Here is a 270,391-nt window from a genome sequence, read left to right as displayed (position 1 = left end):
CCTCAGTACTAGAAGTTTTTGTGAAGGATAAAGAAATGGTGGGCAGAGATGATTATCTTGGAAGAGTAGCTTTCGATTTGAATGAGATTCCAACGAGGGTTCCACCCGACAGCCCATTGGCTCCTCAATGGTACAGACTAGAGGACAGGCGTAGAGAAGGAAAGGTAAGGGGAGACGTGATGCTTGCAGTTTGGATGGGAACTCAAGCTGATGAAGCATTGCCAGATGCATGGCACTCAGATGCTGCCTCAGTCTATGGAGAGGGTATTTCTAACATCCGATCAAAGGTTTATGTGTCACCAAAACTGTGGTACCTAAGGGTGAATGTGATTGAAGCGCAGGATGTGCTGCCCAATGACAGAAGCCGCCTCCCAGAAGTTTTTGTAAAAGCACAGATCGGAAACCAAGTGCTGCGAACCAAGATATGCCCAACTCGCACAGCCAACCCACTCTGGAATGAAGATTTAGTTTTTGTAACGGCTGAGCCTTTTGAGGAACAGCTTTTCATCACTGTTGAGGATCGAGTACACCCTTCAAAGGAGGATGTGTTAGGGAAGATAAACCTACCACTCAGCGCATTTGAGAAGCGGCTAGACCACCGCCCAGTGCAATCTCGCTGGTTCAATCTCGAGAAATACGGTTTTGGTGCCCTGGAAGCTGATAGGAGGAAAGAACTCAAGTTTTCCAGTAGGATTCACCTGAGAGTTTGTCTTGAAGGTGGATACCATGTGCTGGATGAGTCAACAATGTACATTAGTGATCAACGACCAACGGCAAGGCAGCTTTGGAAAGAACCAGTTGGGATATTAGAAGTGGGCATTTTGGGTGCACAAGGGCTCCTCCCAATGAAAATGAAGGATGGCCTAGGGAGTACAGATGCCTATTGCGCCGCTAAGTATGGCCAGAAGTGGGTTCGTACCAGAACCATTCTTGACACTTTCAATCCCAAGTGGAACGAGCAGTATACGTGGGAAGTTTATGATCCTTGCACAGTGATAACATTGGGAGTTTTTGACAACAGCCACTTGGGCGGTGGTGAGAAACCAACAGGGAGCAATGCAGCACGAGATTCACGAATTGGAAAGGTACGAATTCGGCTGTCAACTCTAGAAGCCCATCGGATTTATACACATTCTTATCCACTGCTCGTCTTACACCCACATGGAGTGAAGAAAATGGGCGAGCTCCAACTAGCAATTCGATTTACAACTCTGTCACTTGCTAACATGATCTACATTTATGGGCACCCCTTGCTGCCTAAAATGCATTATCTACATCCATTCACAGTCAATCAAGTAGACAATTTGAGATACCAAGCCATGAATATTGTTGCAATGCGGCTTGCCCGAGCTGAACCACCTTTAAGAAAAGAGGTGGTGGAATATATGTTAGATGTAGATTCTCACATGTGGAGCATGAGAAGAAGCAAAGCTAATTTCCTCCGGATCATGTCACTCCTCTCTGGTATGATTTCTGTGGGTCGATGGTTTGGCGATGTTTGCGATTGGAAGAACCCCATCACATCTGTCCTAGTTCATATTCTATTTCTAATTCTGATTTGGTATCCGGAGTTGATTCTCCCGACTCTATTTTTGTACATGTTCCTCATAGGAATATGGAACTACAGGTTCCGCCCAAGGTACCCGCCCCATATGGACACAAAACTTTCATGGGCAGAGGCAGTACATCCAGATGAGCTAGATGAAGAATTTGATACCTTTCCAACTTCCAAATCACATGATATAGTTAGAATGAGATATGATCGGCTTAGAAGTGTTGCAGGGAGGATTCAAACGGTTGTGGGTGACATAGCAACACAAGGGGAGAGATTTCAGTCTCTGCTGGGGTGGAGAGACCCCCGAGCTACCAGTCTTTTCATTGTTTTCTGTCTTTGTGCAGCTGTTGTGCTGTATGCGACCCCATTTAGAGTGGTAGCTCTGCTTGCTGGTCTGTATTACTTGCGGCACCCCAGGTTCCGGAGCAAGCTGCCATCTGTACCCAGCAATTTCTTCAAGAGGTTGCCCGCTCGAACAGATAGCTTACTGTGATATCCACACTAGTTGTCTCAACGTGTGCTACAGCCTACAGGATAACATCGATCCAAGATTAACTGCTTGCCTGTGTGAAGTTAAACAAATGTTGGTCCTAAAATAATGACTAATATTTTTATTTTTCCATAAATTGTTCCCCTACATTGCAGTTGCAGTTATAACTTATTCACTCTTGACTTCTATCTCCATCTTGTTTCACCTGTTCTTCAACATGGGGTACTAGATCTGGTACCGCTGCTGGATGGGATGGGCATGATCAGGGCCGGCCCTTGGGTGAAGCCACCCATGCAAGGCCTCCAATTTGAGGCCCCAATTTTAAGAAAGATTTATAATTTTATAATAATTATAATATAATTAATTATATTAAAAATATATAAAATAAAAAATAATTTAATAAATATTTATTTATTTATATATATATTAATTTATAACTTCATTTAATTTGCGAATAATTTCAACAATTATGTTATAACAATGATGTTATAGACTGATATAATCATGATTATAAAATTTTTAATTTCATAACACTTCATGTCCGCAATGTCATGTTTTTGACGAAACCAGCCTTCATTTGCTTAGAGATTGTCCAACTGCAGCGGGTCTTTGGAAGCGTCTGCTGCCTCAAAATCATACACACCAATTCTTTCAAGCAACATTTCCAGAATGGCTCTACGTTAATCTNTTTTCTTTCTTTTAAATTCTTTAATAATATTTTCTCTTTTTTTCTTTTAACTTTAATTTTCTTCTAAAGAATACACAAGCAAGTATATTTTTTTATTATCTTCATAAAACTGTGAGTCTCATTTGAAAGAATATTGCCTTAATGTTGAATGTTCTTTAAAATATAATAACTATTTTGATATTGATTGTTTAGATTTATTTTCAAAGTTAAAAATTTTAAAAGAAATTATACAGGAATACAACAGTCTAATTGACATACTTAATCATATAAGAAAACTCGATTCTTTTTCAAATGCATATATTACTTTTAGAATAATATTAATAATTTCAATAAGTGTTACTTCAGGAAAAAAAAGTTTTTCAAAATTAAAATTAATAAAATCTTGTTTAAGATCAACAATATCTCAAGAAAGATTAAATGGATTGACTATATTATCAATTGAAAAAGAAATATTAGAACAACTTGATTATAAAAGTTTAATTAAAAATTTTACATCTCAAAAGTTAGAAGAATAAAATTTTAATAAAAAAAATCTTATTTGAATATTTTGCTTTAGACCTTTGAACTTATTGGGCCGCCTTGGGCATGATTGCCTATTTACTCATATTCTAAGCATATTGATTTTTTTTTATTTTATACTCCATACGTCTGTCTCCTACTTAAATCCATACTATTTTAATTAATTTGATTTTTCTTTTATATTTTAATTATGTTATCAAATTAAGTTTTAAGATATACATACATGTATATATATTATTTAAGTTACAAGCGTTACACAATTAAATATACTATAGTATTTTTATTTTCCGCCCCATTATGCGGAAGGTAAGAGTTACAGGCGGGTGAGTCCCAGCCAAAGCCCCTCAGCGGATAATGCGATAAAACCCCTTCCCTCTCCTCAACCGGAGGGTAATAGTGTTCCCCAAAGCAGAGAAAATGGCTTCAATATCATCTCTAATATCACCACCAGGTCTCCCCAATCCCGCGAAACTCTCCCTCACACTCCAATCCAAACTCTTTCTCCAAATCCTCCAACCAACGACAAATCCATTTGCCAATTTGCCTCAAAACCTCCTCTTGAATTCACGTCCAAAGAAAGTTAGGTTGTTTGCGGTCGCAGAAGAGCAAACCTCAGTGGTTTCCTCCCCGTCTTCTGAGGCTGCCAGGAGGCTTTACATTGGCAATATTCCCAGAACTGTTAACAATGACGAGCTCACAAAGATTGTTGAAGAACATGGCGCTGTTGAAAAAGCGGAGGTGCTTCCTTTTCTATTGCTCCTCCTGCCTTGTGCATGTTACTTTGTTTTGCCATTGTGTTAAAACTGTTCTTTTCCCCTCCTTTCTTCCCCAGTTTGCGGCCGGAAAATGGATGTTGCGTGTTTATTCCCAAATTATGTTAGAATTCAATGACCTGCACGGAACTTTTCAATATTTTTCACTTTGACTTTTGAAGTTAGCTCCATCTACTGAGCGCAGACAGGATGTGTCATGATTCTTGTGGATTTTTCTAATTGGAATATGAGAGGCACTAAATTAGTTGTATTTGGCAGAATATAAGGATAAAATAGCACCATAAGTTTATAACCTTTAGCTTTAGCATTGAATATATGTAGCTTAATAGCCAATGTTGGGACTGTGTGCAGCCTGCTGAAACTTGACTAGCCACATGAGTTATAGTATCACTTGATGAGAAAAAGGGTTCGAGTCTTGCTGAAAATGGTTGTGTGCTTATGTTTTTGTTGTAGGTGATGTATGACAAGTACTCTGGAAGGAGTCGCCGATTTGCTTTTGTTACAATGAAAACCGTGGAGGATGCAAATGCAGCAATTGAGAAACTAAATGGCACTGTAAGCCTTAATCATTCTTTATTGTTCCAAAATAATGAGAAGACATATGTTGTTCTCTGTTTTTCTCATGGTGATCATTTATTGCAGGAAATTGGGCGGCGTGAGATCAAGGTAAACATCACTGAGAAACCTCTGCCACAAGTGGATTTGTCTCTCCTTCAGGATGAGGATTCCCAATTTGTTGATAGTCCCCACAAAGTTTATGTGGGAAATCTTGCAAAGACAATAACCACAGATACACTGAAGAAGTTCTTTTCTGAGAAAGGGAAGGTACTTAGCGCTAAGGTTTCACGGGTTCCAGGGACATCAAAATCCGGGGGATTTGGGTTTGTAACATTCTCTTCAGAAGAGGAAGTTGAAGCTGCCATCTCTGCTTTTAACAATTCTGTAAGTTGTTCACCGCTTTTGCCTTGATTTTTGTTGGACATTGGATTTGTAAAATACCCCCTGTTGTGCACCAACGCTGATGTGCAATGGTTCCATAAAAACATACATGTTTGTGCAATCTTGTTTTTGCTTCTTATTGTTATTATAACACTGTTTATGCTCATGCCAATAACTTGAGAATTTATGATTCCCGGACTTATTAAGAAAACTCTTGATTTGTTGGTGATAACCATTGGCCTGGCAGTTGCCATCTCCTTTTCGCTTATTGTGTCTTGATCAAACATGCAATTTTCATTTGATAATCTCAATCTATCAAACATAGTCCTCTGCTGATATCATTTTTGGAAATCTGTTGTGCATGCATGTGTGTTCATCTAGTTCGGCATACTATGGACCTTTAAGTCTAGTCAGTTGATGCCTCTTGTCTCATGCCTGTTAAGTAGTCTTTGGATCATCCTTCATAACATGCGATGAGTTATGGCACAAATGGTGTAATCATTGGATGTTATGTTCTTGTACGCACAATGCATCTCAATAAGTCTGTGATGAGCTTCTTTAGTTCTTTGATTTCACTGGTAAGATTCACATGGACGGGCAACTGCAATATATAGTTGTTTCTTACTGATATAAAATGGTTTCTTTTTGCAGTTGTTGGAAGGGCAACAAGTTCGTGTAAACAAGGCATAGAATGATTGGCACTGGCAGCTCCATGGGGGCTAGAGGGGGTGGTTTATCTAATCCTGTATCCATTTCATTGCAAATTGGAGTGGTTGCTTCTCCTGATTGTAAAATCAACTTTGTTAGTGCTATTGCTATAGAAAATTCTGGCTTATTTCTGTCATGAGGTTCTGTAATTATATGTGGCAGAAGCTAGTGGTGGGAATAGAGGATGAACACATTTCGTTTGGGAAGTTGATGCATGTGTGATTTTTTCCAAAGCGCGAAGTTGGTTTGTTACTATGTCCTCAACGCTTCCCTTCTGTTCTTCTAAATAATACAATGCGAATCCTCTTAGAGCAAAAATTTAGACCCAAGAATTCGTGTTTCATGTTTGAAGTGTTGTGTAAATATAAAGTTTTAATATTTATATGGAGAAATATAAATACAATATGATTAATTAATCTTAAATACTTTTATGCGTAACTTTATTAAACATATAATAATATAATATGATATGTTTAATAATTTTTTTTGAGTCAAAATTTATTAAATTTTAGTCAAATGAGAGGAACATATTTGCAATATATCATTCATCAGAAAATTTTTAATATCAGGTGGTGAAACATCATAGAACACATAATCATCAATTATATCAAAATTCTTGTTAGTCATTTAGTCGGTTAACACATTTCCTTCTTTAAAATTATGTTGTGTTTTAACTTCCTTGTTGGCCTTGAAGGAGTTGTTGAATGGCTTGAATAATATCGAAGTTAGTCCGTGGCTGAAAGTGAGATGAATTGACAGCCTGCAAGACTAATTTACTATCCACTTGTTGCTCAACTTTCCGATAACCAAGTTCCAAGCTAAACATAGTCCCTTATAGGCACCTCACGCAACTCTGCTCGGTAGGTTGTGCATATTCCAAGTTCAAAAGCCACTGAATAAATTTAAAAGCTTAAAACGAAATATTTAAAAAAAGCATTTCATGATTCTTAAGTTTAGCACTAAGGTTTTTTTAATCTCTAGTGCCAACATTAGTTAGTTTACTTGTACTATAAGCCAAATTAAATAATTTACAACAAAACAAAATACTCTATTAAAGTATTCTGAATAAACTAATCATCTTCTTTCATGCATCTTCTCATTTGCCAACTCCTGAATATAGTATGTAGTTGAAAAATATTTTGAAAATCCATCTTTAGGAAAATCTAAGTCGTGTGCCTTTTTTTACTAATAAATCTCTTAAATTTGTATCAATATTTGTCCATTGACTTGGATCATAAATATTTTTAAGAATGCAATCATTTAAATTAATAGACTGATCCTCTTTATCATGATTTCTATGATCGTTTTGAATCTTTTCATTAACTTCTTGTTCTAGAATTTTATTATCATCTAACTCTCTAAGATTATTAACTTGTTCATTTAAGGGACATTAATTAATAATTTATAATTCATTATTTTTATTACTTGTAAAAAATTTATCAAATGCGCTGTTTTGATATTTTATTAAACTTTCAATTCTACTTTTTGCTTTTAAGCTTGGAATAACCAAATTCATATTTTCGATTTGGCATATGCAAATGTTTATTATGAAGTACACAAATATTTAGCTATTATAATTATCTTATATTTTTTAAATGACTAATATAAAATCAACAATCAAGATTTCTAATTCAAATAAATCAACTATTATATAAGATAAAGACAATATATCAATATAATATAAACTTTAAATTAAAGTAAAAAAGTTTGTAAACATTAGAATAATAATACCTAATTGTTAAATGCTTATTGCAAATTGCTAATGAGGCTTATGGCATTATGAAGATAATAACATAATAAATTTTTTATGTATCTTTTGGAGGAAAATTGAAGTTAAAGGAAGAAAGAGCAAATGAGAAAAAAAAATTTAAAAGTAAATATTATATATTAAAAAAATAATTTTATATAGAGGAAAAAAATAGCGGTTGGAAATCATTAAATACATTGATGAGACATAGGAAAAATAAGTGAGGAAAAAATAGTTGTTGAAAATGATTAAATATATATGACCCTTAATTGATTGAAAATAGGATAATATAGTTGAGAATTAATAGTATTCTAAAAATTAGAAAGTGATAGAAAATTGAAATTTATTAGATACATAATTAGAGAAATGAGAAAATAAGAAATTTTAAAATTATTTTTTCTTATATATTTTTTTAATTTTTATATATTTTTAATATAATTAATTATATTATAATTATTATTAAATTATAAAACCTCTCAAATTTGGGACTGTCCCAAATTGGAGGCCTAAAGTCCTTGCTTTGGTGGCTTCACCCAAAGATCGATCCTTTCCAAGTCTGATAGAAAAACCTCCGAGCCAGCTCCCACTTGAATCACGAATCACTTCGCTGTTACTGCCATGTTGACAAATCTTCTAAATGCTTCATTTGAATTCAAAACCACCCAGCTTAGTGTAAGAGGTATCCAGCCAACAAGAACTTTCTCTCTTCTACTAAGTGTATGTTTAGCCTACATTTTTTTCAGCTTATCTATCTCTTGAAAGTAAAGCCAAGCCAAACATGATCTGTTCAGAAGTTCTTAAAAAAAAAAAAACAGTTTTTTTTAAAAACAAAATTTAAAAAAAAAGTTTAAAAAAAACTCCAGAGAAGAGCTTTTTATTCTCTTTTTTTAAAAACACATTAATTTTCAAAAAATACTCTTCTCTCAATTAATCTCCCTCTCCTCTTATTATCTCTGCAAATTATCATTCTTCAACGTAAATCACGATTTCCCTCTTCTTTATCTCTCTCTACAAAAAATAATAAAAAAATAAAAAACCCAACAATAGAATATAAAAATCTATAATTTTATTTATCTTACAAAGATTAAGAGAAAAAAAATCTAAAATTCAAAACTGCATTCATATACTATTTAAAGATTTTTTCTCTTTCTCACCTAAAAAGATTTTAATATTAAATACATCGTTTCCTCTTTTCTCTTATTTTTTGGATATTAAAGCACATAGTCCGATTGCTTGTTAGATCAACAAAAATCAAATGCTATTACTATTATACAAGTTTGAAAGTTATTTATTTTTTTGATTGATTTCTTCGATTTTAATACATGAAATTATATATAAACTTGAAGCATAATATTATAGTTTATTAGGTGATTGAAGATTATATGAATACATTTTATGGTAATTTTAATCGAAATTAGAGCTTACATAATTTATTTTGTTAAACAATTTACCAAATAGTTTTAGCTTAATTTTAAAAACTATTATTTTTTATAAGAACTTAATAATAGTTTTTAAGTTAAACAAAGCTAGGCCGAATAGGAATTTAATATGATATTACATGGTTAATATGTTTAACATGATTAAATTTTTAAACACAATTAGTATAATTAAATTAAATATATTTTTTATTTATAATTATATTTTAACATAATATAAATTTATTATTTAAATTTAAAATTAGTAATTATAAAATGAGTATAACCAAACAATAATATTCATCATGTGAAAAATTCATTGATATTAACATAAGCATGATAAAATCTAACATTAACATCAAAATAAAAAAATTATAATGAAATCCAAATAATATAATGTATCATCGTAATAGAACATCGAAAGTGAAGGATCAAAGACTATCTCATCATTGTCACATATCATTCTCATACCACAAAATTTATTTATTAAATTATATGAAATTTATCTAAACTGTGATAAAATTTTATACGAATTGATACACTAACATAATTGATTAAACAAATAAACAAATTATACGAACCAATACAAAAACATAATTAATTAAATAAATTAAATGCATTAAACAAATTTGATACATTGAATATATAAAATGTGACTATTGTGAATTTAAATTTGTATTATATTCGTTCGGTGTCGTGTGTAAAATTGCCTCAACAAAATCTAAGTTTCTTTGTCTCATCTCGGTCCCCATGTATGTCATGTAGTATAAGGTAAAAACCATAAATAAGTGGGTACAATGGCAACGAACCATTTATTTAACCGCCACGTATGCGGTTAGTGATGTGAAGTGGAGTTCGTTGTCCAATGGCAACAGCCGTAAATCTCTGTTCAAGTGAAGGAGTTTTTCGTAATAATACAAAAGAAATTTCAGTGGTATGTCAAGTTGGCGCCTAAACTTGTTTCCCGCGCCCTCGCCGCTCCTCAACCCAAAAATCAAAAGAAGTGTTGGCGTATAAATATAAATAGGATCTTGAATCATTTCTTCCGTTTTGCTGTACTAGTTAATTTAATTTAGCCCTAACCCTCTGCTCTGCTGCAACGCAACGAGTGAAATAAAGTTTCTTCTCTCTCAGAAATCTGAATGAATAGCAATTTTTGAAAGGGAAAAGGAACATGTTTTATTCGCAGACATTTTTGGCTCGTAAGGGCCCTCTTGGAACAGTGTGGTGCGCCGCTCATCTCCAGCACCGCCTCAAGAAGTCTCATTACACCGCCGCCGATATCCCTTCCACCGTTGGTCTGTCTTCCTCTCTTTTCCTTCTTACTGTAAATTCGCCACTTATTTCCACTGCTTGCTATCACGTTTCGCCCACTCTTTTGCTTGATGCTTTTTTCGTCCCCTCCCCTCCTGTTTCAGATGCTATCCAATTGGTTTCCTTAATTCCTTGAATTTTTTTTAATCTATAATGTGTCGGGTGTACATTTTGCTTAACAATTTTGAATAGTTCAATCATTAATGAAATTCTTATAAACTTTGCTTGGAATTGGATCAAAAAATACAATAAACCATTTGGCATTTGTTTTCTTAGTCTTTATGCGTGTGAATTGAAGCTGCATGTAGTATACTCTAGCTGTTTTTTTCGTTTCCTCATCCTCATTCTATTCGTGTCAATCTGCAGATCTCATAATGTTCCCAGAAGTTCCCATTGCACTAAGAATGTCAGGCCACCTTCTTTTGGGCGTTGTTCGTATATACTCTAAGAAAGTTGATTATCTTTTCCATGACTGCAACATCGTCCTTATTGGGTTAAGAAAGGTCTTTGCTTCCGTTCAAGTTGATTTGCCTGAGGATGCAAGACAGGCACCCTTTCAAGCTATCACTTTGCCGCAGACCTTTAATCTGGATGCCATGGAATTGGATGGTGTTATGTGTACCGAAGGGTAAGTGCTTTTAGAAAAATCCATTCTTTCTGTTTTACAGTTTTTGGGGCCTCTGGCTGATAAGTAATATGATATGTGAACTTTCATTCGCAGATCTTCAGATAATCATCTCAGCAATCAAGAAGATATAACACTTACAGGTACTATATGGAATGGGACTGCTATTTGCCACTTTTCTGAAAAAGTAACTATATTCTCGTGTCCATATTTCTATCCTAATGGCGATGATGTAACTTGTGCTTTATATTTTCAATAGATCAAATTCCTATTGGCGGGGATCCGTATGTTGCTATAACTTTTGATGAGGTAAGACATTTCTCCCTGGCAAATTGAAGTTTGCCATTGATTTATTTTTTGTTTCAAACTACTAGAATTGCATTTTCACCCACAGAAACATATATTGTGCAGGATATCATGAGGGATGCATCACTTCCGGATGTGTTCCAAAAGTCTGGGTCCATACAAATGAATGAGTATGTCCCTAATTTCATCTTTAAAGATTATATTTTCAAACTTTTTGAAGAGCAATACATTTTTCTTTGTTCACATTTATGATTTTTTTCCCTTTTACGATTATAGCAAACTTCATGGTCCTCCAGAGGATGGTCATGTGCGTTCTCAAGACCCTGGTCAACACAATCAGATAGAAGTGCCTAGTGCAAGTGCTGCTTTTCAGGATCCAGGTCCAAGTAATAAGTCACAAGTACTTGAGTCTATGAGCAATGACAGTTCTCAAGATTTTCCAGAAATTGAAACGATCCGTGATGCTCCCCGTGACTTTTACACTGAAAACCTCCCCCCAGTGTTTTCAGATCACAGAAATGATACACCTGAAATGACCGGTACTTTGGAGGAAGTCCTGAACGAGAAGGAAGCCCATACTCCAAGTTTGAACATGTTAGCTTCTGGTGTGCCATCTATGCCTTTTCAGCAGCACTCAGATCCACCAACTTCTGCTGTTTCGAAAGGGCCTCCTGAGGTTTCATTTGGTGGGTGCATATCGTGAAAATTAGATTGGTGCCTAAAGAATTGTCCTTTTCAGTTTTTAAGTGATATCGTTACATGATCCTAGTTTTTAATCTGTCTCAGGGTGTGCATCACCTCAGCTTGTCATTCAACAATCTCCACCAGTGCAGCAGCCAAGACAGAGAAGAATACCAAGGAGGAGGTTCTTTGATGAGAAACTGGTGTTACCGAATAGGTATAGCTGATTTCATGATTGATATGGTGTTTTACTTCTTCTCTCTATCTCTCTCTCTCTCCCTTCCTTTTTAATCTGGTATTGATTGTTGATATATATGTATGAGAAGGTTGATGAAGAGGGCACTTGAAGATTGTAGCGATCTAGTACGAAAGAGAAGGAAACTTCCTTCTTCTGCTTTGGGTGTATGGAAGTTGAATTGCAGTCAAAGAATGGGACAGGTTTTTGACGAGCCTTCATTTACTGGTACATCCTGCTTGCTTATTTTGTCTTGATGCTTGGTTCTAATGTCGAAAGATAAGTTTATGGGAACATGGAACTTGTATACCTGCAGGGTCGTGTGCTGATATATGCATTATGTTCAACGGGCAGTATATCTCTACAAAATCCCATTTGGTGGTACCAAAGAAAGTTGTCCCAGAACCTACATTACTACAGTCTACTGCTCCTACAACTGATGCTATCTCGGAGCTGAGGATTGGGCAATATGATGCCTCTATCCCAGATCCAAGAGTTGGATTTTCTCCCGTTTCAGCTCCTGAAATTGAATGTCTTCGACGTAATGAAAGTAATGCCACTGACAATGTTTTTCCTGAATTTGGGTCTTTCCCAGCTGGATCCATGCCTTCTCCGTTTAGAAGAGATGACTCTCCTTTCTCAACTAACAGTTTACAGTCAGAGTTGGCACCTAAGGCAGGAGCAACTAGCACACCAGATATTGCAACATTTAGTGGAACTCATGGATCTGGGATTGATACGCCGATGACATTATTGGAGGAGCAATCACATCTGGAAAACACTGGGTTTTCAGCTATTCCTGAATTTGGGTCTTCTGAAGCAGTATGTTTTTCTATGTTGCATTTTTGTCAGATTATTGTTGTGGTGATGGTCTATTGCTTGATTGTTTTAACGATGTCTCCTATTCTTCAATAGTTATTTGTTAAGGGTCTGTCCTATTCTAATGGTCCATTCTGGTGTGCCTCGAGGGTGTGTTGCCCTGAAATAAGACTCAGGAAAATTTCTAGAGTTTAACATAAGAGGCAGTGCTTCAAACATCGGGGCGTGTGCATGATGTACTTAATATCTAATGACAATCACCATGAGTTTGGATAAAAAAAAAAAAATTGACTCCGTACGCAGAAAAAGCACTTTATAATAACATTTATAATAGAGGTTACGGAATACTGTGGTGATATAATTAGCAGTAGAAAATTGTTCTTTCCTATATCTACTTCCTTTGCTCATGCTTATGACACAAGGAATTATATTGTAGGATCTTTATTTTTTGGAAGAAGATGGCAATACACCAACAGGTAAGTTGAATAAGCTTTTAGTTTCTAAGTGCACGGTGTCTTTTTTTTATCTTGTTCAATATAAGAATGTTACAAAATTCCATGATTTACAGATTTTCTTGTTACATTCTGCTGCAGAATCCCAAGGAAGCCAAGGGGTGGATTCCTTATCTGTGAGAACAAGGTACTGCCTTTTTTTTAATTAAATGAAGAATATTCACCTTTTGCTTTACCACTGACCAGATTCATTTTTTGGTTATATTGCCGCTGTGCAGGGCAGTGGCTAAATACTTGAAAAAACAGTCCCCTATAACCCCAATTTCAGAAGATCTTCATAGAGATCTCAGTTTGAACAATATTTTAGAAGGAAAAACAAGAAAAATATGTGCTCGAATGTTCTTTGAGACATTGGTAAGTAAAAGCATTTCAAAATAGATGTAAGCTGAATCTCCTTTTGTTCCTGTTCCTGTTCCTGTTCCTGTTTACATACAATGCCTATGTTGCACTCATGGCCAAAACACAGGTTTTGAAGAGTTATGGACTAGTTGATGTACGACAAGATGAGGCTTATGGTGATATAACTCTGAAGTTGACTCCTACACTATCAAAGTGTGGAATATGAGGTTATGTTGGTCATATGCAATGTGCTTGGTAATATTTGTTAGTGTACTTCCATTTCGCTACTTGACCAACTTAGGCTAAGTATAGGTTGTTTCGCTGATAGGAATAGGGGTAATTGACCTGCGGAGGAGAAAGGAAGAGGTAGAGTAGAGAGCTATAAACAGTTTTATAGTTTTTTTGTACAAAAGTGAAAATCCAGGGATGTTGTGCATAGTCAAAATTGTGATAGGTTGCTTTAAAGTTTTTTGTAAAAATCTCATTCCGACTGCTTGGAGTGGTTTTGGAATCTAATCTAATTTACCCTAACAAGGTGGTTCTAAATTATATACGTAAGTAGCAAACCTTTTTTTATCCCTCTGATTAGTACCATTTTAATTTAGTTCTTGTTGACTATTCTGAAAATCACTTCAGCAAAATATGAATTCGAATTGTATGATAGGAAAGATACTAATAGTAAAACAAAATATTTCATCAGGTAGACAGGAAAGTGATAAAATAAGAAGGTGATGGGATGATAAAATAATATTTATTCAGAAGCTAACCCAAACATCAAAGGTAGCTTTCGATTCATTAGGCGGAGAGAAGCGCATCGATTTTGTGTTCAAGGTGGGCTTCATGGTCCTCCAGACGAGCTTTGACGGCATCATTCTGCCAATCCCAGCGAACCAAAGTTGGGACTCCGGTGAGCTTGAATCTCGAGTCTAGTCGCCAAGGGTGTTGCGGATTCCTCCACGTTGGTCTGTCACCCACATAAGCTCTCAGCACTGCCACATCATCTGCTGATGCTTCCAGCTTCTTGTATATCGCAGGCTCAGCTCTCACACAGTCTAAACACACAGAAAATGGGCCAAAGTTTTATTTATTTGCATGTAGATTAAGCAAAAGTAGTAAATGAAGGAAAAAGTACCAGGACACCAACTGAGAGAGGTACTAGGGTCTTTATCGGCCAAGAAGAGGATGAGACTGGCTTTGTTGTTGGGCGCATCTGATCTGAATTTCTCAAAGACGCTGTCAAAGCCTGAAACGGTCGCATCCACCGACTTCATCGGCATCCTTTCTACTACTAGGAAATAGGAACCAAAAGTCTCTGTGATTTGTGAGGATAAGTTGCAGTTGCAGCCCTACTTTCAAAAGGTTCTAGTCTACTAACATTCCATCATCCAGTGGCAGACACCTTCAAAACTTGTGCTTTCTTTTTGGCCCAACTTATTCATGGGCCGCAGAAGCTATACAAGGCCCAAGCACTATAAAAAGGCCCTTGATTTCCAGCAAAATTGGGCTCTCGCCATACGTCATTAGCTGTGCCCTCTGGGTGGTTGTCATTTACCCCATTCCTAAAACCACAACAAACTACAGCGCTAGAAGCTTCCAGCTATCTATCAATCCAATCAATTTTAGGGTTTTGCGAGGGTTTATTATTCACGTCCCCAAAGCCCTAACTTGATTTGATTTCTCTTCAGTTATTACTGCCAGAGAGAGGGAGATATATACATACAAATATAGATAAGAACCCTAAAAGAAAGAAGAGAATTTAAGAGAAAGGTCGCAAATGGTTGGCTCAAATGGCATTAGGCTTATGCAATGCTTGGTCCGGCGCTCCTACTCCCAGTCCGACCCTTTCCAGCCCTATTCTGTACCTCCTCCTTCTCTAATTTTATCTTTCTTTTTCTCATATAATTACGGAATTGGCTCTTGGTTTTGGTCTCATAATATTGTTTTCAATTGTAGATATGTAAGACTCTGATTGCTGGGGGTTTTAGGAGTTTCACTAACGGACTTTGCAATCCAGTTAACATTATTCGAAATCACACTCCCCAATTTGGTAATTTACCATCTCCCCCCTTTCTGCTTTCTCTGCTTTGTTTTGCACTTTCTCATCTTTGTTTGGGCACGGCCATTGTCGGTTGTCGGCTTTGCAATTCCAGTGCTTTTGCAACATTTCTTCCTAACTAATCAGAGAATCCTTTCTTGTTTTGTTTGTTCTTGAGTGTTAATTACATGCTTTTTAATGCAGTTAACCTATGTTTTTTAATGCAGTTAACACTAAAAACTGCTTGCTTTTGGGACTTTTAAATGTCAACTTGCATGCAACACGGTCAATTCATGGCACTGGTATTATACCTGCTTTCTCTTCTCTCTTATTTTGATTCTTAATTTGATTCGCTCTCTCTTGTCTCTCATTTTGATTCTTGACTTGATTTTTATCTTTTGGTTTGGTTCAGCTGCTATGTCTGCTAGGGATTATTACGATATACTTGGTGTAAGCAAGAATGCTACTGCATCTGAAATAAAGAAAGCTTATTTTGGTGTAAGTTTTCTGTAGTTTGTTTGTACTTCCATCAATCTCTAATTCAAATTTTCTTACTATTCTGTATTCAAATTTTTTTACTATTTTGTAGCTCGCAAAAAAACTCCATCCAGACGTAAATAAAGATGATCCTGAAGCTGAGAAAAAATTTCAAGAAGTTTCCAAGGCCTATGAAGTAAGTTTATCTCATTACAAATTATTGCCTATTTGCGTGGTTAATATCCCTAACGGAATAACATTTTTTTTGTTCTTTTGTAGGTTTTAAAAGATGAGAACAAGCGTGCAGAGTATGATCAGGTTTTGTAAAATTTACGACCAATTCTTCTTTTCCTGTGCATATTCTTGCTTCTACACTGTTTTCTGAACATTTATGCTATTTTTTTCTCGTAATAGTTTTTGTTGCTGACCTTAGTATCTACAAAATTTTATAGGTTGGCCATGATGCATTTGAGCAGCAACAAAACAATAGCGGCGGCTTTAACGAAGATTTTAATCCATTCAATTTCAGCAACTTTCAAGATGTAATTTGTTTCTTTTTGTTAATTACTGAACTTAAAGCTTCATATGGTTAGATATGCTCATTTATGGTGCTAAATTCTAGTTTTCAAGAATTTGAATTCTAGAAATTTGAAATATGATGATATCTGATGCCCATCTTGTATTTTGTTTTGTTTAGTTTTAGTTCGAGGTGCTATTTTGGTAGTGTACTATTAGTATTTCATAATGAAAAGATTTCTCATGAACTGTAGTGTCATTGGATGATCAGATACTGTCAAGATCAGTAGACAAGTGGGTATATATGTGATGTTTTCTCATGCTATTATTGATATTTGAGGCATCAATGCCCTGTACTTGGTTGATTCTTGCTGCTTGGTTTACTGGTATTTGTATGAGCTCACCACTTTTGTTGTTAGCGAGCAATTGAGCATTGTGATTTGTTGTTTCTTGCATGTGAATATGGTTGTTGGAGGAATGAATGTGATTATCTGTAGGTTTTTTGATACTTTTTTTGTTTTATTTTTTGGGTTTTCAATGCTCTAATATGATATTTTAATATGCATATTGGTCAGATATTCAACTTTCAAGATATATTCAAAAATAAAATTGGCGGTGAAGATGTCAAGGTTTCCATCATTTTCTAATTTTGTGTCAATGATTATGCTTTTTCCTCTATTTTTATCTTTCTGACTGGTCATGTGTGGATTTATCATTACTTAGATTGCAGTTGAACTATCATTTATGGAAGCTGTTCAGGGATGCACCAAAACAGTGACATTTCAAGCTCCAATGCTTTGTCAAGCTTGTGGTATGCTTTATCTTTCCTCTCAAATAATACTTTTTTGAAAAGATAAAAATAATATGTTGGAATTAGATACTTTTGAAAGATTATAGATAAAATATCTAAATTTTTTAGATAACCAAATGCTTAATTCTACTTTTGTATAGATTAAATATGTAAGAATTAGTGTTACATTTTAATTATTTGTGCACTTTTTATGACATTGTATAAACCAACTTTCCAAGAAGCAAAAAGCACGTAGGAAAAGCATCAACCAAATAGAGCCTTAGTTAATAAGTTTTTTTTTTTTTATTTGGACAAGTTATTTTCTCCATTTTTCAGGTGGAGAAGGTGTCCCTCCTGGTGTGAAACCTGAAAGATGCCGGCATTGTGGAGGCTCAGGCATGGTTAGTTTAATGGATAATTATGGAGGGGACTTAATTTCTTTCCTTGTTAACTTATAGTTTTGCTGCTGTCTCAGATATCTATCAGCAAGGGCTTTATGAGTATTCGTTCTACTTGTCCTCATTGTAGTGGAACTGGCCAGTTTGTATCAGTAAGTTATACATCCACATTATCTCATATTTGATGACTCTCGTCTAGTTTGGTCATGTTTAGTTTGTTGTCGTTGCTTTATGTTGTTTTTATTGGGGTTCTTTTAGCATGATGGTTTTTTTCTTGATTAAACAGTGGTAATTAATTTTCTCAATGTGGATTTTGTGATGACTTCTCTTTCTTTTCTATGGATAAATGCTGTGTGCAACTAATGTTGTTTATTAATTCATGCATTAATCATGACGAATTTATGTTGTATGATTTTAGCTTCTTCCAGTTTGAATTTTCTTTCACAACTGTCATTTAAGATCCTTTATTTTTTGCTGCCAACAGAGGCTTTGCAGGTCATGCAATGGAGCTAGGTTAGTGAGAGGACCAAAAACAGTCAAATTGGACATAATGCCAGGTATGTAGCAAAGTTAAAGGTCTATTTGGTGGTTGCTTTGCTAACGGTTTAACCTGTTATGTCCTGCATTGTATCATGGGTCTGTAGTCTCTTGTTCTACTTACTATGTGTGTGCGTGTGTGTTTAAAAACTGAAACCAAAACTAAGGCATTGAAACTTTTATATATTGAGTAGTGAAACAAACTATAAGCTTATCCATGTTGCCTTTGATAATTTTTTTAAATTGTTTTCTTATCTCCTATGAGTTTTATCATTTTTCATTTTTGACTGTAGAGTTGGGAACTAGAGAAAGTGATGTTACTGATATCTTTCTTCATGATTTATTCATCTTCTCAATGCTTGTTGACTATAACAGTGCATTAACAATCACATTTTCATTTTCAACATCAGAACTACAAACAACAAATTGGTGTTAGGGTGATCCCTTTTCAGTGATCGATTCCAAATTTGTATCCAGTATCAAAGGCATGGTCTTCTAGTATTGTTTTTATCAAATGGTTGACTCAAAGTTGTGTTGCATCTTCAGGAGTGGATAACAATGAGACATTGAAGGTTTATGGAAGTGGTGGAGCCGATCCCGATAGAACTCATCCTGGGGATCTTTATGTTACCATCAAGGTAACTTGTTCAGGGCTTGTTTGATATCTTGACAGTTTGCATACCTTTCAAGGAAATGAAATCATTGTAAATTTATAGCCTTTTACTTGTGAAAATTTATTCATAATCACAATATATACTTGTTTGAAAACTGAATAGAAGATGTTAAGTTTTTGGATGAGTGTTTTTCTCAACTTATGTAAACAATGTTGAATGGTGGGTGAAGTTGGCAAAGATGGTAGGCTGGTGGCCAGGATAATACTTGCAAAAAAATGGTGTTCTGCTAAAGGAAGCAGTGGCAGGGACAAGAATTTTAGAATTATGCTTTGATGTTGACTGAGAAGATCAGTGACAATGAGTGTGGCAAAGCAATAGTAAGCCCTGGTGAAGTAGTGAATATGTGGTGGTGGTGGTGGTAATAGGGGTTAGAACTCAAATATTTAATGGTGGAAAATTCTCTGTGCTTCAGGCAGGTTGTTTAAGTGGAAATAGTTGGTTGTGATAGCAAATTATGATATCAAATTAATCTACAATTGATGGCCCTCATTGCTGTTGTATATCGTTTGTACTTAGGAACATAATCTAATAGATGAATACTGTTATTTTTTATGTACCTTAGTTTGCTGAATTCTTTCAAAATTGCGTATGGTCCCACCCTTGACACTTGTGCGGAATTGACCTTGCTCTTTCTTTTTTGACTATTCTTGGTCTTTACCCTTGCACTTATTAAAGGCCTAGTGTCTATACGCACTTATTAAAGGCCTAGTGTCTATACTTCATCATTGCTTAAAGGTAAATTTTTCATTATCTCAATTAATTATGTTATTGTTTGCAGGTCCGCCAAGACCCGGTTTTTCGTAGAGAAGGTGCCCACATTCACGTAGATGCAGTTTTGAGTGTTTATCAGGTAAATATGAAATTTTATATTTTCAAACAAACTATTTAGACTGGTCCTTTTATCTGGTTTACCGGAGTTACTTTGATTGCTTTTTACAGGCAATCTTGGGAGGAACCATCCAGGTCCCAACTCTTACTGGTGATGTTGTGCTCAAGGTTTGTTGGAAATTTTGTATGATTGATGTAAAACATAAGAAACTGACCTTTGATTATTTCTTGTAGTTGAAGTGAATGCTTATTTTGTCACTAAAATTGTGAATTTATGTGGTTTCCTATTTGCAGGTCCGCCCTGGCACTCAACCTGGCCAGAAGGTAGTTTTGAAGAATAAAGGTGAGAAAGACTAGAGAGATACTTGTTTTGTTGGTCTCTGTGGTGTGTATAGGGTGAAAATTCCTTTTTGTTGTCCCTTTCTGTTTATATGTTAAGTACTTGGTTAGCATTGGTAATGAGATTTTGGCCTCAGAGATGTGGGAATAAGATAGATGTCAACAGAAAAAAAAGAGTCTTAATTTAACTTGAATTCTAGACAACTCTGTCATATTTTTAGAATATGGAATTTATTGGTCATCTTTATAATCATGTTTGTATAATCATGTTATTTGAATTCCTCTTCCTCAGTACATTTTTCTCCTTGTTTGTATTATCTGGCACATTGAGGTGACAGAAAATTTGGATGGTTTTGACAGGGATTAAAACAAGGAACTCTTACTCATTTGGTGATCAATATGTGCATTTCAATGTGAGCATCCCAAAGTAAGTGTTGTAGATGCCTAAATATATTGTTGTGAATGGTTGTAATATATATATATTTATGAGGCAGCCCAATGTGCTCTTGAGCATATTCTCACATATGAAGCAATGTACAGGAATCTGACCCCAAGACAGCGTGAATTAATAGAAGAATTTGCTAGAGAAGAGCAAGGTGAAGATGAGAAGCGTGGTGCTGCTGCTGCTGGGGCATCTGGCTGAAGAATGACTTGACTTGCATTTTTTATAGAATTTATTGAGTAATAAGTCATATGCTGCCTGCCTGCTTTGTACGAGAAAATTTTGGAATGCATTAACATTTTGTAAGGTTATGTAATTTTTTCACACACAGATGAGATTGATCCATCATCTTTTTGAGGCCAATAGTGATATTGTGTATATAATTTTTATTTAGGTATAACATATGTATGTTATGGCTAAATTTTTTAATACGTTTATTCTATATTTTGCTTTGTGTGTATGAATGGTATGGTGAGCCAACAAAAGAAGAAGCCTAGGTTAGGAGTATGGTCTGCTTTTCATGTAAACTAGCTCTAACCTTAATACTAGACCCCATGGCTCTTCCATTACTTCCCTTCAACATTTTGATGAATTACTAAAATATAAAAAAAAAAACTTAAAAGAAAAACTTTTTTTTTAAAAAAATGTAAACTCTTCAAAAAATACTACAAAATTTAAAAACTATTCCATTTATAATTAAAGATAACATAAATACTTTAATGATAATTTTAATCATAATTAAAATTTTTATAATTTATTGACAGTTTTAAGTTAAAAATTATTATTTTGCAAAAAAATTTCATAATAACTTTTATGCTAAAAAAAAAACCTAAATCAAACAGGCTCTTAAATTTTCTTCTACTTCTTACTTTGAAAAGCATGCATAAATATAGTGAGCAAAATTGACTGACCAAGAAAAATAATCCTTTTATAAAAAAAGACTAGTTCCAAGTTTCAAGAGCACCACAATCCCAAAACAAAAACAAAAACAAAATTGCTATTAATAACTAGCCTAAAATTCAAGTATCAAATTATTGCCAGGACAGCTCATTTCAGGAGGGCCATTTATTAACCCTTTACACTACAATACCAAACACTTGTACCAGTCTACCTTCAAATCATGCCCAATACAAAACTAAGAACCGACTCTTTGACAATTCTATAAATACCTATTTTGCATCACTGTGAGCCAGATTATTGGGAAAAAAATTGAATTCTTGCTGGCAATTCTACTCTCCCGACTTGCATGTGAGTACCCATTCACCACTCACACCCACTATGTGGCAATTGTTCCTGAAATTCATCAAGTTACACATCGACAATCAGCCAGTCAAAATCTCAAGACGTGGCTTTTGGTTTTGTTCTCTGTTTCTTCAAATCCAATGACGCCAGGCCTGTGCCTAATCCAACAGGCGCTTGTTCTCCTTCCTTTGATGTTGCTGTATCATTTTTGGCATCAACTGGTCCATTTGGATGATGGCCGTTTGCTTCCCCCTTTTCTCCAGCTTCCTCACCATCACCTGCCTCTGGAGCCGCCCCCAAGTTGATCATGTTAAGGAGCTGAGTTAGTGGTGGCACAGCTTGGACTGGCATCCCATGTGAGCGAGTCGCAAGACCCCTAGCAGCAGCTTTCTTCCTTACTTCTGCCGCTGCACGAGCTGCTCTTTCATCAAATCCCCGTCCTCGCGGTAGAGTCTCACCGATCATTGCCGCATTAAGGGACTTGTTGAGAGAAGCACTGGAACTCGCTGATCCTCCAGCTGCAGCAGCAGCTTGGAATGCATGTATTAAATCTGGATGGGCCTGTCATGCCAAATCATAAATCAGGTAAACAAAAAGGTTTAAAACCCATACTTCATTGAAGAATGTCAGATGGCTAACCATAGCAAGAAATAACACATATCTGCATCTACTTAATTGTTTTCCGTTTTTCTTTTTTTGGTTTTGGGCTGAAAAAGGAACCCAGAGCAACAAAAAAAAAAAATGCTCAAAAGCTAGAGATGACTTTTTAAGGCTCCATTTGGTTGATGTTACATTTTGCTTTTAGCTTTTTATGCAAAAAATGGAAAGGAATGAGAAAGCAAAAAACAAAAAATAAAAAGAAAACCAAAGAATAAAGAGCAAACAACCAAAGCATCAACCAAATGAAAACAAAATAATTTCTGATAGCAGCTGCCTTAGAGAACTGACAATGTGGAAGGGAGGGAAGAAATGAGCAGGGTAATTGAAGTACCTTCAAGATATCAATGGCCTTTTGAGCAGAAGCTGCATTTAAAGCTTGGCCTTTCTGCTTTTGAGCATTCATCTGAAAATTCCAAATCAATAACTTCAGACACCACAAAGGACAAATACAAATATGGACTTAAACTTACTGTTAAAAAAAAAAATTTCCTCTTTATCAGACTCTAGAATAGATTGATATCACACTGTTATTGCAAAACCATTCACTTACCTGAAGTTCACGCATCTTAAATGTCTTCATCCAATTCTGGGAGTCTCTTGTTCTCGAGTCCTCCTCACCAAGCTGTTTTACGAGAATATCATAGGTTTTCTTTTCATGCTGTGTGCACCAAAAGCAATAATCAGTTAAATGAATCATATTGGAGTGTAAGACAACACATTATTCTTCCAGTAACACATGCCTGGTGAGATAGTTTGAAGGCACCCATACAATTGAATGCAATTGCAAGGGCATGGTAGCATACAGCTGTTTGAATATGTTCCTCGCCCAGCAGCCTTTCATTCTTTTTCAAGGCCTCCTGCAGATAACGAAGTGCAGTGTTCATCTTTCCAATATCCTGATACATCATTGCAACATTTATGAAAGTTGCAGCAACATCAGGATGATCTGGGCCAGAAGATAGGCTTAGCAAGAGCAATGCCCTGGACATGTGCCGTAATGCTAGCTCTGTTTGGTTGAGGCCATGGTAGAAAAGAGCCATATTGCCATAACTACAGCAGGAGGATTGCAAATTAAGTTGAATTAAGACCTATGAAAAGGGTAATAAGTTTCTATAAACAAAATTCATAATACTTCTACTGTAATAATAGCAATTGAGATATATTCAGATTGTTAAGACACTATGAAAAACATAGAGCAAAGAAATCATGCCTATGAGCAGTATCAGGGTGGTCCAAACCCAAGCAACGTTCATTTATAATTAGTTCTTTGTGCTGTTGCATTATGGCCCCAGCCATATCTCCTGCATGGTACAAAACCATAGCAAGATACCTGAATATGGAAGTGAAAACTATTAAGACAGATTGGAGGTGAAGAAATATGTCACTAGTTTGATCAAATATATAAAGCAAAATGTACAAAACCTTGAGTACTATATATATTAAAGATACAAAGATGACTTGAAAAAAAATCAGTAAAATGTTTGAGTTGTGATAACTACCTACAGCAATTGGCAACCTCCCGATGCATTGGCCCAGTGACCTGAAATTAATTCACGAGAAGATCATGAAAAGCTGATATTTAAATATTCTTAATACGTGGAAACCAAGAAAATGGCTTAACTTACCTGTTGAAGTATTGAAAATGCCTCTGAAAACATTGTGTATGCTTCAGTAAGCATGCCCTAAGAAAAAGATTGAAACACGAGTTTCTCAAAATTGTCACAAATATTACACATCCTAAAAATTCTACATAATTATCCAATCCAATTCAACCATTAAACTATGAGCAATAGCAGAAAAATTTGACCCTCAATTTTCCTCTTTTCTAGAGAAAATTTTTTCAAAATTTTTATAGTAAATGAGGAATACAGTGCTTACTTCAGCTAATTGGACCTTTCCCGTCTCTACAAGATCTTTAGCTTCTGAACAGACAGGAACTGAATGCTTCACTACAGGTTGGAGATTCAAGATATCTGATGTTTGAAAAGGTGTTGCAGTGTTAAAATCATACTTGCGAGCACCAATAGTTATGCCCACCTGAATAGAGAACCACATTAATGTAAGCAGTGGACAAATCAGAACATTTAGGTTTATTTTATCAGAAGATAATACACAGCTGCAATGTAAATTACTCAGCACATGTAACACAATTAAGGGTGGAAGGTTTATAAAGGTTGTGCAAGGTAGTCCAAGCTAGAACCACCTAAAGTCTAATACCATTAATAAAAGAGACGCATAATCATAGAAACTACCACTAGGAATATTATGCAGTTTGCTCCTGACACAAAATGCATCTCCTAAGAAATGCTTCAAAGCATGCACCAGCAATGTAAGCAAATAAGAAAATTCTTAAGGTGCTTTTTACATAGAACAAAAAAGGCCATAAAAGCAATCAATCATCAACAAATAACAAGGACAGATGGGAGTCAAATAAGAAATGGCAAATTGAAAGAACCCATTATTACCTTTTGACATAGATTGCGCAAGACAGAAACTTTCTTCACTCTTAATCTTGCATCCTCTGGCAACTCAAACTACAGAAAGGAAAATCCAAAATCATACATATAGTACAAACTAATGTACTCAAATGTACAAAATACTCATAGATCCAACAAAACCCAGATTCACACATCTTGTTTCCTTGGGGCACTAATAAAAAAGATGTGCTGATGAGCATTCATTCATAATACATAGCATCCCTTCACCACAGATGAGATGATCTAGCTACTTTATAGGATATCCATACAAAATAATACAAATCAATACCTGATATTTCAGTTTTGCAAATTTCTGAATGTCAGACCAAAGAGTTTCTGAGCTAACATTCATATGGGAGGAAATATTCTTCCTAGCAGATGCTTTGCCCTTCCATCTGGCAGGTCCCCTTGAAGTCTTCCCTGACGATTGATGACTTGCTTGCTCCTGCAAATATTTTGAAAATAAATACAGACCCCAGGCACTCTATTCCAGACTAGATTTACCATCACCATAGGATACAAGTGCAAAACTGATTTACAAGAACAGTAAACAACCGTTTTTAGAAAGCAGTTCCCCTTAGGCAATGGAATCTCTAGCTTAAATAGATTTTGATCATTTACACACTAAACATTCTATACTACAAAGGGCCCTGAGAGTAGCATTTATTGAAATAACACATATGAAACAACTTATATTAAAGTAACTCGGGATGAAAAATTCATCTAGATTAAACATACTTTCTTTTGGTTTTTGGACTGTACACTAGAAGTTAATTTTGCACCAACAGCTTGGCAACTTCCAAAGAAACAGTTCAAAAAATGTGAGATTGCTGGTCCAAGATCATGATCTTCTGTATCTCTCAAAACATCCTGCATAACAAGAAATAGATGGCATGAGGGGTAATAACCATTACCAAATAAAAACTTGACAATAGAAAGAGAAATGCAGAAAAGCATTATCTAAACAGGAAATAGATGTTCAAGTATACAACAACATGATATCACCTTAAGGATGTGCTTTGCTGACCGGACTACAGTCTCATTAGAACAAAGATCCCATAGATGAGGTAGATGTTTGGTCCCAATAGCAACCTGTAAAATTGTGTTAAAATGGCTGATTGACTAATTAATTTATCAAATTTTATTGATCTATAAGAGTAAGCCCGCGGCTATTATATGCTAATACCAAAATAGAAAAATTATCAAGCAACAAACATAATACATAAAGCTTACTTTTCCAATGTACCGGATGTTAATTCCATGTGCATGGAGTGCTTCTGTTAATGTCTGGCCATCCATGGGTGAAACTTCCAGGGTGCAAAGATCTTGTATAAACTTAGGAAGTACAACATCTAGTAGATAAGAACTTACTTTCCGCACATTTTCTTCATCTGCTGCTATCTCCTGGTGTGCACAATGGAAAAATCTAAGAAAATCCATATTTTAACAGCATTCCAAAATAAAGAAAGTTGCAGACGTATGAGACTCACCTCCTGACTCCCAGCCAATTTAAATTCAGTGAAAACATTGGGATTAAAGAATATATCTTCATATGTTTCACAACTTTTAACAGATGCAGAAACACATTCTTTATCTGCACCTTCCTTGGTTATACCCTGTGGTCACAGGAAGAAAAATTACTGAGCACATGAGCACAGTCACATGTTAAACAGACCAAAATAATATTTATTGCTAAAATAATTAGGTGATAGAACTGAGAATAATCAAGCATTACATTCAATGTCCAAAAATTCATATCTAACATGGGCATGTTACCATTCACATTCAATGCCCTAATCCACGTACAACGTAAAAATAAAAAATAAAAATGCATACAACCATTTCAAAGTTTCCCCCTGATTAATACCTTACATAAGAATTCCAATTGCCCTTTGCAGAAAAGTTTTAAGGCTTTGACTTACTCAGTGACTACTACAGACACTTTTTTAAAGTTGAGGGGGGCATATTGGCACATCAGGCAACAAAAAAGAAAGAGCATATAGGAGAGTTCTAAAAATACCCAACCAGGGGATATAGAAAAAGAATGCAATAGCTTAAATATCTTTCTTCATTATGAGATCCTTGCCTGGTTATCATCTGAAGTTGCAGCTTCATGGGCCTCTGTCCCCACTGGCACTTCTACACCAGCAACCTTTGATGAATCAGTTGTCACATTAGCCTCTCCCTCAGATTTAGGCTCAGATTTTGATTTCTCTGCAGCTTGAGCCCTCTTCATTTAAGCAGACAACATCAGATATGGAGCACTTCAAACAAGTTGCAAATTGATGTTAATGTAAGAATGTTATACCTGGCTAAAGGCAGTAATTAGTTCTGGTCTCAATATACAAAATCGGGATCCAGGTCCAGTATAATTTGCATCACGAGGAGTTGCTCTCATCAAATCCAGAAGATAATGCCTAAAACAAAAAATGAAATTAGGGGGGAAAGGAATGCAGAAGGAAAGGAAGATGAGGATGACAATGTGGCTAAGCACAAATTAAAACATGCTTCAACACATGATTTACCAATGACGGTGCCATGACAACAAAAACATTGACAATCATCATTAAGGCATCAAGACAAAGATGATGCAAGTAGAAAACAAAATATATTAGCAAAGTCTACATCTTTGAAAACTAAAATACTAGTACCACTTTCTAATACAGCTCATTCAATTGCAAATCACAAGAGAAAATTCAATCACCTGTCATCGCTACCAACAATGCCCTTGCATTCCACTGGAGCAGCCAATTTGAAAACATTTCCAGACGCATCAAGTACTGTGTGTTCCTTCAAATGAAGGCATTTGGCAGCCTCTAACACCTAAAGAAATATAGAAGTCAGCACCCGTAAAACATTTGTTCTTTGCAAAAAAGTTAATAATGTGATAAAAAAAAATTTGAACTCAAGACTTTCATAACAATAACATGTTTGAAACATATGAAAGTAAAACCACAAGATAAAACAAATTGTACAGTTGAAAGAAATTGATGCCCTACCCCAAAAGAGACAACTAATAAACATGCCATATGAGAAACCTGACATAAGTACTTTACTTTTAAGGAAATGTCAGATTTCATATTTCCTCACCTTTAAATGAAAATCTTCATTCCAGCAAATTTTCTTGCCATTGTCAACAGATCCATAAAGGAGAGACTCTGATTTGTCCCCTTGGAGAATACCAGGTAACACACTCTACAAAAGAGAAGTATCAAATTATGCTACAAAATTTTAGAAAAACAGAGACACCTAAAAGCAAAAAAGAATTAGGCTGATGAAGGAACACAACTCTGGCATCAACAGCTTCTCACTAAAAAAATGAAGAAAGATGGCTTCACCTGAGCTACCACTCTATGACCCCTGTAATCAATTATGGCCATAGCAAGGTTATGAAGTCCAGGGACATCAGCTTCCTGATATGCCCTGGTGCCTTTCAAATCATTATTTGCAGAGGCATACGTAGCCTGCTCACTCTCAGCCAACTGTGTCTCGGCGGACACTTGACCTGATTCTTTTACATTATTACTGTCTCCTATGCTTGATCCACCATATCTTTCCCCATTTGAATCCATGCTATCTCCATGCAACATTTCATTAGCAACCCTTTCAGATGAACAAAATGAAATGGATTCATTTGCACTCTGATTGTTTGAATTGGTATCTGCCGCACGTTTCTTGGAAAGTTGTTCCAGATCCGCATCCACAGCAAAACTGAAGAATATGTTATTATGAACATACCTGAAATAAAAAGAAAACATAGTACCAAGTTTATCTCAATGATAGAGAAGAATAAGAAGTATAATAGTGCAATATGAACAAACTTCAGTATCACAAAATGAAGAGATCCAAAGGTTAAACAGGATCACATCACTCCTCAAATAAACCATCAATAACTAATAAATTGGAAAGCAATGAACAAATACAGAGATCTTTTATGGAACACTAACATGTGAAAGCACTCTGGATCAGTTGGATTTATGGGTGGTATACATCTGTTGATGACTCCAATAGCACCACTAATTGCTGCATCAACAAAGTCAGAGGTCACTTTGTAGAGAGCCCTATCCCGCAGGATCCTGCCACAAAATTATCCCCATAATAAGCAGAAACTCTACAAAGATTGCTAACATCTTAAAGCTTGTGAGTAGCATGGATGTATATGGTTAAAAGAACAATATCATTTATGACATGGTAATTTTACTTTCAAACTATAGAATACTCCCTTTCATTCTTTGTAATCTTAAAAAGAAAACATGCTAGATTAGTTTATTTTGCACTCTTTAATCTTAAGATTACGACACATGGGACAAATGTAAAAAGAAATTTCTAAATTTCCCCTTCAATCACACACATGAATTTTGGGGTTCATTTCCCAAGATTACAACACTTAACATGATCAGATTAAAAGACACTAAATTTATTTTCAATATGGCACATTAAATCTAAATTTTGGGTACAACACTATTGCAGTTATCATATAGCACTTGTTCATATTGTTATAGTGTGCATAAGCATATAAAAAATGTTATTCACACATAACATACTGTTATGAAGGTGAATGATAGGCAATACATTCATCCAGCTAGACATTCTAACAATTTATTTTATGAGGAAACATTACTTACCAATTATTGATAAATAAGTAGCATAAAGCTAAAGAACGAATTAAGTTCTTCAAAAAAAAAATGACAAATCAGGAGTTACGAACATTAGCAACTATTAATTATAAGGGGGTCCATGGAATTATGTACCTTTCTTGAGGGGTTGTATGCGGAAATTCTCGACAAGACTGCAATTCCTCATTCCAATCTCTTTGCATACCAATCAACTCACTCCCATATGAGAGAGTCAATGCATCCTCTGCTCTGGCTGCATCACGTTTGTGATCTGAAAGCAGCACAAACAACAGAATCAACTTAATGTGGAAAAGGATCAAACTATGAAATTTCAACCTCCAAACTCGTGCTATTAAATAATACTAAAGGAAAAGAAGCCATATCATCCCTCTAAGGGTCCTGCTAATATTCCAGTCAACCTCAAAGTACCATAACAACAGACACATTTGTAGCAAATACTACTATACTTCTGTTGCAATGCATCATTGTTAAATTTGTTATTTAATTAAAAAATGATGAAATATATTCTTACCACAAAAAAATTACCCTCAATGTCAGACAGCTAAACATTTTCAAAAGGATGTGCAGGAGCTAAACATCAAACTTTAGGAAGTCAAACTTACCAGGAACTGGATATAATTCCAGCCATGAATTTGGTGGCAACAGAGATTGAACATTTTCAAAAGGATGTGCAGAAGCCTTCCGCTCCATAATCTCCCGGAAAGCTTCAATACAAGAACACAAAAGGAAACAATTATTGGAGAAACGGTAAACGATACTAGAAAATTTCAACCTTCAACAACAGTTAAATATAATTTTTTACAAATTCTGTTACCTTTTTTGAACTTAGAGCTGATTTTCTGCAGGAGCCCAATGAGAGTTGTAGCTTCAGAACCAGCTTTGCTTGGTCTGGGGTCAAGAACATTCCCTGTGCTTGAATTGACATAAAACATCTTTGTGGTTCCCGTAATACAGTATTTGCTACCCTCTAATGTTATTATATCCAAATAGATCAAATCCCCTACAAGCCTGTCCCAACAAAGGTTACAATATGTTGTTGATACTCATTAAAAAAAAAAGCTCAAGAAATAGGTGAAACACAGAAGTAATTATAGAAAAGAAATGTCAGCATTTTACCTTCGATAGCTTGGTGGAGGATTGAAGGATGAAAAAACAATACTCTCAACACATTTGATCTCCTTTGAAGATGAAGATAGCAATTTACCTAATGATCCAGCAACATCCTCCATAAAGCCCAGGCCATCAAGCTCTGGAACATCAGTCCTTGCAGCATCTAAACAACAATAAAATTGAAAGTCAAAATCCTAAAGTCTATAAATTGGTAAAACAAATAAAATAAGTGATATGGACAGTGATTTCAGGTCCAATTCCAAACCACCTGAATTTGGAGGTTTACTTTGTGCATTCTCATACTGCAATGCAAGCGATGTTGAGAGTGAGGCATTAAGTGTAGAAAGGGAAAGCAAATCTCTTGTGCGGTGAACATGAGCTCTGATAGATCTATCATCATATAATGCTGCCACAATAATTTTCAGGTTAGAGCCCACATACAGACCTTAAACCATAAAATGGAAAGCAGTGCTACTATACCAGCAACCATCTCCAAGGAGCAACCAGCAATAGTAATGTCAGCTACTTCTGATATTTCATTGTAATCTTCTAAATGATAAGTTGAACCATCCTTAACGTGCAGCAGTAAATCATAGCATGTGAAGTAACAGGTCTCAGGAGCATCAAGGAGGAATTGTCGTATGTCCATGACAGAATCTCCAGGATTCAGCTGCATATTCAAATAAACTACTCAATTCAGGATTTTAACCACGTTAGCAATAAGGTATCTATGAAAATAGAGAATTCAATTTTTAATCGGAATTCAATGAGAATGAATCCACACACACACAGATGCATATGGACACCTAACCATACAAACACACAAATGTAAACCAGAGAAGGAGTGCGAAGAGATAGTTTCACAATCAAGTTGGCTCACTTGCAGCTCCAGCTTTTCCCCACTTTGAGTTTTAACAGACACTGGATAAAGATGAAGGTCACCTGCATTAGCATGGAGGAAAGAAACGATTGAGCCCAACAACAATCTAAAGAAGCATTCATCAGAACCACAAAACATACTAAAATCAAGATATCACATAAACAACAGTCGAAAACACATTGTTAACCTAAGTTGGATGCGTCTAAAACATAAAAAGGTACTGATAAGGAAGATTCATCTGTTTAAAATTGTTTAAGGCAAAAATTGGCAAATGGACGTGTATGCATGTAGATAAATCATTGAAATGTATGTCATGCCATTCTTTCTCAAAATAGAAAAATATTGAAGCTCTTCCATTAAACCATTATGGTAATAAATCTCTTGAAAAAGTAAATTCTCATAAGATATTTGAGGTGACGTGGATGTGCTCATGAACGGTTAAAACTTTAAAATAATAATAATAATAATAGTTTAACAATGGCATATCCAAATTCACCTTGCTTTGGTTGGTTTGATAAATTCGAACTTTCATGCTCTGTCAATTCTGACTTGGGACCAGATGATTCAGCCATGTCTGGAACTCCATTAGACTCAACTTTGGGAGGCTCAGAAGCAGTTACATTATCCTTCAAGGGAGCATCAGATGACACAGCTGGCTCTGAAGAAGTTGTAGAATTGTTTGACCCTCTCCGATTCCTTCCCTTATTAGATTTGCCAGCCATTTGCACCAACCTGATTCCAATACCTTAATTCATTAGCATATAAAGAGTCCAGAAAAGTTCTACAATGCGTTGGCTGTTTTACACCCAAAATCTGAGGCAGAGAATACAAATATTATGTGCATGTGTGTGTGTGTAATATCCTTTAAATTTTAAAAAGAAAATAACTACATATGCAAACATATGCTGTGAATTCTATTAAACCCCTGAATAAAGTAGAAGGCAGAACAAAACAACAAGGAATTTTCCCAAACCCTGAACAGGCAGAATGCAGCATAAAGCACCATTATCACTTTGAAATCATGCAAATGATACACTACTATGAATGCTCATAAGCCATATATAGAGTTGAACTCTAAATAACAAATTTCAAAAGAATTGAAAGAAAAAGGGAATCTCCATGTCACCTACTAAGAGGCAAATTCCATATTACACAAACTTATGAACAGTAAAAGCAGGACAAGAAAATTGAATGCATTAAACTTTCCAGGTATATATGTATGTATATGTATTACACAAACTCATAAACAGTAAAGGAAGGGCAAGAAAATTGAATGCATTAAACGTTCATGAGTGTGTGTATATGTAAGACTGATTTCAAAGAACAATGAAAGCCCAATCCACTAAATTTCTGAGTTGCAACTCAGTACCATTTTTCAGAAATTTACACATACGCAAAACATAAAAGCAGGAAAAAGGAAAAGATGAAACTTTCCATTTCGTTGAGAGTTTAATGTTACTAATACTATTATGGTAGCATAGCACACAAGAGGTGGGTAAAGGTCTAATGAGAAATGAAACTAGTATCATATTACCTAAAGGAACTCCAATCGCAACTCAACCGCAAACGCTGTGTTCCTGTATAAAGTTGAAAAAAAGAAAAACAGAGAGAAAGAGTAGGAAACGAAGTGAGGTTTTAGGAGGGGAAAAAAAGAGGGCAATGGCTCAGAGGCGGCGAAATTTCGCCCTTTTTTGATTGCTCTCTCTCTCCTCCTGCGCCTTATTAATGATTATTTAAGGAGAATGAGACCGTCCATTATTGTTATTGGATAGGACTTCGTTTGGACCGACAGAGAACCCAATCAATCTGCTTGGGCTTCGTCTTGGGCTGGGGCCTAGGCCTTTTCTTTCTCCTTCCTTCCTGCTCCTGCTGCTTCTCTTTTTTTTTTTTTGTCATGCGCAGCGCACGTGACCAGGTGCTTGCCTAAGCCTAGTATTAAATCGAACACCGTGCATTAACGGTGCAACCTTTTAAACTCTTTTGGGACCTAAGTTGAACCATTTTTTTTAATTAAAATCAGACATAAAATGCATAAACAAGTTTATTCAACCCATCACATTCGTAAATGATTTAAGTAAATAATTACTATATATCTCTAGTAACAAGCGGACGATATCATTAAGTGTCAAGTAATTTTGTACATTAAAATAAGTTGATTTTTGGTACATATGATATTAGAGTTTAGAGGAGAAAAAAAGATGCTAACTTTTAACTTTTAGCACTCTCAAGAATTGTGTAATACTAACCATAAGCACCAGCGCATGCCTAAGTTATTTTAATGGGAAGGCATTCACATATTTCAATGAATACAATCTCAAAACGAAATTGAAGATTAACCAAAAGCACCACAATGTTTGATAAGCTATATATTAGTTACTACAAATTGTGATTTATATTTTACTTTTAATAATCCGTATATAACAATGACATATTTTTTATCTAGATTTTGATTAACTCATCTTGCTTTATTATATTAGTATCTAAAGTTTGAATCATATCTTATAATCAATTAAAAAAATTAATCAACAATGCAATAAGATAGAAAATGAATTTAAAGACTTTTTAACGGAAATTGCAATAGTTAAAAATTAATGTGCTTGAATCAATTATTAATTATTATAAACATAGCTATTAATATAATTCATTTCCAGTTTTATTTCTGAAATAAGTATTTATAATTATACCGTAACCTAATAATTAAAGATTCATTAATTAATATATACGCTAATGCTAGCCTCCCACGATGCACAGAAATAAAAAATTTCCCTTTTATTTTGACAAAAAGAAATATAAACTAGTTACGACATAAATTCTTCCAACTTAAAAAAGGAAATTCCAAATCGTACGCCCCGGCGCACCCTATATGATTCCCCTCTCCCGCCATCACGAAACGGCCCACAGTATTTGTTCTCTCTCGCTCCTCTCTAAACTAAACTTCACGTATTCTCTCTTTAAAAGGAAGAGGAAAAAAATAAAGAATCCAAAATTCGACACCAAATATTCTTAAAAAAAGAAAAGAAAATAAATTGACAAATGGAGCTACCGGTGATAGATCTAGCACCGTATTTGGAGATCGCTGGGAATAGGGATGGTGAGTCAGCTAAGCGAGCGAGTGGACTCAGCGAGTTGTGCCGTGAGGTGAGTCGACTGCTTAAGGAAACGGGGGCATTACTGGTTAAGGATCCGCGTTGTACGGCGGAAGACAACGATCGGTTCATTGATATGATGGAGAAGTACTTCGAGAAGCCTGCCGAGTTCAAGCGCTTGCAGGAGCGTCCGTATTTGCATTACCAGGTCCGCCTTTTCTCTTTCCCTGTAATTATCTTTCATTATCTAATTTTTGTTCTTCTGATTTGTTTGGCCGCTGAAGAACATTCATTGGAATTTGGATGCTTGCTAGAATTTTGAACTAGCCGTATAGATTTTTTGTGTTGTGTTGTTTGGTTGAAATGTGTGGTGGAAAGCGAAACAAGTTCGACTGATTTATGGAAAAGAGTGGAAATTATTTCTGAAAAGTCGAAGATGCTTACTTCATTGCGCAGATAAGATTTTGGGAGAATATTCAAAGTTATATGTATACTTTAAAACTTTTTTCTCAGCGGCTTATTGAGGTCCTGCCCTATAAAGTACTTAAATATTATAAGTTGACTCAATTAGGTTCTTTTGGTTTCTCGAAATGAAACAAAAGAAGCTTACATCTCCACCTATATATTCTCCATAAAAAGATCAAGGGAGATCTTATTGTGTTGGTTTCTTAGTTCTTACTCGGATATTTGTTTGTTTCAGCAAAAACAATATAAATATTTGATTTAACTTTTTATCCAAATGGAGATTACAGGTAGGAGTAACACCGGAGGGTGTGGAAGTTCCAAGAAGCTTGGTCGATAAAGAAATGCAAGAGAAGTTAAGGGCAATGCCCAAAGAGCACCAACCATACACTCCCAAGGGGCCCGATCCCAAGTGGCGATACATGTGGAGAGTGGGGCCTCGCCCTTTGAATACCCGCTTTCAGGTCTCATATCTCTCTCTTCTCTTCTCTTCTCTTCTCTTGCAAACATGTTCAAATGATATGAAGGTTTATGCTGATTTCATTCTCTTCATATTTCCTCCATTGCAGGAACTTAATTCTGAACCTGTCATACCTGAAGGTTTCCCTGAATGGAAAGAGACCATGGACACTTGGGGATACAAAATGATATCAGCAATAGAGGTGAGTCGTTGTTGATTTGCTTGCCTTTATGTGATCCATTTTATCTGAAGACTAAAATTAGTATGTTGCTATTCTTGCTTAGGCTGTTGCTGAAATGGCAGCAATTGGGTTTGGGCTGCCAAAAGATGCATTTACTTCCCTTATGAAGCAGGTATGAAATAATCAGTTTCAGATTGAACTTTTTTAGTATTCCTACATCAATATCTTCCTTCCAACTTACTGCTGTTCATTCTTGTGATATAAAGTATCTGGAATAATGGGAATGAGAAATGAAGATTATGAATGGTCTATTTAAAGCTTTGTTGGCCTGCAGGCCCACCAATTACTTTTCATGGTTTTCTCCCTTTCTTCCCTTTTTTTAGTGGGATCCATATTTCTCTACTTTTTCATTGTGGGATAAGCAATATTAGTGCTACCTTGATGAGGTTCTTTGTTTCACTATTTTTTGTGGTAGTGATCTTGTTTTTTTGTCATGGTGTGTCATGCTATATATTCTTTGTTTGCAATAGAGTCATGGTGCACATTATATACTGTCATGCTATATATTCTTTGTTTGCAATAGAGTCATGGTGCACATTATATACTTTTTCATTTTTTACTCGGAAGCTTATCACTTATCTATATTTTGCACTTGACAAGGAATCATTTTTCCTTCCAAATCCAGGGGCCACATCTTCTAGCTCCAACAGGGAGTGACCTCAGATGTTATGGGCACAAGGGCACTGTGTTTGCAGGCTACCACTATGACCTTAACTTTTTAACTATTCATGGAAGGAGTAGGTTCCCTGGTCTAAACATTTGGTTAAGGAATGGGCAAAAGGTTGAGGTGAAGGTTCCTGTAGGATGTCTTCTAATTCAGACCGGAAAGCAGGTAAGAATGTGAGCACTGATGTCTATTGCTTAATGATAATGATGGTTATTGCTTGTGAACTAGTTGGCCAACCAAGTTGCTGTCTTTCTAGGTAAATGATGTAAAATATCCTCCAACAAAAAAAGTCACATGTCTAGATGCCCTGTTCTAATGGTCAGAAAAGTTGGTTTAATATTCTGTATGGTGATTTTTCTGACTGATATTCTTTCATTGGCATCTCCCTTCATGTCTTAGTTATAGAAAGCATATGTAATTCTTTGTACGTTAAGATTGAGAGACATCATTGCTCACTGTAAATGGTCTAGTACCATAGATGGTAGAGAATATACAAATGTAAATGAAAGTGCGCAGTTAGAACAGCACAGCTTTTTGGGCATGAGCTAGAGCTACCCTTGCATACCTCAGCCATTGGACTGAGAATGAAAAACTAGAAATTCTTGGAGTTTTTAAATTGTCTTAGTTCCATCATTTTTTTGCCCATAATTTTTGAAACTTTGTGGATAGTGATTTAATTAACTTCTTCCTTGGTATATTGAATTAAGCATCATGCATTACTCACAATGATTATTTCATTGTCACTCCTCTGTCCTGTGCAGATAGAATGGTTGACTGCTGGTGAGTGCACAGCTGGTATGCATGAAGTTGTTGTCACAAAGAGGACAATTGATGCTATAAAGTTGGCATCAGAGCAAAATCATAGCTTATGGAGAGTATCCTCGACAGTGAGTGAACTGAATCATATCTTAGCCATCAATTTAGCATTTGACAAACAACGGTTATGAGATATTTTTTGGTCTTGTGCAGTTGTTCGCACACATAGCTTCGGATGCAGTGTTAAAGCCTCTCGGCCACTTTGCAGAATCACCCCTTGCCAGCAAATATCCACCTATATGTGCAGGAGAATTTGTTGAACAAGAGCTTGCAGTAATTAATCTGAAAGGAAATAAAGGGGAATCATGATAAATTTGTTTCTCATTATATAATAAATCGTACACTATTGTTGTTCCAAAGATGCAAATAAAATTTCAAGGGTATTTGGTTTAAATTATTTGCAAGAAAGGTGGTCGACATTATGGTATTTAAAATGTTACATGGTGTAATATTTTTGTTTATTCTTGCAAATTCATTTAAAATATAGAACATTGCTTTTTCAATTTCTATGTTCATTGTCTCAATGATTGTATTAGTGCATAAATTCAATTTTACATTGCCATTGTTCATTTAAATAATAATGATGCTGTCATTTCACTGTTGAATGGCATGGGCATAAATATTAAATTATCACCATTTTAATAACATGGATCCCAATTTGTTTTGCTTCTTTCTTTTTTGGTTGGGGTGTGGGGAAGGAGTGGGAGCAGTTATGCTAAGTGCATATCAACCTCTTATTATAAAGCATCCTGATTAGCTTGTGGCATGCTCAACATACAGCCAATTGATGATGAGAAACAGGTAATTTACTGAGTGTTTGGAAAATCAAGGAAAGCCATTTTGTATCCTGTGGCACAGATTTCTGATGCAGCAAAGTTGACCATGACAGGTATGCCTGAGAACAGCTGACTAACATAGTCCATATCTTTTGCAGGGTTTAGCTCTCAGTAACCAATATCAGTATTACTCAAAATTTTAAAAGATAAAAGAGTCATGAAATTTTGGTTTACTAACTGTTTTAAAAGTTAAAAGAGTCAGTTTCTCTGTGAAAATCAGATCAAAAGCAGAATCAGCATAGAAATGGCACGAAATGTATGATCTGTGGTTAGGATAGAGGTACCTAATCGCATGACATGAGTGGCTTTCATATATATAGATGTCTGCTTGGCAAGACAATTTCCTTGTCAGAGGAAAGCATTCTAAGGGTGATTAAGTAGAGCTTAAATATGAAGCTTTTTGACTCCAAGGCTCTGCCATTTCTGGTTTTTGTGTTTGTCCTAACAGGTTTGCTGGAGCACAGTGAGGGCTCTGCTTGTAGCAGCACCTTCTTCTCAGCGCTCGTGCAGCTAATACCCTGCAGAGCAGCAGTTGCCCCCTTTAGCCCTATTCCACCAAATGAGGCCTGCTGCAATGCCATCAAAGCTCTGGGGCAACCTTGTCTGTGTGTACTTGTAAATGGCCCTCCCATATCTGGTGTTGATCGGAACATGGCCCTGCAGCTCCCTGAGAAATGCACTGCCAACTTTGAACCATGTATTCTTTCCTTCATTCCCTCTCTAATACTTATCCTAAAAGGATATTATAGTTCATGTTTTTCCTTATGCCAGCAAATTAATGATTCCTTAAAACTTTTTTCTGATGCAGGTGATGTAATGAAGTAGATGCATGTGTGATTTTTATGAATAAGTTTGTGGAGAGCTCGTTAGTGCCTTTCCCAATTAGTACTATTGGTAGATTGCCCAAAATAAAGGATAGATGAAAAGTAGTATATGTAAGCTTGTGGGCTTGTGTTGTCAAACTTCTTCTTTTTCTTCTTCTTCTTGTTTCTGTTTGGTTGCAGATTAGAGTTTGTTTCGTTTGGTTAGAGTCCATTGGCTCTATTTTCTTTTATAATATGAATGTGTCTTCTTGCTCTATGGAGCTATGCTACGTTTTTAGAAATTCAGAAAGATACGCTTTCCCAGCCTTTATTCAGGCTAAATGCATACTTCTAGCATTAAATTTGTTATTAGTTATTACCATGTGGAAGCTAAAAATGAGTACAGGTACCGCTAGTATGACTTGAACAAATACAAATCACAAACTGCAATTTAGCGTACTTTGTATAATTGAGAAAATTTACTGGCAACTAAACAATCCCCGAACCATGTGAGAATTTATGAGTCAGATATAGATTACAAGCCAGATCTTCATGTAAAATACATTACATCATCGCAGGTTTGAACCAAAACCTATACACCAATCAACAGTAACAACCGAAATGTGACTACTTGATACACCAAATCTCTGCAAAGGATCCCTGGCCAGACACATAAAGATGGTATGATGCTATTAAAATTGGATGGATAAGACTCGCTGAAAGGAAGAGAGGGCACTTAGAGACGGGTGTTTCCTAACCCTAGAGACAGCACCATTCCCCATATGCATTAGTTGAAAGAAGGCGAAACTCCTAGGATGACACACAACAACTGGAACTCTTTCCTCCTGTTTCTGGCTCCTGTCCAGGGACGATGATCTTGGTTCCCTTGAGAAGTGATGCATTACCTTCAGATTCTTGTTCATCATTGGCTACCAGGTTTTTCTTGCTGATGATTCGGTATATTTCTGTTAGAACTGTAAGGAAAGCTGATTCCACATTGATGGCCTCAAGGGCTGATGTCTCCATGAAGAAGAGGCTTTCCCTTAGTGCAAATTCTTTAGCATCCTCTACGGGCACAGCTCGAAGGGAGCCAAGGTCCGACTTGTTGCCTACAAGCATTATCACAATATTTTTGTCGGCATGTCCACGCAGTTCCTCTAACCACTTTGCAACATGATCAAATGATGGACGCTTAGATATGTCATAGACCAGCATTGCCCCTACTGCTCCTCTGTAATATGCACTTGTAACTGCCCGGTACCTGGGTGAACCACCAACACCACACATCGAACAAGAAAAAACTAATCTGATGTTAGGATGCTTTAATCATGTAAAGCATTAGAACACATTTGCAAAGAAAGAATTAAGGGACTCATCTCTGTTTGATCACCTAACAGAGTGTGTTAGCTTTTCAGCAACAAAATCCTTTCCATATGCACATGCACTTACATCTCATTCATGTGCTACCCATCATATGTAAAGGAAGAATGTTCCTTAGCCCTTAATACATCCATGAATCATATATGGTTTGACAATTGAAGAAGAAAACGATCACAGGAGAATGAACAAGTACAGAGAATAAGCTACCAACTATAAGCTCATGGTATGATCCAGCTCAATCTCAAGATGATCAAAGCAGTGTAGGAAAAGGCAAGTTCTCAATGGTTGACAATGGGCATCATCCCAATTCCCACACACAGTAAATCATATTCATGTTTTCTGCTTTAATAAAGCTTAAGTGGTCCTCTTGTTACAGTGGATGCTGATGCATTTATGAGAACTCTGGAGGTAGAGGTTACATACCTCTCTTGACCAGCTGTATCCCAAATCTGAGCCTTGACGGTTTTGTGATCGATAAGCTGAGTTCTGGTTTGGAATTCGACGCCGATCGTCGCCTTGGAATCGATATTGAATTCATTCCTTGCGAAGCGCGCTAAGAGCTGCGATTTCCCCACTGCTGAGTCTCCTATCAGCACCACTTTGAACACGTAATCTATCTTCTGATTGAAATCCCTTTGCAAACTCGACATCTCTATCTCTATCTATCTTACGAATCAAACAATTCTCACTTGACACAAAATTTCAAGATTCTGCCCCGACTTGAAAAAACTCGATCGCTCGCTCGCTCGCTCGCTGGATTTACTACTGGACCCGACCCGACCTGTGAGCGAGCTAACAATCACAGAGGCAGAGAGTTAACTTTCTAGGAAAGTTGAAGGCAAACATAGAAGAGAAAGAAAATTGAGCCTTTGACAATTGACGATGTGGCAGGCAGGCCGAAGAAGAGAATCAAACAGACTCTTCCAAAAAGGTAAAGGGGAAATTCAAAGCTAATTCTTTACAATAATATAGGAATAGTAAATATTTTATAAATTATTATTTTCACTATTCGCAAAGGTAATTATGTCACTATTCAAAGATAACTAATACTAGTTTAGAAAAAACAAAAATAACAGCATCTTTCACAAATAATAAATAATTAAAAGCTTTTGGGGGTGTAAATATATATACATATCAATAGGAATGTATCAAGCATTGTTTAGTATTGCTGTGGTCGACGGGACTTGTTGTAACAGATTACTAGGCTTGTTACATTATTAAAAAGTTCTTTTCTTACTGGTAGTAACATGCTCATAACCAATTACGTCATGTCTCATCAATTGATTTAGGACATGGCCATGAGTTCATCATATATATCAAATCCACCCTTCAGTTTGTCATTTAAAATCAACAAAAATTGACTAGCATTACTTTGAGAGATGCGTATATACTGATCTTGCCCGGCGGCTGGATGGGTCAACTGTGGTTGAAATGATAAAATTACAGAACAAACTCAACTATATATTATTGAGAGACTTGAATGTGAATACATTAATCAATAAGACATCGGCCTACTGGATCTGGATCTGGATCTGGATCAGGGTCTCACACAAAGGTTATAGCTGCAACCTACTTCACATGCACAAGCTCTCAACATTTCTATTATTTCTCCAATGCGCTACAAATGACTAGTTACCCACTTTCTCCCCCTTCTCAACTATTGCTATCTGTACAGAAACTAATCACGTAGAAAGGTTAGAGTAGTGTTTCTGTTTACTAGAACACGAGCACTTTGCTTTAGTATCCGTGAGTGTCTGCAAGAAAAAGAAACAGCATTTTTGTGAGGAGATGTTCTGGCTTCGAGTTTCATGTGAAAACTTTCTTTTGAGGCTGTGTCTTTTATTATATACCTTGACCTGCTTCTGAAGATCTTTAATGTACTCAACTGCCATATCTAACATATCTGCTGTATTTGTTTGCTGCCAACAAAAAACAGAGAATTGAGTCCCTTTAAATCTTGTTTCTAAGCTCTGATTATAGTCAGCATGTGTAGAATGACAGATGCAGGGTCTAAGCTACCTTCTCCATGTTCGGGAAAAGACCTTGCAGTTTCCTCATTCTTTCACTAATCCTCGTTCTTCTCACCTGGAGTTTGCATACCACAATGAACAGAGAATTAAAGACCCGCTCATGAATTAATATGAAAAACTCTGGAAAATTTTCCAAGGCTGCTTCTTGTTTGGGTGGGAGTGGGACAGTAAGCTCATGAATCTAGAAACACTGAGAATATGAATGAAGAATGTTTAAATGATGAAATATACCCTCTCAGCAATGCTGCGTGGGTGAGTAGCACAGCCTCTTTTGGCTCGAATCTTGCAAGGGACCGAGCCTTGAAACTGCCAAAGCTTCTCTACAACAGCCATCTCCGCACAAGTCCTAGGCAAACTCAAATGGTGTGTCAAAGCAGTAGAACGGTCCCTGTAATCCTGATTATGATTAAAGTTTAATAATATCAGTATTCAAACAAATGTTAGCAGAATTAAGAAAACTCAAGCAATGAATTGAAAGTGCCAGCTACCTGAGTTTGTGATCTGCTTAAATTACGAAATAAGTCCCCATCACTTTCTCTGGCTCTCTTTAGGCCACTGAGTGAAGCATTATTCCAAGAATCGGTCCCCAAGTTTGACATGAAGTGCCCATTGCTACCATTACCATTGCCCAAGCTTCCAGTCTCAGGACCACTCACCCCCATGCTTTCACTCTCAACTTCAGGGATTCGAGGCATATGCCTTGAACATGAAGATGGCCCAGAGGAGTAGCTGATATGATTATTATACAACCTACCGCTACCATTAGATGTAGTTTCATCATTAGTACCATTGCAAGCCCGGAAAGTGCTCGCTTTTCCGATTACATTAAAACCTGCCGGTCATTAAGAATCGAGGTGATGATTAATAACCATAGCATCACCAAAGATGGATCAAGTTAAGAAACAATCAAAGCATAGGGAACCAGAAATTTACAAATTTCTCTCTGCATAGCTAGCATCTATATTAAATTTAGAACAACCCCAACCCAAATTCCTTTCTAATTATAGTTTTTCTCATCCTTTCATCCAAAGAATTTGCAAGATAAACCTTTCCTTTCTCAGACTACAAGAGCAAAAGTCAACTCTAATAACAGAAAGACTTTCATTAAAAATCCATCTTTTGTAGCTTGAAGGAAGCATTGCTCCCAGGCAATCACATCGGAGATCAAAGCAATGCAAAAGTTTGTATGAATTGGCAACTTTCTCAAGAAACAGAGCATCAGAAGAAATTAAGATTAAACAAATAATCATACAAACTTGATTAAGAACGAGAGTGAAAGGAAAGTACCATTATCTACGCCAAGGTTGGAGAAAAATTCTGCAGGGGAGCTGCTTTGCCTAACAAGATTGGAGCCATTTTCATTACCCGGCTTTGCTTGCATCGAATTCTCCAATCCCAAAGAGCTACTAAGACCAAATGAACTCTCCATGCTATTAGCAACACTAACTGTATTATCATTTGCCAAACTATGCACTGGTAAGCTTTGATACATCATTTCTGAACTATTAGAACATCCATTCTGTTGAGAAATAGGCAGCGACTCTTCTTGCTTCACAGATTTCTCTCCATATTCATGCATATCATGACAACTGGAATTACCCGAACCATTACAGGACAACATAAAGAATGTTTCCATTTCAGGACTTGAAGATCGGACATCGCGATAATCTTCGAATCCGATTGCACTTGCGGTGACACCACCATTCACAAGGTTCTCAAGGAATGAGCCTGGCGCTGAGCGATAGCGCATTAGACCAGCATTATGCTGGTGATTTTGTTGAAGATAGTAACTTGAATCCGTGAATTCTTGCTTCTTTCTCAATTCCCCATCTGGAAACTTGAAATTAGAGCTGTATAAAACACTCATGTCTTTCGAGGATTCCTGTGAACAACCAAAAACATACATCAATGATAATTGAGCTCCAACCATTTCTTTTCCTTTTGTGTTTGATTACATGCTAAGCTTGAAGCACCGATTCTTTAACTAATGAATGAAAAAGAAAGTAATACCGTATCCAATGTCCACACCTGATAATTTCTATAAAAGATTCCAATTATGAAGGTTGCTTTATCTTCTTAAGTTCCCAACTTCAAAACTTTGCTTAAACTTCTGGAGGTTGCTTCTTCAAAATTGGAGGAAAAACCCAAGAGGAAACCTGCTTCTTCCAGCTAAATTGGCCGAATAGCTGCCAAAAGAAAAGGTAAAAGAATTGACATTTCAGAGAGACTCCCCATGGAAACTTGTTGCATTCACACCACACCAGCCCTGAGATACTACTGCTCAAAGTTAAAGATTAAGTTCCTAAATTAAACATTAAAACATATAGGGAATGAATGGAAAAGTGTACAAGAAAAGTAAACCAGCTTTTCATTAGATTAGGATCTTTCTTGAATTTTGTTCCTTTTCCATGAAAACAGCTTCAAGACGAAGAGAAAAGAAGACATATGTAAAGTACATGTATGTTCAGGTATTCCACAAGAGGAAGCAGCACTTGACTGCCAAAGAAAAAATTGGATTTTGATCATTCAAAATACCTTCAGATTTGCGGGTCTGAATCTAAACTCCAAACCCTTTTTTCTTTTTTTTTTTCTGCAGAGAACACTGAAATCAATAAAAGACCAAAAAGAGAGGAGAACTAGAAAGGGCAGGGAGCGAGAGCATAGAGCGGCAGAGGCAAACAATCTTGTCTCCCCTTGAGGTACACTTATAAACTAAACTATTTCCTAAACACCCTTGACATGGGGTACTTATAGCAGACAAGCCATTGATGATGTAATGTGGTCCCTGTAACATCACATGTAATGCAATGTAAGCAGATAAGATGCATAGGCTGACTAAACTACCCTGAAATGGAGTTTTAAATTACTGGGTCTGGGTTAAGCCGTTTCAAGGATATGTCAGCCAGCCAGCATCTGTTCGTGGAAACAGACAGTGATGTTTTGTGCATACGGTACTGCTACTGCTATATTATTTTCGTGTGGTGGGTTTGTTTCAAAGTCTCAAGAAAACAACCTTATCTAGGCTTGAAAGCATATGATGCTTTACTTATGGGTCAAGCCAGGCGTCTCAAGTCTAAGATGGAGGGTTAAGCAAATGCGCGTGGGGACTACAACGTGCCGTATCAATTAATAGCGACGGCTTTGGGGGTGTTCTTTGGGTCAAAGGAAGAGGGAACCTCAATCTGTGGCAGCTGTGCTGCTGCACATTAGACTCTTGTATTGTAGGACTCTTGTAATTACTAGGAATATAATATTAAGCAGCCTTATCCATATACAAATTTCTGCTGCAGGCTCATAGTTTCTTGGATGAGCTGTATTCACAGCGGTTTTGAGATCAAACTCATCCACTCTGTGGTTTTGCAAAACCTGGTTTGGGAGTTCCTGCTGACTGCTGATCAGAATATATATTATGCATGTAATATTTTATATAAAATAAAACGATAAAAACTCCTTTTTTGTTCTTGAGTTGTTCACAAAAGCATGGGAACTGGGGAGTGGTATTGACATACCGCTAAAGGGCTTTGTTGGTCGACTGCCAAACGTACAAAATACAACTTAGTACTTGAGTCCGTAATAGTATTACTATTCCTCACTTCCTTGCAGCCCCACATGTTCAAGTTAATAGCCTCTCCCAGCTTTATGTTCACACTCAACAAGGATTGACTGTCTGCTTTTTCTTTTTAATATATACATATAAATGGAATATGATTGTGAAAGAAGAAAAACTTCATTTCCATTTATATCTATCAGGTTCAGGCCACATTAATTCCTTGGTTGTCTATGATTTCTGGGCTCTCAGGAAATGAAATGGTATATGGATCGAGTAGTAATCATTTTCCGGAGAGAAATATGAAGGGCTAATTAGACCAAAATACAACCAAAAAGAAAAAAGCTAGCATTGATCAAAAATCAACTTGATATAATCAAATACATATATGATTAATTAAAATCGATATCTTATGGGTCAAAAGAAAAGAAATTCCGCTCTTGCTCGGAAGATTCACATGTATTAGCAATCCATTAAGAACTTCTTAGGTGCATATTATTATTATTATTATTATATAAATGTATATAAACTGAACATATCTTGAAAATAAACCAAAAAACGAACTTCACATTGATTGTATACGTTGACCATTATTTTTCTTAGGCAAAAAGTCTAGTTATTGTGTGGTGTAGATATAGCATACGTTAATTCCATTTGGATATTTATTTGTTGAGAGTAGACATTATTAATTGTTAATAATAATATATATAGGCACCCCACAAAGATTCAAGATTCAATGCATTGGCAGGATAAAAGGACAAAATAAGAAAGGGTCTTGGTCAAGGTAATTATTAATTGATCCCTACCCTTAACTTATCACACCAAAATTAAGCAAAAGCGGTGCTGTCGTTTAATCTAATGAAAGAATAGTTTACAAGTGGTTTTGCATTACATATATAATCAACATTCAAAGGAGAATTGCTACTATTAATTAAAGCCATTTCCATCACCAAAGTGCTCAAAATAATTAAGCCCCACGCTAATCTCGTGACCTTAGCTAGCTATTTAGTTATTTATGTTCAATGAATTGTCCATATATGGCTGATGGCTCCTGCACCAGTTGACCTTGCATGCAAATGTCAACCCTCTCAAGTCTTGATGAAACAAAGTCATATCGATCCACACATTCATCCAAGTTCCCAGAACAGAAAAGGGGGGGTTGTCGACCGACCTTTGACCATCTTCATCTTCTTCTTCTTCATACAGAGCTGCGCTAGCTGGTTTACATCCAGTAAATTACAGCTTGCCAAGAAGTCAAAATTAGGTTTAAACCATTTAAATTTCAATAAAGTTGTGGCGCCTAGACATGGTTTGAAGTTTGGAAAATGGCATACCCAAGTAATTAGTTTTACCAGTTTCCTTTGACATTATTTGGTTATTTACGGTTTAGGAAAGATCCAAACAACTACTTTATATATGGAGTTTCCCATTATATCATTTTTTCAGCGACCATATATATATATATATAAAACTTGTTAACAAGTTTTGATGAATTTATTCAGCAAATTATTAATACCCAACAACGAATCATTCGAGTTTGACATAAACATTGATTAGGTCAGGAGAGGCTAATCTAATTCAACGTAACCCTGACGACCACCAATGCACAGCAAACATTTTACGACCAAGTCCCGTATATATACATCACATCTTGAGACGATTCTTTTCCCTTTGGTCAGTCTCACTGTTACCCCCCAAGACTTATTATTATTTCTCTCTACAAATTAATAAGGTCATTCCATGACCATGTAAAAGATAAAACAGCCCAAAAAGGAAAAAGAAAAAAAGGCCAATTATTTGATTACCTTTGGCTCCACAATTAATTATATTAGTCATTCGTCCAATTCGACTCCTTCAAATTGAAGCTAGCGTATGATATTAAGTACGTACGTAGTGCATGTCATACTCCTTCCCCGCTCGTCTCACATTCCATTTTCTTGGAAACTTTCCTCTTTTACCATGATTCATGCATTTTTCCAGCAAACTGTGATCACTTCAACACATACAAACAAGCTGACGAGTAGTAAGCTTTAATTTCTCCCTAATTTAATTATGCAGTGCTTGCTGCTACTCTTTTATTTCAATAATATATATATATATAGAGAGAGAGAGAAAATTGTGAGAAATAACATTTCTCATAAATTCAATTCAAAAATATTATTTTTTATAATTTTAATTATTTTTGGTCAATTTTTAGCATGACTTGACAATAATACCCTTTAAACAATTTCGGATAAATTAAAATGATTTCAGTTTTCTCTCTCCCGTCATCCAAATAAAAATTACAAAATTAAATGTCGATTTCTCTTTCTGTTCAAATATGTTTATCTTGTCATCCAATTCGCAGAGATGACATCAAACTCTTTCTTATTTTGTTTTATTTTTTTGGATGGTGATCTTGGGATTCTTAAAGGCGATGAATAGCGGTTTTGCTCTTTGCAGGCAGCAATTTTGCTCAGGGAGAAAGAACAGCTAAAACATGTTTGATTGGTTTTATGGTGGTTCACGGTTTTGTTGTGTTTGGGATTGAGATGATTGTTAAACATGTTTGCTAGGGATTTTAATTTTTTTATGAGATTTGAAGTTGAAATTGTTTAAGGAATATTTTGTAAATAGAGTATATTTTGTTTTTATATAAGGGGAGTGAGCAAGGCCTCCCGATAGGGATATATTTTCTCTTGCTTTGGAGGGTTATGGAGTTTTGTAACTTATCTTTTATGAAATGCACAATTTCATGGCTTAGCAAAAAAAAAAATGTGTTTTATGTTTTTGAGTTTATTGATTTATTCATAGAATTCCAAAATTGAGTTTACTGGTTTTTTGGTATTATGTTACTTAATTACTGTGTAACTAGTTTTTAGGCATTACGTGACTAATTTTTAGACATTGCATGATTGATTTTTAAGCAATGCCTAAGTCACACAATGCCTTACTAACTGGTCAGGCAATGCCTTGTCAAAAACTAGTCACGCAATGCTCAAAGTTAGTCACGTAATGCTTTATCAGAAACTAGTCATGCAATACGTTATCAAAAACTAGTCACGCAATACCTTATCAAAAATTAGTCACGCAATGCTCAAAGTCAGTCACGTAATATCCAAAGTCAGTCACGCAATGCCTAAAAACTAGTCACATAATTTTCAAAAATCACCAAAACTACTGAATTACATTTAACAAAATCAACAACTTCAAACAATACATCATATTCCATTTAACAACATAATTAACGAATATGAATGCTCAAAATATTTAAAAGTTTTTCTTCATATATCAAAAACCACTCTAAAATGCTTAAAAATGCTCAAAACGCTCACAGATTTTCTTCGTGTATCAAAAACTATTCCAAAATGCTCAAAATACTTAAATGTTTTTCTTTCTGGTAAGGAATACTCTAGAGATGAATAATTTGGTGAGGAAAGCTAAAAAAATGAGTCAATTTGAGGTGCAAATCTAAACATATTTAACCCGTTAATAGGTTTCGGGTTGAGACGCGGAGCCAAATAAATGAGTCGATTTCATTAAGGGTAATTTTGTTCAAATTTTAATTCTCTTGACTAAAAACAGTTAAAATTATGAAGAAATCTATTGTCAAAAACACGTTATGCATAAGGCCTATTTAAAAAAAGAATCCATATATATATAGAGAGAGAGAAATGATCCAAGAGAAACATACAAGTAATCAAAAGCTAAAGGCCAGATTATATATGCTCAAGATTTCGGCCTTTTGAGAACACCTACTAATGCTAATTAATTTTCTATATCATTCTAATTCGACCAATGAAACAAAAGAGCCTTTCCTTTTTCAGTTTGTTGGTCACCATCCAACACCAGCAAAGAGTGGCATGGCATTATGCTGAATGGAGCAGCATAGCTAGGCGTGCACTTTCAGTAGCTATTCTGGCATTAGATGATGAGATGAGGTTTGGTTTTGATGATAAAATGGTACTAGCTAGCATTTGTTAATATTGGTATATATATATATATATATATATATATATATATATATATATGTGTGTATATATCTTTTTCCTTCCCTCTCTGTCAATGCACAGAATCAAACAATACTTTTGTTCTTAAATGCCAGATATATTCGAATCTGCCCATTTTGATAGGAGTTAAGAATATTTTAGACAGCAAAATTATAGATGTTCTTTGCATGCTACGCTACGCAATCAGAATTTGGACATACCATTTTTAAATCAAAAGGAACCCAATAACTTTATTCAAAAGTTCATTATCTATAAATCTTGAAGTAAGATATATTGTTTAAGATGAGCTAGCTATCACCAAGAAAAACAAAAAAGGATAAGATAGCTGTACCCTGGAAACATGTTGTGGTGTTGGGTGATTAAAGCGCATATTTGAAGCCACCTTCACCTTGGAAGACTCTCCAAGGAAATTAAGTTCAAATGAAGACACATTGAAAGTACTGTAAAACTGGATATATATATATATATAATAAAATATTACTAACTCTCTACTTAAATTAATTAATCATTACTAGTACTTGTATAAGTATATTTAATTTAGAAATCATTAAATTAATTATGATGTGTACTCAACCTAATCTCTCGGCAAATTAACCCCTTGAGTCTGGGGGCCTTGGCCAGCTGGATTTAGATGTCACTTTTTTCGCAAGATTTGGATCCCAGTTTTAGGAACATGTGATTGGGTAATCCTAATTAAATGAATGATAACTATTTCTATCATTATGCAAACAAGGCGTCCCGCAGCTTCCGCTTGCACTACACTAGTCGTACTGTTGTGATAGATAGAGTAATATATTCCTGTAGCGTGCTTAATTTGTTTATTCATGAGAAAGCTTTCAGGAAAAAAGGAGATGGGATTGTGTAGTATGTGCATCTCGTAACTAAATAAATAAGAGGATCCTACTCTCCTAACAAACCACCATCCATCTTACTTTATTCCGGGCCAGCCAGCCACGACCCTGAGCTTGAGATACGTGGTGAGGTTCTTGTCTATCTTTACAGCAAAGTGAAAAAGGAAAAAATTGAGTGTCTGCACTCACGCACGCACCAAAAGGTTGGAATCAGAAAGACAAAGCAGCCCGATTCAGGAGAGGAATTTATTCTGCCTTTAATTTGGTGATCACTCATGACTTGTTAACTTCTTCTATGAGTGCTAATTGGGAGCATTTACGTCATGGTATTGACACTTGATAGGGTCCAAGTCTGAGTGCCTTCCCGACGCTTCTTTTCTCTTTATATAAAATATATTATGTGTCAGCATGGAAAAGAAAAGCATCTCCCGAATATGGGATCTGAGAACCTAACCTCATCTCATCCCAAGAATGAAGCAGCGGGAATAAAAATCTCCAGGAAAGTGCCCAAATTATAAAAGTAATAGAAAGTTTCAGATCCGGTGCGGTACTCGCCGTTAAAGTTGCAAGCATCAGTTTGTTTGTGGAGGGTAACGGAGCCACATGAAAGTTGTATTTTATTCTTCACTTATCATCCGGTGAATCAAACAGCTCATCTTCTAGTCTCCAATTTTTACTAGTTGAGACAATACTAGCCATTGTCAAAGACGAAAAGAGAGTTTTAAATTACTCTTCTGACTGACCAAAAACCATAAGCTGTATTGTTGCCGGAAGCAAAATCAGATGGCTCTTGGTCATTCTGCCTGCTAAATCCACAATACACAGAGCGGCTAATACGAAATTGCTGCCTTGTGCCTCTAGTGGATAGCCAAAATGGCTTCACAGCCAACCTATTCTATGCTGAATAATAAAGTTGGACCACCATCATTGGCCCCCTCTCCCTTCTCCTTGACACACGGAAAACCAGTTCCGGATAAAGTCATCACCAGAGGAACACAGCTTCCAAATCAAATGCTTTCACTTCCATACAAGGCAATCACCAGTTAACAGTCTATATATTGGGTACAAACACTATTTGTCATTAAACACTAAATAAAAGTAACAAAGGCAGTCTCCCTGGAAAATTCAGTCACAAACCAAAAAAATTAAAATAATAATAAAAATACGATAAGCATTTTTACTACATTTGATTCATTATTGCCTCCAACCAGCCTCCTCGAGTAGATTATCTTCCACAACTTCGTCAATAGTATGCCTTTCGAGGATTGTTCTGCACAAAGGACCAAATATTAGATCAAGACAAATATACCTCTACCACAATAACTTCTGCAGGAATTATTAACTATCTGTGGACAGTTGCCATAATAATTGCACCAAAGGCTAGAATCTTTATATTATAAAAAGGAAAACGCACAAGTCATATCATATACCAGAGGATTTGGTCTGTATCGATAACCAAGCATCATCCGTTTCTTATACTGCTCATATATATCATCCTCTGCAGTCACATCTCCAGGATGATGAGCACCAACCCCCAAATTGTTCATCTTTACATCACCAGCCATGATCGGATCTGAAATACCCTTTCTGGAGCCCCCTAAACCCTCACCTGAAATCCATACAGCAAAGGTATTAAACCTCTCACTTAAGAGAAAAATGAATGCGATGCATAACAAAAGCCAAACTTTTTTTTTTTTCCAAGGACTCAAATCATTGCAGAAACGTAACCAGAATCAGCACAAAAACACATAATCATATATGAAAGAAATCAAGCTTGCTTCACTAAACTGCAGTAAAAAGACCTGAAAGTTAATTCACCATCTGAAGCAATCTCATTAAGAAAAATAAGGCTGAGATGCCTCTTCTAAGCTCACAGCAACAATCTAACTTACTTGTGGTGCTCAAAAATCTCTTCAAGCTTGATATAAAACACATCCTAGATATAGTTGCTAATATACCACAAAGGTGAAATGAACAATAGAAAAAAAAATTCTAGCATTTGTACCAGCACTAGATTGAAAGGTAGAGAAAAGAAAAATTACCATTAAACATTTACATCCTTCATCCTTGATAATTTATCTTATCTCAATTCTCAGGATTCATTATTTAGACCAGAATTTAAATTTTGAGTTAGACACTGTAGGTTAACACAGGACAGAGATTTGAGCAAGCATAGAAGTGAGGCAGAGGGAGGATGAAAATCACCTTCTTTCCAACCCATTTTTGACAAAAGTTTATGCCCAACATTATCAGATTGAATCTTTGCCTTCTCTGCAGTCTCCCGTGCAGCTTTTTGAGCAGCAGCATCGTTGCAGGCAGCCAAAAACTTTTCAAGCTCTTCTGGTGGGATATAATCACCCATGTGATGACCTTTCTTCAAAGGAGCTCCTATGAAAACAGAATAATAAGAATGATATTAGCAGTAGGAAAAAAAACACCACGCTCATGCGAACACACAAGCAGACACACTTCAATCAGGATAAAAATTCACCTTGAAGGGAAGGAGGTGGAGGCATCTCATCTTTGGACTGCTTAGGCAGTCTCATCTTCTCTTCCTGAGCAGCCTTCTTCATGTAAAACTCCATCATTGCTATAGGATCTGCACCTGTTGGAGCACTGGATGAACCTGCAACTTAAAAGAGCATGGAAATATAACTCAGGCAAATAAAATTGTCCATTCATAATGTGTGTTGATATCAAAATCCAACAGCAAGGTAATAATACTCTAAGGTCGTTTATATTAAATTCACTCTAGAAGGACTATATAACGGAAAGTATGATTTATATCATTAAAAAGAATAGCCTGTCACAGGCATAGATCAATACTGAAATACAAGTAAATGAAAATAATAGTCATTATCAAAACCCAACAGCAGGACAATAACACTTCCAGATCAGTTTAATTAGCAGAAAGCATGATTAATATCCTTTAAACAGATAGACATAGAGGTAGAGATATGAAGGAGTTGCTTCACATATGAAACATGAACAACATTTATATCAAAGAACTTGATAATCCAAGATATTGCAAGCCGTACATGAAGGAAAGCCAAACTCACACACATCACATAAAAACAACACAAGTATCTCATGCATCATCACCTGCTCTTCCTGCTGACATCGCAGAAGATCTAGGCTCCTCATTATTCTCATACAAAGCAGAGGCAGGCATTTGATAACTTGATTGCTGCAGACCTGACCTAAGGGAGCTGCTTGTGGACTTAGTAGCTGAAAAGCTCATACCACCTGAATAAAGCAATAATCATGTCATTACAGAACGATCAGGCATATCATCTTCACATATTCAACAATCCTGTATTGTTAAAATTTGTGAAGCCAGTTCCTACCCTAATTGTGTATTAACAGTAATTCCAATCTTTATTATCTGGTGTATAACCAAAGATTAAAGTGACAAGCACAAATAATTGCAAAGGGAACTATTTACATCAAACAAACTTCCACAAAGAATTATAGTCAGAGCTCTAAGCAGATAACTTCAAAAAATTGCTACCTAACACTATGGTCAAGGGGGAAAAAAGAGATTGAGATACTAACCACTTTGAGGAGTTTGAGATTCCTTGTTCTGTACAAGAGCTTTTTCCTCTTCAGCAAGCCGGAATTCATAGTATTTGTAATCAGAACAGCTCTCATCAAAAAGGAATCTGCAAACATGGTAAAATATCAAACACACAAAACATAGGAACCAAAAAGAAAGAAAGGGAAAAAAGGAAACAGAACAAAAAGAATGATGCAAAAACAAACATACTTAAAAGGTGTGTCTCCAGGGTTTTTTTGCCGTGTAATATGCTCAAACTGCCTTCCATTTTTGGCAACAAAACTTGCTAGTTTGTCTGCAACTTTCTTCACATTGGGATCACTTGGGGAAGGTAGTGCTGCATATCACTTATAAAATTGATTAATACCGAGAGCATGAAGAAGAGAATGCAAATTACTCTTGTAGCAGGCGTGCCACATATTCCAAATCTTTCATTGAACATCTCTTTCCACCAATGTTGATTGGTACTTAAGGTATAAGCTGCATTCATGAGACAAGAAATATTCAAGAATGTTTTGCCCTCTTCAACCATCATTTTAAGATCAGAGAAGACTTATGGCCAGATGACTTAATAAATCACAGCAGTTAATAAGGGGGGCTATTTAACTTAGACATCTAGTAAAAATTTTCTTTATGAGAAGAGAAGAATATATAAGATTTCTGATAGAAGGAATTCTTTAGCTGTCTGAAAGATTACAAGTTAATAAAAAACAAAATCGTTCTAGAGTTCTGGTTGAGAAGAGGATACAACCTAGACCTCTATTTATGTCAGTGAGAATATGACAGCAAGCAAAATAAGTTAGTAATTCAAACATTCATGTGCGCATTCTAGTTGAAAATGTATCCCAACATTCAGCCTAAGTATGTAAATCCTTAAGGACCACCAGTCACCAACTGCCACATGACAACATAAGTACAAAATTTATAAAAGCAGTAATTACCAACATCCACTTGTTTTGATGCTAGTTCGGAGGTATCTGCTTGACACAACTTTTGCCGCTTTACGGGTGTGTCATCTGACAACTTTCCTGCATCTTGGTCCTCTTCATCCTCGTCTGCAGCCAACTTAACAGGAGGTGCCACAAGCTTTGACTTCTGTTTCAAGCTGAATGCAAGTTTGCCCCCAGAAGAAGTTTGGGAGGTCTTGCGTGCATCATTGTGCTTAAAATCCATGGAAATTTTGTTAAGAGCAATAGCAGGCTTGGGAGCTGAAGACCCTTTAACGATTTTGGGGGGTTTAGATTCCTCTAAGGCAGCAGCAGCTTTGTCTTTTTCATCCTTCTGTTGTTGAAGCTGTTTAAACCTCTCCATGAAGGAACCATCATTAACAAAAAGGCTAGATGGCACTCCTTTCTCCATTGGCTAAGAGCCAACAACACCTAAACACTGTTTACAGGAAGTCACTGCTGGACAAGTAAAGCTTCCAAGCTATTTAGATATCGCAGTGTATATTAAGGTCTAACTGGTAATAATAAATTGGCTAAACGCAGATATGACACAAAAGTATGCTGACCCGTTAAACACGAAATGTCAAATTCACATTGACAAAAGCAGAATTGAGAATTAAGCCTCTACTTTTCAATAACCAAACATAATTACAACATCAAAAAGGCTTATATTCGTATATTCTCACTTCTCAATGACAATGAGCACCTGATCGACTCCTAAACTTCAATTTCGCTTTTCTTTTTTTCTTTCAAAAATTTAGCAATAATTATTTTCAACCAAAACATAATCTTCTTTTTAAACCTAGTCTTACAGATAAAATTACCCTATAATATATAAAGATATGTTAGTACTAGTTTCTTTCATGACACCCAACAAACAACACAATAAGAGCAGATCTAGGAAACATCCGATCCGCCGGAATACACATCCAACGGCCGTCGCATACGGCAGAAAACGATTTAAAATTTCTTAAATTCCGCACCACAAGTAACTCAAAAAGAGGAACAAAAAAAAGGATGACGCCGACGAATCAACGGTGGCGGCAACGACTGGACCAAAGAGGAATTGAAGAAAAAAAATTGAGATACATAAGGCTTACCTGGTGAGGAGAGAGCTATCGTCGTGTTGATCTGAGCCTTCCAATCATATAAACAAGAGAGAGAAAGGAAATTCTAATAATTTTAATTTTAATTTTTCTAATATATATTTATAATTGATGAAGAGAAGTCGGTTAGGTTTGCAATAGAAGATGCGCACCCAGCAATGGTCGACGGGTCACCACAAAATACACAAGTACTTCTATTCTCGTCTTCTTAAATACGGTTTTATATATTTTTTTAATTTTGATTTTATTTTTTATTTTAAATTATTATCGATTGAAATATGAAAAAAAAATACTTTCTAAAAATCTTAAATGAATAAGTTTTCAATTATATTTTTATAAATATTTAGTTTCAACGAATAGAATACAATTTATTCATTAGCATTATTCTATTAGTATAGATTATTATCATTATATGTTATTTTAAGTTATAAGTATAGTCTAATCTACTCTTTTACATTTTTCTTTTAGTAAAGGTCTAATGTATTTTCACGCTCACGGAGAGCATTTGATGTCGATTACACTTAAAGCTCCAACTGAAGGCTATTAAACCCATTTATAAAAATATTCTCCAGATAATAAACTTCATAGTATTAGCTTACAATAACATGAAATTGATTTTTATCAATTATTTGATTCATTTTAAAAGACCTTTAAATGCATTATTCTTATATTTTTAATCCGTGATTGGTAATATAAATGTTATATACTTATTTACTATATACTAAATTGAACATGAACACTATAGTTAATTTTATTTTATGTTGATTGGTTTAATTCATTTTTTATACATTTAATATGTGACATATATAAAATATCTATTTATAACTATTAATTGTTTCCATGAAACTTGATATTAAGCGTCGGTTGATCGTCACACGTGTCAGTTGACAAGCATATATCACTACGTAATTGCCATCTCTTGTTATTAGACCAAAAGATGACGTGTCTTTACTAACTCTAAATTTCATAATTTCCAAAAAAAAATCCATAAAATGATATTAAATTTTAAATAAAAATTTATTACTTCGTACGAATTACACCAAGATTTTAACTTCTAACTATACCAAGATTTTAGCTTTAAATATTTTAATTTTTTAATCTATAATAGTAGTATTTTTACAAAATATATTGAGTCAAGTACTTCTTTATAAAGTTTATGAATTAAGATCATAGTAGGAAAAAAGAAAGGAGGGTGAAAAAGGAAAATACTTAAAGAAAGGAGATATATTTGTGATATAAGAAATGTGGGAGGACGTTAATGCAAAAAAAGACGACTAAACAATCATCCACTCTGTTTCTCTGCCCATCTTCGACAGTCTGTCTGGTAATCATCCCAGAAAGCAGCAAGGCCAAGAGGTAACTAAAAGTACAAAGTGCAGAGAGAGAGAGAGAGAGAGAGGCAGAGACTGCAATTTAATGGAAAGAGGCACTCTGAAGAGCCTAAATGCTGTAACTGCAACCCCTCTCCGTTCCCATTTTTTAAGCTATAGACCTTCTCTAATCGCCTCTTTCTATGGGAATGGGGCTCAAAAACCCAAGACCAAGTTTCACCCTGCCCTCTCCTTCCAACGCCGCTCTCCGTTATGTTCTATGTGTAAGACCCTTCTCTTTCTCTCCCTCAAGTTGTGGTTTTTTATTCTTAAATAGATAAATTGACTACCTTTCTTGTGGTTGTAGCTGAAACAGGAAATGGGAACTCTCTGCCTGGTGGGATCGGCAAGGCTGTTTCTCAACTTTCTCAAAATAAACTTCTTCAAGTGGTGTTAGTTTCTCCTCAGGTATACTCTCTGTAAATTTATATCTCACTTGCATTCAAATATATGAGAATTTGAATGTAATTAAAATCAACTTGTTTTGCCTGGATGTAGACTATTTCTTCCCATAGCTCTTACTCTTAACTTGTCCATCTGATTTGTGGTCTCGGATTCTCGACCAAAGTGCATTAAATTAGATAGTGTCTGGTACTTAACTCACAATAGCTCCTATTCTTTGTACCTTATCAAGTTTACGGTTTACACTCAATAGTAAAAGCTACTCATCAAAGTCTGTGACTGTGTGCCCATACAAATTAAAAACGGGATTAATGATTCTGAATTAATCCATTCGTCCGATTACTTCATTTTGAATTGTGCAGACAGTTTCCAGAATTTCCAGCTTCTGCTTTGTCTCCTTTTTCTTATTTCCTCCTCATTAAATACAGTCAATAAGTTTCCAAAGGCGCTAAAGTCATAATTTCTCCATTTTCTTTTCTTTTGGGTTGCAGACAACCTCAATTTCTCAAGGCTGGATCTGAGATTTTCTATTGTCCTTGGCAGATTCCTGGAAATGTAGGTTGCATTGCAAGAACATGCGCAGCATCAGCTGTGGGCGTACACCTAGTTGGGGTATAAATTGCAAGTTTAACTTTTTTTCAGCTCAATTTAATTTATTTTATTAATGTTTCCCTCTTTCATACTATTTTTACTAAATCTGACCATTTAAGATGCTTTTGCTGCTTCTTCAGCCATTAGGATTTAAGGTAGATGATACTAAACTGAAGCGTGCTGGACTGGATTACTGGCCGTATCCAAACATGTCTGTTCACTTTATACCAATTTCCCATTGATTATCCTCAATGATCTTCAATCTTTTTCTTTATATCCTCTAAATATCCACTGTTAGCTTTTAAACAACACAAGCATAAGCTGAAATGCACGGACAGTCTTTCTTTTAAGGTTCTTTTCTAGTGGGCAACTTCAGTGTATCAATATGCTGTTTGACATATATTTTTCTATTCTCATCTTTATATATAGTTAAAGTTGTTAACTGCTGAGCAAGACTTTTACATGCTTCATTCAGCAAAATAAATTAATTATTTGCTGACAAATTTTCAGATTTGTAGCCTCAAAGGTTTTCCCTATTGGCTTTATACACAACTCATGTGATCAACTTCATTTATCTTCAAACTTTGTATGGATGTCTCCTGTTTTCACCAATAACTTTGATGTTTAGATATGTTGTTGTTAGAGTACATCACTCATGGACAGAGTTTCAAGACTATTTCAAGCAACAGGTTTTTCTCTGTCCCAACAGTGGATTTAGAAAAGGTCTGCATCTTTTGTCATTAATTGCCTCCATATATTTTTGGTCCTATGTTGCAGGAAGGGAAAAAGAGGTTGCTGGCTTTTACCAAAAGAGGAACTGCAATTCATTCAGTATGTTTCCCTTTTTTTTATTCTCTATACATGGTATATGATTTCTGATTAAGATCATTTGTCATTCTAGAATTTTCTGTTTTTTGCTATTGTTTTTGTATGTTATACCTATTTCTTGTCTTGATATCACATTATGTCATTTCTCCATATTATCTTTTATGTTACTGTTAACTACTTGCAGTTGGGCTGGCAATTTTGAGATGTCATTAAGTTTCCTGGTCAATATTGCAGACTAGAATGCTATATGATGCACAATTTAACCTGCAAGCACTGCATTGCTATAATTTTGGTTAGTCACTTACACTCTAGGGCGCAGGCTCTAAATTTTTTGACCCTAGTCAATCAAAGACATTGAATATCCTGTGAGGAGGTCAAGCAAAGCTCTAAAGTTGCTCTATGCCATTTTCCTATGTTCAAGGACAGCCATCTAAATTGATGCTTATGATAATTCATTGGAACCATGGAGAGGCAATAATTGTAAATGGCATTTAAATAATGGCTAGTCCTTTCAGTTTGTAGTTCTAAAGGGAAGTCTGGTATGTCCTTTGCACTGAGTATCAGTATTTTTTTTGTACCTGCACTTCTGGTGACAAATATTCATGAAGTTATAGTATTTGTTCCTAACAGCTAATCTTAATCAAATATTCATGAAGTTGACTATAGCTTGTCATTGTTTTGCAGGACTTTTCATACAGAAAAGGTGATTATCTGATATTTGGTTCTGAAACTTGTGGCCTACCGCCTGATGTATTGTTAGATTGCAAAAGTGAAACCTTTGGTGGTGGAACCATTCGGATTCCAATGGTTGATACTTATGTTAGATGTCTGAATCTCTCTGTGAGTGTTGGAATTGCTTTGTATGAAGCTTCTAGGCAGCTGAACTATGAGCAGCTTCAAGGGCCCTCTGGAAATTGTAGTGATACTGAACAATCATTCCTGACTGAGGATATTTTTGCTTAAATTTGTTGTATCCATCCAAAATTTTGGACCTCTATGAATTGAGATTTTTCATGGTGATCATGACTTTAACTGTGAGGGTGAGGAAGGGGTATTAAAGGAAAAAAAAAACTGCGCCCAATATTTTAACGACTCCTCCAAGTCTACTGACTTTCCTCTTACTCTTTCCTTCTAGGAACTTTCCAAATTGAATGCACTACGTATCTATATATTTTCCATTATTGCTTAACCTTGCATCGAAAGAAAAGTAGGGTTTGTGTTTGTCTCCTTCAACCTTTGCTCTTGTTCTTTTTCCAGGGTAAGCATTTCGGCCCTTTGTTTCTTGGGCTCTTGTTGTTTTGTAGTAGTCCTTATATAATTATTATTTTTGTAGTATTCTTGGTTGTGTTTTGCAGTCTTTGTTACGTGCTATGTTTGTAAATCTTCTTTGATTGCAAAAAGAAAAAAGGTTTAATCTCTATACAGATTAATTCTCGATCCTTTCACAGCATCAAACAATGAAATTTTCTTGTTTTTTACTCGCTCCGTTTCTTTCTCCTTGTCCTTGCTTCAGTGATAAGTAAGCATGTACGCACCAATAAGCGTAATTAATTTATAAATATGGAAGTGGAACTGTGAGAGTCCTAGTGTAAAACAACAGTTTGGACAAAAGCCTAAACTTCTATTCGTTCAAAGGCGTTTAAGTGGAACAGTTTCTCCTTGATGTGGATGAGGGGTGGGTTTTTGTCGTTCTCGCTGATATTGCAGTTTTGATGTAAGCATTCAGCTTTTCCATGGAATTCTCTTAACGGTTCATTCCCTCCAATTTGTCCAGCTTGAACAATGCCGCCAGAAGAAGAGCCAGACTTTTCTTTGAAGGAGACCAAACCAAACATTGGTGGAGGGAGAGTTTCCGGTGGTGCAAAGCTCACGTCCTCATTCGACCTCGTTGAGGAGACGCATTTTTTATTCGTGAGAGTAGTGAAAGCCAGAGATTTACCATGGAACAATGCCCGTCGCACTTGTGACCCATTTGTCGAAATTAAGATTGGAAACTATAGGGGAACGACAAAGTTCATGGAGAAGAAACCAAACCCAGAATGGAACCGAGTGTTTGCCTTTCGAAAAGAACGCATTCAGACCTTATCTGTGGATATCACCGTGAGACAAAAAGAATCCGTCAATGATGAGTTCATCGGTGCGATTAGCATCAGTGTGTCCGACATTCCTACACGTGTTCCACCTGATAGTCCACTAGCACCGCAATGGTATAAATTGGAGGACAAGAACGGGGTAAACATGGGCAGAGGAGAGTTGATGTTGGTTATTTGGTTCGGGACACAAGCTGACGAGGTGTTTCCTGATGCTTGGCATTCGGATGTAGCAACTGTCAGTGGTGAAAGCATTATAAATACTCGTTCCAAGGTCTATCTTTCACCTAGACTTTGGTATCTTAGAGTCAACATAATTCAAGGACAGGATTTGGTGACTCCAGATAAGAACAGGAACCCGGAGGTTTATGTTAAGGCAAGTTTTGGGAATGTGAACTTGAGGAGTAGAGTTTCGCAAGACAAGTCCGTGAACCCTAGATGGAATGAAGATCTGATGTTTGTTGCGGCAGAGCCATTTGATGATCCTCTGATTTTGACCGTGGTGGATAAACTGGGAAATAACAAGGAGGAGAGCCTGGGAAGGTGTGTGATTCATCTATCCAAGGTGTACAAAAGGTGGCTGCCTGAGCCAGTGGCTGCGAAATGGTTCAATCTCGAAAAAGTTTTAGTGGAGAAGTCGGGAGAGGTGAAGGAGCTCAAGTTTGCAAGTAAGCTTCACATGAGGATATCTCTAGATGGCGGCTATCATGTTTTTGACGAATCCATTCACTGCAGTAGTGATTACAGAGCAACATATAAGGCGTTGTGGACACCAACAATCGGGGTCTTGGAGTTGGGGATTATAGGTGCCAGTGGCTTGGCTCCAATGAAGTCAAGAGATGGACATAAAACTACTGATGCTTATTGTGTGGCAAAATATGGGCCTAAGTGGGTAAGGACAAGAACAGCAGTCGACAGTTTTTCTCCCAAATGGAATGAACAATACACTTGGGATGTTTATGATCCATACACGGTCCTCATGATTGGAATTTTTGATAACTGTCACCTGCATGGAGAGGACATGCTTGGGGGTCCAAAAGACCCGACCATCGGGAAGCTAAGGATCCGCTTGTCTACACTTTCTACCAATCGAATTTACACATATTCATTTCCACTTATAGCTTTGCAACCCAGTGGAGTGAAAAAGATGGGAGAAATTCAGCTGGCCATGAGATTCACATGCCCATCTTATACAAATTTACTTGCAGCTTACACAAGAACTTTGTTTCCCAAGATGCACTATACTCACCCAATGTCCGTATACCAGCTTGATAGTTTAAGGCAGCAAGCCACTCTTGTTCTATGTTCGAGGTTGAGCCGCACCGAGCCGCCATTAAGAAAAGAGGTTGTGGAATGCATGTTGGATGCAGGTGGTCAAATGTGGAGTCTGCGAAGAGGCAAGGCTAACCTTCAGAGACTTATGGCGGCATTTAATGTATTTGTGGAGGCATGGAAATGGTTTGATCAGATACGCAAGTGGAAGAACCCTGCTGCAAACGTTTTAGTTCTCTTGTCGTATTTGATTATGTTGTTCTGCCCAAATTTGATATTGCCCACACTGCTCAGCTACTGCTTTTTGATTGGGATTTGGCAATATGGGAAGCGGCCACGAAATCCTCCGCACATGGATATCAAACTATCTCTTGCAGATTCGACAAATGCTGATGAACTGGATGAAGAGTTCGACACATTTCCATCTTCTAGACAAGGTGATGCACTCAGAATGAGATATGATCGATTGAGAAGCATTGCAGGAAGAGTTATGATTATGGTTGGTGACTTGGCAACTCAAGGGGAGAGGTTTCATTCGCTGTTGAGCTGGCAGGACCCGAGAGCTACTGCTATATTTCTGGCCTTTTGTCTCATAGGTGCCATATTTTTCTACTTGAGCATGATTTCCTTGAAATATTTCCTCCTCTTTGCTGGCTTATATGTGATGAGACCTCCAAGATTCGGCCTTGATGTTCCTTGCGTACCCCAAAACGTCTTCAGGAGGTTACCCACGAGAACAGATTGCATGTTATGAGAAAGAAACTTTCATTCTTATTTATCTTGATGTTGCAGTAGTAGTCTTTGGTAATTTTGGACCCTCTTGTTGAATTTAAATGCCCTAAACCAGATTAAATAAGGATTCTCATGAAGATGATTTAGTATAACTTGAATATATGACTGGAGAATGAACTTCTTGTTTGCCAGAAGCCGTTGACGAGTCCTGAAATTCCCATTCCAGGAGCTGGGATTAGGATGGGATACTAGGTCTGGTCCTGGTTGGCCCAGTATCGAGTCTGTCTAAGGTTTTCGGCCCGATGCATTGGAGGCTACCCTGAACCATCCGATTCCGATGCTTCAAATAACTAGCTCCAAACCCAAATTGTTGGGGCCAAAATCTATGGGGTTACATGGAAATGCCCATGTAACCCATCTAATATTTTCCATTTTTAGGTATGAAAGAGGGCAAAAAAGCCCAACTAAACTCTGCCTAATTTATCATAATGCAACACATTAACTAAACCAGGAGGAGGATTTTCTAAAAGAGTAGAGCCAGGGCCATAACTTTGATCAAGATTTGCCAGAAAATCTAATACTAATATATGACAACGGAATTAATCAAAAAGTAAAGGAGGATGGACATATTTTTCTCTTTGCTTTTTGTCATTTGCATGCACTTGAAAATTTTACGAAATGGCATTTTTCCAAGCCGATCGACCTGTAATGGCAAAAGTAAATGCGTTAACAACCTAGCTAGCTTAGCTACCCAACCCAAGGCCAAGATCTCATGCCTCTGTTCTGCTCTATTCACCTTAAAAGTATAATTCAACGTCTCATCTCATGCCTCATTGGTGGTAGGGTTTGTCTGTCCTTATTTGCATGTGAGCGCTTTGAATCATGTCCTCGGGACGACACCATCCCATGTTCTCTCCTCAGCTCCGAGGGACCATTGTTTAATCTGTGTGTCGGAGGTTGGACCAGTGTAGCCACGTGGCTCCTTACCAACCTATTGATCTTTGACACCCCTTGTCAAATCCTCAAGGTTGATCAGCTTCAAGCAAGCTTACTCTAATATATATATCTCATTTGTGTTGATGCCCGCCAAACACATATAAAATGTATGATGCTTATTAATGTTACATATACAGGAGTAATTGATAACGACGATGATGGTTCCAAGTGCGATGGATACGAGTAATAATGACAAATTATATTGTAATGATTTCAGAATAAGAAGTTGGGGGGTTTTACATTTAGTTAATTGGGCTGCAAATGCCCCTTGCTACTTGCTTCATCATTAACATTTGCCTTCCTTAGGCGCTCACCACACGGTCTATCATTGAGCTAGAGAAAACCAACACTAGGTGGGCAGGAAAATGGAGCACAGAAAGAGAACAAAAGTGGCCTCCCAAGTCCCAATCGCTCTAATTTCTAATTTATAGGAGATCTATCTTCAATTATTACCATATATAATTCATGCTAGTGGTTCTTTCTTTTAACTACGGAAGCTTGCTTGAAATCATCTTGGTTTGCTTTTGGTATCGCCATCATATATATATATGCCACTGTGAAAGACAAATATTGCAGACTGCAACGTGAAATATGGGGTAGGGTAGATCTTACTGTGCATAAAGCAACTCCAAATCTTATCCCAACAGCTGCAGCTGGAGCCTGGACCCCAGGTGACTGACCACTTGCATGTGTACTTTAAATAATGTATGGATACATCGTCGCCGCCGCTGGCCTTAAAATGCCCGAACTCCAAAGGATGCCCACACCTTTGGTTTCTGACGATATGGAAAGTGAGACATTGGCCTAATTACAATCTCATCGATCTCATGTGTAAAACAAGTCATTTCATCCCACTTTGTGAGCTGGAAACGAAGATTAAAGGCAAACCGTAATAAAGGCTTTGCACACTTTCAACCAAAACGAATACAAATACAAACTAATTGGCATGCAATGGCCCTTCAAGCACATGTATATGATAAGTTCCAGTAATAACCAATCAAATCATATATATAATTAAGAAAGAAAAAAAATTGCAAATACAACAGGTTCATGATCTAAACAATATTTCAAGTTACCAGAGTCGAAGGCCCCAATTATTAGCTTGGAATTAGTGTTTCTTTCTTCCTTTTTACATTACATACATGCATACATACATATTTCGACTCTCTTGATGTTCTGGAAATTATATAGCCAAAGGGCAGATTATATACACCGGCCCCGCCCTTGGAAGACTTGTTTTACTTAGTTCATAGAATGCAAAAAAGAGTAACTTTTCAATCATCAAAAGGAAGAATTGAGTGCTGAAATCATGGTGTGGTTGAAAATAGCAACGACAACCGCACCATGCCCTAAATCAATCTTGATTAAAACGTTTTTTCCCCATCTTTTAATTGGTGAAAGAGGATAACAAATTTGAAAGGAAACATAATGATAAGGTAAGAGGGGACCCCTCTAAATTTGGTTTAAAGAATTACCCTCGCATTGCATGAGTTACATTAACTTCGGCTCTTTTCGATATGGGGACGAACGAACTTGAGAGAGGCATGCATGTGATGTTGAGCTCCAAGTTTTTCCACATTTTCTATTGATCATTCATACTATAAAATGTGACACTCATAATCCTCAAATCTTGGCAACACTGATATCAACCCTTGTCTCTGCCACGAGTAATTGCCATAACACATGAATCCTTAATTAATTTTCACCTTGAATTAATTAATTAATTAATTCTATATATTCTACCATCAAGAGAAGGGTCGGAATTAATGTATGTATATATAGTTTGCATATCGATTCTTCACCATTTAATACATGTTATTATTAATTCTTAAAATTAATTAATTGTTGTACAATATATATGAAATTAAGAGTATGTATTAATTAGTGTTTGAGACAATGTGATCCAAAAGTTCATTCATTGCATTTTACAAGTAACAAAAAAGTATTTAAAGTTGTAATTGAAGTAGCTAGGAAATAATCAATGATGAATACTAGTAGTAATAAATAAGGGAAGGGAGAGTAAAACGACCCAACCACCCTCTTCAATGCCCTCCATTATCAACTTACTATTTCAAGAATGTTTCGTTCGTACATCTCCATGTGCTGCGTTACCAATTAACATAACAGCAGTACTAATTACCTAACCTCAGCTCCCAAAACCTGTATATAATATTTCCCTAATCACTCCATTTGGCAAATCCTCTCCTCACTGTCTTTCACCCTTCCCTTCTTGCACTTTCTCTTCATCTTCATTTCTGTTTAGACCCAAAAGGCAAAACCACATTTTTCATACACGAAAAAGGAAAGGGAAAGCATTTCGTAGACGCTGAGAGAAATGGGGGTCTCCACGGCCATAGTTTTGTTGGTAGCCTTCTTTGCCGCTGTTAATGGCTGCCCTCCGTCTGACCGAGAAGCTTTGCTAGCTTTGAGGTCGTGGCTGAAGGAGCCGTACTTGGGCATCTTCGACTCGTGGGAGGGCACCGACTGCTGCTCCAATTGGTATGGCATCAGCTGCGACCCGACCACTCGACGAGTCACAGACGTTTCCCTCCGAGGCGAGTCGGAGGACCCCATTCTCCAAAAAACGGGACGCTCAGGTTCGGGCTTCATGTCGGGTTCCATAAACCCTTCCATTTGCAAGCTCGACCACCTCACCACTTTAATCATTGCTGACTGGAAAGGCATCAGTTGGGAGATCCCTCAGTGCCTGGCTTCGCTACCCAACTTAAGAGTGTTAGATCTTATTGGCAATTCCCTTTCCGGAAAAATCCCACAACAGATAGGGAATCTCCAGAAGCTCACTGTCTTAAACCTCGCAGACAATAAGCTAAGTGGAGAGATCCCAAGCTCCTTAGTTCAACTCTCCAGTTTAAAGCATCTGGACTTGAGTAACAACCTTTTGACAGGGGAGATTCCTGCCAACTTCGGCAACCTCAAGATGCTTAGTCGTGCATTGCTGAGTCGAAACCAGTTAACCGGGAACATCCCCAGTTCCATAGGCAACATGTATAGGTTGGCTGATCTGGATTTGTCATTAAACAAGTTATCGGGTCGGATACCGGAGCAGTTGGGGACAATGCGGGTGCTTTCCACGCTGAACTTGGATAGCAACATGATTAAGGGTGAAATCCCGTCGGTTCTGTTGGCGAATACGGGCCTGGGGATTCTGAACTTGAGCAGAAACGCTCTTGAAGGCAACATACCTGACGTTTTCGGGCCCAAATCGTACTACATGGCGCTGGACTTATCCTTCAATAATTTGAAGGGTCCTGTGCCTAAGTCCATATCGTCGGCAAAATACATCGGGCATTTGGATATGAGCCATAACCATCTTTGTGGGCCCATTCCGTTGGGATCACCGTTCGATCGTCTTGAGGCATCATCTTTCAACAGCAATGATTGTCTGTGCGGTAACCCGCTCAAGACTTGTTAATCCATGTTGCCTTGGGGTTGGTAATTTCTTTTCTTTCCTTTTATTTATTTTTCGGTTTTATCAATGGAAATGTGATGATGAAAAAGTAGGTCTAAGTGTGGTTAATTATACTTTTTTTCTTCCTTTTAAGGTTAATCTCATGTAACCATTTTTAAGGTCTAATATCCTGTACTGTCCGATCCGATCCGATCCTATGTATATCATATGTAAGGGTGTTTTAATTAGTTGAATGGAAGGGACAAAGATTATTGCGACAGCCGCGTTGCGGATGCACGTGAAGAACAGCCAAAAGCTTTAAGCTTGAGATGGTGAAATATCATATCTTGTACTAGTCTACTTTATTTGGATGCAATACCATTGAGCTACTGCTAGTTATCAAGTTGTGTTGGGATCCTGGACAAGATGATTTTAGTTTCAACAACTCCTAGGCAGGGTTTAATTATTAAGTATAGAGGACAGACAATGTGAGTTGCATGCACGTGATTGAACGCATAAGATTCACAAAAATATTCCAAGATAAAAAGAAATGAGCTGAAAAGATGTCCAACTTTATGTTGCACTTTGAACAAGTGGTTGGATTGGAAATTGGGATGCTGCTCCACTTGTGAAAATGGAAGGAATTTCAGCAATTTAAGCCATGTCCGATAGGAACAGGAGGTGATACAGCAATGCCGATTCCCTAGATTTTTAATCGCTTTTGGTTGCCCCCACCTCCTCTCACATCCACATTAACTTTCGGCATACTATAGAGGAAGAACCTGCCATGCAATGAATGTATTTATGCTCCCAAAACTAGACAATTAGCAGTCCAGATTCCTGGAACCCCCACACAGGACCAATGGAAATGATCGGATAATGCATTCGGTCAAGTCTCAACCTTCCTCCATAAATTCAGTCAAGGTGCCTCCCCACCCTCTATCCTCTTAAACCTATCTTTCGGCAGTCACACCCCTATCAAATCCTCGACTTTCATCCACTCCAACATATTACTTCTAATTCTCTACTTGTCTTGGGTGTGGTATTTTTCATTCAAAGCAGTACTTTTTGGCAGGCAAGTTTAAGGCTTAGGCCCCCAAAATTTGCAAAACTTCTAGTAAACCATAGAAATTCTGGAGTTGGAAATATAACTAAAAACTTGCAGTAAATCTGAAAAACTATAAACATAGTACATTTGGCTTCAAAGAGAACACTAATTGATGATTTCAAAATGCCTTCCCACATATCACTTCAAGATATACTAAATCGGGATGTTCATCAGATCAACTGTAAAACTCACACCTAGAAAGGAAGACAACAATAAATATATCAATCCTAATCAGTTCACTAATTCCAAGCATTCATTTCTTTTTCAATGTCTGAAATGAAGGACGCATGCATAAAGATACTTATTTTGGGTGTTTCCTATTGGTTTGAAATAGGTTATAGGCAATAAAAGCCTAGTAGCATCTACAACAAATTTGACTGGCATCCCAAGCATCTCCCTCCATGTTCTATCTACAACCTAAAACTTTACAGCAAGCATTCACGCCTTCTCTACCAGTAACATTCATTCTGCTAATGCTTGAACGGTTACTTCATGCAGCCAAGGTAGCTAAAATTCTAGACTTACAGACTGAAGTCTGAAATATGCCTTGAATGATTATTAAACCTAAATGAAAACTGCTTAGTTAGTCTTGAGCTCAAGAAATCACATTTCAGACTCAAATCCAATATTCCAAAATCCCTCAGGAGTCATAGGAGGAACATACTTATATCGGTGCCTCGATACACCATCATGATGCTCACAGCGGAAATTCTTCTTGTGATCTTCATTGTCCTGATCTCCATTATTAAGAACAGCATCATAGAATTTCTTACATTGATTGCATTCAAATCCTCTCAACTTTTCCCTGTCTGCTTTCTTTCGTACTGGTTCCACATACTTAAAACTTCCTTTGTCAGCCATTTGAAACGGTATCTCTTGTTCTTGTGGCCTCTTGTCAACACTAACATCCTGTGTCTCATCATCTGAGCTATCAACATTCATGTCTTCCGGAACTGGAAGACCACCAGCTTCTTCCTTCATGGCTTTCTTCAAGTTTCCTCTGATATTCTCAAGCGGAGTATCAAGAAAATCATCATGGGGATCAGGCCCAGCTTGGCACTGATGGGACCTAGTATCTCTCCAACCAGAAACAGGTCGCTTTGTACCAGCTATAGGATTAGATTTCACACTTGAGGGACATTTTGGAGTGGGAAACCTGGAAGTAGGCGAGTGGGAGCTAGAGGTTTCAACTGATTTGGCCCTTTTCCCATCCTCTAAGGCAACATTTAAACCAACATCCTTCATTCCTTTAGTGTCATGAGCAATCATTCGAGTATTTAAAATTTTATTTTCAGCATCTGCAATGGGGTACAAAAGAAAGTAGCTAAGAAAACTCTGACCAATCAAAAAGGAAAAAACCAACAGACATAGCTGTGGCAGCAAGTTTTTTGCTACATGTTGCCTCAAATTATTGGGCATTTCTAACAGACAAACTCAAACCATAAGTCGGCAAAACCACAACGTATACTAGTGCCTTTCAAAAAAAAAAAAAAAACAATGTACACTAGCAAAACTAGACCTCAATAACTTGAGAGCCTTGAGCAAAGAAAAAGAAACCTTGTTTTAAAATAATCTAGCAATTATCAGCAAATAACTAGGATGATCAAGCATAGGCCTAAATAGAAGTCAAAATAAATAAATTAAATAGAAGCAGCAGAAACTTGCCAAGAGAAGGTTTGGGATTGTGATGATGCCTTGCTGAGTCACTCTCATCTTCCAGTTTATTTGGGAAAGTCATATTCTCCGTAGTAAGGCCATTCTTTCTGCAGAGGAAGTTATATTGAGATTTTAGCCTTTTGTAAGCATCAAGGAGGTCTCTTTTTTTCTTCTTCTCAGCCATCAAGTCAGCGGATTTTGATTCAATCTGTTTTAGTAACTTTTCATATGAATCCCTTTCTTCAGCAGCATCATCACCACTTTCTCTAAGTTTGGCCTGCAGTTCATTCACTTTCTCTTCCAGAACTTTTACTTTGGCCAGTAGTTCTTTCTTTTTCTCCTGCTCCTCTAACTGTTGTTTATTCTTTAACATTTCTGAGCCTTTTAAATCAATTTGTCTAAGTAACTGCTCCTGCAATTTTCTTCCTTCCTCAACTTCTTTTGTCTTCTTCCTATGTACCACATGGAGTTCATCATAACTCTCCTTCAATTTCTCAAAATTGGCCACAACTAGCTTCTTCTCATTGTTACAATTGATCAGCTGCTCTTCATTATGCATAATATCAAAGGATTGCAATTCAATCTTTTTAAGTAGATTTTCCGACAACTTCTTCCCGTCAGCAACTTCCTGAGTCTTTTCTCTAAGCTCCTGCTGGAGTGCTTCAACCTTTTTCTGCAGGCTGTTCAGATCACTCAGAAGCACATTTGTTTTCTCTTCATGCTCTTTTACTTCTTTATTCTTATTAGCTATGACAGAGGCTTTTGTCTGAACCAACTGCACTAATTTGTTCTGCAATTCAATTCCCTCATCAACTTCCTTGGACTTCAGCATAAGTTCCCCTTTTAGCTCCTCAATTCTGTTTTCTTGACATCTTAGTTTTACAAGAAGTTGACTCATTTTCTCTTCCTGCTCCTTTACTAGCTTTTCCCTCTCAAGCGTGAAAGAATGGTTCTCTTCAAGGGCCTGCTTTTTTTCGAGTTCAAGTTTCTCTATTTGGAGTATGAACTCATTTTCCTTCTCCTTCCATGCATCTTCTGCAGCTTTCTTGATCTCGGTGTATATTTTCTGCAAGCCATTGGATTTTAACTGGAAATTCGGGTAGAGCTGGCTGCAAAAGATATACTCTATCTGAGAAATTCTGTCCTTTGCTTCCTGAATTGTAGCTACTAGTATAGTGCTTAACCCAGAGATATACTTCACACTATCGCTGTCAATGGGAAGCCCTAATTTTGGAGATTGTTCAAGGTGCCCCTCCATTTCTGGATCTAACATTACAAGAACAGCCAAGTCATCATTGTTATAGTTCAACACAAAATATTGTAGAGAATTTTACATTTAACAAGGCATTATTGTGAAAGTGGAAAATCCATTTCCAACAATAACAGACTTATTCAGCAAAAGACTTAAAAAATCCTCTCCTTTGATTTTAATATTCAAAGTTTTCCCATGGAATCTATAAGCTTGAATCCTTAATATCAACTTTTTTTTTAAGAAAAAAAAAACAGAACATCGACAAGTACTAAAAAATCCAAGAGACGACGTAAGACCAAAATGAGATGAAATATAGAGTGGGAAGTTAAACACCTGAACTTCAAAGAAAAGGACATGAATTCAAACTCTTTAACAACTATTTAGCCAAACTAGCTAGAGTTAAAACCAATCTTACACGATAAAATGTCAAATGAAGGGATAAGGGCAGAAATAGCTTACCTTTGTTGCAGACGAACTGCTAGCGCAATTAGCTCCGCAATAAGCCTGAAAAAAATAACTAAAAGAAGAATACAAGCACAACCAAACATGAAACTCAACAAAATGCATTGAAATTACGAAATTGGGAAAATTGGTACCAAAATCACAACTTACTTTAGCTTGAATCCAGCAACCAAACAACAAAAGAAAGCAACGAATCGCCTTCGCCTATATCAACATAGAAACAAAAATGTCAGCGAAATCGCACAAATCCAGAAGAGAGGAAGTTCTGAATGCCCTCATTTTCCTTGGGAACAAAAGGAAATGACTTAAAACAAACAAACCAAAGAGAAAAGGAGATTGAAAATGCCTTGGAAAAATAGATAGGTGCGGGAGTTGGGAGTCAAATTTGAGTTGAGTCGCAGTCCCGCGCCGATTTTGTAAGCTGCTGCTTCCAAAGCTTGGCGGGGAAGCCTTTTGGAATTAGAATGAGGCGCTGGCGCTGGATCACAGGCCCAAATGACTGAAAAGAGCACTCCTGGACCTTTGATGGGCCTTAAAAATCTTTTTGGCCCACCTTGACTCTTTTTCTTCTATTTTTCAACTTATAAATTACAATGCTTAAAATCGTTGAATATGTATTTGTAAATATTAACAATTTAGTAGGGGCAGCAATAATAAAATTCTATCTTTGATAGTTTTATCGAGCGATTATTGCTTGTCAAATGCCCTTAAGTCCAATGAAATTGGATTTTTTGGTACAAATTCAATTCATGTAATGAACAAAATGTTAAACAATACATGAGATGTCATACCAACATTGTGTGAAATTCCTACATTCTCCTATAGGCGCAGGTTTGCATCTCTCACCCATATTTCATTTGCACACAAGACCGTGGAAGCACACATTTAGATTTTCATTTGCACATGGAACACCACAATCACAATATGTTTAAGCAATTGACTTGAATCCCAATGACCCGAAAACAAATCAGAGTAAATTTAAAGGGATACCCACCATTCCTCCTCGATTGGTTTGTGACAGGTTAAAATCTGAGCAGGCAACACATACAGTGGTTAACATCTTGCTGAAAAGTACCAAAGATCCATTGTACCAAGTAACACGTCTCTCAATCAACTTCATTGTAAGACAAGAAGGAAAATATATTTCTTAGATGAAGCTTGCCACATATTTAAGTACCAATTAAAATCACAATAAGTTCCAAGATACTCTCTGATGAATAGGTTCCCACCAGATTCGAATACAAAAAAAAGAGACCAAAATATCTGAACTAAATAGAAATACCCAAAATTTCAAATTACTTAACAAAGTTCCAAGTAGGGTCAGTTACTTCAGTCTTCTTCATCAATGACCTTGGTTCCCAACCCCTTCAAACCCTCTGGAGGGATCTCTGCAACAGTTACCAGAGAGTAAAACTCCTCCTTTGCATCCTCTTCATCGTTTCTCTTCCTTGCAATGCGGACACGAATTCTCCTTGGCACACTTCGGATCCCACGGCTCCATACTTGCTTGTTGAGCTTTACATCAACTCTGACATCAGTTGTCCCCATAGCCTTCTGGGCAAACTTCCTAATCTCCTTTATGGCCTTTGGAGCCTTCTTCTTAAATGTGCTGTGCCAAGTTGTTCAAATTTTCCAGATTACATCGCATAACCATAAACTAGGCGCAATTTTAAAAGTGGTGTAACATCTATCAACCGGTCCTAATTGGAACTCAACAGTGAAGTTTTTTCTGATTCAAGTGCATGCCAGGCAGAATAAACTCTGTTGCGTATAATTCAGAAAGAGAATACTGTTCTTTACAAAGAAATAAAGCAATCCAAACCAACCAAAAAATCAGAAAGTTACACCCTAATCAAAAGGTTTCCATTTGGAACAAAATTTAAACAAATAGCTATGGAAACATAAGCAGGCAAGAGCTGAAGATAGTTGAGAAATTCTGTATCCTAAGGCCATATGGTTATATCCTTCATAAATTGACCGCTTATAATCGAAATTGAGACATAAAACTTCGGAGAAGAGAAATCCCACCAAACATCAGGAGCAAGCAACTAATCAAATGCTCCAGATATATTAAGAGCAATTTCTGAGCAAGAAAAAGCCCATTGAGACATCCATCGCAATAACAAACATAATATCAGCTGTACATAGAGATTTAATACTATATCAGAAGCAGCAGAAGATTTCAGCAACAAAGTTATTTAGGCAAAATGGCACAAAAGGGAAGAAAGCAAGGTGGCAACATGATTTTGAGATCCAAAATGAGGCTAACCATTGCATTATTATGTAGAGAAAGAAAGGAAAGAATGTTAGGGGGTTAGTTACCATCCATGCGAGCGCTTGTGAAGGTTGATGGTGTACTCTCTGGTGACCACCTCCTCCTTTCTTCCTTTGCTTGCCTTGTCTACCATTTTCTTTGAGCTGCCGTCCCGATCTCCAAATCAGAACAACCTCTCTCTCTCTCTCTCTCTCTCTCTCTGTGGCCGCAGAACAAAACCCTAGTCGCACATATAGTAACAAGTATGACAGTCCCCCGCCCTCTAAGCTAAAAGGGCTTTGTTTTCTATACAATTACTTCAATGCCCTCTATCTGGCTAAATGCCATTGGGCTCAACCTAAGTCTTTACTCTTACCCATTAATTAGAATTACAAAAAGGAGTCACCAAGCCCAAAGTAAAATGGGCTTAGAGTCCAAAAGGTATGCCGACGGTTTAAGTTGAGGGCGAAACCATTGACGCTGCCTGCAACCAAAGCGGGAAAGAAAAGAAACATTGCTGATTGCTGATTAGAAATCGAGTGAGTATAAAAGGCTAGGGCACTCTTCTTGCTCTAGTCTCCTAGATCAACTCTCCCCCGTAAGGGCCCTTTTCTTTTTCTTTTCCCTTCTTTTGATTTCGACCCAGCTGCTCTGTCAGATTTTATTATGAGTCACTCACTGCTTCGTTGGTAAATCTGTAAATTTGGCACCTTTACTTTGTTTGAAGTTTTTGGGTTCTTTGGTTTTCAGGTTTAAGTAACCTAGAGTTACATCTCCGACGCTGCACAGACTTTAACTGACAGCTGCCAAAGCTTCGTACGATATGGTAATCTTGACTCTCTCTAAAGCTTAAAACTTTATTTGCCCATTAAGGGATTAGGACTTATTTTTCTTCCCGTATATTTTGTTGAATTTTTAAATATTATTGAAGAAAAATTAACTTAGAATGGATGATTATGTTTTCAGTCAGGCAGGAAAGAAACCGTCTTGGATTTGGCAAAGTTTGTAGACAAAGGTGTTCAGGTCAAACTCACTGGTGGTAGACAAGGTCTGTTGCTGAGCTTTCAATTTCTCCTTTTAATTTGACTTCAGTCTGAGGTATTTTTGTGAAGATAAAAGGATTAATTAGCTGATCGAGACTTAAATACTATATACAGATTTTACAACTGAAACTTTCCTCCCTGCTTGGGTTTAGGTTATGAGTAATGGTAGAGACTTACGTCAGGAATCTGATATTTTATTATCGACTAATAGTAGCTTCTAGGCTCTAATGTCCTGTATAGCTTATTGTCATGTACCCTAGCGCTATGCAAGTCATTTTCTTTCTCCCTGTCATTTGTTTGATCTAGTTTATGTACTATCATCTATTTCAGGAGCTATTTCTTTTTTCTGTTTCAGTCACAGGGACCTTAAAAGGATATGACCAGCTACTAAATCTCGTCCTGGATGAAGCTGTGGAATTTCTACGCGGTAATTGCCTCTATGGCACTTTGTACACATGCTTGTTTGGTTTTATGCATCCAGCAAGCTTTTTAACTATCTTCTTTTATGATCGTTGGATGCCTTGTTGTTCTAAACTTAGCTGCTTATGGTGTTATTTGGTCCTTTCGTGCATCCATTCTCAAGGCCAGTGACCAGTGTTAAGTAGATGTTAATTATATATGCCTTTGTAGTAGTTGTGCAGTTTCATGTGAGTATTTCACTTGTTTGCCTCCCTTGAATTGCTTTGGCACTTTCACTTTGCTCCGCTTCCTCCAAAAGATTCTTCTAAGACTAGTGTCAGTTCTCTCCATGCTGCAAGAAGTGAATGCTTCTTTTGTAATCTAAGAATAAATGAGAAAAGAATAGGATATACACGACTAGATTGAATTTGCTCTCTTAAACGCAAAATTGCAATTCGCAGGATGATTGTTACTTATTACCATTTATTTTGGCATCAAAAGCACTCAGAAAACAGACCATGGAAGTCTGTTCTAATTCTGTAATCTAAGTTGCCTGTTTAACAGTGCTGAACTCTTTTAGGCAATTTGTTATCACAAATTTTCAGGACAACAATTAGGCATTCTTATTCCCATTAGACTGATACTTATTGTTCTATAATTCTATTTGTGGTGTAAGCAATTAAGAGTCCGTGGACAATTGCAAACTGAAATTTGGAACTTCTGAGAGGAGTTGGTATCTGCTTTTTCTGAACTATGTGACCTCTCCTGTCCGAAATTTTGAAAAAAAAATTTTATTTGTTCATGTGTCTGGAGTACTGGTTGAGACTGCAAGATTAATTTGCTGTGCTGTTTTTGCATTATTTTGCAGATCCAGATGATCCATTGAAGACTACTGATCAGACCAGGCGTCTTGGCTTGATAGTATGTTCTTTCTTCCTCCTTCTGCTTCCCTTTCCCTTCTCCACCCTTTTTAGAGTTTATTGTTCAATTTTATGGTGCCGAAAGGTCCAAATTGCATATGGGCTTCAAACTGGCCATAGGTTTCAGATTCAATTTTAGCAGAAAGATTGAGCCTGTGTCTTTTTTATCTGCCACTAGTTATGTGGGCAAAAGATACAAGTGCAGTTCTATGAGGTCAATGCTTTAACTTATGGAATTGTAATTCCCCTAGATATCCAGATCACTTTTGAATGATATCTGAAATACATGTGAGGAAGATGTGCTTGTCAAAATCCTGAGGGTTCAAGGGTTGATAGGATGTGAACACAAACACTGGTCTTTGACTACTCTTAGTACCATTTGAACAATATGTCAAATATTGCATGCAGGTTTGTAGGGGTACTGCTGTTATGCTCGTGTCACCAACTGATGGTACAGATGAGATTGCTAATCCTTTCATCCAGCCAGATGGAGCCTGATTTGTCTTTAATCTGTAGTTCTAACATTGAAGTCTGTATGTGCATTTTATCAGTTCACCTTACTTTTGCTTCATAAGCTACCTTACTTTGGAAAATAGGGATATCTGCATTGAGCTTGAACTATGCATTTAAATATCATGTTCTATGAACTAACTGGCAATTTGTTATGTTTGTTCCCTTGGATGCCCTTTTCTGTTTTTTTGGGCGATTCTGGATGCTATTTGTTTATGTGGAAGTATTTGTGTAAGGGTACACTGCAGAAGTTAGGCTGAAGAATACATACGGAAAGTATATAAGCGTGGAGGAAACGGCGACCTGAAGCAAAGGAAAATGATTTCGGCTTTCCTTTTTCTGTCTTTTTAGCTAAAGACCAATGGGTTGTCTAAAAAGGCCTGCCTTATACTAACATGTTAAGAACAAAACAACAAGGTAAAAAGGACAGAATCATGGATTAGCTGATGAACCTTCTATCTAGCCAATAAAAAGTTCTGGGATAAGTAATCCCATTTGGGAATAGGTGAGTTTTGTGAACAAACAGAAGTGGTACCATTCATGTAAGTAGGATTGACTGCTGCATTTAAATCAACTAAAGAGATGAAGACAGTACATCCTTAATCCCACAAACTAATATTATGATGTCAATGATAGAGCAATATAGGCGAAAGTGATATGATTCGATTCCAACAGAAAGTCCCTTTGGGGCTCGACTATGAATGCAAGTGGATGTTAATGGGCCCATATTTTTATAATAATATTTGCCATTTTCATTGATCGGCCCCCTGTCAGCTGAAACATGGGGAAAAAAAGAGGCACCTCATGGTTATAGTATTTGCTTTGTAAGGTGCACGTAAAACAGTCCATATTTGTGGTATTAAGGGGAAAAGAGTCCTTGTAAAGGAAAAGATTCTCATCATTCGGTGTCCATTCTCCACTTTATTTTCTCGAGACAGATAAAAAAAGAAATTAAAACAAAGAAAAGCAATTATTGGATGGTCCCAATCATAATGTATAATAATAATAATAATAATAATTGATTTTCGTTAATTATTTTATATTGTTTTGTCGGCTAATACATTTGAGTGTTGAAGGAATTAGTGAAAAATGGGAGTGGCTCAAAGTCATCTCATGCTTGGTCTGACCATTTTTGCCACTTAGAGATTCCTTGTTATGAGTCACCCCCAACACTAATCAAGAATGGGGTTGGTGCTTATCTCTTAAAGATTCCCTTCATCCTCAGAATTTTCCTGTAAGTATCATCACCTTTGGTAAACTTAATTACAAATTTGCTCCAAAATTTTAAGGTTTACATAAAAGAAAAAAAATCAAAAGTGTTGATGGACGCATATCCCTCCCATAAGAATGATAACATGATTCATGTATGAGTTGTAAAACACAAGACATTAGCAGATTCCAAGTGGCAACAGAAGAAAGGAACAAAAGGGCGTGGTTGTTGATCCTAATCTCCTTTCCCTAAAGCTTTGTCCTCTACAACTAACACTGCACAAAATCTCTATAATTGCTTTCCATACATTAATCAAAGCTCCTACTACTTGTTTGTGCAACAATAATACCAAACTGCGCATGCTTTTCGCCATTTCCATTGCCTGCAACCACATCATTACTTTATCACATGATTGCATTTACAGATTTGCTTCACCATTTCATATTTTATAGATACTTAAACCCATGATAAATATTTTCAATTCCAATTTAGGGTTTATTTGAATAAAAAATATAAAAAAAACGACCAAATATATTGCTTACGGTGTGTCCTAATTGTTTTAGAGTTATACAGAAAATTTGAGTCGATAGTTCATTTAAATTAGAAACAAATCAAACTGATATTACACGTATTTGACAGTGACACCACATGAGGGCTATTTGCCAAAAAATTTGACGCCTACGGGAAACGCTGCAATTAGATCTGCATGATTAATATAATAAATAGATAATGCTTGAGGTGATTTATTAATTAATATGATACGAAAACTATATATAAATAAATGTAAATTTGGAGTTATCATTTTTCATGTTTTAAATGTGTCGATGTATTTAAAGACACGTTAATTTCATGCTTTAAAAGAATTAAATTGTGTTATTATGTCAATTCATATAATATGACCGGTTTAATGTATTTATTTTAATTTTATCAATCGTATTTAATGAGTTTAGGGTATTATAAGTGTCTTATAATATTAAATTAAATTTATTTAAAAAAAATATGTTAATTATATCATATTGTGTAATTTGCGTAATAAAAGTATTTGAATATATGTTTAGAATATTAACTTGTCTAGAATAATTGAATCATGTCCATATTTACTTATATAATTATAACATCATGATACAAATTATTAGGTGAAGAAGTAATTTTTCTTTTTTAAAGGAAAAATGAAATTGCCTTTCTCACCATTGTATTTATTTCTATTATTTTCGTCCCCGCTTCCCGTGGTTGGCTGGTTGGGCTCTCACAGCTTTTCAGGCCGAGAAAGGACACCCAACTTGGTCCCTCCGGTCGGTCCCACTGTTCTTGTTTTTTGACAACCTGTACAGGCGCCACCATGAACGTCATTGTGCAACCAACTCTCATTCAATCACAGCCGTCAGATCACCTTGAGATCACCACAATTAATACTCTCTATGTCTCTGTGTATGTATTTCGTATTTTATTTTTTCAACAACTACAAAGCAACCAATTAACCTACGCAAAATGCTCCCGTCACTCTCACTCACACCCAACTTTACAGCTTTTCTTCTGTACTTCCTTTATACCATTTATACGTGGCTATTCATGATTGGACTGTGCAAAACGCAAAGATCATGTCAAAGGCAAACACATCACGATATTTTGCCCCCACTATCCCATAAAATCTCGCGATAGAGAACAGCACATGTCATTTTCAAGAGGGGCCCGGGTCTTTTTATTTTATACATGGAAAATTGCTAAATAAAACCTTCCATTTCCAGTTACAAATATGCAATTACCCCCGAAGATCATCAAATTGACCTTCCACGCCCAACGTTTCCATCGAATTTACAAACACATGCCATTCGTATTACGCTAGTAGTAACAATAATTTTTATCACAAAACAATCCAAGCATATGAAGCGAAAGCTGGCTAGAATAAAAGATCTGAGAAGTGGAGGTCAGGCTAACACAAACATAAATAAGCCACAACAATCTTTCATTTCTCAATTAAAAAAAACAAGTAAAATGAAAAATGAAATACTATAGATTGATCGGACATGAACAATCAGAAGAGAGAATATATCTTCTTAATCTCCAGTAATCTTGATGTGAAGATTTTGGTTGACTCTTTTTTCTCTCTGTGAAACGGTATTTTTGAGATGTCGGCATCTTTTCGGACGAGATGATGAGATCGAGCATGGATCTCCACTACTTGCTCAAATTTTCACGTCGGAAAATGATCCAATATTTTAATTTAATTTAATTTCATAACATCAAACTCTGATAATCTTCGCTGCTTTAACCACGGGATTTTCTCTAGCGATAGCCTCGCGACCCGCTGTCTTGTAGTCGTAACTGCAATCGTGTCGATCCGAGTACCGGTGCTCCGCACAAAAAAGCTCCCCGCATCGACACCGGAACCCGGTCAACCCCACGCGTTTTCTGCAACCGGAACATCGGTTCACCACCTTCTTTTCCGCAGCCGCAGCAGGATCGTTTCCTGATCGATTCCATGCAGTGGTCCGACTATTCGTTACCGTTGCAGCCGTCGTAGGCGGAGAAGAATCGGATCGGTTCTGCTGTGAACGAGACGGGGTAGATCTCGAGGATTGGTCGTCAGAGAATTTCGGAATTGAGGCTCCACCAGCTATAGCCCCACCGGTAGCGGAGGGGGATGTGGCGCTCGAGGACGAGGAGGAAGAAGAGGAAGGCGTGGCGGTCGTGGCGTTAAAACACTTTTGGCACATGTTGTTGGTGGCGGGATTCCCTGTAACCCCGCAGTTATTGATGCATAACGTTAAGGTTTCAGGTACCTTGAACTCGGTCTCTTCCTTCTCGGTTCTTTGAGCCATTTCTCTCTGGCTTGTCCTCGACCAGGAGCGAGAAAACGATTTCAAAGGGATAGAAACAAGGAGAAAGAAAGAAAGCAGAGACTCTGGGTTTGGGCTTGCTTTGTGTGGAGAGAAAAAACGGGAAGAGGAGGTTTGGCAATTGGCGTTAGGAAGAGGAGAGAGGGGATTTGAAGGGATTGAGAGGTCGGTAATGGCGATGGAATATGGGCCTCATAGAGACGCGTATCAAACATTTTTTGTCATCCCTATTTACAAAAATAACCTCGTGACTTTTTGCCAACTTGCGTCCCCACTCGCCCTAACCCTGGGGGGGGGGGGGGGGCGGGGGGGCTTCTTTTCTACTTTGCTTCTTCTTCTAGATTAGTTCTTTCTGACGTGTTAATCGTCATTATCGAGATATTACAAAATGCGGTAACGCTTATTTACTCTCGTGGGGCCGCTGCTCCATCCGCTAAGATTTCTCCCAAGGCTAGACTTGTTTATTAGCAACTGACAAATAGACAGTACTACCACTACAAGGTGTCCCAAGTAACAGTTGTGGAAAAATGGTTAAAAAAAAAGGCATAGGTTAAAGAGAAACTAATGTAGGTAGAAGGCTGTTTTTTGAAAGGGATACAGCAAGCACTAACATTTGCTTTCCCCCTTGGAGATATTTTTTTATATTGAATTCATTGCATGTAAAAAGAAAAAAGACGGAAGATTACAGGAAAGAAAGAATGGCACTGCTTACATGAACATACAAGGTCACGAAAAGCGATGGCACAATGGCATTTGACAGATTTGCTTAGCCGCATGAAAAATAAATATATCAATCAATCTAATCTTAGCTAGCTTAAAATTCAAGCCATCTCCTTCTACCGAGACAGATCTCTTTCTCTGCTGGCTGGCTGGCAGGCAATCATCCACAACGCTACTGTTCTCTTCCAATTCTTACCCCATTTTTATTCAACATCGGAGTATTGATGCGCAAACTAATTAGTACTCAACAGTGGAGATTGATAAATTCAAGTTCTTTTTCTTTTGTTGAATTTTCATGAAAGGTACTACTAATACGTTTTCAAATCATACGGTTGATGCGTAAAGCATATGAAACTTCCAACGTGGCTTGGATAATGATTTTTTATTTTTTATTAATTGATTTGTTTCTGGAAAACACCTTATATTGTTAAAATAAATAAATTTTTTTGACAACAAATATAATTAAAATTTTGTAAAATAATTATTAAGACGTATATTTGATTTGTTGTAGATCACCATTTTTGATATATATATAAAAAAAGAATTAATAAATGTTAAAAAAAAACAAATAGTAGTATATTAGTTTAATCCTTGTCACAACAATATCTACATCTTCGTTCATTAACCACAAACTCAATTAATTAGCAACTACAGGGATTTGAAAAATTAAACTAAATTCAATTAAGAAGAATAAATTATCTGATTACACCCCTAATTCTAATTGCGGGCTTGAATACAATGTACACTGATTTCCTAATGTCGCCACCGTGCTGACACGAGACTTTTTCACTATGAGAGGGTATAATGGGAAATTGGGTACAAGATGGTACCCCACGGGGGAGGGCAACGGTGACAAAGGCATTCCCTGCTACAGGCTTTAAGCCGCCCAATCTGACCGTCCTCGCGGCCCACCCTCACATATCCTTTTCGACGACGTCGCTTTCTCTCCCTATCTCTCTAGCTTGGTTGGTCTACACGTGTGCAAGACACGCGTCTCTGTTTCCCGCTGACGCCGTTCCCTTCCTCTCCTTTGATTCGCGCGAGCGAGCTCATCAACTTGAAACATGATGAAAACGAGTCTAATTTAGCCTTTTTATTTGTTTAATCCAACTTTCTTCCAGCTTTCCTTCTTTCTTTTTTCGTTCGGTTGGCCGCACATTGTTTGATCCTAAAAAATGACGAGAATTTTTTAATAATGATTTCATATATTGAAGTTTGTGACATTAATTAAAATCACAAACTATATTCATAAAAAGATTATACTCTTTCTGTTTTCATACAACAAAGTGATTTAGTAGATTTATATATTTCAAATAAGGCTATGTTTGTGCGATATAGAACAATTGTGATGTTGTGTATGCACACAATGATAATAAGAATAATTTTATAGTTAACTGTGAAAAAGAGGAACTTTGATTAGCATATTTATTAATAAAAAATAATAATTAAATGATGAATAGGGTCAAACTCGAATTTAATTATAAAATAAAAAAAAGTTTAATCGACTTTTTCGAAACTTTTATTCGTACTTTTCATGGAGAAAATTTAATTACTATCTAATTAAAACCAAGTCCACATCATCTAAAAAATCAGACAAACAAGAGGGCAAAAAATCATACACTTATAGCTCTTGTTACTGTATTTCCTTTGGAAAATGGGAATTGTGGCCGCTTCCTTTAGGAAAATGTACGCGGCTGGCTATAAAGAAAAAAAAAATAGTCGCTGGACGGCTACTAGTGGGGCCACAGCTTGACTCGGTCAGCAGATGTGGACCGGTCAGCAGATAGTTAACCATCTGTTACGTGGCAAAAACGCAGGGCAGGATGGGGATTGAAAGTGCATGATCGCCCACACCAAAGTAGCGCCCACTTTCCAGTTTTCTTCGACGAGCTTCATACCGAACCCGAAATCGTGATCAAGATTTTAATACCGAGTAAAACAAATCATAATCAAGATAACGAATTTAGATTATATATAATACACATGGAGTCCAACATCGGATTTCATATCAAGATACAGTTTTAATTCCCTTATTTATGAATTAATTAATTTCATTTTAAACATTTATTTAGTTTCATATCTTATTATACATCGTGAGTAGAATTTTACATTTTCAATCAAATATTTTGAATCTTGTTTTAAATTTTGAATTCTAAATTAAAAAAATAATGCCAAAAATGATATTAATATAAAAAATTTACTAAACATATGGCAAAAATTATAAAAAAGAAAAACACCAAAGGAGATAAGATTTTTGTTCTTGCCAATTGATTGCAATTTGCATACATATATTTTTAATTAATTTTAAATGGCCAAAAAAATACTAATTACTTTTTAAATTATAGCTATATAAATAATATAACGAAAAAGTAAAGAAAGCAAAGAAGTAAGGCAAGAAGTAACAAAAATAAAAATATCTGATGCCAAAAAATAAAGACAAGATCCATTAAACCAGCCAATTATGCGCGCTACATAAACATTGCCAGGATCCTTACATTCTCACCCACCATCGGCAGATAAGATCTCATGTTCCTTCCTCCCGCGAGACAGACGCCGGACTCTGCAACTCACGTGTGGAACATGGAACAGACTGCTAGAGAGACTGGAGACCCTTTAGATTTTATCAAGCTTATTGGCCTTGAGAACAGGGTTGGCTTTGGCAATGGCATCCCGAGCAGCACAGTGATAATCGTAAGGGCAGTCGTGTTTGTCAGAATAGCGATGAACCGCACAAAAAAGATCTCCGCATCGGCAAGTAAACCCTGTCAAACCAACACGTTTCCCGCAGATACTGCACTTATTTGGCCCTCTTTTCACTTCCTCTTCACGACCTGTGTTCATAGATATTGAAGCAGAGTTTGCCTGTGCTGTAATGGCTGTCGACTTGACTGAGGTACTCTGTGGGTCTACGGCAACAGAAACAGGCTCATGGTTGTTGCCAGGGCTGCCATCTAATATACTCCCATTCGGTGACGAAGCAAGTTTATCTCCCTGTTGCTTCATTACCAGGTCCTTGTGGCATTTGGAACACAAGTTCATGGTAGCTGCAGTTCCAAAGAATCCACAGTTGTTGGCACAAAGTTTCGGAGCTTGGCATCCACGTTGGTTCTGCTCCATTTCCTCTTATAGGCCTATATTCCTGCACCATAGTTGCTTCCAGGTTCCATAAACAGAAATTCATATAGAACTGATTAATTGATTACAGACCATAAAACAAACTTTAGCTTGCTTCTATCGTACATAATAATCAGCAATTTTGTTTGAATATAGTAGTATAACATATAGAAACAAGTGAAGCATGCAAGTCTTCCCGTTGGAACCAAAATAGAAAAGGAAACTTAAAGAAGGATCATGCTATTTTTACAGAGAACCGAGCAATTCCACCTCAAGGTTCGATGCCTATCCCAAAGCATCAAAGATTAATCACAACGAATCAAAAGCATATTCTATTTTCTAACTTGTACCAAGTCACACGCACTGTACAAACGAAATTGAGTAACTCATCATCTCAAAAAGATTAGGTAAACAATATTATAGGAAACTTGCTAAGATCAAGGAGCCACCGCTGAAAGAAAATTTGGACAGAAGTCGCACCCAGTTTGATGCAGGCTTAACTAACAAAGAGGTAATAAATCATTTAAGGTAAGTATGACACCTTACTTCGTAATACTACTACCTAAGAACCCCCTCCCAAAAAAAAAGAAGGATCTTGGAAAGATTCATATAAATAAAACAGATCCTAAACAACAGAATTTATAAACTGTAAGGCCAGAGTTATCAATACCTGTTGCTGGCGAGGAAATCTCGAAGGCAAGACCTCTGTCGCCAGAGATGGTCTTTCAACTTTGAAATTTCCCCTGCTTTTACATCCAAACCACAATAGAGAAGAGAAAAAAGACATTAATCATTCAGACTAAACTAAGAAAAAAAACTGTGAAGTGTGAATCCAGAGAGAGAGAGAGAGAGAGAGAGAGAGCAGAAACCAACCCCAAAGCAAAAGGGAAACGGTGGGCGGTGGCAGAAGTCGGAAGGAGTAAGGCAGAGGAGTAGAAGGGGATATTTATTTTATGTAGACTGCGGCGTGGCAGGACATGGAAAAACGTGGCTAGCATTGGTTGGTTGAGATGGATGAGTTTTGGGTCGGAGGGTGGGGGTAACCGGTAACATGTTGGATCGCATTATTAATGAAAGGTTAGATTAGACAGCATAGCGGTGAAGTGCAAGTGAGTCAGTAGCTACGTGGCAAGCGCACGTGGCTTGAACATCTGACAGAGACACTTGTCTGTTCTTGGAAGGCGGATTCCTGTCACTGTTCTTCACTGAGGCCTCAATCAATTTCATGGATTCCCGTTAAACGGGAAAAACAATTCATCTTCTCCAACTTAACATACAATTCTTGCTTGGTATAAGTCATTTTATTTTCACAAGAAAGAGAAAATGTTCTTCATTATCGATAATAGATATCCTACACCATCAAGAGTAGGAAGCCAGAAGATTTCAAGTGATGAGAGCAACTCAAAGCAAAAGCCCAAGGCGCAAGCACGTACAAAACTTTGATACTATCTGTTTTGCTAACACCAGTTCATCAAGCAGCAAACTTTGAACCTCTTTCGAGCTTGTCGTCAAGTTTAGACAGTGGAGAGTTTCTTTGGCGAAACTGGCTTGGATGACTGTTGCAGGGTTTCCACCCGAAAGCTCCAAAGTTCACGGGCTGAGCTCGTGATGAAATGAACTGGGCCTATTTCTAGTCCCAAGGCCGCTAGGGATGGGCAACCTCGGCCCACTAGTTTAGCAGGGAGTTCTTGCAGTTGCGCATTTTGTTTTGGTGATTGATGATTGCTGATTCACCCAGCGAAAGTTTTTATTTTTATCCGCAGCCAGACAGAAAAAAGGCCCACTCACAGACCACAGTCGGTACATATATATGAAACGCACGCTCCGTTCCTTTCCCCTCTAGCGATTCTCTCTAGCACCGGAAACCTCCAAAAGCGCCGGGGGATTCCCATGAAACCCAACATTTTCTCTCCCACCCGAAATCCCTACCCTCTGAATTTTCTCTCACTCTCCCGACAGTTACCCCAATCCTCTCCCGCGCCGCCGCATTTCTTTCGCTCATCACTCCCTCAATTTTTCGTTGATGCTCGCAACCTGGAGTTAGGGTTTCTGGATTAGTGTGATTATTATTTGTTCTGATATTTATAGATTTTAGGTTAGGGTTTTGAATTTGGAAGGGTTTTTGAAGGGGGAAATTGTCGAAGATGGGCAGCGTGGATCGAGTTGATGACTTGACATTTAAGGTTAATTTTAGCGGAGATGGAGCAGCCAAGTTGAGAGAGAGAGTCAAGGATAAACTCAAGGAGTTTATGGGCGACTACACTGATGACACTCTTGTGGTACTTTTTTTTTTCTTCTTTCCCCTTACTAATCAATTTGATTTACTTTAATTTTATGTATTTGCCTTTGATTATAAAATGTATGAATTTTGTAGATTTTTTCCCTCTGAACTGTTGCATTGATCATTAAGTTGGTTCTGCATTTTGGGTAGTTATGAAATTTGCTTATTATTATTGGGCCTTCGGAGTGAAGACTTTTAGGTTTATTCATTGGATAGGATGCACTGGTGTATGATTCACTTGGGTAATGATTGCATATTTTTAAGGGCTACCTCTCTACAAGTTTTCTTGTAGAATTTTAAACTTTTCAACTACTTGATTATCTATCTTTTATTTGCTTATTCTATTTGCTTATCAAGACTCAAGAGTTTGTGTCACTAGTCAAATGAAAGGGCTGAGAAGAAGCAGAGGCTGAAGTTTTGCTTTACCTGGGGAGTGGCAATTGCTTTTGATGTGTTGCTGATAATTTTTGACCGAGCAAGTGAGGAATTAAAAGGCTTCAATATTCTCCTTAATTTTTAACTTAAGATTTTATGACTATTTCTGTGGATATTCAAAATCCCTTTGACTTTTTCACAGTTGTAAGATTTTTTGACATGATATTTTTACTTAGGTTATCATTTTTTAAAATGGATGTCTCTCACCATTTGTTGTAGTTTATTTAGCATTTTCTACACATTTTGGTGCTCTGGTGCATGTTTTCGTGTGATCTTCGATTGAATGGAATGCACGAATTAGCAAATTAGTTGGACAAATTGTGCAAGATCAGAATTTTCAATTGGTGTGTGTCTGTGTTAACCTAATCATATTCCCAATTTGTTGATTTGATTGGCAGGAATATGTGATTGTCTTATTGAGAAATGGTAGACGTAAAGATGAAGCAAGGAATGAGTTGAATGTTTTTCTTGGGGATGACAGCGATTCTTTTGTCTCCTGGTATTTCTATTCTTTTTCCAACTTCCTTCTTTGGGGAAAGTCGGTGCTTATATAACATATTTGTCAGGGACTTAGCCCTAACACATCCTTATCTCTGATGCTGTTAGTTTACTTATAATTTTTTAAAATTTATCTTTTTTTTCTTTTGAACAGGTTGTGGGATCATCTGGCTTCAAATTTGGATCTATATGTTCCTTCTCAGGAACCTCATGGGGAAGAAGCAGCCAAAACAAGATGCATACTGGGGAACCAGCTGGCTGGTGCTGATGCTCAATTGGATTCTGATTCTGAAAGAGGAAAGTCTACTAAGTTGGCTAGGAACCGGCACAATAGGGAGTGGAAGGGCCTAGTTCAGGATGCTTCTGAACCACCTCCTCTTCGGAGCTCTGAGGTTGAGAATATTCGTTTTGAGGAAAAAACTCGTCGAAAAGTAAGCCGTGGAAGATCTTCCTCCCCTCGTCCTAGTCAGAAGAAAAGGAGCAGAATTGATGACCGACAACCTATAAAGGTTTGAATTCCTAAGTTCCTAATCCCCAGTTAGTTGAGTATGGTCATTTACTATAAGTAAGAGGAAGTTGTTCTGAAAATATCTGATTCATTGGTCAGAATATAACCATGGAGGGCCTCTAGATATCATTGCTTATGGAAATGGTTAAAAGTGGATGTCTTGATGATAAATTCCTCAATCCCTTAGGGTCATTTATCAATCATTATTATTATTAGTTGCTTTCACAAGGATAGAAGCAGTTTGATGTAATGCCAACATATGTCTTTGCTCATGCTTTTGGCCCCAATTTTCTGATCCACAAATGTACTTTTTGGCAGAGGGAGGAAGTTTCTCAGATGACCATAGATGCCCCTAGGCGGCTGCTTCAGTTTGCAGTGCGAGATGCAGTTGGAACTTCAAGGTCACCTATTTCAGCAAAAGAGTCCTCATTCAAGCGCCTTCGGTCTGTGGTGTCAACATCTTCTGGAGATTCATCACTACCTGATCGTCCTAGGAGAATTCGGTCTGTTGCGAGAGTGCCAAATCTGATGACAACAATGCTTAAAGCTGTGGCAGAAGCTGCTGAAGATGTGGCAAAGGTCAAAACTGCTGGAAGTGTGTTTGACAGGCTTGGTCCTGGAATGGATGTTTTGAAGACCCATGACCGACATGCGGCATATAGAGAATCTCTTGCTGAGGATGAAGAGTATGGAGATCTTAAGCAACCACTGGAGAATATCCAATCAGCATATCTTCAAAGAAATGAGTATGCGGGACAACATGTCGGTAACATGACAGCATTAGAAAGTCAGACTGTGTTGGCTTTAGATTCTCTGTCTGACAATGAAGCATATGATGATGTTAATGTTGCTGGCCATGGAGTTATGGATGTGTCTCAGACTGGTACATCTAGTGGAAACAAGGGTGATAACTCACTTGTGGTGCAATACAGTGTAGCTAGGCATGATGAACTCATGCAAAGAACAAGGAACAAAGACCACAATCAATCTACTGCAGCAGCAAATACTTCTCGTAAGATAGTCAACAGTTCTGTCAATGTAAATACTTGGAAACCACCTCATTATCAAGAGCCAAGGGAGGTTTCAGAATTTGGCAGTCAAAGTTCTCTTCAGGAGATTGAAGCAGTCGCTAGCAAATCTAATCTTAGATTGATGAAGGAGAATGGCAACCCTGTTACTGTTGGTAATGGAAATGTAAGATGTTCTGACCCATTTTTCTCTCTTCCCTTATTCTGTGCACTGGGCTATTAAAATTTACTTGCAGTGTTAATTTATAGGTAAAAAGTGCTGGTGATATTCAAGAAATGCCTCAGAAGACAGTGCAGTCTTTTTCTGGTAAGTTTTCTTGTATTGTTTGTTGCCTTTTTATTACAATATAAATGATTTGAGTGTTGCATTTGTTAGATAAGGGATTCTGTTGTTTCAACATATCTTTTGGCATCTGTTGATTATTTTTTTAATTAGTATTTCATTCTGTTCTTTTGGATTTAGGGTTCTTATATTTTTATTCGCTTTTTTCTTTTTCCAGTTCCCTATGCTGCTGCACGACCTTTAGAGGATGCTGATTCTCGGACGATCTTTGTAAGCAATGTAAGAAACCAAACTCCCTTTAGTTTAGAAAGTAAATGTCTCCCTCCTCAGTCTTGACAATATATGGTACTGTCACCGTTGATAAGCAGGTTCATTTTGCTGCTACCAAGGACAGTCTTTCTCGGCATTTTAATAAGTTTGGGGAAGTGCTAAAAGTTGTTATAGTTACAGATGCGGCGACAGGGCAACCAAAAGGGTAAGGCGTTTGAAACATTTGTTCTGTATGTGTCTTTCTCTGGGAAATATTCTCTTTTGCTAAGATACAATGTCTAAACAGGTCAGCTTATGTGGAGTTTATGCGTAAGGAAGCAGCAGACAATGCTTTATCCCTTGATGGTACCTCTTTCATGTCACGGATTCTTAAGGTATTTAATCATTGCTCTACGTTCTTTTATCCAACCTATTGAATTTTTTCTTTGCAACTTGCTATGCATATGGCTATATCGCTTGGTGGAGGGGGAGTTTTTTGCCCTTTCTCTTTCACTCTTTAGGAAAAACTATCTTGACATAGATGCCTAGTGATGTAAAAATTTTAATGGTTCCTTGATGGCTGGAAGTTTTTCTTGACATCAATTATGATATTTTAGTTTGTATTTGGCAGTCAATGGTTGTCACAATTTCGCTTCTTATGAGCTGTCATTGAGTAGTTATAAATATAATATAATCAGACCTCAAGCAAGTTGATGTTTTATATTCCTATATTGCAACCTTGAAGTTTCTGCTTATGAGAAGACCAGATCCAATGGTGATGCTGTGCTGGATCAAAAGTGTGTTGTGATTTCATGCCTTGTGTCTGGTAGTGTATCTATTGTGCTGGGTATGTTGTAATGATAAAGCACTGAAGTTTAGATGGCAGATCATATTATGCAGTTTCTGCGTTTTGATGAACTAACTGGTCGTGTCAATGGTGTGTGAAAATTTTAGGAAAGACTATTATTAGATTTCAGTGAAGGAAAGGTGAGGGAGACAACAGATGCATCTAGTTTAAATATTTAACATGACTTCTCCGTTTTCTGGATGTTAAAGTAAAAATTCATTTGTTGGAGTTCTTGAAACCTTAAATAGTGAGGTTGGAAGTGGTGAAAATTTAATGATTTAAATTAAATACTTTTAGAAAACCTGGTGTTGTTCTGTGTGATTCCAGCTTGATGACCTCATAATTCTCCCATTTTCTTTCTTTAAAATTAAGCATGGATGTTGGTTTGTTGCTTCAAAAAATGTTATGGCAACTAAACCAAACTGGTTGGTTTTGTTCTTGTTGAAGGTTGTGAAGAGAAGCTCTGCTCATCAAGAAGCTGCTCCTGTCATGACATGGCCCCGCATTGCCCGAGGCTCTCCATTTGCTGCTGCAAGGTTTGCTAGAGCCCCTTTTCCCAGAGGTATCCCTGGTGCATATAGGCCTCGCCTTCCTTTTAAGCCTGGTGCCAGAAGCTTGCAGTGGAAGCGTGATGCTCAGGCCACTCCAGCCGATGCTGCTGCTTCGTTCACTGGGAACAGTGTTTTTTCTCCCACTGCCCGCAGTCTCACCTATGTCCGAACAGAGCCTAAATCGGAGGGGAATGCCAGTAGCTCCTAGTTCAGTCTGTCATTTCTCAAATTCCTGCCCCGGGGTTGCATCAATTTTTGTTGAAATGTTTGAATATGACTGCACCAAGTATCTTACGGATCAAAGGATGGAGATAAGTCCAACCCATTCTTTTATTTTTAGAAACGTGATGATTCTTCAACTTCTGGAGACATTTCTAGAGTAGAGATGTATGTAGAAGTGGCAAACCGGTCTTCTGTGAGCAAATTTTGCTATTCCAGGCTTTTTCTTTTTTCTTTTTTTTTTCTTTAAAGTGGGGTGGGTTGAATGGGGCAGGGGAGTTTGGTTTTTGATATGGGAGGAAGCAAGGGTCAGTGGTTGGAATAACGTTCATGCCCCAAGTTATATATACGTTAGATTTGAATTTGTGAATAGGGTGGATGGGTAGTTGTCTTTTGTTTGAGGGCTTATGTTTTAGTTTTTCTTCGACTTTTATATTATAATATAAGGAAAAAAAAGGAAAAAATAGAAGAAAATGAACAAAAAAGAAGAAAAGTTAAGGAAAAAGGAGTTTGCCTCAAATGTGCAGTCTGTTGCATTGGTCTTTGCATTTACACGTTTAAGGTTTTGCATGTTCTCTGCTCATGTGGTTTAGCATGGAAACACTTCATTGTTTGATGTTTCTGTGCATGGTATGTTCTTTACTAGACTTAATTTCACATGGTATTAGTTTCTTGATGATTTTATTTATTTATTGTGTGTGGGTGGGGGGTCTGAGTCTCCCATCATGATAATGGGGAGATTTGCTATGTATTTCTGGTTCATTTTCGCATTCTTTAATTTGCAATTGCATTTTTTGAATTGAACGAGCTTGTTCTTTTTCTGTTTCAGAAAATAGGTGGCCCAAATTAAAGTGTTTGTGAATAGGATTCAAGCGTTCGTCTTTATAGTTTCCATATTATATGTAAGTAGGATTTCCTTCTCTATTGTTGTGGTTAGTGAAATACTTGGGTTCGTAACTTCTGAGTATTATATGCAACTGGGTACAAGCAATGCCACTGTCCCAACTATTCCTCAACGCTTCTTTAGGATTTACGTTCGTGTACAGCAGTGTTGTGGAATGTGTTGTATATTGTCTATGATGCTGTAACAAAATAGGCATCAGATTGATGGCTTAATATAGAAAAGTAACTGGGTAGTTACACGACCTGCTCCTCTCTCTGTATGTCAAGCTCAAGCCACAACGGCTATAAAACAGGAATCTGCCATCTTCTCCATGGTATGTGTCAAGTTCTGTCTGCTAGTCCAAAGTCTCCAAGGAAATCTTTTGGTGAGTACCCAACGAGTTAAACCCTTCAGCATGGGCGCCGAGGGGAGGGAATTAGCACCAAAAACATTAGGAAATTTCGTCTTGGATGACTAACTCTTTATCTCCAAATCCAACAATCAATGAGGAATATGCCGATTACGACCTTCACCACAGCGATGCTGTGTATAGATCCAAGTTATGATTGCTTTTTACATATAAAATTGTAATCAATGTTGCCAAAAACGATGATTAAATCTTTCCTACTGCAGAACATCTCCACAAGTGTAATGACATAGCAATGAAAAGGAAAACTTGTAAAAATTTCATTCCTAAAAGTTAAATATAGAGTGCTATTAGGTATTGTATACATCCAAGATGGAGTATGCAGCATTGCCCCAAAACTCAATCCATGAAACTCAAATATCAAAACATAAAAAGTCACTTAGAGAACATGGTGAACAGCAACCCAATCGACACCCCTGCAATACATAAGAAAGAAACCCCGCGGACCCGAACAAAGAATATATTCAAATTTTTTGCAACCTGAAGGGTTAGAGTAAGAATCTGTAGCCTACCTTGCTCCTCCATCTTCTTGAAGAAGTACATAGGCTTCAGTGACTGCCGCAACATAAACGCCAGTGTAAAAGGGAACCCAAATGCGAGAAAACTTTGAATTGAAACCTCACTTATTGGGTTTGATCCATTAATATACGATATCCAAGCTCCAAGACCAAGGTGGACCAGTCCCAGAACAGCCACTGCCCTGCTAAGTCCATATATGTTCTTCATCATTCCTTCAAGAACCTCTCTTGTCTCATTCGCCAGTGCTGATAAGTCACGTTCTACGGTTGGTCCCTCGATTTCTTGGTGCTTGAAATCAGGGTTTTGACTCGGGTATTCGCTTGGGCTCTGTGGCTTCTCAGTGTCAACTTTTGTGCTGGAAGTTGAAAGATATCTGGGTCTTTGCTCCGATATCCATTTAGAGCAAGGACTCTTCCTGTTCCTACTCAAACTGGTGTATGATCTTATCAAATCAAGATGCGCGTTTATGGATTTCTGATCAACTATATCTTGGATTGTGAATGAGCGAAACCGATTGGATTGGACTGAAGTGAAAGTTGTGAAACTGGAATTCGGGTTTAAGGGGTTTTGGCGTGAGAAAGCGAGATCGGACAAGGGAATGGGTTTAGGTTTTAGGGGTTCACGAGAGATGAAAAAAGTGGGAGACAGAGCAAACGAATAGGAATTGCAGCGCTTTGGGAGCGTCGAGATTAAGCTACGAGAGATCATTGTTGCAAATTGAGAATCACAAAATTTTCTGTACAAGGATCAAGAGCGGCTCGCACTCGCAACTGGGAAGAAGCGAGGTAAGCATCCGGTTTGGTAAACCAGATCTACTAATTTGTGAGACAGGACTTGATTGGGTTGGATCTTTTCTGGAGAGGGCTTGATTCAGTTGGGTTTGGGATTGAGCCTATACAAGGAGCTTCAGCTGGGCTTTTTTATCACACATTTTTTGCGCCGCAAACAAGTCATAAGATTTTGGCCATCTCTGTTCTTTAAAAAACACAACGTTTTTTCCATGGTTAGGAATCAAAACTTACTTTCAGTAGAAATTAAGGTTTAATGAAACAAGAGCATTACCTTGCATGTTTGTCAGTACCCTGACAATAGCCTCGTAATGCTGCTCTTGGACAAGTCACCCGTGTTCTCCTTTTTTTTTTTTTTTAAATTAAGAGATAACTTCCATTAATCAATGAGGAATTAAAGGGTTCCCCAAATAAGAGCAAAAGCAACGTCCAAAATGCTGAAAAAAGATGATATGACCTTAATCAAAAAACAGCACATCTTCCAGAAACACCATGAAAGGCAACGAAGAAAAGGCCCATCAGGACATCAAAGCAAAAAAGAAGACCTGGGATTTCACCTTTACAAACAGCACACAATATGGTCCCAGCAAGCAAAAACAAAAGGCAAGTTCATGACTATACAAACAAAAGGGTTCAAAGATGAGCACAACATAATAAACATATGCTAAAGCACTTTTTTATCTCCCTTTACTCGGATGAATATTATTTTCCTGTGCCCATAATCAAAGACCCAGAATACACTCAGATACTCATTAAATTACACACACAGAGCATAGCGCCATTGTCATAAGGCAATACGAATAGAAGTCGCCCGATATATATGTCTAGCAACAAGAACAAGATCCTAATCCCTAATGCATTAAAACATGAATTACATAAAACAAAACACAAGACCCTACACCCGCAACAGATGCAAACGCAGCGCAGCCTGTTCCAGTTTCAATTGCCGGAGAGGGAGCTATCTCATCCTCAGCAGCAGTCACTGTGATTTTTGAGCATACAATTGCTACAAGCACAACAGCTGCAACAAGGGAAACCTTCAGGGAAGCCATATCGCAGTGCAGTTGAGAAGATTGCAAAGGTGAAAGGACAAGGATTTTTAGAACAAGTATGGAACTTTGTGGTTGGTGGGTCCAAAACGAAGGCCTAGTGCATGGTTTACATGTGGCGTGAGAATTAGTCGGCCCGGCTGCAGGCTGTCATTCATGTAGAATGAAGCGGATGCCACGTTGTTTCGAATAAGTTCGAGGTAAAAAGTGGAGGGTGCAAAGAGGAAGAGCACATGCTCTGCATTCATAGGGGCGGGGGGCCTGTCGTCTCTGTGAAACTTTAGTTTTGATTGGACTGAAGCGTCAGCAGATCACTGAAATTTGGCAGGTTAACGTTATCGGATACGCTGGTGGGATTATGATTCCATCAAATCCACTTGTGTTTTCTTTCTTACCAATATCTAATTGGGAAACACTTTGCCAAGTAATGATGAACCATATACGTTGCTTGGAACTGAGAAACCATTCACGAAACCAAAAGCATGTAAGAGTAAAATGCAAATGCACCAGAAGGCTCTTTTATTGCATTGGGTGTAAAAGATTATTCACTTTACAGACAAAGGAATGGAAAAAAAAAAGATGAGAGATTCTCAAAAAGAAAATAAAAACTTGATTGTCATCGATCAATCTTATTCTTATTTCTCTTTTCTAAAACAGAACGTTTCTGATCTTTCTTCCTTCATATGTGCACTTCTTTCCTTTTTTATTATTTTTGTTATTTTTTTTTCCTGAAGCTTAGTGCAAGAAATAGGCGAGGAGTGACACAACTGAGGCACCAACAACTGATCCAACAACCGGCAAGCTAGCGGAGGCATCGCTGGTTGGGGCAGGGGCAGGAGCGGCAACCTCAGCCATCACCGCGCTCATTGAGGCGGCAGCAAAGAGGACAGCGCAGGCAACCTTCTTCATCTCCATTTCTTGGCGTGTTGGCGAGTAATTTAAAACCCTGAATAACAAACGGGGCAATTAATATTATTCACCAAAACACGCCTTGGAACTGGAGTTTTGCAGCCGACTGAAGAATGTGGGTGGGGGGTGAATGGTATTTATAGTGCAAAACCAATCTGTATTAGCAAATTACTGTTTCATTTCCATCCTATTTTACGCCAACTAGTTGTTTGGTCTTTTTATGCGGACAGGAAAGAAAGAAAAAGCCATTTGCCTGGAGCGAGTCTGGCGGTAGAAATCACAAGGCAACCCAAATTTATGCCAACCAGCTCCCTGATGACAGGTGTTGGAGCTACACCTACAACCCAAATAGAAGAAACGACGCATGAATTTATGCTTCTAAATGAAAGTTACTCGAAATCCCACTTGGGATGATATGCCTTTTCATAATTTCTCACATATAAATAATTAGTTTGATTCTTTTATGCAGTGTAATATATTCACCCTTGAAACTTGACAGAGTACATTTTGAACTACAAAATTCCTTTTCTTTCAAGTTTTGCTCCTCGGGGCCCTTTTGCTTCAGTAAACTTGGGTGTAAACAAGATTTAGACCAATGGGTTCTAATCTTTCTCTCTCTATTTCTTTTTTATTACTATAATCGAAGTTTAGTATTGGTGTGGAGCCACACCAACCCACAATGTAAATTACATTATTTTCTGTGTATTATACCTGTTCACACACAAGCGACTCAGTCAGAATCACATCTCCTCTGTTCTGTCTCTCCCTCTCCCTCTCTGTCTGTATCTCTTTCTTTAGTTTATCCCACGCCCATGGCTAAAGACCTGAGAGTGAAGATTCTAGAGCATTGCCAAGTTTCTCCACCACCGGATTCAGTTAATCCGCAAACTTCCCTGATCCCCTTAACTTTCTTTGACGTACCATGGCTCTTCTTTCCTCCAACCCAACCTCTCTTCTTCTATCCATACCCTTACTCTACTTCTCACTTTTTGTCGGCTACTCTCCCAACCCTCAAGCAATCTCTTTCTCTCACTCTCCAACACTTCTTTCCTTTCGCCGGCCACCTCGTCTTGGACTCTAAGTCAAACCGTCCCAAGATTGTTTACAACGAAAAACACAGCTTTGTTTCATTAACTTTTGCCGAGTCTAATGCTGATTTTCATTATATATCAGGCGATCGTCCTCGAGATGTCGAAGAGTTCCATCCACTTGTACCTTCGCTAGAACGCAGCCTGCAGTCAAGTGATGACGAAAACGAAGCACTACCTTTGCTTGCAGTAAAAGTCACAGTATTTCCGAATTCTGGTTTGTGCATAGGACTTGCTTATCACCATGTGGCCGCTGATGGAAGGACGTTCGACAATTTCATCAAGACATGGGCATCATTCCATAAAGATTCTTCTTTCTTGATCACGGCCATGCCATCTTATGATCGGACGTTGGTAATTGACAAGCATGGTCTTGAGGCGATTTTCTTGAAAGAATGGAGGAAGAAAAAGTCTGCAGAACATGAAATGGTTATAGTTACCAAAAGCAAAGCAGAGTTTTCAAATAAGGTTAGAGCCACATTCGTGATGGGGTTGACAGAAATGGAGAAAATCAAACGATGGATTGTTACCGAATGCAAGAAGAAAAATCTGCGAGAGCCCGTTCATTTATCTCCTTATGTTGTAACATGTGCTTTTGTTTGGGGTTGTTTGATGAAAGCTGCTTGCAACGAGGGGGTGGCTGACAAGTATCCTAATGATTATCCAAGTTATTTGGGGTTTAATGCGGGCGGTCTAAGCCGTTTCGACTGTCGTGTTCCATCTACATACTTTGGCAATTGTGTTGGATTCGGCAGGTGCGAGGCTACAAGGGGAGACTTAATGGGAGAAAACGGCATCATTTTGGCTGCTAAAGCCATAGGAGACACGGTTAAGAAGTTGGACAAAGCATTACTCGGGGAAGCTGAAAGGTGGATTTCGGACTGGGAGGTCTTTTACAGGTCTGAGCCCCATATGATGGTAGTAGGGTCGCCTAAGGTGCATCTGTACGAGACAGATTTTGGGTGGGGGAGGCCTAACAAAATAGAGGAGATTTCAATTGATCAATGCGGAGCCATTTCACTTACTGAGAGCAGATGTGAGAGAGGTGGGATTGAAGTGGGATTAGCTCTTCCAAAGCCCCAAATGGATACGTTTACCTCTCTCTTCGATCAAGGTCTCAAAGCTAAAATGTAGAATAATGCGGAGAAAAAGTTTCATGGACCACTCCACGAGCTTTGCTTTTGGGAACGAATAAAACAAATACTTGGGGTAGGTGGAGGTTGGCCCTCTTCTCTTATAACCCTAGTATTTCAACACCACATGATCCAAATTGCTCTGCACCGCAAAGTTGCTTGATACAATATCTTGGGTTTGATGTCACCCTGTCAACGCCAAATGAAGTTATCAAAAATAGGAGGGCAAGAAATTGGATGAGGTGTTGAGTTGTAGGAGGCAGGAATAAGTCAAGAATCTGTTGAAAAATGTGGGTATTGCTAGTCTTTTACTTGTCAGCTCACTTGAGTCTCCGATTTGCAAATGAAAGTCCAATGCATGTTTGCATCGCTTTGTTCCTATATCTTTGAAAATTAAGTTTTTCCGTGTGCGTAACGTCCAGCTGTTTCTGATGCTTCTTCCTGATTACAAGCAGCTGCTGTCATTGTAGTTATAGCGAAAGTATCACACGGTATTCTATTGTAATACTTATAACCTTTTTGAAAGTTAAGGCATCAATAATTAAAGCGTCATGAGAACTTTTGTGAGGTGGACACCCGCTGCAATAATTTCAATCATCAAAACCAAAGAAACGTGAACCATGTTTCAGGAAAAATAAATGAATAAATAAATACCAAGAAATCGGGAAAAGCATTTGGCAATAAGGAATCTTTCCAAATTCAAAATTTAAAGAAATTAAGAATGGGGAGGTAGGTGGTGAATCGGAACAAAAAATGGTTACGAACTTTAAGAAATAGTAATTCAAAATCCAATAAAAATAATGTTAAAGTAGTATTCACTATTCAGGCAACAGAATGGCTGGCCTTGCTTTAATGGTTCTTGCCAGCTCCTGACTCGAAAATTCTGGGCTTAAGGGGTTTGGGTTGGTGGCCCAGCCCTTTCTCTCGGATATATATACGTATCAGTTCCATGCTCCATCAAGCCATACTTGCAACTGCAAAAGAAAGCACAAATGAATAAGAGTTTAGAAGTGACTTCAGCAATTAACTACTAGCAGTATTTCATGACTAAGTTATGAGAAAGTAATTCCTTACACTTTACTCTTAAAAACTATATATTATATATAGCTAATCATTGAGACTGCTAGCTAATTAAGGATGTTAGATTCTGTCCATTTTAAGAATGATTGAACTTACTAGTTATCACTTATATATGACAATTACTAGTATAGATACTACAAACTATCTTGTTTGTTGCATGGTTTATTGGTTCAAGGAGAAGTAGATCGCTTCTTATAATCTTATTCCTTCACATGGCGACTGTAGCGTCTCTCAAATATCTGCATCAGTCTTCAGTTCAGTCCATAAATATTAGTAATCATAAACTTGAATAATTCTTCTAGTAGCACAAGTCTCATGCAGCTAGTAGTGTATGACTATTTTCATCATTTTCTTTAATAGGCCTGCTAGCTAGGAAATCAAGCAAATCCATCATCCTCTCCATCAGTAGCGAATTCGTCACCCCCACATGGCTAAACGACCTTCCACAGTAGAAGTTGTTGCTCGCTACCATGTTTCTCCACCACCAAATTCAGCCCCACCAACCTCTCTTCCTCTAACTTTCTTCGACATACCTTGGCTTTGCTTCTCTGCAAGCCAACCTCTCTTCTTCTACAAGTATCCTTTCCCTACTAATCACTTTTTATCCACCACTCTTCCGACTCTCGTACACTCCCTCTCCCTCACGCTACAACACTTCTTTGCTTTGGCTGGCAGCCTCGTGTGGCCACCGGATCCATTCAAACCTCTAATTGTTTACAATGAAGGTAACTACGTCTCCTTGGTGGTTGCTGAATCTGACGGAGATTTCTTTCACTTCTCTGGAAATCATCAGCGATGCGTTAACGAGTTTTATCCACTACTCCCTCAGTTACCAAGCAGGGCATCCGAAAGCAAACACGAAATCCCCTTACTTGCCGCACAAATCACCATTTTCTCTAATTCTGGCATATGCATAGGATTTGCATATCATCATGTGGTTGCTGATGGCAGGACTTTCAACAGCTTCATCAAGACATGGGCATCGCTTTTCAGAGACCCTTCTTTCTTAATCAAGTCACTGCCCTTTTATGACCGGACGGTCGTTAAAGATACTTGCGGGCTCGAGTCGATTTTCTTGAACGATTGGAGCAACAGAAAATCTTCTCAAGAGATGGCCATAGGTGTTGACACTCGGGTGACTAATTTGTCTGACTCTGACATGGTTCGAGCCACTTTCCTTATGTGTCCTGGTGATATGGAGAAGATTAAACAATGGATTGTTACTCAATGTAAGCTGAAGAACAATCCCCAACCTCCCTATTTAACCCCTTCTAATTTAACTTGTGCTTTTGTTTGGATTTGTTTGATAAAAGCACAAGAGAAAGTTAATGGGAAATTATTTGGTAAGAATCCAAGTTACTTCGGCTTCAATGCGGGTGGTATTACCCGGTTAGACTATCCTGTACCAACTACTTATTTTGGTAACTGCATCGCCTTTGCTCGAACAATGGCGATTCAACGGGAGCTTTGCGGAGAGGATGGCATTATCGTTGCAGCAAATATGATCGGAAACAGAGTCAAGGAATTGGACGACGGAGTTCTTGCAGGGGCAGAAACTTGGATATCAGATTGGGCGGTCTTTTATGAATCAGAGTCCCATGTTATGGTTACCGGGTCCCCGAAACTGGATTTCTATGACACTGATTTCGGGTGGGGGAGGCCTAAGAAAATAGAGGAAATTTCAAATGATAAAGCCAATGCCATTTCGTTCACCGAAAGCAGAGATGTGAAAGGCGGTATTGAGGTTGGCTTAGCTTTGCCCAAGGCTAAAATGGATGCTTTTACATCTTTCTTCACCCATGGTCTCGAGCTCATCAAATGATTAATGCTTTCTTCTGTTAGGATTCCATATGTCAACCTAAAAAACCCAACTTTTCAGCTGTTTCCTCCTAATTTCTCCTTCTAAGCAAGTTTCTTTACTGCTTTAAGTTGCCAGGAAAAAGTTTAATGCCCTTCAAAGAAAGGTTGAATTGCATAATATCTGGTAGATGCTGCATGTATTTTGTTAATGAGTTTTTTTGGGCTAAACAAAGTTTCGTTTATGACTTATGTTATAGCCTATAGCAGTACTGGAAGCTTTGATTTGATTTGGAGGAAACCCACCGACAGCCGAGGGTATACTGGCATTTAATAGGCGGGAGCCTTGGATTCCATCAGTTTCTTGTTATCTGTTAATAAGGCGATAGCTAGTTCTATGGCTAGTTGGCTACCCTGCGTTCATCTCCATGCAAAACATGTAGTACTACGTACCATATTATCTTTATACCTTTAGGGCTCCACCTGGTTTCCATAATGGCAAAAAACAGTACAACTTGCAGTGTCCATTTATCAAGAACCACAATAATTTGCCCTATACAAAGTAGTCTCAAACATGTCAGATATTATATATCAGGGGTCTGTTGCTGTTGCTGTCTGCTCGACAATCTTGGTGTATAAATAAGTATAATACATACAGGCACATGCAGGTGCCACCTATCAGCTCTATCAGGTACAAACGACCACTGCCATATCTTCCGGAACATTTCTCTCCAGTCTCATCAGTCATCTCACAGATCACCATGTCTCAGCTCAGCAACAAATCATATACTAGGAGTAGGACTCTTCACTTTTTAGGCCTGCAAACAACGTTTATTGTACACGCATGCATGCCAATGCCATGAAGGTTTTTGGACTGCACCATTTGAGGCAATAGTTTTTACTAGCGTAGCCCATTGCCCAAGTACCCTGACCTCTGGACCTGGAAACCGGGTCTAGTAATTTAAGGTCATGGTGGAATTTGCTAAAGCCCATTTTAAAGTTCCCAGGCTGACCCAAAGAAAATAGTAGGTCACTCACAACCACAAAGAAAAGAAAAGCAAAAAAGAAGTACTATAGTATTCTCAGAGACGGACAACATGACATGAGAAAACAGTCATTTCCATCTTGGTGAAGCACATGGGGGTTCATGACTGGGCCACCATTAATGCCACCCACCGACTTTGCTTTCTTTTTCTCTTTGGTATTGTTTAAGACTTTTTCCCATTTTCACTTTGACGTCAAGATGACCCGAAAAAGACGACATGGCCTGGCCTGGCAGGGTAGCTTATCAGCTTTGAACCAAACTTCATCCTCTTACCATAACTCCATAAGAAACCAACGTATCAACGAAGAAAAAGAAAAAATGTGAAAGTTTGACCGCCAATCCCAACCACCAGCCGATTTCTTCACGGACTTGAACTGTCCACGTGGCCCCTTCCCGCCACCAGCTGTCCACGTTTTCTGAGGGGTCCACACGCTTTTTCCACCTTATAAATACCTCCCTCCTTAACATCAAAATCAAATATCACAAAGTGTTGGGAGTTGTCTTTTCTTTTGCCAGTGTTTCGGGTGTTTGCTCAAAGAGATACAGATATATCTTCTGACAATGGCTGCTTCCAAAGCATTCGCTGCTGTTCTTGTGATTGCAATGTTATCTGCCATGGCTTCAGCTCAAGATTTTGGGGCTGCGCCAGCACCATCCCCATCCATGGACAAGGGAGCCGCCTATTCTCTTGGGATGTCTGGGGCTGCCATATGCTCCTCTCTCTTGTTGTCTGCGCTTGCTCTTTTGAGGCAGTAATTACATAAATTAAGCATGGAACTGTATCTGCTTTCTCCTCAGGCCGGCCGGGGCTGAGGGCATTGGGTTTGTTTATATGTTTTGGTAGATGGGATTCTTACACATACATTTTTTCATTGGGAGTCGAGAGCTTCTTTTCGATGAGTTGGGGATTTGTTTTCTATATATCTCATTTATTTAGACAGTAGAAGAATAAAGAGATCCTCATCATGGATTAATATATGTATTGTTATAATTTTTGGTGATTTATGTATGTACACACATTTGTATTACTTAAAGTTACAGAGAGATTATATTGTTAATTCGTTATTTTAATTTCTAGCTGTACCCTCCTTTTCCTTTGATTTTGTCTACTGCCTCTGAATGTCTTGCTGTCTGACCACCAACACCGATGTCATCATCTTTAAAATAAAAAGGGTTCGTGTATCTTACATTGGTTTCGTGTTAAGAATATATACGAGTATTTAAGTGTTATATTAAAATGCATAAAAATATTTTTATAAAAAATAAAATCGTAAAATTCAATGCGTCAAAACCAACAATATTTTATAAATTAACCTGTACATACGGTGACACCAAACCTCCGATCAGACACCAAACTGGATAATTCGCAGCTTCAGCCATCAGTTTTGTTTTATTGGCCTTGAAGATGGATCATGGTGTCGTGGTTATGAAATACAGCTCGCACGAACAGCTACGCTGCCGGTGAGGCGGGGGTGACAAGGTTCATGTAAATTAAAAATGCAGGCAACAATTATGATTTACCCAAAGACCATGAGGAAATCTCGCAGAGAGGATAATGTAATGCTCATATTCATATTCCACAACCATGTGTGCACACTATCCAGAATCTTACAGGATCGAGTACAATCCAGCAGAGAAACTGATATTTCAACACAAAAACCTCAAGAATGCTGCTGTATACATCTCTGGCTCTGCCAGAGAATCACAGCAAAACCCAATATACAGTTGTTACGTGTTTCACTGATTAGGGAAGCATGCATGCACGCAGCATAGACACTGCCACTGGCGCATCCATTATTCAAATTTAACCGCCATTGGCTACTATAGTTTCCAAACCTTCAACAAATACTTTTTCATCAATCAGCGTTTTCTGCAAAATGTATACTTCATCAATACAAGATGCAGTTTATTGCATAACCCAGCATGCCCCATGATTCCAAGCTCAGTTGGTTTCTCCTACAAGCAATCCTGCATTTGGTTAAACAGATGGTTACAACTACAGATATGGAAGTACAAGAAAAAACTACCATACGCACCAAAGATTGATACACATTACCTTTTTGAAATGGAGTGCAACACTCGAAACTGAAGAAAAACTTTTTCACCAAAGCTGCATATAGGTCCTTGCATTATTTAGATATCCTGCATACATGGAAGTATTTTAGAATAAATAAAAACATCTCGGAAACAAATAGGGTAATATTGGAGCAAAAATGGAAAATTCACAATGACTATCAGATATAGTAAGTGCCTTACAACAATCAAGACTTTGATTTCTACCACAAATGATAACTAGACAAATGGGAGAGGGAGCCAACCGATACTCAGATGTACAACTCATGTATCTAAGCATCTGTATCAGATATGTTAGGTGAGAATAAGAAAATTGGAGTCAAAGCTTGAAAGTTGGAACTCACACTGTAATAAATATTGTGAACATTCACCCAATGTGCAGGTCGCTAAGATAGTCTGATAACCTGAAAACAACTTCAAGTTAGTTAAAAACAATGAAAAGAGAAAACAACTACGAATTTTGCTAACAAGTGCTCTAAGAGCACGCTCTAAGGAGAGTCAAGAGACTATTTGTAGTATATTCTTGCATTAAATGCAGTAATTAACAATTACCATATTGAATTCCAATGCATTGTTTCAAAATATTACTTAATATGGTAACTTTAAAAGTGCCCTTAGAGCAACTCATTAGCAAAACCCAACTACCATAAGCCAAGTCTAAAACAAAAGCAAAAGAACAAAAACCGCTAGGAGAATACCTAATATTCTTAGCTATGATGGTGTGCCCATCTTCAGCTCCAAGATGGCGCAGAACTACTTCCTCCAAACGACCATCTCGATATGCATGCTACAAATACAGAACATCCATGAACATACACTAGACAAAATTTTGCCCGTATTGAAAGCACAACATGAGGAGAATGTAAACAAATGCAGGGCTAATATTGGAATAGACAATCTTCAATCATATTTGGGTGACACATACTGCAAACAAGGATGCTAAAAGGAGAAAGATGTCATTGTTAAAGCCCATTGTTCACACTGTATGACTCCATACATCCTTCCATTCGGTCCAAAGAACATTTGTTTTACCATGAAAAATTGGCATGTGTCTTTCCCTGGTTTTTTTTTCTGGAACATACACACGCACCACTAGGAGACAACATTTATAAAAACCAGGACTGAAACCAAGGCAAGACCTTTACACATAAATATACACCACATTGAAGGCCTCACACTAACGCAAACCAAGAGGAAAAGTAACTCAAACTCTAATAACTTAATCTAGATTTCAATCATAATGAACAATGTCATAAGTCTTAACATGACACAATCTTCAATGACCAAGTTAACAAACTCCAAGATCCATCTTCTCCCAGATAAAAAAGGTGGCAGCCTATCAAAACACCAAGATGACCGCACTTCAAAATTTCCAGCAGAAGGGTGGAGCATAACAACTAAAATTTTAAACTTATAAGGGAAAATTCTCCTCATCACTTGAGGAGTCACTTGATTCAAAATCTTGCTGCATTAATAGAAAGGCCATCTCCAAAGGTGTTAAATCATCATATTCAAAATCTTCAGCATCAAAAATATCCATTTCATCTTCTGCAATTAACTGCTCGAAGACATCAAATATTGCGTCCATATCCATAAAATTGAATCTGCGAGGAGGAGGCCTGTGGTATTTCCATACATAGGAGCCTGGCTTGACTGTATGCTGGAAGACAACACAAGTGTATCCATTAAAGGAATCATAAAAACTAACACTCTCTACGATTAAAGTAAATGACATATGAAGGTACAAAATACCGAGGACAGAATACAGGATAAGCGATTTTGAGCATCTCCATAAACACCATCAAATCCTAAAGACTGCCAAGGAAATGGCACTGTGACATAAGACATCAACCCACCACCTCTCCCCCACACCCCCTCAGCACCCCCCCCCCCCTCCAAAAAAAAAAAAGAAGGCAGGAACACATACAGAAGATGGAAGAAACACAGGATAAGTATATGAATCCCTAAACATAATATATCAAGACATTGTTCCAAAACATTATGCTCTAGAAAGCAAAATAAGAGACACCTCTTGGCTAAAAATTAATGGAGCCAAAGGGCAACCTAAAATTGATAATAGATGAATAATCGCTTGCAATCGACCAGATAAAACTAGAAAGTGCTATTTGAGAAGCAAGAGAAACAATATTCTTCCTTAACTCTTGCAGCAGAATGATTTCAAGAATGACACAATCAATATAAAAACAAAAAGACGTAATTTTGGCTGAAAGGTATTAAAGAGATTCTGTCTTCCTATTGGGTTCCTGGCTTACAAAATTAGTAACTGAAATACATCACAAAGTACTACCGCACTGCTTTTCTGGATCTTGCATTTATGTTCTTTTGATTATCAAAAGCAAAATCTTCACGTATAAATATCTATTAAAACAAAACTCAAACTTAGTTCTTGGGAAAATAAAATCTTAAAGCATTCTGTATTTGCTACAGCTCTTCTGATGCATGTCTCTGTGGCAGAAAAAAAGAGAGAGAGTGAGGGTGTGGGGAAATAAAGGCCATACAACCAAACTACCTTTAAATCCTAAAAAATATCTTAAATTATCATCATTAGCCTTCTCTCCGATGATCACTCCTCGTACAGTGTTAGATTTGCTGAATTACAATCTTTCCCTACACCCACTCAGTCCACATCTCAACTATGATTATCATCTCTGCATTACCAGTTAGTTTTGCCCCATATCACCCACTGCCTCTCATCTTTGTTCCTCTTACCCTCTATGAGCAGCACTTTACTCAAGAAAATTAGGATCAAAACTTGTGTTTGTCAAACGTTGTTAAGAATAAGAATAAAATGAAATTAATTTCGTAAACAAAGCTCTTCAAATAAGAGAATTTGTTACCTTGTAAAAACAACTAGTCCCAAAAGGGCAGTTCCCATTTCCAAAGTTGAAGTGCTTGCAATCTATTGACCTGAAAGGTGGGAAAAAACAATATAAAAATAAATTTATTTGTTACAAAAACAAAACTGCCTCACAAATTTACAGATCTTAAGTTCAGTATTCTCTAAAATCACTTATACTCATCAAATCATAAAAACATTATACGCCAAAATTTCTTTTTAAAAACAACAGATTTTTAATAAAAAAGTATTTTCCTTAATTCTAATACTATTGAATATATTATAGATTAATGGTATAAAATTTCAATTACTTATAATTCAAATTTCACACTTTAAAAAATTATCTGTATTATAATATAATTGTTATGCTAAAATTTATAAAAACAAAAACAAATTTTCACATGCAACACAAGTGACAGCAAATACTAGTATTAGTAAAATATAGGATACATATTATGAAAAAGAAAAGTATAGTTTTAGTTGGCCCCCCAAAACCAAATGTCAAGATCCACCACTGAATTTACCTCACCATAAAATAGATATTACAGATCATACAAACAATCCTTCCATTATATATATAATGTTGGGAACTTACATAAAATCGTAATGCATGTAAGCAGGAAATGTAAGAACATTGAAACTGAGTGAAATCACCTCAATTTTGCCTTGTAGCTATCTACAATTTCCTGCTTTTCTTCTGGAGTGCAATACCAAATGACACTTGGAATGACAAAGTATGATAGCTTGCGGCAGATAGGGCAAGTCCTCAGGGCCGTATTGACATCCATTCCAGAGGAAGGGGAACTGCTACGCCAATTTCTAATACATGATATGCAGAATGGATGATCACACTCGGAGAGCAACCCAAACTTTCTTTCAGCTGCTGTGGGCTTTGAGAGAACACGATCCAGGCACACACTGCACTCTATTTCTTGACTACGTTTCAATGCCTCAAGGTGTTTGTGCTTTTTCTCACACATTTTAATATGTTCCTCTATTTCCTGAGGTCTGAAAGGATGCAAACAATGTTTTCCACAGGTGGCACACAAGTCTCCATGAATATGAGCGCATTTTTCTCCACGGGGACAATTACCAGCTGCAGCAAACGAGCAGATGGATCGTTCAGCTGGATTAACTCTCCTAGGCTCCACAAAATCACCATTATCTGATAAAGCCTGATGCTCAGATTCCAAATTCCATGCTTGCTTGGTGGGAGGAAGAAAAGCTCTACTTGAACCAGGAAACTCAGCAGAAGCAGATGGATGTACAACTGACCCACCAAATGTTGTTGTTAAAGAAGGACCTAGAGGAACAGAATCTGAGATCAGAGATTGACGAAGCACTGTTGACGAAGATGAAGCAGATAAATCGGATTGAGAAGCCCTAACATGTTCATATCTGCACCGACTACCATAAGAGCAAATTCCTTTCTGATAGTATGTGCAAATCTGCAATGACCAAGTAATAAGGTAAGGAAGAAGTATTCCCAATTGATAAATGGAGAACAGAGACGTCAAGCGAAAACTTCCTACATTATTTGGTGGATCCTTCCAATCATGGGAAAATTCACAATGCTCCCCTTTGAGGCATGCTCCATGAGCAAAGAACTTACAAAGAACCCTGGAATAATAAGAAAATTAAAAGTTACAAAACCTGAAGTCCACAACCAGACATCATCACAGAAAGTATGGAAGCCAGGAGAAACACGGCTATTGGTGAGACAGCCAGATTTTGAGACATAGAAATAAGTAATTAACCTACAATTCCCAAAAATCAGTAATTGCAAGACATATTTGGCAACATTTAAGTGCAAAGCAAAAGAAACTAACAAACCAAACAGTTCATTATTCAGTTTCATTCACACATAGAGGCTTAAAGAAACAACCAACAAAACAAACATTTTCTACCATTTCATTCAAAATATTCAGAACTATTACTAATATTAATACGCTCCTCATAAAATTGTCTTTCGAGTATCTTTAATATCGGCCCTGAGATAAAGATTGCTGATTTGACTGTCGTCTATTTCAACAGCTAACGATAAAGACCTTGCCAAGATTTTCTCAGCAAAGAAACAGAAGTTGATAACAAATAGAAAAAAGTCAAGCTCCATCGAATTCAAGCCTCAAAAGAACAGGATTATCAAGATCATAAACTATATAATGATCATCAAAGACATAAATCAAATTTGATCGGAAAAGATAATTGACGAAATGAATTCAAACAGAATAAATAGATAATCATAAACTCATTAGAAAAGAAACGAAGGATTGAAAGATCACCTCTTAGGCATGGCGTATGGAAATTGTTTCAGCGAAAGAATCAAAGAAACTAGAGAAATTATTTCAAATTTCAAATTTCAAATTTCAATTTGAAAGAAAGGGAGCAGCGAAATTGACGGGGTCTTTTCAGAGTCTCGATTTTGTAACCAACATACATACCTAGGGTTTTTTTGGCGGTCAGCTTTCCGTACAAAGGGCCCAAGGATTGAGGATTTAATTACGGAAATAGCCCCTGATTCCTTTTTAGTTTTAGGATTTAGGATGGGCAGCCGCGCAATTGTAACAAACTAAAGAGAGGATGAGGCCTACCGCTAATTATATATTTTATTTTTATTTAATGCTTTTTTTTGGATCTTATTTAAATTAATTTTCAAAATTACAGCTTTAATATATATTATATATATATATATACATGAGTTTATATTTCTATGTGCTATTATTATTAACATTTGATTCATTAATAACTTACAAAATTTATTATTTTTTATTAATATAATAAATTTAAAAATATAAATTTTATAAATTTATAAAATACTATTTTATAATTAAATGATAATATATAAATATTATGTATTGATAATATATCAAATATTAATCGTGAGATATGATTAATGTTATAGGCTTGTAATACCATATTTAATTAAATGATGCCTTTTAATGTTTGTCTTATCAAATAAAAGAGAAAATAATTTTAAAAAATTAAAGAAGGAAAAATATGATGGAGTGATACGGATAAGGAAAACTATAAACACGAAACCACAACCACCAATGTCCACAATTCCCATGGCCACCCTATCCTCTCCTTCATCCATCCTCTCATCCTCCACCGCCAAAATCCCACCGGCGAAGCCGCCTCCGCCTTCGCCTTCGCCTTCACTCTTCTCCACCAAACCACTAGCCACTGCTCTGACCACCACATTAGCCACTACCACACTCCTAGTCTCCCCTCCCTCCATCGCCGCTCAACCCTCAACATACCACCTCTACTACGGCACCGCTGCCAGCGCCGCCAACTACGGGGGCTATGGCGGCAACTCCGACAAGAAAGCCTCCGCCGAGTACGTCTACGACGTCCCTGACGGCTGGAAAGAACGTTTAGTTTCCAAGGTCGAAAAGGGTACCAATGGAACCGACAGCGAGTTCTACAATCCGAAAAAAAGACAGGAGAGGGAGTACTTAACGTTCCTCGCTGGGTTCAGACAGTTAGCTCCGAAAGACGTGGTCTTGAACAACTTAGCTTTATCTGACGTGGAGTTGCAGGATTTGATTGCTGGGGCTGACAGCTTCGTCTCTGAGGAGAAGAAGGACGAAAATGGACAGATTTATTATGTGTACGAGATCGATGGGATCGGCAAGCATAGTTTGATAGCCGTTACTTGCGCAAAGAACAAGCTTTACGCTCATTTCGTTAATGCACCAGCGCCAGAGTGGAAACGCGATGAGGACACCTTAAGGCACATTCATGACTCCTTTAAGACTGTTGGACAATTTTGAGCATGTTTTCTTTTTTTCTTTTTTTCTCGTGTCATGTTAAGTGCAGGTCCTTTTCTTGTTACTCGAGCTTGATTTTGAAGAAGCTAAGTGAGCATTTCCATTTCTATATCTACAATCTCGTTTGCTTTTGGGTGATATTGATTCAATGGAGTTTCTAATGAAAGATGAGACTTGAATGAATTTAGCATCCATGAGCATACACCAGCTCGATTGAAGCTGTTGGAAGTGAAGGTCCTCCTATCAATCTTGTTGCAAAGGGTTGAGAAACATTAAAAAGTTGACTTATTTTTGTAGCAGAAATAAAAAGGTTTTCTTCCTTGATGCTCTGCTTAGTGTTGACACAAATCTTCTGCTGATTTTCTGTTGCTTCAGTACAAAAACAATTCTGAAAACCTTTTCTAGCTATTGTTGAAATGGTGAGAACAGTGGATCAACTGATTCTGACATGCAATCTTGAGAGGGCAGCGCTATGCACGGCTAAGAAAGAATTGAACATCTGCTCTAATAACAGTACATCAAAGGTGGTCTGTCATTTTAAAACTCAATGTAGCTAAGATGAACATAACATGCAGGAAGAAGGTCCATCTCCACAAGTTAATTCTATCAAAACCAAAATCTGGGCGCTACCAACAATGAGATGCAGAGCAGTAGCACAAGCACTAGTTGTCACGAGTTGAAATGCAGTTGAATTTACAATGTGGTATTATATTAAAAATAATGATATCTAATACAAAGTGAAGCCATCATCATATGAGACATGCCACCCACGGCTACAAGGTGGTGCATTTTCATCATACTCTTGACAGCAGCTCCATCTTTTCTTCCAATTGGCACGTCCAGTGTTTGGTCTATCATTCTTTTCATTCCATTTGTACACAATGACTCCAGAGCGGTCAGTCCAGTCTCCATCGATCCCTTGGTGTGGAGGAGCCAATGCAAAAAATCCTTTCTCTCCTGCAATGACTCTAAGCTTTAGGGAATGGGAATGGCATTGCTTGAGTAACTCTCTGCTTTGCAAATTAATCACCTCACTCATACACACAATCAAAGCAATCAGCAAGTGGCAAAACTATAGATGACAGGCATGAGAGATAGTGATTCTGTGCTGCCATCTAAAGGTCTACCAGCATCATTCAAATGGTGGCATTCTAGAAACGTTTTGATGGCTTTTAACTGGGATTTAAGAGATTCATATGAAATTTTCCATTGGATTTCTAGAGTAAACTCATTGAAGATCAAGTTCTATTCAGTTTCTTCCTTTCTCATCAACGAAGCTTATGTACAATATAATTGATTCCAAGACACTCCATTTGTGTAATGAACCTGGAATGATTGTTCCTACCGTATCCCCTGCTCTCAGAACAAAAATCATTCAAACAGAGTGTTCATGTAAATTTAATCCGCAGCTAAAAAATGAAAAACCTGTTAAATTCTGCTTCGGAAAGATATGTTTGAAAGAGAGTTACCTCCAAAACCATGACTCTGTTGTTCTAAAATTCAGTTCCTTCACTTCTCGAGAACTGGCAATAAGTATGTCTCACAATTCATAGAGCTACTTTTTCTGCCTCTCCCATCACCATTCAGCATCGTTTTGATTAAAGGGGGAATAACAAAAAGTAAAAGCAAAAGCATAAGCTAACCCAGTAACTGCATCCTCTATCCATTATTGATTGGTTCATCTCTCTCTTCTCTAGACCTACACCCACCCAAAAAAGAAAAAAAGAAGAATTCTTGCCCTTATTAATCCCGGACGGTCTCAGACATTTCAGACGACTTGCTTGCTTTGGCTCTCATTTTACGCACTTTGGAATGCAATAACCTCTTTCGTAATCCTAGTTTGCATAATCTGGGATGATATTTAGACAAAAACAGTTTCTTATTTTGTTATCGTAATCCTAGTTTGTAAACCTATGTATGACAGAGATTTATCACCAATTCATAAGATGAATGATAAGAATTTAACATACCAGTGGCATGGCCGTGGAAGGAGCATGCAGTAGGGGAATTATCTGTGTCCAGGTAAAGGGTTTTGCACCTCAAGCATCGCTTCTTTGCTTGGATTTCAGATACCATTTTACTTTGTTTTCTTTCATCTGCCTCTGAAGATAGCTTGATTTTCACTGCTTCTAGAGGCTTGCACTTGTAGACAAGGCTTTGGGAAATGCTGTATGCCAAAGCCATAGTTTAAACTCCACCTCCTACTGTTTTCCCTGGACAAGGCAGACTGCAAACTGCAGGGAGAGAAGGGTGAGAATCCTGCAGATTAACAACCCTTTTCCCGGTTGTCAGCGGCGGCTTAAGAGATCAAAGATTTCACCATGTCTAGCTCGGCCCATTTTTTCCGTAGCCCATGAGTTTTTTTTTAGCTACGATGGTAAGGCCTGTTCCAACTTCAATTGGACGCTTAAGTTCAACAATCCCACTGTCCCAACTAACACTATGCATCCAAAAAAAAATAGAAAAAGTTTTATCTTTACCAAGTAATCTAGCCAGTTGATATTAAAAAGTTGGGCACAATTTAGATAAAAAATTTCAGTTAAAAACGATTAGATAAAGTTAAAATCGAAAATCTAAATCAATAAATCAAATTAAAGATATTGTTTCAAGTTGATGCTTAAAACGAAATAATATTATGATTGTTGTAAGCATTGAAAATAGTCAAATCAAAATTACAACTTAAATAGAAATCTTGAATTAACATGGTCTTTTCTTTTGTTCTTTCCGTAGCAAAAGCTTTTTAGGTAAGAAATCATGCACCAACCTATGAACCAAATGCTTGGATGCAAGTTTAGAATTACCTTTAGTTTAGTTAAAATTATTAAAGTTAATTTATTCTTGATTTTATGATAAATAGAGAATTAAGGCTGAGATATAAAATTTTAATTTAGGCATAAATTGTTAGCAATGCCAAATAGAGACAATATATATATGTACATAAGTTATAATTGAAATGCAAATTAGATTTCCCCCAAAAAAATACAATCACAAGTTAACTAAATGAATTATAATAACATAGAATTACCCTTAAAAGGAATGTTATATTAAGAAAAATAATAAAACAAGTTCGAGCTGCATGCCTTGCCTCAATGAGATTTTCAATAAAATCTATCGCATCATTTCCACAAACTAGTAAGAGGTAAAACTGATAAAACTTCACAAATGGGCAATTCAATTTTTCTTTTTGAAAAATGGAACAAGATTACATATCCAACAGCCATAGATTGAAGATACAAGACATGATAAACATTACAAATAAGCACAAAATCTCTAATTAACACGTGATACTGATCTCATTTTTGTCATAAAGTTTGCTTCTCTACATTTGGTTGTGTTTCAACCCTCGAAAAATGGCCAACTCAATTTCAAATTCCAATTATTTATGCATGCAGAAAACTCAAACATCTATCTGCATAGCTAAGACTTGCAATTGTTTATATATTATTATTATTATTGGATTAAGCAGGTTTGGATTTTACTCCCAACTTTGTAGAATTCTCTGCTACTTTACTTGTTCCTTTGATTCAAGTAACCTACTAGCCAGATAAGTCAATGGGGAAAATAGTGTAATTGCTCATTTCTGCAATTATTTACACATATGAAAATTAAGTTCATAATTTTCAGTTAATTACATGCCAAAAATATAAAGTGAATATCATTTTATGCTGGTTGCAAATGCAAAGTTTTTTTTTTAATGGCAATTAGCATTTATTATTGCTTCAAAGTGGGCGGATTTACAGAAGTGGGTCAAACCAAAGAAGAGAAACAAAACCAAGCTCGAGCAAGATACATACATAGAAAGAAGTGAGCATATATAAACAACTGCCCATGGCTCGTAAGCAACAACTTAAAAATCTAACCGAAAAAACTAAGTACGTGTTTGGCTAGATTTCATGCATTTCACATTGAGGACTCACAATCAACCTCAAATTCTGATGCGGGTTCATCATCCTCTTCTAAAGAATCGATGCCGAAAGCCCCATGACCAGGGCCAAATGCCTTGATGTGATCTTTTAAAGACCTCTTGTGCTTGAAGTCAGACCCACAAATGCAATACCAAATCTTTCCGCAGTTCTTCTCGTGGGTTCTCCAGTCCCCTTTCACCGCAAATGCCTTCTCACATTTTCTACACATGAAGGGTTTGATCCCATGTTTTCTTTTGTAGTGCGTTTGGAGAGTTCTGAAATCTTTGAGAGGTCTTGCTCTCGGGTGATCGATGTTGTGCTTACAACCTGGTGCACAGCAATAACATGGGAGTCTTAGCATGGCTGTTGGCTGGCTTCCTCTTAAAGAGTCAGGTCCCTTTCTGTACTGAGATCCATGCCCCCACATATGCATCTGTGTATGAAGCGAAAAATCCATGATGAGAGAGAAAGATAGAGCGGGAGGAAGCAATCAAGCAATTATTAGTAGAAACAATGCAGCGAGGGTGTTCATTATCTCATATGAGAGCTCACGGGAATTCCCATACTATCAGATATGGATATGCTTAATTAATTAACAATCACGACCTAAGAAGAGAGAAAGAAAGAAGGGTCCAGTTGGATTGGTGTTTGCAGTTGGACGCAGAGTTTGAACTAGCAAAAAAACCCCTAAACATAACCATTTGGATGAGAAAAACAGCTAAATGTTGGTTTATCTTTCAAGGTTCAACAAATTTATTGAGAAACTCTAACATGAGATGCCTTTTTTATAATTGTCATAAAGTATTAATTAGAGGTCTCTAGTCTACAGGCTGCAGTGTCAGATTAATATTGTCTGTATCGGATGCAAAGGCATCTGCATTTAGCGTGTTTCTTTTGCAGACTTGACAGATGACTTTGTAAATTCTACCGTGCAAACAGTGTTCTAAAGACTGGAACATCTGAAAGATCGACTGAAACCATGGAAAGCGCTGAAAAACTTATCAGTCTCGCATTAACCTATTTGCAACTCATCAGGGATTCAGCACACTCTTCAAAGTGCCAAGAAAGCAGAAGGAACATTTCCAAGAATAGTTTAAATCAATCAAGGAGACCCATAACTACACTGACTTCAGCCTCCCTTGGTCGGACGACTATGATAATGACTTAATATATGCACTAATAGACACCTAAAACCAATTAGCTAGATAACTACGCAAAAAGCAAAAGCAAAAAGATAGTTTAGAAACACCAAAAAGAAAGCTAATGTAAACCTTGTCATCGGTTCAAGCATCAAAATATTAACACCTCAGCTCTTAGCCACGGTAAGCAAAAATTAAAAGGACGGTTTACAGTCCAGATCAAGAAAAGACTAATCAAGGGAAATGGAAGAAGGACGGAGAGAGACGAGGAGAGGAAGGAAATTTTCGCAGATCATGTCTCACGCAATGAAGCATACCTGCAGGTTGTTGTATCTATTAAAGGTCTTGCCGCAGACAGGACATGAAAACTGTGTAGGACCAACGAGAATCTGGGTAGGGGTGGGAATCCAATACTGTCCCTTGCTCAAAGGATACCCAGAAACTGCACTTCCATTCTCTCCTTTGTCTGTCACATCTGCAGATGCAGAGACCCTAAACCTCAGATCGGAATTACTAGGGCTAGGTAGGCCTATGTGTAGGGCTACAGTTACAGCTTCATCATCAACAGTGCTGGAAAAGAGGCTTTCCTCTTTGCTCATGTTCTTATCCTCTTCCACGGAACTGCTTGAGGGTTCATTCTCTTCTTGCCCTGTGGGACTTAGATAATTGATGAGGGGAAGAGCTTCTTTGCGGGGCGGTGAGGAAGGATAAGTGCTTTGACCTTGAACGGAAGATTTGTTGATGATTATGTTGTTTGTGTGAGCTTGAGAAGAAGGGTTTGGGTGATTTGGAGTAGTGAAAGAAGTGTAGTGGGGATTGAGAGGCATGAAGTTTAAGCATCCATTGAAGAAATTGGAGCAAGCTGGGTCTGTCATGGTTGAAAGATTGGAAAGAAAAAGGAAAACCTCCTAAGTGGACTTTGCTTGTACTTTGGCAACTAGAATGATGAGACACACATTTATATACATGGATAGATACATACATTGATACACATATGTAAACCAATGACTGTGAAGGAAGAGAGAGTTGAGGCTTAGGGTAATTTTCTTTGCAAGGTGAAAAACAAGAAAAAAGTTGGTGGTGAAATTAAAGTTTGTGGAAAGATGAGAAATTACCCCCTGCAGACGAAGGAAGGAGATTTAATGTGAGAGAAGATTGAAAGAAGAAAAAGTAAAAGCCAGAGACAAAAGTCAGAGATTAGACTTGCACGTTCCACGTTGTATCCTAAGAGAGAGAGAGAGAGAGAGAGAGAGTTGCACTTGCATCTCATAGCATAAGAGAAAGAAAAGGGTGGAGGGGACATTCTGTATTTTTAACCCTTACCTTGCTTCAAGCAACAAAGTGGGTTTGAGGCTTAAGGCTATTCGGCATTTGCTTTGGTGGGCGTGTACAGTGTTCCCTATGCATGCATGTCCTCAACACAGTTTTCTGCCTGTTTCACTGTATCTTTTTGGCTTCATTGGGTTTCAGTCATCAAAGCAACAGTTCCATTTTCTCTCGGTGTTTGAATTTTCATTATATATTCATGCATTTATATAACATACATTTTACACCCGAAAGGTTTCTAATTATTTCCTTTAAACAATAATGCTGTAGTATCATCATCTGGTAAGTATCAGTCCCTCTCAACTACTTGGGACTTCTATTAATTTTGCTGCTAGTTGCATCTGCCAGAGTTAAATTACATGACATAGACGTTATGTAAGTTTAAGGGTCAATCCATGTTAAGTCACATCATTGAAGTAAGATTGGGGTTATAACCTGAGTCATCAAATAAAGGAAAAGCAAAAAATCACAGAACCGAATCGTCTTACTCCATTTCAGTGCTCATGAGCTTCTCTTTTCTGCTCTCTTGTACTCAGAATAATTCCAAGGTACTAGAGAAACTCGAATAAACAGGTTAGTGGCTCCTGTTTTAAGTCTTTGATTTCTTGGACAATAACAAACATTATTCACATCCGCCCGCCCTCCGCTTGATGTGCCTTTCCCCCAGACTTGTGCTGGTGATTCTGAATCAAATCTTCCCCGGCCTTCCAAAAACACCTAGAGAAGTTTCCAGTATCAACATGATATCGACACGTGGAACTGATATTAAACAGGAGAATGTAAGAACAAGGGCATTTCCCTGGTGTCGGTATTAAACCAAATTCGACGCGTGGAACCCATGATATAAGCGTGAAAACGAAAGGCAAAATGCAGATGTAGTGGCTAGGAAGAAGTTTTAGCGATGGAGCCGGCAAGGAAAGTGATGTACAAAAGCTATGGCTTCTGGGACACAAATATAAAGGGTAAAACCCAAGTAAAGTATACCACCCAACAACAGCAAAAATAAAAATAAAAATGTAAATGTAAATGTGACAAACATTTTCCTGCAACTTGATTAGTTCTCTTTTGGTAGATTGTAGCAACACCTAGATGTTTCTGAGTCGTGGCGTGCAGAGAGAGAGAGGCAGAAGGGGTCACTCCATTATGAGAGAGGGTAGCAAGTAGCAGGGGATGATGGAAGTTTAACTATGTGGAGGCAAAGGAGATAAGACAAATTAAAGTTAGGGACGATGTCAAGTACTACTACTACGGGCTGTGTCTTACTCTTACATCACAAGGGGTAGCGAGGAAAATAATTGCACATTCAATATCTTTTCACTCAGCTTTGACATGGTTGATCACATGATGTACTATGTACAGTCACAAATTTTCTTCACTTGCCTGTTGCCAGTTGCTAGGCAAACCAAATAACCTAAGACTTGAAATCACATTGAAATGTAAACTTAACTTGTCTATCATTTGGACATCAATTAATAATGAAGGAAATGGAAAATAATTATATAAATATTAGATATTGACTTGTCGACACTCCGTAAAGTTATATGCAAAATTTCTAGCTCAAGAAACAAAGAAAGCAAGTCCGATGCAAAAATTCTTTTCGTTCCACAATTTTGACCATTCAAAGGACAAATCGTCCACTAATATGATCACAATCTATATATTGTTTAAATATACATATTGAAAATGGAGAGTTAACCTCAACCAGATCTCCCAACTTCAAAGTTAACCCACGACTATAAAATTGCTTCCTAGAGAGAAGCATCATTTTGTTTTGTTCAAGCATTAATAACTAGCAGTACCACTTTGTTTTCGATGAAGATTTTTGAGAGCCAATTTTGTTGAAAAGAGCTCGACGCTAGCTGCTTTGTGCGAAAAACAAAGCAAAACTCTCAGGAGAGTTGAAACTTGGTGAACAATGTGGAATTCTGACAAAATAACAATTTCTTTTCCCAAATCATTCGTGTTTTCTATGCATGGTGACAAACTTGAGTTAACCAATTCTATATGCAACTCTAAGGTTTTGCAAATGAATCATCTTCTAGCTAGATCTTAGCTGCAGCCGCCTGCATCCATCAGGTAAAATTCTGCAAACCTTGACAAATGGCATGCTGACTATCTTTGTTGCAATGCCTTGAATCAATAGCGGTAAGGGTAGTTGCCAAATTAGAAGATACTACGCTATACCACTAAACATTCTCTTGAGTTTGCGCAAATTTTATATTGCTACGCTTTCAAGTCTTTCTTTTGACCACAGACCACAGTCTATGACCATAATTTAATTAATATTCCCAAGATTGCACGAGTGCTTATTTGGAAATCGAGCGTAAGTCTCTTTGATTCTCCAACTCCGAGAATTGTTGACATCTCCAAACAATTCTGTCTCCCAGATTGGAACTCCCATGAAAAGTTGAAATCCCATATCAAATCAACTCTTGTTTGTTTCATATTGATTGCTTCCTATCAATAATTACTAATAGTTAAAGGGTTTTCTCTTATACCTACTTGGTGGTTTTCCTTTTTATCTAAGTTAAGTTTTGAATATTTGAAGTCTTAATATATGGTTTTTTTTCCATGCAATTATATGTATAAATAGTAACTTAATGTGATTGGTAGAGAAGGTGCAGAAGGTACTTGTTACAAAGCAGACAAATATGTATTCAATAATAAAGTGAGATATCGTTATATAATCCATGTGAAGGTGACAGTTGAGGACCTTCATGGGAGAGATGGGGAGTGCAAGAGGGAAAGGGAGAAAACCTAACCCTCCCCCCACCCCAAAAAAGATCCATGATTGCAAATCACTGTTCACATTTATATTTGACGTCATTATTCTGGGGGAGAAGGGAAATGCATTCAGCTGCTACTTGCTCACTGGATGAAAGCGATGTGCTGCTTATCTTTGGATGGGTTTGCTTTCCCACTCAACATCAGGTTCAAGGAAAAGCCCTCACTGGTTAGCTTGAGAGTTGTTAGGGAACATGAAATTAATCCGTGTACTTAAATCATAGGTACATGCGTGTATATATATATAAATACAGAAATTTGGAAATAGAAAAACTGAAAGGAAATTTTAACACCCAAAGCTAACGGCTTGGCTTTTTGCAATTATTGTACAATCTGAAGAGACTTGTCGAGCCTCACTTTCCCCCCTGCTTATATGGCTAGGTACTAGTCATCACTTACATTACATGCAGTGCATAATCATGATTCCTGAGAGGTTTGAACCATCAGGTGACCAGTTTTCCTGCCACCATCTAGAGGCTGACTTGTAATATGTTGAACTTTGAGGGGGGCTCGCCTGGATCGGCCGCATATCACATCATCAATTTGTTTCTTTATCCGGCTTTCCGTTTCTTTCATCCTAAGCCAATAGGATCAGATACAGGATTATTGTAAAGAAATGGACCCAGACACAAACAGTTGCGGTTTCAGAAGCTGTGTAATCCAGCTAGCTAGTTTTCTTCACCTAAAAGGACTGACAGAATGGTCCTAAAGACATCATGCACAATGGTCCAAAGAGCTCCATTCTAATTTGCTATCATAAAGAATAACCCAGCAAGTCAGGTATTGGGCCCTACAAATATTGTCTTTCTACTTGAAATCCTAAGCAAACTATCAAATCCAGGGCACCCTTCCGAGAAAAAGGTTCAGTCCCCGAAATTAACCGAGGTTGAAGACTGTAAGAAATTTAAAGACCCAATGTTTTAGAAATTAGAACAGATGTCATGCCTTCATGAATACCCTACATGGCAAGAAACCTGAACAATTAATAATTAAGGGGCAGGTCTAGCTGCAATGTAATTGCCGTCGTCGTTTAACTAGCAACTTTCTTTTCACCCCCATCACGAAGTGACTTGTTTGAGGAAGACATGCAGCGATGGAAGCTTTTAATGGATAGATGAGATTGGCCAAGAAAAAAACGAAAGTGAAAGCCCACGCAGCACAGTTTTACCTTGGCAAAAAACTCCAAAATCTTGCAAACAAAAGGGACAGTGACTGCAGTCCTCAACTAAGCAGACAACAACCATCTTCAAGGGTTAGCAGAAGGATAGTGTGGCAGAAAGCAGACCTCTCAATGCGGACCAAGGCAAAGATGAAAGAGACAGGTAGCTTCTATGAGCTTCAAAGCAATTATAGCACTTCGCAATCAAGCCTGGAGCCCTTGTACAGAGACCTTTCCAAGTTTCCAACAAAAGAAGGTAAAAGTAAAGGAGGGGAAAAAAGGGAAAAATGTAAATGTGAGGCTGAAAGTAGATAAAGCTACATATGAGAAAAGTGCTTAATTAGCGAAACAGTTTCCCCTTACCCCCAATACACTTGGCTGTCGAAAGAAAAATCAAGTTGTGGTTGAGATGATGAGACCGTCTTTAAAAGCTCAAAGTAAAGTCGTGCTCACCATTTTCTTAAATGGAGCAAGTCCTGCCAAGTTAAAAACAGCCCAAGGCATAATGCTGCAATAAAAGAAGGTTATTTTCTTCGATTTAACATCAAGCAAGCAGATGCCCATCAAGAACAGGAGAATCCCGCAAATCGAGGAGAAAACACTAAAAACATCGTGCATGTGATGGATAATGATCAACTGGGTGTTGTTTTGCTATGGGTTTTTCCAAAGATCATTAGTCAAATTAAGACACAGGGGTACTAGAAAAACTTTGTGGCCTACTTTTATTTTGACGGTGGCTGTGGGCCGTCAACCCGTCGGCATTTGTATAATTGCGTTAGAGCTGGGGACGGTCATTTTAATTATATGATGTAAAATGCAGAGAATGCTAAACAGTGCTTTTTCTCTTGATGCCAATAATATTCCTATCTACCTAGGACTGTATATTTCACACCAAAGACCAGCTACCCTGGATTTGGTTCAGTTAGTAATAGAAACTCACGTCAGTTTCAAACTGCTGGTGCCTGGAAATGGAATTAAAGTAATGAAGAGTCCACTTTGTACAACGCTGTAACTATAATTAGCCGTACATTGCCTTGTGGAATTGGCCAAGCACAGCCAGGCAGAAGGGGATGTAGCTCAAATGGTAGAGCGCTCGCTTTGCATGCGAGAGGCACGGGGTTCGATCCCCCGCATCTCCATATACATATCACAAAAGTATGAGTAGATTTTGAACTTTTTCGATTTCAATATTAATTGATTAAATGTATTCAATTATTTGGGGACATAACTAGTAAGTGTTACAGTTAGTATTCTTACAAGTTGCCCCATCAATTACATTAAATAATAAATATATATAGTTGGTGAGTAGTAAATTTATTTCAACGGGAAAAATGTTTCCACTTCCCAGGCTTTGCCCAGAGATATTTTGCACATCTGGAGGCCACCATTAGTACAAGCAGGTAACTTAAGGGGCACATGGCTGCTGCCACACTTGTTACTTTCACTAGTATTGCTAATCTTGTATACCGTATAGTATATAAAATCATCGTATTACACTAATAAAATAAATAACTAGCCTCTTTCTTTATAAATGTTAAAATTCAAACTAGGCATTTTCGCCGTACAAATTCCAGCACCTTCTTCTGTTTTGGGCTTAGCCTCATTTTTACATTTATAATTAGGAATTCATGGGCCATGCCTGAGCCCGAAGCTACTTCGGCCATTCTGCCGTCTATTGTAACGGGGATTGGGCCTTTCTCCAGTTAAATGTTGAAGGTTAAAAATGCAATGGTAAAACGTAACAAAACTGAACTGGGCCCAAAGCTACAAAAGGCCTTCCAAAAAGATTTTTTACAGGAGGCGATTGCACGGCAAGATGTTAAGGGGCGTTTGAATTTAAATCTTTAGGGTAATCGTGTTTTGTGTCAAGCCTGTTTAATCTATTAGAGTTTTGTATAAAATACATTTAGTTAATTGTGTAATCATATATTTGTATAACTCATGATCCACATTTACGGCTTCATATAATTTTTTTTATATGATTAACTGTAACAGTGGTGGATTTTATTATAGTTGATGATGATAATAGATTTTATTACATTTATTTTATATTTGAGGGAAAAATGACTTTGTTATGTGTTGAAACTTAAGTCTAATCTTATGGGCTTTAAATTCTGAAAATAGAATTTAAATAAGCTTTGAAACCCATGAAATAACGAAAGCAAAAGAAAAAAAGAAAACTTTAGAGTGTTACAAATGAGGAAAATAGAACTTAAATAAGTTTTAAAATCCACAAAATAATGGAAGCAAAAGAAAAAGAGAGAACTTTAGAGAAATATAATGCTTTGTATTTCTCTAAGATGTGTTACAAATGAGGAAAAAAAAAGCCTATCTATAAGCTAATGACTATTAGGTTACAAAATAAGAATTAGATAATATAAGATAAGAGATTTAATTTGATGAGATAATATTCAAATTAAATCAAAATACTAATCTAATCCAATCTAATAAATCTACATATAAACTTATATATACATTAGTAAATTCAAGAGATCAAATTAGATTATAGTACATGGGTTGGGCTTGTTGTTTGAACTGTCTAGTTTGTCTAGGTTGTCTAACTTGTTTGAGTTGTTGTTTGTTGGGTTATTGACCTACCTAGATTGGTCTTAACTATTGGGCCATGACATATTTGAACTTTACTATTTTTGAAAGAAAAATTATGTACTAATTAATAAATTAAATATTTGAATATTAGATTTTGTTACAGTTAATGGATTTTATTGTTTTGTCATAGATATTTTTATTATTATTAGTTTTAAATTTGAATGATGAAGGTACATTTCATTTGTAATTGTATAAATTATAATTTAATTGTGTTGAAAGTTTAAACGAATTATAAGTCATTTGTGATCATATAAAATTTAATTAGATTCGTTAATAAATATGTTAAACATATTGTGTTGTATTACATGTTTAAAAAATATATTCGTATAAGATCTTAAAATATTTAATTAATTATATCATATTTATATTTATTTATACAATTATTAATATTTTATTTTTATATGTTACAGTTAAAACACGGATACAAACTGTCAATCTAATTTATTGTTATTTTTAAGTGTCCTTCGCTTCCATCAAATATTAGACAGCATTAGAGTCAAATCAAGAATCTAATCGGAAGAGTACAAGGAAAAACTTCTCCTTTCCGAGTTGACTTCAAATAAAACAGGAGTTGCCAATTCTTACTCGTCCTTTGTCAAATTATGGAGGGATGAACCAGTTGTTAATAGTGACATTAAAACTTCCCCCAATTTCAAAATTAAAAAGGTGGAAAGGTTTTACTAAGACAATACCATTTCTTTATAATTAATTTGCATGAATCCAGGAAAAGTAACTCCACCTTGCATGTCGAGGCCCAAATTATTTAAATGAATGATATTTCCAAAAAAAATACTATTTGAATGAAACGATGTCGTTGGAAAGAGAAATTCAGCCGTGCAGCGTCCCACTTTGACGCATTCAATGGATGATAAAAGTCGACCAAAGGAGCGACGGCGATAAATGCATGTGGCCTGCGAAGCACTCAGATCCAACGCACCGCTGACCGCAACGAATCGTTGCTTAAACACGTGGGGCCTCTTGGTCACATCGGGCCAATAAAAAGGCAGGAGGGACCTTCGCTCTTTTCAAAGCCTCGCCGCTCCATACAAAATCTCTCCCTCCCTTTCTCTCGCCTTCCTTTCGACGCAGATCGAAAGGCGGAGACCTCCAACAATCTATCGCAGTCACCAATCAGGTTCTTCTCAAGGTAAATACCTCTCAAAATATTCTAAAACACAGACTGAAAAGGGAAATATCAGATCTAATGTTCTCTGGTTTAGCTTTTACCTTTTTTTTTTTAAATCGATCACTGTTCTTTTAGATCTATATACTCTTTCTGAAATGATAGAGTGCTGTAAGTAGATATTCTTTTTTCTTTTATTCTTAGATCTATTTATTTTCTGCAGACTTTTCGGTTTGTGTGAGAAATGAAATGAAATGCTTTGACGTTTGATCTGATCTATTGTTAACATGTTATTTTTTTAGAATTTATGCTTGATTTATTAGATCTGTTGGTATTTACTGCTTCTGATTGCAAATCGGTGGTGTGGATACATGTCAGATTTGTTTCCAGCTCTCACTTACTGTTGGATTCTTTAGATCTGTTGATTTGTTTATTGGAACTGCGTTTTCAAACAGTTTAATCTTGTTAGTTTCTTTGCGATTCTTTTAAGCACACTTCGTTTGACCTTTCAAGATAGATCATTTAAATACCTTCAGATCAGGGACTGTTTCTGCTTTTTCAAACTTTAATAGTAAGCGATAGCATGTATGGTTTTTTTATTTGTTATATTGAATTATATCTGCAGACATTTGTGACCTAAGAGGGAAACACTTTCATTCATACATAACTATATATTTGTTGTCGGTCAGATTTTGAGATGTTTATATTTTGTAACATATTAATATTGTATAATATAGTAATTTAGCAATCTATGCATGCCTATCTGATCAAGTAATTATTTCTAGGACCGTTTAGGATATTTTGATTGGCACTGTATCGCAGTTTATGGTTTGTGTTGTTATAAAGTGTTTTTTAGATGTTTTCTGCTTTAAATTGTTGTGATGATCCAGTTCCTGTATCAGTGAGTTGTGGTTGGTTGTCATTTTGTTTTATAGTTTGTTCTCTAGAGATTCTGAGTTCTTGCTGAGGTGTGTTAGTACAAGATACTGAAATGTATGTTGCTACTGCAGGATAGCCCCTTTATTTTACATTGTTGCACTTTTTGCTTACACTTATGCTTGTTAGAAAAGCATTGTGCTCCTGCATGATATTTGCTGAATTTTGCTTCATTTAATATCTTTTCTTGGTTAAAGCATTTTCGTATCTGTGATCTTACACCTGACTTTCTTGTCATTGTTGACAATGAGTGAATTGAATCAATAATATGTTTGTAGATGACTTTGCCTCGTTTAGTAACACATTTTTCTCTTCCTTTTTTTTAATTGTATTTTCTTTGTATGTTCATGTTCTCGTGCCCTTTCTTGCAGGGAAGTCAGAATGGATCAGGTTCAACACCCAACTGTCATGCAGAAGGTAGCAGGCCAGCTGCTTCGTTCTAGCCTTTCCCAAGATTTTCAAGGATATGATGGCTCTTTGAGGAGGCCTGCTCTACACCAAAGATGTGTTGCATATGGGAATTACTCCAATGCTGCACTGCAGTATCCTATTGTCCGGGCTTGTGGAGCTACCAGTGACCTGTCTATGGTTCCATCAACAGCCACTGCTGTTTGTGTTCAAGCCCCTGCAGAGAAAGGCTTTGCCGGCTTTGCTATCGATTTCCTGATGGGTGGAGTTTCTGCTGCTGTATCTAAAACAGCTGCCGCTCCAATTGAGCGTGTTAAGCTTTTGATTCAGAACCAGGATGAGATGATCAAAACTGGTAGGCTTGCTGAACCATACAAGGGTATTGGTGATTGTTTTAAGCGAACAATTCAAGATGAAGGAGTTGTTTCTTTGTGGAGAGGAAACACTGCTAATGTTATTCGTTATTTCCCCACTCAGGTTAGCAATTGTAACTTTTTTTTTTTTGTTTATTATATTTATTTCTCCTGTCTTATGCATATTGCTTTGATTATTTTGCAACAGGCCTTGAACTTTGCTTTCAAGGATTACTTCAAGAGGCTTTTCAACTTTAAGAAAGACAGGGATGGTTACTGGAAATGGTTTGCTGGGAACTTGGCATCAGGAGGTGCAGCTGGTGCTTCTTCCCTTCTCTTTGTCTACTCCTTAGATTATGCTCGAACCCGTCTTGCCAATGACGCAAAGGCTGCGAAGAAGGGGGGAGAGAGGCAATTCAATGGCCTTGTTGATGTCTACAAGAAGACCTTAAAATCTGATGGTATTGCTGGGCTTTACCGTGGGTTCAATATTTCATGTGTTGGAATCATTGTTTACCGTGGTTTATACTTTGGAATGTATGATTCTCTGAAGCCAGTGGTTTTGACTGGATCGTTGCAGGTTAGTATACTGTTTAATGGTGATGTGATGTAAGAGGTTTTTCATTCCTTAATTTTGGCATTGATTATATAACTGCTGCTGCAGTTATTTGATATGACTTAACTTTTTGTTGTTGTGTTTGTCGCATTACTAATCAATAGTATAATATTTTTCATTCTGGGCATATATTAAATTTTTTCTATGACAAATGGTATTGATTTCTATCATTGAGCTTGTAAATATTACTTCCATAATGGAATGTTGTAATGACATCTTGCTTTTATTTTCCCTCTGGTATTGCAGGATAGTTTCTTTGCCAGCTTTGCCCTTGGTTGGCTCATCACTAATGGTGCTGGGCTTGCATCCTACCCAATTGACACTGTTCGCAGAAGAATGATGATGACCTCTGGTGAAGCAGTCAAATACAAGAGCTCACTTGATGCATTTTCGCAGATCTTGAAAAATGAGGGTGCCAAGTCCCTATTTAAGGGTGCTGGAGCTAACATCCTTCGTGCTATTGCCGGTGCTGGTGTGCTTGCTGGATATGACAAGTTGCAGCTCATTGTTCTCGGAAAGAAGTATGGATCTGGCGGTGCTTAATTCTGGGCATATCTTCCTTTTTGTTCCGTTTAGGATTAGATGGTGATGAAAAACTTGGCTCCCGAGAAATTTATTTCGGCAAAATTTCATTAAATAATTCAGTTATAGGGGGAGTTGCTCTCCAAACGATTTTTATTTTCGGATGGAAGTTTTGATTAAGAAAACATGATAAGATCGGTGGCTAATGCTACTGCCCCATGTCGGAGTTTTGGTTTTATGAATGGAGGGATATATTTATATTTGAAGTTCTAATTGTTGTGCTTCGAGTTGTTATGTTTGAAATTGATATCATCTGTTAAGATTGTTATGTTTCAAAATGGGCAATTTTGAAGCGCATATGATACTTTTTTGCTTGCCTACTGAATTATTAGATCTGTGTTGTTGTCAATCGTCCCATTTTCTGGCATGCCCCTTGTTCCGTAAACGAGGTGCTAAGTGCCTCTGTTTCTTTACTCGCGGAGTTTGTATGTTGGGGTCAATCGCCCATCATAATGGAGATGGCTATGAACCTGTAGCAGGCATAATCGTTAAGAGTACAAATGGTTAATAAACTATGCAGCAACTAGTTTCACGTGTGACCCTTAAAAATACTGCGAGGCAGGCTTCTCTTTTCTTCTTTCGTACTTGTTTATTACAAGTACGACGGACAGCGTAAAATCAAAAGAAAGAAAATTGCTACAATACCACATCAAAACTTTTGGTCTTCCCCATTTTCATTTCATGGTATGGAGAGTATTGAAAGTGATGGCAGTCGACGGGATTAAGCTAATCTTTGCTTTAATGAAGTTGACTAAGAAGTAATCACTTTTGGAATAACGGCTGCTGTGCTGTCCGCCACAACTTGAATCAGATGCTCTTCTTTCTTTTTGCCTGATGGAATGTATAAGATGCTCTTTGATTAGTAGCTTCCTCTCCTTCATTTTTGACTACCCTTTTGAGGGATTTATTTATGCAGCTGCGCCTCTTTGCGCAAAATAATTGGAGAAACGATGAATTCCTTGCTTGCAAACCAGGGCTTCTTCTGTGCCAACAACTTGATGACACATGCTATCTTCTCTGCCCAAAATTGAATGTAGCTTCGCCTCCCAAATTTAAAGTGATCTTCCTCTCTTTTGTCATTGAATATAACCAGTAAATTCTTGCTTTACTTTTTATACCAAGGTGAAACAACAATCAGGTCTCCAATTAAGATTCACATCTTGTTTCATTCATAGTCATTAAACACTGGCCTAAAGTGGTTTCTCTTCATTTAAAAACCAGCGACAGCCTCTTTCTTTTCCTTCACTTCCATCTCTGTGTTTTAGGGGAAATGTCCGTCATCTTGGAACAATGACTTGAAGACACAGAGCTGATAGGTATGGGACGAACAAACCAAATATACCCTACCCGAATGAAGGGAAGTTCACTACAGCCCCAGACCTAACCATGACTCCTTAAATGTGGGAGATTTCCAATCTTAACCACTTTCATCAAGGAGTCAGCTGGTTTGGTCATCTGATCTTCAACTGCATGTAATTATTCTTTTCAATTTTAATAATAAGACAACCGCTGGTACGTTGTAGTAATACTACCCCAATGTTTACAACGTTCAAAGCTAACGAAACTTGCTAAACTACCCAAGAAAAGAAGGTTGAAATTTATGTGCAAACATCAGTCTCTCCACAAGTTAACAGGATCCAAGGATTTTGTAATGTTCTAAACAATTATCTCTCAGCTCCCAACAGCAGGGACCCAAGGTCTAACCTTGGCACACCACCGATATTGGCATTACACTTAACACATCTAAATTTGTTGCAACAATTTGCTACCAAAATGGAAAAAAAAAAAAAAACAAGAGGGTTGTCTTTCCCCAAGTTCATTCATGTGCTAGCTCACAGCCATGGCATCATGATGGATAGTGAAGACTGAAGAGAAGCTAAACCCTAGGCCTGCTGAAAATCACTCAACAAACCACAGGAAAAGAAAAAGAAAAAGAGGACATCTCTTTTGTTTTGGTTCATTGTATCAATTCTTTTTTAAGTGTCGTCAATACTAAATAGTAATAGTAGCAGCACTATTAAATCTAGGCTGCTCTGCCCTCCTGCTTTAAAGCTGTTGCCGTTGGGGATTGGGGACCAAACCTTTATTGGACTTTAGTGTTTTTAGGTGAACAATATATGTAGGATTCAGATTTCAGAATTTCAGTTTAACAGAATTCAGGACTGAAACGTCGTCGTAGAGGATTACATTTTGTAGTATCAAAACGTGTCGATAAACGCAAGACAAAAGCGCCATAAACGGGGACAGAGAGGGAGACTGGGAGAGTGAAATCCCATCCCTGCTTTCGCTTTCACCTTTCAATGCTCTCTCTGTCTCTCTTTCTTCAAACAAAACAAAGCCTTCTTCTCAAGCTTCGTTGTCTCTTCTGCTTTTCTCTCTTCTTACTTATTTCTTCCTTTCTCTCAATTTTCCTTTTTTTTTTCTTTAAAGTTGGTAATTTCAGTCTGATTATCAATCAAAACCCAGAATTTTTGCTGTCAACGTTGATAATGTAATCACTCATTGGAGCAAGTTACAGTCTTTTTTTGAATACTTTCAAGTTTTTGCTCAAAACATCTCCCTAACCTCTCTGCTTATGTTTTTAACTACCAAAAATTTTTTTTTTCCTTTTTGTGATTTTGTAGCTTCATTTTTTTATTACTTGGAGTGATCTTGATGCTGACGGTGCCTTTGTTTTCTCTTCTTATTTCTTCCCCCTTCAGTTGCGCTTGGAGTTTTAGTATGAAAATGTGAAGAACATGTTGCCAAGCCAGGTAAAAGATTAGGAAGAATTAAACTTTGTTTGGATGCTGAGCTGACTCAAGAAAATAAGAGAAGCTATAAATTTTTTTGGGTGAGATGTTTTTTAAATTTTTGCAGCTTGATGACGGGGAGCTGTGATTCATGCTGCTTTGATTTCTGTGAGTTCAACGATTTTGTGCCTAATTTTGAAAATTTAGCTGATAATTACATTGAAATTATTCAGGAAGGGGAGTCACATTAACCAGATTCGATTTTTTGTTGATATCATTTGTTGCAGAACCGCTAAAATTGGCTTGGACGAATATTAAATGAAATCCAAACTCTGCTCAAGTAAGAAAATAGTAATATTTATGTTAAGTTATTCTATAATTTTAAGTTGAAAGTTAACCTTTTGGAAGGGAAAAAAATGGAAAAACCTTGAATCTTTGATTCTATGATATTAATGTAGTGCTTGATTGCAGCTTACATAAGTGGAGTTGGAGTAGAGGTTAAACATGAATGGGAATAGGCAAATGGAGGTGCATTACATTGACACGGGCTTTCCTTACACTGCTACTGAAAGCTTTATGGACTTTTTCGAAGGTCTTACACATGTCCCTGTAAATTACACTCACACTGTACCGATGCAGGATCAGGTATTTTTCAGTGTTTAATCTTTTATTTAATGGCCAAAAAAAAAAGAGGAAAATTTTCAGCAGTAAATTGTAGAATTGATTTTTGATTAGGTTGTTCATGCCTTAGGCAATGCTTAGGTGTGATGCTGTTAGACCCATGCTTTTCATGAATGGAGGATATGGATTTTCTCACTGGTGCATTTATGTACCCTTTTTTAATATATTAACCTGAGGAAAGATTATCTTTTTTCTTTTTTTTTTTATAGTAACATTTTGTATGAAAATTCTACACATCAATATGATTGAGGATTTATGGGATCGATGGGATTTCAGTTGTTTCCAATGTTAAAATGAACTTGTCTTCCTCTGTCGTTTCTTATGGATTTATGTACTAACATACAACATTGCTATGAATTGGCTGAAAGTGGAAGCTTTTACATAGCAAAGCATACTGTATTTATCTTCTAATTATGCATTCACTGTTCCTTTTGTTAAGATAATTATATAAATTATTTAGTTAGAGTTATAATACAATACCATTGCTTAGTTAGACTACAATATCTAGTTAAGTGTTATACTATAGTAATGTTAGTTAATTAGAGTTAGACTATGAATAGGATTAACCTTTAGTCCCTAGTCATAGTTTTTTGCATGAATGTGATAGTATTTAATCTTTCTCTGTCCAGGAAAACATATACTGGTCAATGAGTATGAATGCATACAAATTTGGATTTTCTGGTCCCGAGAGTACCTTTTACAGTCCATATGAAGTAAGTGATCATTTGCCAAGAATGGATGTCAGCAGGAGGACTTGGGACTACCCATCAACGCTGAACTCTGAAGAGCCTGCAACCATAGACATGCAGCCTGGAGGAGAAGCAGTTGTGGGCATCCATGCTATACCTGAAGAATGTTAGTTAAAAATATGTTTTGATCTTAACAGTTTCAATATACTTGTTAGAACTAGATGTCTATTTTTGTCCTTATGTTTAAAGTTCGACCAATCTGATATTTGCTAGCTTGTTGGAATTACAAAAAGATAATTTATCCTGGCATCTATGTAGTTTATTGACTGTTTTGTTTTAAAGAAACAAAAGAGCCTCTTGTTACAAATGATGTACAAGACTTTATTCTGTTCATGATTCTTTGGATTCTTGAGTGAGTCTGTTTCCATAAATTTCTGTGACAATATATTTCATCAATCTTCCCCCTTTACCTACATTTCTAGTTCTAAAGATTTGTTGTTCTTTTTCTAGGTATTACAAATCATCAAAGCAATAGTAATTCTCAGGTATGATCTTTCTTTTTTCAGATGTTACTCAGTTTTTTCTTGCATGTGCTTGTGCATTTTGTTCTCATGTATCTGACCTAGACTCCCAGTTGAAAGCCACATTGTACAATCACAAACAAAGTGCCAACTTCTGGAGGATGAAATGAAGTCCAACAATTGCCCTGATCAAAATTTCATCTTTGTTATTAATTTATTCCCATAGGAAGTACTCCAAACCTTTTATAAGTGGACAGAATTTTCTATTATGATGAAGAGTGGGCAGTGTAAATGCAAGCATCACTGCCATGGATACATATGCGGGGGCAATTAGCTTATATACTTTACTAAATACACCTGTATTTATTCTCCCTTTTTGAGCCATACCTGTCATATAATTGTACTTTACTGGCTGTTTCTCTCAACTTTGATCCACATTTGAAGAACTTTGGTTAAATTTTTTGTTCTCGATTTTGCATATTATACGGTTTTAACTGTGGTTGCAAACATTAAAGCCTAGAATCTATATTATTTACTGATCAAAGATGATCTGCATTATATTGTCACAGGTTGTTTGGCAAGACAATATTGACCCAGATAACATGACCTATGAGGTTTGCCTTTGCAGCTAATCGTGCTTTATTGTTTAAAATACATGCATTTGCACTTTCTAAAAGATGACTGCATACATACCTTTTTCAAATTAAATGAATTCAGGGCTAGAAGCTGAATTGTAGGATCTTGCCCTAATATCATAAATAAACCTCTAGTGATTGTAAAATCAATTCAATTTAAGAGAGAATATTAGGAATTAATCACATGTGGTGCTACTGCACGTGCCTATGCACTTGATTGGTTCTATGATGGGAACTGGGAACAATTATGGAATCAGTAATTACTTGAGTCAAAGCTTGCATAGATGTTATTGATTAGCTACATAATTTTTGTATGACAGGAATTGCTTGACTTAGGCGACACAATTGGAAGCCAAAGTCGGGGTCTATCCCAGGAGCTTATTGATTTGCTTCCAACCTCAAAATGCAAGTTTGGAAGCTTCTTCTCAACGAAAAGAGAGAGGTAAATCTTTTACTTGTATGTGCTTTGTTTGACAGTGCCTGCTTTTATTAAACTATGGCTGTTAACCTGCCATTGTGTCTCCAGACTTTTATTATTTGCTTTCGTGGCCTTTGTCTCAAGCATTCATACTAAATTATCTTATTCAAAAATTCTTTTACTAGGTAAATTTTGTTTTTGACAAATTTTCTAGGCAAAATTGACATGCCTATGCATTGCATATGTTTCCACCAGAAATTGTGGGGAATCACTTTAAACAGATTAAATGTTCACTGTTCTCATCCTTCACCTTGGAATTTTAGATGCAAGAGAAGAGACTTTTCCTGAAACAAGCATTTCTTATGGTCCCTACTTATCCCTCCATCATTTCCTGTTTATGGTTTTATATAATACTGGTTTGTAATCTACTTACATGTTGCAATAAATGATGGAAAATTGGTCCTTCTAGGTAGCAATGGATCTTTGGACATATGTCCTTTCTATTACCTCTTTCCCCTTTTCAACTTTTGTGCTTTATCTTCTAGTCTTGTACATCATACTAGACTACATCGAAGCAGTTTAGTTTTTACCTTGGAATATGTGCGAAAGGCACTAGGTACAGTTTCAACTGGCACTGTTTTGTAGCTGATGAATGCCCTGTTTGAGACATGTACGTGTACAGGACAATAGCTGTTGCGATGCTTGTTAATGCTGAGTCTCTGAATTGCAATTGTCAAAACATCTGAGAATCATTGGTTGGCCGGTAGCGTTTGCAGTGTCTGAAAATTACCTTTAACATGCAAGCAAACCACAAGTTAAATATTGCAGTTGAATTCATTTCGTAGAGATTTTGTCAAAACATGCCATTTCCTACTATCTCCAGGATTTTCTTTCAATTGCTCATAAAGTTTTGGTTTTCACTAACAGTCTCCTTTACCACTAGTTATTTGTAGGGAGTTGATGGAGATACCTTTGAGTCCTAATTTGCAGTTTTAGTTGGTTAAACGCTTCTACTTTCTTTTGTCTGCTATTAGATGTTAGTCCCCCCTCCTCCTCTCTCTTCTTAGGATAATTTGGCCTTTTCCACATTTTAACTGCTCATATTCTTAGCTTTTCAACATCTTCACGTGATCATTTTGCTTTTACTTGTGAAACAGATGTGTGATCTGCCAGATGAGGTACAAAAGAGGGGAGCAGCAGATGAAATTGCCATGCAAGCACGTCTACCACTCACAATGCATCACCAAATGGCTTAGTATCAACAAGGTCAGTTAATGGTTTCTACAAAGCTGAAAGAATTTTTTAACATCTACAGGCTTTGATTTAGTGCCTCTGACATACTGCTGATCTAAATCGTGTTTCGTTAGATATGCCCGGTCTGCAACAACGAAGTATTTGGCGAGGAATCAAGGCATTAAGACATCGAAATTAGCAAGTTTTAGAGTAACATGGCTCGACTTCTTCTTTTTTATACTTGTCATTTAGCTACGTTCTGTTCCTTTCCATTTTTCCCTGTACACATAGGGCTAGTGAAGGACATTTTTCTTGTTCTTTATATAAATCTTTTTTCAGTAAAAGAAAAAGCCATATTTCCTGAGTTTCAATAGTAAGAAATATGGTTGGATGAAGTTGCAGTATGCAGTAATCAAGAGTTGATTACTAATGATTTAGAATCCATTTAGCATTGTCTTTGTGATGTCAAAACGTGTTTATGGCTCAAACGCAATCCCTTAACAGCAAAAACATCTATTGAGGAGAGAAAAGGGGGTGGGTGAAAGTGAAAGAAGCTGTTGGTTGCACCACCCAATGTGATCAAGGGCAAGCGCCGCTGTTGTTTGCACCACCAAATCCGACCAATGGTCAAAGCTGGATTCTGTTTGCTCATGTCCGAATTCGACCTTAAACAAACACGATGGGACTGTCGATGGTTTCTTTCATTGCATGTAACGAGTTAAAAGTTAAAATCAAGGATTCGGATTCGTTTTGCCCAACAGCAGTTTTTCCCTTGAGTTAGACTCCACGTTGTCGTGGTGGGATCCAACAAAGGAAGGGATCCACGTGACAAAACAAACACGAAGGCTAAGAGGCTTAGACTAAAAAGAAAAAGAAGACCAAGTAAACTAATATTATAAAGTCCCCAACGGTCAGATGGAATTCTAAAAAGGCCCACTAACGTTCACTCCCTCTTTGTCTCTCTGCCCACTGACCGTTACTTAGATCTCCCTCCAGTCCTTCCCTCTCTCTCTCTCTCCTGAAACCTTTCTCCATTTCTGCCTCCTCCTCTCTCTCTCTTTCTAATTCTAGCACTCTCTCAAATCCCAAGTGTTTCTCTCTCTCTTTAATTCTCTATGGAGCCAGCAAAAATCGATTGGAAGAGAATAGACTCCAGATTTGTTGAGGACTGTGTTTATGAGCACATCAATGCACCCAAATGGGTTGATTTTTTGGCCGTTGAAGACTCCATTGACGATGAAGCCTGGTTCTGCAGACCTGGTAAAACCTTTTTTTTTTCTCCTCTCAATGAATGCATTGCATAAATTCCTCTCTACCCTTACGTTCTCATGTAACACTTTTACTTTTTGTTAATCTTGGTATTGCAGATTGTAAGCATCCAAAGACAGCTGAGGATTTCCTTAAAACGACTCCACCTTCAAAGGTTTTAATCTCGGCTTTCCATACCCTTCTTTTTGCCTCAAAAACACTTTAGCTTCACCAAGTAAAATGTAGGATACAGCAGGGCATGCTTTCTTCTTGCTTGTCCTGAGATTGATTATATGGGGATAAAGATTTGCTCTTTCTTGGTTTTTTGGTGAAACAACTAGTTCTTGGGATGAGATCGATCTTGCTTTTCTTGACATAAGTAATGCTACGTATTATTTTTCTTATTTAGTTCTTGGGATTAGAACTAAATAATGTTTTAGTTCCTTTTCTTGTTCTTCTTGAATTCTCCTCAGTTTTCCTCTGACAAAGAGAGACTTCATCCTCTGTCATGCTAATATTATGGACCCTTTGTCTCACCTTTGCTTTATTGATCTTTTTGAAGCTTGCACGATCAGCTAATGGCGATGGAAGTGGAAGCCTTCCACTTCGCGAATGGAATCAAGGGTATTGAATCCAAGCTTTAGATTACAACAAGTTTTTGTTCAAGATTCAGTTTTTCTCAACAAAACTTCACTTATTTCCATTTTGGGGTTTCTTGTATTTCAGAGATGCAAAACTGAAGAGAAGAGGACAAATTCAATCTTCAAATTTTTCAAAGATTGATCCTACATTCAACGAAGATGGTGAAAACCAGAACCCGAATTTATCAACTCCTCCAAATCACCAAGCCAAGTCTCTGAAAGCCGCAATCAAGTCAAGCAGTGAAAAGAAGAAACCAATAGATGATATCTCCCAGAGTGATGAGATGCCGCGGCTGAAAAGTACTTTGTCAGCTAGGAATTTGTTTGCTGGCAGGGATATACTAAATCATATAACTGAATTTTGCAATGAATTGAAGAAATTGACGACCAGAGCAAGGGAGAGAGAAAATGAGGAAAAGTTAAGTGAGAAGAAGAGTCAAGAGGCTGCAGTAGTGAAGGAGAGTTCTGGCCAAGTGTTAGGTGAGCTGGACGTGAAAGAGAAAGAGAGGAAGCCCCTATTTGAATTGGGTAAAGAGAAACTTGAAGGAATTGAAAATGGAAGTGCTAAGGAGAAAGAAAGGAGGAAGAAGTATGTCTAATCCCTCTCTGTTTTAACTGGTTAAATTTGATTTAGAATCTATATAGGGTACTGAAGTTTGATTATCATGTTGTGCAGAAAACATGATGAGGCAGAGAACATACCCGTCTCTCTAAACTTGGAGAATGTAAAGCACAAAGGAGAAGAACGGGTGCTGCAAATACGGACCAATCCACCCTCCCCTCAGTGCTTTTCTGCCCCTCATGCGCCCATGAAAACCACCCCTTCTAAGGCTTCCAGATCCAGACTTATGGTATGTAAACTATTACCTGCAGCTTCTTTCCATTTAGTCTTCAGTCTTCCACCACAGAAAGTTGTCTCTTGAAAGAGAGAATTTGAGAAACTTGCTCATTTTGTTCACCAGCATCAGGGCATCTCTTTGTTCAGTAGTATAGATGCATCTTTCTCAAATCCTCAAATTGTCTCTTCCTACATGGCAATTTTACTTTATATATTATGTTTCGTTACAAGATTGCTTGTTTTGGTAAGCACTTACAGTCACTCATGCATCCATCAGGAGAGGGGGATCCTTCAAGAACTGAAGCAAAACAAGGAGATGAAAAAAGATGATCCAGCAGACAAACCTGGCAGTGTTCCTACTAATCATATTGATGGAAGACAAGCGAGAGCATTGGATGTATTTTGGTTCCTGAAGCCTTGCACACTGTCTGAGTGAACACTTCGATATCAAACAAGAAACTCAAATACATTCTTTCATTCTTTCCGTATACCTTGAAGCTTCTATGTTCTGTTTACTTCGTTGATTATTCAAGTGTCAGCTCCGTAGCTCTTAGTTATTAGTTCCCTGATTCATTGATTCTTGATAAAACAAAGTGTAATTAAAGCATTTTTTTAATAATTGTACTGAAAATCCATTTTCAGTGAATAAAGATGTTATACTCCTCAACTCCCTCTTAGTGTAAGGTGATGATTGTTTCTTCAATCCTGTTAGGAAAGGGGACCCTTTGATTAATTGATTAGTGTTAAAATTACACTCCCATGTGCTTTTGGAATATGGTTTGATTAAAAATTGCACCTCCTTAAGTTTAAAGCCAAATGTTTCGTACTCCTGAAGAGTGTGAGTGGCAGGCAGGGATTGCCTGAAACAAAAGCGGGCACAAAAGCCAAATAATGGGCCTTTTTTCATTTTGTCTTTCTCTCCTCCTTTTGCCCCCCATGTTTAGCAACATAAAGACAATTTCCCAAATGATGTTTATCTAATTCTTGGATAGGAATGAGCAACAACACCCAAGAAACAAACTGGCAAACTCTGCAAACATAAATATGAGATACCTATGAAAGTTGATGAGGTTCTGAATTCTACTTCTGACATTAGTACTGTAATGCAGTGAACAGTTGGCACGGTGTGTCTGGTTCAGAAAAGTCAAAAAACAGAACCAAGTTTCCAAGCTGATCTCCTACATCAAAAAACCCTGATCTGATTTTTCACATGGATTCCAGCCCCATAAGATTCAACAAAGACTACAAGAAGAGTAATGAATACAGATCGTATACATGAACTTCAAACAACACTCACAACTTACGGTTGAATTCAATCCCGCAACGATATACTAAGAAACACAAAAGAATGTTTTTGACTTATTCTCTACCTTGCCTTATTATCAGCACGGGAAAAGAAAAGAAACAGAGGTTTAAACAAAAACAAAAACAAAAGAAGACAAATATATGTACATTAAGATCTGATGATTGAAGCTAAGATCACTTGAGACAATCTAATCTAATCTAACCTCAAGTTGCAAAGCATGCAATCCAAGATCCTAGACCAGACGAGCCGTGCACGAGGGTAGAGCCTGTTGGTATAAACCCTCGATTCCCTTACCAGATCCTCCATGGCCTCTACAAAGAGATTCAAGCTTCTAATAGGAGGAACATACAGAGTCAAAGGCGCCGCAGAGAAAGCAATTGTGAAGAACAGCTGCAACATCACGTTCGTGGTTCAAAACTATGCAAACCCAAAAAAGGCCAGAATCAAAAAGTCTCAAAAACTCAAACTTCTTGGGCTCTGAAGTTATGGAGATGCAGAGTCTTCAAAGGGTTTGTTGGTTGAGAGACAGGTGAAGAACAGAAGGAAGACACGAAATACTTCTTGATGATGTCGAAGATTGGAGATATAAAGGTGTTGTCTAAGGTTAGATGGAAGAAAGAGAAAGAGAGGAAGTTCTGGAAATCTGAAGAAATAAGGAGTTATGCACAGCTTTGTTTAGGTACGAGACTGGTCGTTGGACTTGGAGATGCATGTGGGGTTCCTAATCCTGGCCGAGAGCTTTGACCCCTGTTTTCATTTATTATCTTCCCGTTTTACTTGTAATTACCCGTTACTAATAGTGTCTTGGTTTCATTCGAAGAAAAAAAAAAGGATTAATGATGATAACATATTATAAGGTAACATTACTTAGCATATGAAATTCACGTGCAAGGGCAGGGATATCACGTTCGGTAGAAATATATAGAATTCATCTACTCCATATTCATAGTCATACATGCATATATATATATATATACACACATTCGATCAATTTTATTATTAAATTTAATTAAAGTATATTCGACTTGAGTCATACTTATGAATTCAAAGGTTTTGAACTAAAAATGTAGACTATTATTATAGCTTTAAATGACAACAAAACAAATTAATTTGAATTTGTCACAATTACTCATTTATTACCACTGTGCTTTTGGAAGTCCCTTCTTATCTTTCAAACGCCACCCCCTAATCACTTTATTTATAAAGACTATGTTTAGAAATTAAAGCTAGATCTATGTATTTATGTGCATACTTCTACTTCTTTTTTTTTTGAAAATAGAAATGATTTTTCCCTCAATAAATCTGATTAATACACAATTTTTTTTTGCCTTTTCTTTTCATTGCGCCTAGAGGTTTATTTGGATAGTGGGTGAGTTATGAGTATGATTAAAAATATACTACCTTCATCTCTTTTTTTTTTTTTTGATAAATTTTTATGCAAATTAAAACAAAAAATTTATTTAAAAATAGTTTGTATTAAAATTTAATTTTCATTTTATTTTTTTCATTGCACCCAGCGGTTACTTTGGATGGCATGCTAGTCACGTGTATGACCAAAAAACGTCTTTTGGATAATGATTACTTAAAAAATTTGGAGTCCAAATTGTGGTGCAGCCGAGTACACGTGTCTCCAGTCTCTTTAAATGGCTGATAGGGAAGGGGCCCACGCTCAACAAAATGCTAGACAGCCTGCCTACCGCCAGAGTACCGAAATGGGCCGATCTGGATCCACACTGGTGACTGCTCCAAGCTAGGCTCCGGGCAGATTGCTCAGGGTCCGATGAGACGAGGGCCCATAACCTCCTCACAAACCCAGCCCAGCAACATCAAATGTTGGAGAACGCGACTGCAACCCTCAAATTCCCTCTCCCGACTCCCGACTCCTGCCAGAAGAAAACTCAAACCGATTCGTCCTCCTTTTTCAGAAGCGATCTTCCAAAAATCAAACGCAAGGATTAGGGTTGTTTTGTTGTGAGAAATGGCGATGGCAGGGCGCATCAGATCGAGTCTCCCTCTCTTTAACAGGCTTTTGGGAGCCGATTCTCTTTCCGCTCACAGATCCAATCTTCACCAAACCCTACTTTGCGCCGAGGTAACGATAATCGCTTCACAAAGCAGTATCATCTGGTTATCTCCATTAGAAATTTGATTCTCTTTATTTGCTTTGCCTTTGTTTTTTGTGGTACTGTTTTTGTTTTCAATTGTGTTGTGTATATCTATTCGCAATGAGAGAAAGTGGAGAATAGCTCTGTTTGCAAAAGGAGAAAAATTTGGGTGCTTAGGAATTGTGCGAAGCTTACGGTTCTAACTTCTAATTCGTTTTCCTCTTCATTTTACAACCGTGATATGTTTAAGCTCAATTTTGATTTTTGACTCTCTGTCTGTCTTGATTTCTCCCATTGTGTTTCTTTCAGCTGTCGAAGAATTATTCAACTGCTTCCCCCAAAAAGGAAGTGAAAGTTAAGGTAGCTGGATTACTTTTAACTTAAAAAAACTTCCTGTTGTTAAGGTGAAGTGTGTGCTTTACATTTCCAGGGGTAGAGAGGCAGTAAGGCTGTGAAATTAGTTTCATATATGTGTTTTAATTCTGCTCTGTTGGTTCTTAATGGCATTTTAGGTGCCTCTGGCTTTGTTTGGGGGATCAGGAAACTATGCCTCTGCACTTTACCTTGCAGCAGTAAAAGGAAATGCTCTGAACAAGGTTGAGTCTGAACTTCTTAATCTTGTTGAGGCTTCAAAGAATAGTCCAACGTTTTCTCAATTCACCAAGGACTTGTCAGTACCTGCAGAGACAAGAGTCAAAGCCATTAATGAAATATGTGGTCAAGCTAAATTTTCAGATGTTACAAAGAACTTCTTGGGTATGAAAAACTGGAAAATTTGTCGAGCAAGTTTTACTTGAATTATATAAATTATTTAGAGCTGTTACTGGCTTTTGTATGAAGTTCAATCTTTCTTGGTTGTGGTGAAATGAGAAATTGAGACTATGTGTAAGGCTTTCTTTTCTTGTTTCTTCTCAATGACCATAGGTATGTTATGTTCATGTGAAGAATTGAATTCATGAAGAAATTTTACTGCTTTGTATAACAATATGCCTTGTGAATTATACGGTGGATAGAAAGCTTGATAGTTTCATGGAATTATGGTCTGGAGTAGCTACTTTTGCATCTTAAACTGATGCAGGACATAGGATGGTAGCATTGACATATGAAACCATAGGACGATTAAGGCGTGGTTAAAAGAATTTTTGGAATTGTATGATGAGTTAGTAATCTTCCTGGATGTGGTTAGCTAGCTACTTGTTTAAAAGTTTCATGTGAGATTTTTAGCTTGGGATGTTGTGGATAGGTTGTTGGCCCTGTGCTTCACTTGATTCGTTATTGAGCTTCTGCTTCTTAGGGTTAGCCAAATGATGTCTTAAATATCTCTCATTTCAATTCTTGTAATCTATTTCAATTATTTTTGACTTATCGGACATTCTTATGGTTGTAGACCAAACATGGTCTTATTATCATTACAGACTAAATGTGGTGCACTTCTTGTTTTCACCCATGATTATATTTTTGTTATTGTTTTTTCCAGCTGCTGATCTGGTCTTTTTCTGTATTTTTTTTTTGTCTATAAAATCTCTTTCTGATTTCAATGGGTTTCAATATAGCATTTTTGCCCTCCGCTATAATTTGCAAATCATAGTTGCGGTGGTCTGTACTCTTTGTATGATATCTATCGCATGTTTTATGTCTTTAGCCCGGACTTTGTTTGTTGTATGTTGGCCTGTAGTGCTGCCGGACTTACTTGCATAATTTTCTTGTCACCACTTCTGTTTTATTTATAGCTTCTAATTGTTGTGTTTAAGGATTAAATACTTCTCTAATTTTTTTTTATTTTTATATTTATCTATGCTAGTTGTATTGGCTGAGAATGGAAGGCTAAGGTACATAGAGAGCATTGCAAAGAGATTTGTGGAGTTGACCATGGCTCATAAGGGAGAAGTGAAAGCCATTGTAACAACTGTTATTGTAAGTTTACTCTGTAATTGTAAAGTTTTAAGTTACTTTTATCACCCTTTGAAAAATTTATGTTCATATAAAGTTGAAATTCAAATATAGCCTTTCTTTTATCCCTTTGAAGGAAAAGAATATAGTCGAACACTGCAATGCAGTTAGGCAGATACATGAAATTTTGTTTCAATGGTTTATTTAATATATTGGCACTGTTCTTCTCTTGAATACTTTGTGATTATAAAGTTTTTTTTTTTTTTAACCTAATACCATAAGGACCTGATGCTCGTGATATCAAATATTTTACTAGTGTCTACTTGGCTAATGCTAAGTGTTTAGGCTCAAAGAATTTGGAAGTAATCTTTCTATACACCTATTCTGTATTCATTATCCTTCACTGTCTCATCTTGATGGTTGTCATTTTGTACCAGCCCCTTCCCCCAGAGGAGGAGAAAGAACTGAAGGAGACCTTGCAGGAAATAATTGGACAGGGGAAGCAGGTGAAGCTGGAACAGAAGGTATGGAGTTTCATCTGTTGTGTATATTATTCAAGTTTACTGCTTGTTTTACTCTGTATTTCTAAATTTTCTCCCGTCTGTGCCAGATTGATCCTAGTATTCTTGGTGGGCTTGTGGTAGAGTTTTCGCAAAAGGTGTTTGACATGTCCATTAAGACTAGGGCGCAACAGATGGAGAGGTTCTTGCGCGAGCCTATCAACTTTGGTACCCTCTGAAAGATGTCATTATCCCTAGCTGACCCTTTGTAGGTTCCTTCTGCACCAATTTGTTAGTCAAGAAGGGCAAAGAATCATTGTGGTCTTGTTTGCCTCTGTTTTCTTGTACTTTGCCTTTTCATATGATGGAATACATCCATTCACAATAAAAGCGACCTTCTTGGCATATATTTGGGGAAGTCACTGGTAAACTTTCTACCTTTTGTATGGGGTTTTTGTGGCCACTTCACCTTTGAAGATCATAATTTGTTCAGGGACATCTTAAATGTTACTTGCCTGGACATCAAATACTGTTTTTGAATATAGATGAATGTCTCTTTTCTATCATATATTGCCATCTTTAATTATTTATTAGTTTTACTCATTAAGTTGTAAGCATGAGATGGTTTCCTACGAACAAGGCCATTGGAAAAGCAAGTTAGCGGGCCAGAATTAATGAACGAGTAGAAGTACATATTTGTACACCATACAACCAAAAGCCCAATGCATTTCAAAGGGTGGCGACAATTCCCCCAAAATAGAAAAGTCCTCCACTAACTAGCTCTCTGGTTCTCCACTCATCGACCTCCCAATCCTTGGCTTGTCCTACCCAAAACGCTGCCACCAGCGTCTCTAGCATACGTCACGAGGAAGTAGAAGAAATAAAGCACCATTTTAATTGTTGAAAGATCTCTCATCTAAATTAGTTGTAACTATTTGTCCACGCCTTGTGGTATTCTCCATTTATATGCATACAACACGGGCACAGGTGCATATATTTTATATATATATATATATAAACAATCCTAATATTTGTGAGTTTTAATTATGAGTTAAACGCTCTCTTGATTACTAGTACTTCAAATTATCCTCTGTTTTATTACAGCGAAAGCCTTCAAGCTGCAAAGTTGTTTGATGAAGCCTAGCACATTAATTTTTGTGCAAAGTTCTTTCATGAACCTCCGATGGTTAATTACCATATAAAGCAGTGACGAAGCCCGAGGTCCCATAAAGAAGCAAATATAGAAAAGGTGCAATCCTAAGAGGAATTTAGAAGCAACAAGATTTGAGAGGAATTTAGAAGCAACAAGATTTGAGATCAAAGAGGAGTATATACATAGGGCCATTTTGCAGAGGACACATCATTGAGGCATCTGCGTAAGGCTTGCGACAGCAGATGAAGGCGAGTCCGATGGCCAACGGTGCGGGGGGGGGGGGGGGGGGCGCTGGGGGCGCTGGAGGGTTCCAGCGAGCTTAAGATGGTTTGTTTCTTTGAGTACATAGGTAGTTGGATGAGATGTAGCTGAGAAGAGGAAGATGTATCGGCATTAGTAAGACATGAGCCACGACGGACCGGTGGTTGTCAGCTTTCATTCACGGATGTCTCTCATTCCTGTTGTTCTTTTGGCTCTTATGCTTTTGATTGTTCCTGTGTCCCACTCAATCTAAACCAACAAAAGCTGAGAGACTGAATAATGGTGTCCACTTTTCTGTACAAAGCTTACAAACTAGTACTGACTAATTCTTTCCTCTTTTCCCTATACGGTTTATTCTAGCTAGTTGTTCACTTAATTTTTCAGGCCATGATTTCCTCGCATTGCTAGACCAATGAATATCACTTGTTCGTACGTACAATCATTTTTCAAGACAGATTTTTAATTTAAACAGCAATATATATATATATTAGTCCAATGTGTAGCAGCAAGACGGGGGGCTAGGTGTTTTTTCTTGTCTTTTTAACCAAGTAGTTTGTTGCTTGGGACAGCCTTACAAGCATGGAACAGATTTTTACTGGACAGCTGTTGATAAAAAGAATACTTTCGAAACATTTGAGTAGCTTGAGAGTTTTCCACTCACTTTTTGCCAGGTATTGTGGCAGTCGCTGTCAAAATATACACAGCATTATATGGATAACTGTATATTGCTCTTGTATACTTGAAGATTTTGACTAAGACTCTCATATAAGATAGATTTGGGCGGAAACGAATGACCCGGAGTTTCTCTGGAGTTTCTTTTCGTATATTATACATGAAAATTTCTCTGGCATGCACGGTGAGGAATTAGGTAAGGAAAGGGCATCAGAGAGAAAGATAAACCTGACAACACGATAAGACAGGGAAAGTTTGTGGGGTATATTAACCTGTAATATCTAAGATACCTTGAGATGGCCCATGTAGATTGTCGTTGATTTTTGGCTTTGATCAAGTGAAACCTTATTAACAAATTAAACAAGTAGTTTGTAGTTAACCCTTGGTTCAGGGACTGGCTGTCAAAATCATCTGTATATGAAACAAAACTAGCAGCAATTGCTGGATATATTCAGCTGGTGAGTAACTCATAGATGGGTCATATGTAGTTAGATTGCTGTGACTGATGAAGTTATAAAAGAAAATTGTTTTTGGAAAGGAAAAGCAAGCACTGGTTTAAGGTGAAGAAACAACTCTCATACGCTTCGATATATCTGCAAATGGTGATACCACTTGAGAAATATCTTTTTGAGTGCAAGGGAAAATGATTTTACTTAATTTAGGGAAGGCAACTACCCAATTTTCCAAATGAAGTGCCTTCTGTTTCCAACAAGATTAATGAGGGCATTTTGATATTCAGCTAAATGAAATCTTTCCAGTTTGATGAAATCAGGGCCTGATAATCATTTCACATGCTTTACATATTCTATTAATTCCATATTGTTATACAAAATTTTTAGTAATGAATTACTCTTAACAGCATGATGCCTTTAAGGGAAAGAATGCTTTTAGACCAATAGAAGGGGGGTGGGGGGGGTGTAACTGGGGGTGTAGACAGCAGTTAAGTCCAGGTTCATGTTTCCTTTTTCCTTGATAGTTGAGAGGCGTGTTAGGCTCCTGATTTCATGTTGCAGACCATCCGGGGCGCATGCTGCAGCCTACAAAATATTGTTCACGTTTCTCATCTGGAAGCAACGATAACATATGTGGGAGACCAGAACCTAAAAGGCATACTAAAAGTACTATTTTTTTTGTGTTCTGTCTCTGATCTCTGCAGGCTCTCTTTCTCTCTCTCTCTCTCTCTCTCTCTAGGGCATAGGCTTATCCTTCAAATACACGTGTGGGTTGAGAGAGAGCGAAGGAGCATTATGTGAAGTGGAAGCAAACTGGTTTGTGTCTCGTACACATATGATGATTACCTTGTGAGTGAAGAAAAATGCATCGAAAAAGACAAGATAGAGTCAAAGACAAGACGACCAACCATCCCTCTCTCTCTCTCATCCTGTGAGGGTCGAGGGAGGTCCCCCTCCAATCCGTTTTCCACTCTACCCATCAACCAACAAACACTCTCTCCAAATGCATTCCTCTCATACATGTTCATATTCATATTTTAAAGCAAACCCCACAACCATCACCATCATCATCACCATTACCACCCCATGAAGCCTTCTCTCTCTCTCTGATACAGCCATCATTTACCTATATAGCTTTCTCTTATCTCCATCAAACCAGTTAAAAAGAGAAAGGCTCCACTAGATCAGATCGAGACCCAACAGCAATGAGGAAGCCTGATCAAAATATGGGAAAGGACAGAGTTAACAATAACAAGATCAAGCTGAGGAAGGGATTGTGGTCACCAGAAGAGGATGAGAAACTCATGAAGTACATGTTAACCAATGGACAAGGCTGTTGGAGTGACATTGCCAGGAATGCTGGTCTCCAGCGGTGTGGCAAGAGTTGTCGTCTTCGTTGGATTAATTACTTGAGACCTGATCTTAAGCGTGGCGCCTTCTCTCCTCAAGAGGAAGAGCTTATCATACATTTGCATTCCATCCTTGGCAACAGGTTCGATTTTTATATCTATCTCTCTTCTATGGCTCAATCAAGAAGAAAAATTAGTGAAATTACAGTCATATAATATGCAAACCGTAAGTGTACTATAATCTTTTCTTCTTGGCATTTACCTAGTGCTTATTTGGAGTCCAATAGAGAGATCATGTCATAACATATGGTGAATGATAAAATCAGGTTTTTTATCTTTTTGCAAACATGTTCAACGCTTAGAAGCAAAAGAAACTCGTAATATTGTTAATGTGCAAATGCCAATATCATATACTACATTGTGAAACATTCTCAGTTTAAACTCTCTAAAAATGTGGAATTTGCATTATTCAGAAGTATTTCGTTCCATTTGTAACTATATGATCTTTGGTCTGGCTATTCTAAGCAAGTTAACGGCTGCCCAATCTTATAAATTATTAATCCCTTGAATATGGTGCTTCTGATCTATTGAATTCAGGCTGGATTTGAACCCAGTCATAAGATTTTAATCTTTTCTGGTTCAAGCTTTGTTCTTTTTAAAGTTTCTAATTCTCTTCTTGAACAATGCTTCCAGCAATTGTCCTCTCATTGCAGATATAATTTGATTATTGCTTCTACTTGGCTCCGGACATGTAATCTAGAACTTCAGAAAAATTCAATGCTCATTAATACCAAAGGAATCCTCTTCTGTGGCCTTGCATTTGACAATCCCCGGCCACCCACCATGTACCCCACCCATATCAATTTCCTGAATGAGCCAATCACGCTTATTTTGAAATGCTCTAAATCTAACAGAAGAAGAGCTTATAGCAGGCAAGAAAAATGAGTCGCCTTAACAATCCTCCATGATCTCACTCATCTCCTCTTTTTTCCTTCAAACCCTTCTCTTTTGGTCACAATTATATGCATACATCATTTCCGTTTTAGAGCTTAAGCATCCATGCAAAGCATGCATCCGAGAAGGAAAAGAAAAAAAATGGAACACAGTTTAACGTCTCTGCTGAATTTGTTTTTCTGCTACTATGTCGGTTATATACAGACGTATATATGTCTTATTTTTTCATTGGTTTCAAATGTTTTAGGTGGTCTCAAATCGCGGCTCGTCTTCCAGGAAGGACAGATAATGAAATAAAGAATTTCTGGAACTCCACGATAAAGAAAAGATTGAAAAACAACACCTCCACATCCTCATCACCCAACAACAGTGATTCATCGGAGCTCAGAGATCATGGTGTAGGAGGGATTTTCCCTGTGCATGAACATGACATCATGACCTTATGCATGGACTCATCTTCCTCATCATCAACATCCATGCAACCAATTGTTACGGGCAACCAATTCGATCCGTTTCCTCTGCTCAATAACCGTTACGACATGACAGGTGCACCGTGTTTGTTCGATGTGCCCGCGTGCTTAACGCAAGGTGGTATGGGACAAGGATTTTACGGGGATTATGGGGTTTTAGAGCCTGCGAATAAAATAGGGTTGGAAGGGGACTTTTCTCTTCCTCCACTTGAGAGTAGAAGCATTGAAGAGAATAATGCTGCCAATGGCAGCATTGATATGAAAAGCAATAACAACCACTACAATCATACTTGCTTCAACAACACTGATCAGAGCTTTAAAGTAGGGGACATGTTTGGGTTAGAAAATCATCATTGGCAAGGAGAAAACTTAAGAATGGGAGAATGGGATCTAGAGGGCTTGATGGATAATATTTCTTCCTTCCCTTTCCTTGATTTCCAAGTTGAATAACTGCCGACACTTAGTGCCTCGGCCTCTCTCTTTCAAAATCTACCCAAAGCCATACATAGGAAATTTTGGGCAGTTTTTCTTTTTCACCATCACCACAATTTACACTTCAAGCCCTCTCGTTTGCTGCATTTCTCCTTGCCATCTCAGAATCTTTCATTTCTTTTTCCTCTTTATCTTAATTTCTTGGTTCTTCATTACCCTTTTTTTATCCTTTGAATTCCCTTTCGCTTTCTTTTAGACTCGAAAATTTATATACCAGAGTTTCCATAATTCTGGACGTCTGGGAATAAACATGAAAAAAGTGGAGATTAGCACAGCCGGAGATTTCTTGTACGTATGTATTTCGGTTTCAGCAAGAGGCACTTCAGTCAATTCGCAGAAGGGGAGGATTGGTGCAAGAATCGTCGTTCCTTTTTCTAAGAGAAATGTGAATAGTGATACAGAAATAGAGAGTAAAAAATAAAGATTAAGATTATAGTTGTTGAATTGTAGTTTAATTTCATGTACAAATTAGGGGGAATAAATTTGAAGGTGGAGGTTGTTATTAGTGGAAGCTGAGAAGGATGCATGTAACACAAATTTTACGTAAAAACACATGAATAATAAGCAAAGTAGAGAACGCTCTCTCTTTTCCAAGTAGTACATGTTAAATATACGTAGACAAAATTTCTTCCTCTTTGCATGGGATTAACTAAAAGTTTACACAACAAAATTACATGCTTTGGGCTTGCCCTGAAGAAGTGCAGTTAGCTACTGATATCGACTAAGAGTTACTACATGATCAGAACTTCAAGCCTCCTTTTTACTCTTCAACTAAATTAATATATATGAAGGGAATGAACCAAATAGATCGCAAAAAGAAATTGTTGGATCCTTGGCTTGCTGCTAAAAGATGAAGTTGCTACGTACTCTGCATGCATCATGCATTATGTTAGTTTTTTTTTTTTCATTAAGTTGACGGTTATTCATTTCAATAAAGTGTTATTCTTTGTTGAAGGCAGTAAAAGGAAATGTTTTACAAAACAGTTAACATAGAACAAGACAGCAAATGATGAAGAAACCATTAATTAATGGGGCAGGCAGGTAACTGCAGATGGCACTATGTATCATGGAAAGAAAAAATATCTTGCGTTGCCTGACCTGAGAGATTCCAACTCTCGCGGGGGAAACCCATGTACTTAGCAGGCACACGCCTTAACCACTCGGCCGAAGAGACGCTGGTTGACTGAAGCTTGATTGATCTTCCAGATTCCATTGGACAAACAAATTTTGTTGGGCCGAGTATGACACAAACCTCAAAACCAAAAGGAAACCTCAGTAATCTGGCCCAGAAGGGTGAAACTACTAATAGGATCCATTTGTTCAAGCCCTTTGGGCTCGTTTGTGTGGCTTTTGCTGGTGGTGATCACGTCTCGGAGTGCATCCATAAAGCATCCTAATCTAATTGGTAAGGTTTTCTATTGCATTGTTTTGCTTTCTTTCGTCTGGTTTGTCATAGGGACTTGAGGAAAGGGAGGATGGATTTACTTAGATTTCACTAAATCAGGAGACAGGAGTGGTTAATTACCTCTACGTAATTACGTGTTCAAAAACCGATGGCTATTAAGATTTTAAGAATAAGTTGAAACTATTAATTCAATATTGAACCAAATACTTAAATACATAAAACATTTGAAAAATTTTATTATTCAAAGAAATTATTCCAACCATGAAAGTAATTCAGTTTTTCTCTATAAGATTTCATTCTGGTATAGGAAAAAAAAAAGCTTGTTTTAATGACAGTAGTAGGACATTAAGTTGGGTCAGCTGGAATGAGTGACTTTTAAGAAGTTTCCTTTGGACCTGTGCTTAAGCTAACTAGTAATATACCTTTAATTTGTTTCACGCTGGGACAGGGCCCAAATATTATATATTGAAGCGGCCACTAAAATCATGTGAGACACAGAGGCAGTAATTGCGTGCCTTCCAGGTTACATTTTCCCTCGACCTTCTTGTGAAAATATTTATGCCTGGTGGACTTCACTCTTTATTTATAACATGCCAAATTAATTGGACCAAACAAATCAGTATTATTTATACCACACCCACAAGGACACGTGTGGTACATGCGTGCAGCCGTCACAACAACTGAGCTGAGTAAATGTGAGAATAATTCTCACTCAACACGACTTAAACATGTGATAAGATATTATTATAAGTGACCAAATGATCTCATTATTACAATTTATTAAAATTCGATTTTTAATAAATCTTCTTTAATCTCTTATACAACTATATAATCATCCCCAAATAGGTTTAATTAACTTTCTTCTAAGCAGAACAAAAGAAAAACAGTGGTGATATATGTAATTAATGTTGCTGGGAAAAATCCTATGGGGGTTTTGAATTTGAGATTTACCTGGCCATGGAACCTGGTAAAAAGCCAACAGTACTCAACAGGGTCTCTTTCTACAAAAAAGTTGATTCATTTATGGTGTGGGGGATAGGAAGTATAATTTAACAGGAGCCCCAATACATGTGGATGGTGAGGATTGAGACCTAGCCTAGCCAGCTTTGAGCAAGAAAAGAGGGATAAGAAATATGCAAATTGGTGATGATGGCAGTGAGTAGAAGAGGGCAATTATTCATTATGTCTTGGCATAAAAGCAAAAGCTGCTCCCACTCCCATTATTTTACCAATCTTCTCATTGTTATCTTCAATCATGACCCTTAATGTGGCAACCCTTGTATAACAATTCTTCATCCCTTAAAAAACAAGTATTTCCATCATGTAGGGGGATTTTGTTGATTAATTAATGCAAGCAAACAGGCGTAATTACAATTAATTGGCACATTACTTTTTTTCCAAAGAAAAAAATTAAAACTATTCCCATGACGTGTATATACCTCATGATTTGAATTTCGATGACACATAATACAAACAACCTACATAATTGTAATCCGTATACCTATCATTCAAATAAGTACATGGTCCATGGACAAAAATTCTTATATATATATAGTTTTTATTTTTTCGATCAAAAATAATTTTATTAAATACCAAATTGATAAGGAAGGAATCTGATCAATATGGAGAGATTAATATATAACTCTTCATATAAAGAAATGGTGTATTATTTTCCGTATATATACGAATATATATGCAGGTGAAATAAATATATGTATTGATTTTACATAAAGGATCACACATCATTAAAGACCACAACTGTAATTATGAATGTGCACTAAGTGTGGGTGTAGTCCATATTCTTCACTATTAAAAATGTTGTTTGGGTTTCTCTCTGTCTCCCTCGTAGCTAAGATGGATGGCATCTTTTTCTCATGAAATGAAGAGGAAATTTGGAAGGAATACTAAAATTAAGAGGACAAAAGAGAGTGGCAAAGCGTGCTTACTTTGCTATCATTCCTAGGATGTCAAAAGATTGAGACAATTCGGTGTAAAGCAAATCCAAGGCTAGGACTACAACGTCAGGACACTTTCCCGTAACTTTCGGACCAATTTTTCTTTAATTTATATATTATTTGCTTCTTTAAAACATTAATTGCATGCTTTAACAAAATAATTATCAAAAGCTTCATTGAAATCAAAACTTTCTTTTTATAAATATTAGAGATGAAGATTTATTTGAATTTAAAACCTTTAGTTTAGGCAAGTTGTGAGTTCATATGGGTTATATTTTGAAAGTTTTTTTTAACAAAATTTAAATATCCAAAAAGGGAAAAATATTATTATCCTTGCAAATTACTTTTTTCTTTCTACACTATAGCCAGCTCCAGAATGATTCAAATAACAAATCACTTTTTTGTTCTTTAGAATATGATTTATATAACAAATCATATTGAGACGTGTAAAAACAATTATAATAGTCTATTACTTGTATTATTTCGAGAAAATCGAATCACTTAATAAATAAATTAACGACATGTTACATGTCACACGAAAATGTAATTCATACTATCCTATAATGCTTACTCACCTTTAATCCTTTTTTAATGCTTATTAATAAAGTTTAACTGAATAAAAGGGGAGGGGGGGAGGTAAATGCGATTAGAAAATCTTTGGGACCCAAAACCCAAAATCTTTAGGTCATGTGCCTGCTTCAGAAAAGCAACGCCTCTTTACAGACTCAGTCAGTTTAAAAGCCCTCCAAAACCCAGAACCAGGGCCAGGGGGTCAGAAAGTCATCTCTCGCATTAATTCTCAATCTCTTTGTCTCTCTGCCTTTCCATGTCCACTCTATCTGTAATTCAGGGAATGGAAAACAGTCATGAAGACCAAGAAGCCTTGATGTTCCACTCCTACCCATGTGCTTACTACGTGCAAAGCCCTTCCACCGTCTCCCATGCAAACAGTGCCGATATCCGAAACAACACCAACATTGAAGATCAATCTGCTTTCCACTCCCCCACTCGATCCGAAACAACCTTCCTCAACAAGAACCCCGACGTCTCCAGATTCACCCTTTCACGTTACTCATCCTCCCGCGGATCAAACAACTCCTTCTTGCATGAGAAAAAAATTGTTGGAGCTGACAACGGCGTCAACCGTCTCATCATTATTGACCACGGGGTTGGTAGCGGCGGCGATGACGATGAGGAGGAGGAGGAAGATGAAGAAGAGGGGCACTACGGGAAGAAAAGAGGGTGGTGGTGGAGGTATTGTTCTTTCAGAAGGTCTAATTCTTGCGCCTGGATTTCTATACAAATATGTTGGAGGCTTGTGTTGAGCTTGGCAGTCGCTTTGCTTGTCTTCTACATTGCTACAAAGCCACCACCTCCTAAGATTTCTATTAAGGTATGTATATCCCTCTCCCCCTCCATCTTTTCTCGAAATTAAAGGATGTATTTTCATATTTATTAGTATTATTTTTATTCTGTTAGGCATAGTGTAATCTCAATTAATTTAGTAATAATTCACTCTATAATGTTCACCTAATATCCCGATTGACGAAAATTTACATTTATCATATTTTTTATTTTTAAGATTGTAACTGCTCTAGTTGAATATAACAACTCTTGTGATTCAACTCAATAACCTCAAATCATCAATCATGTATATATATATATATACACACACACAACCAGCCACAACCTCTTATGCCAAGAAGAGTTTTTTTCCAATTCAAGACTTGTTATAACATTCTACTTTTTGGTTCAATTAAATTATCACTTTTCAAAAAAAAAAAAAAAAAGAAAGCTCCCAAGCATTCTCTAATCCACTTAATTCAAAGAAACTCTAATAATTCCATAATAAATTAAAATGCAAACTCGAATAAAATTATCAGGTTCATTTCACACAAAGCTTTGATTGTAGATAGCAGGAGTTAGTCAATTCGGACTAGGGGAAGGAGTGGATGCCTCAGGGGTTACAACCAAGATTCTGACCTGCAACTGTTCCATCGATCTACTCATAGAAAACAAATCAAAGCTCTTTGGTCTCTTCATCCACCCTCCAATAATGGAGATGTTCTTCGGCCGCCTTCCCTTTGCGATGTCACAAGTAAGTCTAGTCGTTTTCATACTATCAAGTCATAGTTCTACAAGTTGATATATATGGTATGGAATTCTATTTCCTTTATTTTAAAAAAGAAAATGTAAATCAAACTTTCAGGGACCAAAACTATATGCCCAAAGCTCCGGTTCATCAATATTTCAGTTATATGTTGGAACAAGGAATAAACCAATGTATGGCGCTGGCAGAAGCATGCAGGACTTGCTAGAGTCAGGAATGGGATTGCCACTAGTGATTCGCTTGAAGCTGAGCTCCGATTATCGAGTCGTTTGGAACCTTGTCAAGCCTAGGTTCCATCACCAGGCTGAATGCTTGTTAGTCCTGGATAGCAAATATGATAAGAAGCATCGAACCCAGAAATACAACAGCACCTGCACCATTACCTTCTGATGTTGAAGGCTCCTGCGTGAATGGAAAAAGGAAGAGATCACGTTTCAGAAAAAACAATAGATGCATATAATCCTTTTCAGCGTTTTGAATCTGGTAACAATATTCATAACGTGATTGTAAGTAAAAGATAATAGTATCTGCAAAAAATTTTGATGATAAAATGCATTGTCCCATATGATGTGAATATCAAAGGATTTGAACACTCTGTTCTTTCTTTTGGATGGACAGAACACTATTACTTATTACAAGACTTGTCGTTTGAGTCCAGGTTGAATGGGCTTGAACTTGGTTTTTGGATATGCAAATTAAGTCCAATCCATGGACATGTTTGTGTCATTGGGTTGTAGAACTTTACTATTTGGGCTGAGAACTTGTCTGGTTTCTATTTTCAAACTTTAGTCGAAAGGTGAGAAACAATTTTGTTAATTTTGTATATTTTTATTAATCCACAAACCACAATAATATATCAAAGGGTTAATTATGTGGATTGCTTTGTCTCTCTTTTTTTAATATGAACTTGTAAAATTTATAATTTTTTTGGGGAGGTGGGTTTGGTTTATAATCTTATTTGAGTATGGAAGGTTACGTGCAAGACATATATTTCCTTTTGCTTTGCCTATATATCCTTTCCAAACATGCTTTGCCTATATATCCTTTCCAAACATGTCTTCTTGGAGGGATTCAATAATAGTACATGAATGTCTACCTTTTTCTTGTCTTTTCTATTCTGTAAATATAAAGAATTATTAGGTATTGAATTACATGATGAGAAATGATATTAATCTTTTATTGAATCATTATTAAAACTTTGGTATGGTGAAATATCTAATTGTACTGGTTATAGATATTTCCCAAATGATAAGCTTGTAACTGTTAATACCACTTGCAAAAATCCTTCCTCAATGATTATAGTTTTTCTAGATCTTTTCATGTTTAGAAAATTCATGTAAACCCTGTACACCACAATAGCAGGATTAGATGAGCTTAATTTGAGTATAACCCATTAAAGATATATAGGGGGTTATAATTTTATGTAATTAAGTAGTAATTAATTAGTCATAAGTATTGTATATTTGAAACAAGCATCAATACCGAAAAGCTATGGTGTCCTTCACCAGTCAATTTTTGGTATCTTTTTGGGCATTCAGCCAACAATATTTTAATGAGCATGTTGAAGAATATATGGAAGAATGATTTACATGCCTATGCACTTGATATATTTGGTCCCAAAAGCAAATCCTACCAAAAGTCGAGCTAGTTTTCAATATTCCCACTAGAACCCAAAGAAATGAGATGTGGGTACAGATACTCAACCCTCCAAATTATTAAAACCAAGAATTAGATTATATTGGTGCACATATCTATCAACTCTTTCAAACTAAGATTTATCCTAGATATAAAAATATTGGTAAAAAATAGGAAAAAATAATAAAAATTTATAGTATATGTTAAAAATTTTGAATAAAATTTTAACATATGTTTATTTGTATATTTATATATTTTATCGTCAAAATATAAAAATTATAACATACTAAAATGCTACACACATATATATAATATGTTGGTAAATAATTATTAATATATTATATTATAATTATATAATACAAATAGAAATATGCTGAATAAATTTTTAAAATTTTAATTTTCAATTGATTAGTAATACCTTATATCACATTAAATTTGTTAAAAGCTCAAAACTATTTATTATCACAATTTATACTTGTTTCACTTTCATTCGTACATCGAGTTATTACGTAATATCGAGGGTGTCATCATATTTTGATAATCAATTAAAAATTTTTGCACATGGGTAACACATTCGTCACGGTTTACTTGTACAAATATCTAGCTAAGTGGAGAAAATTGACTGTAATAGACCTATGATTTAATTAGTTGATCATATTTATCAAAAGTTTGCTTTCAATATTGATCATGTGCATGTGATTGTCCATAATTATGTAACCTGAAGACCATCGTATCATCGTACCAATTATTACTGGTACTCGATCTCATTTTCGTTCCATAATCAATTGCATTTTGTTTACAAGTATATTTTTCAAAATATCTTCGATATTTCTATATATATATATATATATATATTCAATTTGATATATTTTTCAAAATACCTTTATATTTCTATATATATATCTTTGCTAATTCCATGGTTGAGCACTGAGCCATCAACCAATCCGCTTCTTGGATTTGCCTAAAATTCCCAGAAATGTATTGGTTGATGGCTTAATGCCCCTTTTGCCTGTCCTTCCCTACATCCGCCACGTAAGAATTAATCCTGATGACACTAACATAGCAAAATGAGTATACAAAGTTCACTAATTCTTAAAACATTTGAGGATCCGTAATATATATATATATATATATATATATATATATATACTAATNTACTACTATATATATATATATATATATATATATATATATATATAGTCCCTTCTAAACATAAATTAATATATATACACCTATGGAAGACTTTCAATGAAATGGATGCATGGACTATACAGTTTGATTGGTGGCATCTCTTTTCACCACAGATTTCTGGAGGCTTACTCCTTGACCGATGCCTTGGTTAGATTTGGTGTGGATGGGGTGAAATGTTGTATGCATGATGGTGATATTTTTCATTTGCTGTGTTGATATGGTTGGTCAATTTTCATTACCGTTAATTATAAAAGTAATGTCTATATAAAATATATTGATCTTTCAAATTTAAAAACAATTAATAAATTGTAATAGAATTCTTTTTAATTTGTGACAGCGACAAGCTTGTCTAATAATGGCATCGTCATGTTATTGGTGTGTGAAAGATGCAGGTCTATTTACTAATGTCATTGGTGCCATGTGGCGGAAGTTTGGCGTCGGCTGAGTTGTACTTGTGTGTCTCCACCTACAGGTATAGCGGCTTTCTGGGTTGATTGACACGTTTTATGCAGTGGATTTGTGCTGCACGTTGGCAGTGTGTGCTGTGTGGTGGTGTGTGTTTTATGGCATTAACGATATCGTGTTAAACTAGGTGATGCTTGTTTGTTAGCAGGTTTCGATCGGGTACATGCTGTTTTTATGCTTGTTTCTAGGTGTTCTGTATGTTCTGGTTTAGGTGGTTTATGAGGAGAGAATCATCTGAGGATTCTGCTTTCCGCCATGATCCCAGTTTTGTGGTAATCGGATTGTACATATTGATCTTGTAGGCGCATTATAGGAGGACAGACTCACGCAGGGTTTTTGCCTGCCATGCCACTTGGTTATGCCAAAGATTCTGAATCAGCTTCATGATACTTTAATAAATGATTCTCATGCAATTCATCAGAATATATATATATATATATATATATATATATATATATAGCTGTCAACATATTTAATATAGAGCAAATAATCAGCTACTGATCAAAATGATGTTAGTGCTGCGTTTGAGTTTCGTCACCGAGTGAATGGAACAGTGAAGCAAGTAATATAAACAACAACCATATTTGTTGGTATTAATTTCATTTTTTCCAATAGACTTTGCATGGAAAATGGGTATTAAAACACTAGATATTATCTCGTGTGATCGACAAGGGGAGAGCAACATCTGTGGACCAAGCCAAGTCTAGATAGGCATCTCCAAGCACTAAGGGTGCACTTGTAGATTAAAATATTTCCATTTAACTGTTCCTTTGCTCTATCATTTCCTGGAAAGATTTTTTTGTTTGTTACTTAAAAGTTAACACTTTGCAAAGCATGCACTTATCATATTTACTAATAACATGGCGATATTTCGGCATATTAATTAATTTGTCTGCTTCATTTGATAATCACGTCATGCTTTCGGTTGTTAATCAGCAGCGCTTATATAGAAAAAATATATATATATATATAACAATAATCGTGGTATCAATTTGTTGAACACAGTTGTTTTGATGAAGTACTTTGATCAACTTCATGTTATTTTTATCTCAAACTTTTGAGTCGATCTTTATAAAATAATCTCGAGTCAATAAAATCATGTTTACCTTTTTAAAAACAAAATATATTTAATTGAGAAAAAAAAAACACAGATTGTCCTTATTTTTCCTTCTAAACATTCTTTTTCTGAAAAATTAAGAATCCAACAAATTAATTAATTAATCGTATGTTTCTCAGCTAATCAATGTGCAACTTCCTATATACCAAAGTTGCCTACTTAGTACTAAATTTTGTCGAAATCCATTCAAGGAAATGTGATAATACAATTTAAAAAGTAAAGAAAAGAAAAGGGTGGACAAGTGGAGTAGTACTCTTAGCTTTCTTTTCATGGGTTTGGGGGATGGGAATATGTGGTTTCCACACGAAAGTGGAATCCCATCCCCTTAGATTAATCAAGTTAGGCGTGGTGGTATGGTGTCTTCCACACGAAAGTGTTTTTCCCATTTCTAATTATTAGTGCATTCTGCTTTAATTATTTCCATCTCTTTGAACCTTGAAAGCTTTAGACTTTATTCTTTCTTCCAATTCGCGACTAAATATCTTTTTGATTTCCTTGAGGCTAAGGTATATTAGAAAGGAAACTGACAAAAGCTACAACTGAATGACGGCAGAATGTCATTTGCATTCGTGACATATATCGAACTAATTGGTAGTATGTTAAAATATTACAAATTGGACAGGAACTGCTGCCCAAGCACTAATTAGCCACCTATTTATTTAACTTATCTTCACATGCAAACGTGAAAAGATTGGGACCCTCCATTTTATTTTGTTAGCAATCAACAAACAAGTTGTGGTGTAATATATAAAATCTATCCAATGCTCTCAAGGATCCATTGAAATCAACAAATGTACTTGGCGTACGTTCCCATTCCAGAGAAGGACTAGACAGTCGCACGAACAAAGCACTAAACCTGGCTAGAAACTTTACATTTTCATCAAGTTTGAATTGTGCTAGTGCTATAAGCTTCGTTAAACGCATGTTTACTTGTAATGAATTAATCTGGTCTCAGAAGGTAGATTTTGTACGAAAATTTACAGGATAAATGGTAGAAAAGATTGGATGTTTTATACTGCTATTAGTGCAGTGATCATGGGGATTTCTAACACTAAATGGGAGAAGACAGATTGATCGGGTTTTATCTATACTTAATTGCGGGCACCGGAAAAAAAATTAGGTTAGGCGAAAATGGTAATGGTGAAGGTGAGTTGCCAAGCATGAGGTATTGGGTTTCCTACGTAGCCCACATTTGCAGAAAAGTTGAATGCTACCAAGCAAAAGCACTTCAATTTGTAGGCCAACGCAGGACAAGATTATTAAACGATTTTAGCTTATACCTGAGGATGGTGGCATCCCAACTTTGAAGAACTAATTAATCTGACTGCAAACAATAACAAATTAATTTCACAGATTTTTTATGAAGTTAATCGTCAGCGGTATTGCTCTCTTATCGCCTTGATAGTGGCAGAGCTTCTAATTTCTTTCTTGCTTGTACTATATAAAAGTCGATGATGCATGCTTCTTTTTTTTTATAATTAGAGGAGGGAGGATTTGAACTTTACTCTTTAGACAAAAAGATAATGTACCAATCAATGAGCTAAATGCTCGGGTGCAATCGATGATGCATGCTTCTCTCTCTCACACACACATATTACACTGTTTACACGTAAGTTATTGTGTGGTGTGCTGTTGGGGACACGAGCGTCTCGAAAGGGGTACTATATAAAGGCAAAGAGAGGAGTAGGATTGGCAAACAAATCGAAGGCAAAAGTTTGGTGGAATCAACTTTGCATTCTTGGCAACGACAGTCCACGCAAAGGTTAGCGACTTCCTTCAACTTATCATATATATAAGCTAGCTCCATCCTTTCACAGCTTTTTTACTTGAAGGTTTCCAAATACAGATCATTCTTTTCTTTGATTTATTTATTTTCTAGATTCGTTTCGCTCTCTGTTGGCTCTCTCTACTCGGGAATATTATATTGGTCAACCCATCGGCATGTTCTTTCTCTCAATCATCTAATTGCATTTTGTGCTTGCTTTGCAAGCTTTGGCTGCTACATGCATACGTACGTTGATCTACAGTACCAAGTTTAAGATACTGATGGTTCACGTATATTTATTGATTTCCTGCTGACAATTGCTGCTAATGCAACATGTATGAGTTCATACACGTATTCCATTAGAATGTTTGTTTTCCTAAAGCAAGTTCAATCTGAAGTACATCGACTTGTTTGGAGATTTGGATTGTTAATAAGTCTTTTAATAGTGCATTTTAGTTTATATTTGGAATGTCGTTTTCCCATAGCTTTTGGCTATATAAAATGCATGCACAGCTAAAGTATCTTGTATACATCCATATTCTTTTTCTGTCATGTCTCATCCTCCCCATTGTTTTCTTTTTCATATCACATCATGCCTCAAAGCCACATGCTTGGGCTTTAAGAAAAAACTGCTTTTGAGTCATTAGTTCTTTTGTTTGGGCTTTAAGCAATAGCGTCAGGCCTAGAACCCTTCAGCGTCCATGTGCTTGGGTTTGTTTACTCTCTCATTGGGTTTTAACTATTTGTTGGGCCGACTCCTCTCTTTTCTTTGTTCCATTGTTCTCAGAATCTCACACGCACACCAACATGGGGAAGAACATAAATCATTTTTTCAGTAATGTAATTCCATCGAGACAAAATCAGAGTTAATTACTGTAATCATATGTACTTAAATTTGTTTGAACATATATATGAAATCATAATCAATCACTGGAGATGATTAGTCAATAAATAAATAAATATATATATATATATATATATATATTTCAGTCGGTAAAAAAAGTTGACACTTTAATCATACGAAAGAAAAACAAAAAAAAAAGATATAAAATAATAAAATAAAAAAATCTTGGAGATTGTCAGTCCGCAGAATTAGTTGTCTATGAATCTCAAAAGCAGCGAAGCTTCTTTGAATTGATTAGGAACCTCCCACTTGTCTGCTATTAATCAGTTTTTCTCCACGCTATTTATGTAGACATTTTGCATTATCTAGTCTAGAGATACCCAGAACAGGTTTATTCACAAACTTTTTCTTTTGTTTATTCAAATTTTCCACCCGTCTTGGGGAACGTACTTGAAACTCAAGTCCTTTTAGGAGACTGATGTTCTTTCGGGTCTACCTTCTTTTTCGGTCGATGATGATGCACTTATTGTACGTAGTTTTTAGAAAATTGAGATTTTCTTGGGCCTTCTCTTTCATTTCCATATTAAATCATATACCCTGGATTGCCTGGCTCCAAAATGCAGACTTTTAGTTGGACCACCAGTGTTATCTGAGGGATGAAAAGAATAAAGAATCTTTTCCTCTAGGAAGAATCATGGAGGCAAGGACAACGAGTCTCTGTTGAAATATGATTTTTGTCTCGTAAACTAATCGGGGGGAGAATGTGAGTTTCGTCGAACGTAAACGGTAGACCTCTGGACGTAATGTTATCAGGGACAAGAAGAACTGAGGGAGGTGTCACGTATTTTTTTGCTTTGGATTTTGACACAAGTTTCTTGTACTTTTGTGTTTTAGGTACATTGATATCGTCATCTGTTTTAAAGCTGCCAAAAAGTAATAGAAAAAACACTACAAACCATTCTCTTTTACATACGTTCCAACTGATCATAGAAGATACAATAAAAAAGAAAAACTGCCAAATTGAAATAGTTTGGAACTTTAAATTCGGTACTGAAAATCGATGAGTCCAATGTCTATGAATTCAGATCTCTAACCATGTCATTTTGCTAGCCGTAGGATATCTCAGCACTGACATTTTGATCCAGTAACTGATCTTCCTCAGTTTATCCAGGGCTGCGTGCTTGGTCATCACCATAAGTCAGCTTTATTAATTGTTTTAGTTGATTGCTGTGATTATAATATCAATTAACATGCACTCTGCAGAATACGAGGCTTGGCCTATAAGAACTCGAAAATTCTCGGTGGCACTATAAGCATCACAACCCTTGCGTGAGCACTTCAAACTTGAGGTTGATTTGCACCCAGTATCAATGGCTGAGAATGGTAGTATACACCCACCCCAGAGCAAGTGGAGTCTGTGGAGAATGCCAGTTTTCATTTTCTTCAAAGATGCAAGGTACAGTATCCCCAAGCACTTTAGATTTCCTGAGAAACCTGGCATTTATGGATTAATTACTATGGTTGACGAGATTTGATTGTTTACTATGTAGTTCATTGTTTTAGGTGCAGTCTTTGCGTTGGTGTTTCAAATAATGTTGTTTTACATCTCAAGAGAAACGTTTCATGTTATTTGGCTAATTTTTGGTTTCACAAATTACTTCAGGCTTATTTTCAAAATGGATCCACTTGGCCTGGAGATACTAAGGATCGCATTCCCTGCTGCACTGGCCTTAGCTGCTGATCCAATCGCTTCTCTGATTGACACTGCATTCGTTGGCCGTATAGGTCTGCTCTCATGTCCTATGCTCTTTGTATAGATTCCTGGGTGCCTGTTTTTAGGATGACTGCATGATAACCAAGGGTCTCATCTCTAGATGGACTGGAGCAGCATCAACTATGTTCAAAGTTCAAACCTTCTATCCACGTTCCTGTTCTTGATGTAAATCATTCTCTTGAACCAAATGTTTGTGTCTTAAATGTGTAGGACCGGTGGAGCTAGCTGCTGTTGGAGTTTCCATCGCTATATTCAATCAAGCATCAAGGATTACCATTTTCCCGCTGGTTAGCATAACAACTTCTTTTGTTGCTGAAGAAGATACTCTAGGAAAAATTAGCCCTGAAGCGGAAAAATGTGAGGATTTGGAAAAGAGTGGACATAAGGACAATGAAATGAAAGAGTTAATGCCAGAAGATGTTGCGGCTGAGAACTTGGAAAAAGGGGCAGCTACAAATACTGATACGAAGGAGCCAGAGGATGGTATACTCTCTATCTGATGTGTTAAAGCCTCGAATAGATGATGCATTTAAAATAATTTGAGGTTATCTTGGAGGGTGCAGCCTGTCATATTGTCCCCATTAGAATTATGAATCTCCAGTAATAAAACAATTTGATTGGTGATTTCTTTGCCAGGTTCAAACACAAGTACTTGTAAGTCGTCCTCTGCAACTGCTAGCAGAGCTGAAAATACTGAAGTGAAAAAGGGGAAAAGACATATCCCTTCTGCATCAACAGCACTAATTCTTGGTTCTATGCTTGGTCTCCTGCAAGCTATATTCCTTGTATTTGGGGCAAAAATTCTCCTGGGTGTTATGGGTGTGAAACCTGTAAGTGTCAGCATCATTAATACTGTTAGCTTTCCAATTTATTTGGTTTTCTTGTCACTTAACAACCTTATATAATCTGAATTATTCTATTTGGATGAGCTGTTACAGAGAAATGTCTAAATGACGCTTGAAAAGGGAACTAACTCAATTTTATCGAACAGGGTTCCCCTATGCTAAAGCCAGCACTTAAATACTTGACTTTGAGATCACTAGGCGCTCCTGCAGTTCTTCTCTCCTTGGCCATGCAAGGGGTTTTCCGAGGATTTAAGGATACAAAAACACCTTTATATGCTACTGGTAGGAAGAGGTTTCAAACTGTTACTTCTACTTAAAGATTTACATACTAAAAGCGATTTACCTTACCTCAGTTATTTTTTTCCTGATGCAACAGTTGCAGGAGACCTAACAAACATCATTTTAGACCCAATATTTATCTTTGTCTTACGACTAGGAGTCAGTGGTGCAGCCATTGCACATGTCCTTTCTCAGTAAGTAAATTGTCTTTGCTCCCATTTGACAATCCTGTTTTTTAAATCTATCGATGTGGCAAGCATTCTTCAGTCTTCACTGCTAAATTTCTATTGACTAATGATTGTTGCAGGTATTTGATTACGGTGATCCTCTTATGGCAATTGATGAAACTAGTTAATCTTTTACCTCCAAGTCTCAAAGACCTGCAATTTGGCCGATTTCTTAAAAATGGTAAGGGGCTCAATCGTACAATAGAGTTAGTTTTTCTCTAAAGATGGTTATGTTGTCAACAACTATTTTCCTGTTAAAATTTTATATTTGGTTTCATTTAAACTAGTTGCCTGTAAGAATATAGAACTAATTCTCTTTGACTCTGCTCTAACAATACTTATCGACTATCGTGCGTGGCCACAGGTTTTCTGTTATTAGCAAGAGTAATAGCGGTCACATTCTGCGTGACATTGGCAGCATCAATGGCTGCTCGGCTTGGTTCAACACCTATGGCAGCATTTCAGATCTGCTTGCAGGTCTGGTTGACATCATCTCTTCTTGCTGATGGTTTAGCTGTTGCTGGACAGGTAAAAATCTTCTACCATATTTCTTTTCCTTTTTCTTTTTAAAATAATTATGGAACAGTTTTCTGGTAGTTATCTGACCACCATAATGTGAAGATCATCCTTTAATGGGAAAACGAGAGTACATTCACTGTATATGCAATTTACAAAAGATTACACAGTGATGCAAAGTTGAGAAAAACAATGCAAATACAAACCAAAACCTAGAATTGTTCTTATTTAGGAGTAATCACATCTGTTTTATGCAAGAACTTTCAGAGACTTTCCATGGGAACATTAAATAATGGTTGATTAACCTATCTGTAATATTGTCCTTGCCCACATTTTTAGGCAATTCTTGCTTGTGCATTTGCTGAGAAGGACTACAAGAAGGTGACAGCTACAGCAACTCGGGTATTGCAGGTACTGAAAAACAAAAAGAAAAAAAAAATGAAATACTTCTCTGTAAATACTCAAACTTCATGAAGTTAAAGTAGATTTCCTTTCTAGGAGGTCAAGTTCTATGTAATTGAATCCTGTAATGTTTATACTCACCTGCATCCCAGAGTGAGCTTTACTAAAATGGTCACGGCTCTAATTCTTGAAAGGTTCGACTTTGTAGATGAGTTTTGTCCTTGGTGTGGGGCTTGCAGTTGTTGTTGGAGTTGGTTTATACTATGGATCAGGAATCTTTTCCAAAGATGCTAGCGTTCTGCACCTCATAAGTATAGGAGTACCGGTAATTCTCCATACATCTACAAGCTCAAAGTCTAAACAATGTCTGCAATTTCTTTCAATGAACTTAACTGAATTCCTCTCCCTCCACCCATCAGTTTGTAGCAGCCACACAGCCAATCAACTCATTAGCTTTCGTCTTTGATGGTGTGAACTTTGGAGCATCTGACTTTGCATTCACAGCTTACTCCATGGCAAGTTTTTAAGCCCCCCCTCAGCACATACAGAGACTTATTCTTTTCACTTTCCCAAATCTCTTCTAAAAAATGTTTTCCTGTCCCATTTTTTCTTTGGTCAGGTATTAGTAGCTGGAGGGAGCATTGCATCAATACTCCTTCTCTCCAGAAGCAACGGTTATATAGGAATCTGGGTTGCTTTAACCATTTACATGGCTCTCCGCACCTTTGCTGGCGCTTGGAGGTAACCCTTTTTTACCCCATATTGTAACCATGTCTATCATGTTCTTGCTGAAATATATGCATCAAACCATGGCTTGGACAAAGGTTTGATTGAAAGTGCTGCTATACTTGCAGGATGGGCACTGGAACTGGACCTTGGAAATTCCTAACAAGTCGATCCATGCAGTAGGATTTGGAACTCCAAGAAAGCTACGACCCAAGGAGAAAGTCATTACTGTTGTTTGCTTACAGTTTCTGTTTGTGCAAGCCTATTGCTCTCATGTTGTTTGAATTGGTGGTGATACGTTTCTTACCACTTTTTTGGTTTAACTTTTTAGTTTCTTACTTACCCCATTTTAGAAGGGCACAATAGTTCGGATGTAAACCTGCCTTTCTCTCCATCCTGTCTTAGACGACACCAGGTACCATTACATATTACAAAATAAAATCTGATGTATTATAGCAGAATAATAACAAGGCTTACGTGCAGCAGCATCACTTTTTTCTTACCACAAAGAAAGAAAAAAACATTGAAAGAATATTACTCTCCTGTAGATGTAGTCACTAGCTACGCGAAATGCGAAACCCAGGACAAATGCCACAAAGACAAAAGATCGCTTTCAGTTTGACCCCTCTTTGCGCACCGAAAGCCCCGTTTGAGTTTACTTTGGTTTGGGGTCTTCCTCATGCTGTGACGTCAAACCATCAGTAAACTTACCTGCCCCAACTCAAACACCCACTGTTTCTTCTGCAAACCCTGTTCCAAGGTCCAACGTTGTCTCCTCCTGAACTGGTAACCCAACTGCCACGGAAACTACTCAGTCCTCGTTTCTGCAACACAGCTGGAAGAGTGCCAAACGGAAACAGCTACACCACATTTTCTTCACAGCACAGACAGAGATAAATACACAAGTCCACCACCGTTGATTTATTAGAAGAATTTCCACCATGTTTCCTCCAGCAGATGCAAACCCTTCAAGTTGCTGATATATCGCTTTTAGAATCTTTTCCAGCTCCTAAAGAAATCAGCATTCGGCTCCTGCCAGGCAAATGCATCCTTGATCCAACTTCTGAAAGTAGCTAATCCGACCAGAAACGACAATGGCAGCTGAACCACAGAAAAAGGTTCAAGGGATCTGTGATGCAACGATGTACCCAGACCAACAAAACAAGTAACAAAAACCCAAGCAGACAACCCATGCATGACCCTATCATGACCCACTGATTAAAATAATGAAAGCTTGGTGATTATAGTAATCATAGACGATGCCTTGGATCCCTAAAAGAGGCAGAGGCAGCTTTCAGTCATGGTGGCGTCCTCGGCTATGATGATCCATCCATCTATGATAATATTTGATGATTCTTTGAACCAAACCATTTTACACTTGAGAATTAAGCAAACCTAAATTCTCAACCGACCACTAAAGGCAAAGCCCTGGGAACCCTGTCAAGTGCCCCCAGAGATCACTATCAATGAAGAAGTAGAATGACAACCATTTTTATCCGACTCCATGAAAGACCAACCCACCTACTTCATAGGGTCAGTGGTTGCCATCATAGAGAGGTACATACATCATCCCACTCCCCTAAAAGAGACCACCCCCATTACCTTTAGAAAATGGATCCACATTCCTTATTCAAGAAAAAGATATCCCTTTACAAGTTCCAGCCGCTATCCTACGATTCATGATCTCCTTCTGAAGAAAGATTGAAAGAATCCAAAAAAGTATCCACTCAACCAATCCCCATCCCTTAGGAGGGGGCCACCACATCTCAGATCCCCATGCATGAGCACATCGCACAAATGAGAATTGAACATCGAGAGAGCAAAATGGATGAAAGAGAAAGTTGTGAAGGTGTAAGAGCAAGCCAAGCATATATATATATAGAAAAAAAAAATAAAGGTATCGAAATAATAGTCACAACTTTAATTCGGTTTTACATCATCCAAAGGAAACGCATTAGCTGCTGCCTCCCCGTCCTTCATATGATCCCACAAAATGCATTTTCTAATCAAAATGCATATCTTCTACATTACATAAAAAAGAATCACCTCCCCTCTCCCTCAGAATTCTTTCTTTCACTAATTTTCCCAAGGAAAATATCATCAAAAAGATACAAAGCCTTAAACATGTAGCTACCCTTCCTTTAATAAAGAAAATCATAGTAAAAAATAGTAATCCTAGAAACAGATATGATGGAAGAGAAAGACCAGAACCTGGGCTCCATTGCTTAATATTTAGCCCAGGAACAAGCTTTCTACACCTTTTGCAGGAATTCTGCTGTAAACAATAAATGATAAAAAAAATTTTGAATAATATTCCCAGAAATTTTCCACCTACTCTTTAGGCCACACTTTTTTTTCCTGCCTTCAGCACTTTCACTTCCCAGTTCTATCTTTCTCACTGGCAAAAGACCCATAAAAATTATGTACCTTGAGAAATCTGTTTTTTCACTTATCTTGATGAGGAAAAAAAATGAACTCTTGTTTCTCTAGACTACAAGCTGATCGAGCTGCATCTGCTCAAGCCAAGCTCCTATAACAGAATGATCGACAGAATCGATCTGGGAATTAGAATTATTCAGAACCTCAACAGATGATGCACCACCTGGGACAGAAACAGCCAACTTCTCTTTCATCATCTCAGGCGGGGATTCCTTGACAAGAGATTGGACCCATGACAAATCAGGCTCCTCGCCGTTGTTTCCCAGCTCAAATGATGATGATCTCCGCAATTGACCCATTTCATCTCCATTGACTGACCAGTCCAACTTTCCATTAGGTGATCCCCACTTGGACCAAGAAGAATTCACAGGAGATCCAACAATCGAAGCAGGATTGTTCGATCCAAGTTCCCTTGAGCTAAGGCTGCGTAGCTGCTGCTGCTGCTTCTCACGCTGAACAATTGCTGAGATGCGAGCAGCCATAGGGGAGATTGGCTCAGTACTTCTTGGTGACATTCTTCCAGGAGACCCAACACCAAAAGAAGCCTGTAACAAAGGATGCTCAATATTTTTGGGTGAGAAAACATTTGTATTGATTGGAGATAAGATGCTCTGTTGCTGTTGGAATTGATTAAGAACAGCTGATTTATGGGTTGGGGAGAATACAGCAGAAGCAGCTGTCTGATCAGTATATCTAGGAGATGAAGAGATTTCTGCAGAAAACAGCTCTTCAAGGTTTGAAGGAGTTAATGTTTTAGACCGACCAGAGCGACTCACGGACACTGAATTGTTACGAGACTGAGAGAAACAGGTTAAATCATTTAGAATCTGTTGCTGGGCATCAAAATCACGCAACATGTCAAAGTCCTCAGGTGGGATGTCTCGGGCACTAAGGGAGGATCTCAGGCGGCTTGATTGGAGGTTGCTTCCAGGGAGATGAAGTGTTGGAACATTTGGCTGTGGCCATGCTGCAGATGAGTGGGAAAGGCCATTTGCCGACGGAGACATGGACTGATTAAATGGTGAAGGAGACATGCCAGATACTGATGAGGGTGAACCAGGTAGAAGGCTCATAGCAGCGGCCATGTCCATGACATTAGCAGCAGATGCAGATGAGCGTGGTGAAGGAACAGCAGAACCGGTAGAGACATACAGCGGGCGCAGTTCCTCAGCTGTATGAGCAAAAAAGCAGACCCGCCTATTACAACTTGTGCCATCCTTGCACAGCCGAGTCCGGTATTGTGCTGGATGTAGCCAACATTCAAAAACTCCATGGGCATATTCACACATATCCCCACGTCTACAAGCCCCTTTTCTGAAATCAGGGCAAGGTACACAGCTGTAGTGGTACTTACGTGGGTCCCTTCTGCGTGCATTCTCTCCTGGATGGACAAATGGACACTCTGTCCAATCATGGGAGTATGCTCTTGAGCAAGGACGGATCTTGAATGAAAACATGCGAAACTCATCAGTTGCATAAATGCTGTTCTTGATATCAGGGAGAGATGGATCAACTGGGTATTCTTTTTTCTCAGGTGCAGAATTAACAGGTATATCATTGAATTTTGAAGCCATCGGAGAAGATGCCAAATTCGAAGGAGAAGGTGGTGATCCATTCTCCAGTGAAGAGGAAAGGGTTGGCGAGCTAGAGGTAGAGTTATCAATGGATATCCTTAAGTTGTGCTCCCTAAAAGAGTCATCAGAAACATGTCCTGAAAGAAGTTCTTCAAGAACAGCTCTCATGCTTTGAAGCTTTGGATGCACAACAACAACATCAACAGGTCGGTGGCCAATGGCGTCAGTGCAATTTGGATCAGCACCAGCTGATGAAAGTAGCTTGACAACATCAATTGCTTGAAGAGATCCACCAGAGGCAGCACAGTGAAGGGCAGTACTTTTGTCTGTATCGCATGATAGGTTGACATCGGCCGCTGAGTGAGTCAGTATAAGCTTAACTGCATCAACACTACCATAGGTAGCAGCAACCATTAATGGAGTTCTATGCTTTGCAACTATTTGGTTTGAGCTCTTTTCACGACTATACCAAAGTCCAACCTCATCAATTGAAGAAGCATCCAGCACTATGGATTGCTTAATGCCCTCAACATCATTGTTAGAAGCAAGCTCAAGTAAGCTGGAAAAGGAGTCTTCAGTTTTCACAGTTAGATGATCCATGTCTTTGGCGTTAGGTGTTGGTTCTCTAGTTGATGCAGGAGTGGACTCAGATTTTGATTGCTCCGGACCACCGCACATGCTTCAGTTAGCTGGAAATTCATGAGCCAAGAATATATAACTAGTTAAAACAAATTAAAAGATCAAAACCCATCTAGTAATAGATTCAATGGTCAGAAAATGTTTGGACCACATGGGCATACAGAACAGCTCAGGAAAAAACAGGAAAATGACCATAAAAATGGCAAAAGAATGCAAGCTGGCATCAATTCTCTTAAAAGAAAAATAAAAATAAGAAGTAAGGTTTAAGAGAAAGATAACAAATCATAAGAAAAAAGAAAACAAACATTGGTCAGCCAACGAAACCATTACATTGACAAGGAAATATAGATTTAGGATAGAATTACTTCATCCTTCAAAAAGAAATGCAACACAAAAATATAATTATCAGATTTTCACAAATTCTTCTTTTCCAAACATAGTAAAACAAGAAAGTGTTCACGTGAGAATACACATGCATTATCAGTAAGCAAAGGTGACTACTCTGGCCAGTTTGAAATAGAAGAAAACCAACAACACACACTGAAATTCTATTGATCACAACCAGAACTCAAAGAATTAATAAGAAACAACCGAAAAGCATTAGCCAATTGCCAGCTACAAGCATCTTAAGTTTCTGTCAGATGACAGATCTGATCATAATTTAGAATAATCTAAGATAAGTACTTGACAGAAATTTGACAAAGCCAACGATTCTATTCCCAAGATAAAGAAATTTTATCTTGAATAAGACGAATCAATATATGAAAAGAACTATACAACATTTTTTATAGATTATAAAAGACAAAACACAAATTATTTAAAAAGAAAACTTATCTCTTGGAAGGAATAAAACGCAGGCAAAGCAAGAATAAGATCAAAAGAGATTTCGTGAATATTGGTTAGTGACTACAAACCCAACCCAGAATAAGAACGCAATCTTTAGGCTTTACGGTAGAGATTAATTTGAATCTCTAGTATTAGTCAAGATTTAAGCCACTAATTTTTCAGAATTAACAAATTAAAAAACATCAAATACTGCTCAATAAAGTTAGAAGAAATCTCAAATACGCTTAAAAATGAAAAAATGAAAAAATAAAAAAAAGAAAAAGCAAAGGAAAGATTCTCTCCCCATCATATTCCATCCATTCTTTGCTCGAAATCAAATCAATCAAAGAACAAGTATCCAAAGCTAACAGCTATCTCGAATCTCAAAAGAACTAAAATCCTGATTAAAGATAGCATCTCAACTGTTTACAGGATCACCACGCACATTTAAAAAAAATGTAATCTTGAGTTAAAATAGCAAGCTCCCAATCACTCCCAAATTTGCTCAACATAAAAGTCCATTCCTCCGAGACTTCAATGTTAGCTAAAAAAGAAAAAAAAAATAGAAACAAAGAAATGGAAATGCAAATCAGCTGATCACAAAGTCAATGTCTAAACTTGATCAAAAAGCAAAAGATCAATACACAATCCAAAAGCAAAACTTACCAAGAAAAAAAGTAAGATTAAAGATTGAAGTCAAAAACCCACTGAGAAGAGCAAAGCTGAAACAGATCTAGCGAGAAAGGGAGATAATAGTGAAGTGATACAAGCATTGGAGTGTGTTGCTTACGGATCCGAAGAGTAAATATCAAAGGATAGAATAAGAACCGCCTTCAATAAACAACCAAACAATTTATCCTCCAATAATATCCCCATCGATGCTACCAAGAAAACTAATGAAAGAGATTTCTTATTTCCTTTTGGGGGTCTGCACAGAGAGAGAGAGAATAAAGAGGGAGGGAGGCAGAGCAGTTCTAGAGAGAGAAAGTAACGTCTAGAAACTGAAGTTGAAATGAAATGAAATGAGGAGAAAATGCAAGCTTGTGCTTTGAAAAAATATTGTGGAATAAAAATAAAAGTGGATATGACAAGGCCCGCGCTTCTTGGGGAAGAGGAAAACGGGAGAAACAAATATGAGAATACGAATGAAATGTCATTGAAATTCACACCAAATTAGCTTGAAATGAGAGTCAAATTTGCTTCACCCCTTTTCTTTTTATATTTGCGACTTGTACCTGTACGTGTAATTCAGGCATTACGTTCTTTTCAAAAGATTTATTTTACGATATTCTCATATTCATTAATTTTTTCGAAATTCAGCAATCCATTTTTCTAAATTGCTTTGATGTGAGATTGAAGCATTAAATATGTGGATTTCTTCCACACTCGAACGGGGTAACGTCTCGAGATTATTTTGTCTTTAAAATATTATCATTTCCTTTATATGCGAATTAATCTATGTAACAAATTTTAATTTATATTTAAATAATCTTTTAACCATACAAATAATAAATGAATCGAACTTGAGAAGCGTTGTGGTTTTTAATGGTCAAAAACCTATGTATGTATGTATGTATGAATCTGATTTCATTTTTACGTCATGGGTAAAGATGAAACAAATCATTAATTTATTTCAAAATTAAATGGTTGTTCAAATTTTGCCGAGATAGGCGACGGGTTGTGCCAATCACGCAGGGAGAACGCAGGACTATAACTCTATCAGGTTGGCTTGGTGGAGGTGTTCAAAGCGACCAGAGAAAGCGGACGTGGAACTAGAAATTGAAGTGGATTTGAGTTGGGGAGGCTTTGGAGTCCGCCAATCAGAAGTAAGGAGTGGAACGGATGTCAGGGCAACGGTGATTTATGGTTAATTGTGGAGTGAAATCCAATTGAGAAGAGCAAAGCCAAGTGGGTTGTAAGCAAATTTGAGGTATTCTTATGGTCTGATTTTAACCGCGAACATGTAGCATCATTTGTTTAATTTCAAAGGTAATATGATGGATATTTTAATTTGGTTGGTTGGTTTAGGGTGTGCTAAAGTTTAATAAGCAAACGAGAAGACGAAGGGAATTAAGAAGAATAATTTGCTTAAATAAGTAGCCTAGATTCGTTTAGAGATGTAGACAAATTAAGAGAGGATAATATCCATAAATATGCATTATCCATGCCATAGGCATGTGTTTTCGGCATCATGCTTCAAAACCAATTTCTTAATTTTATCTTTGCCTCCATGTCCCACATGTTACACAACCGATTTCTAAAGCAATCATGTCTTAATTGTCAAAAGCTCACACGTATTCTAACAAATATATATATATATATGTTTATTAGCTTAATTAATTTTCTTCCTTTATATATATGAGCTTATTTGATTGATGAACACATGGTATTAATTATATATATATATATATATATATATATGTGTGTGTAGCATTTGTTCAATAGAGAAATAATTGTTGAAAAGGAGGAGTCACGGCTCCTCTCCCTCTCGTGGTCTGATTCTAATGAGAATTAGATTCGATAAGAATTGTAATGATATTTCCAACTTGGAGGTGTATGGGCAAAATAACAGCATCCTCTCGTCCATTATTCCAATCCATCACTCTCTTTCTCGCGCAGAGATATTGCTTTCCATCTTCCGTCTTGTTTACAGGCTCTCTCGTTTCTCCATCATCTTTAACCCCAAAAGCAGAAGCAAACTGTTGTGTTCATCCAGCATACACGAAAACCATCGAACAAAACAGAAAAAAGAAACAGGGAGGGAGAGATGGGATTTAAGGCCCACAAAAAATAAAAAAAATTTCCACGGAGGGTGTTTTTTGATAAGTCCATTTCAACAACCTTGGAGGAGCAGCAGCTACCTGATGGAGATTAACAAACAAAACCCAAATGGGCAGTTGGCCCCATTGTCAAAAAGTTTCCCCTGCTAGTAAGCCACATGCAGTGTCGTCCTTCCAGATTTTTCCTCGTGACGGTGACACAAACTTTTGGCCTGGTTTTCTTAGCTCCCTCTTCCGGGAACCATTCCAATGAGGAAGTAGGAACCACTGGTTGTTTGAGCGATGCTCGTCACGGTACACTTGGCAATGCCATGTCTGTATCTTAGCTTAGCTTAGCAACGGTCCCCATCATAAAGATCGATGTGGGTGTGGGTTTTTCTTCCTCCCCTTCGACTGAGAGAGAGTACTGAGAGCAACCTTTTATTCCGAAGAAAATAAAATTAGACACAGAAAAGAAAATCAATGGTAGATGCATGTTAGGCCACTACATTTTCCATCCAAGCAAAGGACTCATTATCAAACCGGTGGGGTCATCAACTCTTAGCTCCATGGGATCATCTTATAGCCAGTGGATTGATGAACCAAAGTTTGGTTCGAATAATTGTACTCAAAACACACAGCTGTCCAAAGATTGGGTTCATCATGTATCACTTCAGTTTTTCCTTCGTAGATATTAATTGACACAAATTATGGGGCAAACCTTTGCATCTAGAGGGTCGGATAAACGACAAGGATAGGATTGACCAAATCGAACGGACAATTTTCTCTTGTCTTGTCATCAAGAAAAAATGCTTCTTAAATTTTTTTTTGTTCTTTCATTATTTTGGCAAAACATAATGCTAGTAGCCACTACCACTAATTACTAATCAAAAGGAAGGAAATAAACGTGTGGACGAGGCAGAAGGCTATATGCGGACGTCTCCGCAGAATTAAGGCCACTAATCATCAATATAAGTTCGGGTCTAGCCTGTTGCCTGTTTGCTTACTTGGATTTAATTTATACTTAATTTTTTTGGTTCAAGTGCTTAGATTAGATGCCTAGTTTTGCTTCTAAAAAACTATTAAGAGTGGGGTTCCCAAAAACTACAAACCTAATTTTGAATTTTAAATAGGAAGTTTTTTTTGGCTTGTGATCTATGATATTTGAAACAAAATTGGGATATGGAAGGCATACTCCCCTCTCATGTTAGCACAAGCCTTAGGGTGAAAGATATTTAGGCCGCAGCCCATGTCGAGGTATGGAAAACCACACTAGTTACTCTATATAAATGCCCAGATGGCCCGATATAGGAAATTCCTCACTGCATGCATGCAAAAACTCCCATGTAACAATTGGAGACAAGACTAGAAACAACACAACACTGTACCAAAAGAGAGAGAGAGAGAGATATTTTACAATATTTTTACATCAAGATTTTCAACCCCAGTTCCTTGCTTCAACTTGTGTTTTGAGTGTTTTCCTTTGACACATTGTTTCACAAATTGTTTAATCCCTTTCTTGTGCGCAGGCCTCTTCTCAACACTCTCTTCTCTCCTCTTCTCTGCTTCTAGTTCTTCCTCCAACCGCAGACATAGCTGATTCAAACGCACAAAAGAAAACCATCAGACTAATTACTTGGGTATCAAATAATCAATCAAAACGCCATATCGGTACTTAATTGTTCTTACCTTTAGAAGACGGTCCTCTACTTGGTCCAGCCTCTGGATGAGCGTTCCTTTAACCTGAGTCTCCACCATCACATGATCGATAGGACGGCAGTGCTTCTCCAGGCTGCTTGGGGAGGCCAAATCCACGGATGATGGATGACCCTCGCTGGTGAAAGTCCCACTTGATGGGGTGGATGCGCAAGAGCTCCTCGGCGACTTGCTGCACCCTCTTATTTCCTCCAACTGCCTTAACTGATCATGCAATAAGACAAAAACATCATCAAATGTTAATCTAACAGAGTACCAGTAGTCTGCTAGATTAGCCTTCTGCTATGGGTCGACATTAATTCGTTCTCGTGGATTTTGGAAAGAGACATAATCATGTTCATGTAGTAACAGAAAGCGGAAAGCCATACTCAAAACATCAAGGAAAAGGACGTACCATGTTGTCTACTCTGTCCAGCCTAGAGATCACCGGTTCTTCACTACTGATGATAGCCATTGAGAATAATCGTTTGGTGACACAGAAAAGCTCGGGATGTGTCTTAAAACAACAATACTGACGGAGTAAACAGAGAAAAAAAGGATTATTTCTATATATATAGGTAAAATGATTATTCGTGGCAGCTTCCTAGCAACTGTGGCGTGTGTCACAACATCTATCTTGCACGTGTCAGAGAAATGCTGATCACAGCCATGATCAGGATAATGATAATCAGAATTATTCCCCCCCCAAAAAATGAAAAAAGATAAATTGATGAATCCATGTGCTGGTTGTACATGTCAGGCGTTGCATGCAAACAACGTGGGTTGACCACGTGCGAACCAAAGCCATATGTTTGGCTACGTGTAAATGTCCATGTGTTTCCCGAGGGAAGGCAGCCCAGCCAGTGATTTGTTTGTATAAATGTATCTCTGTTCAACTTGTTATCAAGTAAATGATGACAGAAATATACATTTTCACTGATTTTACGTTTAAATAATCTCACTACTTTAAATTAACATTATATTTAATTACTTTAATCAAGTTGATTTCGTTACTTTAAAACATTTCAATGTTTGATTACAGGTAGACTCAAGGTTGTTCTGTACTGACATGCAATCCAGGATTAATAGATGAATCGAACTCGAATTTTGCTTATAAAATCGGAACATATCTACTTGAATAAATTGTATTTTTCCAACAGTGCTTAACCATAAGTTATGTCCAAAATATTACATTACACTCCTGGTAAAACAAGATGATTTCATACAACCTATACTCTGCACATGATGTGAATCGACATACACAAATTATAATTAAAAGACAAAAGAACAAGATATGAACGTGATTCCCCACCTTTTGCCATTTGCAGCTTGGTGAGACCAAATAAGCGTTCAGTCTTTTATCAGGTATCCCTCTCTTAACAGTTGATTCCACACACTTCTACATCGGGCCCGGTAACTCTGGTTGTAAAGGGATCAATCCGCACCCACAGCAAAGAGAAAATGGAGGCAAGCAGAATCGACCATACGACAACAATGGTGGGTGTCCGGTTTTGGCGTCCCATCAAACCTTTCAGGAAGGGGTAGAGATGGATGATCACCCAGAAGGCGAAGAACAGCTTACCAAAGAGGGGACCCCATGATTGATAACCGCTGTTAATGGCATAGGAGATTCCTGCAACAACCCCCACCAAGTTTATAATGAGGAGAGTAGTTGGTGGGATGAGAAGGGTTGTCCATTTGAACAGGTAAAGTTCAGCAAAATCCCCATCTTCGTCTGATGCTTTTGAAGTGACGGTGAAGTTCGTGTCGATGCCAGCAAGTACTTTGAGAAGCCCTTGGAAAACAGCAAAAAGATGTGACGAAACGCCACCAATAACCCAAAACTGTTCATTTCTCCACCACTCGTCGATTCCAACACCACTCCACCTCATTTCTAAGATACCAGTGGCAAAGATGGAAAGAAAGAGGGATATAAACCATATACTAGCAATGTTACTAATCTGCAGTCACAGCAAACCAAACAAAAAAAGATTAGCATACAATGCAGCAATCTGTAGCTTGCATTTAAGAAAATAAAGGGAGTCAATGAAGTGCTAATAATTTGGTCCAAAGAAAAAAGTAGTAATAAGGTCTGTTCTGAGAAGACTTGTCTTCACAAAAGCATATAAATATGAACTTATTCCAGACTCATAACGGTGACTACTATCCACTAAATAGATAAAAAGATAACAGATTAAAATTGAAAATGCCAGATAGGCAACAAGTTCGTGTCAGACAGGATTATATGTGAATATATGCAAAAGAAACATAGGTTACAGAGAGGACTAACCTGTGGGATAATGAACTTGTTAGTTAGCAGGCAGACAGCTGGCAGTGTGCAATACATGACAAGAGGAATAGCAGTAACCGGGTAGATCGTAGTGTTAACATACGCAAACCGTTCAAGCCACTTCAGCCTACCACCATAACCATACCAAAGAGGGCAATGCCTACTGAAAAGAATTTCCACAGAACCAAGAGCCCATCTAAGCACTTGGTTCAGACGATCTGAAAGATTAATAGGAGCAGACCCTTTAAAGGCTGGGCGCTTTGGCATGCAGTAAATTGATCGCCAACCACGGGCATGCATTTTGAATCCTGTAAGAATATCTTCTGTAACAGAACCATATATCCACCCAATCTGCAGGCAGAAGAAAGTATGAAAATTTAACTCCAATATGGCAGATAAAAGGAGAAAGAAATAGAGAAGATGAAACAAAAATACATGCATAGAGAACAAGAGATAATCCTGCACATGCAACAAAATTTCAAAATCACATTGAACAGAATTAAGGCAAGCATTTGTCAAACTTCCTAGGAACGGTTATGGATTTCAAAAATTCAAAATCGGGATTTAAATATGCAGACAGTCCCTCACCTAGGAAGGGAAATATGCACATTAAACAAGCTTCTATTCACCGACATGCAATTTATCAGGTATTATACTATACTCTAATTCCTTTCTTCTTCTAAATCTGAAAAGAAACAACCTTTACATAACGCAGTAACTTACTAACATTAACTCAATAGCCTTGAAATCTGGCAATCAATTTTTCATTTAGCGGGAATCACACACTATCTGAAGACTTTAAGCGATAAACATTTTGGGCTCCAAAAGGAGAGGGGAGAGCAACTTACCTCACTTCCCCAGTCTGTTTTGTCCTCGTATCCACAGCTAATAACATGAATTGCTTCCTTAAGAAGTGTTTCTGGTGTTGCAGACTGAGGGACACCACCATTCTCCATAAGTGTAGAGGCAACAAAAACAGCAGATTGACCAAAACGTTTCTCCAGACTCATTTGTGACATTAGTAGTGACTTTTCATCATCAAACCCAGCACCTGATTTCACAAATGCACAAGGGAAGACATGGAAGAGACTTTTCCTCATCAGGCCAAAAAAGGCATTTAACTAATATTTACCACTAAAACCAAAAGACAAGAAAGCATATAGTTTACCTTCTACACCCTCTTCTATATCCTCTAGACTGAATATTGGCACAGTAGGATCAACATGCTTGCCAGATTTCTTCTTGTCCGATCCCTTTTTACTTGATTCTGAACTCTTCTTACGGGAACCTCCACAGAGTGAAGACAGCACCCCCAATTTTCTATGCTTGGGCTTAAGTGGAGGTTCATATCCATACAATGCGGTTCTATTGAAGACACATCCCGTACCGACATAAACAGGTCCTTGAACGCCATCCAGACCCCTCAAGTTTATCTGGAATTTGACAAAGTATAGAAGATGTGTCAAAAAGAATTCTATAGAACAGAATGTTCAATAAAAAAACTGATACAGACCAGACATTCTACATAACTGTAAAAACTAAAAACCAATCAGTAACATCATTAACAGAAGTGCAAATATTTTGCTTTGTAAAAGATATGGAGCTTACATCAAAAAATACAGTATTTCTGTTGGCATATCGATCATTCCGATCAATACCATCAAACCTTTGTGGAAATTGAACATAACAAACATTCTTCCCAAGGTTTGGATCCATCAGAAAACACATAGCTTCCCTTAAGGCCTTGCTATTATTTATGTAGTGATCACAATCAAGATTCAACAAGAAAGGTCCATTAGTAAGGACTGCTGACACTCGAACCTGCAAGAAAGAGTCAATGACAGCTAGGTTGAGATAAGATAGACAACAAAAAGTACAAATAAGGTGAAATTTAGGAATCCACTTACAAGCGCATTCATAGCACCAGCTTTCTTGTGGTGTTGGAACCCTGGACGCTTTTCACGAGAAACATAAACTAACCTTGGCAGCTCATTGCCCTCAGCATCAAGGCCCCCACTCTGGCCTAAGAAAACCTACAAATTTTACAAAACCTTAGTGACATTAATAATGGATGCAAATTACTTGTAACTCTGGGAATCAAATAAAACTGATTCAAAATAATGATTACCATGTAGATAACAGAATGATTATCCAATACACTGTGAATGGAGTGGAAAAACACAGAAGCAGAGTTGTTTTTCACTCATGTGTCCATTAATATTAACTTCCTTATATGCCATTAAATGGACATGTGGCAAACACACAAAACCATTTGTGGAGTTTTTCCAGTCTACCTTTGAGTGTGTATATTAATAAACTAGAAAACAAGAACATACACCATCCTGATTAGAGCAAATGCATGAATAGCGCATCTATGAATGCAAAAATAGTCCTACCTGGATCATTCCTGGATGGTCTCTGGTGTTATTACCAGGCCATGGTGTACCATCCTGCATAATCCATCCTTCTTCAGGAACTTTCTGTGCCTTTGCAACAAGCCCATTAATTCGAACCTTGAATTCTTCATATTCTCTCTGCAATAGAAACAAAGAAGTGACATGAGGAAAATATGAATATGGAGCAATAAGACAACCAAGTACCAACCAGGCTAACCCTTACCTTCATAGCTCTACGTTCTTTAACGAATGATGTTTGAACTTTGTCCTTCAGGTAGTCAATCTTCAGTGCAAAATACCATTCTGGAGCCCGAGGCTCAATGTTATATTTCTTGCAGAAAGGTACCCATTTCCTGGCAAACTCTGATGTCTCAGAGAGTGCTTCAAATGTTAACATAGCAGCACCATCATCAGAAACATAGCAGGAGACCTTATCAACTGGGTAGTCAACTGCAAGAATGGATAGCACAGTGTTGGCTGTCACGAGTGGAGGCTCCTTTAATGGGTCGACAGTACTCACAAAAATGTCAACAGCAGCCAATTGTGATGGTTCTCCTTCACGATCGTATCTGTTATACAGACAAGGAAATTAAATCACAAAAACAAGAATTAGACAAAGGGACTGAAACAACGCAACTGCTTAAAATATATTAACAAGGATTCATGAGATAGGCAAGAAGAAACAGCCTACCTTAAGGCAAGCCTATCAAGATACGTTTCACGGTTAACAGGAAGCCATTTAGGGAATTGATCCAATATCCAGGATATTGCAAACCAAATCTCACATATCACAGATATCAACCACAGAGCATAGGCATTTGGAACAGGGTTCGTTATTCGATAGTGCAAGAAAATGCATAGAATAATAAGCCGCAGAATGATGACCATCCGATAAGGGTTTATTTTAGATGAGGGAATCGAAACCTTCCTTGATAGAGGCTGCCGAGCTTCATCATTCCTGCAAATTAAGAAGGCTATTGATAATTAAACTTAGGGAAGACAGATTTGTAGCAGGTTCAGCTCCCATACACCAGGAAGTTCACAATGGTTACTAATATCCAGGTTTTCCTAGTTCAGAAAATATTCTTCATTGCAGGATTTAGAAACATCCTAGACAAAGGATTGGAGAAGTATGATTGGGATTCTAAAAGTTTTTTAACTTGCCGTGGACTACTAACAAGAACCAAATAACCTCATAAAAGTTCTAGAATTTAATCAGATGGGAACGCACAGTAAAGAGTCATCCACAAGCACGTCAGTGCTGGCATCAATATCTCCAGCGCCCCTTTCAGAAGTAGCCTGGCCTGTACTCAAAGGAACAACATTTTTCTCCTGCTTCATCTTCCAGCCGTCAACTCTCTCCTTCCACGCTACATTGCCTAACCCTGGCGAACCAAACTCTCTCACTGGATCCACAACCCTGATATTAGCTGCAAGGCAATTTCAATATTAAAATCAATTAGGCATAAGAACCTATTATGAACGATAAATTTCAATTTGTGCAATTGATTGATATCAGCAATAAAAGGAAAAGGTTGCATACGTTTTCCACCAGCAACTCCAGGAGATGCCATAGAAAGCCGCTCAGGTGATGCAGCAGACAACTCACCAGAAACCTACAATGTGAGTGCGAAAAGCAAAATTCCAATCCATCATTCCATGCATGATCAATTATATGGCAAGTCAATGGCTTATAGACAGCTTATAGACTTACCTCCTGCCCATTGGTGAGCAAGGGAATATGGTTATGAGAAACCTCCTTATCATAATTTGGAGCACCAACATCCTCCCCTCTACCATATGTTGCATGCCAGCTCAACATTCTTTCTGCAATTTTCTGCTTCTGGTTTTGGTTTTCTGATGAGTAATTGAAATCACTAACACCATCATCAGCATCACCATCCTCTTGTCTGTCTCCAAGAATAGCAGGACTACCTGGAACCAGTGAAACAATGAGTGAGAAATATAATTGGAAAATTATTGATAATTATATTGAAAGGTAATTGAGTACAATAACATGAAAATGTATTCTATACTCTGTGTTAATAAACAACTCCTAAATGACAGCAAAAAATCTCAAAAATGTAATATATATGTGAAACTTTTGAAAACCATGTGAATATCTAGTGAGACATTAATGTTCGAAGCACCTTTGTGCCTCTTGTATCTTGTTTTGCATTGAGGGCAAGACTGATTCCCATCCTTCCTCTCATATTCATAGCAAGGCCTACAGACAGGAAATGCACATACATTGCAAGCAATGAATGGATCACCATCCGCATTTTTCCCAACATTATCACCACAGATTTGGCACACCTGGCCACCCAGATTCTTCATGGGCTTGCCCTGGTCAATCAAAGATTACCAAGTCACATATTTAGCAATACAGAAGGACAACTTTCATAATCGAAGTAAAAACATCTAAACCTAACAGACACGCCCAACTGTAACTAAGAACACAAATCAAAGTACAGAGAAAACAAAGTGAGCAGTGATAACTAGGATGTAATTTCATAATAAACTGAATAACTTAATTGCAAACAAAGTAAACTTGAATTCTTTTTTTTATTATGGAACCTAAAAACCAACAAGTTTTACTCCAATGGACCTCTAGCAGGTACTTAGCTTTATTTTGGTACAATTTTCTAATGAAGTGGAAACAAAATAAAAAAATGAAGAACCCATAAGTGGTTTACTTTTCTTTTATCCCCAATTTTCTAATCAAATGAAGCAAACTACAAATCAGGGACAACTCTAAATATTTCTTTCAATACATACCCCGACGTCTCCTTCTGATTCCATCGTCACCTGCTTCTTTCTTCAGTTGTGAACAATGGATACAAATGGTTGTATAGATATCAACAAGATATGTGCATGCCTTTATCACAAATGCAAGTAACAATTAACTTCAATTAATCCTCCACTTCAAGAGTAGGTTTTTGAGCCCAAATCTGGAAAAAGAAATTAGATAATGAGAAACAGATCATTACCATTCTCAATGCCTCAGAAACTACTTCTGTAAAAGAGAAATTACTATAATAAATTGTAATAAAATTTGAAGTATTTTATTTTAGCGATTCCACGATTTAGATTTTCTTCTAATGTAGTCCAAAAATGCCACCTAATTCACTCAATCAATTCGACTGCTAAGTGTTCTCAGTAAGTAAACAAAGTAATTGACAGGTTCAATCCAAACTTCTTTTAACAGAAAATTTCAACACATGCAGGCAAGTTTCAGCTCAAAGCGTTCACAAAAACAAACCAAATTCTGAAAGTTTCGATGCGAAATAAGACAAAATATAAGGAGAGTTGAGCACTCCAATTTTAAAATTTAGAGCAAAAATCTTCTGATGAGAAATGCACTACAAATCAACCATAGAAAATTTCAAAATTCCCAAACAAATCCGTGAAAAAACCAAGAAAAGTTTTTATCCAAAGCTAAAACTATCTCTTATCAACATTGACCTCAGAAAACAACAGAAGAAAAGAGTGTTGACGCTTAAAATCTGAAACGAGACTCAAAAACGAAGCAATCGCTTCAATCTCTGGCAAAATGAGACCAAATCTACATCAGATCTTGCAGGAAAACACACGAGAGAAAGGGAAACCTGAGGGTGAAAACTGATCTACGAACCTTGAAAATGAAAGGACAGGGAAATCGGCGAGCAATGCAAAGAAACAGCTCACTCTCTCTCTCTCTCTCTCTCTCTAAGAATATATATACAGAAATAATAAATGAAATAACTAAAGGGCCTTTGATTCTCTATCTAAATAATAGCTGTAAGCAGGGAAATTTCTTACGAGAGACGAAAGCGACAGAGCAACCACGAGAGCTCCTTATACGCTCAAGGAGAACTCCACCGACAGTGCTGGAGGGGTTAGACTCTAAGAATTTTAGACACATTAACTGATTACTGAATGAAAGAAGCCTGGCTAACAGATCATTTACACCCAATCATTTCCTTGCTTATTTTATTATATTTATTTGTTCTCTATTAAAATTAAAAATATCCAAAATATTAAATATAATAAACCTCTTCTTTCTTTCTTTTTTTTTGTTTTTTCGTTTGTTGTGGTCTGAATGTCGGACCGTAGTAAGATGCGACCAGCTGGAGCGCGGTTACTTTACAGAACCCGACAAAAAAATTTACAGACGGTGGCTTTGTTTTTGCTGTTTTTTTCGCAGTTAAACTCAGAAGCTGTAGATTCTGGTACTTTGGGATTTTGACCAGGGTTGATTTTACCAACAAAACCGTGCCACGTTGGGGTATAAAAAATAGCTGGTAGTCAAATACTTGTATGCTGACTCTGTTGCTGTTCTGTCCGGACAAAGCTAAAATATCAGCTTCCAAGCCGTTTGATTTACTCCATTTTATCATAATTTTTTTACATAAATGATATCTTTTTTTTCCTTTAAAAAAAAAATAAAAGCAGCTTGTGTATTAGGGAAAAATGCTTTTTTACTTCAATACTCGAACTAAAAAACTCTCCATTAAGATTTAATTTAGTTAATGGATGTCTAGCAAAAAACATTTATTTTAGAAAACAATTTTATTTAGTATTCAAATACATATATTAATTATATCTTTTTTTAAGTATAATATTTGTTCGCATTTGTAAGCATTTGTTAACATCTTGTAAGATTATAGATATTAATCTATTGTTAATTTACTTGAATATGTGAAATATATGATGTGAAAAGTATGATTAAATACTTTAAATGATTATTTTCATGAATTGTAACTAATTAATAAGTATGATAAAAAAATAAGATCCGTACGTATGTTTGTGCGTGAATTTTATTCTTAAAAATTGAATTTGGATCAAATTAAATGATTTTTAATAAAACATCATATAGTTTATTATTATTCTTTCAATTTTTATAACGCATTTATAATTATAATTTAAATCATACAGTTTTGTAACTCAAATCACATGATAAACTACTACTAGTACTACTGCTGATCACATAGAAATACATGTTCATGGGAGTTTAATTTGATCCAACCGACATGCCGTTGGCACTAATTATTTTAGCTTTGGTATGGGATCCAGTTTGTTGGGGGTCCCAGCGGGGCCTTGTATTTAGCGTGCCGTAGCTGAGTCAAGGAGACGTAAAATAAATAAAAGAACTAACACATGTTCCTCGATGGTACTTGGACGTTGGAGGGAGTTAAGCTTGTGACTTAAATCATAATGATGCGGAAAATATTCCACTTATTCAAGTGACAGAATAAATTGCAATTTAATTATTTAAACAGCGTTAGTTGATAAATCACTTAATTATGTTAATTAGTAAAACGTTTAATTTTAGTTAATGTTTATCGAAATTTTAATTATTTGACAAATAAAGTACTTTTTTTTTCACCCAGCAGCGGTCGCGTAGTCAAAATTTTCGGTTTCCGCGGGTGAAAATATAACGAGGGAAAGGTACACGAAGAAAAGTAACCCGGCGAGCGGGAGTTTTTTAATCTTTTTCGTGCCGTTGGTTAGCCACAGCCAGTGGAAACAGCGAAACTATTTAGGGTTTCTGCGTTTGAAACTCAGAATCATCAACATGGCGTCGTTCCGGTCCCTCAAATCTGCAATATTCGATAGAGAAGAGAAAAAACAGTTTCGTCTCGTCTATACCCAATTATTTTATTGCTCCGGTTGAATCCGATGCAACACAAATTTATTTTATTTTTTTTTAAATTGAAATTTCAGGCAGTACCAAGCTCACATTCGCGGCCTTAACGCCTACGATCGCCACAAGAAATTCTTGAACGATTACGGTAAGTTCGTTAATTGTATCTTTGTTGCGCTTAATGCTTTTATTTCTTGATGTAGAAAATGTTTGGATTTTCTGATTGGCATGTTCTAATTGTTTCGGTAGAAACATTCTTGGATTTGTGTTGGTCGTCAAATTTGGATAATTCATTTCCTTTATTTGTTAGCTAAATTGGACGTGAGGAATCTCTGTGCAAATGCTGAGCCCCGTATTTGTTTAATCCTGGTGTCCAAAAGCAAATAGGTGATCAACAACCCTGTCCTTTGAGAAAGGAAGGGGGCTACACTCACCTGAAGATTTACTTATTTAAAATAGAAGAACTTAGGTTAAATGTTGTTGAGATGTGATATTATATCTTTTTCTGAGAGCCAACACTTTGAGATTTAAGTGTCAACTATATATAATATTGTTCGAGGTATGTATTGCTTGGTTAGTTGAAAAAATGGACATGAAGGAATTATGCAAATACGAAGCACTATATTTGTTACATCCTTGTGTCCTAAAACAAATGGATGATGAACAGTCTTCTCTTTTAAGAAAGGAAGGAGGCTACAGTCAGCCAGACAATTTATTTTCTTTCTTAAAACTAGTATGAGGGTGCATGTCAGGTGCATTGTGGTGATAGATTTTTTTTCTTTTTGTGTTTTTGGGTATGTCTTATGTTTGCTTTTGCTTATTCTTTTGCAGTTGACTTCTATGGAAAAGAAAAATCTACAGATGTAAAGTTGCCAGTTAAAACTGATCATGATACCCTGAGGGAGGGATATCGGTATGCGTGTTTTGATAAAGCTCTATGTTCAAACCTGGGACTTAACTTTATCTGGTACTAAATTGTTTTTCTCTTTCTAAATTTTACAATTAATGAAGGTTCATACGTACAGAGGAAGATGATATGAACCCATCCTGGGAGCAGAGACTGGTGAAGCGTTACTATGATAAGCTTTTCAAAGAGTATCCTTTGCTATTCTTAGTAAAAGCTCAATTTGGAAGTTGGGTCATTGGCAATGGTAGGCCTATTCGATGAAGAACAAAAGATTTCATACATCACTTTGGTTTCTATAGAAATTTAGACCACAAGTTGATGCATTAACATATTAATTAGGCCCTTTTCTTAAAGTAGTTTGCTGCAGCTTTAATTAGGTGAAAATTATTTGTGATTTTTTATTTGTTCCCTTAAGCTCATTTAAGATACTGCATAGCTGACATGTCACAATATAGGAGTGGTAAGGTATGTGGTTACTTATGATTTTAATTTGTCTGATGTTTTAATTAACTTGTCTATTCATGATAGTTGTTTTGTACCCTTATTTATTCTATGGAAAAAATTTTCAAGTATAATGCTTTCAGCATTTTATATAATGTATATTTAGCTCTAATTCTGAGTATAAATTGTAACCAACCTGAGAAAGAGGGAAGCTGTCTCTGGTTTGGGTTTAGCTCTATATTCATTTTCAATAGTGACAAGGACAATCTGTTGCTGAAATGTGAGAAAAACATATCCACAACCACAATTATGTTCTCTTCTATATCTTTTATTCTTTGTTATAATCATAGGAGTGTATATTTATCTGCTTTGGATGCTTGTTTTTTCTCTGAGGAATTTGTTACACTTTAAGTTATTTTCATTTTTAAGATATTCCCCTTTTTGATGTTATAGATTGGTTTGAGGTGGAGGACAGAGAAGGAAGTCATATCTGGTAAAGGTAAATAGATTCCTCTTTATTGTTGACTGCTGTGATTAATATCAATTGGTGTAATAGATCTTATTTTTGTTGGTGTTAATTTATATCTCTTGTTTTGGTTTGAAATGTTATGTTTTACATTATTCTAGAATTGCCTTCATATTCCTGTCTGCCTTCATATCAGCAAATCATGCGATGTCATTAATTTGAATCCTCATATTTTGAAAAGATATGTATAAATGGCTTTAATTATCCTCAAAAGTTGTTGGGCAAGGGATTGACAAAGATTAGGTGGGCAATAATTGGAAGTGGTGATAAAGACTGAGGTGAAATTGAGGCACTAATATGTTCACCACAATTGGTTGAAAATCTAAGGGCTGAGACACTACTACATGTACCAAAATCAGTTGTGGCAGTTGATAGCGTTGTCACATGGGCTTCCACTTGTGTTGAAATCAATTGATCACAAAGGTGGGCTAAGAGGTGTGGAGTAGAAGGGTCCTAGAAACAAGACCAAGGAAATCTTCACTGCCTTCAACAACCCATATTTTCGTTGATTCTTATCTCTCTATAAATTCAATTTAACAATCATCTTTAATCATAAAGATGTTCATTAATTGGCAATGGTGCATAAGTTTATAATTTACTTACTACTCTTTTCCGTCAGGACAGTTCATATGTGGTAATAAGCACTGCAATGAGAAAGAAGACTTAGCAAGTTATGAGGCAAGTGTTTGTACTTGTAATCACCATTTGTTCTTTGCACTGGCCTTCATCTTTTAACTCTTCACAGGTTATGAGATAATTTTGCAGTTTATTAGTGTTAAATGTGTATGAACTTTTGCAAGGTTAGATGATATTTTCTGTGATACTGCTATCTCAATGGCATTAAGGAAGATGTGGAGATGTGAAATTCCTATTCTCCTTCCTAAATACTGTAATATTTTGTTATGAAGAGAATTATCTTGTCTGTGCAAATTAGTGTAAAATGGGCTAAACTATGCCGGTTTGGAACTTCTGATTTCTGTTGGTTTTGTATGGGATCATATACCCTATGCTCTAGGAAGCAAACACTGGAGTTTTGGCTTTCCATACTCCATAGTCATGAAAGCCACAAGGGTTGCAGGTGAGATCCACATACATGGATGGCCAGTTTCCCTATAATACACAGTTTGTAGTGATGAAAATAGCGGTATATATGTTAACTATGTAGATTTCACATGTTACTAATTGAAAATAAAATCATTGGACTCGTACGGAATGTTCTCTTCTCTATCTGGAATAATTTTTCTCCTGATTTAGCTAACTGTGCATGGCATTGTGTTATATTCAATCTGCTTGTCTTGATTTATTACGTTCCACTTTCTTGTAGTCAACAATGCTGTTGGCGCTCTCTGCAAATTTTGCTTTTCATTTTTCTTGGCTAAAATTTTCAGGTAAATTTTTCCTATTTTGAGGCTGGAGAAAACAAGCAGGCCCTTGTGAAGTTAGTAACTTGTGAAAGGTGAAATATGTAGTGAGATTTTATTTGTCTGATTTTTCATTTTTCTCTTTTTCTACTCATGCTGGGCTAGACCTATTCTTTTATCACCAAGCAACTTTGTTCACCAAAGATGTTCTGTAGTACTTTGTTGGCTTTTCTGCATCTCATGCCATGTAGTGGGAGTTTTAAGGTCCATGGTCTTCTGGATATTGCTAAATATTCCTTTGCTCTCTTATTGACTGTTGCCATTCGTGAATGTTTTATCCTTCTCATTTCTATATTGTTAGGAATACATTGAACTGGGTCAAAAGTCATTTTGTCGTTTTCATGCCTTCTGCTTGGGGTTTAAGGTCCATGGCTTTATGGAGAATCACTTAATATTGCCTCTGTTCTCACATTGACCGTTGCCATTTGCATATGTATGTTTCATTCTTCTCATTCTTCCAGTCGATGTACAAAAGGCTTATAAAAAAAAAAGGAAAACATAAGGGGCATGTTAAGCGGGACAAAATTGTTTCTATCACTTCAATTGGATGTATGGATGTATAGGTTGGAAGTTGAGAAGATGAGTTATAAGAGTGTTATGCTAGACAGGGAGTGATTCATAGTTGTCATTTGTTGTAAATCCTAGTCTGCCACCATGCCTTTTAAATATGGAGAAAAAGTTATTTGGAGATGTATCTTTTGGATACACCATGTAGTTGGAATAGTCAGTGTTGTTGTAGTGCAGTATAATTTCAAATCTCTTATCATCTAACTGGGTCAAAAGATGTTCCAGTTTTTACGTAGGAAGATGTTCTTAGATGATTGGGCTTTTTGTTTATTAAATTTCTGTGTTCTGTCTAGGGTTTGTCGATATGTCTTTCATTAATTCGATTCTAATGTTTTGTTTAATACATATGAATTTATACTTAAGCTTTAAATCCTTGGCTGCTTTTTTCTTTTTGTTGGCTGTTTCAAATAGATGCGCAGAGAAACTTCATTACAAAAAACGGAAGGAGAAGGAGGAACTAGACAGAAAACAGAAAAAGGAGTACAAAAGAAAAAGGTGTCAACTTGACTCCAGAATACTTTTTGCTTATGAATTTGTTATCTACTAATAAAAAAGGATGGTGTCTCAATTCTCTTTTATATGTTCAGAAGTTGACTCTTGTACTATGTTCAGGGATCTGTCAAAAGATAAAGATAACACAGATGAGGAGTGTGAGAGGAGCAAAGGAAAGAAAAAAGGTTTGAAGTTGCCATCAATGCTACTTTATCATTCATTTTCATGAATTATTGCTTACCTTCTACAGCAAGACACCATTTTTGTTACTCTACTTCCCCACACCCTCTGGGCAAGTCACTGCATCCTCCCAGATTTACCCAACTGGTTTGGAATTAAGGGTCTAGACACTAGAGCTTTAACATTTAGGAGTCAAGTGCACATTCTGGGCAAGGAGGGTTGCATTTGCTAGTTAGTTATCTTTATATTTTATCCTTACTAGTTTTAATATTTTTACATTGAATACCATATATGCCCTTGGATAAGATGTTGGCTGATTTGGCAATATTTTCTTGTTATTAGCACATCGGAAATATTAATACTGAGTAAAATGAGTAGTAAACCAGAGATTGGCCAGATTAGAGCTATAGCCTTACTGATTGAAGTTAAAGCTTCGCGGAGATCTTGTGGTTGCTGCTGCCTAACTTACCCTGGTTATCTTTTTTAAACCAAGTTTTCCACAGGCAACAATACATACTCCGGATTATCTTAGGTTCATTAAGCTACAAGGATCTTATCAGGGCTAATGAGCATTATTATGAGTGATAACTTGGTTCTGCAAATCTCAGCCTAGCTGGGGGAATCAAAGGCACCCTAAGGCCATTCAATTGGCCGTTAATCATAGCCTACACCCAGAGATATTATTATTTTCCCTCTTTTTTTTCAGGTATAAGGGCTTCATCTTCAGCTGTCAATCATGAAAGTGATGATGACAACGAAGACTTTGATAGGTTCCTTGAGGGCATGTTTCCATGAAAGTAGGTACCAACTGCTACGTTTCCGGAGAATTCTTTTCTTCGCTTGATACAGTATTGGCCTGGAAAGAGTTTGACCATGTAGTAATGAGATGCTGAAATAATCAAATAGAGCTGAAGCTTGTAAAAATTTCTCCATGTTCTGCTACTAAGCCGTCAAATCATGTGTTTGTCACCTGTCGACGAACAAATAGAGGAAGAATGGCCGTATAATAAGCCTGCTTCAAGAATGCTAAAATGGTCCGGACTGTTTGGTCTACTTTTTTTTCTTAATGGTAGCATCGATGACTATTAGTATTTGTGTACATATCTAGTTCAGTTTGGTAGAGAATTTAGGACATGGCGGAAGTTTGGCGAGGCCAGCTCTATCACATCGTGCAGTCATTTGTGCTGTTATTGGCAGTTAGGTACTGTGTAGCCGCCTAGCCGGTCTCAACTGTTTCAGACATACCTACACTTCCATGTGTCTTTTTCTCGATTCTCCAACTGCCTGTCTGTCTGGGTCTCTACGACCTTTGTTCCTAAACCAATCAAGGGTTAGTTCCTAGTACCAAAAAGATCAACTACTAGCTTTTCTTTTTGTTTGTTTTTCGCTCTCTACATGCCTTCTTCCTTTCTGATGCGCAGTAGTAATTAGCATTTTGGATAATAAAAGTCTAATGTTCTATTGATAGCTAATCAGAAACAAATTATTCTTTTTCGTCTTTAAATGTATAAAATATATTTTATATTAAAATTTGAAAATTTTTTATAATATGAACAAAAATGACTAAAACAAAGGAACAAGGGAGTTAAAAAAAAGGAAGAAGAGATTGGGGCGTCTCAAATTCAATTTACTAGTATAACATTTTAGTTTAAGGGTTATGATAATGTTAATGCATGGCCGGCAGAAAAGTCAACTGACTTTGGATCAAGCAAAGTACTAGAATGATTGTTTTTAATACTACTGCTACTATTACTATTACCAAAAAAAAAAAAGATTGACGGTTTATTTATCATTTTAAAAAATTGATGATATGTTTTTTTGCGTCTATTTCGGGTGTTAGGCTGTTACCTAGGATGAAAACAAGTGAAGGGCACAGAAACGTTACAACGACGTTAAGCAAAAGCCGACAAGGACGTTGACGATGGTTGACAAGTAAAAATGGTGAAGACGTGGCAAGTTGTGCGCATCACATGTACCACCGCTGGCAATTAAAAATTATTCATATTCATTAATTTATTATTATCTTTTTTTAAAAAAAAATAATATTTTTAATAAAATATGTGATAATAAATACTTTCACAAATCATAAAAAAATATAAAAAATTTCAATTAAAAAGCTTTCCTTAAAGGTATGGGCGATTAAAACTTTGGCTTTGAAACCAAGAGAAGAACCGAGCCTCGCAAAAAGGTGACCAAAGTCGACTTTAAGGCTTGATAATGGCTTCTCAACCGAAGTTGTATGATTAAAAACTACTTTGGAAAATTGTAGCTCAAGCTTTCCTCAAACCCACCTCCCACAGCTGTTGGAAGAAAGTGACTGTGACAAGTGGCTAAACACTTTGGTCACGTACTCTTAAGTTGAACTTCCACTACGTACTGATTGCTTATCCATACCACAAATCCTTCTTCTTCCTTTAAATAACAAAAACCTACATTTGTATGTTAGATTTAGCGATCCCTGCTTTTCTCTTTATATGTAATTAGAATAAGCTTTAAGAATTATTATTTTCTCGATTTTTACATATTTATTTTTTTTAAATTTTTACGAAAATTAAGATAAAATGAAATAAAAAATTTAATTTTTCTACCTAACAACGGACAAAGACAGCAGTATTTATGTGAAATATAATAAATATAAACATAATTAATTAAAAATGAAATTAAATTTCTGAGAACATTAGGAAAAAAAATATAAAAAAACTAAAAAAGTTTGAAAATTCTGTTACCAAGTATATACTGGTATATAAATATAAATATTGATAAGTTAGATACATTTCTCTTTCTCTATCAATGCCGCTATGTCTCTGCTAAGGTTGCAGAGAGAGAGAGCACAAAAATGAACCAATCTCTATGACCTTTGCTTCTCAAAATACAATCTTTTTAGCCTCTTGACTTTTTTGCTTTCCTACTGCAGTAAGTCCTCCATATTTTTTTCTTTTTCTTTTCTGTAAAAGGAAAAAAAAAAATTTCTCTCTAAAGATCTTTCCTTTTTTCATGTCTTTGATTTCCAAGACCACTGCTTTGGGGCTTTAATTTAGCATTTTGTTATTTTTTTTTTGTTGCCTTCAGTTGATGTTTTGGGAGTTTCCTCTTTCGTTGATGAGAGAATTGGAGGAAAGAAGAAGATTAGCATGAATTATGGGGTGGGATTAGAGATGCCCAGATGCAAAATTTAAAAATTGAATCACTTAGTTGTATTGACTTCAGCTGGAAGACGTTAATTCATGCTCTTTTGGAAATTCGAATAAGATTTTTGGGTTCATTTTTTTCAGCAACTAGCTTGAGTGTTGCTTATTTTGAAGCTTTGATTTTTAAATTTCGATTGAATTTCGAATTAAGGAAATAAACCCCCTTTTCCTTTTAGTAACATAATTTCTTAAAAGTTTTCCTTGAAGATTTGTGACTAATGATGTTTGTATTATACATATAATTCATGTTTAATTTATTAAAAGATTGGTTATTGTTTTTTATTTTTCCTCTGAAGCTTGATGAAACTCGAGATTAGATTGTGCACAATTGATGTTGTAGTAGATGATAGTGAGTGGGAAGTTGAGATCCTTGTGGAATTTTCTGTTTCTATTCTGTTTATATCTCATGGGAAAAATTCTCTGTTTTGGCTATTTAGAGCTCTAGATTTTATTTATTTTGTCCAAATAGTTTTATCCTCTCTCACTCTCTGTTTTAAATTGGTTTTGGGACTTGGCTGCTGATTCCAGGATAAGTTGTGAATAATGCCAGCAAAACCGGTGAACGAAGATCAACAGTTAGACCATGGTGCTCAAAGTGTGTTGCAGTCAACTGTCTTCTCTGAGCCCTGGTGGAAAGGGGTTGGTACTAATCCCTTAGGTGAAGCTGCCTCAAATTCATCTTCTATGGAACAACTACATGGTTCAATGGCAAATGGAGCTGTCCAGTCACAAGCTCATGGTGGCTTGGGCAATGGAGGTAATTCCAGTAAAGAGAATCTGATTACTGTAAATCACCATCTCGGATTTCTCATATTAGTTAGAGATGGAATGCTTCTTTTTCATGCTAAAAGACCACAAGACCTCAGTTTTGGACAAGTGACTACTGTGATTTGGTAATTATAGACCCATGTTTTTACTTATCTTAATCACTTTGCAGGATTGGTGAATCTGCCTCCATTCCTAACATGATCGGTTTGTTATGATTTGACAAATGGAAGAAAATATGTGTTGTTTACTTCAAACTAATGTCTACTGTTCTTTTGGTCCATGTCATTCATTTACCTAGTATTTATATTAAAAAATTATTTAGAAATTAGTTTAGAGGATGTGCTCATGTCTCACAGAACAAAAAAGGGGAAAAGGGAAAAAAAGATGTATTATAGAAAATTTAAGGGACCAAAGGGTAATTTTGTGGACATTCCCTTCTAGTTGTTTGCCTTGTGCTTCATAAGTAGGAAATCATGAAACTATAACATGGTGATACCTTTAACCTCAGAACATTAATATCTCGAGCAGGGACGGTGATGGATTGGTAAATTTTTTCATTTGATGTTTTGTAACTTCACACTGGAGCGGTTCCTCCTAGTTTTGTGGATGCATGTTTAGAAGTAATGAAAAGATTCATGATTCAGTGTTTAGATTGTGGGCAGTTCACATGGTGGATTGGGTTTCTTAGGTGGTTTTTAAGGATCATTACTCCAAAAATTGTCTATCACTGGATTCCATTTTCATTTACTAGGAAGTTTCTGTAGATGAAGAAGATTATTCAAAGGAGTTTTCTTGTTTTCACTATGATCTTTAGTAATGCATCGTTCCCAATAGGTTGCCGCCCCTGTATAGGATCTTGGCTTGCCATTCTCTGCCCAATTTTCTCTATTCGACAAATCTACCAGATATATAGGAGGCTTTTTTAACTTTTTTTTGGATTCCCCACACAGGGTTAGTGTTTTTGGGTGGGAACATATATCCTTATCATTAAGTTTCAAAAGTTAATGTGTGCTGTCTAAGGTTGTTGAGAGGACAGCAAAACCCAATTTAAACAAGGTTGTGGAAATAGCTGCATCTGAGAATGACAACTAGTGCCATATGACATGTCTGCATGAAATTGAGGAAACCATGTGCTTTGTATTCATTGTGATATTGATGCAATCTTAGTTTTTGGATCAGATGGGAGAAATGGACAAGATCGCCAACATCCCAAGCATGCTCCTTCTGCAGCACCCCTTACTTTGGGTGAACACCTTGAACCAAATTCCCAAATGGAACTAGTTGGTCACTCAATTGTAAGGCCTTTCTCTCTTTCTCACACACACATTTACATACATATCAAAGCATTCATGAACTTACTTCATGTATCCGTCCTTGTGCCTGCATTTTTTTATCCTTTAAATGTCTATGAGTTTGCATTGGTTCTCTCTCTGACTGAGGAAGAAATCTTGCTCCTAACTTTTCAGGTCTTGACAGCGTATCCCTATTCAGATCCTCAGTACAGTGGAATAATGACTTCATATGGGCCACAAACGATGGTATGCTCTGAGTATCTTGTTCTGTGGTAAATGGATGAAAGGAAAGACAGTTTTATAGTGACTATTTTGCACTAGATAGACGTTCCTGATTACTAGAAAATGGATTTCCTTTTAAGCTATGACTAGAATAAGACAATGCATCTTGTTTCCTTTTGCCCTTTATGCATGCATCAATTTGTATGTATAAAACTTTCATTTTGCAATGGTAATGCTTCAACCTAGGATTATGGCTCATTTGCTCTACATAATGCTGTTACACTGCAGCCACAACTAGCGCTTTAAAGTACACACAAATGAGTTCATCCTTTATTTGCTCTTGAGAGAAAAACAAGAATTTTATTTCACAGTTTCTGTACAAATTGCGGAAGAGCAAATTTACCATATGAGTGACCCGACCATCATCTAACCTTTTTCTTTTTCAATTTACCCTAGTTATCTCTGATTTTTGCATAATTAATGTTGGTCATTGATGTAAGACTCTTATTTTAGGAACTTATTTTATCTAAATGTCTTCAAATGAGTTTCATGTGTTTTCACTAGTGGGGATAGAGGTTATGCACTCATTATATTGAAGGTTTACGAGATGTATGTAAGTAGTGGTCCACATAAAACCAATGAACTTAATGCGTTCTCTTGCTGATTAAATTTGGGAAGCCAGAATTTTTCTGATAACTCCAACTATGTTGTGCCAGGTGTCACCACATCTATATGGAATGCATCATGCTAGAATGCCTTTGCCTCTTCAAATGGAAGAGGAGCCTGTTTATGTAAATGCAAAGCAATATCATGGCATTTTGAGGCGAAGACAAATACGTGCTAAGGCTGAGCTAGAAAAGAAAGCCTTTAAAGCTAGAAAGGTAGAATTGATATTTTTAGGTTTTTTTTGTTCCCTTTTTCCTTTCCTTTTTGGCTAGAAGAAATGTACAAATTAGGGTTCAGGACTCAATTCTGTTGCCATTGACTACAGCCATACCTTCATGAGTCTCGGCATCTACATGCTATGAGAAGGGCTAGGGGTTGTGGAGGTCGTTTTCTTAATACAAAGAAGCAGGATAATGACGTTACCAGTCCCACCTCAGAAGAATGCATGAATTCAGATGCAAACCTTTCAACCAAATCAGCTCACTTATCTGGTTCTGGGTGTAGATCTGCAAATTTAAATTCCTTCTACGATCAGAAAGAAGGAAACGGGTCACTGGTACAGGACTTGCCCAATGCACAATCTTTAGCTAATGTTAACACCAATGGCCATGGTCTGTCATCAACATACCACTCATCATCTAATGATGCTGTGGAGGGTAACTGCTTTGGCCAGCAGAGGAATATTGTGCAAGGGAATGGGGCACAAGATGGTGCCCCGTCAATTAAATGAAATTCCTCCTTGAGGTGGGTGGCGTTCTCCAGCATTGCTTTGCAGGTTTGGCATTTGTTAACTCTTTTTTTTTTTTTTTTCATTGTAGGATGGGATGGGTCATTGTTTGTGTTTGTATCTAATGGGAGTCTTCTTGTATATAGGCAAAGGTGGAGGTATTTGCCCCTTCGATCTTGGGTGGTGGAATCCCTCCCAGAGTGGCATTCCACAGGCAATTCATTCTTGGCTTTGGTAACTCATGGTTAAGGGGTTATACGAGGAGATATGCGGTCTTTGGTTGATCTCCACTCTGCTAAGAGTTTGACATCCCTCCCATTGACCCCTTTGTAAAAAGATAAATAGGTGTTGTATCTATCAAGTAGCAAACCAGTTGTGAATGTGCAAAATTTCAGACAACTTACATTTGAACATGTCAAAGAGCATGGAGACTTGTGTATGACTGAAAGAGTTTTTTAAGTTTTCCATCATAGTGTGGCCATAATAATGTAAAGTGGCGCCTTGTGTTGCTGCTGCCTCTCTCCCTCTCTTTCATATGTATTGTAGTGATTGTCCGGAGACTTGTTACATTATATAAACTGTTTGGAGGGATGTGGTGATTGTTTCTCGGAGGGTGAAAGCGTGCATTTTTCGTGGCTATTGATGCCACACTTCGGCATGTCTTGCTTACAAGGTTATAGCTAACTTATGAATGTTAGTATTTGTTGAAGTTTGAAACTAAGTTGAAGAAGGAAGGACCCTCCCACCCACCATATAGGATTTTGAATCCAGATGACGAATCAACCTTCTCCACTCCAGTCTTCATATATATATATATATATGTGTGTGTGTGTGTGTGTGTGTGTGTGTGTGTGTGTAAGCTTTTCTACAAGGGCTCATGAATGTCAGGCTCAAAGCAGTACTGCAATGCCCCTTGAAAGTAAATACTTTGTATTCGTTCGATATTTATACCATCCTGTAAAGTGAAAATGAAGGTTGAGAAGAGGAATATGGATTGTTCAAAGCCCAGGCGTGAAGGCCTATGAAAGCAATAGGTAGCAATAATCTTGAGCCCAAAACTAGGCCCCCCAGCCCTGAGACAGAAGGGGAAAGATTAGAAAAACCCGACACCCAAGGGAAGGAAAAAACCTAACAAAACCCTGTCTTACTCTGTTGAGCCGCCGCTCTCTCTGCTTCCCTTTCTACTGATTCAATTCCTGCCCCGTTTTTTTGTCTTCTTTTTTTTAGCATCTCTGCGTTATTTTTGAATCTGTCAAAGATTTTATCAAATTATTTTTCATATCCTTCTTTTCGTTTCTACAAAAATGGCGATTTTGTTTTGGAAGTCATGTCGTAGTAGTTGGTGGTGAACTCTCGGTGATATGATCCCTGTGAAGAAAAATTTAGTAATCAGAAAATGTGCGTGAAACACGTGAAATATTTGGTGCTCCCTTTCAATTGCAGAGGTTGAGGAACCAACCAACCAACCCATGTGTTTCAGCTTCATGCTGGGTTGATATCAGGCAATCTGAGGGATTCATCACAGCTTCTGGGTTTTTTTTTTCTTTGTTCTGCATGATGCATCATTGTCTGATCATTTCTCTCAACTGTTTTTCGATTTATGATGGAAACTTCTTAATCCATTGCAAGCTTGATAAAAGATGGATGAAACTTCTTCATTCATTCATTTATCAAACAAAAACCTGCAAAATCAGCTTTAGTTATCTGCAGAAAAGATTTTCAAGTTTCCATTGGATGTTGTTATTCTACTTCCCCCGCACAAAATTCATACTTAGAACGATGATTTTTCTGGCAGTAAGTTTACGTTCATTTCATTTTCTTATCTTCTAAAAACACTTCTCCAGGAAGCAATCAATCGCGTGCGGTGGTTTACTGGTATTGCATAAATCGTCCTGTTACCTTACCGTCAATCCCATAAATTTAACCCTTCCGACATCCAATAAATTTCAGTTTGCAGAAAGCAGAGCAGTCTTTTAGAAAAAGAAAAAAACAATAACACCATGGCCAAAGAAAGGATCTCAGTTTTGGTAATGGTAGGGGGTTCCAAGGGAACTGAAACATTCTTAAAAATGCTGACAGTATCTTCTCCGTACGTGGAGTTATACCCTTATTTATCTTCTCGGTGCGTGGAGTTATACCCTTATTACAAGCATTTTGGCTATAGTTTGGCATACCTATACATGGACAGCCCGACAGGGATTAATGTTATAGTAACAAACCCCAGGTTATGAAGTGTAGAAACCAAGGGAATCGTCTCCGGGATCTTAATTGTCTGAAAGCTCGGGTTTGTTTCAAGACGTCTACGTGCGATCTCTATTTGGCTTGTTCATGAAGTTGTTCCTGTTCCACAACAAGCAAAAGTAACCAGAGAAAATTATCAAAATCTTTGAGAAAAGAAAGGTTCACATCTTTTCTCTTTGGTTTTTATTTTTGGGCTTAAACTGTAAACTTGGCAAATCCTACTTCAAACGGGTATAAGCCTAGTTTTGGTACCGTGAGGCAGCAGCAGAATCACGTCTGTGTCTTATAAATTCCAATATCTGAACTGTGGAAAGCTAATGGAAGTACTGCAAGATATACTAACCTCGGTCACAAAGAAAGCATGGAACCCGTAAGGAACCCTGTGAGGTAATTCAACAACTGCAACGGGATCTGCTGACATTGTTTTTGCATCAATCACATTCACTGATGATTTTCTGCACAGTCAAAAAGGAAAAGAATCAAATCAGTTGGCAAGTTGACCAAATTTCAAATAGGCCTTCATCTTAAAAAGACCAAGGCAAATGGAAATTTAAAGGAGCGATTGGATCACAGTGATTAGTTCCTTCGATTCTGAAATCAAAATAGAGACAGCTATAGCAGTAAGGACCATACAAATATGTTCCTGCTCATGCAATGGAGGGAATTGAGACCATGATTTGTACAGTGCAATAAGGCATATTGTGGGCAAGGCTAAATGTTTCAATATTTACAGGAAAAGCATCAGTGAATGTGGCTGATAGTTGGCTTAAAATTTATGTAGAGATTCCACTTTTACAATCAACAAAACTCATTCCTATCAATCAATCAAATATATTTACCAAAAAGGGTAGCTAAAAATTTAAAACTCTCAGCGGGGATAGAATCACTGCTTCAATATCTCACTCTTGCACAAAACTAGTCTTTTCATCCTCAAATGGTATGTAGACAGCAAAAGGTTGCCAAGGCATGTTTAGAGAAAATTACAAATGCCAAGTACAGAATGGAAAATTTAATAGGCATGCGTGATGCAATAGAGTAGAAGTAATTCTCTCTCATTCAAAAAGATAAATGAAGTTCATGAATAGCAAGAGAAAGGGAGAGACATACCCAGTATTCTCATCATGTACAAAGAATATCAAGTAGCCGTCATCCTCTTCAGAAGTGGTCCCTGGCTCACGAGGCACAAAAATAGCTTCTGAACCAAATCTACCAGGACCCAAGTCAAAGAGGCCTTGAACATTCCCCCCAACTTCAATCTTTGGTTTTCCTGCCTCTGGTTCAGCATGCAGATCAAACTTCACAATCCCTGTGACATTTGCGATGCTGTCCAAAGTGGTTCCATATACATATCTTTGTTTTCTAAATTCACACAAGAGAAGCAATAAGTAAGAGTTTGAGTGAGATAAGAGAAAATGACCGTAAGCAAATGATAAGTGCCCTATAAACTTGATCAAAAGAAGTTTAAAAGATACATATTTTCCTCTACACGTTTTCAGATTACTAACACCACAACAGATACATACCTGCCAGTGTAGTATTCATTCACCCTAGGGAAATCAACAGCAGAGACTGATAATTGCTTTTGTGAAGCAAGACCAGTTTTCATGTTGAACCTCATTTCATACCTGATTTGAATAATAAGAATGATACACAATTTGCAGTACAAAGATCATCCTACGAATTCACATAAAAGGTCAGAGTTCTCACAGCTCATTGTTAAAATTGTCTAGTTTCTCTTTGACCTCCCCACTGACCAGGTCCAGATCTGGATTCTCAAGGCGGCAAGTGATCAGAACAATTTCATCCTCCTCCTCCCAAGCATTTGCTAGTAACAGAAAGTCATTAAAGCAGTTACATTCTAACCCATTCATGTACAAAGAGCAAATATATGAAGCATAGTTTAGAAATATAATGAGAAGAAACCATGTTTCATAGAAGAATTATACATCTTTTCAGTTGGTAGCTGAAGTGATAGTAACTAATTAATAGAACTACTGAGAAGATGGAAGAATAGTTCCTAAGACATAGAAGGAAATGACTTAACAAATCAAGGATTGAGTTCGGGAAGTTTGATAAAAGTCATGTACTAGCTAATTGTCAAACATAATTGTGTAGCCACTCAGCTGAAACTGATTAGATAATAATTGTCAATCCAAATCACTGAGTCTATCAATTATCTCTTTTTCCTTTTTGAAAACAAGGAAGAAATCTGAAGTTAAAATGGGTATCAATAAGTCCATGGACAAGTTGATGCTAGTGATGTTTGATGTCCTTGATAAGCCACATAACCATATAAAACATAGAAAGTGACTCCTTCCCAGAGCTGATTAAATGTGAATGTTACCGATGAGAATATGCAAATCGACAAGTACCAGCTACTAATGACCTGAAACTATCTAATAAATCTTAATTTCGTAGAAGAAAGTTTCGGAACGTAAACAATGATAAAATGCAAACAATACCATTATGAAATATAAAGCAATTAGGAAGCTCGAACCATCTGATTAGAAGGTCGTCCTTTGCATATCGTGGAAGCACACCAAAACGAGCCTTCTTTGAAGCATCAAATGAGAATATCATCTTCTTTTCTTTAACCATTTCCTGAAAATTTAAATGTCAACAATCAAAAGATGTAATCATTATGATTCACAACAATGATATCAGAAGCCAAGATTCCATCAGTTCCCATGCATAATTTCAGTTACCCACCAACATAAAAGTTTTTAAGGAGAAATCAAATAGCATTTTAGGAACCCAAGTTATATACCAACCTATACAAAGTTTTTAAAGGGGGTATTCTGATAGAAAGTGGCATACCTTTGGTCTGAAATACAAAGGAAGATCTAAGAAAATTGCATAGTTCTCAGTAATCGCAAAGTCATGCATCATGATTGGTTCTGATATTGTTATTGGTACTGGGTCGTGCATGAAACCATCTTTTGAAATGACTCTGTATGTGATATATGGTGGCTCGTGTGAATAGCCAAAAGTAAACATCTCACCTGCATGCAAAAATCTCATAAATCAAAAGCACTTTTACAACTCTCTAACTAATAATTTACTGATTTCTTATTTAAATGGTGGATCTTACCTGTGACTGGATCAACCTTCGGATGAGCAGTGAAGGAATGTGCCAGCCTCTTGTCATAATCAAGCATGCCAAGAGTTTGGAGATCTCCATCCTCGAAAACTTTAAGGACATCTGCTTGTTGCAACAGGGATTACAATTTAATGTGCAAGTTTCAATGAAGAAAAAAATAGCCAGTAAAACAAAAAAAGAATTGCAAATAAATGTAAATTGTAGTGTCCTTAACCCTCCTCATTCTTTCTTAAAAGGAAATTGATAGACAGAAGAAAAAATTACAAGGTTTATCTGCCTCTTGAAGTGCCAGAAGTTTCCCATGATGATATATGAGAGCTGTATTAGCTGTGCAAAGATGATATGCCAGGTCAGATTTTCACATCAATAATATAAGCATTTTAAAACAGGTGAACTATTGATGAGCATTAACAAAAAATTGAAAGGGTAGGGTGGGGTTGTTTCCAGACTGCATTTTGATGGATACATCTGCCACGGATTCATGGAATAAATTGAAGGACAAATAAGTTTTGGGAGCTCCCAGTAACACCTCCCAAAGGTCACCAGATCAACTATGTACCAGAATGAAGAATGTAATCCATTCTAGCTCACTCAGTTTTTCACTAATATTTCCTTATGTGATGGTTTGGGGAAATAAAATTGAGATCTTAGAATCATTCAGCCATATCTTTACCAGTGATATATGTAACAGACACAAGGGCATACAATTACTGGCACCTAACCCTGATCCAGCATAAATGCATATAACAGAACTTGCTGAAAGCTCACATCTTGAATTCAATTCATTGTCTTGCATTTCAGTAGAAACAGACTCAACAAATTTACCTGTCCCATATCCATATGATAAATCTAACACTTTAGCCTTTTCTCTCAGCTTCTGTATGTTGACCATGAGTAATCCAAAAAACCCTTTAAGGTCTCCAACCTGCAAAATGACATATCTAAGAAGAGAACAATGACATGTCCTAGATAAGCATTTGAAACAGAAGTTTTCTACAGTTAAAATTAATATCCTAGCGCTTCTTTTAAAGTCATGGAACTGTCATTGTAGTTCCAATACTGTTTAGATTTCATAAGGGTACACCACTTAAGAGCAGCTCAAGGAAATAAGAAATAGCCAGTACAACTTTGCAATGCTTTATATCCCATTAATTTATGAAGCAAATTCCCCTGTAAATAGCACAGCAATGTATACAAAACAAATCATTAATTAGAACTAATAATCTCACTTTTTTCAACCTTTTCTTGTCAAGAAGGTAGCTTGCAAGGTATACCTTCATAAATTTAGAACCTCCAAAATATTCTTCTTGTTTAATACGCGATGTCTTCACAAAACGGGAGACATATGTTGCCTTTCCATCTTTAATGCGCATACCATGAATCATTCTGCAAATTCCAAAATTAACAGTTTCCTATAGCGCACTAAATAAAGTAACAAAGCAAAGAACAATGTTTGGATTGGCATTTTGAGCAGCATCCACGTAAAAATGCAATAAATTTGCAGTGAAATGGAGTAATATTACATAAATAGTTTAGTGTCAAAGTTAACGTACCCATCTCCATCAAACCTGTAGGCAGAGAATTTAAAAAAAAGAAACAATGGAATTAGAAAGGATGGGTACATGGTTAACAAATCAAAGTGAAACTTGATTCAAAACAAAAACAGATGAGTTGGACATATGATACCAGTGATATGCAGCCACAGGGGCAAACTTCGGGTTGGGCCCGACCCTGACAAATTCACCATTCAAGCATTCCTGGAATTAATAGAAAATATTAGTGACATGCACATGATAGAATATTGAACAAAATTAAAACCATTTAATCAATCCAGTCTCAACCACTTCACCAAAGAATCAGTAAAGGTAAACCCTTTAGTCAGAGAAAAGAAGTAATAATAATAAAAAAAAGAATATACTCTTTCTCTTCCGTAACCACCGAACAGAGACTTTCAATGTGAATAAGCGGAAAGATTGTAACAGGTGGTTAAAAAATGTAAAGTGGTATTAGTAGTTAGTATTTGCTTACAGGGAGGTGGCCTTTGACAGGAAGATCTTTGGTGGGAGGAGTTTCGTTGGGGGAGGGAGCGAAGTTACCAGACAGATAATGTTGAGGCTGTGAAGAATCGTACATGAGCTTAACTATCAACTTCTCCAACCAATCAATCAGCTTCGAACTCAGCCCTTTTTGCGGCTTGGGATTCACCTCAACAATTCCCGGCCCAACCCCTCGGCGGACGCCGCTCACCAGCCTCTCCTCTTCCACCGCCATATATCTCTGCCTCCAAAAACAATGGCCAGTGATTAAGCAAGATAGTGGCCGGCTATGTGTATGTATCAATCAGTGGCCTCGTCACGTTGGCCTTGTCCTTTGTTGGTGTGTTAAGTGCCACGTCGCATGCTCTTCCACTGATAATGAGTAAATGCGGATAATACTCAAGCATAGAATAAGAAGTCAAATTTGATACCGGATTTTTCCTCCAGGGAGGTCCCTTCCACTACGCAACAATCCATTGCCAACCAAAAATCAAGAAAAAGAATTTAGTTGCTATTTCCAAAATAGTTATCAACCACACAGTCAAATGTTTTTTCGTTATTTTCTTTCATCAACAAGTTAGATTTGATTCTAAATTTTGAGTATAAATAAATATGCATAATACATATTTTACGTGGGTAACAAATCATTAATTGATCATTATTATATTATATTGCTACTATTAAATAGGAGGAGGACCACAACAAAATCATTGGGCTTGGTGGTGACAGCATATCAGGACTTTTACCTTAATTTGTAAATTTTGTTTCTTTGTTCTGGATCCATTTTAAATGTATAATAAAAAGCATATCATGAATAATTGATTAAGTAGAAAACAATCGTTGACTCAAGTCTAATAAATGCATATTAACTTAGAATTCCTTTTGAAAAACTACATTAAATTAATGCCTTTTTGAAATTACCGAAAAGTTTACTAACATTTTGCTGCCTATTAAATTCAAACATACATTCTGTTTTCACTATTTTTTAATTTTTTTAATTTAAAAAAATATATTTAAATTTTATTTTTTAAATAAAAAATTATATATCAATTAATGAGTCAAATATTCAAGTGTTTACTATTTTTTTTTTAATTTGAAACAAGTAAATATTAAAATAACTCACTATGCTAATTAAGTGCTAATTATAACGTGATGACGATGATTGTCCACGGATTGGATTGTACCATTGATGACTGTAGAAGAATTTGTAGGGCCAACCATGGAACAAGAAATGGCTATGCCGGGCATGAAGGAAGACGAAAAAGAGGATAAGAAGATGGGTTTAGGCAGCACTTGGCCGCGAGTTGGGGAGGCCATGGTCATGGGGACTAGGCAAGCGTCGAAGCCCTTTGACGAAGAAGAAAAAAGCATCGGTTATTAGGAATTCAGCAAGCTGTACTGCGCGTTAATAAATAAGAAAAATATTTTATGGTATATATATAATTTTAGAATCAGCTTGTTGGATGGGATTATTAATTTTAGATATGAAAATAAATTCAATAAATCAAAAAAACTTATTCTTGTAATTGATTTCTGACAGAAATTAAATTAATTTCAAATTTCTAAATCCATTGAGTTGCTTAATTATTTCGATTTTTGATCAGTTGTATTCACCTCTACAAAGGAAGGCTTTGGGTCCACTAACTCATAGGTTCATAGCCTAAAAGGCATCGGGTCCCAAATCGTCCACACCTGTTTGTAGCCTAATAGGCTTTAAAACGGCCCACGTGACTCATCACCCTCCTAACTTTAATTTACCAATTTTTTTAGTACCACAAAATAAGAGTGATGTAGTTTCAACTTTCAATTTTGGCTTCTTTTTTTTTTTTTTTTTTTTTCTTTAAGCCTTGCCTTTGGATTATTATGTCACGAAAGCAAGAAATCTCATAGAGAGACCGAAAATCCAAGTTACCAGAAGACTTGACGGACTAAACAATCGATCGTCCCTCTGCCTTCATTTCCAATACACACCGATGCAAAGTCTATCATTACTGCCTGCCTTCTCTTTCCACCACCACCACCAAAATGCACATGCAAATCCCTTTGTCATACTCCCTCCCCTATCAACACCTTTCATAAATTCTTACCGAATTTCTTAAGATCAGAGCCTTGGGACAAATCCCATCTCTAAAATCAGGACCAGTTTTGGTGATACGTTTGCAAATCTAAAATGTAATATATATGCAATCCACGACCACCATGTGTTTTTTGCAGTAGCCAATATCTCTCCGGTAGGGTTCTACATGATCATGTGCCACGATTTTCATAAGAAGTTATAAATTCAATATCAGATATGTATAAGGGGGAGATTAAATATTTAAAATATTTTTAATTTTTTTGAGATAAAATCATGAGATCAAAATGAATAATATTTTACAAGTTGATTTGAACCGTGACATCATATGTTTTTATTACGAATCTCCAATCACGGAGTAATATAACACTCAATGGCATACTTGAAAAAAGCTCCGATGGACGAACAATGGCCCCAAGGACACCATTATTTCCACTAGGTCATTATCACCTGTTTGATTCGTTGCATACTAGTAGAAAATAATCTACTTTCTCGTTTTAGTTTATCCCATATTTGGTCCACCATTTCCGCCATGTTCTTTTTGCCTAAACCTCTGCAACCGGTTACCAAATTCTTTCATCTCTCTCTTCTTTATTGGGTTTTATGAGATTGGCATGACGGTATTCTAGTTCTAGTTAAGAGAGGTTGGCAGTTTGGAACTTTGGATGCCAAATGGCATTAATCAATTCAAATCTATCTACTAGGGGGAGGGTCAATGTTTGGTGTATCCCATGCTTTGACTTTAAACTCCATCATCAACTTTCAAATCTAAAAGGATATTTAACCCTTAATTGTATAGATTTTCTACAAGTTTCCCAGTTTTTTTTAGATTAAAAAGCGGTTAATATTACTGCGTTATTCCCAATTATTCCAAAAGAAAAGCAATCCTACTCGAAAGAAGCATTATGACTGCTTTTGTTAATTTTTCCAATCGTACGAAAAGAAATATGAAAATCGTGCATATTTTCCACAATAACCAACACATAGACTACGTGAAACCACATTTGTGAATGCATATATACCACATACATACGTTATAACGGCTTATAACTAAATTGAAAGTGGTGAAGTGAAAGTCTTGCCTTTGGATTATTATGTCATGAAAACCAGAAGCCTCCTTGGAATGGAAAAAACACCTCAACCCAAAGTCACCATAAGACTTGAGATCACTCGACACACCAAACCGAACACTACTCCCATCTCTCCTCTCTGCTTTCAGAGTTCAAACACACCACGGTAAAGCATGAAGGGTCATGTTTTTCCTTTCTTTCTCTCCACCCCTCGAAGCACACGCAAATCCCATTCTCTCACCGCAATCTTACCTTCTTTTTGCAATTTCCCTTACACTAGCGGCTAAATCACCTACATGGTGCTAACTTCTCTCACTCACCCAACCAAACCAAGGCCCTCCCCCTCTTTCTCTTTGAAGTTTTGATATAATAATGACATGTACACATGGTGATCATAAAGTCATCCGGTGCATGAATATATATGTATGCATGCACATAGTTTTTGAGTTTTATCAGGCAAGAATTTCAGGAGAGAGGATCGAAGTTGACAAACCTCTTTTTGGCAAGATATATGTATATATATATATAGTAACTAATACAAGAAAACCATGCTTTAATTTGTTTCTATAAGTATAAGATTATAGTATATATATATACCATATCTTAATCATGTGATAGTTTTTGGGACACCAAATATATTGCCTTAATTTGTGCATTAATGATTTCAATCAACAGAAGAGATTGAGTAAATATAGAAGGGCTCCTTGTTGGTTGACATGACTGGCTCTAGGAGAGTCTTGGTCTGTTTATGTGAAACCAATATTGTTTCTACAGCCCGTAAAACAAGAGTAAAACCCCATTAATGTAATCTTAGTGGGCTTAGAAAGTGGGATTAGATCTTCAATTTAACAATGATGATGAGGAAATGTTTGACATAGATGTTTGAAAAAAAATCTGTTATTTGTTCACATTAATTAAATAGTAGCTAGCTAGTAGTCAAAATTGAGGACTTTCCAATAACTGCTCTTTGGCCTGATCAGATGGTCAAATTGTATATTATCAGGTGCTTTTTTCTAACAAAGAATAGGTGGATTAATACCAAAACTCCATACCCGAAGCTTGACAAAAATGTGAAGAACTGCACCTAACGCATCCTAATGTAAAATGCACATCCAGTAGCACATATCTGATTTTTCTTTGCTGACAGGAAGGGATGGCAGGGAAGCATTAGAAGTGTATGAGGCATGTGTATGGCAAGCATGCATGCATGCATGGATTTGAACCGAAATGAATCCAATATGTCAGCTGCATATGTATGACTGTACACATGTGCCAGAATTCAGAAGAAGGCATGTATGTTGGTAAACAAGCACAAAACAACAACTAACTAAAGCTTTTCGAGTTTCTCCATTAGTTGAAATGTGAATAAAGAAATAGCCTAGACGCAGCCAAGTAACGCTTTCGTCTCAATATCTCGAATCTCTTAATCCATACCTTCTCTGACTTCATGAGCATTCTCTCAGACCTAAACTGCCATTGCTTCTCCACAAACACATCTCTCTCTCTCTCTCAATATATCATTGTCGAACAGCAACTCCCAACCCTTTCCTATAAATATATGTGTGCACTTAATGACAAAGCATAATCAATTCATAGCTCCTTTTGCATATCAATATAAGATTGTCTTTTGTCTCTCTTCTAAAAGTGAAGATCAGAATGTTCCTAAAAAGCCATTGTCTCCCACTTCTCATTACATTAATCTCTTTGTCCTCCTGTTTTGGCAGTTACAGAGAGGACCCATTTCACAATGATTTTCGTCAAGGCCATGGTTATCGCCCAACAACATATCATCCATATTTTCGTACTTTTGGCGTTTCCAACCAAGGAAACTACCATAATCCCAACTCTGCAAATCTGTTCAACTATAATAATGAGATTAGGCCTAGGCTTGCCAGAGCGCGTGCTCCGGTGTCTTCAAAGGTAGTGAATGTAGATGATTTTGGAGCTAAAGCTAATGGAAGAGACGATTCCCAGGTACCCTTTTAATAAGGAAGGATTATGGTTTCACTTCAACTCTATTTTTCTACCACCCTTTTTCTTTTATGTGCTCTGTTTTCCCTTTGATCACCACCATCCTGGGAGTCAGACAGAATTCATTGGTTGACATTTGTGTTCAGGCATTTAAGAAAGCTTGGAAGTATGCTTGTTCTTCTTCTCAAGGAGCTGTTCTGGTGGTTCCTAGGAACAAGATTTATCGTCTTAAGCCAATTGATTTCTCAGGACCTTGCAAATCTGCTCTTGTGTTGAAGGTGAGATTTGGCATGCATGTATGCATGCATGCATGCTTGCCTCAGATGCTCATACATAAACAATCTCCCACGCACACATACTACTATATACATTGAGTCGTAAGATGAAATGTTAAATCACTCCATTAACATTTTTCCTATATATATATATATATATTTTTTTTAACATGATAGATCTATGGAACAATCAAAGCCTCCGTTGATCACTCTGATTACCAAAAACATGGGAGACGATGGCTTTACTTTAATAATGTTCAAAATTTAAGAGTAGAAGGTGGAGGCATCATCAATGGGAATGGCAGAAAATGGTGGGAAAAGTCCTGCAAGATCAACAAAGCCCTCGTATGTCATTTTGCATCAGATTAAATTTCCAAATTAAAATTTTGTCAATTTATATCAGTAAACAGCTAATGCTTCTTCCATTACTCTGTTTTTGTTTTATCATTTTGCAGCCTTGCAAGGATGCACCAACAGTAAGTTTCACACCCTTTCTCATTTTTTTACATATAATTGCCTTAAACTATCTGATATTTGGAGATATAATTGTTTAATATAGTAATACTAAACAAAACTGTTTTTGCAGGCTGTAACCTTCTATGAATGCAGTAACCTGAAAGTGGCAGGACTGCGGATAAAAAATGCACAGCAAATGCATCTTACATTTCAAAAATGTGTCAATGTGAAAGTCTTTAATCTTTTCGTGACCGCACCTGGAAACAGCCCCAACACCGATGGAATCCATGTCACTGAAACCCAGAATATTAGCATCAAGAACTGTGTCATCAGGACAGGTAACTGATCCAGGCAATCAAGTTACTTTACCAGATAAAAGACAGCGCTTGAATTAATCAGGGGACTTCTAAAACTTCAACAACTTTTGTGCTGAACAATTCATCTGATGCAATTGCAGGTGATGACTGCATCTCCATAGTGAGCGGCTCCAAACTTGTCCGCGCCACGGGTATAACTTGTGGACCGGGCCATGGAATCAGGTCTCGAATTCAACACTAGTCAATCAAACTTTTGACCTACTTGATTTCAATTTTCTTGTTTCTGCATTGAGATACATGGTAATTGATGGAGTAAATTTCCTGATGGGATTTTACTGCAATTTGTTGTTCTTTCAGCATTGGCAGCTTAGGAGCTGGAAATTCTGCAGCTTATGTGTCCGATGTAATAGTGAATAAAGCAAAACTTTCAGGAACCACCAACGGAGTGAGAATAAAGACTTGGCAGGTACGAACTTTCTTTTGAGCGAGACTAAAATTCTTTGACTGCGGTAGAATTTTGTAAATAAATGGTTTCAGCTGCAAGTAGCAAAGGAAAACTTCATTGAACGCTACAAAAAAATTGGGCACTTTGATTTTTAGTCAAAAAAGTTGAAAATCTGTTTGAAATCTTGGCTTAACTCTGCTAAAATGGTCGCTGAGTAGGATCCTAAGGTTGCTCTAATTGATCCATCAAGAAGGAAGAAAGGGTTGCTCCAATTAAGCCGCAATATTTGCAATAGATTACTAACAGATACAAGAACTTGAGGGCTCCTGGAAAACTCACCAAACAGAAGGAAAAGTTAAACTGCTAAACTGTGAATTAGGGATGAAAGTTGGTTTCTGGTAATAATGATTTCAACAAGCCAACTACCTCTTGTTTCTACCTCTAACTTCACAGATAACCTAGATTTAACAATTTTCTACTACCTTGTTGACTTGCCTGAGAATTTGTTTACCTAAATTTTGGGATGACAAAGATGAGAATTGCCAACGGAAATACTATATATAGTTTCGAACTTCAGATTACAGTATGTTCACTTGGTGTAATTTGTCTTTAGGGAGGATCAGGGTATGCCAAGAACATCAAATTCCAAAATATTGTGATGCACAACGTCAGCAATCCCATAATTATCGATCAAAACTATTGTGATCAACGAAATCCATGCTCCAAACAGGTAAAAAAGAAACAAGCCATTAACCCCTTTCACCTTGAGATTACAAACATGTATATCAGAGCATTAACCATGTCTACTGAATTGCCAGGTGTCAGCTGTGCAAGTGAGCAACGTGCTTTACCAAAACATCAGAGGAACCAGTGCCTCTAACGTGGCAGTGAAATTCGATTGCAGCAAGAGCTTTCCTTGCCGAGGCATTTTCTTGCAAAATGTGGCTTTAGCAGCACAAGAAGAAGATATTGCAGAGGCTTCGTGTTCTAACGTTAGATTATCTTACCAGGGGAAAGTTTCTCCACCTTGCACAACCTGAAAGGACAAGGGGACAAACCCTTATTCATTAATTAATCTGTTAAAAGTGGTTGCTTCTGACTTCTGTAAATTGAAAAATCAATTATTTTTATGTTGAAATGCTTAATTCAGTTAGATGTCTCTTCTTTATGCCCTTGAAAATGACCTTTTTCTGTGCAAGTTCAATAAAAATCAATTAGCAGTTTGTTGTTTCAACATTTCTTTTATTCAAACTTTAACTTTTTTATATTATTATATAAACATATTGTATTATTATAACATATATAACAATACTATTATAAAAATTTTAATTAATTCAATTAATTGATTAATCGGTTAAAATTTCATCATCGATCATTTTCAATTGATTTAATTAAAAGAATTTCTTAACCAAATTAACTGTTTGCTACCCATAAATGCATGTAAATTATACTTAATTAACAAATTCTAAGCACTTTCGGTGCCTAGTATGCATAGGCTATAACCAGGCAACAGTGGGCCTATGGCCCTAATTCATAGACAAAATTAAGCTTGAATAAGAGTGTGCATGGTGTCTATTGGGATAATGAAATCAAGAAACTTCTGATTCTCTTCAAATTATGATACTAAAAAATTGTCAAATTGATACATTACAGAAACTACATTTGCCCACTGAGTAAGGAGTTTTGTAATGGTACTAAACAATGGGAAAACTACTCCCCTCGTATTCAATGAATTAGTTTAATGGGGAGCTAAGCATGACAACACACAAAGTGCCAAGGAATGGGTACGAACTACATTGGTTTAGAGTTCACATGTGTACCAAAGCATTATCAGGGAGAGGGAGGACAAAAGCAAGAACATCCCAACCACCAGCTTCTTTGCCTTTTATTTCACAATAAAAATGAAGCTTGGGCAGACAGATATGGAGGGACCCTGTTGATTGAAGAGGGTACTCTTTGAATTCAGGTTTCTTGTCATTCCGAACCCAAATCAGTCTAATTCTTTGGCCTTTTGTCTAGACGCCTAATGTGCAACTTCGTCCTTGGTTTTGAGAATGTTGGAACCTGTTATGGGCAAAGGAACAATATAATGATTGTTTGAATCCCGAGAGAACAATCCACTTTTTTTTTTTTTTGTTTTGTTTTCATCAAAGTATTAGATGAAAGCAAATAAGTTTGGTGGGATCATGTCATCTCAAATCCATTACATATATTTCTAATTAATAAGAAGATTAGGGGGTCCAAATGTACCTTTTTTTTTCTTTAACAGGTAGTCGAATGATCATCTAATAGATTCCTAGTAATAGCCTATCATCATCTAATTATTGAAGGAAAAAATATTAAAAAAAGCATCATGTTATTTCCTTTTTCATCTAATTAAAATATAAGGGGGTGGGTGATGATAAATTAACTAATATGAAATTGAAGAATATGGAGAATAAGAATACGAATTCAATGAGAGTCTAATGGATATTGACTTCACTCAGGGCATAGGCATCATCAACTAATTATTCATCATATTTTTTTGGGTTTTTTTGGAAAAAGCATAACCAAATAAAAATGTAGCATTAGTCACTAATAAAACAATGAAGGGAAATGAGACTATATATATCAAATTTGAATCTGGTTAAGATATAATTATGGTTAAATTTTCTATTTTATGCAATGAAGAAATAACTTATCCTTCCTCTCTCTCTCTCTCTTTATTATATCTATATCTGTATATATAATTTATCAATTTATGTACACACACACCTTAAACTTAACTGAAACGCAATGAAAATGCAATGTCCCTTCAGGCATTCAGATTATGGATTTTTGGCCCACTAAGATGCGACTGAGACAGATTGAATGACCAAAATGCAAGTGCCAAGCCCCAAGATGCAAGTGTTATGATTGACATATGGACAAAAATGGTAAGGGCATGGCTAAATTCAGGATTCTAAATTACTAAAAAACGGTTTATCGGGGAGAGAGAGAAGGGGGGGAATGATTACTTAGAGGGAAGGTAAAGGATGGAGATGGGCTTTTGTTGGGCTCTTCTCCAACATAAAGGTAACTGTTTAACCAGACAAAAGGAAGTGTTCGTGAATGATTGTGATAAAAGGGGTTAGAGGTTCAGAAGCAGGGGTGTCTCCATCTGCTTCCTTCAAACACTGATCTCTTCTGCATTTGTAGTTCCCTGTGTCTCTTTCTCACATATCATTTCTTTTTCTACTCTTTTCTTTGCACACAACCTTCTGGGAGAAATGGAAAGAGAAGGAACATCCACCGCAAATGAAATGAAAAGGAGGTTCAAGAAAATATGCGTTTTCTGTGGTAGTAATGCTGGATACAAGGCTTCTTTCGGTGATGCAGCTCTCGAGCTTGGTAAACAGCTGGTAGCACTCTAACCATACTAATGTTCCAACCAGGAAATTCTTTCATTTGTTTCATTAATTTTCCATGTCCTCAAAGCTTAGGAGAGATTTTGCATGCATGTATATTCCAACCACTCTCGTACATGCTTTGACATCTGATCATGTGTATATTGATTGATGTTTCTTTGACCCTAGGTAGAAAGAAAGATTGATTTGGTCTATGGTGGAGGAAGTGTAGGTCTAATGGGATTGATCTCTCAGACTGTCTTTAACGGTGGTTGTCATGTACTTGGGTACACCTTTTATTTCTGAACTTGCATGTCTATCAGTATGTATATGTATAAATATCCTCTTTGCGGTCTTGTGGGAAAATTTTACCTATTTTCCTTTTGGGTTCCTGTAGAGTGATTCCTAGAGCTCTTTTGCCCCAAGAGGTACTATACTGCCTATATTCCATTATTCCTCATTTTGCATGCTTTACTTAATTTTTGCCTCTCAAAAAATGAAGGTGAAAGCTATTCACTTAAAAAGGAAAAAAAAGACTTCATTGCAGATATCCGGGGAAACTGTTGGAGAATTGAAAACAGTTGCAGACATGCATCAAAGAAAGTCAGAAATGGCAAAACATGCTGAAGCTTTCATTGCACTTCCTGGTGATCTTTCCTATAAATTTCCCATATTTCTCGGATAACTGTATTAGTAAAAAGTTTCTTTAAACAAACTTGAATCAAAACTGTAACGTGCTCAGGAGGTTATGGTACCATGGAAGAGCTGTTAGAGATGATAACCTGGTCTCAGTTAGGAATCCATGAGAAGCCCGTACGTTTGGTCCTCCCTTTCTTTTATTATTTCTTGCAATTTAAAATAAAGAAATCTATGGGTGTTTTCATCTGATTTTGAATTCTCTAACAGGTTGGATTGTTGAACGTCGACGGGTATTACAACTGCTTGCTTGATTTATTTGACAAGGGAGTTGAAGAAGGCTTCATTGACAGTTCTGCGAGACATATTGTGGTTATTGCAGATACAGCCGAAGAACTTATCAGGAAAATGGAGGTATAACATATCTTATGTAAAGAAAAAAATGCTGTTGATTTCACTAGTGTTTATGATATTTTGCAAACATTTTGTGTTGAATTATTGGAGACGATGACAGAACAAAATTGAGGACGCAGTAAGGGATGCTTTGTTAATTTGCAGGAGTACGCGCCAGTGCATGACAAGGTTGCACCCAGACAAAGTTGGGAAGTGGACCAACTATCAGAGTCTACTGGAAGCGGGGAACCCCTAAGCTCTTAGATATTAATCAGCAATCTCTATATGCATAATTAAGATATATCTATATCTATATCTATATCTATATATATATATATATATAGGTGTAGTTCCATATTGATCAAAAGAATATGACAGCAAAGGCAGCCAATCTCTCTCTTTCTCATTCCTGGTGGGAAAATCCTGAGATCCTGAATCATAATTACCCTTTATAGACATGAATCATTCTGATATATATATAATTAATATGTTGCAGCTCCTTTGAATCCATTGTGGGAAATTCTAAAAAAAAACCCTTAAAAGCACTCATCATTTTTCTTTCCCTCTGTTATGGCCATTGACTTGTATAAAAAAAAGCCTGCAATTTGGCTTGAGGCAAGGTGGGGTGGGGCAAAGAGAAGAGAGAAGCATAGATGGTTGTAGTTTTCTGGGGATTATTTTTCCTTTCTTAGGCTCGGGATGCCGTGAGTCAAGTCTTTGTCCACTTGCTTTTATATCTTGCTGTGTGGGGCAAGTTATGAATCAGATTCTGACGTGCGGATGGGAAGCCTTTGGATTTTGGGTTGATAGTTCGCTGTGGCTCTGTAGGCTTGGGTCCCATTAAATAATTGGCATCAATCACATTTGTTTTGGGTGTGTTTTTTTCCCCTTAGAGCCTTTTAAACCTCTATGATCTAACAAATTGACAATCGGAGTAGTGTTTTCCTTTTGCCTTCTTGATAATGCAGCCAAATCTCGTTGTTAAGAATCTGACTCAAACATGAAGAAGTGACCAAGAATCTGATCACATTTTGGTTATGAAACAGGCATTCGATTAGAAATAACTTTAGAAAACAGGACAGCCCCTCGGGAGCATAGCCCCCGCAAGAACCTCCTTGGAAACAGAGCAGATGCCTATGAAGAGTGAGAGTGAACATAACAGATTGTCAGATTTCGAAATGTTCACTTTTGGGGATTGAAACGTTGAGATACTAATGGGTAGTAAAGAACCTATTCAAGTTGTAATTTAAAACGTCAAAAATGTCTGGTTCAGCTGAAGCTTTGGGGCTTTGAACTCCAGTTTCTTGATGTCCAGCAGGATAGAAAAACATGCTGCCAAAATAGCAAGCTGAAATCCACCATTCATTATTTGGACACTTTTTTGCTGTCATTTCTAACAGGCAAAAACCAAATCTGAAACTTAACCCAACTTGTTTCACACCTTCACCACCTACCCCAAGTCCAATGGATGCTTCGATGCTTCTTCTGACAATGTTGTACATGAACAAATGAGTCTTCCCCCCTTTTTCCAAGTTTATGTGAAAAGTAAACTAGGATACAACAAAGTTGTGTTTAGTTAGTATTTTTGGGGGGAACCTTCTGGAATCAAAGTGCGATCCTAGTGATTTTAAAGTTCTCTTGGTGCATTTCCTTCTAAGTTATCTGGCTTGTTTCGTCCCTCAATCAATCAATCTAAATGCTTCATAAAACGTAAAGTCTTGAATCCCAAATTGCAGGTGGAGTCCAAGGGGAGAAGAAAGCATGGAGGTTTATTTTTGTACCATTAACAAACCTCGGGCCATCTTTTCTTCGACTTGTCCTTAACGCCCCATAGGAAGAATAAACGTGGAAGAGAAGTTAACCGCATCTTAGCAAGGAACAAAGAGTCAGAAAGAGTAGGAAAGAAGTTCCAATGGGGCCTTGGAGCCAATCGATTATGAATAAGACGGACGAAGTTGGCAAAGGTGATGTAGGATGGTACTAACAAAGCCAGATGAGCTCTGTCATGACTCGTGAAGAGTTCCAACTCAGTACATCACTTGAACCGTTCATAGAGAATCAGGATCATAACTAGGTGATGTGGACTCAAGTACGGGCACCATTAGCAGAGCACTATCGTTATCAATAGCCTCGTAGTCATGAGTGCGAAAGATTGTCTCAGCCTGCGGAAAAATTGCACCACAATCTCTACAAAATCATTCGAGGCAAAATGAATTCAAGTCTTTCACCTTAGTAATTATGGTTCTCATGATCGAACAGTTCCTCGGCTCACTATAGCTAGTTGCGATCGTGCACACACCAACCATCAGCTAACCTATAAGTGCCTGCAGTTCTTTAAGCTGATGTCCTGCCTGACTTGCAAGTAGGGAACGGGGTCAATTCACTAAGGCAATGGATATGGGAAGAGACTGAAATGTCCTTAGTGATTGAGACAAGGAAAACAGCTGCAAAAGCATTCAATCAATCCCTTCAGACATTGTTCTTCCTTTGTTTTCAATTAGAAAACTAATTGTATAAGAATGACTAGAAATTGTTGGGACAACAGATAGATACATTTAAGGGATTTTTCACAATCATATAAATCAGGCCCTCCATAATATAAATTAAAGGCAAAAAGAAACATATATAAGTAGAGGATATATCAATTAGGTCCACCGTAATGAAGGTAGCACAAAACAATTCTGATTAACTTGTTCAATTGCTGCAAGCCAAGGAAATGCTGATCCTTGAAATTAAAAAAATACTGAGTCACCTACACTGATATCAGTAACATAAGCGTGCAATTTTCTTTCTCAGTTAACACAAATTTCAATTCCTGGTTTTTCTACTGCCATTAGTATCCTAATATACTACAGACAGAAAGCTGCGAACAAGAACTTAGCTCACTTAGGTAAAATTAATCAAAAACACTTTCGATGAACAACAGAAGGGCCAGTCTCATCATAATCTGCCTTTGTTACATGCTGATTTTGTGGAAACACCACTTTAGCAAGAATTGCACCTCCCACCCATGCTGAGTACACTGTCAAATTCTCTGGCATATATTCTGGAGGCTGCAAACATAAACTAAGAAAGATTAACACAACCAATTAGAAAGCAAGTTATACATATTTAGACTGATGTATTTTGCCCCATTCGTTCACCATGTGAGAATTGCCAAATATGGCATTAATTCACCTGGTCACATAATAGATTACCTTTACTAGTGAAGGACGGATAGCTGATGAGCACAGGCTTGCTTCCTTCTGGAACCTATCTTCAAAACCTGCAGTAAGCAGAGGTAAAACAAGTTAACAGCGGTGAAGCAAATAGTCAACATGCAACATATTAACATCAAAGCAACTACACCTAAAATTCTAATGAAACATATGTCATTGCTAAGAGCATGCCTATGCAACATATTATTGACAATTCTCTTAAATCAATCCAAAACTAACCCTCGTTCATTATCCAAACATCAGAAGGATCAAAAGATATGATTCTTACCAGTCATAGAAGTAGTCCCACCACAAAGGACAGTATTTTCTAGCAGTTGCTTCTGGTTCTCAGAAGAAACTGTTGAAATACTACGAACAAGCTGCTCAACAATTCCATGAGCTTCTAAACCCAAAATAGATGGTTGAAACAATGCCTCACCAACAGTAAATCTTTCTCTTCCAATTCTTATCACCTGAATTGACATTTGAAAAGTATTACAATAAAAAACAGAACAACTCGGAGATCCTAAATGCAGATGCACCACATTAAGAACATTCATCTTCTTTTTCTTATGTATGATATGCAAATTTATAACAGCCATTAACTGCTTATGTCAATCTTCTACATACTCCAAATTATAATATGAGAGATATTGAGCCAGCAAACTTTAAGGAGGCCCAAGGTAAGATTAAGGACTTTGATAAAAATCAGGAACTTAAACAAGGGGGAAAATAAACCAAAAAAGAAAAAACAAACCTGTCCATCAGGCAGGGTATGTTCCTCTGTCTCACATGATTTAAGGGTTCTGTCATAAGCAAGTTCATCTTCAGCACAACATGAGAACTGCTCTTTTAATTTCTCAACATCTGAGAAGCTGAAGTTTACCATAGGATTGGATTTACCCAGTTCTTGAGCAAGTAACTTTGTCAAATCAATACCTCCAATTTCAAATCTTCTTGAGGCAATGTGTTGGACAGCACCTTCAAGTACCGGAGCTATGTCTGTTGACAAGGGCAAAGACCACATGGCACAACAGAAAATCAATAACATTAATAAGAAAAAGCCTTTGCAGCTTAAAGCCAAGTATAACTGATTCCTGATCTATTGTCCACAACTAAATTCTAACTCTATGAGGTATGCTAAATACCTCACCAGTAAGATATTTTATTTTCACTTCCTGTAATTACTCAATGTTCAAGGCCGTTATTTATTTTGTTATGAATTTGTGAAAGAGCTCAATACTTGTTATCCTGCTGGTCTTATATTTTCTGATATGAGTAAAAAGATTTTAACTTGCCCATTACACACACGAGTATAGAACCAAGCACCCAAAATATTAAACCTCACATGCTTCAATGCATTCATGCACATACCTATCTTCCCATGACCAATATCAACAGTACAACCTGAGATACGCCCAACAGCATACAGAGATAATACTGCTTGCTCTGATGCATAAAATCCCGAGACATTAAAAGTTTCGAATAGCAACTGCACCAGTTGTTCTCTGACAGCCTGGAAAATAATTAGTTATAAGGAGAAACATAAAGTATAATAATTTTACAGCATTTATTCACATGGTAATCAACCTCAAAGAATAATAGATTTGGCCAGAATGTTAGGACAAAAGTAAAATGGGCATGGCAGGGAAAATGAGGAGGTACTACAAAAGGGTTTAACAGTTACCAAATCCCTTCTACTAATTAAAAGCCAGTTAATGAGGGATTACAGCAGGTAAATGAAATCTGCATTTAGCCTAAAACTACAATTGTCTATTTTTCTCAAGAATAGGCAAACATAACCTTTGATCGAACTGCATGCTGTTCGATACTTTCCTTTAGTCAGAAAAAGATCAACTTGACGATCAGCAAGAATAGAATGAAAAAGATAAGGTGGCCAACCTTGGGAGTACCAAGTGGATCTGTAAACAATATTTGTCCTTCATTCCCAACTTCCCATCCAAGGCCAGTGTATAGAACATGGTGCAACAAATCTTCCATGGCATCCCAGTCTCTAATGAATCCTCGCACAACAGGATCAATTGTGACATCTTCAAACATTGAATTATCAGCTGAGGATCCATCTTCAAGCATGCGTTTCATTTGAGTAGGAATTATCTGACCACAATTTAAAGAATTAAAATTGCCATACCTCACACCCGTACAAGTAATTCAACCAAAATGAAAACACAAAATTAAGAGAAGACGCAACACTTATTCAAACCTTCTAAAAGAAAGAGATTAAAGGAGTAGAGAGAGAAAGAGAGCAAGGTTTCAACGACTTTCCTTTCATGTCAAGGCTCAGAGAGGAAGAAATCCAAAATCTCCCATACAATAAAAGGAAATTCAACATTGCCACCCCAAAGAAACTAAAAACTAGTAGCACGCTTGATGACACGAGTCCATAAACTTTTTTTTTTAATTTTTTACACACACTCTAATACAGTATAAGACATGATTTATCCTTCAACAATATCCGCAAAACCAAGTGAGTAAAACGTTAAAGTTGACAGCATCATGAAAATGCTGTATTCTGCAAGAATTCCCATGATTATAAAGACGGAGTCACACAAACCATGAAATTCAATTGTTCCAACTGATAGGAACAGCACAATAGTTTTAGTTTTTGTCTCTTTCTTCTGTAATTTTTCCGTTCAGGAACTGGTCTCAACGTCCCCTTAGACTTTTCTCAGAAACAATTCTACTTGTTTTTTCAATTTTCCTCGTTTGGTGTTTCTTTACCTATTCGAAGCGAGGTGTTGAAGAAACATACCATGGACGGAGCCTGATCTGGGATCGCGGGTCCCGCCTTGAGAAGCTTGGAGCCAGCATCGACCACTGCCGCCTCCATTTGGCCACGACGTGCCCCAAAACGTAAACCCTAATTATCAATCTGCAGACAGAGAGACAGAGATGTATGTGTTGGGAAAAACCCTAGATTTGGTGTTGGGGTTGTAGTCAGAGGGTTTATCAATCTGTTGAAGGCTTAAAGCTCTTCGCTTTCAAAATGGCTAAAGCACTTTGGAAATGCACGAGCGGGGCTTTGTCTGTTACTAGTCCTACTGTCTACTGGGTAGCCTTTTTTCTTCTTAGCGGGCAATGGTATCCTCCCTCCTCGTTTAAAATCTATTTATTTATATTATTATTTTTGTAAATAAATAAACTCTCTTTACACTTTGTTAGAAAATGGGGTTAACTATTCTTTCTTGTAACGACTTAGCTTTTTACTATGAGCAGTAATAGTGTTATCCTCAAATACGTCTTTGTAATGGTAAAGCTTGGATTGATTAAAGAGGAATCTCTTCAGACCGTCACAAGGGTAGACTAAAGGAAATATAATTTCTTGAAAGAACGTATATGAGTGTATAAATGCATTAAAAGATAAAGAAAACAGTGTACCAACAAAGGAGAGAAATAAGCAGAAAGCAGAGAATCTATCCCGTGTTAATCCTCCATGATCCATCATACCCACAATTATACCCTTATGCACCAACCAGAAGGCGGCTAAGCATAGAATTCTCAACCAGTTCCTGTTTACCAACCCCATCAATCTGCATTTTCAAGTAAGCTACTACCTATACACTGATTAACAATCAAGATTAAGATTCAATGAGAGTAAACTGAAAACCAGATTAGTTACAAGATATTAGGACACAAAAGTAGCATTTCTCTTTCATATTAGACTTGCTGTCGAAAGTTCCTGGTTGGTGCATGCATGATAATCCTCCAGGTATTTGACCTCCAAATTCAAAGGCATACTGCTTAAACCGTCACCATCCAAATCCACGGAGAAATGACCATCAGTTGCAGGACATGCTGGCTCCCCATCCCCTACTGAAATTAAGTTGAAGTCTTCACCAGCTTGAGAACCATCATCACTTTTCTTGGAGCAAGAAGTACCATTATCTGTGAATGGCATGTCACTGATGTCAAACAAAAGGGCTTCAAGGGGAGACTTGTCATTGGAGTTGTCTTGAGAAGTAAACTTTACATCCAGGATTGGACTTTCAAAATCCACTACCGAAGAAGAATACGATAATTCCAGAACATTCTGCAGAAATTCTTCATGAAGACCTTGTTTGGTGACTTCTGCTTTAATTTCTGTGTCTCCAGGAACTCCTTCCTCATCAGCACCAGAACCATCATCAACATGATTTTCAAGGAATTGATTCAGAATATCAGCTTCATCAAGAACCAAAGTTTTGCTTGTTCCACTGCTAACTTCCCCATTTCCCACGTCCCCTGCTATCTGGTGCAAATCATGTCTGGCTGAAGAAACTATGCAGTCCACTGTGCCATGCCAAGTAACTTGTCCTTCACAGTCTTCAACAACTTCTTTAATTGTTTGCTCAGAATCATGGTCATTAAGAGAGCATGTCGCCTTCACTATTCTCTCTGAAGGACAGTTGGAGGACACTGATGCTATAGTAGAATCCATCCCATCACTTGTGTCAAGACTGCAAGATTCAGATGTTACTCCAAAATGTGATTTCGGTGACACCTTTTTGTCACTGCTACCGTCTTCTTCATTTGAAAAATCAGGGGCTTTTACAGTAAGAGCTTGAGTATATTTTTGAGGCTCAATTGAAGTTGAAGACAGGAAGCTGGCAAGGGCAGATGCTAATGCATCATCAATTGACATAGTCTGCTTTGGTTTATCCTTAGGAGAATCAATTTTTGATGCATGATCATCTTCCTCATCATCAGCATTAGAAAATTCAGGAGCAGTGACTACAAGACTTGGGAATGACTGAGTAGCATTTACTGAATAAATGATTTCATCACATTGGAGAGATGAGGAAAAATCCTTCTCACGTGATTCACACAGATCATCGCAGGAAGATTCATTTCCAATGTTATAAGGAGTGTAATTATCTGAATCGTGGCATGAAAATTCAGGGGCAGAATATCTTGTGCAAGACGGCAATTCAGAATTCTTAGGCTTCTTAGTGAGTTCTTCAAGCTGCTGCTCTACTCGCTGGAGCCTTGCATCAATACTGCTTATGGGCTTTAGCATGTTCTCTTCAAACTTCAATAAGAGACCTTCTACTCTGCTGACTCGAGAAACAAGATGTTCCAGGAATTTTTCAATATGCCCACATGATAAATCGCCCTTGGCCTCTCCATCTTTAAGTTGTGGGGGGATCTCATGTCGATTTAGTTCAATTGTTGCTGCAATTGATTCCTGCTGATTGGCTAAACCGGGTCTTCCTTCTTGCGGGATTTCGTTTGCACAATTTAATGGTTCAATGGTCTTTGGCCCATTTTCCTGTGTTTTTTCGTTCTCCTTTGCGCCAAAACTGTCTTCATTTTGTATTTGGCGAAGACATGCTGTTTTAGATAACTGCAAAAGTGTCGGAGCAAGCATGGCCATAAGAGAACTTCCACCTGCACTTCCCATCTGACCCACTTCATTTTCTGAATCATCTGATTCAACAGGATCACCAAACACGTAGAGTTCATCAACACATACACAGCCTTTATTCTGAAGTGAAAGCAAGCGGAGAGTAATAGACATGCAGGGGTTTGCATCATTGATCTCAGCAGTAGCTTCATATAAATCCTGAACGTTTTCACCAATCAGCAATGGATTAAATAAAGACACAACTATGACTCTATGTCTAACTGTGACTCTTGTGATAGTCTCCTGTTTGGAAAGGAGAGAAAAAGAAGAGGGGGAGGAAAGGACTATTCTCAAGTTCCTATTTTCCCCTTAAAACTAAGATTTCCATGTTGCAACTATGTTCCAAACTAACTCCTGAAAATTAAAACTACTCATGCTTTGAAGTTGAGAAAGTCAACTTGCCTTGTTAATGTTACATTTCTTTGACCCATTTTTTTCTTTAGTTCTTAACCATTCCATTATTGCTTCTCGATTCTAATCTTTTGAACATGTATAAAGATATAAGCTCTTAATAGTTTTCGCCCCAGTTTCACCTGCAGTTTCCTCTCATAGTTGATACAAATTAGTTTCTCCAATTGCATGGAAATAGGTTAAAAAGATGAGCATTTTTTTTCTTTTGAAATTACCAAGAACAAGCAGTTAACACCATAAGAAAAAGGGGAACGAAGGGAGCTTTGCTTGGATGAATCTGCAAGTAAAAAAATTTTCACCTGTGCGCTCACACTAAAATTTGATGGCACACTGCTTCCACTATCAAGCACAGGAGTATCAGGAGCTTTCACTTCAACCCAATCATCTTCGTTCGAGTTTGAATTGCTGTCATTTTTTAGTCTCTTTTCATCCAACTCTTTATTGGCTCCCTTTAGATGTGCCAAAGCAGCTTCATCGAGATTGGCTGCATGAAGCACCTCTTCCTCTCTGGAGGCAATACCGCAGCGAACAGTACAGAGATACTCATTGCTGCCCTGATGTTTAGGAGCATGGTATATTTCGTATACTCGAGCAGTACTTCGGACATAAACCTGTCGCACTTCTTGTTTTTGAGCAAAAGCAACTGCAGCATAAGATGATTCACACAACGTGAGTAAGGAATACAAGAATTTGGACAAAAGGGATATTTGTACAAATTCTTTATCTTTGTTTGAATTTAACCATCAAATTAAAACAATTAAATTCAAGAAGAACAAGTCACTTCACTGATCTTAACTTCAAAATGCTGAATATTTCACCACAAAAAGGAAAACCCAATAATCCAGTAAGATCATGTTGCACGCTAACAGTTTTTTTTTTTTTGGTCAAAGTCAGAAATTTTCATATAAAAAAGAAAAAAAAGCTGAAATTACTGAATGGGAGATATAATAGATAGAATCATGGTAAATCTTTGAAGGACTTACTGGTGATCTCGCAGGGGGTGGTGGAATCAGGTGAAGTAGGGCACAAGATAAGGGGGGATTTAGGAGTGGAGCCGACAGCGCTAGGATCATGGATGTCGTGTTCATATTCATCGGAGTCGGTGAGCGGCGCAAACGATGACTCGAAGGTGACGGAACTAGGGAGAGAACCACCGGCGATTGACCAGTTGGTGGAGGAGCTCCAAGAAGCGTCGTCGTCTTGGAGTGATTCCATGGTTTTTATCGAGTCTTTGAGTACTGCCTTGGTTTCTAAATCTGTTTCGTCGCGGAAAGCGACTTTAAGCGAGTGACAGAGAATAAAGAAAGTGGCTTTCCTGCCTTCGAGGGATGGAAACGTGGAGGTGATAAAGTCGTAATTTATGGGATTTTTTTAGGACAATCTCGTATCACAAGCTGCTACACTTCTGCCACCTCAATATTAGTTGATACTAGCAGCGCATTCGTAGTAACGGATATGGGAGATGGGAATCATTTTTCTGTGAATAATAATCATTAAAATCTCCGAATTGAATTCCAGTTTCTTTAATTTAAGTCATTGAAATGCCAGTTAACATTGACAATTCCAGGCTCTTGCAATGGCTGTTTGGCTCGTAAATGGAACCAGACAGACATGAGCCAGTTTAATACCAAGTTGTGCTTGGAAATGTGAGTTTCAGTTTTTTCCAGGACACATGATTGCAGAATCCATGGCAGACAGAGATCATGCCTCATGGTGTTGTGAGTTCTAACCAGGGTGATCAAAACAAAAACAATGTAAGAAGAAAACAAGTACAAAGTTGGTCTCATCCATTGCGATCAACGGGCAAAATTAAGCACTGAATTAGATTTTAAGTACCTCCCAAGATAAAAATTACAAGCACTAACAAGGTACATGGTTTTCAGCACTGCCACAGCCAGACTAAAGCAGTGCCTCACTTGTGACAGATCCTAGCAGTCGGCATGGTGACACAAATAGGAGCATACACCTTCCTGGCCTCTGGGGTGCCAGGTTTGGGCTCGTCTGCCGCTGCAACCCCGGCAACTGAGCAAACTGCAGCAGCTGCAGCTGCAAACATCAGCTCCCTCCTGCCATTGTTGCACTCTCTTTTGGTCTCACCACTCAACTTAACTCTCTCCACTTCAGCTCCTTTTGCAGCATTGGCAACCACGAGTCTCCTGCGGGCAATTCTCGGAGACCCTTTCGTGAGGCTGGTGGCGCCGAGGAATGATGCTGGCATGGTGATCGAAGCCATTTTTTCTTCAGGTGCTTAGGTGCCAATGGGTTTCTGACTCTGAGGGAGTTTTTGTTTCATGTTAGTTAAATTCTTCGTTTAGGAGCACCCGAATCTGAGACCTTATCGAAAGAAAATTTTGGACCAATATTCGAGTGCCACATCATTCGAATTATCAATATAGAAACCTGTGGTGGCCATGAAATCTCTTAGGTGGTTCCCAATTTCAGAAAATGGGGACCAACAACTAAAAGAACTCCTGCCTCTCTCTCCAGATAACTCATTTTTCTTAATTTATTCTTTCATCCCTCAGATTGAATTGAATTCACATCCTATTGCTGCCAGAGAAAGTACAGGCCAGAAAAACAGGATCATGGACAAGCCAGCATCAACCATATGTACCAAAACAAATGAAATGCAATGTCTTCCCTCTTTCTACCGTCATGAAATATTGCTACAATAGTCTAACTTTTACAAACATAGGCTCTACCACAACTTTGCTGCATGCTCAACAAAGCAAAAGAAAACTGACTACAGCAGGGGAGGTGAAACAAACACAGATACTAGTGACTGAACATGTCCAAGTGATTCTAATCACTATAAAGAATGACAGCAAAATTTTTTTAAATTAATCATTTATATGTTTTGATACATATAGTAACATGGGACCAATTAGGTCGTATTCCAAAAAAAATGAATTGCAATTTGAGACATATCAACTGGGAACTAAGGAATTTAGGACATGATAAATCTAAGCATACACTGCTTCTTGTTCTCTTACATTATATGGGGGTGGCAGTAAACCTTGTACATTAGCAAAAAGATCTTCATGACCAGATGGTACCCCCGCAATAGGTGAATCCAAGACTGAATCAGGTATTGCCACAAGCGTTTCCTCAAAGAAGGATTTCATTGTCTGCAATAAGAAAAACTGTGTCAAACTTCATTTCACAGTAGCTAAAGAGCGAATTTAGATGGATGCAATAGGAAAGTAAAGTTGAAGTATTAGCCATTCAGAATTTAAGGATTCCAATCATGAATTTATGGATTTCAATGTTTCAGGAAGCTTCTTTGAATAAATAAATGAAGGCGCATTCCCTAAAATTGATAGAAGCTAAAGAACCTGATCAGCTTCAAGTAGCAGAGGTTTGTAGATTCCTTTCAGGCCAAAACTATCCAGACAAGTTTCGAAAAACTGTAGTAACTCTTCTAAAGGCAGAAGTAAGAAGACTTATAACAATTTTCATACCGTGCAATGCTGGAAAGCAGAGTCAGCTTTGCGTTTCCACAGACTATTTCCAGGCTCTGAGTAAAAAAGGTTGAGCAGAGGCTGCAGATATTATAGCATATTCATAAAGATACATTATGGATGAAGGTAAAGGGTAAAGAAATGCTATATTTAAATAATGATAAACTATAAGCAAACCAGAAACATGACCTAAAACAACATCAGTACAGATAGTGATAACAACAGGTATATTTCTGAAGGATTTGAAAACCATCCACAATGACCACTAACAGCAATACTTCCTCATGAACAACAAGGACGATTGCAACGATGATGTGAAACTGACAAAATTGCCTACCTTCGCCACCTCTCGGACATTAGGTCTGTTATTTCCATTTCTTCCCAAAACAGAGTCGCCATATTCTTGATATCGTTCAAGGATCTAAAAGTAGAAGTGTAAACAGCAAGACAAAATTAATTTAATGACAAAATTGGGCAAAATGCATCAATTAAGGACAGCAATTTTCCATCCAACCTTGCGGCGTGTAAGACCACTACTTGGTTGACCATATATTGCAGTATCAACATGTCCCAAAGTCTGCCAAGGGCTGTTGAAGACACCAAACAACATTTACTCAGCTAATTCAGAGTTAGCCAAAAATAGTAGATCAGAAAGAAAGCTTAATAAATATAGGAAAACAAACGCCCAATAGCCAACAAAAATTAAAAGATGCATTAAACATACTAGTTGTATGCAGCACGTCCAACCATAACACCATGAGCTCCTTCTCTTAATGCCGCATTTACCTGCAATTTGAAACGTCCACAAATAATAGGTTACAGATGTGCTGAGAAGAATTATGACAACAATGTCAAACAAAGGTAGTTAAAGACAAAAGCAAATGTAACTCTAAGACACCCAAACAAAATATTTCTGTTTTCTACAGAAATTTGCCATCCCCTATCAGTTCTCCAATGGGTTGAAAAGCACATTAGCAAAAACCAAGCTCAATTTTCCAGGATGCAACTATGTGTTATTTAATGGTAATTACCAACTACAGTACGAGATTGTAATAAAATCCACAAATGGAATAATGCAAAATTCCTTTAATTTGAATCCATGGAGGGAAAACTTCTCATCATAGTGTAAACAGATACGAGAATATGTTTCCTAATTGACATTCATGGCATCACCAAATAACAATACAGGACACCATACTTATTATACTTAAGGTTTGCCAGAGTAAATAAATGATTAGTTTGATAAAGGTTCACCTCAACAACAGAATTTATGCCCCCGTTTATTGTAAACTTCAAGTCCGGAAAGTCACGCAAGAGAGCGTAATAGTACTCATATCTGAATTCAGAAAATACAAGTGGTCAATTGCTCATCTCAAAGATAGTGGTACATTAATATTGAACAACAGGTAACATAACTGAACAGTTTGATATAAACAAATCTAAAGCTCAATAAAAGCCTACTTCAGCGGAGGAATTCTTCGATTATCAGCTGGGCTAATGCCATTTAGTAGAGCCTTCCGTGAATGTATGATGAAATGCCTAGTTGGTGATAGGGAAGAAACCTTGTAGATAAAATCACCTGAAAAGGAGAAAGAAGAAGAAAGCAAGACTTAGCATCCAACGAAGCAGTCAGCACTAAACACAATGATAAGAACAATCCTTTCCTAAATAAAAGTAAGCACACAGACACAAAAAAAAAAAAGACCCAAAAATCTGAGCTAGTTCCTGTTCAACAGGTAATATTGGCAGAAAGAACTTACAGAGCTCATTATATGAATCATGATCATCAACACCAATCCGGCATTTGACACTGACAGGAACATTTGTATTGGCAGCAATGACTGACATGGCCTCTCCGACAAACTTTCCTTATAATTATAAACTGAACATGTAAGTGCACATTGGCAAAGAAAAGCATAATTGAATCTGCTTGCCATTTTGACAATTTTATCAGCATAGCTATCAAACCTTTGGATCAAGCATAAGACGAACACCAAAGCAACCATGCCCTGCAACTTTTGGACTAGGACACCCACAACTGCTTTTATAGCAAGAAAAATATTGACAAAAAAAAAAAAAGAAAATGCATTAGTTGAGCAAAATTGCAAAATATAAGGATGTCTATGAAATCAAGTAAAAGAATTGTACAAACTTGAAATTAATCTCATCATAGTGGTAAGCATTAGCAAGTTCAGTGGCTTTTGCCAAGTTTTCTAAGTTATTCCCACCAATTTGAAGGACAATAGGATGCTGTTCTGGTGAATATGCCAAGAACCTGTCCTGAGCAAGAAAAAAAAATGAAATCAAGAGAATCAGCAATTGTTAACACTTATATTTTAGTAATATAAAGCATAAAGTTCAGCAACCAAAATATGTTGCCTACATGCAACCAGAAAAATCAAACAAACATACATCTAAAGAATTCCTGTTGCTTCCTTTCCATCTTTGTTGGTGTTCTGTTTTTTTATCTAAGGACTTTCAATTTAAGATTCCCCACTGCCAGCTATGTGTCATGCAACACATGAACTAAAGTGATTTTGTCTCAAGTCCTGTAATTCTTTATTTTTTTAACTATTGATAAGTTGTAAAGTCCATCATCACAATATCAACCATCTCTAAACAGAAGATAAAGAAAAATAGTAATATGGAGAGTGTTCTTTAAAAGACATGTCTTCTTTCAACAACTTACCAGATTCCCTTTCTGATAAACAATAGTTTCAGCTGCAAGCATCTCTGTGTAAAGCCAAGCATGTTTTGAAATGAGGCGGGCCAGAGTCCTATAATGATTATCAGTCCACTCCATCATGGGAGCCACGCTGCAAATTAATGAAACCAAAACAGATTCTCATTCCATAGAGTGTGTGGAAGATAAAAATAAAAAGTCTAGATATTACTATTATGTACCTAAACAGAGGAGGAAGATAGCGCCTGGCAACCATCGCGTCTTCTGTATGAATTTGAGCGTTTTCAGTATAAGAAGAAATGGTCCTTGCTTTGGTAGAATAGTTGTAAGGTATATTTATAGAAAATCTGCGATGGTTTTTCAGGGTAACAGAATGCAAAGGTGTAAATGACGATATCATCAAAGAATAAGCTGAAAACTTCACCATCCTTTTTTAATCAGACAAAGCCAGCTCCTTTAGGTACCTATCCATTACAGGAAGCTACATCATACATTCAAATATACCGACAAAAGCTACAACTTTTGCTATCACGCACATCATGGCAATCCTATATACTAGGTAGTAATTTGTCGCTCAAAAGAAAAAAAAAACACCTAATCCAAATCAGGAAAATTGAACGAATTAATACTTTTTGACAGACAAAGCAAGAATTCATGTCTAAAGAAAAATATGTAATATTTTAAGAATAACGGGTTTGCAGAGAGATTTAACCAACGCGATGACAGGCAAGTATTAGCTCATGTAAATGGCTTAAAACACCAAAAAAAGTAATGGGGGTGTTGAGAGATCAGGACTTACATAACATGGGAGCTATAGGTTTTCTGGGTTTGTCCCTTTTTTGTAATAGTTGGCTGCTGGAAGGCTTAGCAGGGAGGGAGTTGGGAAGAAAAGAGTCCTGACTCCTGGAATCCTCACTGCTCACAGAAAAGCCATCTGCCATCCGTTTTATCCTCCTTTCGTTCGTTCCTACGAAAAAGCCCATGAAAATCCCGCAAACATGAAAACCCAAGATGCAACCCAAATAACATAACAAGTGCTCAAAAAGTCAAACAACCTAACCCCAAAGACCAAATCACCAACAGACCCAAACCACTACCTCTTGAAGTCGAGTCCCAAATGCTTAAATGAGCATAAGATGGAGGCCGCCCTATCCAAACCCAGCCCATTATGCTAACAGATATGTGTGGTTCTCCTATAACTGAAAAACTACCATCCATCATCTTCACTTCTTTAACCATTTTCACAGTGCTTTCCATGGCAACTCTAAGTTTCAATTCCACTAGAATCAAATCCCCGGCTCTCCAATCCCACAAACCAATCTCCAAATCTCACTTTCTGACGAAATCCAGCAACATCTCATTCCTCTTCTCATCTAAAAACTACCAACAGCTGCAGCACCATTTTAAACAAAACTCTATATCCGAAAGCTCAGTGTCAGTGCCAAACGAAGCTGAATTGGATGACGATGAAGAAGATGACCCAACTTCAGAATTGAGCTATCTTGACTCGGACACCGATCCCCTGAGCATTACGGAGTGGGAGCTGGATTTTTGCTCTAGGCCAATTCTTGATATCAGAGGCAAGAAGATATGGGAACTCGTAGTGTGTGACACTTCACTTTCTCTTCAGTATACAAAGTACTTTCCCAACAATGTCATCAACAGTATTACTTTAAAGGATGCTATTGTATCAATAAGTGAGGATTTTGGTGTCCCTATGCCAGAAAAAGTCCGCTTCTTCAGGTCAAATTTACGGTCTTTTCGATATACAAAATATCCATGTACGATTACATGTATGCATATTAATCATAATCAATGCTCTTGATTGATTTCCTTTTTGTTGGTTTATAGGTCACAAATGCAAACGATAATTACAAAGGCATGTAGGGAACTTGGCATAAAGCCGGTGCCCAGCAAACGGGTGAGTTTCTGGATCTTATACCACTGCTTAATCTTTAGCATGAGATGTGCAAAAAATCTGAAGTCTAAGCAGCTAGCTTGAAGTGCTGTGCTACATGTTTCTTGAAAATACATGTACAGATTCATGGAGGGAATAAGGAAAGGGGAAAGAGAGCAATCTTTAGACTAGAAAGATAGTTAGCTATGTACATTGTGAGTATATAGGTTGTATGAACATCAATTGCGCATTGCAGGGCAAAACTAGGATATTTTTGAGTCGAAGGTCACCTTTTTTCATATTTTAATTATCAATTTCGAGAGGGCAATATCCTGGTTTAAATAAACGCAAGAGTCCTTAAATTGTTTCTTCCATATCAGATACTCTTATGTAGAATATAGAAGCATGTAACTTTTATATATGGTGTCAAGAATGGAATTGTAGCATTCTTATAGACGAGGCAAAAAAATTGCAGTTGGGAGTTTCTCAGATTAATTTCCTTTTTTAAGAAAAATAAAAGAATAAAGGTCATGTTCTCACCTAAATAGTACTCTTAATCTTCTTTCATGCAATTGCAAAAAACTACCCAGGTTCCTAACCTGACATTAAGGCTTTTAGGAGTTGAATACCTTACTTTACCCTCATGATTCTCTGTTTTTGCTTTTGACAAAACTGAAGATATGACAAACACAATGGCCAAATTTGCATTTCCTTGTATGTACTGGTATGAATTGCACATCTTTTGGTTTCTTACAAGTTGCAGGTTGTTGCTATAAAGTTTCAGTTGAGTTTATAGTTACAAACGTTGTAATGTATACTGTATGTTCAATGGTTGTTTTCCTTTTTCAGTGCCTATCACTACTTCTTTGGTTGGAAGAACGCTACGAGACGATCTATATGCGTCATCCCGGTTTTCAAAAAGGTTCCAAGCCACTTTTGACATTAGATAACCCTTTCCCAATGGAACTTCCAGAGAACTTAGTTGGAGAAAAATGGGCTTTTGTCCAGTTACCTTTTTCAGGTAGATCTTCCATTCTCAACGGCGTGTTAACTAATACAAGATTTACATTTTCAATAAACCTCTTAACAACAGATTTGTTTACTGTATGTGTCCGTATAGTGTCGCATTATTGACTTCATTTGTATTAAAATACTACGCATTGACAGACCGTGGAAGTCTTCTTCCTGTTATTCGCAATGAAGCATAGCTGTTTCTCAGCTAAAATGTTATTAGTGTTCGATATGCTTTCTTGTCATCCTTCTCTGGTTGAAACTGGTTTCACTTTTCTATTCTAGCGGTTCGAGAGGAGATCTTGTCCTTGGACAAAAGATTTGTGTTTGGCGCTGGTCTAGATTTGGATTTACTGGGAATTGAAGTTGATGACAAGACATTGATTCCAGGACTTGCAGTTGCATCTTCACGTGCAAAACCATTGGCAGGTTAATCATTATCTCTTTGCTTTCCTCATTTACCATTTAAGCAATCCTGCAGCATGTTTAATCCATCTGTTTCATAATGGCATCGCCCCTGTGGGAGCCATCCCTGCGCAAGGCCACCCAAACTTTCATTTCATTCTGGCAAACCCATCAAACTGAGCACAACTGATCAAATTATCTGCAATTGAATCAGATTGATTGCTTTCAATTCATTAAAGATCAAATTGTAAATGCTTTTTAATTTTCACAATTGTTTTTGCAAGGGGTGATATTTGAACTCTTGGCCTCTCAGTCAGCCAAACCAATACTTCACCAAATATCAGCTCTCTGAAACATATGTGCCTTCATATTTTTTTTCTCATTTACTGCATTCACAGTTCAATTCTGGGGTTTTCTTCATAATAAATTTATGGCTCAACCAAAATGTCTTACTGCAGCTTGGATGAATGGATTGGAAGTCTGTTCAGTGGAGGCCGACACCGCTCGTGCTTGCTTGATCCTATCTGTTGGAATTTCTACCCGCTATGTTTATGCAACTTATAAGAAGACTCCCATAACTACAAGTGAAGCTGAAGCTTGGGAAGAAGCAAAGAAGGCATGTGGAGGATTACATTTCCTCGCCATCCAAGAGGACTTGGATTCAGATGATTGTGTTGGATTCTGGCTTCTATTGGACTTGCCGCCACCTCCTGTATAATCATTGGAGTTGCCAAGAAACATAGATGATGATACCTTCTTTTCAATTCTATTTACTTTTTTTTTTTCAATTCTCTTTACTTAGGCGTATTTGCCAGTAACATCAATAGAAATCCAGCTAATCATAATCTTTTAAAGGCTGAACTTCTGTACGCTGTAGCTTCACCGTTTCTAGTTGAAGATGAGCATTCTTAAATTATGGCAAAGCAAAACTATTTGCATCCTTCAAACTGAAGAAAAGGGACAGTTGGTAGAAGGAATAAAGCTATACTTGGACCATTAGGAAATACGTTCATACACGGTTCTGAAAGTAATCTGGAAATGGTTGCAATTTTCAGTTAGAAGGGCAACTGAAGATGAGCTTCTGTGAGCTTTCGGGGGAAAATGCTCTAGGGTTAGATTTATTGTAGTTAGAAGCGCAAAGGAGAGAGCCACATGTAAACATCAGATGGGAAATCAAATACATGCATTGAGAGGGGAGGTGCAAAAGAAAATTGGACAGTCTTCCACTATAATATAACCTTGATGGGCAGGCTTGATTCTTCACTAGAAAAATGAACTGCCTGAAAGAAAATGCCTAAGCTATAGAGTAGCATCAATACAAAAGCAGGGCAAAACAAAAAAATTAAAAAAAGACGCAGCAGAACTCCAATTGTGAGGTCCTTCAGAGCCTGAGAACTGCCTCATCAGAAAAATGGAAAAATCTCTACAAATCCACTCACTAAGAATAAATTAGGCTTTCAAATTTTGGATCTCTTTTGTTTTTGAAGAACAAATCGAACACCCTGCTTCCCAAGTTCCAAGCTCTTCACTCTACCATCATCTAGCCTGACAGATAATGCAGATGTGCCTTCAATGACGTCAGTAACAGCTCCTTTATGCCTGGTAGTTCAATGTGAAAAATAAGGATTAAATTCAGGGAATGTACCAAAGAATCTACAATCTAGAACCATTAAAGCAGGCTTTGGGTGGAGACTAAGGACCCTAATTAAAACAAGCATCGTCTCCATCTTTCATGAAATTGAAACCACGACAAATTCTTTCTTCTACTTTTGGAGCTCAAATCCAGAAGTGTACATGTTTTGCAGTTGCATATGGACAAAAAAGGGGTGCGTGGTTAAGGGACTTAGATTAATCATGAGCAAAGGACTAGAAAGCCATAGGCCTACCAGTTTACCCTTGCCTTGTGGTTTGTCAGTGGTAAAGAGAAGCCAAATCTTACCATGAATTGTCAGATGCCTGATGAATTTCAACTTTCTTTCCAATTGCATCTTTACCCAACTTTTTTAAAATCCAACTAGCATCCATCATGCCATCCATTAAACTGTCTTGATGCGATCGTGTGACATCAAGATCTTCATCTTCATTAAACAATGATTTTTCCATGAAGGGCGATGGTCTCTTTCTTTTTGACCTTTGGCCCTTTATAGAACTCTTTTCTTCCTCAGAATGGACCTGAGAATTCTGATTCTCAAGATTAGGTTTCTTCAATTTAAACTTCAGAGACGGTTTGGAATCTTTCGGCAAAGAATTCAAGACAGGTGTGCGACCATAATCTTCATTACTTTCAGCATACATATCAGCCCTGTCTTCCAACTGCTTTCCTGACATCACCTTGCCCCCTCTTAGGGTAGAGACCTCACCTGAAGGCACAGCCGCAAGCCTACTGCCATCAATGCTTCTTTTTCCTGATGTAACACGCGTGTGTTCGTGAGGAACAATTCCATGTCTATCAGAACTGTTTGCTGCACCAAGTTTGGACCTTAATTCAGGAATTTCTGACCTAATTTTTCCAAACTTTATCAAATTCCCTTCTCTACCTGCAATTTTCACACCTCTTGACTTGGTGGAGTGATCGATTCTGTCTCCTGCAAACACAAAAAATTCCCACTGTCTCAATTCCAGAACCTTGAAAGAAAAATATCTTCCAACTGGTCACCAATGCCAGCACAACAACTAAACTTTTTAACACCAAAGGAATGGATCATAATTGCTATATTACCATCACCAGATTTAGCAGAACTGTCACGCCTATCCAGCATAAACTTGTCATCCATTCTCTGTTGGTTGGCATCTTGAACACCTGCTAATCAGTCAAACAAGAGAAAAGGCAGCATAGCGTTTAGATTAATCTTTCCAAACCAGAGATGATAACAAACTAATATAATGCATGCCATCTAATATCTTGTTCATTTTATATGTACAATTTTAGCAAACAAAAGGGATTGGTGAAAAACCTAAACTTAATTAAGATTAGAAATAAAAGAGAAAAAAACAGTTAATCAAACCTAATGCAGATCTTTGGATGCAGCTAGAAATATGAAGTAGCAATCTAGGAGGTTACTAGACTGACAGCATATTAAAGGAATGATGGATGTCTGACTGTAGAAAAATATGATCATCATAATATGTGTAATCATGCAGTGCAAATTATCTCAAAGACAGAGAAGAGCATACCATTGTGGGGAATTACATCTTGTTCCCTCTGAAAGCTTGAAGTATCAGACATTGGGGAGTTGGTAACATTTATTTTTCGTGCACCTAGATTTATGACTAACTTCTTTGCTTTTACAGTCTTTGACTTGCTACCATGTTTTCCAGTATCATCTCCACTGTCTAAATCATGTGATTTGTTGCTTTTGATTTTAAGAACACGAGATGTTCTATCTTCATCACTAACCATCACCTCATCTACCAGCTTGTGTTTCAAAACCCCTGGCTGATTGGTAGAACAAATTCCAGCAACAGGAGAAGAAATATCTTGTCCTTCATTTCTCTTAGACACAACTTCATTGTTCCTGTCCTCACCCAAGCTGTATACTTGAGAATGGATATCCTGATTCTCCTCAAGACTCAACTGCAATTCTCCTTTGCTAATGAAAGATGCCTGATATGCCTTTTTCTTGGGATATTTTTTACTTGAAGATTTCTTTCCATATTCCTTGTTCTTCTTTGGTGACTTGTCAGCCATCCCTTTGAGAGAGAACTTCAGAGAACGTCCAAATTCATTTTTTGGCATCACAGGACCATTGTCCTCATCATCTGAATATACAGAGATAGAAAATATTTCTTCTTGGGTTGGCAGCCCTGCAGCAGCCCTCAAGCTAGCAATCAGGTCTCGATCAACTCTGTCTCTCCTTCTCCAAAGCTCTTGAACAGCATCCTCAAGATCTGTAACCTGGTAGCACTCTCCACGACATGTTGCACATTTATACTGGAGATTTCCATCTACTTGAAACTGCAGATATTTTTCATCACTGCAAAACACTTCTTTCATAAATAAACAATGATCCAAAACTTGTGTGGCTTCTGTAAAGCTGAAACCATAATAGTCTTCTACAACTTATTCAATCATGCAGAGAAAGTATTTTGTTTTTTAGCAACTTGTACTTTGAGCGACATATGAATGAGCTAGAGATTAGAAATTTCAAAACAAGGTGTATTTGTTTGTTTCACTAGAGTATTATAGTGTTTGTGATAAAAACAGCTCATGCACATAGCATTTTGCAAAACCCTTGAGAAACTAAACCATCCATTTTGACCCTATACAATTACAAGGAATAAACCCAGTGGACTCAGTGCATGTTGAAAGGCAAACTATCCACATTGACCACATAAAAGCTCAATTCAATACACATCTATTAGTGTTAAATTCAACATCAGAATACAAAAGCAACTAGCCCATTCAAAATAATCAACATTCAAAAACCAGCAATAAACACAAGATAACAGGGCAGAAATTAAATTGGTAGTTCTTTAAAAGTACAAGGGTAGCAATGAACCTGATTCCATCACACTGGCAGTGCACCCAGCGCTGGCAAACATCACAACAAACCATGGGCGTTGATTCTGAATCTCTGTAAACCTGTAAGGTTGCACAAAAATGTCTAGTAAGTTCATTTTTTGTAGAAAATCATGAAGCATGTTAGCATTCGCATGGCTTCTATAATCAAATCAAAAGTAGTCCACAATACCCATATTTCTTGCTTTTTCATCAAAGAACAATTTTTGGGGGGAGGAGATTCTTTCCAAAATCTATAAGCTAGGGGATCTATGTACCTAGAATTGGACCAACCCAAACACCAATAACAATCAGAAGAATGAATTTACCTTCAAACATACAGGGCAATAATTTCCCTTCACAAACAACCTTCCACAAGCATCACAACAAGTGTATCCCAAGAACCACCTGTGAGATTTACAAGAAAATGATAAAACCTAGGTATCAATACTAAAAGAAATACTTGTGCAGAGGACATGAAAAAATTCAGTTGTCAAACACTAAAAAAGGCAAATGATAAATTAAAGAGTTTCAATCGTTGAAAATAAAAATTATGCACCGATATGCACAGATGGAGAAACTTTAGGTGCAAATGCTTCTTTTCTATGGGTTAAAAATCGTACCGCACACTTAAACCATTTCCAGGGACATTGGATCCACAGCTGTGACACCTTGTATGCTTTGGGCACACATATGGCCCAGAAGTAACATTCTGCATAATCCACGGATTATGTGAGCCATTCTATTTTAATCTAGATATAAAACTCAGGAATAAACAATGCACACCCAACCTTGTGCGACGGATGTTGGCAGTAACAATGGTATGCACCATCACACCTTTTGCAGAACATGAGCCTAGTTGGATCTCCAGTACTTCGGCACACCTAAAGTAAGGAGATGAGATGCAATAAGCGTGACCAAAAAATTTGAACATTATTGAGAACAAATGAGCACTAATGTACATAATAAATTACCTCGCAGGTTCGACAATAAGGGCAGGTCCAGGAACTCCAATGAAACAAATCTGCAATCATGCCCAATGTATTAGACTGCAGTAGTACAAGATAACAAGAAAAGAAAATTTAGTCCTTCCACACTAAGCCCCAAATTTCTAGCAGCTACACCTTGAAAGATGATAGGGCAATAAAATTTAGTACCTCTATGTTGAGCCCAAGATTTCAAACAACTCCTGTGGTACTTCTTGCCACAATTTCGGCAAGAGAGCATCCTTCTTGCCCTCTCACTTCCTTCATTTTCACCCAAAAAGCACATGCGACACATTACATTTGTGTTGGACTGACCTTGCTCTTCTACAACAGAATTTTTTGATGCAACCTGTAAAGGAAAAGAAAATTATCACTTCCAGAAAAGCCACAGAAGAGGAACACTATATAGAATCACAAGCACATAGAGACCTACCCAACCTCCAACACAGGCCCCTTCCTTTTTCCTTTCCTTTTTTTCATTTTAAAAAGTAGTGTTTCCAGTCAACATATAAGTAAACTACCAAAAAGAAAACCTAACCATTGAATCCTTCTTTCTATAATAATTTGCATACATAGTTTCACATAGACAGGCAAAGATATATTATTTCCAAACATAAAAAAGCATACTTTAAAAATGACTGATGGGCAACCGCAAAATAATCCCAAAATCTAGCTCAAATGCAATAACTGGAATCCCGATATCACTACAAAATGCATGCTTTATGGTATCAAATCAACAATCAACCAGCATTATACATTTAGTCATCAACATACACATACATATGGCCAAAAGTAAATATGAATAACGTAAACAACAAACAGAATTCAACCCAAAGAGACTGCAAAATAAACTTAAATTGTGCACAAAAAATTTGCAGACTACGTATGGCCAAAAGTCAACTTACCAATATAAACCTAAATGTAGCTGAAATTGAACAACATAACCCCCTAAAGCCTCAATTACAACAAAAATTCATACTCCACCAAATTTAACTCAAAACTAAACCAAAATGCAAACGCAAAACTTAATATATACCGTACATATACATATAGACGTATACCTAAACAAATGTATAGATTCAAATGCAAGAGTATTACCGCAATATCACCCGACTCAACCCTCCTAGCATAATCCTCGGCCGCCACCATCGCGGCGGCAGCCTTTCTCTGAAGCGCGAGTCGCTTCGCCTGAGCCGACACGGAGGCGACCTCCTCCGCAGCATCACCACCGCCGCCGCCGCCGCCGCCTCCATCCCCGGCCGGAACGGGTGCGACTTTGGGAACGGGGACCTGCACGGTCCCCTCTCGAGAAACCCTAACGCCCCAGGGGTCTTTCAGAAACTCCTCGACTCGAATCACTTCCTGCAAGAAGCCATTCTTGGAGTTGGGAGACTGGAGATTCCGAGGAAACCCTAGCGAACAGAAGCAAATTCGCCGACTACAAAACAAAGAGAAACCAGAAACATTAATACAAAACGAGGTTTCGAGAGCCAGTTAAAAGAAGGAGAGAGCCCTCTTCTTCTTTTTTTTTTTTTAAAGAGAGAGTGTATGAAGAAAAAAAAATATTGTACCATGTAATTGGGCAAGCTACGTGAAAGGCCATAGTGAGGGATTTTGGGATTTTGAATTTTTTGAGTTTTGGAGAGATTTAGCGATCTGGCTCCTAAAATTAAAATAAAAAAAATTAAAAAGTAATTAAAATAATATCGCCGGTTAAAACCTTTAAAAAAGCAAAAACCCCCCCGATATTTTTTTTCTTTTTCGGTTTAGTGAACGAGTAAAATTAATAATCGGCGACGTGTAGCTATGGTTCTGTTTGCCTGTTTTTGTGAATCTGGTTTCATTTTAACGCTACTACGCAAGGGAGAGGGTGGGATTACCATACGGCGCGTTTTGGTCAAAGTAAACGCCTCTGTCTCATGAAACGTTGCCACCTGGAGTTAGTAAGGCCTTCTCCTCTGGGATCTCGATTTACCAATCACAGTCTGCCATGTCAGCGTTTGATTTCATGGTTTTAATTTCTCTTTCTTTTCTTGGTAAAAAAAAAACTCTTGCTCACCTTTTTTTTTCATTTTTATTATATTTTAAGACAAAAATTCATGTATATTAGTAATACACATTCTGATATGTTGAAAATTTTATATCATTTTATATCCGTTGATATAAACAATGACAATTAATGATCAAAATTTCAAGTATCATTTTAAATGAAATAAGTTAAAAAAACCATCATTTACTTTCTTTATTTTTCATTTTTTAATACTAAAAAAGATTGCCTAATTATTTTTTTTCTTTTTGATGAATAATGGAGTGTAAAAGTTAGATTTTTTGTGATTTTTACCTAATTCTCACCTTATCTTATTACGTTAGGTCAATTAAGAAATAATTAGAAAGAGGATTTGATGCCTAATTAGAAAGAGTTAGATTTGTTTCCTTCTTTTTTGTGGTTTTCTTACTATAATTGCGTAATATTGTGTACAATTTCACACTTTTATAATAATTGGTATACAAGCATTTGCTTAAATTATGCGACAATAAATAATTATGTGTAAATTAAATAGGTGTAACTTGTGATGTAACAATATAAATATGACTTCCGAACATGGTGATATGACATATAAATTAAGAATTCTCAAAAGTTAAAGTTTCACAATGTTAACTGTATTTTTAGAGTTACAAAATAATGCCACTAGATACAAAGAGCTTAATAAAACTTATTAATATTCATTAAATTGAAAGAAACATTGTTTAAAAGATTATAAAACATTAATTTTATATAATATATATATATATATGCATGTACACACGTATAACTTGATAGTTAGTATTTTCATTTTCAAACTTGTCTATTGTTAACATATTATCAACTTAATGTGACATCTTGTGATTTTTGCCATATGGTTTACATTTTCAATTTTTGCAAATTTGTGATTTTAGTTTGGATATCAAATTAAATCATTATAAAAAATTATATAACCTTCACGAGTTTAGGTATATCTCCTTTTGATATATATATATATATATTTTTATGGTACCATTTATGAAATCAAAATAACCAAAACTAGTATACCCCTTATGCAATTAGTCATTTCTTAAGAAAGAAAACGAAGCGACGTCGTACTTGCTCCTCCCGCGATCTCGAAGCCGCTTCATAACATTTCAACCGGCGCCAAGCCAGGGCCAAACGAACCATTCTCAAGCGGGAGAGCGCCGTGTAAAACCAGAGCTCGCAGAGGAGGAAGAGAGAGGAAGGGAAAGGAAAAAACCATGAATGCCCCCGATCGTTACGAGAGATTCGTCGTCCCCGAGGGCACCAAAAAGTAATTTCTTCATCCCAACCTCTCTGTCTCTGGAAACCCTCAATCTCTCGAACTCACTGTTGTCTTTTTTGTCGGTTGGATTGCTTTAGGGTTTCTTACGAGAGAGACACCAAGATAATCAATGCGGCGTCGTTCACTATCGAGAGAGAAGACCACACCATCGGCAACATCGTTCGAATGTGCGCGCATAAGATAACATCCTTCCCCTCTCAAATTTTCGTCTGATTTTGTTTATTTAGCTGGATTAAGCTCTGATTTTTTGCTCATTTTGCCATAAAATTTTGAATGGTGATAAACAATCAGGCAATTGCACAGAGACGAGAACGTTTTGTTTGCTGGTTACAAGCTTCCTCACCCTCTGCAGTACAAAATCATTGTTAGGGTTAGTATTTGTTCGTTTTTAGGCTAAGGGTATTACGGAACCAAACAGGGCTGACTTTATATACGCTATCAGCTGTTGTATATTATCGTTTGCATCTGGTTGTGGATTTTCGGGGTTTTAACTGATTTGATGTAATTTTGTAGATCCACACAACTAGCCAGTCTTCTCCGATGCAAGCATATAATCAGGCTATCAATGATCTGGACAAGGAACTTGATCATCTGAAGAATGCATTTGAGGTGTTACGTCTGTATTTTCTTCATTAACTTATTTGTACTGTTATTTAATTTTATTTAGATTAGTGGAATTGCTATGTCTCATGAAGCTTTTGCATCCAAGTCCAACATTGTTGATACAATCTAACATAGTTTTAATGAGGAGATTCTCTTGTAGTTCTACATCTTGAACATGTCCTATATATTGACGATTTATGATAAATATCATATTCCCTAGAAATGAAGTAGTGCCTTAACTTATTGTAGATTAGTCATTAGTGTTTCCATGTAGCGCTACGCATACAATATGATTTCTTCATAGCTGCACTTATCTGATAGAAGGATCTCCTTAGGGGCATTGGCAGTAACCTGTGACAAATTAGGATTGTAATTCTCTCTCTTTATCTCTCTCCCCCTCTTACACACAGACATGTGCACATGCGTACACAAACACTTTGCGTGTCACGTATCTAAAGATTTACTCAAACAGTCAAAATATCTAATTTAATATATTACTGTTGAAAGTCAGTCTCGATCTTGATAGTTTTGCCGAGCACTAGTGCTTATATTGAGCTTCATCCTCACACTTTTTAATTTCAATTTTGTAGGCTGAGTTGGCAAAGCATTCAAGGGACTACTAATGCATATTTCAGGTGCCTCAGTATCGTGTGCATTTATGTTCTGACTTTAAAAGGAAGTGAACCTATTACTTTGAGACATCTTTCTCATTTTGACAGTTGTGATGCATCAAAAGCAGCAATTTATCTTATTGAGACTTTTGTCACAACAGTTTTATGAAGTCTGTCTTGAAGCAGTTCAAGAAACAAAAACCTTCTGCATTCTGTATTATAGTTTTTCTAACTAAGCTGATCCCTTACCATATTTTACTTATCTGTGAATTGATTATGTGGTTCCTGATGGTACTTGCTAGTTAATTGCAGTATTTCATATCTGCCTGGGCATTTGTTTTGTTGTTCCATCTAATTGAGGTATGCATGCTTCATGCTTCGTGTTGTGGTTCATGCTTCGTGCTTCAGTGATCCATGGTTCTGTACTTCTGGAATGATTGAAATTGGCATCGTCAATATAGCAGGGTTTCAGAATGTTCTTTGAAGGAAGCAGCATCTCTAGAGTAAATAATATGGTTAAGCCAATAGGGAGTTGTGAAACGGTCTGAAAGGAGCAGGTCAATTGAAATTGACCATATATAATCTTGAGAAAGGACATACTTTTTAATTATAGGAGGGTCTGCATACTGAATGTTTTGGAATGAGTTTCACAGTTCTCTAATGTGAGGTATGTCAATCATTTTGGTAGCACGTAATAATTAGATACAAAGGCTTATCTTACATTCACCACAATAGGAGTTATCGGCTTGAATTGAGGGCAATACAAATATCTGCATCATTGCATATGAAATTTCGTTAATAGTTCATTTTCTTCATTAATTTGATTTGCCCTTCGTAGTCCTTTGATTTAAGAGCTCAGGTGTGACAGTTCCATGAACGGCTGCAAGGTGCCATTCCGGTACAGGAATAAGCCTCCGAGCCCATAGTGATGTCATCAAAGGAAAGTATGAAGGAAGGTTATTTCTGTTTTGGAACGCATAGTGAATTCATTAGTGTCCGAGCATTGTTGCTGCGCGTTTTCTTGAGTTGACAATGTCTGGAATTCAAGTGTGGATGAAAGAATGTATATTTTTCTTCTTCCTACCGGCTACATCTCTACAAATAATCTGGCTTGGTTTAAACCTACCTAACTAGCATTGCCGTTTACATAATGGAGAACTCATCACTTAGGCCATCTAGTTGTCCTTTAATACTGTGCTGCTGGATGATCAAAATGGAGGTCTGGCATGCGAAACCAGACCCTGAAAGTACGTCCCCAACAGGACCCAATTCTGGACATTGTTGCCAGTCATTAAGTCCCAGTGTCAACACAGTATTTACTCTCCCACCTCGCCCTACAATGATGAGGGAATATTGCCCTCCCAAAGACCTAAGATTAGTGTAGGTCTCAGATGAATTTGCAAGATGCTTCTCCATATAAGCGACTTTCCCACCTGCTACATATCTCTCGTAGAATTCAGCAAAGCACTCGTCGTCAAGCTTCATCTCTTCTTCTTGCTCTGCCACACTTGCTCTGTGATTCACTCTCCTCGGTGCATTTTCTGAAGTTTTGTCTACTAGGAATCTTATTACAGTGAGCTTTACTCCAGGATGCCGTGCTACGCGACCAGCATAGGACAGTGCTTCTCGATCATCTTTGCCCCCAATGAAAATGATTGCCACATTGGTTAGAGATGATCTTGATATTTTCTCGATAGATCCAAAACCTCTGTCCACCAAAATTCCAATAGAACATGGGGCATTCCTAAGCAGCTGTTTACAGACCAGACCAGGCCAGAAAATGTCGTTAATTGCTATCATTCTGAATCACCAAGGATAATATGAAACTCTTTCTAAATTTGAGATGTTACCTTACGATTTACGTATCTAAAACCAGGATGCCCTCCATCAAGTGTACCGTCCGCATTCAGTCTCTTATGAAACGGCAATAAAATAAGGGAAACCATCAAGTCCTCTGCTAGAACGCTGAGATCTTGTGCCATGCCACTGAATGTTGAAAGTGCAAGCATTCGGCTAAGCGTAATACCACCGCCATTGTCATCTATGTAAGCTTGAAAAGCATGACCGATCTGATCTCTCATTTCTGTCACCGACTTGTCGGTTATCGTCATGCTGTCCACTCCTTCACCCTGCACCAGCGTTGCAGCTAATTGCTCCGTGAGTTCAATCATGTCTGTAACGTAAACCAGAAGTCCAGGCTCAGGTGTGCCTCTAGAGATCTCCATTAAGTTAATTGTGGAAGGCAAATTATGAGGTCCATGGACGCACAGCAAGATTCTAAGTTCGCTGGAAGGGTCAAGCCACTGAAGAGCCATCCGGTGAATTGGTACCCGTTGCCTTGCACGTTCGATTATATGCTTCACAAGAAATGGTGTGTGCACAATCGTTAAGAAGACCACAATCACCATCGAGATGCAGGTTGTCATGTCGATGATTTCCTTCTGCATCAAACAATTACAAACAAATCAATTCTGATCGCTAAAGTCATCTTACTTCCAAGTTCTAATTCACACAACTGTCATATAAGCTGAAGCAAATAAGAAGGCAACTAACCCTGAGTCCATAAATAGCAAAGTATATGTGAAAATGACCCTTTGCTGTCAAAAGTAAACCAAGTGCTACCAATTCTGGCCAGTGGTAACCTAACAGCAATCCGCAGATGACTGTTCCAGCGACTTTCCCAACTGTTGTGATAAATACAAGAGAAAAAAACCTTCCCCATGTGTCTATGTGGCCTGCTCGAAAACTTAAGATATCAACTTTAAGCCCCACCCAAAAGAAGAAAAGTGGGTAAAACAGTGTGCTTAGCAAGTAGTTGATTTTGTTAATCGCCCATTTCGATATTCGCCCCTCGGATGGTAGGAAAAGCCCTGCCATAAACGCACTCATGAAGGAGTTGTAACCGTACCACGGTGCACAGGTGCATATGACGGCCATGAAGGCCATTGAGAGCACTAGGTGTGAGCCTTTCAGGGGCTTTCCTTCAGGGTTTTCGTTGTTAACCCAATTCATGAAGATCGGTGAAATCTTTGCCGCGACTATTGTCTGGATCACAAGTGCAGAACCCACTTTGATGGCACCCTTCATTCCTTCTTGAGCACTTGCAAAGTCCCCCGTTGGAACGAAAATATAACCGATGGAGAGGAAAAACATAGTGATCATATCAGAGTGCACCCCTGCACCAATTCCAAGCTTTCCTATGTCTGACTTGCCTATTTTGAGATTGGTTATGAGGCGGGTCAGTATGTGAGAGCCACTACCGGAGAGATGGATGGAGAGCGAGATGGTGAAGGTGACTATGTTTGTATGTCTTGAATAATGCAGCCATGGAGTTATAGCGGTTGCAATGATCAATGTGGTGAGCGTTCCAGCATAGGCCACCATTGCATGGCGAGTTGGTGATTTGAAGATCACGTAAGGGTCCATTTCTAGACCCAAAACGAACATGTAGCAGATCATGCCGAAGTCAACAATATTGTCCAAAGTCAGAGTGAATTGATTCGCAAAGGCGTCACGTACAGGTGGTAGGGTAGCAAGAATTAGCCCTATCTGCATGCATTAGAAGATCATAAAAAAAAAGCTTTCAATCACAACAAAAGAAACGAAACATAACAACTAAATACGCTTTAATCATGGACAACGTATCTATTTTCATGTTGAATCCAAATATTTGGAATCTAATTGGTATAGAAAGTGGGAAAGACAGACATAGACGTACGAGAAGATCAGAAGTTATGTAAGGTTGAGATAAAGGCCTCAAAAGGTGGTGTACGACCCTGCTAAGAACGTATGCCGAAATCAGAGCAAGAAACTTTCCAGATCCGTTCATCATAGTGGCGGCTACAAAGTTTAAGCATTGCTGGTTCACCGTGACGTTTTGAGATGTGGAGTCGACGCGACTGGTATTCGGCATTGTTGACATATTGACCCTTGTTTTTCCTTTATGTTCCTCTTCTTTTCCCAATTGATGAAGGATCTCTATTAGCTAGAAAATCTTCTTCTTTTTGTCAAAGTGGATGTAAATTGTCACTATGTTCTTTGTCCTGATGGATCTTCACCAGGATGAGTGAGTGGATGTAAATCGTTGCCTCTTTATGAGGAGCAAATGAAGGAGTAAGTTGAGGGAATTGAGCCATGTGAATGGTGAATATCTAGATGCCTAGACAAAAATCAAAGACAAATAGAAAATTGTTCGGACAGTCATCCGACAATGGTACCGCATATCAAAGTAAAACAAAGTCTAGGCATCTATCGGATACGGAGTCACGTCAAAGCCTTGTGTCCAATCTATTACACAGCTTGCTCAGGACAGACACATCCCAAAACAACATTGGCCGTGATCGAAAAGCTGAAAATCCTGAAAACCCGACAATCATGATAGGCACCAAACTAGTAACAAACTAACATTCAGCATTCTTTTTGTCATGCTTTCTCTGTCTTTGATGTATCAACATATCAAATTTTAACTTAATTTTTAATCTTCATGACCATCTCAATGTCATAACAATCCAAATGTAAATATCATTTTTTTTCCATGTTAAAATTTTTAGATATTTTTCATATTTAAATTTGTAACCTTTAAAATAATCACATATTCCTTTAATTGGTTTTCTAATCAAAATAAAATGAGTTTAATGTCTCTTTATTTAATTATCTCATGTCGAAATTAGAATTTCCAATAAAATTATCACTTTTTTTAAAAAAATTGAAACATAAAAATGCAATTTCAAGTCTAGAATTAAAAGCTAAATGGAGCTGTACGGCCCATGTGACCACCGACCTCTTACGCTACGGGCCCGGCTTGAAACTTTATTTTAAACTCAATTAAAAAAATAAATAATTATCGCAAAGCGAAGAGTATATAATACGCGGACGACGACATATCATAGAAAGAGAGAAGGAATTACATTTCCCCTACGGTTATACTTTCCTCGGCAATCCTTTTCCTCCATTTCCTCCGATCCCGAGAATTCGTTCTCTTCGATTCAAGAATCAAGCCCTCTCGCTCGTTATCATTTTGACTAGCTCGGAAACCATATATATATATATATATAAATCGTAAAATGATAAGAAATATTTAAAAGAAAAGTTAAGAGGGACGGAGAGAGGCGCATATACATGTTTGAACAGAAATTATATGGGGGTGATATCAAGGAGAGTGATGCAGCCTGTGTGCGGGAGTTTGTGCTTTTTTTGCCCTTCCTTGAGCACCAGATCCAGGCATCCGGTCAAGCGTTACAAGAAATTACTCGCCGATATTTTTCCTCGATCTCCGGTTCCTGCCTTTCATATCTTTTTTTTTTTCTCATATTTTTAGACGCTTGTCGTGAGAATTTGCCTGGAACTGATCAGTATTTTTTTTTTTAATTTATTTTTGGCATGGTGATTGATAGGGTGAACAGCCAAATGAACGAATGATCAGTAAACTATGTGAATACGCTTCCAAGAATCCGCTTCGTATTCCAAAGGTACGTACAGTTTCATCGACGCTTCGTTCTTTCACGTTTGGAAATCTTTGGTTCTGATAAGATTAAGAATTCATGGCGCTTGATTGCAGTACATTGTTTCTTTATGTGATTCATTTCTGTGAAAAGATTACACTCGTCCTTGTTGGTTTGCTAAAGCCATTGGTTTTCGCTGTTGTTTCTTTGTTTTCGGTTTTAATTAATCAAAGTATAGATCGATGTTCAAAATCTAGTTTTCAATCCTCTGATGATTTGGTTTTAAATCAGATAACGAGTTCATTGGAGCAGAGGCTTTACAGGGATTTGCGAAGTGAGCAATTTCACTCTGTACAAGTTATTGTGTGTGTCTACAGGAAGTTGATGATTTCTTGTAAGGAGCAAATGTGAGTTTCTTTTCATTATATTGAAAGTGAGCATGCAATAAGGTCATATAAAGTACTCTTCTATAGTCCAGGTGCATTAACCCATGCTTGCATTTGCAAGGAAATTCAAGGTTGGTCTTCCATGCATATGATTGTCAGTCATCAAGTCATTAAATGTTCATGCTATGCTAATTTGGGACCAGGATACCTTAGGAGCTAATTTCTCATGTCAAATTGATGAGCACTTTAAGCATATCAATCAAGTAGTTTATATATATATATTTGTTGTTATATACTATATTGCAGGCCATTGTTTGCAAGTAGCTTTCTTAGCATTGTACAGATCCTGCTAGATCAAACAAGAATGGACGAGACGCGTGTATTAGGATGCCAAGCTCTATTTGTTTTTGTGAACAATCAGGTAGAAGGTGCTGGTAGATTCTTGCCACTTTATAGCATAACTTGTTTATTTCAAGAAGTAGGTTCTTTCTAATTGTTCCACTGAAACCCCTCACGCTAATCTTTCACCATTTTTGACTAGCCAGAGGGATGGCACTTATATGTTCAACTTAGATGGATTGATTCCGAAACTTTGTCTTTTAGCTCAAGAAATGGGAGAGGACAGGAGAGTACAACGTTTGCGTTCTGCTGGTCTTCAAACCCTTTCATCAGTGGTAATTTTCTATGACTACTGAAAATTCTTACCTAAATCCCCATTGCTTTCTTTTAGTGATTTCATTTTGACTAATAGTAACCTTATATGCTCTCCTAGTTTTTCTCATGACAATTTCCAAGTTTTGTTTTCTTTCAACTTAGCCTCCCATAATCGATTTAAGTATGAATTTGAGATCCATTTGTGGCCCTTCTTTGGCTAATATTCATTAAGAATTTGGCAGTACTATGATTATTGATTATTTAACAAGATTTATTTTCCCTTGTTACTGTTATTTTAGCCTATAAACAAAAAAGAAGAGCTAATTGTGTAATGAAGTTCGAAGTAATGGCTGAAGGGCAGTTAGGATCTAGATTTACTTTTGTTTTTCCAGGAGTTCAGGTCATAACTAATTGGTTCTGTCAAAATTGCTGGGTGGAAAGAGCCGATGGAGACAGTATGGATTCCATAGATAAGAAAACATCTCAATCCAATTAGGAAATCAATAGTTTATCCCTTAATTTTGCCATTATTTTCTCTTGTCCATCTTTCCATGGGTGATTTTGATCTTAGGCATTTTAAAGAATTGATTCATTCCACAATCTTCTAATTATTCTTCTTATAGGTTTGGTTCATGGGAGAGTTCTCTCATGTCTCAGCTGAATTTGATAATGTGAGTTTTCTTGAGACCCTTTACTTAATATATATTTTCATTTTTCTTTTAAATTCTTCTGCCATTCATTTCTATCTCTTGGCACCATGATATGGCACTAAATTGAGAAAAGAATTGGGGTGCTAGGTTTTGGGGATTTTATTTCTTACAGAAACAGTGAGTGCTCACTAAGCTGAAGAAGAACAGGATTAAAATAATCTTGGTGATAAAATGTAGGGTTCCAAGTAATAACCTAGGTGAATTTTCAAAAACAAAAAAGTATTTACCGGTTGAAAGCAATCACATGTATAAGGCTATGACTCCAAACCGAAAAATACCAGAAGTTTGGAAATTTTTACTCAATAAAATGAGTATAAAGACATAATAACTTAATTTTCCTCACTTTGCAAAAAAAAAAAAGACTTAATCTTACTTCAACTAAGACTCTTATGCCAATGCACCACCTTTGACAAATTAAAGTGGGTGTCAAAACTCTATTTAATGCAAGATTCTTACCCAATTTCATTTAAAATGTATATACGACAATTGTAACTTAAAGATATTAGGGAATCTGCTGACGAAGAACAACTAAAAGAACTAACATAATTTGGTGATAAAATGTAGGGTTCTAATTATTAATTACCTTGGTGAAATTTAAAAAAAAAAGAAGCAATTACCTAGGTGAAAGCAATCACATATTCACATGTATAAGGCTATGACTCCTAACCGGAAAATACCAGAAATTTGGAACTTTTACTTAATAAAATGAGTATTAGGACATAATAACTTAATCTTACTCCAACTAAGACTCTTTTGCCAATGCACCACTTTTGACAAATTAAAGAGGGTGTAAAAACTCCATTTAATGCAAGATTTTTACCTAATTTCATCTAGAATGTATATGCTACAATTGTAACTTAAAAATATCAGGGAATCCTATATCCCTATATCAATTTAATAAAAAGTAACCTTAAAGCCGAAAGCAAACTTAGAGCTTTACATGCAGGTAATGGGAAAAGATCATCATCAGGTTGAAATAAAATTTACCGAGTTGCTTTGATCTGTGTGTGTGTGTTATCTACAATAGACATTGTTTCACGGGCTTGTATCTTTTTATGTGTGATGTGCTTCATTTTCCAATATACTTACTCTAAGGCTGCTTTTACTTTTCCCTAAAACACCAGGTCGTGTCAGTGGTCTTGGAAAATTACCGAGGTTTAGAAACATCAGATGCTGATAAGCAAGATACACAGAATGGCTGTGTCAAAGACAGTTTCTCTTCTGCAGATGCCATGACAAGTGTTTCTTGGAGGAGTATAGTGAGTGAGAATGGAGAAGTTCATGTGTCTGTGTAATTGCTCTTGTCACAATTTTTCAATTGCCATAGTCTCTGTACATATGGAATGCTTAATGGCTAATATGCAGTACCTTTTTCCCCCTTATAATTACAGGGAGGAAGCTGAGAATCCCAAATTTTGGTCAAGAGTTTGCCTGCATAACATGGCCAAGTTAGCCAAGGAAGTTACAACTGTCCGACGTGTTTTGGAATCCTTGTTTCGGTTTTTTGATAATGAGGAACTGTGGTCTACCCAACATGGCGTAGCTCTTTCTGTCTTGCGGGACATGCAATTAATAATAGAGAAATGTGGTACATAGCTTGTTCGATATTGATAAGAGTTTCTTTTTTTGAAAGCTTAAGCAGCCTTTCTTTCATTAAAACTAATTGTCATCTTTTGAGTGAAGTTTTGGTGTGATTATTAAGTGATTGTTTTATTAAATCTGCAGGAGAAAACACACATTTTTTGTTGTCCATCTTAGTAAAGCATCTTGACCACAAGAATGTTCTGAAAAAACCCAGTATGCAGCTACATATTGTGCATGTTGCCACTTCCCTTGCTCGGCAAACAAAGGTTCAGCCATCTGTGGCTATAATTGGTGCATTAACTGATATGACAAGACACCTACGAAAAAGCATTCACAGCTCACTTGATGACTCAAATCTGGGAGCTGAGGTGATTCAATACAACCAAAATTTTCGAGCAGTGGTAGATGAGTGTCTTGTTCAGTTATCACATAAGGTGACTTTGTTCTCCACCTCTTTAGCAACTGGTTTATAAAATACCATTTATATTTGTAACATGATTTAACATATCTATAGTTGATGCAAATAGGATTTAACATGTGGCAAAAATAATTACAATCTTAACTCAAGAATACAATATCTTCATGATATTGTAGTTGAACCTTGATAATATTGTTTTACAGTACATGCAAAACTAAGTTACCTTGTAAAGGCAGGTTGGAGATGCAGGTCCTGTCCTTGATATGATGGCTGTGATGTTGGAGAACATGCCAAACATTACTCTTATGGCCAGAACCTTGATTTCTGCTGTTTATCGTACTGCTCAAATCATGGCATCAATTCCAAATTTGTCATACCAAAACAAGGCAAGACCAAATTTACTGTCTAATTAATTTAGTTATTGTGCAGAAGATTGTGTAGTTTCTATTTTAGTTGCATATATTTTTCTCATTCCTTCGAAACACGAAATGTTACAGGCTTTTCCCGAGGCATTGTTTCATTCGTTGCTTCTAGCAATGGTCTATGCAAACCATGAAACAAGAGTTGGTGCTCACTGCATATTTTCTGTTGTTCTGGTTCCGTCTTCTGTCTGCCCTTGTCCTCCTGCTGCCACTTCTTTTCCAAATAAGGCCACTAAGTTGCAAAAGACACTCTCAAGAACCGTTTCCGTGTTTTCTTCTTCGGCTGCACTCTTTAAGAAGCTGGGTCGGGAAGATAAAGAAAATGCTGTAGACGATAAGGTTGGAAACATCAATGGCATTTCCATGCAAGACAGATTGAACTGTGCTGGTGCTGAGAATGCAAAGATCCAAAACCACTCTATTCTGAACAGGTTGAAGTCAAGTTACAGCCGAGCTTATAGTGTAAAATATTTGAATCCACCAGCTGCAATAGAGGATGAAAAATCGATGAGTAATGCGGTTGAAGTTACAGTTAGTATTCATGTTCTGACTTTAAAATTGGCATATCATGCCCAAAATTATTTCTTTTCTTTTATCTGACATGACCTTTGCTTTTCTTACCAACCCATGTCAGGCTTTACCTCTTCGATTAAGCAGTCATCAGATAACCCTTATGCTTTCATCGATTTGGGCACAATCCATCTCTCCTTTAAACACGCCTGAAAATTTTGAAGCAATTGCTCATACCTACAGCCTGGTGTTGTTATTTGCACGGACCAAGGTATTACGTTATTCTTGGCAAACTAGTGACACTATGAATTAAAATTGATAATGGATTTGTTTTATCCTTCCTTTTTCTATGTACTTTCTTATCAAGTTCTTTTGTGCTGTCATACCGAAACAAGGCAAGATCGCATTTACTGTCTAATTAATTTTGTTATTAATATATCTGTGCAGAAGTTTTTACTTTTCTATATAAATATATAAAAATATATTCTAATATAAAAGATGTATATATATATATATATATATATATTAATTTTTTACTTACTTTTTCTGAGATAGATTACGTGTTCATCTTTAGCTATACTTAATAGATAGTCCACTGTTTTCATTCCGTAAGTTTCTTACTACGCATTATATTATGTAGAACTCCTGTAATGAGGCTATAATACGAAGCTTTCAGCTGGCCTTTACCTTAAGAAGCATATCTCTGGGAGGAGGAGGTAGGCCTTTGTTTCCAAATTCGCACATATTATCGCTCTATCTGTTTCAACTCAGCTTCCCAAAAACTTTTAAAATCATGTTATGCTAATTCTAAATAAGGGATACGATTTAAAATATATGGTTGTAAAATTTTAGAGTTTCCTATTAACTCTCTTGGTATATTGAGAATAATGATCTTAAATATGAATAGAACAGTTGAAAGTAATATATAAAGGTATATGTAATTCTATTCTAATTAGAGTTAAAAGAAAAAAGAAATTAGAACCAATTAGGATATTTATGTAGACATATCTTAAATTTTAATTAACCTCTTGATGGCTAATCTTCATTCGATTGGTTGCAACTTTCAAATCCATCTCTTCATTTGATGGAAGTCTTTTGTTTCTTGTTAGGGCCACTGCAGCCGTCACGCCGGAGGTCCCTCTTTATCCTTGCTACATCTATGATCATCTTCTCATCAAAAGCCTACAATATCCCCCCTCTTTTTCCTTGTGTTAAAGCTTCACTTACGGCAAAAACAGTAAGGCAGCAGTATTGCTTGGGATTTTCTTGATTTATTTTCTTAATCTCACTATATATGTGTTCGTCACATTATCAGATATAAACATTTGAATTCAAAGCTTAGCTAACTTTGTATACCCTGAATTTGTCTTAGGTTGATCCATTTCTAGAGTTGGTTGATGATTGCAAGTTACAGACGGCTAAAACTGAACCAGAGCATCCAGGAAAAGTATATGGATCAAAAGAAGACAATGAAGATGCTTTGAAGTCACTTTCAGGAATAGAAATAGCAGAGAACCAGTCTAAAGAGTCACTTGCAACCATGATAGTGAAGTTTCTTGGCAATTTGTCTGATGTATGACCCTTATTTGCCTTGCTGTAAAGAATTAGTTGCTTGACATTAAAGACTGAATACTAATATTTAAGATAAATCCGGCAGGAAGTATCATCGAAAATAAGAAACCAGTTGCTTAGTGATTTCATCCCTGATGATGGATGTCCACTTGGAACTTATCTGTCCATGGAGACTCCTGCACAAATATATGAAAATGGATCAATAGATAATCAATCTCCTGACAAGGCAATTTCTTTTTATCTTCAATTCTTCCCTCCTCCTTTTTCTCCTTCTTGAATTTTATACAAGCATATAATATTGTGAATGTGCAGGTTGAGCCTCCATTATTCACGGTTGATGATGATGTTTTGCCTAGTAAATTCGAAAGTAAAACAGGTCCTGATGCACATTTGGCACCTGAACTCCAAAATTTCCTGAGTGTTGATGATCTTCTTGATGCTGTGAGTCATTCTGTTGATTGATGCTATATGTAAATTTCTTGGAATATATATATGTAGGAAAATATAGTTAAACTCAAATATATTTCTAATTTATTTTGCAGCTTTCAGAGACAACAAATCAAGTTGGAAGATCCTCAGTCTCAAGCCCTCCTGACATGCCTTATAGTGAAATGGCTGGACACTGTGAGGCCCTTCTGATGGGAAAGCAGCAGAAGATGTCTACGGTAATGAGTGCTCAACAGAATCAAGAAAGTTCAGTCAGCAATTATGCAAAGGAGGTGCAACCTCATTCTCTTGTTGAATCAAATTATGTGAAGGTACTAACTTGTATAGTGGCTCCATCAAATATTTCATATTCAAGCAAAATGTTTAATTTGGTTCTTTCCCTAAGTACTATTGAAATAGTGCAAGGACACTTTATAAATTAGAATTTAGGGAGTTATTTAGGATTTAGGACACTTCATGATGATGATAATTTCTCTTAATCATCCATAACCCATATGCACTTTGCAGCCTCTTGCACCATCTGTTGACCATAACTATTAATGCCTTAAATACTTTATCCATTCACTATAATTCATCGAAAAACACTTGACTGCAATACTAAATTAGGAGGATGGGAATTTTATTTCTTTAATTGCTTTTATTTTATGTCACTCCCAATACTTGAACTTGTATATTGATTTATCATTACTCTCAAGAGTATCCTATGTACATATATACGTTGTAAAAAAAAAAAAACAATAATTGAGCATATATATATATATCTAAATCCTAAGTTAGTGATGCATATTGCAACTTGATTTACTGTTGAGATTATTTTGGATTTGCAGAGTGAAAATCCATTTATTGATCAGAATATGGGTGCTGTTTCTTGGAATCAATATGCTGGCACTGCTCTGATGCTTTGTGCAACTGAGTACCACCAACAACCCTATTTTCAGCTTCCTGTATCAAGCCCATACGACCATTTCCTGAAGGCTGCTGGTTGCTGATACTGTAGAAAATGAAACTAAGAATTTTTTTGAGGTTCGAGTTACTGCAGGGAGTAACAGAAGATTAGAATAATACTTACTGCACTTGTGTGCTCTCATGTATAGGATTTGTTGGCACTAGGTAAAGATAACAGCTGATAAATCCATGAGGCTATTACTACTAGCATAGCATACTACATTTTTGATTGTTACATGGCGCAAGCATCAAATCATTGTTATCTCTGGAGATAATGGCATATTGCAACAAGTTCAAAATTTTCTTGCTACATGTATATTCTTATGCATTCATTCCCACAGACTATTTTATTTTTTCTCAATCAGTAATCATAATTTATTAGATCCACTAGAGAAATCAAAACAGCCTCTATAACCTTCATTAATTTCTCCAATTTCTTTCACGTGCTTCTTTGATCTTCAAGAAAATTGAAATAAGCATGTGCTCTTTCATCTGTTAGTCATGAAAGTACTTCTAATTACATCGATTAGTAAATTAGTTAAATTATTCATGCAATTAGAAGGTGATTAGTTCAGTAGTTAGGACTAGTAAATGTAAGTTTCTGCAAGTAATTTTTCCAGTGCTCAGTACCAACGTATAAAATTTCCAAAACCTTTCTTTTGTGACTTTGTTCATCGGGTTCTTCACTCTTGATCTTCTTCGACTCAGATATAAACCTAGGTAACTTTTCCGGTATTCAATACCAACATTTAAAATTCCCAAAACCTTTCTTTCGTGATTTTGTTCATCGGGTTCTTCATTTTTAATCAATTTCTTAGTTCAACTCGTATATAAACCCAAATTTAAGTTTCGGCAAATTTCTTAGTTCTTGATTCCTTTGAGTTCAATTTCTTAGGTCGACTCGTATATAAACCCGTTTCTGCAAATTTCATGGTTACAAATAAAAATTGAAAAAAAAGAAGAAGGTAATTTTGTTTATCTAAGGCTTCATCTGGTTGATCCTTTTATTATTTACATTTTACAATCTGCCTTTTATTTTCTGCTTTCTTTTCAATTTTTGCAATCAAAAGCAAAAATCAACTGGAAACTAAACAAATATAATAACTAAAATAAATAGGCATAATGCCTTAATAAGCTCTTAAACTATTCAACAAAATTCAAATGAACTTTGATTCTTTTAGTGCATTCAATCAAATTTTTATATTTTTATTTTAGGTCAAATAAGCTCTTATAATTAATGATTGATTAATTACGATTAGTTCAAATGCTATTTATCATTTTATATCCACATGATATTAACATAGTGTTGATGTGAAGAGTGAAAAATATTATATAATCATGTTATTATGTTAAATTAATATATCACGTCATCATCAGTTATAATATATTAATATATTATATCATAATCAATTATGATATTTTAGCATGTTACGTCAATTTTACAAGATATAAAATGACAAATGACATTTAGATTAAGTTAATAATTAATCATAAGAGCTTATTTGACTCGAAATAAAAATATAAGAGCATATTTAACTCAAAATAAAAGTATAAGATTTATTTGACTCAAAATAAAATTATAAAGATTTAATTAAACGTAATAAAAATATAAAAATTTATTTAAATTTTTCTAAATAATTTAAGAACTTTTTGAATATTATGCCAAATAAAAGCAAGCAAAAATGATCTACACTCATATACATGGATGCAAAAAAGGTGTGAGGTAGTTAGCAAGATTTACTACCGAGTTGACAGGCCATGCATCCATCCAACTTTTACCGTTTCAATCCTATGGTAACACTTGATAAAGGGAGATTATACTGAGAATTGAAAAACACAAAAATTGGATATCGCAAGCCCACACGTTTGGAGCAAAAGTCCAAAAAGACCAAATTACCCGCACTTGGAAGCTTCCAAACTCAACCAACCCATGTCAATCAATCCACTTGTCAATCAATTGAAGCTCCACACGGCACAAAACTATCACTCCACGTGGTGCAAAGATAAGGCACTGGCTTTTTTTTATATATAGTTATAGATACATACTTAAATATTTTAAGCAATATTATTGTTGATTTTACTAATTTTCATGTTCATTCTTTATTTTTATCCCAAATTAGTAAAAATCAAATGATACTATTGCTTTGTAATAAGTTCTTTTTTATTATTTTAACACTCAAATAACTCCATTAGTTATAACAAAAAATATTTTTCACATGATAATTTTAACGATAAAAAATATTTTCTACAGTTTATCTAAACAATCAAGCAAAAATTTAGAATTCTTTTAGTATTCGTACAAAATTTGTTCGTTTTCCATAATTTCTACATACGCAGGATAAATATATAAGTTAACACACAAATATAAGAGTTAAAAAAAAAAGCTTAAAATTCATGTAGAATTAATTCATCACTTCATAATTTTTAAGTTTGTTTTTCCATAGATTCTACATACCTAAAGCAAAAATATTATGCAGGGCAAAGATATAAAGTAACACATAAATATATGAGTGATATTCAAAAAGGTGATGTTGATGTAAAAACAAAAAAAAATTGAAACAGTGAGTTTCTATGCTTTTTGTTTTTTAAAATTAATTTATTTCACTCCTTTATTTTTATTTATGTATTAAAATTTTATATTGTTTGCAGGCAATTACAGAAGATGAAGAAATGAGTCATTTGAACTGTTTCATGTTCGGACTAGTAGTTGCTGTTGAGAATCAAATGAGATGTCGTAAGAATAAGTTTTATATTATAACACATTAATGTATTATTTTACACTTAAAAAGAGTATTCTTTTTACTTTTAATTAACTTTTTTTTTGTATATATTTTGCAGAATGTTGTTGGGGTATAGTTGCTACTGATATTCTTGCTTCCGCTTCAAGAAAAAAATAAGGTGATTTTATTTTGTACTCTCCTCAACAATTACTTGATTGTGAGGATCCAACTAACAAAATTCAAGATAGTTTAGATTGCTATATGCTAACCATTAAGATAGCATTATAATGGATGTTGCGTTATGAGATTAGTAAAGAGCAGGACTATCCTTTTGTTGGTAGGAGAACAACTTGTAAGATAGAGGTAAATTAAAATATGTAGTAGAACGAATCATACTCGGCACTGTTGATATATTGGATATGCTAAGTTGTTTATAATGTAGTCTTCTAACTATCCAATCAACCTTAATAGCTGGTTATTAGCTAACCTACATATCAAACTAATAATAAATTATTTTTATATTGTATGTCTTTTCAATTATCAATTAAAAAATTAATTTTTTTCATCTGCTAATTAAATGAAATTTCTATTTTATTATTGTTTCTCTAATGCCAAGATTGAAACTTTATTAATAATAAAGGTTGCCTTTAATTTGGTTTATCATTGGTAAAATCTAATTAAGAAAGTATTATTAAAAAAAGTGTAGAATTCGTGTAGTATTCGTGCTAAATTCGTTCGTTTCTTCATTTTTTTTACATACATAAGGCAAACATATAGGTAATACTTAACAAAAACATGTAGTGGCAAACTCACTTAACAAAAACCTAATTGTTATATATATATATATTAAAACGAGGCTTAATTAGATTTGGATGCTTCTAAAGTAGCATATCTATCCCAACCTATAGCAAAATATTAAGATAGATGATTAAGGGCATTGCATGTCTGGTTGAAACTAAAGTTGTGCATACATTAATGTCACCTCCTTGTCATCTATGTTACATAATAAAAAATTTCATATCAAGAAGGATATTTGTTTGTGACATGGCATTGTATGTATAGTTAGCATTCTTTTCACTATTTTCTCTAGGGATAGATTACATGCTAATTGATTTGTCAAAGATTTTCAAATGCATATTTAATGTTTATAGAGGTTCTTTTCATAGTTTACCATTGATTCCTGTTTTATGGATATAGAAAGGAAACTGTGTAATGTGGTTAGAGAATATTTATTGTTTGTTGTTGAACTCTCCATGTAATTAGGAGACAGGTAGAAATCTTTTTCATAATTTTGCTCTCTTTACACTATTAGCGCATCAAACTAGTTCTGATGTTCAACCAATCCTCGTTTATGATGTGCTATTCTTTTGTATTTATGCATATATATGGATGATGTTATCTTGTTTGGTTGCAGAATATGATGTGTTGCTATGAAACTTTGTTTGTGTTGCTAGCTCTGGTAGTGTTGGTAGTGCAAGTTGTGAGGTTATTGTCCTGTAACATTGTTTTAAGCGTTTTTGCTGTGTATTGATGGTTATTCACCATAATCGAGTTATATATGGGTAGTTTTACTATAATGTTTTGATAGCCCTTGTTGTAATTCCATCAATAATATATCTATCATACTTTCAAAAAATGCTTAACGTTTTTCAAATGACTCTTTATATGCTGCACTTTATTAGTCTCCTGTTAGCACTATCATCAATCTTTTTCTAAGGTTTTGGTCACCGTATTTGTTCTAAAGTTTTTAATACAATGTTACATCTAATGAACTAAATATTGAGAAAATATCAGTATTCAGATATTACAATATTATTATTATATGTTACATTTTTTTACTCTTTTTAACCTTCTTTATTTGTTTTAGGTTTTTAAAAAATAGAGAAAAATGACAGCTCATTATGTTGATATAGAAATGAAGATAGTTAAAGCAGTGAGTAATAAAATTTTTGTTTTTTTATCTAATTTTTTTTATTTTTTTATATGTTAAAATTTTATATTGTTTGCAGGCGCTTCTGAAAAAGAAAGATAAACACCACTTAAATTTCTATTTGTTTGGATTGGTCACCTCGTGAGAGACCAAAGGAATTGTCGTAAGTTCTATAACACAATAATCTATTGTTTTACTCATACAAAAAAAATTAATGTATTTATTTCATTTTTATTATTTGTTTTCTTGTATTTTACAGAATGTTGTTGGTCAATGGTTGTTTCTGATAATGTTGCTTTGGTTTTAAAAAAAATATCGAGAAGATTTTACATTGAACTCTCCTCATCAGTTATTGGATTGTGTGGATCCAACTTGTAAAGATCAAGATTCTTCAGGCTATTATATGCTCACTATCAATCAAGCGTTTAGGTGAATGCCAATTCATGGGTTTACAAGGAGCAAGATTATCCTTATGTTGGTAGGAGAGGAAATTGCAGAGAAAAGGTAAAACAAAAATAATATAAATTAATGTTTATATTTACATATACTTATTTTTATGTTTTTCTTATTTTTTTTGTACTTACATTATTTTTTATTTTTAAGATTACTCATCATTATATAATGGAGTCATACGAAAAAATTTCAGATGAAGATGATTTTCAAAAAGAACTTTTCCAAAAGCTGATGTTGCACCCCATAGCAACAGTAGGAGATGTATTTGAAGATTTTCTGAAGCTTAGAGATGTGAGTTAATTATATTAGAAAAAGTTACTAAATATTTTGTTATTTTAAAAAATTATTTATTATTTTTAACTAATTACAAAATTTTTATATTTTTTTCAATATTAATTTATTTCATTTCTTTTATTTGGACATGCATATATTTTATTTAACTCATAAATTATTTTTTTAATTAGAAAATTTATTCAGGTCCAAAATATTCCCCAACAAAATATTATGGACTTCATGCAATACAAATTGTTGGATATGGTTATAATCCAGATGAAAATAAGCATTACTTTTATATCCAAAGTTCGTGGGGAGAAACATTGGGAGTAAATGGGTGGGTAAAGTTGATAGAAATGTCATGTTAAAGCATTTGTATTTGAAAAGAAAATTCAGACGTTTAGTTTATAGAGCCTTGTATGCAATAGTTGTAAGTACGCAAAAGGAGAATAAGAGAAGAAATATGAAACAAAGATCTAAGTAGTATTGATTATGATAGTTTTGTGAGTTGTGAAGAAGTAAGAGTAATGATGACTCATGTAAGACGGGAAATGGATACGAGGCAAACTTTCTATAATAAAACCGAATGCTTTTGTGAGTAGTTTGGTTTTTTTTTTCTAATTTCATTCAGCATTTCTAAGCTAAATACTTTTTAGTTGTGCATATTACGTGCATGTCGGTATGCTATTAAATTCTCATGAATACATTAGCTTTTGCTAATCTTCACGAGTTTAAGTTTTCTTCATCATATTTATGTTCGAGTATAGGAATATTGCTTTTGATTAATGACGGGGCCATAATTTATTCTTCAACCATAATTTTTTTAAAAAACAAAAATACCTTAAAATAAAAAACCATAAAAAGAAACAAAAAGTTCTCTTCCTTTCTTCTTGTCTCTCCACCCTCCTCTTTTCTCCTCTATATTCTCAAACCTCTTTCCATTTTTCTTCATCCTTTATCATTCACAAAAAGAACAAAAAAACTCCATTGTCCTCCACCATTTTTCACTCTATAATTTTTTTCTCTAAACCATTTTTTGCAACTACCAAGGTTGTTGGTTTCAAAAACTATCAACTTAGTCAAACAAGGTAAGATTTTAAGTTTTTAACTTCCATATCATGGGTTTCAAGTTTTAAAGTTTTCCTTTCTAATTGGCACTGCTTTTTCGCCTTTAAAAAGTTATTTTCAAACTTGGCTTACCAAGGTAAGAAATTATTAAATTTTAGTTTTAAAGTTTACAAGCTTAAGGTTTGGAAAGGAAGTGGAACAGACTTTAAAGCTAGAAAGAGTTTTGTTAAGATCTTAAGTTGGTATTGTGATTATTACATGATGTTCTGAATGTATGAGGATATTAATTATTGTTAATCATTTTAAGTTCGATTGAAAACTTCGACATTTTATTTTGTAGAAGGCTTGATTGACTGGAAAGGCTAAAGAAATAGTACCTCTACATTGTGAGCAAATTTATACCTATTAAAAAATTATTTTGATATATTTATAAGCATGTTTTGATGATTGAGCATTGAATATTGGTCTTGTTTAGCCTCAATGATAAGCATTGGCTATAATCAGCCTAAAAGTTTTCTATGTTACAAATCACATCCAAAAAAGAAATTATAAACACTCAAGTAAATGGATAGAGATGAGGTGTTTTTACAAAAAAAAACTGTTAGAGAGAAAATGAGACTTGAACTAGTAGTGTAAGAGAAAAACAAAAGAGAGCTTGAGAAAAGAAGAATAAGAGCAATACACGACGTTTGGTCTTTCATTTAGTCGATAATAAAGTCCTATACAAGAGAGGGAAAAATAAACAAAACGACAAAAAGACAACATTAAGCCATTAACCGCGAGCACTACCGAGCCTATAACCTTGTATGTGATACCAAACTATGCGATAACACTTGACTTTTATTGCTTGTATGTGATACCCAACTATGCCATAACACGTGTCTTTTACTGCTCCCATTACGCAACGGAGGAAATTAACATAAAAAGAAAAATTAAATAGTATTAAAATATTATAATAAAACAAACAATTTTATTGGAGTCATGTGACTTCATTTTCCTTATTTGAATGCGGAGATTGGCACTAATCAATAATATCCCGCTCGAGGACAAACTCCATAAACACTAGTAACCAAGCTCTGTGCAGAATCAAATACCAAATATTTCAACAACATATCAAAATAAAAATCCCTTTGATATTCCTTATTAATGAAAATTGTAAAGTACTTTAATTAAACAAAACAGTCAAACAAAATAGCATGACTTCATATTTTTACAAGAAAACATTAACAAAAAAAAACACTAATATGATCAATTGATAAAAAAACGAATACATAATTCCATTGGATTTGGAAAAAAATAATTGTAGTTCTAAGAAATTTGAAAAAATAATCCGTATTTCTTGAAATTCAATTCTTCCTCGTAATTGCTAATTAACAATTAGCAAAGATATTTAAAAAAAATCCACAAATCTAAAATTACACACCATAGACTTACAGCTTAATAAAAAATTAAATAACAAACAGTGTTGAATTACCTCAAGTAGTAGCAGGCTTAATCCTACACTCTAACACCTCATCATTCGGCTCAAGATTTTGATATGAAATGCCACTAAAATATAAACCTTGAAAGGTTTCAATCTTTCCATTGTCAACATCTTTGGCCTTGAAAGTAAGATAAAACTTAACACCAGCACAAACTTGTACATTTGTTTTAAGAAGCTCTAAAAACTTGAAATTTGTATGTTGCACGTAAACCAATAAAAATATATTTTAATTTTGCCACATATAACAAAGTATTGATTTAATGTGATACTGAAAGGAGAAAACATACATTTTGTTCATTGAAGTAGCCTATAGTCTTCTCTGCATATGGAGTTAATTTCTAGTACTCAGCTTGATCAAGTTTTATTGGAGTAATCAAACCGATCGCAAAACCAGGATAATCATCAACATCATAGCCCTGTAACAAAATAATCAAGTAAAAAAAACAAAACACTAAATTTGAGAAAAAAAAGTAGAAAATTGGCTCATACCCTTGTGGCTGCCACTTGTGCACAATATTTCATCATGTTCTCGATACTCATATCTGCTTCACCATAATATAAAACATCTAATCTGGTCATTTCTTCTTCGAGATTGCACGGGTATGAAGCCATTGAAAAGAATTCAAAAATCCTAACAAAATATTATAAAATCAAAATCAAATTAATGAGAATAAATAAAAAAGTGAAAGGTTAAAAGCAGATGTAAAAGAAGTAGAAACAAAAAGAAATCAATTAAGCAAACTTTAGTCTCATAACATAACTGACGTTTTGAACATTAAAAGGTAATCAAGATTTTTACACTCACAAAGTTTAAAGAAAATCACGCATAAAAAATAATGCCTAATATCAAATCCATTGCATTCAAAATTAGGTTATCACAAAAATAATTCAAGGTTGATACACAATTGAAATATCAGAATAAAACCATTGCAAAAACACTTAATCATCATCAAGAAAGGGATATACCAAAGACCTGATTCATAGGATAATGATTAGGAAATACCAAGGACCCGATTCGCAGGATAATGATTAGGTTTTATCCAAGAAACAAAAACCTAATTATATAACAAAATTCTAATTATATATAATAAAATGAGATCTAATTAGATGATGACATCTGTCCAAGAAGATAAATACGGAATTCAAGAAGAGCATTAGCAATACCTAACGAGGATGACATCGGTTCAAGAAGGTAGATATTCAGTTCAAGAAGGTAGGTATGAAATTCTTTTAATTGTCGAGATTATTTTCGAAAATGATGACATCAGTTCAAGAAGGGAGGATTGATCACGTAAAAAGGAGAGAGAAAGAGAACGATTAAGCAGGAAAAGTTGAACCATGACGGAGGCGCAAAGGAAAAGGCGACAACCACAGTTGAACAATGTGTTCAATTTTGTAATTTCCTCTACTTTGATCAATTTATTGTTATACTCACATTTTTAACAAGTTTTTGATTTATCGAAATGTTGATGAATTTTTAATCTTGATATTGGTTTTGCTTTTGTAATTGAAATATCTAAATTTCATATTTCATATTAATGAAATCTGAATTAAATTTTTTATTTATAATTGGATATGAATACATCAAAAATAAAAAATAGATAAAGAAAAAGAAATCTAAAAAAATATGAAAGGTGAAAAACAATAAATATAATAACACAAAATATAAGTACAAATAACAAAGTTTTTATCAAGTACAAGAAACTCATATAACATCAACTCAGTTCCTCAAATCGTCCACCAATCTGATTGAAAACAAAGTCTCCAATTAAAATGAATAACATTATAAAAATTATAGATTTTTTCAATTAATCAAAACAATCAAATAGATAAAAATAAAAAAATTTCTCAAAAACTTCTTATTTGTGAAAGAAAACATTAACAAAAAATGCTTAATTAATAAACATCAATCCATCACAAACGAATTTTCCTAAAAACAAGGAACCAATAATTCGGTTGGGATTGTTAAAGAGCTCAGAATGCTTGTAGTTTGAATTGAAATGAAATATCTCGTGATCATTTTTGTTGAATTTCCTCAAGAAGTAATAGGCTTAATCCTACACTCTCCCACCTCATCGTTGGGCTCAAGATTTTCCCCTAGAATGCCTCTCCAATACAAACCTTAAAAGGTTTCAATCTTTCCATTGTCAACATCTTTGACCTTAAAAGTAAGAGAATACTTAACACCACAACAAGCTTGTACATTTGCCTTAAGAAGCTCTAGAAATTTGAAATTTGCATGCTGCATGAAATCCAACAAAAATATCTTTTAATTAATTTTGCAAACAAGTATTAATTTAATATGATATTGAAAGAAGGAAAGATACATTTTGTTCATTGAAGTAGTTTATAGCCTTTTCTGCATATGGGGTGAGTTCCTCGTGAGTGAGTTCCTCGTGATCAGCTTGAGTGAGTTGTATGTTAAAAATCTTACCGATCGCAAAACCAGGGTAATCATCAACATCATATCCCTGAAACAAAATAATCAAGTCAAAGAAAACAAAAAATAAATTCAAAAGAAGCACAACGAGTAGAAAATTGACTCATACCCCTGTGGCTTTCACTTGTTCATTATATTTCCTTAAGTCAGCGTTACTTATATCTGCTTCACCGTAGTATAATTCATCTAATCTAGCCTCATCAGAATCAGAATCCGATGGGTAAGCCATTGAGAAGAACAAAAAAATCCTAACAAAATATTGCAAAATAAAATTAAAAAAAAGGTGATTCATACAATTGATTAAATCCAATTTTTAAGCAAATAAAAGCAATGATTCATACACAAGCGAAAGGTAAAATCAAATTCAACCATATACAACTACTTGATTGATAAAGGAGATTAAATAAGGGATATACCAAAAACCTAATCGGCAAGAGAGAGATGAAGGCTTTAAAATTTAAATTCTCAAGACAAAACCTGTTTGGCAAAGGCAAAAGGTTAGGTAATAATTTAATTAATTTTGCCAATTAAAGATTTAATAACCTTTTGAGCCCATCAATCCAAAACCAGTCCACCATCGCAAGGCCCAAATGACTTCTACTCTATATTTCTTTTCAGGCACCAAAACGGCGCGCGGCGCAAGTGTTCCAGTGCTAGGACTTAATCTTCAACCAACTAATCGAATGCATTTTCGAGCTCATTCTCTGTGTCTGTCTGTCTGTCTGGAATCTTCTTCGATTGTTTCAAAAAGCAAGCAGATTCACTCAATTTCTCTTTACCTCCAGTTTGCTTCAGATCTTCTCTTCGTAAGTAGCTATTCTAACAAATTTTTGGGATTGGTCCTTGCTTAAATTTTGAAACAATACAGAAAAAAAATCAAGTCAAACTGAAGCCCCAAGTTTTGTGAAGCTCAGTTGTGTTTATTTGGTGTTTGAATCTAATTGAATATCTGGGATCTTGGTATTTTCCTTTATTGCGGAAAGATTCGTGCCGTTTGATCAATT

General features: G+C 36.8%; 54 protein-coding genes, 1 long non-coding RNA gene and 1 other non-coding gene across 89 annotated transcripts in view; 30 read left to right on the top strand and 26 right to left on the bottom strand.

The window, feature by feature from the left end:
• Positions 1-2,230, top strand: part of LOC18614670 (FT-interacting protein 1) — a 4,270-nt gene extending 2,040 nt beyond the window's left edge. The window contains exon 1 of the mRNA XM_018114361.1: positions 1-2,230. This exon is cut by the window's left edge and continues 2,040 nt beyond it. Coding sequence (XP_017969850.1) covers positions 1-2,048 — 2,048 coding nt within the window. The 3' untranslated portion in view covers positions 2,049-2,230.
• LOC18614669 (30S ribosomal protein 2, chloroplastic) lies at positions 3,547-5,912 on the top strand. The gene is made up of 4 exons (XM_007052531.2): positions 3,547-3,990; positions 4,479-4,580; positions 4,668-4,967; positions 5,616-5,912. Exons 1-4 carry the CDS (start codon positions 3,670-3,672, stop codon positions 5,652-5,654), a joined length of 762 nt encoding a protein of 253 aa, XP_007052593.2. The 5' UTR covers positions 3,547-3,669; the 3' UTR covers positions 5,655-5,912.
• LOC18614668 (sister chromatid cohesion 1 protein 3) lies at positions 9,907-14,241 on the top strand. Its single transcript, XM_007052529.2, has 13 exons — positions 9,907-10,132; positions 10,515-10,776; positions 10,870-10,916; positions 11,033-11,082; positions 11,185-11,249; positions 11,356-11,765; positions 11,866-11,977; positions 12,087-12,223; positions 12,312-12,817; positions 13,251-13,290; positions 13,408-13,453; positions 13,545-13,680; positions 13,793-14,241. Exons 1-13 carry the CDS (start codon positions 10,009-10,011, stop codon positions 13,889-13,891), a joined length of 2,034 nt encoding a protein of 677 aa, XP_007052591.2. The 5' UTR covers positions 9,907-10,008; the 3' UTR covers positions 13,892-14,241.
• LOC18614667 (thioredoxin-like protein Clot) lies at positions 14,282-15,066 on the bottom strand. 2 transcript variants are annotated; one of them, XM_007052526.2, is made up of 2 exons: positions 14,798-15,066; positions 14,282-14,717 (listed from the first exon to the last, which is right to left on the bottom strand). In XM_007052526.2, the coding sequence occupies exons 1-2, from the start codon at positions 14,940-14,942 to the stop codon at positions 14,461-14,463; spliced, it is 402 nt and encodes a 133-aa protein (XP_007052588.2). In that variant the 5' UTR covers positions 14,943-15,066; the 3' UTR covers positions 14,282-14,460. The 2 variants fall into 2 exon arrangements, with proteins under 2 accessions (XP_007052588.2, XP_007052589.2); XM_007052527.2 differs by having other exon boundaries at positions 14,810-15,044.
• Positions 15,172-21,119, top strand: LOC18614666 (chaperone protein dnaJ GFA2, mitochondrial). The gene is made up of 18 exons (XM_018113799.1): positions 15,172-15,523; positions 15,619-15,712; positions 15,928-16,002; positions 16,113-16,198; positions 16,290-16,373; positions 16,457-16,495; positions 16,630-16,719; positions 17,269-17,322; positions 17,417-17,504; positions 17,820-17,884; positions 17,959-18,033; positions 18,366-18,438; positions 18,965-19,056; positions 19,871-19,942; positions 20,032-20,088; positions 20,215-20,263; positions 20,620-20,686; positions 20,800-21,119. Exons 1-18 carry the CDS (start codon positions 15,440-15,442, stop codon positions 20,900-20,902), a joined length of 1,347 nt encoding a protein of 448 aa, XP_017969288.1. The 5' UTR covers positions 15,172-15,439; the 3' UTR covers positions 20,903-21,119.
• LOC18614665 (clustered mitochondria protein) lies at positions 21,675-33,414 on the bottom strand. The gene is made up of 29 exons (XM_007052523.2): positions 33,242-33,414; positions 32,204-32,439; positions 31,708-31,769; positions 31,308-31,497; positions 31,093-31,233; positions 30,834-30,990; positions 30,532-30,725; positions 30,320-30,421; positions 29,832-29,967; positions 29,028-29,156; positions 28,419-28,818; positions 28,171-28,275; positions 27,785-27,903; positions 27,389-27,497; positions 27,167-27,310; positions 26,571-26,696; positions 26,314-26,484; positions 26,086-26,172; positions 25,819-25,950; positions 25,370-25,525; positions 25,069-25,137; positions 24,482-24,640; positions 24,229-24,285; positions 24,103-24,143; positions 23,814-23,933; positions 23,344-23,653; positions 23,154-23,261; positions 22,935-23,006; positions 21,675-22,504 (listed from the first exon to the last, which is right to left on the bottom strand). The coding sequence occupies exons 2-29, from the start codon at positions 32,427-32,429 to the stop codon at positions 22,040-22,042; spliced, it is 4,287 nt and encodes a 1,428-aa protein (XP_007052585.2). The 5' UTR covers positions 32,430-32,439; positions 33,242-33,414; the 3' UTR covers positions 21,675-22,039.
• On the top strand, positions 34,564-38,039 carry LOC18614664. Its single transcript, XM_018128579.1, has 7 exons — positions 34,564-35,001; positions 35,546-35,719; positions 35,825-35,917; positions 36,000-36,068; positions 36,582-36,788; positions 37,385-37,510; positions 37,593-38,039. Exons 1-7 carry the CDS (start codon positions 34,741-34,743, stop codon positions 37,746-37,748), a joined length of 1,086 nt encoding a protein of 361 aa, XP_017984068.1. The 5' UTR covers positions 34,564-34,740; the 3' UTR covers positions 37,749-38,039.
• Positions 38,139-39,353, top strand: LOC108663557 (putative lipid-transfer protein DIR1). Of its 2 annotated transcripts, XM_018128601.1 has the most exons (3): positions 38,139-38,328; positions 38,724-38,972; positions 39,084-39,353. In XM_018128601.1, exons 1-3 carry the CDS (start codon positions 38,322-38,324, stop codon positions 39,098-39,100), a joined length of 273 nt encoding a protein of 90 aa, XP_017984090.1. In that variant the 5' UTR covers positions 38,139-38,321; the 3' UTR covers positions 39,101-39,353. The 2 variants fall into 2 exon arrangements, with proteins under 2 accessions (XP_017984090.1, XP_017984084.1); XM_018128595.1 differs by having other exon boundaries at positions 38,139-38,972.
• LOC18614663 (ras-related protein RGP1) lies at positions 39,508-41,409 on the bottom strand. The gene is made up of 2 exons (XM_007052521.2): positions 40,882-41,409; positions 39,508-40,339 (listed from the first exon to the last, which is right to left on the bottom strand). The coding sequence occupies exons 1-2, from the start codon at positions 41,106-41,108 to the stop codon at positions 39,889-39,891; spliced, it is 678 nt and encodes a 225-aa protein (XP_007052583.2). The 5' UTR covers positions 41,109-41,409; the 3' UTR covers positions 39,508-39,888.
• Positions 41,899-45,206, bottom strand: LOC18614662 (transcription factor bHLH130). Of its 4 annotated transcripts, none has more exons than XM_018114258.1 (8): positions 44,837-45,206; positions 44,517-44,674; positions 43,776-44,370; positions 42,977-43,320; positions 42,720-42,884; positions 42,478-42,543; positions 42,309-42,377; positions 41,899-42,212 (listed from the first exon to the last, which is right to left on the bottom strand). In XM_018114258.1, exons 3-8 carry the CDS (start codon positions 44,353-44,355, stop codon positions 42,141-42,143), a joined length of 1,296 nt encoding a protein of 431 aa, XP_017969747.1. In that variant the 5' UTR covers positions 44,356-44,370; positions 44,517-44,674; positions 44,837-45,206; the 3' UTR covers positions 41,899-42,140. The 4 variants fall into 4 exon arrangements, with proteins under 4 accessions (XP_017969747.1, XP_017969748.1, XP_017969749.1 ...); XM_018114259.1 differs by having other exon boundaries at positions 44,850-45,206; XM_018114260.1 differs by having other exon boundaries at positions 44,945-45,206.
• On the bottom strand, positions 51,876-56,674 carry LOC18614660 (SURP and G-patch domain-containing protein 1-like protein). Of its 6 annotated transcripts, none has more exons than XM_018126493.1 (9): positions 56,479-56,674; positions 55,373-55,817; positions 54,642-54,768; positions 54,431-54,537; positions 53,978-54,121; positions 53,367-53,507; positions 53,081-53,263; positions 52,306-52,484; positions 51,876-52,145 (listed from the first exon to the last, which is right to left on the bottom strand). In XM_018126493.1, exons 2-9 carry the CDS (start codon positions 55,788-55,790, stop codon positions 52,119-52,121), a joined length of 1,326 nt encoding a protein of 441 aa, XP_017981982.1. In that variant the 5' UTR covers positions 55,791-55,817; positions 56,479-56,674; the 3' UTR covers positions 51,876-52,118. The 6 variants fall into 6 exon arrangements, with proteins under 6 accessions (XP_017981982.1, XP_017981978.1, XP_017981997.1 ...); XM_018126489.1 differs by having other exon boundaries at positions 55,373-55,837; positions 56,479-56,660; XM_018126508.1 differs by having other exon boundaries at positions 52,290-52,484; positions 55,373-55,834; positions 56,479-56,660.
• On the top strand, positions 57,772-60,769 carry LOC18614659 (putative tRNA (cytidine(34)-2'-O)-methyltransferase). Its single transcript, XM_007052512.2, has 7 exons — positions 57,772-58,078; positions 58,162-58,262; positions 58,800-58,868; positions 58,988-59,046; positions 59,476-59,536; positions 59,625-59,678; positions 60,360-60,769. Exons 1-7 carry the CDS (start codon positions 57,901-57,903, stop codon positions 60,636-60,638), a joined length of 801 nt encoding a protein of 266 aa, XP_007052574.2. The 5' UTR covers positions 57,772-57,900; the 3' UTR covers positions 60,639-60,769.
• On the top strand, positions 61,408-63,871 carry LOC108660440 (FT-interacting protein 1-like). Its single transcript, XM_018126481.1, has one exon. The coding sequence runs from the start codon at positions 61,458-61,460 to the stop codon at positions 63,789-63,791; it is 2,334 nt and encodes a 777-aa protein (XP_017981970.1). The 5' UTR covers positions 61,408-61,457; the 3' UTR covers positions 63,792-63,871.
• LOC18614651 (DNA-damage-repair/toleration protein DRT100) lies at positions 66,887-68,574 on the top strand. Its single transcript, XM_018129925.1, has one exon. The coding sequence runs from the start codon at positions 67,101-67,103 to the stop codon at positions 68,196-68,198; it is 1,098 nt and encodes a 365-aa protein (XP_017985414.1). The 5' UTR covers positions 66,887-67,100; the 3' UTR covers positions 68,199-68,574.
• LOC18614650 (protein gamma response 1) lies at positions 69,812-73,077 on the bottom strand. 2 transcript variants are annotated; one of them, XM_018129923.1, is made up of 5 exons: positions 72,999-73,077; positions 72,803-72,856; positions 72,650-72,707; positions 70,948-72,204; positions 69,812-70,580 (listed from the first exon to the last, which is right to left on the bottom strand). In XM_018129923.1, the coding sequence occupies exons 4-5, from the start codon at positions 72,194-72,196 to the stop codon at positions 69,886-69,888; spliced, it is 1,944 nt and encodes a 647-aa protein (XP_017985412.1). In that variant the 5' UTR covers positions 72,197-72,204; positions 72,650-72,707; positions 72,803-72,856; positions 72,999-73,077; the 3' UTR covers positions 69,812-69,885. The 2 variants fall into 2 exon arrangements, with proteins under 2 accessions (XP_017985412.1, XP_017985411.1); XM_018129922.1 differs by lacking the exons at positions 72,650-72,707; positions 72,803-72,856; positions 72,999-73,077 and having other exon boundaries at positions 70,948-72,211.
• On the bottom strand, positions 73,748-75,187 carry LOC18614649 (60S ribosomal protein L31). Its single transcript, XM_007052501.2, has 2 exons — positions 74,975-75,187; positions 73,748-74,261 (listed from the first exon to the last, which is right to left on the bottom strand). The coding sequence occupies exons 1-2, from the start codon at positions 75,058-75,060 to the stop codon at positions 73,982-73,984; spliced, it is 366 nt and encodes a 121-aa protein (XP_007052563.1). The 5' UTR covers positions 75,061-75,187; the 3' UTR covers positions 73,748-73,981.
• On the top strand, positions 75,355-77,949 carry LOC18614648 (sm-like protein LSM7). Of its 2 annotated transcripts, none has more exons than XM_018113829.1 (6): positions 75,355-75,445; positions 75,657-75,732; positions 75,873-75,954; positions 76,305-76,376; positions 77,217-77,269; positions 77,677-77,949. In XM_018113829.1, exons 2-6 carry the CDS (start codon positions 75,730-75,732, stop codon positions 77,764-77,766), a joined length of 300 nt encoding a protein of 99 aa, XP_017969318.1. In that variant the 5' UTR covers positions 75,355-75,445; positions 75,657-75,729; the 3' UTR covers positions 77,767-77,949. The 2 variants fall into 2 exon arrangements, with proteins under 2 accessions (XP_017969318.1, XP_017969315.1); XM_018113826.1 differs by having other exon boundaries at positions 75,378-75,504.
• On the bottom strand, positions 80,871-82,083 carry LOC18614647 (zinc finger A20 and AN1 domain-containing stress-associated protein 5). The gene has a single exon (XM_007052499.2). It carries the CDS (start codon positions 81,805-81,807, stop codon positions 81,229-81,231), a length of 579 nt encoding a protein of 192 aa, XP_007052561.1. The 5' UTR covers positions 81,808-82,083; the 3' UTR covers positions 80,871-81,228.
• Positions 84,917-86,647, bottom strand: LOC18614645 (zinc finger A20 and AN1 domain-containing stress-associated protein 8). Of its 2 annotated transcripts, none has more exons than XM_007052493.2 (3): positions 86,533-86,647; positions 86,330-86,402; positions 84,917-85,684 (listed from the first exon to the last, which is right to left on the bottom strand). In XM_007052493.2, exon 3 carries the CDS (start codon positions 85,660-85,662, stop codon positions 85,159-85,161), a length of 504 nt encoding a protein of 167 aa, XP_007052555.1. In that variant the 5' UTR covers positions 85,663-85,684; positions 86,330-86,402; positions 86,533-86,647; the 3' UTR covers positions 84,917-85,158. The 2 variants fall into 2 exon arrangements, with proteins under 2 accessions (XP_007052555.1, XP_007052556.1); XM_007052494.2 differs by having other exon boundaries at positions 86,330-86,405; positions 86,533-86,636.
• LOC18614643 (nucleolin 1) lies at positions 87,399-93,078 on the top strand. The gene is made up of 9 exons (XM_018123200.1): positions 87,399-87,938; positions 88,774-88,874; positions 89,028-89,382; positions 89,700-90,575; positions 90,659-90,716; positions 90,910-90,971; positions 91,061-91,167; positions 91,249-91,336; positions 92,236-93,078. Exons 1-9 carry the CDS (start codon positions 87,804-87,806, stop codon positions 92,545-92,547), a joined length of 2,094 nt encoding a protein of 697 aa, XP_017978689.1. The 5' UTR covers positions 87,399-87,803; the 3' UTR covers positions 92,548-93,078.
• Positions 94,039-95,316, bottom strand: LOC18614642. The gene has a single exon (XM_007052490.2). It carries the CDS (start codon positions 95,093-95,095, stop codon positions 94,244-94,246), a length of 852 nt encoding a protein of 283 aa, XP_007052552.2. The 5' UTR covers positions 95,096-95,316; the 3' UTR covers positions 94,039-94,243.
• LOC108662582 (arabinogalactan peptide 23-like) lies at positions 96,710-97,182 on the bottom strand. Its single transcript, XM_018123231.1, has one exon. The coding sequence runs from the start codon at positions 97,137-97,139 to the stop codon at positions 96,960-96,962; it is 180 nt and encodes a 59-aa protein (XP_017978720.1). The 5' UTR covers positions 97,140-97,182; the 3' UTR covers positions 96,710-96,959.
• Positions 97,180-99,907, top strand: LOC18614640 (anthocyanin 5-aromatic acyltransferase). 2 transcript variants are annotated; one of them, XM_007052488.2, is made up of 3 exons: positions 97,180-97,266; positions 97,364-97,455; positions 98,307-99,907. In XM_007052488.2, exons 1-3 carry the CDS (start codon positions 97,247-97,249, stop codon positions 99,353-99,355), a joined length of 1,161 nt encoding a protein of 386 aa, XP_007052550.2. In that variant the 5' UTR covers positions 97,180-97,246; the 3' UTR covers positions 99,356-99,907. The 2 variants fall into 2 exon arrangements, with proteins under 2 accessions (XP_007052550.2, XP_017978696.1); XM_018123207.1 differs by having other exon boundaries at positions 97,364-99,907.
• Positions 100,589-102,483, top strand: LOC18614639 (anthocyanin 5-aromatic acyltransferase). Its single transcript, XM_018126379.1, has one exon. It carries the CDS (start codon positions 100,862-100,864, stop codon positions 102,254-102,256), a length of 1,395 nt encoding a protein of 464 aa, XP_017981868.1. The 5' UTR covers positions 100,589-100,861; the 3' UTR covers positions 102,257-102,483.
• On the bottom strand, positions 104,808-110,739 carry LOC18614638 (zinc finger CCCH domain-containing protein 69). Of its 2 annotated transcripts, none has more exons than XM_018126383.1 (8): positions 110,489-110,739; positions 109,739-109,826; positions 108,861-109,654; positions 108,208-108,277; positions 106,048-107,009; positions 105,694-105,753; positions 105,333-105,418; positions 104,808-105,244 (listed from the first exon to the last, which is right to left on the bottom strand). In XM_018126383.1, the coding sequence occupies exons 1-5, from the start codon at positions 110,497-110,499 to the stop codon at positions 106,761-106,763; spliced, it is 1,212 nt and encodes a 403-aa protein (XP_017981872.1). In that variant the 5' UTR covers positions 110,500-110,739; the 3' UTR covers positions 104,808-105,244; positions 105,333-105,418; positions 105,694-105,753; positions 106,048-106,760. The 2 variants fall into 2 exon arrangements, with proteins under 2 accessions (XP_017981872.1, XP_007052547.2); XM_007052485.2 differs by having other exon boundaries at positions 106,048-106,136.
• LOC18614637 (thylakoid lumenal 19 kDa protein, chloroplastic) lies at positions 111,222-112,090 on the top strand. The gene has a single exon (XM_007052483.2). It carries the CDS (start codon positions 111,257-111,259, stop codon positions 111,980-111,982), a length of 726 nt encoding a protein of 241 aa, XP_007052545.2. The 5' UTR covers positions 111,222-111,256; the 3' UTR covers positions 111,983-112,090.
• On the bottom strand, positions 112,494-114,285 carry LOC18614636. 2 transcript variants are annotated; one of them, XM_007052482.2, is made up of 2 exons: positions 113,950-114,285; positions 112,494-112,936 (listed from the first exon to the last, which is right to left on the bottom strand). In XM_007052482.2, exons 1-2 carry the CDS (start codon positions 114,161-114,163, stop codon positions 112,707-112,709), a joined length of 444 nt encoding a protein of 147 aa, XP_007052544.1. In that variant the 5' UTR covers positions 114,164-114,285; the 3' UTR covers positions 112,494-112,706. The 2 variants fall into 2 exon arrangements, 1 of the variants encoding a protein (XP_007052544.1); XR_001926261.1 differs by having other exon boundaries at positions 112,621-113,828; positions 113,950-114,024.
• Positions 115,663-118,139, bottom strand: LOC18614635 (zinc finger protein WIP2). Its single transcript, XM_007052481.2, has 2 exons — positions 117,341-118,139; positions 115,663-116,317 (listed from the first exon to the last, which is right to left on the bottom strand). Exons 1-2 carry the CDS (start codon positions 117,896-117,898, stop codon positions 115,880-115,882), a joined length of 996 nt encoding a protein of 331 aa, XP_007052543.2. The 5' UTR covers positions 117,899-118,139; the 3' UTR covers positions 115,663-115,879.
• On the top strand, positions 123,359-123,431 carry TRNAA-UGC. The gene has a single exon. It is a non-coding gene; the product is annotated as a tRNA-Ala (tRNA).
• On the top strand, positions 125,908-129,144 carry LOC18614634 (ADP,ATP carrier protein 1, mitochondrial). The gene is made up of 4 exons (XM_018113944.1): positions 125,908-126,046; positions 127,330-127,843; positions 127,928-128,299; positions 128,582-129,144. Exons 2-4 carry the CDS (start codon positions 127,340-127,342, stop codon positions 128,876-128,878), a joined length of 1,173 nt encoding a protein of 390 aa, XP_017969433.1. The 5' UTR covers positions 125,908-126,046; positions 127,330-127,339; the 3' UTR covers positions 128,879-129,144.
• LOC18614633 (E3 ubiquitin ligase BIG BROTHER) lies at positions 131,143-136,188 on the top strand. 2 transcript variants are annotated; one of them, XM_007052478.2, is made up of 11 exons: positions 131,143-131,408; positions 131,620-131,670; positions 131,777-131,817; positions 131,937-131,989; positions 132,121-132,294; positions 132,960-133,185; positions 133,530-133,564; positions 134,110-134,154; positions 134,496-134,617; positions 135,751-135,859; positions 135,961-136,188. In XM_007052478.2, the coding sequence occupies exons 5-11, from the start codon at positions 132,154-132,156 to the stop codon at positions 136,009-136,011; spliced, it is 729 nt and encodes a 242-aa protein (XP_007052540.2). In that variant the 5' UTR covers positions 131,143-131,408; positions 131,620-131,670; positions 131,777-131,817; positions 131,937-131,989; positions 132,121-132,153; the 3' UTR covers positions 136,012-136,188. The 2 variants fall into 2 exon arrangements, with proteins under 2 accessions (XP_007052540.2, XP_017970358.1); XM_018114869.1 differs by having other exon boundaries at positions 131,905-131,989.
• On the top strand, positions 136,695-139,220 carry LOC18614632. The gene is made up of 6 exons (XM_007052477.2): positions 136,695-137,086; positions 137,194-137,249; positions 137,637-137,698; positions 137,801-138,304; positions 138,392-138,566; positions 138,831-139,220. The coding sequence occupies exons 1-6, from the start codon at positions 136,942-136,944 to the stop codon at positions 138,987-138,989; spliced, it is 1,101 nt and encodes a 366-aa protein (XP_007052539.2). The 5' UTR covers positions 136,695-136,941; the 3' UTR covers positions 138,990-139,220.
• Positions 139,803-140,609, bottom strand: LOC18614631. The gene has a single exon (XM_018114337.1). It carries the CDS (start codon positions 140,256-140,258, stop codon positions 140,052-140,054), a length of 207 nt encoding a protein of 68 aa, XP_017969826.1. The 5' UTR covers positions 140,259-140,609; the 3' UTR covers positions 139,803-140,051.
• On the top strand, positions 141,560-144,922 carry LOC18614630 (ATP synthase subunit O, mitochondrial). Its single transcript, XM_007052475.2, has 6 exons — positions 141,560-141,951; positions 142,274-142,324; positions 142,477-142,720; positions 143,766-143,878; positions 144,292-144,378; positions 144,465-144,922. Exons 1-6 carry the CDS (start codon positions 141,838-141,840, stop codon positions 144,591-144,593), a joined length of 738 nt encoding a protein of 245 aa, XP_007052537.1. The 5' UTR covers positions 141,560-141,837; the 3' UTR covers positions 144,594-144,922.
• On the top strand, positions 148,011-150,734 carry LOC18614629 (transcription factor MYB46). Its single transcript, XM_007052474.2, has 2 exons — positions 148,011-148,384; positions 149,443-150,734. The coding sequence occupies exons 1-2, from the start codon at positions 148,098-148,100 to the stop codon at positions 150,113-150,115; spliced, it is 960 nt and encodes a 319-aa protein (XP_007052536.2). The 5' UTR covers positions 148,011-148,097; the 3' UTR covers positions 150,116-150,734.
• LOC18614628 lies at positions 154,269-156,501 on the top strand. The gene is made up of 3 exons (XM_007052473.2): positions 154,269-154,910; positions 155,430-155,615; positions 155,727-156,501. The coding sequence occupies exons 1-3, from the start codon at positions 154,344-154,346 to the stop codon at positions 156,015-156,017; spliced, it is 1,044 nt and encodes a 347-aa protein (XP_007052535.2). The 5' UTR covers positions 154,269-154,343; the 3' UTR covers positions 156,018-156,501.
• Positions 161,680-167,936, top strand: LOC18614627 (protein DETOXIFICATION 43). The gene is made up of 14 exons (XM_018126184.1): positions 161,680-161,797; positions 163,908-164,100; positions 164,308-164,429; positions 164,629-164,901; positions 165,055-165,248; positions 165,410-165,545; positions 165,640-165,736; positions 165,850-165,950; positions 166,134-166,297; positions 166,625-166,696; positions 166,896-167,012; positions 167,107-167,202; positions 167,307-167,428; positions 167,542-167,936. The coding sequence occupies exons 2-14, from the start codon at positions 164,015-164,017 to the stop codon at positions 167,594-167,596; spliced, it is 1,635 nt and encodes a 544-aa protein (XP_017981673.1). The 5' UTR covers positions 161,680-161,797; positions 163,908-164,014; the 3' UTR covers positions 167,597-167,936.
• LOC18614626 (zinc finger CCCH domain-containing protein 30) lies at positions 169,316-174,005 on the bottom strand. 2 transcript variants are annotated; one of them, XM_007052469.2, is made up of 2 exons: positions 173,557-174,005; positions 169,316-172,115 (listed from the first exon to the last, which is right to left on the bottom strand). In XM_007052469.2, exon 2 carries the CDS (start codon positions 172,102-172,104, stop codon positions 169,900-169,902), a length of 2,205 nt encoding a protein of 734 aa, XP_007052531.2. In that variant the 5' UTR covers positions 172,105-172,115; positions 173,557-174,005; the 3' UTR covers positions 169,316-169,899. The 2 variants fall into 2 exon arrangements, with proteins under 2 accessions (XP_007052531.2, XP_007052533.2); XM_007052471.2 differs by having other exon boundaries at positions 173,681-173,993.
• On the bottom strand, positions 176,958-178,059 carry LOC108662584. Its single transcript, XM_018123246.1, has 3 exons — positions 177,760-178,059; positions 177,339-177,569; positions 176,958-177,245 (listed from the first exon to the last, which is right to left on the bottom strand). The coding sequence occupies exons 1-3, from the start codon at positions 177,817-177,819 to the stop codon at positions 177,063-177,065; spliced, it is 474 nt and encodes a 157-aa protein (XP_017978735.1). The 5' UTR covers positions 177,820-178,059; the 3' UTR covers positions 176,958-177,062.
• On the bottom strand, positions 178,721-184,832 carry LOC18614625 (cellulose synthase A catalytic subunit 3 [UDP-forming]). Its single transcript, XM_018123237.1, has 14 exons — positions 184,809-184,832; positions 184,181-184,376; positions 183,745-183,965; positions 183,574-183,646; positions 183,262-183,460; positions 182,722-182,988; positions 182,254-182,599; positions 182,031-182,168; positions 181,542-181,667; positions 181,243-181,455; positions 180,803-181,067; positions 180,483-180,685; positions 179,635-179,985; positions 178,721-179,305 (listed from the first exon to the last, which is right to left on the bottom strand). The coding sequence occupies exons 1-14, from the start codon at positions 184,830-184,832 to the stop codon at positions 178,721-178,723; spliced, it is 3,207 nt and encodes a 1,068-aa protein (XP_017978726.1).
• On the top strand, positions 187,467-193,565 carry LOC18614624 (protein FRA10AC1). Its single transcript, XM_007052461.2, has 11 exons — positions 187,467-187,643; positions 187,737-187,804; positions 188,488-188,569; positions 188,668-188,751; positions 188,989-189,028; positions 189,458-189,503; positions 190,150-190,208; positions 190,919-190,986; positions 191,930-192,013; positions 192,131-192,195; positions 192,897-193,565. Exons 1-11 carry the CDS (start codon positions 187,588-187,590, stop codon positions 192,983-192,985), a joined length of 741 nt encoding a protein of 246 aa, XP_007052523.2. The 5' UTR covers positions 187,467-187,587; the 3' UTR covers positions 192,986-193,565.
• Positions 194,970-199,662, top strand: LOC18614623 (nuclear transcription factor Y subunit A-4). 4 transcript variants are annotated; one of them, XM_018125836.1, is made up of 7 exons: positions 194,970-195,103; positions 195,907-196,135; positions 197,326-197,441; positions 197,613-197,684; positions 198,377-198,541; positions 198,652-199,070; positions 199,200-199,662. In XM_018125836.1, exons 2-6 carry the CDS (start codon positions 195,922-195,924, stop codon positions 199,054-199,056), a joined length of 972 nt encoding a protein of 323 aa, XP_017981325.1. In that variant the 5' UTR covers positions 194,970-195,103; positions 195,907-195,921; the 3' UTR covers positions 199,057-199,070; positions 199,200-199,662. The 4 variants fall into 4 exon arrangements, with proteins under 4 accessions (XP_017981325.1, XP_007052522.2, XP_007052521.2 ...); XM_007052460.2 differs by having other exon boundaries at positions 199,145-199,662; XM_007052459.2 differs by having other exon boundaries at positions 198,652-199,101.
• Positions 200,969-206,803, bottom strand: LOC18614622 (carotenoid 9,10(9',10')-cleavage dioxygenase 1). The gene is made up of 14 exons (XM_007052456.2): positions 206,423-206,803; positions 206,081-206,151; positions 205,948-205,962; positions 205,669-205,780; positions 205,220-205,319; positions 204,659-204,721; positions 204,386-204,496; positions 204,112-204,296; positions 203,757-203,895; positions 203,002-203,119; positions 202,818-202,919; positions 202,402-202,653; positions 201,638-201,749; positions 200,969-201,393 (listed from the first exon to the last, which is right to left on the bottom strand). The coding sequence occupies exons 1-14, from the start codon at positions 206,663-206,665 to the stop codon at positions 201,367-201,369; spliced, it is 1,650 nt and encodes a 549-aa protein (XP_007052518.1). The 5' UTR covers positions 206,666-206,803; the 3' UTR covers positions 200,969-201,366.
• Positions 211,180-214,272, top strand: LOC18614621 (polygalacturonase). Its single transcript, XM_018116256.1, has 9 exons — positions 211,180-211,548; positions 211,692-211,823; positions 211,998-212,165; positions 212,276-212,296; positions 212,407-212,614; positions 212,734-212,815; positions 212,951-213,059; positions 213,652-213,768; positions 213,857-214,272. The coding sequence occupies exons 1-9, from the start codon at positions 211,231-211,233 to the stop codon at positions 214,076-214,078; spliced, it is 1,377 nt and encodes a 458-aa protein (XP_017971745.1). The 5' UTR covers positions 211,180-211,230; the 3' UTR covers positions 214,079-214,272.
• Positions 216,121-218,383, top strand: LOC18614620 (cytokinin riboside 5'-monophosphate phosphoribohydrolase LOG1). Of its 3 annotated transcripts, none has more exons than XM_007052453.2 (7): positions 216,121-216,418; positions 216,593-216,690; positions 216,801-216,831; positions 216,906-217,050; positions 217,146-217,216; positions 217,310-217,453; positions 217,598-218,383. In XM_007052453.2, the coding sequence occupies exons 1-7, from the start codon at positions 216,287-216,289 to the stop codon at positions 217,694-217,696; spliced, it is 720 nt and encodes a 239-aa protein (XP_007052515.1). In that variant the 5' UTR covers positions 216,121-216,286; the 3' UTR covers positions 217,697-218,383. The 3 variants fall into 3 exon arrangements, with proteins under 3 accessions (XP_007052515.1, XP_007052516.1, XP_017977837.1); XM_007052454.2 differs by having other exon boundaries at positions 216,122-216,418; positions 216,951-217,050; XM_018122348.1 differs by having other exon boundaries at positions 216,122-216,418; positions 216,939-217,050.
• LOC18614618 (actin-related protein 7) lies at positions 220,057-223,743 on the bottom strand. Its single transcript, XM_018122336.1, has 7 exons — positions 223,403-223,743; positions 222,532-222,747; positions 222,004-222,145; positions 221,387-221,631; positions 220,919-221,102; positions 220,630-220,697; positions 220,057-220,485 (listed from the first exon to the last, which is right to left on the bottom strand). Exons 1-7 carry the CDS (start codon positions 223,478-223,480, stop codon positions 220,333-220,335), a joined length of 1,086 nt encoding a protein of 361 aa, XP_017977825.1. The 5' UTR covers positions 223,481-223,743; the 3' UTR covers positions 220,057-220,332.
• On the bottom strand, positions 224,045-228,060 carry LOC18614617. Its single transcript, XM_007052449.2, has 3 exons — positions 227,428-228,060; positions 226,744-227,087; positions 224,045-226,192 (listed from the first exon to the last, which is right to left on the bottom strand). The coding sequence occupies exons 1-3, from the start codon at positions 227,657-227,659 to the stop codon at positions 224,303-224,305; spliced, it is 2,466 nt and encodes an 821-aa protein (XP_007052511.2). The 5' UTR covers positions 227,660-228,060; the 3' UTR covers positions 224,045-224,302.
• LOC18614616 (photosystem II 5 kDa protein, chloroplastic) lies at positions 228,213-228,750 on the bottom strand. Its single transcript, XM_007052448.2, has one exon. It carries the CDS (start codon positions 228,675-228,677, stop codon positions 228,357-228,359), a length of 321 nt encoding a protein of 106 aa, XP_007052510.2. The 5' UTR covers positions 228,678-228,750; the 3' UTR covers positions 228,213-228,356.
• Positions 229,251-233,520, bottom strand: LOC18614615 (tRNA-dihydrouridine(20/20a) synthase). 9 transcript variants are annotated; one of them, XM_018122287.1, is made up of 13 exons: positions 233,388-233,520; positions 232,810-233,052; positions 232,595-232,721; positions 232,058-232,185; positions 231,874-231,946; positions 231,666-231,768; positions 231,367-231,484; positions 231,160-231,241; positions 230,630-230,691; positions 230,420-230,492; positions 230,243-230,326; positions 229,906-229,986; positions 229,251-229,572 (listed from the first exon to the last, which is right to left on the bottom strand). In XM_018122287.1, the coding sequence occupies exons 2-13, from the start codon at positions 233,013-233,015 to the stop codon at positions 229,408-229,410; spliced, it is 1,302 nt and encodes a 433-aa protein (XP_017977776.1). In that variant the 5' UTR covers positions 233,016-233,052; positions 233,388-233,520; the 3' UTR covers positions 229,251-229,407. The 9 variants fall into 9 exon arrangements, with proteins under 9 accessions (XP_017977776.1, XP_017977781.1, XP_017977795.1 ...); XM_018122292.1 differs by having other exon boundaries at positions 231,874-231,943; XM_018122306.1 differs by having other exon boundaries at positions 232,058-232,180.
• On the top strand, positions 233,754-236,814 carry LOC18614614. Its single transcript, XM_018122326.1, has 5 exons — positions 233,754-234,331; positions 234,440-234,509; positions 235,335-235,506; positions 235,782-235,925; positions 236,360-236,814. The coding sequence occupies exons 1-5, from the start codon at positions 233,757-233,759 to the stop codon at positions 236,617-236,619; spliced, it is 1,221 nt and encodes a 406-aa protein (XP_017977815.1). The 5' UTR covers positions 233,754-233,756; the 3' UTR covers positions 236,620-236,814.
• On the bottom strand, positions 237,068-243,064 carry LOC18614613. Of its 2 annotated transcripts, none has more exons than XM_018122273.1 (12): positions 242,957-243,064; positions 242,484-242,823; positions 241,557-241,734; positions 241,374-241,423; positions 241,191-241,283; positions 241,023-241,111; positions 240,729-240,807; positions 240,401-240,483; positions 239,076-239,875; positions 238,621-238,704; positions 237,841-238,486; positions 237,068-237,500 (listed from the first exon to the last, which is right to left on the bottom strand). In XM_018122273.1, exons 1-12 carry the CDS (start codon positions 242,986-242,988, stop codon positions 237,359-237,361), a joined length of 2,616 nt encoding a protein of 871 aa, XP_017977762.1. In that variant the 5' UTR covers positions 242,989-243,064; the 3' UTR covers positions 237,068-237,358. The 2 variants fall into 2 exon arrangements, with proteins under 2 accessions (XP_017977762.1, XP_007052504.2); XM_007052442.2 differs by having other exon boundaries at positions 238,621-238,701.
• On the top strand, positions 244,530-246,245 carry LOC18614612 (DNA-directed RNA polymerases II, IV and V subunit 11). Of its 2 annotated transcripts, none has more exons than XM_018129957.1 (5): positions 244,530-244,705; positions 244,795-244,884; positions 245,009-245,087; positions 245,231-245,333; positions 245,911-246,189. In XM_018129957.1, exons 1-5 carry the CDS (start codon positions 244,653-244,655, stop codon positions 245,913-245,915), a joined length of 330 nt encoding a protein of 109 aa, XP_017985446.1. In that variant the 5' UTR covers positions 244,530-244,652; the 3' UTR covers positions 245,916-246,189. The 2 variants fall into 2 exon arrangements, with proteins under 2 accessions (XP_017985446.1, XP_017985438.1); XM_018129949.1 differs by having other exon boundaries at positions 244,538-244,705; positions 245,231-245,326; positions 245,911-246,245.
• On the bottom strand, positions 245,976-249,860 carry LOC18614611 (cation/H(+) antiporter 28). The gene is made up of 4 exons (XM_018129966.1): positions 249,650-249,860; positions 248,485-249,480; positions 247,782-248,372; positions 245,976-247,683 (listed from the first exon to the last, which is right to left on the bottom strand). The coding sequence occupies exons 1-4, from the start codon at positions 249,851-249,853 to the stop codon at positions 247,075-247,077; spliced, it is 2,400 nt and encodes a 799-aa protein (XP_017985455.1). The 5' UTR covers positions 249,854-249,860; the 3' UTR covers positions 245,976-247,074.
• Positions 251,069-259,307, top strand: LOC18614610. The gene is made up of 19 exons (XM_018120678.1): positions 251,069-251,206; positions 251,325-251,399; positions 251,664-251,779; positions 252,065-252,179; positions 252,304-252,432; positions 253,036-253,083; positions 254,247-254,413; positions 254,514-254,710; positions 254,848-255,140; positions 255,361-255,510; positions 255,622-256,077; positions 256,181-256,327; positions 256,697-256,772; positions 257,166-257,293; positions 257,429-257,629; positions 257,714-257,854; positions 257,941-258,069; positions 258,171-258,386; positions 258,903-259,307. The coding sequence occupies exons 1-19, from the start codon at positions 251,069-251,071 to the stop codon at positions 259,062-259,064; spliced, it is 3,084 nt and encodes a 1,027-aa protein (XP_017976167.1). The 3' UTR covers positions 259,065-259,307.
• On the bottom strand, positions 267,139-267,985 carry LOC18614608. Its single transcript, XR_001928154.1, has 3 exons — positions 267,921-267,985; positions 267,437-267,578; positions 267,139-267,363 (listed from the first exon to the last, which is right to left on the bottom strand). It is a non-coding gene; the product is annotated as an uncharacterized LOC18614608 (long non-coding RNA).
• The window catches only part of LOC18614607 (peptidyl-prolyl cis-trans isomerase FKBP42), a 3,974-nt gene continuing 3,598 nt past the window's right edge, over positions 270,016-270,391 (top strand). Inside the window, exon 1 of the mRNA XM_007052436.2 lies at positions 270,016-270,193. The gene's annotated coding sequence lies outside the window, so the exon portion shown is untranslated. The remainder of the gene's footprint in view (positions 270,194-270,391) is intronic.

This window comes from Theobroma cacao, chromosome 1, assembly GCF_000208745.1.
Source record: "Theobroma cacao cultivar B97-61/B2 chromosome 1, Criollo_cocoa_genome_V2, whole genome shotgun sequence".
Classification (NCBI taxonomy): Eukaryota; Viridiplantae; Streptophyta; class Magnoliopsida; order Malvales; family Malvaceae; genus Theobroma; species Theobroma cacao.
Note: the sequence above shows the minus strand (reverse complement) of the source record. Positions and strands in the feature narration are given on the sequence as shown.

Coding starts and splice junctions, on each gene's coding strand:
- LOC18614647 (XM_007052499.2), bottom strand. CDS start 81,807: ATGGCTCAAAGAACCGAGAAGGAAGAGACCGAGTTCAAGGTACCTGAA.
- LOC18614634 (XM_018113944.1), top strand. CDS start 127,340: ATGGATCAGGTTCAACACCCAACTGTCATGCAGAAGGTAGCAGGCCAG. Junction 127,844..127,927: donor TTCGTTATTTCCCCACTCAG/GTTAGCAATTGT, acceptor ATTTTGCAACAG/GCCTTGAACTTTGCTTTCAA. Junction 128,300..128,581: donor TTTTGACTGGATCGTTGCAG/GTTAGTATACTG, acceptor CTGGTATTGCAG/GATAGTTTCTTTGCCAGCTT.
- LOC18614635 (XM_007052481.2), bottom strand. CDS start 117,898: ATGACAGACCCAGCTTGCTCCAATTTCTTCAATGGATGCTTAAACTTC. Junction 116,318..117,340: donor ATAGATACAACAACCTGCAG/GTATGCTTCATT, acceptor CTTCATACACAG/ATGCATATGTGGGGGCATGG.
- LOC18614651 (XM_018129925.1), top strand. CDS start 67,101: ATGGGGGTCTCCACGGCCATAGTTTTGTTGGTAGCCTTCTTTGCCGCT.
- LOC18614662 (XM_018114258.1), bottom strand. CDS start 44,355: ATGAGTGTTTTATACAGCTCTAATTTCAAGTTTCCAGATGGGGAATTG. Junction 42,885..42,976: donor TAAGCAGATCACAAACTCAG/GTAGCTGGCACT, acceptor AATCATAATCAG/GATTACAGGGACCGTTCTAC. Junction 42,213..42,308: donor ATCTTCAGAAGCAGGTCAAG/GTATATAATAAA, acceptor TTTTTCTTGCAG/ACACTCACGGATACTAAAGC.
- LOC18614637 (XM_007052483.2), top strand. CDS start 111,257: ATGTCCACAATTCCCATGGCCACCCTATCCTCTCCTTCATCCATCCTC.
- LOC18614663 (XM_007052521.2), bottom strand. CDS start 41,108: ATGTCGAGTTTGCAAAGGGATTTCAATCAGAAGATAGATTACGTGTTC. Junction 40,340..40,881: donor GATACAGCTGGTCAAGAGAG/GTATGTAACCTC, acceptor TGGTTCACCCAG/GTACCGGGCAGTTACAAGTG.
- LOC18614610 (XM_018120678.1), top strand. CDS start 251,069: ATGGGGGTGATATCAAGGAGAGTGATGCAGCCTGTGTGCGGGAGTTTG. Junction 251,207..251,324: donor ATATTTTTCCTCGATCTCCG/GTTCCTGCCTTT, acceptor GGTGATTGATAG/GGTGAACAGCCAAATGAACG. Junction 256,773..257,165: donor CATATCTCTGGGAGGAGGAG/GTAGGCCTTTGT, acceptor GTTTCTTGTTAG/GGCCACTGCAGCCGTCACGC.
- LOC18614666 (XM_018113799.1), top strand. CDS start 15,440: ATGGTTGGCTCAAATGGCATTAGGCTTATGCAATGCTTGGTCCGGCGC. Junction 15,524..15,618: donor ACCCTTTCCAGCCCTATTCT/GTACCTCCTCCT, acceptor TTTCAATTGTAG/ATATGTAAGACTCTGATTGC. Junction 16,199..16,289: donor TAAAGAAAGCTTATTTTGGT/GTAAGTTTTCTG, acceptor ACTATTTTGTAG/CTCGCAAAAAAACTCCATCC.
- LOC18614614 (XM_018122326.1), top strand. CDS start 233,757: ATGCTAACAGATATGTGTGGTTCTCCTATAACTGAAAAACTACCATCC. Junction 234,510..235,334: donor AGCCGGTGCCCAGCAAACGG/GTGAGTTTCTGG, acceptor TTCCTTTTTCAG/TGCCTATCACTACTTCTTTG. Junction 235,507..235,781: donor TGTCCAGTTACCTTTTTCAG/GTAGATCTTCCA, acceptor TTTCTATTCTAG/CGGTTCGAGAGGAGATCTTG.
- LOC18614636 (XM_007052482.2), bottom strand. CDS start 114,163: ATGGCTTTGGCATACAGCATTTCCCAAAGCCTTGTCTACAAGTGCAAG. Junction 112,937..113,949: donor CTTCCACGGCCATGCCACTG/GTATGTTAAATT, acceptor GAGTCATTGCAG/GAGAGAAAGGATTTTTTGCA.
- LOC18614613 (XM_018122273.1), bottom strand. CDS start 242,988: ATGGCCTTTCACGTAGCTTGCCCAATTACATG. Junction 241,424..241,556: donor ATCTTGGGCTCAACATAGAG/GTACTAAATTTT, acceptor GCATGATTGCAG/ATTTGTTTCATTGGAGTTCC. Junction 240,484..240,728: donor ATTGCCCTGTATGTTTGAAG/GTAAATTCATTC, acceptor GCAACCTTACAG/GTTTACAGAGATTCAGAATC.
- LOC108660440 (XM_018126481.1), top strand. CDS start 61,458: ATGCCGCCAGAAGAAGAGCCAGACTTTTCTTTGAAGGAGACCAAACCA.
- LOC18614627 (XM_018126184.1), top strand. CDS start 164,015: ATGGCTGAGAATGGTAGTATACACCCACCCCAGAGCAAGTGGAGTCTG. Junction 164,101..164,307: donor ATTTTCTTCAAAGATGCAAG/GTACAGTATCCC, acceptor AAATTACTTCAG/GCTTATTTTCAAAATGGATC. Junction 167,013..167,106: donor TCATAAGTATAGGAGTACCG/GTAATTCTCCAT, acceptor TCCACCCATCAG/TTTGTAGCAGCCACACAGCC.
- LOC108662584 (XM_018123246.1), bottom strand. CDS start 177,819: ATGGCTATCATCAGTAGTGAAGAACCGGTGATCTCTAGGCTGGACAGA. Junction 177,570..177,759: donor TGGACAGAGTAGACAACATG/GTACGTCCTTTT, acceptor TTGCATGATCAG/TTAAGGCAGTTGGAGGAAAT. Junction 177,246..177,338: donor TAGAGGACCGTCTTCTAAAG/GTAAGAACAATT, acceptor CGTTTGAATCAG/CTATGTCTGCGGTTGGAGGA.
- LOC108662582 (XM_018123231.1), bottom strand. CDS start 97,139: ATGGAGATGAAGAAGGTTGCCTGCGCTGTCCTCTTTGCTGCCGCCTCA.
- LOC18614620 (XM_007052453.2), top strand. CDS start 216,287: ATGGAAAGAGAAGGAACATCCACCGCAAATGAAATGAAAAGGAGGTTC. Junction 217,217..217,309: donor TAGGAATCCATGAGAAGCCC/GTACGTTTGGTC, acceptor ATTCTCTAACAG/GTTGGATTGTTGAACGTCGA. Junction 217,454..217,597: donor AACTTATCAGGAAAATGGAG/GTATAACATATC, acceptor GTTAATTTGCAG/GAGTACGCGCCAGTGCATGA.
- LOC18614649 (XM_007052501.2), bottom strand. CDS start 75,060: ATGGTAGACAAGGCAAGCAAAGGAAGAAAGGAGGAGGTGGTCACCAGA. Junction 74,262..74,974: donor CACAAGCGCTCGCATGGATG/GTAACTAACCCC, acceptor AACTTGGCACAG/CACATTTAAGAAGAAGGCTC.
- LOC18614626 (XM_007052469.2), bottom strand. CDS start 172,104: ATGTGCGGTGGTCCGGAGCAATCAAAATCTGAGTCCACTCCTGCATCA.
- LOC18614625 (XM_018123237.1), bottom strand. CDS start 184,832: ATGGAATCAGAAGGAGACGTCGGG. Junction 184,377..184,808: donor AATCAGAAGGAGACGTCGGG/GTATGTATTGAA, acceptor TTGATTGACCAG/GGCAAGCCCATGAAGAATCT. Junction 182,600..182,721: donor CTTGATAGGCTTGCCTTAAG/GTAGGCTGTTTC, acceptor TCTGTATAACAG/ATACGATCGTGAAGGAGAAC.
- LOC108663557 (XM_018128595.1), top strand. CDS start 38,666: ATGAAGCTTTTTGACTCCAAGGCTCTGCCATTTCTGGTTTTTGTGTTT.
- LOC18614615 (XM_018122287.1), bottom strand. CDS start 233,015: ATGGTGAAGTTTTCAGCTTATTCTTTGATGATATCGTCATTTACACCT. Junction 231,242..231,366: donor CGAAGAATTCCTCCGCTGAA/GTAGGCTTTTAT, acceptor TTCTGAATTCAG/ATATGAGTACTATTACGCTC. Junction 230,493..230,629: donor GGACGTGCTGCATACAACTA/GTATGTTTAATG, acceptor TGTCTTCAACAG/CCCTTGGCAGACTTTGGGAC.
- LOC18614621 (XM_018116256.1), top strand. CDS start 211,231: ATGTTCCTAAAAAGCCATTGTCTCCCACTTCTCATTACATTAATCTCT. Junction 212,297..212,406: donor CTTGCAAGGATGCACCAACA/GTAAGTTTCACA, acceptor CTGTTTTTGCAG/GCTGTAACCTTCTATGAATG. Junction 213,060..213,651: donor TGAGAATAAAGACTTGGCAG/GTACGAACTTTC, acceptor ATTTGTCTTTAG/GGAGGATCAGGGTATGCCAA.
- LOC18614628 (XM_007052473.2), top strand. CDS start 154,344: ATGTCCACTCTATCTGTAATTCAGGGAATGGAAAACAGTCATGAAGAC. Junction 154,911..155,429: donor CTCCTAAGATTTCTATTAAG/GTATGTATATCC, acceptor CTTTGATTGTAG/ATAGCAGGAGTTAGTCAATT. Junction 155,616..155,726: donor TTCCCTTTGCGATGTCACAA/GTAAGTCTAGTC, acceptor TCAAACTTTCAG/GGACCAAAACTATATGCCCA.
- LOC18614664 (XM_018128579.1), top strand. CDS start 34,741: ATGGAGCTACCGGTGATAGATCTAGCACCGTATTTGGAGATCGCTGGG. Junction 36,069..36,581: donor TTACTTCCCTTATGAAGCAG/GTATGAAATAAT, acceptor TTCCAAATCCAG/GGGCCACATCTTCTAGCTCC. Junction 36,789..37,384: donor TAATTCAGACCGGAAAGCAG/GTAAGAATGTGA, acceptor TGTCCTGTGCAG/ATAGAATGGTTGACTGCTGG.
- LOC18614650 (XM_018129922.1), bottom strand. CDS start 72,211: ATGTTAGATCCAGAAATGGAGGGGCACCTTGAACAATCTCCAAAATTA. Junction 70,581..70,947: donor CAATCCCAAACCTTCTCTTG/GCAAGTTTCTGC, acceptor ACCCCATTGCAG/ATGCTGAAAATAAAATTTTA.
- LOC18614643 (XM_018123200.1), top strand. CDS start 87,804: ATGGGCAGCGTGGATCGAGTTGATGACTTGACATTTAAGGTTAATTTT. Junction 88,875..89,027: donor AGCGATTCTTTTGTCTCCTG/GTATTTCTATTC, acceptor TCTTTTGAACAG/GTTGTGGGATCATCTGGCTT. Junction 90,717..90,909: donor GACAGTGCAGTCTTTTTCTG/GTAAGTTTTCTT, acceptor TTCTTTTTCCAG/TTCCCTATGCTGCTGCACGA.
- LOC18614629 (XM_007052474.2), top strand. CDS start 148,098: ATGAGGAAGCCTGATCAAAATATGGGAAAGGACAGAGTTAACAATAAC. Junction 148,385..149,442: donor CATTCCATCCTTGGCAACAG/GTTCGATTTTTA, acceptor CAAATGTTTTAG/GTGGTCTCAAATCGCGGCTC.
- LOC18614623 (XM_018125836.1), top strand. CDS start 195,922: ATGCCAGCAAAACCGGTGAACGAAGATCAACAGTTAGACCATGGTGCT. Junction 196,136..197,325: donor TGGTGGCTTGGGCAATGGAG/GTAATTCCAGTA, acceptor TTTTTGGATCAG/ATGGGAGAAATGGACAAGAT. Junction 197,442..197,612: donor AACTAGTTGGTCACTCAATT/GTAAGGCCTTTC, acceptor CTAACTTTTCAG/GTCTTGACAGCGTATCCCTA.
- LOC18614659 (XM_007052512.2), top strand. CDS start 57,901: ATGGAAAGAGGCACTCTGAAGAGCCTAAATGCTGTAACTGCAACCCCT. Junction 59,537..59,624: donor AAGACTATTTCAAGCAACAG/GTTTTTCTCTGT, acceptor CCTATGTTGCAG/GAAGGGAAAAAGAGGTTGCT. Junction 59,679..60,359: donor GAGGAACTGCAATTCATTCA/GTATGTTTCCCT, acceptor ATTGTTTTGCAG/GACTTTTCATACAGAAAAGG.
- LOC18614612 (XM_018129949.1), top strand. CDS start 244,653: ATGAATGCCCCCGATCGTTACGAGAGATTCGTCGTCCCCGAGGGCACC. Junction 244,706..244,794: donor GTCCCCGAGGGCACCAAAAA/GTAATTTCTTCA, acceptor GGATTGCTTTAG/GGTTTCTTACGAGAGAGACA. Junction 244,885..245,008: donor ATCGGCAACATCGTTCGAAT/GTGCGCGCATAA, acceptor ATAAACAATCAG/GCAATTGCACAGAGACGAGA.
- LOC18614667 (XM_007052526.2), bottom strand. CDS start 14,942: ATGCCGATGAAGTCGGTGGATGCGACCGTTTCAGGCTTTGACAGCGTC. Junction 14,718..14,797: donor CTCTCTCAGTTGGTGTCCTG/GTACTTTTTCCT, acceptor CTGTGTGTTTAG/ACTGTGTGAGAGCTGAGCCT.
- LOC18614617 (XM_007052449.2), bottom strand. CDS start 227,659: ATGGAATCACTCCAAGACGACGACGCTTCTTGGAGCTCCTCCACCAAC. Junction 227,088..227,427: donor CACCCCCTGCGAGATCACCA/GTAAGTCCTTCA, acceptor CTTATGCTGCAG/TTGCTTTTGCTCAAAAACAA. Junction 226,193..226,743: donor ATTTTAGTGTGAGCGCACAG/GTGAAAATTTTT, acceptor GAAAACGTTCAG/GATTTATATGAAGCTACTGC.
- LOC18614622 (XM_007052456.2), bottom strand. CDS start 206,665: ATGGCGGTGGAAGAGGAGAGGCTGGTGAGCGGCGTCCGCCGAGGGGTT. Junction 206,152..206,422: donor CTGTCAAAGGCCACCTCCCT/GTAAGCAAATAC, acceptor TATTAATTCCAG/GAATGCTTGAATGGTGAATT. Junction 201,750..202,401: donor GTACATGATGAGAATACTGG/GTATGTCTCTCC, acceptor TTGACTGTGCAG/AAAATCATCAGTGAATGTGA.
- LOC18614624 (XM_007052461.2), top strand. CDS start 187,588: ATGGCGTCGTTCCGGTCCCTCAAATCTGCAATATTCGATAGAGAAGAG. Junction 187,805..188,487: donor GAAATTCTTGAACGATTACG/GTAAGTTCGTTA, acceptor ATTCTTTTGCAG/TTGACTTCTATGGAAAAGAA. Junction 189,029..189,457: donor CACAATATAGGAGTGGTAAG/GTATGTGGTTAC, acceptor TTGATGTTATAG/ATTGGTTTGAGGTGGAGGAC.
- LOC18614631 (XM_018114337.1), bottom strand. CDS start 140,258: ATGTTGCAGCTGTTCTTCACAATTGCTTTCTCTGCGGCGCCTTTGACT.
- LOC18614660 (XM_018126493.1), bottom strand. CDS start 55,790: ATGGAGAAAGGAGTGCCATCTAGCCTTTTTGTTAATGATGGTTCCTTC. Junction 53,264..53,366: donor TCCACCTCCTTCCCTTCAAG/GTGAATTTTTAT, acceptor CTGTTTTCATAG/GAGCTCCTTTGAAGAAAGGT. Junction 52,146..52,305: donor GATACAGACCAAATCCTCTG/GTATATGATATG, acceptor TCCTTTGTGCAG/AACAATCCTCGAAAGGCATA.
- LOC18614645 (XM_007052493.2), bottom strand. CDS start 85,662: ATGGAGCAGAACCAACGTGGATGCCAAGCTCCGAAACTTTGTGCCAAC.
- LOC18614669 (XM_007052531.2), top strand. CDS start 3,670: ATGGCTTCAATATCATCTCTAATATCACCACCAGGTCTCCCCAATCCC. Junction 3,991..4,478: donor GCGCTGTTGAAAAAGCGGAG/GTGCTTCCTTTT, acceptor TTTTTGTTGTAG/GTGATGTATGACAAGTACTC. Junction 4,968..5,615: donor TCTCTGCTTTTAACAATTCT/GTAAGTTGTTCA, acceptor TTCTTTTTGCAG/TTGTTGGAAGGGCAACAAGT.
- LOC18614618 (XM_018122336.1), bottom strand. CDS start 223,480: ATGGAGGCGGCAGTGGTCGATGCTGGCTCCAAGCTTCTCAAGGCGGGA. Junction 222,748..223,402: donor CAGATCAGGCTCCGTCCATG/GTATGTTTCTTC, acceptor AATTGTGGTCAG/ATAATTCCTACTCAAATGAA. Junction 220,698..220,918: donor TGGGACTACTTCTATGACTG/GTAAGAATCATA, acceptor TGCTTACTGCAG/GTTTTGAAGATAGGTTCCAG.
- LOC18614616 (XM_007052448.2), bottom strand. CDS start 228,677: ATGGCTTCGATCACCATGCCAGCATCATTCCTCGGCGCCACCAGCCTC.
- LOC18614648 (XM_018113829.1), top strand. Junction 76,377..77,216: donor AGCTGTGGAATTTCTACGCG/GTAATTGCCTCT, acceptor ATTATTTTGCAG/ATCCAGATGATCCATTGAAG. Junction 77,270..77,676: donor CCAGGCGTCTTGGCTTGATA/GTATGTTCTTTC, acceptor TATTGCATGCAG/GTTTGTAGGGGTACTGCTGT.
- LOC18614630 (XM_007052475.2), top strand. CDS start 141,838: ATGGCGATGGCAGGGCGCATCAGATCGAGTCTCCCTCTCTTTAACAGG. Junction 142,721..143,765: donor TGTTACAAAGAACTTCTTGG/GTATGAAAAACT, acceptor TATCTATGCTAG/TTGTATTGGCTGAGAATGGA. Junction 144,379..144,464: donor AGGTGAAGCTGGAACAGAAG/GTATGGAGTTTC, acceptor CGTCTGTGCCAG/ATTGATCCTAGTATTCTTGG.
- LOC18614611 (XM_018129966.1), bottom strand. CDS start 249,853: ATGTCAACAATGCCGAATACCAGTCGCGTCGACTCCACATCTCAAAAC. Junction 248,373..248,484: donor TTGCTATTTATGGACTCAGG/GTTAGTTGCCTT, acceptor TGTTTGATGCAG/AAGGAAATCATCGACATGAC. Junction 247,684..247,781: donor TTAGATACGTAAATCGTAAG/GTAACATCTCAA, acceptor GTCTGTAAACAG/CTGCTTAGGAATGCCCCATG.
- LOC18614640 (XM_018123207.1), top strand. CDS start 97,946: ATGGCTAAAGACCTGAGAGTGAAGATTCTAGAGCATTGCCAAGTTTCT.
- LOC18614665 (XM_007052523.2), bottom strand. CDS start 32,429: ATGGCTGGCAAATCTAATAAGGGAAGGAATCGGAGAGGGTCAAACAAT. Junction 29,157..29,831: donor CATACAACCCCTCAAGAAAG/GTACATAATTCC, acceptor ATTTTGTGGCAG/GATCCTGCGGGATAGGGCTC. Junction 26,485..26,570: donor AATTGGCTGGGAGTCAGGAG/GTGAGTCTCATA, acceptor TGTGCACACCAG/GAGATAGCAGCAGATGAAGA.
- LOC18614642 (XM_007052490.2), bottom strand. CDS start 95,095: ATGATCTCTCGTAGCTTAATCTCGACGCTCCCAAAGCGCTGCAATTCC.
- LOC18614668 (XM_007052529.2), top strand. CDS start 10,009: ATGTTTTATTCGCAGACATTTTTGGCTCGTAAGGGCCCTCTTGGAACA. Junction 12,818..13,250: donor AATTTGGGTCTTCTGAAGCA/GTATGTTTTTCT, acceptor ATTATATTGTAG/GATCTTTATTTTTTGGAAGA. Junction 13,291..13,407: donor AGATGGCAATACACCAACAG/GTAAGTTGAATA, acceptor ATTCTGCTGCAG/AATCCCAAGGAAGCCAAGGG.
- LOC18614638 (XM_018126383.1), bottom strand. Junction 109,655..109,738: donor GGAAGGATCCACCAAATAAT/GTAGGAAGTTTT, acceptor TGGTCATTGCAG/ATTTGCACATACTATCAGAA. Junction 107,010..108,207: donor GGACTAGTTGTTTTTACAAG/GTAACAAATTCT, acceptor GTTGTCTTCCAG/CATACAGTCAAGCCAGGCTC.
- LOC18614639 (XM_018126379.1), top strand. CDS start 100,862: ATGGCTAAACGACCTTCCACAGTAGAAGTTGTTGCTCGCTACCATGTT.
- LOC18614632 (XM_007052477.2), top strand. CDS start 136,942: ATGGAGCCAGCAAAAATCGATTGGAAGAGAATAGACTCCAGATTTGTT. Junction 137,250..137,636: donor AAACGACTCCACCTTCAAAG/GTTTTAATCTCG, acceptor ATCTTTTTGAAG/CTTGCACGATCAGCTAATGG. Junction 138,567..138,830: donor CTTCCAGATCCAGACTTATG/GTATGTAAACTA, acceptor TGCATCCATCAG/GAGAGGGGGATCCTTCAAGA.
- LOC18614633 (XM_007052478.2), top strand. CDS start 132,154: ATGAATGGGAATAGGCAAATGGAGGTGCATTACATTGACACGGGCTTT. Junction 133,186..133,529: donor CCATGCTATACCTGAAGAAT/GTTAGTTAAAAA, acceptor TTCTTTTTCTAG/GTATTACAAATCATCAAAGC. Junction 133,565..134,109: donor AAAGCAATAGTAATTCTCAG/GTATGATCTTTC, acceptor ATATTGTCACAG/GTTGTTTGGCAAGACAATAT.